Source organism: Microchirus variegatus (genome assembly GCF_963457635.1).
Source record: "Microchirus variegatus genome assembly, chromosome: 5".
NCBI classification, from domain to species: Eukaryota; Metazoa; Chordata; class Actinopteri; order Pleuronectiformes; family Soleidae; genus Microchirus; species Microchirus variegatus.
Genome location: NC_139806.1, coordinates 12,339,555 through 12,584,233, shown reverse-complemented (window position 1 = coordinate 12,584,233; position 244,679 = coordinate 12,339,555). Strand labels below are relative to the sequence as shown.

The 244,679-nt window shown below is 40.7% G+C and overlaps 17 protein-coding genes across 18 annotated transcripts in view; 6 read left to right on the top strand and 11 right to left on the bottom strand.

The window, feature by feature from the left end:
* Positions 1-53,168, top strand: part of nsun4 (NOP2/Sun RNA methyltransferase 4) — a gene marked incomplete at both ends in the record, with an annotated part of 55,233 nt that extends 2,065 nt beyond the window's left edge. Inside the window, 4 exons of the mRNA XM_083889516.1 lie at positions 1-109; positions 255-387; positions 52,842-52,929; positions 53,152-53,168. Of these exons, the coding sequence (XP_083745642.1) occupies positions 1-109; positions 255-387; positions 52,842-52,929; positions 53,152-53,168 (347 nt within the window). The remainder of the gene's footprint in view (positions 110-254; positions 388-52,841; positions 52,930-53,151) is intronic.
* dmbx1a (diencephalon/mesencephalon homeobox 1a) lies at positions 9,352-11,808 on the bottom strand (the record flags this gene model as incomplete). The annotated part of the gene is made up of 4 exons (XM_083888874.1): positions 9,352-9,791; positions 10,163-10,565; positions 11,166-11,344; positions 11,655-11,808. 4 exons carry the CDS (start codon positions 11,806-11,808, stop codon positions 9,352-9,354), a joined length of 1,176 nt encoding a protein of 391 aa, XP_083745000.1.
* An 8,974-nt stretch (positions 53,169-62,142) lies between the features above and the next one.
* gadd45aa (growth arrest and DNA-damage-inducible, alpha, a) lies at positions 62,143-65,110 on the top strand. Its single transcript, XM_083888825.1, has 4 exons — positions 62,143-62,261; positions 62,642-62,743; positions 63,806-64,034; positions 64,352-65,110. Exons 1-4 carry the CDS (start codon positions 62,209-62,211, stop codon positions 64,463-64,465), a joined length of 498 nt encoding a protein of 165 aa, XP_083744951.1. The 5' UTR covers positions 62,143-62,208; the 3' UTR covers positions 64,466-65,110.
* Positions 65,111-70,717: 5,607 nt separating this feature from the next.
* On the bottom strand, positions 70,718-96,410 carry gng12a (guanine nucleotide binding protein (G protein), gamma 12a; the record flags this gene model as incomplete). Its single annotated transcript, XM_083890112.1, has 3 exons — positions 96,294-96,410; positions 71,046-71,155; positions 70,718-70,843 (listed from the first exon to the last, which is right to left on the bottom strand). The coding sequence occupies exons 2-3, from the start codon at positions 71,136-71,138 to the stop codon at positions 70,718-70,720; spliced, it is 219 nt and encodes a 72-aa protein (XP_083746238.1). The 5' UTR covers positions 71,139-71,155; positions 96,294-96,410.
* A 1,334-nt stretch (positions 96,411-97,744) lies between these two features.
* On the bottom strand, positions 97,745-114,195 carry wls (Wnt ligand secretion mediator). 2 transcript variants are annotated; one of them, XM_083889951.1, is made up of 12 exons: positions 113,958-114,195; positions 109,447-109,719; positions 105,388-105,512; positions 105,145-105,306; positions 104,897-105,033; positions 101,889-102,057; positions 101,569-101,666; positions 101,307-101,370; positions 100,409-100,552; positions 100,058-100,141; positions 99,794-99,962; positions 97,745-98,728 (listed from the first exon to the last, which is right to left on the bottom strand). In XM_083889951.1, exons 1-12 carry the CDS (start codon positions 114,061-114,063, stop codon positions 98,619-98,621), a joined length of 1,641 nt encoding a protein of 546 aa, XP_083746077.1. In that variant the 5' UTR covers positions 114,064-114,195; the 3' UTR covers positions 97,745-98,618. The 2 variants fall into 2 exon arrangements, with proteins under 2 accessions (XP_083746077.1, XP_083746078.1); XM_083889952.1 differs by having other exon boundaries at positions 99,809-99,962.
* A 1,955-nt stretch (positions 114,196-116,150) lies between these two features.
* On the bottom strand, positions 116,151-130,972 carry scinlb (scinderin like b). Its single transcript, XM_083889833.1, has 17 exons — positions 130,890-130,972; positions 128,158-128,344; positions 126,747-126,904; positions 124,933-125,094; positions 123,741-123,890; positions 123,202-123,297; positions 122,501-122,633; positions 122,141-122,229; positions 120,696-120,911; positions 120,479-120,600; positions 120,266-120,356; positions 118,899-119,069; positions 118,638-118,812; positions 117,794-117,909; positions 117,605-117,682; positions 117,455-117,515; positions 116,151-117,025 (listed from the first exon to the last, which is right to left on the bottom strand). Exons 2-17 carry the CDS (start codon positions 128,336-128,338, stop codon positions 116,865-116,867), a joined length of 2,160 nt encoding a protein of 719 aa, XP_083745959.1. The 5' UTR covers positions 128,339-128,344; positions 130,890-130,972; the 3' UTR covers positions 116,151-116,864.
* A 5,320-nt stretch (positions 130,973-136,292) lies between these two features.
* On the bottom strand, positions 136,293-153,868 carry ccdc18 (coiled-coil domain containing 18; the record flags this gene model as incomplete). The annotated part of the gene is made up of 23 exons (XM_083889515.1): positions 136,293-136,988; positions 137,331-137,753; positions 142,191-142,328; positions 143,167-143,307; positions 143,962-144,099; positions 144,193-144,292; positions 145,165-145,378; positions 145,551-145,714; positions 146,714-146,856; positions 148,661-148,828; positions 148,944-149,060; positions 149,187-149,264; positions 149,408-149,542; positions 149,780-149,911; positions 150,257-150,367; positions 150,456-150,673; positions 150,825-150,912; positions 151,024-151,291; positions 151,404-151,525; positions 151,619-151,715; positions 151,916-152,044; positions 152,340-152,446; positions 153,749-153,868. 23 exons carry the CDS (start codon positions 153,866-153,868, stop codon positions 136,293-136,295), a joined length of 4,047 nt encoding a protein of 1,348 aa, XP_083745641.1.
* Positions 153,869-158,604: 4,736 nt separating this feature from the next.
* mtf2 (metal response element binding transcription factor 2) lies at positions 158,605-167,004 on the bottom strand. The gene is made up of 15 exons (XM_083889228.1): positions 166,891-167,004; positions 165,171-165,373; positions 164,757-164,834; positions 163,374-163,484; positions 162,993-163,093; positions 162,641-162,816; positions 162,453-162,548; positions 162,282-162,350; positions 161,907-162,030; positions 161,606-161,673; positions 161,332-161,502; positions 160,926-161,028; positions 160,661-160,719; positions 160,335-160,442; positions 158,605-159,298 (listed from the first exon to the last, which is right to left on the bottom strand). Exons 1-15 carry the CDS (start codon positions 166,893-166,895, stop codon positions 158,920-158,922), a joined length of 1,851 nt encoding a protein of 616 aa, XP_083745354.1. The 5' UTR covers positions 166,896-167,004; the 3' UTR covers positions 158,605-158,919.
* A 2,540-nt stretch (positions 167,005-169,544) lies between these two features.
* Positions 169,545-177,179, top strand: dipk1aa (divergent protein kinase domain 1Aa; the record flags this gene model as incomplete). Its single annotated transcript, XM_083889857.1, has 6 exons — positions 169,545-169,830; positions 175,023-175,157; positions 175,478-175,585; positions 176,018-176,194; positions 176,281-176,412; positions 176,499-177,179. The coding sequence occupies exons 1-6, from the start codon at positions 169,777-169,779 to the stop codon at positions 177,177-177,179; spliced, it is 1,287 nt and encodes a 428-aa protein (XP_083745983.1). The 5' UTR covers positions 169,545-169,776.
* Positions 177,180-178,875: 1,696 nt separating this feature from the next.
* On the bottom strand, positions 178,876-182,540 carry rpl5a (ribosomal protein L5a). Its single transcript, XM_083890362.1, has 8 exons — positions 182,458-182,540; positions 182,020-182,089; positions 181,809-181,924; positions 181,579-181,713; positions 180,223-180,425; positions 179,744-179,921; positions 179,330-179,418; positions 178,876-179,046 (listed from the first exon to the last, which is right to left on the bottom strand). The coding sequence occupies exons 1-8, from the start codon at positions 182,458-182,460 to the stop codon at positions 178,944-178,946; spliced, it is 897 nt and encodes a 298-aa protein (XP_083746488.1). The 5' UTR covers positions 182,461-182,540; the 3' UTR covers positions 178,876-178,943.
* A 9,118-nt stretch (positions 182,541-191,658) lies between these two features.
* Positions 191,659-193,713, top strand: gfi1aa (growth factor independent 1A transcription repressor a; the record flags this gene model as incomplete). The annotated part of the gene is made up of 6 exons (XM_083889470.1): positions 191,659-191,770; positions 191,949-192,143; positions 192,491-192,918; positions 193,031-193,168; positions 193,260-193,425; positions 193,535-193,713. 6 exons carry the CDS (start codon positions 191,659-191,661, stop codon positions 193,711-193,713), a joined length of 1,218 nt encoding a protein of 405 aa, XP_083745596.1.
* Positions 193,714-194,769: 1,056 nt separating this feature from the next.
* Positions 194,770-202,888, bottom strand: rpap2 (RNA polymerase II associated protein 2). Its single transcript, XM_083888828.1, has 12 exons — positions 202,826-202,888; positions 202,518-202,560; positions 201,801-201,915; positions 201,181-201,279; positions 201,033-201,098; positions 200,867-200,955; positions 200,717-200,752; positions 199,509-200,556; positions 199,275-199,381; positions 198,816-198,896; positions 197,933-198,001; positions 194,770-194,925 (listed from the first exon to the last, which is right to left on the bottom strand). Exons 1-12 carry the CDS (start codon positions 202,878-202,880, stop codon positions 194,781-194,783), a joined length of 1,953 nt encoding a protein of 650 aa, XP_083744954.1. The 5' UTR covers positions 202,881-202,888; the 3' UTR covers positions 194,770-194,780.
* A 100-nt stretch (positions 202,889-202,988) lies between these two features.
* Positions 202,989-208,589, top strand: glmna (glomulin, FKBP associated protein a). The gene is made up of 19 exons (XM_083889475.1): positions 202,989-203,006; positions 203,287-203,366; positions 203,735-203,860; positions 203,937-204,050; positions 204,211-204,319; positions 204,554-204,842; positions 204,928-205,027; positions 205,120-205,301; positions 205,387-205,440; positions 205,755-205,785; positions 206,060-206,149; positions 206,232-206,273; positions 206,677-206,750; positions 206,847-206,931; positions 207,415-207,524; positions 207,641-207,704; positions 207,904-208,039; positions 208,214-208,284; positions 208,370-208,589. Exons 2-19 carry the CDS (start codon positions 203,328-203,330, stop codon positions 208,457-208,459), a joined length of 1,806 nt encoding a protein of 601 aa, XP_083745601.1. The 5' UTR covers positions 202,989-203,006; positions 203,287-203,327; the 3' UTR covers positions 208,460-208,589.
* A 618-nt stretch (positions 208,590-209,207) lies between these two features.
* Positions 209,208-214,769, bottom strand: cdc7 (cell division cycle 7 homolog; the record flags this gene model as incomplete). Its single annotated transcript, XM_083889514.1, has 12 exons — positions 214,675-214,769; positions 214,354-214,444; positions 213,921-214,007; positions 213,699-213,834; positions 213,348-213,441; positions 212,685-212,827; positions 211,771-212,125; positions 211,541-211,648; positions 211,170-211,345; positions 210,865-210,947; positions 210,481-210,630; positions 209,208-209,665 (listed from the first exon to the last, which is right to left on the bottom strand). The coding sequence occupies exons 2-12, from the start codon at positions 214,442-214,444 to the stop codon at positions 209,208-209,210; spliced, it is 1,881 nt and encodes a 626-aa protein (XP_083745640.1). The 5' UTR covers positions 214,675-214,769.
* An 837-nt stretch (positions 214,770-215,606) lies between these two features.
* hfm1 (helicase for meiosis 1) lies at positions 215,607-227,100 on the bottom strand (the record flags this gene model as incomplete). Its single annotated transcript, XM_083889511.1, has 37 exons — positions 215,607-215,661; positions 216,646-216,727; positions 216,846-217,151; positions 217,427-217,498; positions 217,601-217,710; positions 217,817-217,899; positions 218,009-218,133; positions 218,241-218,306; positions 218,418-218,603; positions 218,837-218,940; positions 219,089-219,246; positions 219,386-219,469; positions 219,596-219,681; positions 219,847-219,981; positions 220,145-220,242; positions 220,365-220,412; positions 220,534-220,640; positions 220,802-220,893; positions 221,061-221,141; positions 221,263-221,310; positions 221,435-221,568; positions 221,675-221,769; positions 222,111-222,256; positions 222,420-222,521; positions 222,623-222,666; positions 222,777-222,865; positions 223,373-223,573; positions 223,683-223,838; positions 224,005-224,082; positions 224,195-224,346; positions 224,735-224,867; positions 224,995-225,065; positions 225,163-225,204; positions 225,572-225,915; positions 226,229-226,535; positions 226,829-226,944; positions 227,030-227,100. The coding sequence occupies 37 exons, from the start codon at positions 227,098-227,100 to the stop codon at positions 215,607-215,609; spliced, it is 4,407 nt and encodes a 1,468-aa protein (XP_083745637.1).
* A 1,737-nt stretch (positions 227,101-228,837) lies between these two features.
* Positions 228,838-237,017, top strand: znf644a (zinc finger protein 644a; the record flags this gene model as incomplete). The annotated part of the gene is made up of 6 exons (XM_083890297.1): positions 228,838-228,909; positions 231,058-233,677; positions 234,028-234,591; positions 235,267-235,392; positions 236,072-236,174; positions 236,822-237,017. The coding sequence occupies exons 2-6, from the start codon at positions 231,061-231,063 to the stop codon at positions 237,015-237,017; spliced, it is 3,606 nt and encodes a 1,201-aa protein (XP_083746423.1). The 5' UTR covers positions 228,838-228,909; positions 231,058-231,060.
* An 883-nt stretch (positions 237,018-237,900) lies between these two features.
* Positions 237,901-243,137, bottom strand: LOC310927578 (uncharacterized protein). Its single transcript, XM_083889899.1, has 11 exons — positions 242,997-243,137; positions 242,681-242,793; positions 241,058-241,232; positions 240,478-240,922; positions 240,265-240,295; positions 239,960-240,026; positions 239,147-239,294; positions 239,007-239,067; positions 238,767-238,897; positions 238,583-238,672; positions 237,901-238,164 (listed from the first exon to the last, which is right to left on the bottom strand). Exons 1-11 carry the CDS (start codon positions 243,077-243,079, stop codon positions 238,144-238,146), a joined length of 1,365 nt encoding a protein of 454 aa, XP_083746025.1. The 5' UTR covers positions 243,080-243,137; the 3' UTR covers positions 237,901-238,143.
* Positions 243,138-244,679: the final 1,542 nt, after the last annotated feature.

Genomic DNA, 244,679 nt, shown 5'->3' with positions numbered 1-244,679 from the left:
CCTGCACCACTGACAGACATGCAGTGATGGAGGATGACAACAATATATTCAGTAAGAACAGGGTTGGAGAGAGACGGAGGCTGCCACAGTTACAGCTGGAGCTGCTGCTGTAAGTAAAATTTAAGTAAGACATGATATAATTAAGAATAATTACAATAGAAACTCTAAGAAATGTAATCCCCTTAAAGTTTAAGCTCCTTCTGTAAGTCTTAAAGCTTTTTTTCCCTAAACGTGAACTTTCTCTTATCCTGAAGGGCGGGAATCGAAGCAGCATGTCCAGGTGGGGAGATCGTGTACTCCACCTGCACGCTCTCTCGCAACCAGAACTTAAGTGTGGTGGAACAGGCGATCCACTTGGCTCAAGAGAATCACGGCATCGACCTTGAGGTGAGTCACTCAGTTATGATCCTAAACAGTGCATTAGACATGCACTTCACTTTAGATTAGTGAGAGATCACACCCCTCACCTCCTTTTTTTTGATAAATTATGTAAACTTCACATAAGTTTAAATTATGTGAAGTTTAAATGATCATTTATTGTGTATACGAAACTGATGACAACAAACTAAGGAACTGATATTCCTTCTGTCTGGTCTCCAGACATCCTTATACATGAGCTGTAAAAAAGTGAAGGGGTCTTAATATTCAATTCTCCAGATAATGCACTGTACAGAAAGTTTAAAAGTGTCTATAAGGCAGGCTTTTGCTCATCTAAACATAACGATACATAACGTTAAGATTACATAACTCAAGCCCATCAATTCCCCAGCATCCCAGAGCAATATCTGTGTCGATGCCTGTTGCATTTCCCCATCTGAATGTTACGTTCTTGAATTTCAGAGCATCTGTACCTTCATTTTTCTGCTGTCACTTGTATACGTGCTTCATCATCAATATACAATATATTAGTATTAATAATATAACACTCTTTTCTTAACAGTGTTCTAAAGTGCTTAACAGTTTAAACCAAGTAAGTTCTATAAAAAAACAACTGCTTAGTAGTAAAACAAAAGTGGCAGCATATGATATATTTGAGCAAATAAGATTTGTCCTAAAGCTTTGAAAAAACAACAAGAAGGAAATAAGAAGCCAGGGACGTGACTCGTCTATGGGGGGGGGGGGGGTTTAGGAGTAAACCGCAGGATTCCATCGGTTAATCTCAGTGGTCAGTGGGCACAACCAACCTAACAGTTTAAAAAAATATAATAGAGTTTTGAAAACTGAGACTCTGATCGCACCAAATCATTTGAGTTTGTTTTTTTCTTCTATTCATATCCACCTCCAGGTTGTTGACCTACGACCTCTCACACACATGTTTAGGAAAACCTTTCACTTTGCTCCTGACCTCCGCCTGGGTGAGATGGTCATCCCACATTTATGCGCTAACTTCGGGCCTATCTACATGTGCAAGCTAAGGAGGCTGACTTGAGGCAAACATCTGGACTGTGTTGAGTGACTCTGTTGGATTTTACAGCTGATGTGTTTCAACAGTGGACTTAATGGACATAACTGTGGGCACACTGGACACTTGTGGGCGACAGTTTGTTGGGAATACCCTTTTGGATGCATTTAAACCCACAGGATATACAAGTTTGGATTATCTGCACTCAATGACTGGAATCTGTGTTTTACTTGCAGTTTGGTTGTTTGCCCCATAGGTGGCAACAGTGACTTAAGAGTAAAGGTATGCTTGAATGCAAGCCATATATCCACTACATCGAGTATGACCTCCTCCTCCTCCTCTGTGTCTAATGCATAGACATACATTTTTCAGATTGGTGAATGACATTACTGAAACACACATTTCTGTCAGAATTATCTGCTCTCTTTAACTCTCCAGCGAAAATGGGTTTGGTTTGTTGCACGGTTAATCGTCAGGTCTGATGGCCTTGCCTAATAATGCAATATGTGGCTGTGTGGAAGAAGAGCGTAATGAACAGGCAGGTAATGACTTCTTTGACCATTTGGCTTCGCACATCTGAATCTCTGCAAGTTGCATTATTATAGCTGGATTGACTCCGTTTTGCATTGGCATCGCCCTGAAGTGAAATGTGTCCTCTTATCATAACCTAATGTGGGTGGCGCAGAGGTGCCTCTTTCTCCATCACACCGCCGATGACCCTTTATGTTGTCCTGCCCAGGCAATGTAGCGTGAAAAAGGTGTGTGCGCGTGTGTGTGTGTGTGTGTGTGTGTCTCTAATGAGTCCACCAACCACATCCCACTGTCATTAAGCTGCTCCCAGTGCAGGAGCCGACTCCCATCCTCGTGAAGGGATGGACGGCAGCCATGCGACTCCCAGATGAACATTAAAGAGACCGCAAAGAGCTAAAATAGGATGTCTCGCCCTGTTTTGCCCCTCCGCTTTTTTATTCCACAGATGAGTGCAGATAATTTTCTGTGCGATTGTGAGTGATTACTGTATTACTGCGGTAAAAGGGGGATGTACCGGGGAATGCAGAGGGAATTAATGACACATAAAAACTATTTTTGTATTGACTGCTTTCGTCTCCAGGGTCTTGAATGCCTCTTCGCACATCTTGTGATTACCTAAACGTATTGTAAATATGTGTTTGCTATGGGCCCTTACATAAATTTACATGTTTTAACACTCAGGAGATGCCGAGATGACTCTCTCTCTATTCTGCTCGTCTATAGACTCCGCTGCTCGGCTGCCTGCTTTATTATTGAATTAGCCAATGAAGCGCTGTGTGTTTGCGTCCCTCTATGTAAGCCTATGTAAGGGAGACATATGCTGTGTATTAGAAAGATGAATATTATGGATTTAACTACACAATCGTGCTTTCAAATACAAATGTTGCAACACGCCATTGCAGTCTTATGTTCACCTCATATGACAGAAGCTACTGTACTGAATAAATGAGCCTGACAGCCTGTATATTATGGACACCTGTAGTAGGTGATTAAACGACAGTGTTTTCCAGGAGTTATAGGACACGTCTGAATGTATTGATTGTGCACCGCTGCTCAAGTTAATGATTCACTTTTGTGTCTTCAGGTGTTCAAGATGAGCATCAATGTGTCTTGTGTTTTGTTAATGCACATCTGTAGGCAAATGGTGTCTTGGTTGTAGTCCGTCTGTTTAAATCGCATGCTGCTGGTCCTGTCAGTTCAGAGGTGAAGATCAGACGTGCAGTGGTGAGTGTGGGAGAGAGAGGGTTTCTATCAGAAGGTGTTTTCTGAGAGTGAGTGTCCAGCAGGTGATATGCAGACTGACTCACTTACTTCCCCTTAACCCTTCTCAGTGTTTGTTTGTTTGTTGTATTATGCATTACACATAAATCATGGGGTTTATTTCTAGAAAGTTTTACTCTAATAACTGACCTGTACTTGAACAGAATATCTCATATAGAGTTTAAGGCTTTTTGGATCATGTTCTGTCCCCTTTAGGCTTATTTGCATTCTGTCAGGATTGCTTTTCATGATCTTTTTTTTTATTAGGTTTATGACTTTTCATTATAATCAGTGCTCATTGACTGAAAGTTAATGTCCTGCTTTTAAAATCTTCATTGTCATGAAAATGTATCTTAAGGTACTAAAAGTAAAACTTCAACGTCTGCTGATAAAGGCTTCTATAATTAAACTTTATTCAAATCTGAATTACTTTTATTAATTAAATTACCTACAGATGTTTGGTCCCTTTCATATGGTTAGTGGATAAACCGGAACAGTGGGTAAGGAATAAGAAAACCCCAAATTCTGCTATGAATATATACATATATATATGTATACATACACATATATATATATATATATATATATATATATATATATATATATATATATATATATATATATATATATATCTTTATGTGTGTATGTATATGTATATGTATATATCTATATATATGAGTATATATCTACATATGTATGTAGATATATGTGTATATATATATTTATATATGTATATATATATATTCCGCCCCTATATATATATATATTTTTTTTTTTTTAATTGACATTTCTGTATTTATTTATTTAATGTATATATTATTTAAAAAATATATTAACAAAGCACTGAGGTTTTTTAATAACCTGAAACAATTTAATAAAATCAAACATTTCAGTATCTTATCTTATGATTGACTTAATTTCCTGGATTGGACTTTACTGAATCTAGGGATGTTTTTCCTCCAAAATGCCCACTTCTTATTGGTTTGTGTTTAATCTATTATTAGATTTAGATTAGACAGATTAGATGATTAGCCTGGAGTACATTCAAATATTTTTGGAGGCAGTAGTAGCAGAAGTATTTCCCGATCATAACGATGATCATAATTTCTTGCAAAAAGCTTCGCACGCTAGACACATTTGTGTGAGCTAAGCTTTCACGGACAGACTCTGTACTGCATGAGGCTGCTCCTGTTCACTTTAGTGGGGGCCTGCATTGGAAATGCCACTGCAGGTTTAGACTGCAGACAGATTAAGAAGACAGAGAAAGGGTTTTTTTTCCACTCTTTCTAAGGAGATTACCCAAGGAAGGGTGAGATGGCAGTCAGTGTTAAAGGGAAAAAAGGACAAGAAGAAAATGAAAGATGCAGTGGAACTAAAGGAGGGCGACCCAGGATGTACAGTACAGACACCTGTTGTTTGCCTCTTGATATCACTACGTTCTTGTTTCTAACTATCTTTGCTCTCTGTTTTTCTTGTTTCAGTAGGTAACAAAATAAAAGCCAGTTAAAAACATCCTTTTTTTTTTTTCTTTCTTTGTGCATGTGCTGCTGTGAGCCTGATTATACTTGTACTTCCCTCTCTGCTAAGTTCCTGCTGGTGGTTTCCAAGAAAGCTTTGATGTGTATCTGGGCAATGCACTATTAGAGGGATTTCCCTGGGCCTGACAGCTCTTCGAGAATATGCCGCGAAATGGCAATGCCAGTGGGCTAAAAGAATGCTGGAAAAAGGATTAGGATCATATTCTGGCAGACCCTGTCACCTCCTCAATGGGCCAAGGTTTCTAATGCTGGCATTTTTCATTCTCTCTGTGGTTAAAACCTTTAAGAGAACCATGCAGAGGAGGGAGGAAAAAAGCACTGATTGAATGGTACACTGTGATTTTTGTGTGTGGGGCTTGCTCCAGGGGGCTATTTGTGTGTGTGTGAGAGAAAGGGATGGAGAGAAGGGAACGGCTGTGATTTAAGTGAAAACACTCTTGTTTAAGGTGTAAAGCTGTCATTTCTATAGCTTTAATGCGGCAGCATTTTAAATGTATATATTATTCTGTTTTTAACGTAATTTGTATGTGTCCTTCGTACTAAATCAGACTCCGTTAAGTAGGACTATGAGACCTGACTGTGTCTACCATAGCAGTGCAGGGCCAGGGCTCAGACGGGAAGTATTTATCCTGTGCTGAACGACCAGGTTTTGTAAGCAGCTGAATTTGCTTTTTAAACGTTGCGTGGGTGCTTCTTCTTTGTGTTTTCTGTCATACTTGAACCGCTTTTGCAGCCGCCTAACATTACTAGCACAGTTTTGCTGTCACCTCCATGTGGATTTGCGAGGCAAATCACTTCCTGTGTGCAGTGTGAGATCAGAATACAACTATACTGACAATAACGAGCAGTGTGAACAATTGTTGGACTATAATGGACATTTTATTTTTATATCTATATATTTAAATGCTAGACATTACAGTTTTAAGAGAAAACAACAAACACAATATTTACATAATTATAAGGTAGACGTTTTGTATAAAAGGAAATCTGAGAAGGTATCGTACATTTATTTCTTCTGCTGACTTCACACACACAGACGGACACACACACACACACGCACACACCATCACTTGCTTAAAGGAAAGTAGATGGAGATGTGGTGACTCTATAAATGGGTGGTTATGGCATTAGTGAATAAACAGCCTTGAGTGTTAGAGATGGAAGCACCTGATCCAGCACCAAGGGCTCAACACACTTGACCCTGCAGCAATACAATATAGCAATTTGTGTTCAACCCCCCCAGGGTCTGTGTGTGTCTGTGTGTGTCTGTGTGTGTCTGTGTTTGTGTGTGCACTTGTATTTGTTACCTCCTAAGGACCTTTTCTGGCATGAACACAGGCCTTGTCAGGACTACTCGTTTTCACTGAGCCCAAAGCCTGGTCCTGGTGAAGGAGAATCTCACTCTTTCATTATGTCTTAACTGGTTATGGTTAAGGTTTGGAGATAATGGTGCAAAACTGCATGTGTGTTTGGGTGTTGAGAAAAGAGGCAACATTGGGAACAAGGATATTCTGTTGTATTGTGTTGTGTTGTGTGGTGCACACTGTCCCATGGGAGGAAATCCTGCGGTGTGGCTGTACAGATTCCTCCCTCGGATAACAAGGATGTTCACCGCGGCCACACACATCCACACAACAATCTTATCAGTCACACGATCAGGGCACCCTTGGCTGAGGAGGACACACACACATGTAATAAAACACAACAAGGTTAGGGTGAGGTTTTACACCCACATTAACGCTGCTAATCTGATGAGATCATTACCCCCCTCCCTCTCTCTCCCTCCCTCTCTCTCTCTCTCTCTATCCGATCTTTTTAAACGTGGTCATTCATAACAGTCATAAATATGACTCCGTCTGTTATTTACACACACACTGAGGGGGGGGGGGATGTATGTTCAAGGCCAATTCAATTAACAGTGGAGCAATGTCACGCTGACATGTAAAGTTTACTGCGTGAGGAAGAACAAGGGCATATTTTGCTTGTGTAGGATGTGGAAGAAAAGCCCATCTGCCCCACGTGTGTGTGAGTGTGTGAGTGTGTGAGTGTGTGTGCAGGAGCACGGGTGCTGAAAGGGGGGGTCTGTGTGTTTTGACAAACCATGCTGTTAAAGATATAATAGCAGCATAATCACGGCCCCGGGCTGTCATTCTTCAGGATAATGGCCTGCTTATTCATTGGGGATGGCGTGTGTTTCCACGCTCCTTTTTTTTTTTTTTCAGGGGGTTTTTCTGTCTCTCTTGCAAATTTGTTATATATTTCATTTGCATTTTCTTTTTTTTTTTAAATTGTTGTTTTTAATTAGACCTCCTTCCCATCCCCTCATTAGCTCGTGGTTTCTTTTTCCTTCCACTTCTCATGTTAATAGTTCTTAATAGTTTCATTAGACAGAATAAAGGCTGGACTGATGTCACTGTAAATGTATAATTTGCATTATATTTGACTTGCTTTTCCGTCTACTTGGTTAAATGTAAAATATAACTTCTTTATGCACCTGATCAATCACCATAGGAATGTTGCTTTAAAACTTTGTAAACAGTCCATCTTAAAAACAAGATGCAGGAAGTGAGCTTGTGCAGTGTGACAGAGACGCTGCTGTGAGGAAACATGTCCTCTCCTGCAGCAGCTTTGACACACACACACACACACACACACACACACACACACACACACTTTGAGGATTAGGAGGAAACTTTTTGTTCCGTGGACAGTGACATCAGATTTCCCTGTGTGAAAATAGTTTGAATGCTTATGTTTAAATGTTACATTCCGCCCTACAGCTCTAACTGGAGTAGAACAAGCGTCGCTTACAAACCAAACATTCATCACAGACAGAAAAAGGCCCCCCGTGCAGAGATCTACAAGCAATATTTTTATTTAATGAGTATTTTACAACAACACTACGTCAAGTCTACATCGTAAGGGAGGAGTAAAGGAAACAACACTGCTGATGGTCCCGTCACTTTCTCCATTATAAATCTATCTACCACTGGACTGAGTAGTTTGACTGAGACAGGGGAGGGGACAGCATTAGAATAAGAGCAACAACAGAACTGGGATAGAGTCGAGACAGCAGCACACACAGGACCCAGGGTCAATTACGCACTGAAACCTTTTCACCCTCTTTGACTTCAGGCTTTTCTGTCTGGATTGATTGAACACTGCAAACAGTGGCAGTTTCCAACTATCCAGATTTGTTTCACCGCTTCTTTTTGGTCACTTCCAGAAAAGAAAGTGAAGACATATAAATATTAATTGAACCCAGGGTTGGCACACATACAACTAAGAGGAGGAGAGGGCTAAACAGGGCTGCCGGTGAGCTCAGTGAATACAATCTTACAATCTGACAGCTACATGAGTTTTTATCCGAGTCATCATCAACTATACAACATAATAGGAACTTTACAATTATCCTACCAGCAAACATTAATAGATAAACTTTTTTTTATATTTTACATATTAAAATAATGTGCTTTTTTTTTAATATGAAGACTTCACTTGCCAGAACACGTGAACAGAAAACATCAGAGACGCGTGTGATTTTCATTTTTTTTCCTCATCAAGTGCTAACAGTCGGCCTGACGTTCAATGAAAAGCTGCATGTTTGTTTCCTCAAGAGATGATTAAGGCAAGAATTACAGCTGAGAAAAGAGGAGTACAGACGATATTAGTCCAATTGTCCAAATTTGTGGAGCGCAGCGTTTTGTATTCGATGGAAAATTGATTTTAATGGCACACAAAATGATTTCCAATTGACGTCAATCACGTCGACTGCTCGTGTGCAGACCTTTTGAATTTTTAAAGGCTGCTTTAAATGCTATGCATGTTCATAATTGCATTTGCCCCAGCTCCCTCAGCCCAGGGCAAAATGTAATTAAAAGCATTGAGAATTTATTCACTGAAATCATTTTCTCATTATCAAGCCAGCCTCTGTACAAAGTGGCACATTACTGGCCATTAAACTGCTAAATTAGTCACGTTTAATTATGCTGTTGAGGACAACATGACTTGGGTTTATTTTTATTTATGTGCTGTTATGTAGTACATGCTATGTACATAACCACCCTTCTTAATTGAAATGTTGATGGTCCCATTTTTTTTCCCCCCTCTGGCCGACAAGCGTTGTTACTTTAAAAGTGCCACATTTATTCACATTATTCTTGTAAACATTATTTTTTGCATTGTCTTTTATAATGAGTGCATCCAAGATCAGCTGTTCACATTATCTTCTTCTTTTTATTATTATTTCAGATGATGAGAAGGTCCAACTTTGACGTTGTGAATAACATTTTGTCCTTTTTGGGGGGGGACATTCACTTGATCTGCTTTATCTTTTTTTGTATAGTAATGTTGAGTTTCTTGTAGGTTTTCTTCTGTATGATATATGCTACATTTAGACCTTGAATTGAAATATGTAGGTTTTTAAAAGCTGTGAATCTGAGTTCTGTAGGTCCAGTGCATTTTTTTTTTACTATTGTGGGGCATCTCTGCATATCTGGTGCCCATTTCCTCAAGTAGGGCGTCCATGTACAGCTCCTGAATGCCTACAGTCACGCAGAAAGATGACGGGATGACGTGTAGGCCAACACGCTTGTATTGTCCTCCATACATTGTGTTTCCTCAGTTAGACATTGTGTCCAGTCCCAGCGAGGCTGCGTGCTGCTTGGCCCTCAGACGCAGGTTTTCAATGCTGGTGGTTTTGCTGTTGTGGCTGGTGAGGCTGCCCGCCGCCGACGCCTGCAGCAGTGGGCTGTTCCACACCTGCTGAGCATGATGGGACAGGGACTGGTAGTAGGACTGACAGGGCAGAGAGCCCAGCGGCGCGGGCGGCATGTTAACATTCATTCCTAGGTAGGGGAGTGAGGACGGGGCGGCGAGGTCAAACGCAGGGTAGTGCACCAGGTTGTTGGTGGCAGCCATGTGTTGACGGAACTGCTCCTGCAGACGAAACAGGCTCAGAGGGGAGGAAGAGTAAGAGTGGCTCTGAGGCAGAGGACCACTGCTGGTCAGGCCGCTGCTGGAGGACGAGGGTGTCACGGAGCGAGAGACCAGTGGAGAATCTGGACAGAGAGGAAATTAAGTTAGTTAACTCATTATTCCTTTCTTTAACAGCACTCAAGACATTTTTGCACATTTGGCACAAGCTATGCCATTTAAGCCAAAACCTACAGATATGAGTGATGGACATCTGTAGTCCATCACTCATATCTGTAGGTATTGGGGTAAAATAAAAAAAAATGAATAGATTTCTGTTACTGTAAAACTTGAATTAAGGATCAACATTGTTTTACCATAGTTCTTCCTCGATAAATATAAAAAACAAGCATAAACTTGACTTTAAATGGCAACTTTTCATTAAAATTGTCTTGCAAATGTAACATGGAAGTGATGGAGCAAACTGGGTTGTTTTTATCGTTGAGCTTTCTCGTACCTTGTTTTGGGCTGAGTCTTTTGCAGGGGGAGACGTCCCCAGGTGTCACTGCTCTCTCGCACTTGATCTCCTCCCGTTGACATTTACTCTCGTCCTCTTTGTCCGTGGCGTTGTCTTCCGTGGCCGACTCGCTGCCTGAATGTTCTGCCGACGTGACGTTCAGCTCCATGTCCAGCGGTATGGGATGGACCACAGGAGCGTCCGTCTCCAGAGGGGATGAGGATGAGGACGAGGACGAGGATGGAGGAGGAAGCTGGGTGTCGGGAAGGACGGTGGTGGAGGGAGGTGCGTCATCCTTCTCGCTCCCTCCTTCCCCGGACGCCTCCTTCTGCTTTTGAAGCTGCTCCTTCTGGAGGCTGCGTTGCTTCTTGCGGAACTTGGCTCTGCGGTTCTTAAACCAGACCTGATGGCAGAGAGGTGGCTCGGTTAGAGGAAGAAAAGGCTTCAACAGGTGATGTTTAAAATCAGGGGACATAAAATGGGAAGTGTCAGGATTAACTCACAGTTTTAAATCCATTATCATTACAAAGACTTTTTAGTCAAGTACAAAAGTGGAAATTTTATATACGAGTGAAAAATAAAAAATAGAATAAATTCCTTTCAGTGTGGCCAACATGCAAGATTTTGGGTTGTGCAAGTTTTTTTTTCTTTTTAATAATAACTAATATAATAATAATAATATTAGTAATTTAATTCTATATTTATTCTTGTGCATTTAAATGAATAGATTCCCTTTTATTTTGTAGAGACAGTGAAACTCTCAAAAGTGTCTTATTCTCAAAAAAAATTCTACATATGTTACAATAATATTGTTATTTATATATTTTTTTAAAGGTTTAAAACTGTATTTATACATCAGAAAATTTAAAAAAGTACACCCAAAAAACTCATATATATTGGCTATTAACAAAAAATATTATATTGTGCCATAACTTGACACAAATCATAAATAACACTCAGTCGACTAAATCCACATTAACACACAGCGATGGAACCTTCGTACCTGCACTCGGGCCTCGGGCAGGTTGGTGCACATGGCCAGCCGCTCCCTCATCACCACATCCGGGTAGTGCGTCTTCTGGAAAGTCTTCTCCAGCGCCTCCAGCTGCTGCGCCGTGAAGGCCGTGCGGCTGCGGCGCTGTTTGCGGTGCTGAGAGCCGTAGCGAGCCTCCAGGATGATGTCTTGAAGTGCGCAGCCGTTGGAAGAGAAAACACACGGGGCAGGTTTTATTTTACTGGACACGTTTTTCATCAATACCTGCGAGCTGTTACGGGGCATGATTTGGATATGGTTGGGTTGCACTTAAAAAACAACAACATATATATAACATAAAAAAGTATTTAAATTTCCAATTAATTTTAGCTTTCACAAAACACTTTTTCAATTCAATTTGATGACAAATAAGGTGGAATAATAAATAATAAAGTGGGGATTCCGGTGTGTATGGTCTGCAGTGTGTGTGTTTGTGCGCGTGTGCGTGCACTCAATTACCAGCAAGTCTCTCTGCCAGCGTGAGCGCGTGCACGGACGGCCGGTAGTCGGGCGCGTGCTGTGCCTGTTGCGCAGCCTGCTGGTGCAGGTTGTACATGGCGCTGAGGGAGTTCATGGCGTGGAGAGAGTAACCGTTCACCCCGTAGTGCTGCATGTTGAGAGGTCGATACCTGAGGAGGAGAAGGAGGAGGAGAGGATTTTATTTACAAGCGCACATTTGACTGATTTTGGCACTGATATCTAAATGTGACCCAGTGTTTGTTTGTTTTTTTACACTGCAGGTCCCGCGTGCGCTCTAAGGCCAACAGATCAAAATGTGCAGACTCAGGCAAAAGTGTTATCCATTAACATCCAATTATCGCTCTCTTCATTCCATTAATTATACAAAAGACTTTTAATTGGGGCTAATTATCACTCGTCCCGTTAATGAACCGAAGCGGAGGCCTTATTCATGTCTGTGTGCGCGTGTGTGATCCGCACAAGACAAATCCCCTCATTGAAAACGTCGCTTTGACGCATCTTTGATGAAATGTGTTGGGAAATCATAGAAGAAGATTTGTTCCGGGTCTCGATGGCAAATTAAAACCAGGATTATTTTAAATGTGCTGTTATTATAGGACATGATCTTTTTTTAATCACAATGATGTCATTAAGCTGTTTATTTATAAATAAACGAATGGCATAAATGTATTCTGATAAAGAAGAGAATCAGATTCTTTTAAAAGGCAGTGATTTCCAAAACTCTATTTTGCAGCCTGGTTCTCCTTCACGGCTGAGATTGTCGTAGATGAAACGCTCGAGGACACGATTAGATATGTATTAGCAGGGAAGAGGGGATAGGTTTTCTCTGAGGCCCAAACACTTATTATAACTATTACAGAGAGACCACAGGGACGAGATATAAATCTCTGTGCTGTGACAGCGAAGGCTGCAGCGTCCACACAGACCGGCAACTTTCTGCACTTGGACAGAGAACTTATTAATAATCATACTACATATTATGAAATTATACAACTATTTATAGTTTGATATTTACATGTACCTATTTTGTTAATGTGTTGTTGAATTTTATAAGCGTTTATAATGTATCCCATTAATATAAATATTAAGAATATGCCCTGCTTTATCAACACATGAGCATTTTTTTAGTCTCGTGCAGTTATGTGAACAATGTAAATATTCTAAATATGACAATTTTTTTTTCATTACATTTCGTTACTTAGTGATAAATAGTGCTGATACTGAGTACTTGAATATGTAATTACATATTTAGGATGCAAAAATGAATCTGTGAGCATATAATACAAACGTACAGAAAATATAAACTAAATTATTAATTTATTAATTTATTTTATTCAATAAACATTCTGCCAGCATGAACAATTGTTATATATATATATGTCAGATGTCCGCATTTGTGAATTATCATTAATTAAATTATAATCATTATTAGCCTATTATTAGTGCAAATAGATTAAACCTGCTTTATAGGCTATTAAAATGAAACACTCTGGGTGGTCTCTCTTGTAAAGAGCAATGTTTTTCCCCCCCATTTCTCAGTTTTGCTGTGTGTGTGCGTGCGTGCGTGTGCGTGTGTGCGCGCGTGCCCGCAGTGCCCATTCCCAGCCTATTAAGTGGCCGTGGCGGCTGATGAATGTGATCAGAGGGCAGTGGGGAATAGTTTAATTCGCCGGGACAGAAGGTGCTTCGCTAAACATTTACTTTACTCCCCCAAGTATTTGAGTTGAATGCTGCCTCCCCCCCTTCCTCCTCCTCCTTCCTCCCCCTCCTCCTCCTCCCCTCTCTGGCGGCCTCTTATCCCATCGCCCCGGGGCAACGTTTTGGCTGAGATGTATGGCTTCTCCGCGGGTAAAAATATGCATGTTGATCCCCATTTGGCTCCGCGTCTAATGGAAGTGCAAATAGGTTTCGACTGCGAGGCCCTCCATTTATCATCAACGCTGACACGGACGGACGTACAGTGGGACCTGGCTGCTTAGCTCTGGGTTTGGAGTTATGTGCACGCGCGTATTTACGTCATTGTTTTAATTTCTGCACATTTCCTCTGCGCTGTATCCGATTAAGCAACATTCGGTGGATATTATGTCAATATTTATTTTATATGTGCTCTTATTTTTGTAGTATTCTATTGCTTCCAATTTTGAATTTATATTCTCATGTATTTTTTTTTTATCTTGTTACTTATTCTCATGCACGTGCACAGATATAGACCCAGGTGGTGTCCAAGCACCTGCCTCTCGGGCCCCTGACCCAGTAAGGGCCCCTTTGGAAATGTATTTATTTATTGCAAATAATTAGTGCAATAATACACATAAATTACATGTGTTATAATTTCTGCAAAATTGACTTGTTGAGTATAGGCCTATTTTAAACTTAAATATTTTGTATTTATCTCTTACAAGTTAATATTAATGCAAAGTTGTTATGGAAACAGTTGCACTTGCATATCTATAACATCTATTTTATAAAATACTTTTTTATTTAGTTTTTTTTTTTATTTTTTTTTTTTATTTGATCTAAAAGTAACTGAACTCAGAATCACGGGTGAAAGTGAGATATTTTTTTGGTTTCCTCTCCGTGTTTATAATCTTGTCCTCTCTCACTCTCTCTCTGTGATCATGTCAACTTCAGTCTGTCCTCAGCGGGATGAGCAGCTTTATACCACCTCACCGCTGTATCCTCGTCGCCATATCAAATCCAGCATAATAGCTCATCACTGTGAGCCCGTCAGTGCTGTTATTGTCATTCATAAGCCGTGACCTGCTCCAGGCTCCGCGCGGGCCCTCCTGCTGCAGCGCCGCTCAATGCTTCGATTATCACACCGTCATTATGTAAATTGGCATGTACAGTCAGTGCGACTCTTTGATCCCACTAAATTAGGAAAAATGTTATTTGCCATGCAGCAGCAGCAGCAGCAGCAGCAGCAGACCCCCGGGGGCCACGAGCTCACCTGACAGTCAGCGCTGTGTCACTACAATACTGTCAGAGAGCAGAGGAGCATCTTTGATTCTGTTATCTGTCATTATGAAGGACATTTGGTATGCAGAAGACTGAACTTTAAATATATGTCAGTGTTTTTAATTATTATTATTTTAAATATGTTTTTAACTAAGTGTCATTGACAATAGTTTTGTTGTTGTTAAACATGCAACAGTAATTTAATAGTAGAGGAAAAACATCTTAATTAAAGCGTCTTCACATTTTGGTGTCATTTTTGGACTTCTGATTTAAAAAGTCCAATAGTGTAAAAAATAATATATCTATTTAATATGGACCATTATTTCCAATGTGTCCATTATGAGATTCAAATGTCACATGATGACTAACACAACATAATCCACTATTTATTTTGTTCTTGACCAAATGACAAATTAATTAACATTTCACTGCAAACACTTTCCGAGCATCACAAACCAAACATATTAATATTTTAAAGTATTTGTAAACACATTAAAACAGTAGAGTATGCAGATGTTGTTGTGTTTTTACCTCTTGTGGAGACGCTCGTCTTTTCTTCTTCCAAACAGCACAGAGAATCCAAGCTCGTCTTGGGTTAGTCTTCTGCTCTGTCAGCTGCTCACTGTTGTTGTTGTTATTATTATTATTACTGCTGTTGTTGTTGTTCGTTGAATACGCAGTGGGGGGAAAAAGTCCTCCACTTCACGTCCTCTCCGGCTCGCGCTCCACCTGCTCTCCTCCGTGTCCTCGTGCTCAGTTCTCGTGCGGTCTGGCGCTCAAGTGGGGAAGCGGCCATCTGCTGGTGCGCGAGAACCGCTGCAGGCGTTATAAGCGCAGCCTCGCGGGGGGAGTGCTGTCTTCCTATTGGCTCCTCGCGCTGTCAGTCAAGTGAATGAGCGCCACTGAGTCCTGGACTCGTTTCCAAATATATGATCAATTTAAGCCCATTATGTCTGATAAATCCCTCCGTGTCTGTCTCTTCTCCTCCTCCAGCACTTTCACTGTTGTATTTAGATTGTGTTTTTTTGCGCATATAAAGTGCAGGATACTTGTTGTGTTGTTTATATATCACATTGACAATTAATGCATTTATATTTAACAGAGGAGTTTTTTTTCTTAAATCCATTCACTTGGAATTCCTTGAGTGCACTTGGTGCATGAAACCAATTCCTGTCTTTAGTTGTTGTTGTTGTTGTTTTTTTGGTGAAGAAAAGAAACCAACATTTAGATTGTTTGCTTTTCGGCTTCTCCTCCACTGGAGGAGAGCGGAGACTTTAAAAAGAGGGAGAGATGGCTGAAAGATACCAGGGTGCTGCTGACTTTAGACATTCCCGACCAGGAAGGATTTGGGATGGGATAGGGAAGACAAGACGCCATCTCAGCCTCCAAAAACCCCTGTCTTAAAATGACTGCGGGTAAGAGGATTAGGGCAATAATGCCCTTCTCTTCTTGAAGGGTTTTTTAGAGAAGATTTCTTCTCCCGGAGCAAAACCGTTTAGGTAAGGAATTAAGGGCAGCGCAAAGGAGCATTTTTAATGTAAATCTCGCATATTTTGTTGGGAGGTTTTTTCAGCACAGAGCTCGGCCTTTAAAGCACCTTTATGTCTGACCATGTTTCATCACTCACACACACATTAATATTGATTTGTTTTGTTGTTCTCAAACACAACTGCAGCCAGGTGTGTGTGTGTGTGAGAGAGAGAGATTTATAAGATAATATGAGTAAAAATGGGTGTCATTAATTTATAATAATTAAAGTAAGCCGTATAAATTGTTGCATAATTTTCCAGTTGAAATACAGAAAGTATAACATTTAAACGAAAAAGAAAAAAACTTTCCCAAAAAGTGTTAATAATCTGTGACTTTAAGCGGATTATATTTTCAACGACACATCAATTAATATATATTAAAAATTGAAACGTATTATTATTAATAATAATTATGTGATGTATTATTACATAGTATATATTATATTAGTTCTCGAAAATAAAACTCCTCGTGTGCCTCCCCGGTTCTGTCGCCTTGGTAAAGGCTCCTATCACTCGGCTCCTCTGCGAGGTCTGAGAAAGAAAGAGGATTAACTTGTGAACCAATGGAAATAAGAACTTAAACGGGAGGTAAATCTGGCCACTGTCTCTTTGTGAGTACCGTCTCTAAAGCAATTAAAGCGAGAAAGAGTTCCTTCTCAGCGCCTCTCCTCCTAAAGCTCCTTAGAGTCTGGAGCTGTCCAGCACATCTGAGGCTTAAACGCCCCAAAAAAAACAGCTCCCTTTACCCTCGTGCCCTGAGAAACAATGACCTCCCGCTGACCAACAACTCCAAATATAAATATAATATAGGTTTTCAGAGGCATCCAGCAGTGAGTCAGCCTCGTCTTCTCAGAACAGTGGGCTTTTTTTCTCTTCGTCTTTTTTCCACATCTTCTCTTATCTGCGCTTTAATATAACAAACAGAACGAGATCATCCTGAGAGCCGGTGAAGTCCTGCTCTCTAATAGCTAATTAATACTCTTAATGATGTTTCTGCAACTTCATGAATACATTATGGTCTGCAATCCAGCGCGCCCCAGCCTCCGCGGCACCATTCAAGGGTATTTCAGCATCTGTTCATCCCACGGCAATTAATCATTTTGATGTGTAGTTTAAAAATCGACTTCTTGCAGGAGACCTTTTTTTTTTTGACAAGAATAACAAAGCAATTTGCCAGGAGCCACCTCTTAGACACGTTATTAGCAGCACTCCCCACAGTAAGACCCTCTGTCCTGTTTATTTATTTATTTATGTATTTATTTATTTTCTAATGTGCTTGGATAAATGCATTTTAAAGAGACGGCGGCTATTTTCAGGCTGATCTATTGTCAGCACCTGCTCAAATCCCTTTTATTGGTGACAAGATCTCAGATCTCCTCTGCAAATCCCTCCTCGAAAAGTTTTCAACCTGTCAATTTCCTCTAAAAGCTGCATAATTCCTCCTCACTTCTCTCCATCCATTGCCTTCTCTCTTTCCTCTTAAGTTTTTTTTCTTCCTCCCCCTTGTCTCAAGCCCTCTGTCTCATTTATTTTCCTTGCCTTCTCTCTCTCTCTCTCTCTCCTGTCTCTCTGGCCCGGATCCCTCTGCACAAGGGCCCCCATTGTATAGTCCTAATCCAGAGGCAACACAGCTTTAGGGACATGCAGGGATAAAAGGCCCATCAAGCCCACAACTTTATGGGGGCAAATCTCTCCTTAATCCTTCGCTTTATCTAAACAAAAGCCCCTTTGCCTTAATCCACCTATGTGTTGAAAAAAAAAGGAGGAAAAAACTGGAGAGAGTAGCAGAGAATGAGAGAGAAGAGGGAAGGAGAAAGAAAAGGAAAGAGAGAGAGAGGGAGAGAGTAGCAGAGAATGAGAGAGAAGAGGGAAGGAGAAAGAAAAGGAAAGAGAGAGAGAGAGAGAGAGCGAACAAGAGGGAAAAAATATCTCACATACTCTATAGTGAAGAAGGAGAGATCAGAGATGGAGGGTCAAAGATTCAACTCCAGCTTTCACCTGCATCTTCACACGTGTGTTTACACTGTAACTGCTGCTGCACAAGTGAATGCACCATTTCAACTAGACCGACACATGATTCTATAGACACAGGGAGAAGACAGTGCAATAATTTAACTGATTTTTACACAGAAAGTTTAAAAAATAATGTGCATTTTAAGTTTTGGTATCTGAGTAAAACGTATTAGCTGTATTTTTAGCATAATAACCTAATTTCCTCTGATTTACATTTAATGAAGCAAAAACTAGCTCAAATTTCTTCAGATAAATACCATTAGATGGTAAATTTAAGCATAATATTGTTGACATTGCACTTATACATGTGCATTACAATTTACAGATCACAAAGACACACATTTAGTCACAGGTATCTGGAACTGAAATATATAGCATTTTCACATTATGATGATAATCATAATCATCATCATAATGTGAAAATATCAACAGGCCGGATTGGACCCTCTGATGGGCCAGTTCTTTTTCTCCAGATTTTTAAATATTGAGCTATGATTATATTGTTATGCCTTCAACTAGCTGTGAATAATGGTGTGATCTGATGATTTACACTGTGATGACTTCACTTTTCTACACCCAGCTTTTTTATAAGCATAAAAAAACATCTCATCTGTTGCAATTACACCGGGTAATGATGCATATTTATGTTGTACTCTGTTAAAGGAAGCTGCGATAGACTTCAGGTCTCTGACTACCTTCACTGGTCTCACGTCTCTTTTATTTGGTTGCTTGGCTTTTTCAGCATTTAGTTTTATAGACTGATGTCAGTATCTGCAGAATAAAGACAGTCAGGAGGTGTTGCTGTTTGACTCAGGTGTGGTCTTACCTCTTAGACCCTCCCCCCCGCTAATATTGACACTGCATGAGCTCAGACTCCAGTGGAAGAATCGGGTGTGTGCGTGAGCAGCGATGGAAAAAGCTCCTCTGTGGAGCCAGAATCCCCTTACTTCCTCTGAAACATCTGTCTTTACTACAGGAAAAAACCCACTTCACCACTATGGACAATCAGATTCCAGGCTTGAGCTGGGTTTAAAAGAGATTACAGTGTTTAAGTCACGGCTCAGAGGGATAAGGCGGTGAGACTTTACCTGCTGCATTGGTGGTAACTTTTTAACTGTCCAATGTATTTCTTTTTTTAAAATGCCTTTTTTCTTTTTTTAATATCCTTTAAGGAAATCCTTAGAGGCAAGAAGTGTGATAAAACCTGGACAGGTCACCTGTTGACCACAAACACACAGAGTCAGATTAATCTTCAGTTAACCTGACTTAAATTATGCATGTTTTTAATAGAGGAAAAAAACCAGAGAACATGCAACGTTTGGTTACTATTACATAAAGAAATCCTGCTTCTCACTCAAAGCAAGAAAACATTTACTATCTGCAACCACTACTAGATCGTGGTGATGTGCTGTATTGTGGGTGCTTTGACTACAGTCTTTGAACACCATGTATCACTGTTGCCTGAGATACGTCACTGGTTGTGGTCGACTTATTCATCATTGTAAATTTTATATTGAATCTTGAATCTTTAAAGGTGCATTATGTAAAAAATCTAAAGCAACTGGCCATAAAATCCTCCTAATATGTCACAGAGACTCAGGAATAATGTTCATATAACAAACTGAACTCACCAACAACAACAGTACAGCCAAAATATTTGCATTAAAAATAATGTTTTGCAGACTGTAAATAATGTTTATGTTTTGAAATCATGTTTTGGCATGTGGCGCCACCTACCGGCGTCTACCAATCATTACAGTCAGTAGAGTCTCAGCTGCCGAGCATCCACGGGTTGCCAGTTACGTCAGAAAACGAAACTTAAAAGACCTCGGTATTTTGAATTTGGATGTAGTAACTGTTTTTTGGCCACATTCTTACCTATGGCACCTTTAAGGCTCTTCTTGGCTTAGTTCTTTCATATTTCATAGTTCAGCTTTGCTGCTCCTTGTGCGTGGAACACTCTCCAGACTGATCTGAAACTGCCTGAACTGACTTCACTTGGAGCATTTTGTTCGATCTCATTAGACGGACAAAGAGAAACCAGTAAACAGTGCCTGTGTTTTTTGAATGTATTACTTACTGTGACCTCAACTCCTGCACTTCAAACGTCATGCTTACATTGTGCATTGTTGCATTACTGTTTTTGTCAAAATCATTGTTTGTAGCCTGTCTCCTATACCTAATCTAATCTTTTATTATGACGTGTGCTGCTGACCTCTTGGCCAGGTAAAACTTGGAAAAGAGATTTCAATATTAACTGGGTTTTTTACCTGGTTAAAAAAATCAACACAGAAAGATCCTGTTTTTTAACCGGTAACCTTCTTGCCGTAAGGTGACATTGCTAACCATCAGCAACGCTTTATTTCTCTCCCGTTCAGTCACTTGCAGCATGGCGCTCATCACTTAGCCTTCATTAACGCCGTCTATTACCACCCCCTCCTCAGCTCCCTTCCTTCTTAATAGCGCTAACAAAAAGCTAATGAACCAAATAGTTGGGACAATTTAGTCGTAAGAGACAATTAAGACAATCCAATGCAATCCAACTGAGACCAGGAGACAAGCGGAGAAATCCAACAACCAGCCACCCAAAACAAGCGCAAGCACTGTGGAGTCCGCGAGCAGAGAACGCTTCAGATTGGATTGAAGGAGTTTTCCCTCTGGTGGTATCACACATAATTCTTGAACCATTTTAAGGCTGATCAGCAGTTGGCTGAAGGCATCTCTGTTTCCAACCACGCAGGGATTACACCTGGCCTCAGGAGGAGCAAAATGATTCCCGCGAGGAAGGCAGATGCAGCAGGCACAAGGCAGCCGCTATGCATCCCACCACAATAAAGTATAAATCCTCTTCTTCACAGCGTATTACAGGAATGAACATAAGGGATTGAGTCATTGTTTGCCTATAATCTGGCTTTATGCTGCTTGTTTTACAAACGGTCCTATTTTAAAAAGCACTTTCTTTTTGTGGACGTCTTTTTTTCTCCCTGTCTTTAACCCACTGTTTCCTCATCAGCACTTTGTTTGTTTATTTAATCGTTATTGTGGTTGTTGTTGTTGTGCGTGTCAGATTTTGGGCTCAAATATTACAACAGAACTGTGTATATACTGACTTTAGATCGTTTTCCCTTTCCAACAATACCAGACACTAGAAGCTGGGCCAACTCTTCAGCTAAAGCTCTTGTGTTGACTGCAGTCTATTTCCAATTAGGTATAATAGTGTGTTACCCGCACCAAAATAGTTATACAATATATGCTAAGATATTATAATTTTCCAAATGCCTTTCTGTGTGTCCTTGCCCTCAAAAGCTAAGGGTAATATGCTGTCCTGCTTTGAAAGGGGAGATGGTGGCACTTTTTTCTGTTCGTTGAACAGGCAGCCGGCATGAAATAACTCCTGATAGAACTGCTCACACTGTCATCCTCTCCCATGTCTCCATCTCCTCTGTCTTTACTGAGCCATCTGAAGAGAGTTTATGCAACTGAGACCTGAGCAATTCAATTATCCAAACTAATGACTGGAAACTTTATTCTTTGACCTGAGGAGGAATAAAGTAGCATTTTTGCATTGTAAGTTGCATTGGCAAATGTACTATATTAGTAACAGCAGCTTTGATGGCATTGTTTTTGTATTTGTAATGCATGGATAAATGTATGTTATGCTAAGTTAACATATATATATATATATACATACATATAGCAACTTTAGTGAATAATTATTGTAAAAGTTATTCATTACATTATGATAGATTCAACCACAATGTATACAAATTGGACTTATATACTTTGTAAAGTGTCTCAAATATTGGACGGACTGCAGTGAAAGTTTGTCCAAATATTTATGTTGCCCCAGATAATGTATCCCAGTGGTTTCCTGACATTTCAACAAACTGATGTCCTGTCATCCGTTATCCGTTTTCTTAATGCCATGTAAACACGTTAGTCCGACTTAAATCGAGCTTGTCTTAGTCGGACTAACATACCTGGATAATGCGATTCATAGTCTGATTACTACTACACATGTATACGCTTAGTCGGACTGGAGTTGGACAAAATTTGATCCGGAAGTAGAAGAAGACAACATAAACATGCAGTGCTGTTGTATACTCGGACTATACTCGGACTCTGAAAGTTGTCCTGTCTTAGTCAGACTATGGCCTTAAACTGTGCGTGTAAATGTACTGAGTGTATGGAGTCAGATCTGATCACAGAGGACACTTCCAGGATGCATTTTAATGTCAGGTGTAAACTTTACCCACATTAGATCACTGAGGATGGGGTTGTGTGTGTAATGTGAAATCAAGATGACTGCAATGCATGAAGATCCAACAACTTTGGTGAAAGTCATGTTGTCTGACCTTGGCGTTCGTCTGCCTCAGTGATTCTCCATTAAAACTGGTCGTTCTGTTAATTCTGATCCAACTATTTGGTGAGAATCAAGTTATTGTGACTGACGCTCAAAGTAGAGAAGCTCTTCATCAGTTTCTCATTAAGATGAATTAGTTGTGGTGATTGAGTTTTCAGGGACGTTCTGATCAATTAGAGAAACAAGCAGCTGTGACTGATCACTTATAGATTATTGACGTTTCGGCTCAACTTTAAGCATATTTTTTAAACCAAGAAATATCCCCATTGAAGCATTTTTGTCATAAGGTCCATTAATGATGTCCAGGATGATCCCGCCCTCTCAGACACACATAGTTTGGGATGAGGCCAGGCAGCAGGTCCAGCTCCAGCCTCCTCTGTCTTCTGCCAGCCTCTTCACTCTTTCTCCCTCCCTTGTTTCACCATCCTGCTCCTTGTATGAGAGGCTCCCTCCTCCTCCTCCTCCTCCTCCCCTCTGAAAGGATCCTTGCTGAGCCCAACTGTCTGTGTAACGAGCTGGGCAGGACAGTCACAGTGGGGTTCACAATTGTGTGTGTCCTTATGTTTATGTTATCAGTAGATACTTTGCGTTTTTTCTTCAGGGAGTCTCCCCATGAAGACATACTTTAGATGGTGTTTGCTGTCATCCCTGCTTCTTATAACACACACACACACCTCTCAGAGATCCACACAGCAGGGAGCAGAGAGAGCGGAGGTGGAGCAGGAGGCTGATGGATATGTTTGTTTACCTATTTGTCCTCGACATCATCAATTGATCAGCTGGCTAATTCACTGTTACCGTGGGCTCATTACTCTTCCATTGAAATTGCAAAGGGATTTCTTCAAGGCTCTGTAGCATGGATGTACAGTAAAAGCATGTGTGTGTACGTCATGTGTTTAGACACATTTATTTGTGAACATGACACAAAATCTTGATTGAGTCACACTTTGTGAGGCCTCTGTCTGTCTTTCTTAGCGTAAGAGGGATTAATACTCATTTTATCTTACACACACACACACACTGAGTTCCTGTGGTGGGAGGAGTGTGATCTAATGCCTAGGCGTTGCTGGAAGACTTTAAACATGAACAGCCAAATTGAGCAGCAGTGGGAGATTGCTAAGCTAAGTGCTAATTGACAATATCGCAGGTGAGCTTGTGTTAAAGTGGTTTAGGGTCTGGAGCTGCGATTTCAATCAATTTAAAGTGCAGCTATAGACGTCTGAATAACTGTCGGGTGACATTTGTCTGTATTTATGTCCACCATCAAAATCCTGTTCTGTCGGGACATGGTTTATAAGGAATCAATAGGGAATCCTAAATGCCATAGCGCTGAGCATGAACAGCATGTAATTACATCTCTCTTCACACTAATTTAGGTTTAGATGAAATGTTGAGTGTGTGAACTGTTTTTTCTTTTTCAGTGTGTACGCGTGGAGCGGCCATTGCCACAGGATGTGCAAAATAAAAATTGGCCTTAAGTGGCACAAATATATTAGTATTTAATACATCAATCTTTATTCAAAAAACATAGAGAACAACTGAAACCTAATTAAAAAAAATGTTGATGTAGCACAACTCAGTTACAGCATGGTTGGATGGATGGATGTATGGATGGACGGATGGATGGACGGGGCTTTACTATGACATCTCATGAGGTTCATTTATTTCACTGGCTTGTTTGGCCATGATGGGCTTTATATGATGACTACTCACCTCTGTTAGATTCCACTATGATCTCAGCAAACACACATTCATCTCACACACACACACACTTACACAGCACCGATCAATGGTCATAAATTTGATCCCTGACAAGCCTGACACTTTCACCCACGAGGCCTTTGGTCACTCGGTTTCTCTTGACCACTCCTTATGCAACACACACTCACACATACTTGCACACACACAAACAGGCGCACTCTCTTCTGCTCTCTCACTCCTTCCTTCCCCTGACACACTTGTCAAGGACCTCGTTGACCCCTGACCCCGCCTCACTTGGCACAGTTATTGATTTTTCCTCCGACCCTCTCAATCTGGGATGAAGAGAGGTGAGAGCGGGGGAATTAGCCGCCATAGTCAGGTATAACGGAGGGGATGTTGAGGATGAAGGGGAGCGATCAATGCGCGCTGATGGCTGAGCTTGCAGCAGCAGAAACAACAGTCAGCCATGGAGAAAATCAAAAAGGGCTTGAGGCAAGATGGGGGGTGAGAGAGGGGAGACAGGGGGCGCTGTAGAGAGGGGAGCGAGGTTTTGCTCAGTGTCTTGTGATGTCTCAGAGCCGTTATGTATTTATTGATGTTTAATAAATGCTTGACACAAAAGCATCGGCGAATAAATAACATGTACTAGAACAGTCAATTTACAGCTAATCATGTGTTTACTCACTACAGCGAGTTTACATACTCATGGTATTATATCTTCCCATAATCCTTACAGTTAATAATTATCAATATGACCTATGGATTTGTCTCTATCAACACAACTTCCCTATACAACACAAAAAAGACCTGAGGATCTAAAACAGACATTTGATTTTGTATGTATCCATCATCTCTTTACTCATAGTTATTTTTCCTCCTCTTTTTGTGCTTTCTGCATCTTTTCTCTTGTCAGAACATTTTTTACAGTTTTAACTTATCAATCCTGTCTTTGTTTCCAACAGTTTTGACTTCCAGGAGATTTTTTTTTCTTCTTCTGTTTTTCTGCTTTACCTTCACATCCACAAATGTCACCTTGCGTTATCTCAACTCAACTCTCTTATTTTTCGAGTTATAATTGAAGCTGCATAACTTTTGCATTGTTTTTGTCTCAATATTGTATTGCATTTATTTTGTCCAGGGTGTTTTGAATTCACGTTTCTTTGTGTTTTCAGTCAACCTGTTTGCAGAAAATCTTGCTTTACTAGTGCAACGTTGCTGTTGCCTCCATCTGTCACTGGGTGACATGAGGTCTAATCACTGCTATACTGAGACACACAGAGAGAGAGAGAGTGGTGTGGTGCTGATGGGCTTAATCTGCATTGTGTGAACTCATTTGACAATGTTTAAATGCAAAAGGCATTTGCTTTTTATTTTAAACTTAAACACTATAGCTTTAACTGTGACTCCAGTGGTTTTTAACATGTATTTATTGTGTTTTTTCACTGTATGTGATGTATCTTTGCGTTTAAAGTTTGATTTCCAACATAATGACACATTTGCTGCGTCAAATAGATGTTTGCTTAGTGACTGTTGTACTTTCTTTTTTTTTTTCGGGAGAAACCGTGGGCCCTTTTCTAACGGGGTTTGCAATAATCCAGTCTCGCTCCACCACCATCACCACCTCATGGATCAGGTTATAGATTTCACAGCAGCGTTTGAGGTGACACACTTAGACATAATCTTTTTTTTTTCATTTAATTTCCCAGCATCCTCTCAGCTGATTCTCCTGCTGTCATTTTAGACACAGCTGAGAGACTGATTTGGCTTCCATAATCTCTTCTTGCGTCCTCACCACCTCCTCCACCACATGGAGAAACCTCAAAATATCATAAGGAGATTATTTATTTCATAATTGATTGAGTGGCTCCTCACCACAGACCAAGATACTTCAAAGTGTTGGAATTAAGACTTTGGGGTGGGGTGACTGAGGCAGGGAGGGGTGCGAGGAGGCAACGTGGCTCAATGAGGCTACTGCCGGGGTCGAGCAGCTGAGCGTCTTTGGCTGGCAAATAAGAGCTCAGGCTGATCCTGTGAAGGCAGCAAATTGGCTAAAGGAAGAGACAATCTCGGTCAGGGGAACATTTCGACGAGGCTTCGCAAATGGTTTTCAGGCGCACAGCTTGTCCATATAAGGCAGATACTGATGAGGGAGAACTTTGTAAACTTTGGACACCTTTGGCTTTTTGGTCTTTGAGTACAAGTGTTGTATAAATACTCTGACAAGTTAGATGAGTCAGGTGAGGAGATGCCTGACGACGGAAGCTGCTTTTGCACAGGCACCGACGTTTAGGCATTTTCCTAAATTGTCCAGAGGGTTTATGTGAAAATGCAAATGTCCCCAAACATCGCTCCGGCCCCTTCTTGGACCTTCTCCGGCAAGCTCCCTAATCACATTTCTAAGTCCAAGTGAACACACAGCAGGAAAAGTTCTGCATAATTCACCTCGCCCCTCACCTGGATGTTTTGGGCAGTCTGATCTGCCCGAAACAACCAGTAAACTGGTTAAACAGTAATCTCCAGAAAAGTCTTCATTCAAATCAGCTGTTTGAAAAATGTCCAGAGACAGGAGATGTTTGATAATGAAGCCAGGCTTCATGGCTAACATGTTATCTGTAATTCTCATAGTATATTTGTAAATATCCCAGATGTTTTCCTTTACTCTTTACTTCTCCAGCACCCTGCACATTTCCAGCTTCACAACATTCTTATACCTCCCTCAAGCTCTTCCCTCAGATGGGGGGAGATGCTGTTGACCCTCCTGTTCTCTGTAAAGCCAATCCGGATATCAGGTTAAGCATTATCCTGCCACTTTCTCTGTGAGGGAGATGCACAGATCCCATATGTTGATCACATATGGGTCTGAAGCAAAGTCTTTGGGTCATGAAAGACAGAGGATGAGGGGGACAGTCTCTATTTCATATCTGTTCACACCAAACCTCCGCTCTATGCATTAAAATACCTCTCCCCCCCCTCTGCCTCTCTTTCTCGGCTCCGCTTGTGCACCTTTTTCGTTTTCTCTTCTGCTCATCCTTTTGTTCCCCATCACCCCATTTTCTCCCTATCAGTCCTGACCCAATGCTGATCTTAATCCTCTTACCTCACGGCTCTATTACCTACTTCAGCCGTTTTTGCATATACACTAAAGAAAGAGGGGCCTCCTCTCTTCTTTTCGCAAACTCCAAAAGCTCAGTGCCCCAATCCTCCCCAAATATAGATCCCCAAACCTCTGCTCCCATATATCATCTCTTACTGTATATGATTTCTTTTTTAAGCAAATGTGGATGTTTCTAAATCTAAGGGGAAGATTTTATGGGGGGCAATGAGGCTTTTGGGATGGGGTAAATTATTCGTACCCCTTTTCTTCTTCCAAGCTCTCATCCAAATTGAAAATGGCGCAAGTCAGTTCCCAGGCGGGTGTGACCGAGCTCTGGGATTATCTCCTGTTTTGTGTTGTTTTTAATCCCTAAATGCCACTTCTGGTCCCGTCACTGCTGCTGGGGAAATGCAAATGTAGAGCCACACTGCTCATTTGCTGCTTCGTGTTTTACCACATTAATGTTGATATCATAAGCGAACAAGAAGCCGTCCTTAAGGCGCACTATTTATTTGTCTGAAACATTTTTTTTTCAGCTCTGTAATTCGTCGTGTCAGATTGCTCCCTTTCAACTCTGACGTTTATGATCTTCTCCTTTTCTCCCCTTTCTCTCCTTTCTAATTTAGTATTTCGCTTTCTCAAGGGAGAGATTAACCCTTAATCCCCTAATGTCCCATGGTTAATTGATATGATTTAACAATTACAAGGCCCTGGGTAGTTCCACACTGCTTCCTCAGAGAGCGCCTTCCCTCCACTGAGAACGGTGACCCTCCCCACACTTCCCCCCCGCAAGCTTCCTCTCCTCCCTTTTCTCCGCTGCCTTCCCCATCTATCACTTTCATCTTCCATCTTGTTGTGCCTCCTTTTACCTCCTCACGTCCCAATTTCTGTTCTCCCCAGACACTCCTCTCTCTCTCTCTCGCTCCCGAGGGTCACTGTTCAGCAGCAGGTAGCAAAGCATGCTGGGAGTTTGTCTGCACCACGAGAACAAACGTTCAGCTAGTGGACTTTGTAGAGCCCTGTAAAAAATATGGTTCATGATCTGAATTAAGTAGAAAAAGATGTTTTTCACTTTGTGACAAAACAAACATAATCACTCAGTCATGCAACACAAAGCAAGTCCGTGTAAAACAGTGGGGAAACATCTTAAACAGAGTGGGTTTTTTTTCACCTTTGAGCGCTCAGAAAGTCAACAAATAATATTCACATGCACTGAGACATCTGAGATCAGCTCTGGCCTCCTGTTGTAAGAGCAAAAAGTGAAGCTCAGAATGGATTTAAAGCTAAATCACTAAATCCTGTGGATTTAGTGATTTCTTAAGGATTTCCTGCAACAAATCCAATGATAAGTCTGAATCTCTGTTGCTCATAATCTTCCAATCTTGTTTGTGCAATAGTGATGATACTAAAAGGTTCTGTATGGTGCAATTGTACCACTGTTGTCCCTGCTATTATTTTTAGTCAAACCAAGTAATATTTGTGTTGAGTCTCCTTCACACTATTAGTAATTTGAACAATTAATAATCAGATTATGTAACACTGGTATCCCACAGAATAGGTTTAACATAGTGGAAAATAGAGAAGATCAATACCACTCTCATGTCTGTCCAGAACGTTACACTCTTAGAAATAAAAGTGATAAGTAGAACCATATAAGTTTCTTCGGCTTGTCCTCATAGGTAAACCCTTTTGGAGGGTTCCACCAAGAACCGTTTTAAAACCCTTTATTCGGGAAAGGGGTTTTAAAGGGTTCTCTGGATCAAAATGGTTCTTACTGGAACCATTAGTCTTACCAAGAACCCTTTAAAAACCTTTTCTTCAGTAAAGGGTTTTTCAGAAGCAAATGGTTCCAGGTAGAATCTCAGCCCTTGTAGAAGAACACTTTTGGAACCCAATCCATCAATAAGCCAATGTGTGTCTGACATGGTGGTTTTCTTTTATCGCAGCGTATTTGTGTTTGTATTCGTCTGCGGTGTGGAGGAACTTTTATCTGACACTCTTACATTCCTCATATACATCTTTGTGCCCCTAAACCCGTGCACAGTGTGTTGACTCTATTATCGGTCCAGTGATGAAATGTTACACCCTGACTTCAAATACGCAACATGAACTTCCTCCTTTCACTGCCTCTTTTTTTTTTCTCTTCCCTTCCTTCCCTTTCTCCTCTTTCTTCCCATCTCACTGTATCTGTGATGTTTGACTCGCACACACACACACACACACACACACACTGATACCTGCAGTGAAACCTGATTGTGTGTCGGTGAAATCACTGTCATATTTCTCAGGCTGATGGAACATTCTGCCCAGGCCTGAAAACATAATAAAGAGAGGGCCGTACTGTCTGCTGTGGGCTTTAGCATGTATTTGTAATGTGATCATTCTCAAACCCACAACCTCCTCGTGTCCTTTTATCGTGGGCTTTGATCACGACTTCCTCCCGTCAGTTCTGCAAGACGACAAAGAAAATGATTAAAGACCCGTGTGCACGTGCAAGAGAACACTTTGGTTTGTCCAAACATTTAAATGAACAAGTCTGTGTCCATGCTTACTACTTACTAAGTAAAGTCTAATGTCTTTTTGTGTGTGTGTGTGTGTTGTGTCAGCTGAGGACCGTTGGCTGTTTTCATCAGTGAGCTTAGTGTAGGTGTTGAGGGAACATGTTAATAGAAGCGTTAATGGGTAAGGCTTATGCACTTCTGTGTTGTTTTTTCACGTGTGTGCACTTGCGTTTGTTACCTCTCCACGACCTTTTCTGGCATAAACCCTGACCTCGTCGTCCTAATGGAGACCAAAAACCTGCTCCTAATGAGGCAAAAACTAATTTCTGGGGAACTGTTAAAGTTTAGGACTATGATATAAATAATGGTTAGGTTAAGATTAGGGTTCAAGTGGATGTGCTTACATTTAGGGATACTGCTTTTGTTCAGCCCTATCTGTCCTAAATGAAAGTCAGGGTTCTGCCCTGCCATTTACCTTGTGACTCACCTAAACGTCTGCGTGCACTCGTCTTTCTTCTCCTCCCACTCATCCCCCTGCCTGGCTCTTCTTAGCTCCTTTAAGTCGCTGTGGTATTTCCACAGCGGTGTGTCAGTGTTAATATTTACTCTGATCTCATGGTTGCCGGCCCGACACCTCCCCATCACTTCTCGGGCCATGTTTACAACACTGAGTACCCAAAAGCGAGATGTATGAAAATAGAAGGGCTAAAATAAAATGCCATTTTTATTTGACTGCATTTAGATGAGTCATCAAAAATGATCAGTATTTCAATAAAGCAACTTGGAGCAAATGTAGAACATGATATGGTTGGGTCCAAAGGTCTGAGACATTAGTATTCTGAGCTATTGTCAAACGTATGAGGGCACAGGATATAATATAAGATTATCCTTGACACTCAAATAAAATGGTGGTCTGTACCAAGGACTGTTTAGTATCTTAAGTAATTGTGTCCATCGTGTTAATTCTCATGCTCCTCTGTGCTCTCTTGTCTATAGACTGAATTCATTTGGAATTAGGGGCCTCTAACAGAAACATACTCTTATCTGTTTTTACCTACTCACAAGAACCAGGCTCTTAACTCATCTCCTAACACAACATGCCTAAATATAGTCAAATATTGTTTACTGTGCATGCTCAGCATGCTTCTTTATCTTGCATGTTGTCTTATTGCACAGATCTAGAACTGACTTCAATGTCTCCAACTGATCCGAAGCTTGTCATTTTTCTTTTTCTAATAAAACTTTCCGCGAAATGAAGATTATCTTTGAAAGACAGATGTATCAGGTTGTTTTGTGGAATTATTATTGCTATTTGTTAACCAGCAAAGAACATCATGATGCCTCATAAGGGTTCATACCTACACTTATAAAATAATTATTTAAAAAAAAAAAAAAAAACTCAGAGAGCTCAAAAATATCGCATAAATGTCTCTAATCTAGGCATTTCTTCTCTGTGCAGTCGTGTGTGTGTGTGATGTTGAAGTGTTTATCTTTTCAAAGTGGGGTCTCCATGGAGCTGAGCTGTCTCGGTCAAACCTCTGGGTCACAGGGTCGTGAACTCATGGGTAAACTTCAATCTGCCGCTTCCCAGCAGGAGAGGGAAGCCAAGTCAATCTGTGCAGTGGCTCAGCCACAGATCAGTGAACATGGAAGTAGTAAAACTCGCCAAAAAAAAGAAACAATAATTACAACTCTGGTGAGGAAGAAACATATTTTTTTTGATGTGTGGGTTGGACTGGTTGACATGTGCCGTAAAGTAGAATTTTGTGTCTTCATAGTGTTGAAATTCCGTAGTTCCAACACAGGTGATGTGACTGCTCAGGCTTTGATGGAATTCATGAACTATATTAAGAAGTGACTGGCAATCATAAACCAGCAGAGCAGATACATTTTGACAGCAAAGGCTAAGCCGTGCACGCTGCTGGTCCAGTCGTGGTAGAGAGCAGTAGTAGTCGCAGCACGTCACTCACTGCTTTTCTTAAAGGGACGCGTATGTTTAGCCGCCGGTGCAGTGGTCATTGTTTCTGCTGGAATCCGTCTTAATAAGGTGGCGTCATGTGTGTTTTACTGCAACAGCAGGATGTATTCCGATTTTTTATATATAGTTCCTACTTTTAATCCCTTATTGTGCACTCATTTTCAACTTTTCAACAAATATCCCACTGATATTGCCTTTTCTTGTTGTTTTATCCTGGCCAACACTTGGCCGAAAGTATTCAAAAGTACTTTATCAGTCCTTTGTTTCTATAATTTATCCCTATCCAGTGTTGTCTTTGCTATTTTAGCAGACTATCAGACTTTTAATTGGCCCCCGGCAACAATTTGACAGTTGATAGACCAACAACCCTCATTAAACATCCATTTCACTTCCATTTGGTATCAAGAAAAAGACGAGAGGGAAAAAAAAAAAAACAATCAGCAGAGTCTGACTGTTGATTGAAAACAATGATGATTTAGTTAAAGTGGAAATCCAATGCCTTCCTCCTTCAGCCCTGTGATCAGCACAGAGAAACACCTTATCCAGTCGATCCTACAGGAGGAAAAAAAAAAGAGAAAGAAAATCTGGCTCCTTTTCTTTATCCCCAAAGCAGGATAACAGCCCACGTTAGGGAAATATCCACGCCTGCCAATTGCAGTAATGGCCCCTAATTCCAAATTAATTCAGTCTAAATGAACTGTCAGAGGGAGATTGATTTGTTGGAGCTGCCGTCTTGATGAGTGCTGTCGTGGGAGGGGGTGATTAGGCGCTGAGGCCTGCGTCGCTCTCCCACAGCCTGAGGCTGCGAGGCGAGATTTCTTTTTTTTTAGCTCACATGACCTGGTGGCAACACCAGCTGTTTCCGGGCTGACAGGTAAGGGGACATGTGGCCACTTGGGGACAACATCCACTGAGTAAGTGCAAGTGGGGAGCAAATGATTTGGGCCAAGCTTTCTGTTAAGGTTCCTGAACAGTGAGACTGGTCCACTGCAAGGACTTCCCCCAGAAAGCTCTGGAACACCTGAGAAAGACGAAAGACCCCCCACCGCCCAGCAATTTTCAATTACAAACACACAGTCTTGTGTATTTCTTTGTGTTTCATCTATAAATTGAATTCCAGCCTCCACCACACCCAAAAGTTCCCTCTGCACATAGTTTCAGGCTTTTTCTATGAAGACAACCTTATTAATAGGCTCTCTTCAAAGTTAATTAGCTGTGGAAACGAGGCCAGGGGCACTGGCGTTTCTACCCAGAGGACTTTGCTATCCCCGCTGATTCCTGGGCTAGGCTAATTATTTCCCAATAACCTTACTTACTGGCCATGCACCCTCCTCTGGGCCTGAGCCTAACAAGCGTCACCCTGCGAGTCGAGAGGCTGTTCTGCTTGGAAGTTTTTAGCCGCCTGCCTTCCCTGCATGCCTGCCACCCGAGGATGATTTCCTCCTCTTCCTCCTTCTGAGAGGAAACAAGTTCAGAAGCTCTGAGCACCCCAAACATGTGGAGGCAAGAGAGAGGTGGCTTTCGAAAGGCGCTGCTGTTTGATGTCGAAAATTAAATTCCTTCAAATTCACCATTAACGCTATTACTTAGAGTATTGGACACACTCTGGAGTATCCTAGTGGCATTATGTCTGCTGTCATTAACTTTGCCCCCTCTCCTGGCTTCCCCTGAAAATATCAATATCAAAAAAAAAAGTTAACCTTATTACTCTTGCTATTTATTTATGCTGTTTATTTACTCTCTTATTTATTTATTTCCCAGTGCCGTATAGCGTACGCTCTCGTATCACACATATGAATAAATATGGACCACATACACATTCTCAGGGCTGAAAAGCTGTTTATCAGGCAATGAGGAAACATCACAGGCTAAGAGGGGAGGTGGCTAAAGTCGGGTTGAGCTATTAGACTAGATAGAAGAATATATTGGAAATTAAACGTGAACTCGCGATCCCTTGACACGTTTGAAGATGAAAGGGGTGGAGAGAAACTTACTCTGTAAACACCAGCAATTGAGATAACACTTCAGAACCGTGCAGAAAAGCATTTCCCGGTCAAAGTCATGATAATGATTGGAATCTCACCATCTCGGGTCCGATCGTACTCGCAGAGAGCTGCTTTACATTTCTGCGTGCTTGTACAAGCCTCTGGTTCTGTTTGTGAGGCTTTTAATGAGAGTATGTGTCAGTGTCAGTCTAGTGTCATATGCATTCACTTCCTGTAGTGCAGTGGTCAGCAATCGGTGGCCCGTGGGCCAAAACTGGCCCGCCCGGCATCGGTATCTGGCCTGGGCAGATGATTTAACAAATCCGATCTTAAATGATTTACTTATTGTCACAAAGTAATTAGTTCAGGGCTTTTATTCTGAAAAAAATATGAACTTATAGATTCTGTTTCTAGAATTGACACTTTAAAAAACAACACTGCTGTTGTCGTGGAGACAGCCATGTTTGGGGTGTAAATGTCCGTAAAATAACTACTTGCTTATCGTTAGCCTAATAGCATAATTGCCTAAGTAATTTTTTCGGTAATTGTGATATCTGCCTAACTTTACCAATGTGCTTGCTAAAAAAAATTTGTTTTTTCTTGTTTTCCAAAAATGTTCAAATATGACTTAGGCAACTATGCTATATTAGGCTAACGATATGATAGGCTCACAAGTATTTCTTAAAATTTAAATGATGCACAATGAAAATTAACAGCACAAGTATTTATATCGCACACATTTGTCTTAAATACAACATCCACATTATAGTTAGTTTAAGGCAGAAGACGTGGGTTTTTGTTTCTGACTGAAGATGTTTTAAGGCACTTTGCCTGATAGAGGTACGATGTTTTGGCCAAAATATTCAACTGCCCTCGACCACATTTACTTGCTGGTCACTGCTATGTTATCAGTACTGACTTGTACATGTGTGAGTACTGGTTGACTTCCTCATAAAATCTCATTCAAGTTGTCATATTTACTATCTTATTCTTTGTTGTTATTTGGCCAAAACAAGAGTGGGCCACCAACTGGACTGGAGAGTTCTGTACTATACAGAGTACGGATTCAGCCCTAAGAGCAGACATGAATTCACTCACTAACCTATGATATATTTGTCTGACCCTTTTATATATACAGCATTCACCCTGTTAATTACCGCCTGTGTTTGTTTCTACAGGAGTGTTTTTCTCACTCGACCACACTGCATTAATCCCCTTTAAAGCTGTCCCACTTCAATCCTCACTAAGCACATCGCCTGAGGCCACTTCTCACCAGCACCACTGTACATACACTAACAGGCTACACACACACGGACACACACACACACACACACTAATGGTCAGAGAAACATGTTTTTCTCCCTCACTCACTGACACCGGTCATAACAGATTAACGCTGAGGTTTCTTCATAACAACCAAAGAATGCATGACATAGGCGTCTTTAGTGTAAGTTGGTTGTTTGTTGCACACTTGTCATGCCAACCCAGCTTTGAGTGTGGTTAATTCCTGAACAACACCATATTAAAGATGTTTTTTTTTTTTTTATAAGAGAAATATCTGCCTGACACGAGATGAGACTTTTGCTTCTACAAATATTCAGTAGGGAGCGAGCTGACAGTCGATTTCATGATGTCTGGAGGACACGTCAATGAAAAACATATACATAGTAGATTTGATATACATTTATATGACTGAATAAGTGTATACAATATACAGAAAAAAAGAATCACTTAGTGCTCAGCACAAATCATTTCATAAAGGTCACAGTGTCAGTTAACGTAAATAAAAAACCATCATATAAAGTCTTACACACGTCACAGTCTGTATTTTGTTGGTGATTTAAGAGCCACCCGTGCGTCCATCACTGACAATCAGACACGACGTCATGCAAATTTGCCCTCGATTCCTCGAAAGATGGTGACAATTCTTTTAAATGTGCAAAAGAGACTTAAAGAAATCAGTTATTTGAACAAAAGCATATTTCTGCTTTTATGCTGTCTATAATCTATTCCCAGCAAAAGTTTCCCTTTGTCCTCCTATAGTTCACCTGGGGCCATAATAGAACCCGAGCGTCTCATTTCCCTGATGGACCTCCTCTCAGCCCGACACCGCTGTCCACACACTCGTTAACAACTTTACCCCTCACGTTGCCCCTGGCCATGCACCGGATGGATAGACGGCACCAACGTCTCCTTGTCTAACTCTCACTCCATCTCTTCCCACATCATCCCTCTTTCCTCCACCTCCCACACCCTAACAGTCACCTTCTCCTCCTCCATCTGAAATATCGGCCCACGCTGCCATTCCTCTGTTTGCTTGTTTTCTCCTCATTTGTTTCAGAACTGGGAGCTATTCTGCTTTAAGCCCTGTTCTCTGATCAATACAGACTGGGGCTTTCTGACTGCATACATCCTACACCTTGGCAGCTTAGCCTATCAATACTATTTAAATTCTCCTTATGGCTCCAAACAAGCTGCTGCATTATTTAGCAGGTGTACAGTCAATTGCACATTATCTACACAACATTAACAGGTAAATGGTGTGGAATTTGTCTAACAGTAGTGGCTGAGCGATGTGACGACTGGATTCTTTGTCACTGTGAGGCGTCGGTGTAGAATGTTTAGTCTCAGAATCCAACACGTAGATCCCCTTATGTGTCTCTAACTTACATGACATCTTCTTCATGTTTATTCTATTTAGAATAAACATGAAGAAGATGTCGGGAGTGCAGCCATTAGAGGAAAAAATATGTCACAAACTGCTGCTGCACCACATTATTTATTCACTTTCCTTTGCTGCCTGCCCGCTACCAAATGGAATTCTATTCAATCCAAAGCGGTGACTCAACCATAAGTGTAATGTACGTCTAGATGTAGGAAAAGAATGGACTACAATAAAAGCCTGGTCTCATTTAGTGTGGAAATGTTTCCCCATCTCCTGAGTTGAAAGGGGAAATATTCATTAAGGAATAAATCAAATGAGCCATGACTACTACAAGGTTGCGGTGTAGTGGAAATTCAATTTGTATTCATAAACAGCCACGAGCAAAGAGATGATCATTCAGAAGAGTTGAGTTACTGAAGCTGTTTGCGGTTTGTTATTTAACGCACCTGTGTGTGTGCGAGTGTGTGTGTGTGTGTATACACAGTACCTTCAAGCACGCAATCCCCGTCACACAATGACAAAGTCTGCTGGATCTATTAGTGATGATGATTTTTGTTTTGTTTAAACTCTAAACTGAATCACGTTAAACAAGCGCCCGGGAGCTAATGTGCCGTCATTAATGTAATGAAACGCCGTGGCTTTTCCTCAATAGTTTTGAAAACGATTCTTCATTAATATTAGATAAACTACACACGGAGGTGGAGGCTTCGTCATTAAAATGATCGTGAAACTGGTTTAAATGAAAGTCTTTCACACATGGAGATATAAAGAAATGACAGCGCGTGACAATACGTGGTGCACATGTTTACAAAGGGAAAGATGTGGATTGTAATGTCAACAAAGTAAAATAGTGCCAAACATACATAAAACCACAGGTAAAGAGAGGATAACAACACAGACAAACTAAAAAATGATCCAAATCTTGGTTATAATGAAGATCTTTGTGGAAGCTGTGGGTCAAGGTAACTCTTTATTGACCTGCTGACACCAATGAGACAATGGAGAGCTCGTAAAAGCCTTGATCCACATCCATTTAGTTTAGATTCAGTTCGCACAAGAGTTCTAAGCTCTGGTATGAGTTTAAAGGGCTCATAACTGTGCATTCACAATCACTGAGTAATCTCATCTAGTGATGACATTGAGAGTATAGTGAGACCCAATTCACAATATGTTGAATTATATTAGATATTATTTTGAATAGGTGAACCAGCCGAGAGACAAAATGATCAAAATATATATTTTTTTTATGTTTCTTTAATTGATAATACACCAGCATGTAGAAGCTTTGTAACTGAAATTATGTTTTTAATGCTAAAATATAGTGATAATTGTTATCCATGACTTTTCAAATGTACTGTTTTACAAAAAACACAGGGAAAAAATAGTGAAGCAGATGATTAGTTGTTGATTTAGATGTTTTATTCACTTGAATAAAATGCTTGATTTTAATGTTTTTACCACTCACAGAAGAAGTTTGAAAGGATTTCTAAAATTATTTTTATTATTATTATTATTATTATTATCATTAATAATTACAACTTAATTTCATGCAAAACATATCCACAAATAATCTTAACTGAAAGAAAGAGAAACCATCCTGTCTCTAGGGATAGGCTCTGTTTTTCTGTCTCACATTGACAAAGAAGCTCAAGTGTTGAAAGGGCAACGATCTTAAATAAACCAAATCACTTTAATACCTTATTTGAATTCACTTGGTTTGTAAGAAGCATTGTTGGGAAGAAACCATATGAATGTTTTTTTGTATATGACTACTTTACAACACTTAAGCCACTTTACATTACACTTAGGAAGCACATTAAAGCAAAGGCCACGGTCCAGTTGCTCCACAACACACTTGTTACCTTTTAACCGCTCTTCATTCTTCATCCTCATAAACAGCTGCAGCTCGAGTGCGTGTTAGAAAAAAAAAAAAAGAGCAAACATATTTAAAGTGCAGAGAAAGAAGAAAGACATGAGACATGGAAAGAGGATGAAGTCCTCGTCTGTGCCAGAGAGGCTGCCAAAATCCATTACCTAAGTGTTCTTTATCTGTTCCATATACTTTTGTTGTCTATCTCTGCAAATCCTGGAATCAGGAAACAAACAAACGGATCAGTCGCGTGTCGTGCGACAAACAAATGCAGCACAGCAAACACCAGAGAGGCAGCGCTGCTTTAAAGGATGGAGGCAGAGGAGAGATGGAGCGATGGATGGGTGAATTAAAAAAGGAAAAAACAAATAGCTCGCTTGATTCATTTGTGGGCAGAAGTTGATAACTGCACTTTCTCTTCAGTCGGATCCTTTTCTTTGGCCCTCGCATCCTTGATCCTCTCAGATTTTACTCCCCCCTCCTCCCCCCACACCTCACCCCTTACCCCCTTTTCTTCCCTGCTCTCTTCTCTTAAGGAGGATTGGAGTTTATTCCCGACAATCCCAGTTCAGGAAGTGGAACGAGAAGGACTCAGGGAAATGCTGGATCATGGACGGACTTCCGAGGAGGAGAATCATATCACAATAGCACTGGGAGTCTTATCAGATTTAAATGGAGGGGTTTGGGGTTTATAAAGCAAAGAGCTTGGGCTCTGTGGTAAACTTTTAGACTGGGTATGGGCTGGGTTGGTGTGCAGTTGCCGTGATTATTGAAATGTGTTAGAGCCTAAAGGGAGAGAGAGAGCTTTACAGGCTTCCAAGTGTCTGAACTGGACGCAAACACAGAGGTGCATCGTGCACGCCACAGAATATGGGCTCTTCACGAACAGTCAAACGAGACACAAATAACTCCGTTTAACCCTGTAAGAGACGCACTTTCATGAAATCCACGATGAGCAGCCGCAGTATTCTTACCATGACCTTAAAGGTGGGGTAAATAATTATAATCCAATCCACTTTGTGTCATGTTTCTGTTGTTATCACTGTCTGTTCTGAGTGTGTGCTGGAAAGAATTCAGCTTTTCATACACATATGAATTAATGAAACAGAAAATAACATTTGTCGGCTTTTTTTGTGCAGGAGAATTCACTGCTGAAACTTCTGTGTGTGTTTCAGTGATTCTGCGACCTGTTTGCAGCCGTCTCGCTACACTTCGTCTGTCTTGACATGAAACAAACCGCCCTCCTGTGTGCAGCATCGGTGACGTGAAATCCAAGAGAAACTCAGGTAGAGTTGTGTGCCCGTTTAATCAGCATCATTTGACAATGGTTTGAATCTAAATGGTCTGTGTTTATATTGTGCTTTTCTGGTCTTGATGATCGCTCAAACCTGCTTCACACTACCATTCACTCACAATTTCATACAGCCCATCTTCTATCACTCATCTTTCATACCCATTCACACGCTGCCGGCAACATGGGGTTAAGCGTCTCCGTCTTTCAACTCGAAGGTTGTGTGTTCGATTCCTGGCCGATGTGTCCTTGGGCGAGACACTTAACCCCACGTTGCTCCTGACGGCTGTGCCGGCAGCGTGTGAGTGGGTTTGAAAGTTGATGTATGAAAGTGTGAGTGAATGGGTGTGAATGGGTGAATGGGAACTGTGGTGTACAGCAGCTTTGAGTGGTCATCAAGACTGGAAAAGCGCTATATAAATACAACACCGTTTACCATTCAAACCCACAACCTTCATGTAGGAGCCAATGTGGGGATCAGTTTGGGATCTGTTTGGGTGGTTGGTGCAGGATTACTTGTTACATTGTGATTTGTAAATAGTTAATGTCAATTGTTGACCTTAAGCTTTTTATAGACATGCATAGCTTTGTAGCCCTTTGTCGCTAATTCTGTCCTTTGGATAAAGGGTACCACAGACACTTTGATATCTTTGCCGGCTATGATATAAAGAGGCATTGAGAGATATGTACTCAGAATATCTGGCAGGTTAGGGCATCATGTGTCCGTTTTAGCTTACTAAGTTAAGTGTAATAAGTGTTTTTTGACCGCCAGGTCACTACGTGATATTGGTTACGTCGTCTTACTGTTTGTACCTATTGATCGTCATTCACAACCTGGAACGTCAAAGGAATATTTCTATGCATTGGTGATCATAGACAGGCCTGGATACGTGTGAACAGGAATGTAACTTGGATGTACGACAAGTGGAAATTGAAAGACGACTGACGAGACATTTTATTTGTATTTAAAAGTTACATAGTATACAGCAAATTACACTTATATTCTATACTTAACTTATACACTATACAAGGAGAGGTGAAAAATACATTTATTTGGTTTGATAAGCCACTAATCGAATTGTTAATTTCGGCACACTGCGCTAATGTGGCATTATAAAATTAAAAAAACGGAGTTTAACATCACTTCACTGTGGACAAATGACTTGCTGAGACACAGCTTTACACTTTTCCTCATTCCTCAGCTCTCCGCGCCCCCCCCCCCCCCCCCCGTCACGCTGTAGGCCAAACTAGCGAGCAATCAGTCCCAGTCATTAAGCCCAGTAGCAGCAGCAGCAGCAGCAGCAGCAACATGCTGTGTGAACAAACATCCCTAATCACAGCCTCTTAAAGGCTCCTAATGAGTCTCTGCTAATTAGGCTGCTCTCTGCGAGTCAATCTTTTCTCTCTCTGCCCCACTCTGTTAGCCCAGCCTCATTTGTCTGCTATAGATTAGTGTGTGTTTGTGTGTGTGTGTGTGTGTTATACGTGTGTGTGCGTTATACGTGTGTGCGCCAAATCAGACTATTGAAAATCATCAGTAGTTAAAGTGAGGGTTTAGGGTGGAAAGTCATCAATGATTAAATACATGTTTTTTAAACATTAACATGTTAAATAAGAGTGAATATTTAGTTAATGTCATGTGGTCATTTAGGCCTCAAATTAATAACTTATTTACTATTTTTAGAAACTTCATTTAACGGCCAGTTTATTGCCGTATATTCTCTCCTTTCAAAACTCAATCAGCGGTTCAGGTACAGCGTATTGTGTGTGTCTTGTGTGTGAGTGCTGTCGCCGTCTCTGCTTGGTTTATCCGTACATTTTTAGAAGGCTTAAGTAGGTCATCAGCACCTCTTCCTCCTCAGAGTGAAAGCTTGTGGTCCAGACTCCAAAACCCCCGGATTCACATTGAGATTGAACAAAACAAATCCTTGCCAGGAGACACTGGAAGAGCGACCTCATCATCTGCCAGCCCATGAACCACATATGTGTGTGTGTGAGGGCGTGTGTGTGTGTGTGTGTGTGTGTGTGTGTGTGTGTGTGTGTGTGTGTGTGTGTGTGTGTGTGGTGTGTGTGTGTGTGTGTGTGTGTGTGTGTGTGTGTGTGTGTGTGTGTGTGTGTGTGTGTGTGTGTGTGTGTGTGTGTGTGTGTGTGTGTGTGTGTGTGTGTGTGTTTGTGAACAGATCTCAGAGGATAAGAATGGAGATGGAGATGATTTGCCTTGGGCTTCCACTGACCACAGTCTCAACTATCTAATTTATCATTTTTCTTTCTATTCTACACTTTTTTTTGACTTCTTTGTTTCAAATGAGTCTTTACTCAGGACTTGCATTGATGGAGCTGAGCTGAATATAGTATAATAGGGGTGGGGGAAAAAATAGATTCACATAGGAATCGCGATTCTAATCATCCAATTTTTTTTTTTAAGTTTCGGTAACACTTTAGATTAGGGAACACATATTCACCATTAACTAGGTGCTTACTAACATATGTAAGTAGCATACTAGCCCTTTATTAGTAATTATTAAGCACATTTTAACACCTTTTTCTACATAACCTTATTCTACCTCTATTAGATTAAGTTTTTTCCTGAATAAGGTTTTAATATGTGCTTAATATTTACTAATAAAGGGCTAGTATGCTACTGCTATGCATGTTCGTAAGCACCTAGTTAATTGTGAATATTTGTTCCCTAATCTAATGTGTTACAAAAGTTTCTATTTTGAAAAACCACATTAAACACCAGTTTGTGTTATTTATAGATAAATATACTGTTTATTTTTGTAACTTCTGGTAGAAAAAGGCAGCTAGCCTAAGCTTTTATTTATACAAGTTATTTTTTTGTACAGTAAGTAAGTTTTTATTTGTTTTGAATGAATAAATGTTAACTTTTGTCTTAAGTTTGCCTTTGTGGGATCACATTATCACATTATCTTATACAAACTGTATTGTTTTGATGCCATAATTTGCCTCAACACACTATGCATTGTATACATTTTTGAATCGAGAATCGTTTGAATCGAGAATCGTTATCGAGAATTGTTTGAATCGAGAATCGAGTTTGAATCGAATCGTGACCCTAAGAATCGGAATCGAATCGTGAGCCAACCAAAGATTCACATCCCTATAGTATAATATAGTATAATATAGTAAACTTGTGATTGTCAGTGAACGGGAGACAAAACCATGAACTTCATTTCCCGAAAACAAAGTTTTGTGAAAGATAATATGGAAAAATACAGTAATACAACGTAGTTCATGCATGTGAGGTTACATTGTCTCTGTGTAAATGAATGTCTAGTAAAGATTTCCCTCAGTCACTTTCAATACCGCTATAAGTTATAACTCATGATTTTGGTTACACTTAAACACTCAGATTGCAGGACACCTTTCCTGCACATGTACACACATAGCTTACATACAGGGTGATGTGTCAGTCATGGTATAAGAAAAAATAAGTCTATTATTTTGTGTTGTTTTTTAGAAACTGATGCACAAAAAGCAGCAGCTTTGTTGAGTGATATGCCATGACGCCTGATAAGTAAAACAGCCCAGGCTACAATTGAAAGACTTCTTCGAGCCGAGTTCTCGTGCAGGGCAGCAAACCGTGAAAGATCACAGATCAGCCGGTGGAGCAACAGTGGAATTTGTCACCTTTTGCAGCAGCAGATCAATGATAATTACCCGGGTGACACGAGTACAGTTATAACTTTACAGGATCAGGAACAGGGGGAGAGGGACATGAGGAAGTAAGGGATGAAGGGCTCTGGGCCACACTTAGCTCTGAGCTGATCAATACTGTGTGAGAGATGGCTGTGACCGGCCCCACGGCTCAGCCTCAGAGCAGCTCAACATGCTATTATGGCCTTCCTTCACGCCGCGTGTGTATCGGCAGCCACAAAGAAATCCATTTTGTTACACAACCTATGGTTTTAAAAAAAGCTATTGGCACCAACCACTGTCCATGTACGTGTAACTTAAAATTAACATTGTTTAACATTGTAAAGCAATCGTCAATGGCATAATGAGAGTAGACTGGATATAAAACACGATGCACTGATTCACAAGAATCAACAGTTGATTTGGCCACACCTAATGTTTTTGCTATTTCTCAGATGGGTTTGTTTTGATTTTTCAGCCTAATGATGGCTTGCTTCACTGACAGTGACAGCTCCTTGGATCTCATATTGAGAGTTAAGAGCAACAGATTTCAAATGCAAACGTCACTCCTGGAATCAACTCCAGAACTTTTAACTGCTTAACTGAAGATTAAATAATAAGGGAATAGCCCACACGTGTCCATGAAATAGCTTTTCAGTCAATTGTCCCATTACTTTTGGTCCCCTAAAAAGTGGGAGGCACATATAGAAAGTGTTGTAATTCCTACACTGTTCATCTGATTTGGATGTAAATACCCTCAAATTAAAGCTGAAAGTCTGCAACTATGTTTCACTAGAGCCAAAAAGAAGAGAATTGTGTTGATGTACCAATATTTATGGACCTGACTGCATGAATGGACAGGAAGGAGCCTGTGGAGCAGTTTACACCTTTGAACTTTCAAATTTTACACAGTGCCCCTGAAAAAAATGCATGTTTGATATGTTGCCGTAACTTTCTCTCCATGAGAAGTCCTGAATCACTGAGGAAGACTCAGTGAGATGAGAGGTCTTCATGGTTTCTTTACAAAGTCGACCATACAAGAACCAGCAGGAACACAAAAGTTGCCCGTTGCCTCTTAAATGACCCTTAAAATGTTGTGGAAGGTGATTTTTTATAGAGAGAAAAACAACAAATCAGGTGATTGAAGATCGTGTCTTTGGACAGTAGCACTTCCTGGACTCACATCTGTTTGGTTAAAGATGCTTAAGGCTGTACAGTCAAGGCTTCACGATAATCTGTAATCTAAAAGAGAATATTGGCGTTTAAACAATGCATTGTGATGCCAAAATGTGAGTGATTTATCTGCGTGAGGAATAATGTGGAATGTAAGTGTCATCACAGAGCAGCCTGACATTCTCAACCCACTTTACCTACCGTTACACACTCGCAGCAGGTTCATCATCAGAGGAAAGAGTCCAGATCGTGTCACATCGTAACAAATTAGGCGGACAAGGCAACAGGGCAGCAGATTGGTACATTCATCACGGGAGAAATAGATCATGTCAGCGTTGTCTGTTCTGCGCAGGCCTTTCTGCTGCTCCTGTGGGCCACACACACGACGCGGCCGCGGTACTACATCAAACACAACTGTAGGAAATGAGGCCTTCATGACAAGTAATAGGTTTTATTGAGTGGATGATGAGTGTGTTTGAAGTATATCAGGACAATCTTTGTGTGGCTCACTTTGGACTTTCTAAGGGAAACACTTTAAAAGTTCTGCTTTTTTCTTCGGACAGCTGATGAATGACCGATAACTGGGGTGCACGGAAAGATTTATTAGTGTTTATCCGATCGAGCCACCTGCGGCACTGCGACCTGACAAAGAAAAGGGTGTAAGAGTGAGTTTGTGTGCAAGTACTTAAATTGTCTTTCTCTTGGCTTTTGAAATGTCTTCTTACAAAAAAAAAACAGTTATCAAATCAGTCCATGATGACGGGAGTGTGTTTGCATGTCTCCGTGTCCCTACATCCTTTTGTAAAACACAACTGATAAATTCCCCTTTCTGTTGTAACCTCTGCAGGGTTCAGTGGCCACGTTCAATGACTGTGAGAGAGATAGAGACAGGGAGAGGAAGAGCGACAGGCAATCATTTCTCTGTGCGAGCGGCAGAGCGGGTAGGCGAGCACATGAAAGCCCATTTTCCTCTGATTAAGTCCTGTGAAAATATTCCATTTGTCAGTGCCACTGCAGCTGAGACAGGCCCTGGCCCGCACAGCCAGCCGACTGTATCTGTTGACTACGTCGCTGCCGCGATTTACATCACTCACTGACAACATCATCATTTTCTCCTTTAATGTCCTCCTCCACTTGTGTGTGCATACACCTCCCTTCCTCCTCTTTTATTCTTCCCCTGGTCCTCACACCTTCGCCCGCTTCCGTCACTCTTTCATTCCCCCTCTCTCATCCCATCCACAGTGCTTAGCGCCCGCCCGCCGCCCCCTCTGCCCCCCTAACAGCCTATTTTTGTTTGATCTGCCCTCATTGCAAGGTTGACTGCAACCAAAGAGGGGAGAGCAAAGAGGGACCTGCCTCTGTCTCTGTCATACTCATTTTCAATGTCATAAATTTCAATTTCCTATCTTTCTGCTCCCCCCCCCCCCTTGTTCTTCACCCCCCCCCCCCCCCTTTCCCTTATGGTGTACCCATCTTGGGAATTTGTCAATTCTGTTTCTCTCTGTCTCTTCTTCTCATTCTCCCTCTCTCTCTCTCTCCAAACACCTATTGGCTATTATCCTGTCTCATGTCGTCGCCAGACTTCTGCCACATAGAATGCAATTTCCCCGGCAGCATCTGTGATGAGATCCAAATGAAAGATCGTTAATATTTTGTTCAGAAACAAATGGAGTTGTGTCTCGCATTTTAAATATTGTCATTTCCCACCTAACCCCCCCCCCCTCGCAGTGCTCTGCCTGCCATTGAGATTCTCCTTGTCACCCCCAAGATGCAGATGATCACATTTTTCTGGTACAGCTCTGATGAATGCATCTGTGTGTACGCATTTGTCTGTGGCTCAGGGAAGAGAGACAAAAAAAACCTGACAGGCGTTTAAAACCATACGTGGTCTTTGTCTCTTCAGAAGGTCTTTAACTCGGAGACGGTGACAGGAGCAGAGGAAGCTGCTATTGTGTCAGGAAAAAGGTGGAGGAGCTTCATTAACCAAACCAGGGCCAAGTCAGACTGAAACATAAACAGTAGTTTAGCTAATAGCTATAGATGATTGTAATTTCAGTTATATGAAAAAATATTGCTTCATGTTGTCCTTTAACGTCACGGTCAACACTTTTTCTTCTTTTCTCTAGTTCTTAAAGGTGGACATGGATTTTTATAGACTCCATATTCACATTCTTAAAAATATAAAAATAAAAGCAATACAACACATTCAAAAGACCTTAAGAGTTAATGTCCTTTGCACTAATGGTATGTACGGGGGAGTCATTCTGCATTTATGTGTAAGCAGCTTGTGTTTTGTTTTAAAGGTGCATTATGTAATAAATCTAAAGCTACTGGCCATAAAATGCTCCTAATATGTCACAGAGACTCAGGAATAATGTTCATATAACAAACTGAACTCACCAACAACAACAGTACAGACAAAATATTTGCATAAAAAAAATATTTTGCAGACTGCAAATTGTGTTTATGTTTTGGTATCATGTTTTGGCATGTGGCGCCACCTACCGCCATCTACCAATCATTGCAGTCAGTAGAGTCTCAGCTGCCGAGCAACCATGAGTTGCCACTTACGCCAGAAGACGAAACCTAAAAGACCTCGGTATTTTGAATTTGAATGTCGTAACTGTTTTTGGCCACATTCTTACATATGGCACCTTTAAGGTAACTGTAATCTCATCTTTTGTCTGCAAAAAAATAAAGTTATTTTTAACTTGAGCTGCCATAGTGAAGTGGGTTTAAAAGTAAAGTACAATCATATTTAATATAATATTATTGTGGGGTTTCAGACCTGCATGAAAATACAGAAAACCACTATACACTGAAAAAATATCTAAAGACAGCTTGCTTACTTAGTTTGAATGAACTTAATGCATTCTGTATGAAGTTTATAATGTTTGTTAACTGTTTTTCTTTGGTTTGTTTTCCCAGTGTCCTAAAGAAGCCAAAAAAGGAGCCAAAGCTTTGTGGATGCAAACAGAAAAAGTTCCTCGACGAGGGAGGAGATTCACTTTCTAAACAGTTTGTGTTGCATGTGTGTTAACGGCATCAGAGCTCATTAAATCTGAGCACAAATTAGTCTGATTTAAGAGACAGAATGATGGTTTTTGACGGGGGGAGAAATGTGCACCAGAGAAAACAGGAACGGCGAAGTTGTGAAATGTAATTTAGGAATTAATCAGCATTCATTAGCCCAAGGGGCCTTTCCTCCAATTCTCTCTTCTCTCCATCTCCCGTTCCGTCGCCTAATGTTCCCTCTCTCAACGAGGCATCATGGGTAGCCCGCTCACTGCTCACCCAAGCGTTGCCCATTTGCCTGATGTCTCGCCAGCTCGCTCTCTAACCAAACTTTACCTCCTACCTGACACTCACCCCCTCCCTCCCTCCCACCCTCTGCTCATTAGCATCACATTAGCATTTCGTCTACAATCTACATGGCTCTGATCTGATTCACTTCAATCTGCTCATCCTGTTGTTTTTTTAACTCTTGTCTCTGTCCCAAGTACAACTTGTGTTCAGTAACTCTTGTTTTTGTGTATTTTATTCTGGATTAAGTCACTTTTATGTTGCTATTCCTTCAATGTGTCCTTTATGTGCGCTTTTCAGACTTAATTTAGTTGTCCATAATCACTTTAAATGCGTTACATTTGTGTATCGTTACACTATATCGTTTTCTTAGTGTGAAACAACACATTTGATGTCTCACGTGATTGTAAAAACATGAGTAGAAGGACAAACCTGCGGTTCTCCACTGTATTATGACAATGTCAGTAACCTCACTTTTCATGCCAGTGAAGCTTGAATGGAGTTGACTTCATTTCAATCTCTTGGCTGGAAAGACACAGTAATTAGGCAGGTGAGTGTAGGGGGGGGCGGGGTCACACTCAGGCAATTAAGAAAGTGACAGCCAGTCTGGCGCCAGCGTGACAGCCACCGCGCGCAGCTCCACTACATTCCCATTCACATTCACACGTACACAAACACAAATGTGTGCACGCAGCCCAGCATCCCTGTCATGACCAGCCTGATTAGCATAAAAGCAGCGGCTCTCTGTCTGACACCATCATCATCATCATCATCATCCCAGAACAAGAGAGGGGCAGAGGTGAACAAGAGGAAATTAACCACTGACATTTGAACTCCCTATGAGTCAGTTATCACAAGAGGTCGACCAATATTTTACAAACCAGGGAAGACAGTGGCTGATATATAATGCCCCCCCCTGTATGTTTTCTCAATTTCTTTCTATTTCCTCCATCTGTGAAATCAAAATATTTTCATTTCATACCGATATAACAAACTACTGATACCGATATAAATCCGACATTACAGTCATTTTAGTCCACTTTTGAACGTATGAAGCTGTTAACAACACATTTGTGCCGAGTCATTCGGAAGACATCATTCTCCAACTGTGTAACAAATGTTCTCCTAAAAAAGAAGGAATGAAAAGCCCAAACATGACTCAGCAAAAATGCTTTTGCTGATTTTAATTTACAATTTTTACAGTCTGTGCGTAGTTAAGCATGCAATATACAGTATATATCTATATACATATATAGATGTCTATATGTGTATATATATATATATATATATAGATATATATCTATATGTATGTGTATATAAGCATTTGGATAAATAATTATTTTAGAGCACTTAGCAGCATTTTTCAAGTGACTTTATTAAAAAGATGTCAACTACACACAAATAAGTATTAATTTGCTGAGTCATCAAAAAATTAATCGACCATACATTTGTCATGTTTTTATAGATTATATCAAGATTTTGTCAGATATTGTATTGTGCATTAGTAAGTTATTATTTCTAAGCTTTTTTTTTTTTTAATTGTGATGTTAAATTTTTACACAGAGAAAAGGTGGACTTTTTTTTGCATCATCCATGTTTACATTGATAACCTCTGGGCTTCACTTTTGCCATGATTTTTCTCTTGGCTACTGAAGACAGGGATTGTGCAGACAAAACTAAAACTGCTTCTGTGTAGAGAACAGCAAAGACATATAACTCCACACCTGTCTCCTCACCTGTCCGTACCTGTATCCTTTGCCATATCTTGCCAATGTTGCCTCTTTGTGACCAAACAGGAAGTACGAGGGAAACGCATCTCAAAAATAAAATCAATCACACATAAATAACAGTTTAAATCACTCACATTGTCATCTTGCACACACACAAATGTCCCAGCACATATCCACACACACACACACACACACACACATATAGAAACATTGTTTGGATATGATGTGACATTTGTACACAGTGTTCATCTGTGCAGTTCACTGTTAATGTGTTTGTGACATTATCCTAGAGACACGTTCCACATCCCTTTGTCTCAATTCTCTATATTATTCCCGAACACTAAACACACACACACACACACACTTTGTGGAAATTGTGTGTGTGTGTGTGGGTGGGTGTGTGTGTGTGTGTGTGTGAGGTGCGATCCAGCATCAGGCAGTTATAAATGGCCATCATTTCCCAAACCACTCTGTTCTCCATTGTGGAGCGCATGTCGCCGCAGGGAAGGGAGGTGATGTGTGTGAGTGTGTGTGTGTGTTAGAGAGAGAGGGTGAGAGGGTGAGTAGGAGGATGTAAGGGTGTGTGAGGGGGTAATAGAGGAAGTGAAGGGGATGATAGTCCCAGAAGAAAAGTGTGACGGTCGAGAGTAGCGGAGACAGACCTTTAGCTCCACTGGAAAGCCGGACCAGTGTGAGTTTAGAGAATGAAACAATTGTGTGAAAATAGTACAGAACATTTTGAATATTGTAAAAAAAAATCATATTTGGAAAAATATAAAACAATTCTCCAAGCACATAACAAACATACATCTGCAGAGGACAAACACAACACACACAAACTCGTGATAATGTACATGTAAAGTATAGAATATAAACACCTCGTCAGATTAACTTTATACAATCACTGAACCTCATTTGCAAGACTTAAATATTGGACTAACTTTTATTTTTGTTTATTTTTTAAAAGATGTTTAAATTTTACCAATTTAAATTAGTTTAAACTTAATTTTTTCTTTCTTAGGGAACCAAAATCAAGCCAGAATTTAATTTGGTGTAGAGCGATGTAGAGTTTGACTTTGACAAACATCAACACCATAATAAGTCTAGTCTTTGAACGTGTTTAAATAAGGACTGATTTTTCTATATTTCTATGTTTATTTAACACACTGTATATTACCCATTAGGCCCATGTGAATGTTTTCTCCAAATCATAATTAAGTTGAATTCTGCTTCACTCCATGGGAAACTACTGCACTATGTCCTTATATTTAATGTATTATTCATGTCCTTTAATCAAAGTTGCTGCAGACTAAGACTTTGAGAAGCACCTTATTGCTAAAGTCTGTGTTTTTGCGTCACTGGTTCATTTCAAGTGTTACCCTCATAAAAGTCTTTAGTGAGGACACTCATGCTGCCAGCTAAACCTTCAGATATAATTGTCTTTTGTTTTATTCTTATTTCTCCCCCCTCATCTCATGAGGAACTCATTCCCAGCGTTAACTCTGTGCTTGTTCTTATAACTTAAGAACCCTTTGTTAATGGCATTGTGTTTTCTTTTTGGCAGTCATAAAGTTTCAGATTTAAAACTGTTAATGACTTTTGGCTCCGCTTGCCCACACAATCTTATATTATCCTCTTTTCTCGCATGGTCTCGAAGCAGTTTGGTTTCACTGCAAGTCCAACTATTGAGATTAAATTGGTCTATCAAGTGCAACTCTTTGAAAGATAAACACTTGTGGCCTGGTTCATCTGCTGATTTGGATTTATGGCCATGGAAGTAATATTTAGATTCTCCGAGTTATTGTTTTGTTCTGCATAAACGTGCGGCAAGGAAGTTCTTATCCCTTAGTGTTGCACTTTCCTTTTATTTCATAATAATAACGACCCCTTTCTTCTCCTTCTATCTGCTGTCGCAAAATAAAATCCATGTGTGCGCTTTCCTCGTTTTTCCATTCTCAAACTATAAAAACCCACAGGAATCGCTGCTGGTGATTTCATTTCCCCAGAGCCGCTCCTGACCAGTGTCACTCGGACAGCTTCTGATGTGACCACTGCGCCTTCCTCTGAAATAATATTATAAATCACAAACACTCATCTCTCTCCCTCTTCCATGCAGGAGAGCTTAGAAAATTAAATGCCAAAAAAAAAAATCAGCAGGGGACACGATAATATATTACAAACGTCTTCCACTTTCAACCAGAGGCTCCATGTAGTTCTGATACAAGAGACGAGTGGGAGAAGGGGAAAAAAAAACATTTACAGAGGGGTAACGGTCAGTGTTAGACAGGAGGCCTTTTTAAATCCCACACTCATCCATCATAAGTGGCGTTTATGCACTCTGAAGGCCCGATAATAGCCTTGTGCATTTTCACACTGTGCTTTACCTCCTGTGTTTGATTGGAGGGAGAGAGAGACTAAAAAAATGGAGGGGAAGGATGAAAAGAGTCTGATGAGGGTTTCATTCATTCTCTTTTTTTTCCCTCCTCATCATCCCACTCTCTCCTTCAAGGCTGCTTCTCTTATCTTCCCTTCTACATTTTGGGAAAATCACTCTCTGAATTGGAAAAGGGGCCCTGGGGCCACAACCCTTTTTTTTTTTCCTTCTTCTTCTTCTTTGGATAATTGACTCCCATTGCCTGGTAATTCATCGGGTGCATATGCCAGCTAATTCATCAGAAGAAGAGAAGCTGCCGACCTCACGACCTTGCATGCCCCAACGCCCCACACACGCCCCGCCGAAAACACACACCCACCCACCCACACACTCATCACACATCACACACTTCAACCTTGCATGGCTCGCTCGCATATGTATGTATGCACACATACAAAACACGCACACACACACACATTTATGGTCGAGTTCCCCCCACCCCTCTCCTCCTCCTCCTCCACCCATCTGCCCCAGAAGAGCCAGGAGCCTGGAATGAGAGGAGGGAGCAAGCGGCAAGTTAGCGGATGAAAAACCTGAGATGATAGATGGGCCACATTGTGGCATTATGAATGAATTATACCTCCCAAATACCTTGAGCAGTGCAGACTGTCAGCCTGTATCTATACTAATCTGGGAGAAAATATAGCTGTTTCCACATTAAAGGCGGCCGGCAAAGAATGGGCTGCAGAATTAATTGAGCAATCAGGCCATTAGAGAGAAACATCATACTGAGTCGTGTTTCTGATGCTGCAACATTTATCACTGCTCACCAGGAACCAGCTTCCATTCCTGTGTTTTTTTTGTTTTTTTTTCTCCCTCTCCCCTCTATCCCGCTCTCTCTTTCCCTCTAATGTGGCCCAGTCTTCAAACAGATTAGGATTATTGTGACAAGACAAAGGTATCTTTTGTCTTTCTCCATAGTGGTGTCAGCGCCTGCCGCATTTATCACGGTTGTCACGCAGTCTTAAGGCTTTCAGCTTGCACACCTTGTTCCATTTTTCTCCCAGTGGTGGGTCCATGTTAAAATTGCTCAGAAAAGTACATTATAAGATAAATTATAGGCTAGACTGTCACTTACATGAGTATTTGTTTGGGGGGGTTTTTTCTCTCTCTTTTTTTTTTTTTTTTACCCTTGAGTTTATAAGGTGACTTGACAAAAATATGATGATGATTACTTTCACACAATGTCAATTCCTTTTTTGTTGTTGTTGTTTTTTTGTGTTCGTAATAGTAATCAGTGATATTTGAAGTGGTCAGGTTCAACAAATATATAAATGTTACTGTACAGGCATATATATTTCGATATATTTCCACTTTATAAAAGTGACGCAAATCCCTAATATTCACATCTATAAAAGAGATGTACGTGTGCATGCAATTAATTCAAACTAGATTAATTAAAAAGTAAAAAGTCACTGCGATATCAGTGTATACAAGTATGTACCTAAAAATGCACCTTTACAGATACATGCAATATCTGACTTCTATCGCCCTCTGGTGGATAAATCAGAGAACTGAGCTAAACGGGGGATTTGCAAGGAATACGTGCTGACGTCAGTGTTTGTTGTGTTTTATAAAATGTTGTATGAGTAAAAAGACATCTTGTTTTCTGTCAAACAGCAGTTTTCAGAGAAGTTGATAAATACATGTTCTGTATATGCAGACAAGAATACAGGAATGTGTATGTGCTCATGCAATAATACAATAAAACAAGAAATAACGTCTATTAAATTGTGACATTGTTTTTCATTTTTAAATATTTGTAATATGTATAATATTAAGTTTTCAGTGTTGGTTTGAATTATTTGATAAATGTACACCTACATATTGCTGCCTTGTGTTATGTTGTTCAGTGATGTTTGTCTTTATTATGTATGTTGCTTTATACACATGAGGCTCATAACTTAGTCCATTTTCACTCAGTGTAAGATAATTATGTTGAAACAAAATTCCCATTAAACTCCATCTGCCTTTTTGCAGGTGATGATTGCATATTAAACATATCAAGTGTGAAAATAGGCTTGTTTGTTTTTATTAACACACTCATTTATTTAAGTACAATCACATTGTTTCAATAGGAGATATTTACTGTAAAACATACCAGTTCATAAAAAGCCCAGAAAAATCTTATTTCCCAGAGTGACGTCACATCTGTGTAGGAGCACACCAAAGCGTGGTCATGTAGCGTCTCGGTCAACCGCAATAAACCCGGAAGTCAGAAACTTTTTTGGCAAATGTGCTGAGTGAGCAACTCCATAGGAATGAACGGAGCCAAAATGGCAGTGCTCTATCCAGTTCTTATTCATTATATCATCCATGAGCCAGCAGGAGCTGGAGGAGGACGAGGAGCAGCAGGGGACAAACATGTGGTAACTGCTGCTTAAAAATGATCCCACTTTTCTTTGTTCTGTTGACGCTCTGTTTACACCTGCTGTTAACATCCGACCTGAGTGATCCGATTACACCTGCTCAAATTTTGGACGACATACTATACTATGACGTTTTTGACCAATGTTGACCATTTTTGGACAACATACTATACTATGACGTTTTTGTCAAATTTTGTACAATTTATTTTTTTACTTTTTTTGTCCAATTTTACTTACTTTGACCATTTTTCGACAACAAACTATACAGTGACGTTTTTGAACATTTTTGAAATTTTTTGGGCGACAGACTATAGTATGACGTTTTTGACCAGTTATGACAATTTTTGGACGACATACGTTTTTGACCATTTTTGGGCAACATACTATAGTATGACATTTTTTACAATTTTTGGACGACATACTATATACTATGACATTTTTGACCAATTTTGACAATTTTTAGACGACATACTTAGTATGACGTTTTAGAACATTTTTCAACAACATACTATACCATGATGTTTTTGACCAATTTTGGACGACATACTATAGTATGACGTTTTTTGACCATTTTTGGACGACATACTAAAGTATGACTATTTTGACCAATATTGACCATTTATGGACGACATACTATACTATGACGTTTTTGTCAAATTTCCCAAAAAATTGTCAGATTTTGGACGAAATAGTGTGATAGTGTAGTATGACTGAGGTCAAGAATATGATTGAGGTCGACGACATACTATAGTATGATGTTTTGGTCACATTTTGGGTAAAAAAAAAAATAATAAGATTTTGGATGGCATAGTATAGTATGTCGTTTTTGTCAAATTTTGGACCAAATTTTTTTTTCAAAAAATGGTCACATTGTGGACGACATAGTGTAGTATGAAGTACTACATAGTATAGTATGTCGTTTTTGTCAAGTTTTGGACCAAAAAAATGTTTTTCAAAAAAATGGTCAGAATTTGGACGACATAGTATAGTATGTCGTTTTTGTCAAATTTTGGACCAAACTTTTTTTTCAAAAAATGGTCACATTGTGTACGACATAGTGTAGTATGACGTACTACATAGTATAGTATGACGTTTTTGTCAAGTTTTGGAACAAAAAAATGTTTTTCAAAAAAATTGTCCGATTTTGGACGACATAGTATATTATGTCGTTTCTGTCACATTTTGGGTAAAAAAAAAAATAATAAGATTTTGGATGGCATAGTATAGTATGTCGTTTTTGTCAAATTTTGGACCAAATTTTTTTTTCAAAAAATGGTCACATTGTGTACGACATAGTGTAGTATGAAGTACTACATAGTATAGTATGACGTTTTTGTCAAGTTTTGGAACAAAAAAATGTTTTTCAAAAAAATGGTCAGATTTTGGACGACATAGTATAGTATGTCGTTTTTGTCAAAATTTGGACCAATTTTTTCTTCAAGAAATGGTCACATTGTGGACGACATAGTGTAGTATGCAGTACTACATATTATAGTATGTCATTTTTGTCAAGTTTTGTACCAAAAAAATTGTCAGATTTGTCAGACAAACATTTTTTTTTTTCCAAAACTTGACAAAAACGTCATACTATACTATGTAGTACGCCATACTACACTATGTCGTACACAATGTGACCATTTTTTGGAAAAGAAATTTGGTCCAAATTTTGACAAAACGACATACTATACTATGTCGTCCAAAATCTGACAATTTTTTTGTTCCAAAACTTGACAAAAACGACATACTATAATATGTAGTACTTCATACTACACTATGTCGTCCACAATGTGACCACTTTTTGAAAAAAATAATTTGGTCCAAAATTTGACCAAAATGTCATACTATACTATGTCGTCGACCTCAATGTCATACTACACTATTTCGTACGAAATCTGACAATTTTTTTGAAAAAGTTTTAGTCCAAAATTTGACAAAAACGTCATAGTATAGTATGTCATCCAAAAATGGTCAAAATGCCATAATGTAGTATGTTGTCCAAAAATAGTAAAAAACGCCATAGTATGTTGTTCAAAATCACCAAAGATTTATTTTTTACTGTCCGGGGTGGGACTCGAACCAGCGTCCCCTGGGGGAAGCTGGCATCTAAAAGGATGAGTCATAGACCACTAAGCCAAAGAAAAGTCAAGTGTGAGGTGTTTTATGTGGTCCAAATCGATACAACTGTCATAGTATACTATGTTGTCCAAAAATTGTCAAAATTGGTCAAAAACGACATACTATACTATGCAGTACTTCATACTACACTATGTCGTCCACTATGTGACCATTTTTTGAAAAAGAAATTTGGTCCAAATTTGACAAAAACGACATACTATACTATGTCGTCTAAATCTGACAATTTTTTTGAAAAACATTTTTTTGGTCCAAAACTTGACAAAAACGACATACTATACTATGTAGTACTTCATACTACACTATGTCGTCCACAATGTGACCATTTTTTGAAAAAAAGAAATTGGTCAAAATTTTGACAAAAACGACATACTATACTATGTCGTCCAAAATCGGACAATTTTTTTGAAAAACATTTTTTTTGGCCAAAACTTCACAAAAACGACATACTATACTATGTAGTACTTGGTACTACACTATGTCGTCCACAATGTGACCATTTTTTGAAAAAGAAATTTGGTCCAAATTTTGACAAAAACGACATACTATACTATGTCGTCTAAATCTGACAATTTTTTGAAAAACATTTTTTTGGTCCAAAACTTGACAAAAACGACACACTATACTATGTAGTACTTCGTACTACACTATGTCGTCCACAATGTGACCATTTTTTGAAAAAGAAATTGGTCCAAATTTTGACAAAAACGACATACTATACTATGTCGTCTAAATCTGACAATTTTTTTGAAAAACAATTTTTGGTCCAAAACTTGACAAAAACGACACACTATACTATGTAGTACTTCGTACTACACTATGTCGTCCACAATGTGACCATTTTTTGAAAATGAAATTTGGTCCAAATTTTGACAAAACGACATACTATACTATGTCGTCTAAATTAGACAATTTTTTTGAAAAACATTTTTTTGGTCCAAAACTTGACAAAAACGACATACTATACTATGTAGTACTTGGTACTACACTATGTCGTCCACAATGTGACCATTTTCTGAAAAAGAAATTTGGTCCAAATTTTGACAAAAACGACATACTATACTATGTCGTCTAAATCTGACAATTTTTTTGAAAAACAATTTTTTGGTCCAAAACTTGACAAAAACGACATACTATACTATGTAGTACTGCATACTACACTATGTCGTCCACAATGTGACCATTTTTTGAAAAAGAAATTTGGTCCAATTTTTTACAAAAACGACATACTATACTATGTCGTCTAAATCTGACAATTTTTTTTGAAAAACATTTTTTTGGTCCAAAACTTGACAAAAAAAAAATTTGTTTTTCAAAAAATTGTCAGATTTTGGACGACATAGTATAGTATGTCGTTTTTGTCACATTTTGGGTAAAAAAAAAAAAAATAAGATTTTGGACGGCATAGTATAGTATGTCGTTTTTGTCAAATTTTGGACCAAATTTTTTTCTTCAAGAAATGGTCACATTGTGGACGACATAGTGTAGTATGAAGTACTACACATTATAGTATGTCGTTTTTGTCAAGTTTTGGACCAAAAAAATGCTTTTCAAAAAAATTGTCCGATTTAGACGACATAGTATAGTATGACATTTTGGTCAAATTTTGGACCAAACTTTTTTTTCAAAAAAGTGGTCACATTGTGGACGACATAGTGCAGTATGAAGTACTACATAGTGTAGTATGTCGTTTTTGTCAAGTTTTGGACCAAATTTTTTTTTCAAAAAATGGTCACATTGTGGACGACATAGTGTAGTAGGAAGTACTACATAGTATAGTATGTCGTTTTTGACCAATTTTGACCATTTTTGGACAACATAGTATACTGTGACAGTTTTATCGATTTGGACCACATAAAACACCTTAGATTTGACTTTTCTTTGGCTTAGTGGTCTATGACTCATCCTTTTAGATGCCAGCTTCCCCCAGGGGACGCTGGTTCGAGTCCCACCCCGGACAGTAAAAAATAAATCTTTGGTGATTTTGAACAACATACTATGGCGTTTTTTACTATTTCTGGACAACATACTACATTAAGGCATTTTTGACCATTTTTGGATGACATACTATACTATGATGTTTTTGTCAAATTTTGGACTAAAACTTTTTCAAAAAAATGGTCAGATTTCGTACGAAATAGTGTAGTATGACATTGAGGTCGACGACATAGTATAGTATGATGTTTTGGTCACATTTTGGGTAAAAAAAAAAAGAAAAAAGATTTTCCAATTTTGGACGACATAGTATAGTATGACATTTTGGTCAAATTTTGGACCAAATTCTTTTTTTCAAAAAGTGGTCACATTGTGGACGACATAGTGTAGTATGAAGTACTACATAGTATAGTATGTCGTTATTGTCAAGTTTTGGGCCAACAAAAATGTTTTTCAAAAAAATTGTCCGATTTTGGACGACATAGTATAGTATGTCGTTATTGTCAAAATTTGGACCAAATTTCTTTTTCAAAAAATGGTCACATTGTGGACGACATAGTGTAGTACGAAGTACTACATAGTATAGTATGTCGTTTTTGACCAATTTTGACCATTTTTGGACAACATAGTATACCGTGACAGTTGTATCGATTTGGACCACATAAAACACCTCAGATTTGACTTTTCTTTGGCTTAGTGGTCTATGACTCATCCTTTTAGATGCCAGCTTCCCCCAGGGGATGCTTGTTCGAGTCCCACCCCGGACAGTAAAAAATTAAATCTTTGGTGATTTTGAACAACATACTATGGCGTTTTTTACTATTTTTGGACAACATACTACATTAAGGCATTTTTGACCATTTTTGGATGACATACTATACTATGATGTTTTTGTCAAATTTTGGACTAAATTCTTTTCAAAAAAATGGTCAGATTTCGTACGAAATAGTGTAGTATTACATTGAGGTCGACGACATAGTATAGTATGATGTTTTGGTCACATTTTGGGTAAAAAAATTACTACATTATGGCATTTTTGACCATTTTTGGATGACATACTATACTATGACGTTTTTGACCAATTTTGACCATTTTTGGACAACATGGTATAGTATGTTGGCCTTAAGCCTTTTGTTAAATATGTGTAGCTTTGTAGCTAACTTTGTCCTTTGGTTAAAGGGCACCATGGGCACTTTGATGTCTTTGATGGCTGTGATATAAAGAGACATTGAAATATATGTACTGAGAATATCTAGCAGGCTAGGGCTTCATGTGTCCGTTTTAGCTTAGTAAGTTAGGTGTAATAAGGTTTTTTGACCGTCAGGTCACTACGTGATATTGGATTACGTCGTATACTGTTGGAACCTATTGGTCATCATTCACAACTTGGAACGTCAAAGGAATATTTCTATGCTTTGGTGATCCTCGACAGGCTTGGATGCATGTCAACAGGAATATAACTTGGATGTACGGCAAGTGGAAATAAATGTGCAAATCTTCATATGACTTTCTCTTGCCCTCGTGATTGATGAATTAAAACAGTGCCTATGAGTCAAGCCCGTTAGAACCTTACTATAACTGAAGACTTTTCAGTGGCATCGGAATTAAGTGTACTTTGGCCACTACAGTGATTAATATCAGAAATGTCATCTGATTTACAGAAAATTACAGTGTTTACAATTTAACATACATTTAGGTGATTATGCACTTGAGCCAAAATGATTTAATTTCAGGTAAATTTTGACACGCTTGAGCTTTAGATTATAGCCTGACCTCCTTGGAGACTGTATGGTCAAAGAGTTAACAACAACATATTATTTGGATGTTTTATATATCTATACTATATACAAAACACACAATAACTCACAACTCTAACAACAAAACAACACAAACAAGCACACTGGATAAGAAAAGAAAGTCAAAGAAAACCAAATGAGTACACAACCAGGTTTAAAAACGATATATTTTCCCGACTGCCACCACTGGGGGGCAGCATATCCTTCCTCCACAAACAGTAAAGTAAATAGGAAACAAATGGAAAGTGATGCTCACATGATCAGGAAACGAAAATAAAATCAGAGCAGAGTGTTGTTTTGTGTAACGTGTCAGTTATGTCACATCGTGACATTGGGTCATGTAAGTGATTGGAACTTCCTGTCTCCTTATTTTATTAGTATCCAATCCAATCCAACCATAGTGGACCAAAGTTCTGTACAGTAGAATAAATAAAGGATAAACAACACATAAGGCAATACAATGATGTGCACTACTGTGCAGAGACGGATCATTCCACTGTTATCTTTAAGAATTCCATGCTCGATATTAAACGTTGTTCAGAGCAATATTTTAAATTATTTAAAACATGTAAAACAATCTGCTGGGATATTTAAATGTCAACATTAATTGTATGGATTTTTCACCTTAAAAGTGATTTCTACCTTATATACTTACTCCACTACTAAATATACTGTTAAGAATCACTTAACAGTTACTTTGCAGATTAAGAGATTACACATGTCAAACATATGGTCTATCTTAATATTTGTGTAAAATAGAAAAATGTTATCTGTTAATGTTATAAAATCTTATCAGTGCATAAATTAATAACCTTGACCGTGTGCCATTATGATCTTATCTGTCAATGCATATGCAATAATGTTCAACAATTTATTAGGGCTGCAACTAACGACTGTTTTCACAATAGATTAATTGAGCAATCGTTTGGTCCATAAAATTGAAAACGTGGACATGATGATGTTCTCAAATTGTCTTGTTTTGTCCACAAACCAAAATGATTCAGTTTTGTTGAGTTCCTTAATTATATGAAGCAAAGAAAACAGAAAAGATTTACATGAAAGAAGCTGGAAAATCAGAAAACTTAATATTAACTGATTAATCAGTTAGCAATTTAATTTAGCAATCAATTGTTTCAACTTTATATTGTAGTACATCATGAATGCATATTTAGAAAAGCATTAAAACATGATGTCAGTACGTTCTTCAGTGATCAGTTACTTCACTGTGACTTAGTTGAGTTAATCTCAGTGTTAGGCTCAGGTGAGTAATCCACATAACTCCAGGTGAACTACTTACTGTGGTTCGGTTGAGATTGGCTCCACGCGCCTCTCGTTCTCGCGCCACTCCTTTGGATCTCGCGCGCGGTTTCGGTAGGTTTTCGCACGCTCTGCAGCGGACCAATCACAGCGCAGCTTCTTTTCTCTGCAGCGTCCCGTTGCCATGCTGTTGTCCTCCTGAAACCTGTCCGGTCCCCGTCCGGCAGCGAGGGGTGAGTCCTGCAGCACACAATAATAATAATTATCTCATTCATTCATGCACACTTTTATGGAATACGGACTTTTATTCTCTTTGTGGACACGGTTTGTCTTGTTTCGTTGTTCAGCAGATGTGTTTTCATGTGCAACAGCTGGTGATGTTAGATATAATAATCACATGACACCTGTGTGAACGCGAATAGGTGTGTTCCATAGATATAAAGTTTGTTTTAGTGTTATAAAGTTGAGCAGTAAAGGAGCTGCAGCTGTAGTAAAGCGTGTGTTTCTGTAGTTAGGGCAGAAAGGCTTTCTGTGGAGGCAGACACGCCTGCAGCTCCGTGACCGTCCAATCCCACTGTGACTACCATTAGCATAGCACCAATCATCACACACATGCAAATGTCCTCCTCACTGTCTTTGTCCGGGACACTTTTAATGCGAAGTTGCCAGATATATCTTCCAGTTAGAGCTCAGTGGTTCCACAGACAGAAGTCATACACGCAATATTTAAAACGTCACGGAGAAACGAGCCGGTTTCACTCTTTCGCTGCCTTTGCTCTGAAGTGGATTAGGATTTTTATGTACAACATGACATTTGAGGAACTCCATGGGGATTATCCACAGGAAGAAAGGTAAATCATATGGATTATGACATGTGTGCAGCAGCAGTTATTGCACGGGTTAAAGGACTTTTTTTTAAGGATGCTAACTTTGGTCAGTTAGCTGTTCGTGTGTGGGATAAACTCGCTTTTCAACAAGCACACGCTGAACGTAAACGAACTCAAGCAAAACTTCGACGGAGACTAAGACAACTGCTGCGTGTGTTGTTCAATTTATTTGTATTTGTTTTATTTTCTACGTGGAGGAACTTCGGCTCGTCCGTCTGTCAGCCGGCCGGTTAGCTAGAGGTGCCCGGCTAATATTAGCGAGCGATATATAAAAGTGTAACGGTGTGAACTTGAGCGTGTTTTTCTTTCGTTGTTATTTAACGACACTTGTTCTGTGTTTATAGAATGGATTCAGTGGCGACGGCTTTAGAAGAAGTGCTCGCCTCTGCGTTACCGCTGGGCTGCATCACAGTCGGTGTGTACGAGGCTGCCAAGTCTCTCAATGTGTAAGTACATGCTAACTCAACACTGTTACTACACACACACACACACACACACACACACACACACACACAACACTGTACAAACATGGGCTTCCTTCATTTACGTATGACAATACACTGCATATGCTTTGTTAGCAATAGAATGTGGACATGTCGTTGATTAAATGTGTTAATTTAGCTATTTTTATACCTTGAAATAGCTGGTAACAAGCTAGTTAAAATAATAAAAAAAATAAAAAACATTAAGTTGTGCCATAAGATTATTAGAGCTACTCTTAAAGGTCCAGTTTTTAAGAAATATTGACATCTAAAGATGAGATAACACTCTTAGAAATAAAAGTGATAAGTAGAACCATATAAGGTTCTTCGGCTTGTTCTCATAGGAGAACCCTTTTTGGCTCCAGGTAGAACCTTTTGGAGGGTTCCACCAAGAACCCTTTTAAAACCCTTTATTCAGGAAATGGTTTTTAAAGGGTTCTCTGGATCAAAATGGTTCTTACTGGAACCATTAGTGTTACCAAGAACCCTGAAAAAACCCTTTCTTCGGGAAAGGGTTTTTCGGAAGCAAATGGTTCCAGGTAGAACCTCAGCCCTTGTAGATGAAACCTTATGGTACCCTCATTTCCAAGAGTGTACAGGCATAAAACTAAACTGTATTATTTTAAACCAATCGTATGCACAATATTATCGCCAATATGATAACTAATAACTAAAGTAGTAGCCTGATAAAGCTACTTCCTCCTTGACTTCTATGCTAGCGCCCCCTACAGCTATTATTTGTTTCTTATGCATGTCAGATATCGGCAAAAAGCAATTACACACTTAGAAGGGTCGTATATTTTAGTACTATTTTGACCACTAAACTGTCAGAAATGTTACACATTGGACCTGTAAATGCAGTTTCTTTTGTTCCTTGTAGTATAATTTTAGTCTATCTCATGTGGGTTTGTCGGTACTTATTGTACCGCGTGTTTTATTAGACTACTGTCTGCAAAACAAAATGCCCTCCAGGGACATTTAAGTTTACTAGACTGACGCCATCTTCTCATACTTCTTTCTCCTTAGAGACCCTGATAATGTGGTTCTGTGCATCCTGGCCACTGATGACGAGGATGTCAAAGACGTGGCCCTGCAGATCCACTTTACCCTCATTCAGGCATTCTGCTGCGAGAATGACATCAACATCCTCCGAGTGAACAACACCAGGCGCCTAGCAGAAATTCTGGGTGGAGGAAGTGGAGGTGGAAAACAGAGTGGGGGTGAACCCATGGACTTGCACTGTGTCCTGGTCACTGTAAGTGTCTTTTCTCATTAACCGAAGCATTTTATTAGCTACTGCATGTGAGACTTGGCAGGTTGTGCTTTTTTTGTCTTTTACACGAGGCGTGTGCACGTGGGTGAAACTCTTAATTCTAGGAAAAACTTGTCAGTACTTGTTCATGTGTTTTTGATAAACATGTGCATGACTCCTCCCTCACATGACTCCTGAGGAATTTCAGTAGAAGGAAATACCTTGTATGTGCAACACACAGAGGCTCCGTTTATAACTGGGTGCAGTGGTAACCGTATGAATACATTTATGGTTTACACCCTTTTATCTGTGTTTTTCAGAGCCCACACTCCACATCATGGAAGGACCCGGCTTTAAGCAAAGTGAACCGATTCTGCAGAGAGAGCCGCTGTATGGACCAGTGGGTACCGATCATTAACCTGCCGGAACGATGAAATACAAACGGCTAAAACCTGTGAAATGACATTGATGAGGACGAGTGGTGTGAACCCTGATGGACGTTACCACCCAGAGATCAAATTCCAAAGCACTGCTGATGGGGAAAGAAATCAAAGACCCGGCTGTTTACGTGGGTCGTATTTGGATGGATTTCCACGTTCCACCCTGGACAAGACTGTTTGGAGTTCCCTCTGTCAGCGTTTGCGACCGAGATGAGATGGCGAGGCAATAAAAAGCATGTGTGCTTTTAAATGTGAAGCTGGGCACTGTAGAGAAGGATGATATCTTGCATTTGTTTGAGAAAGCCTCTGCAGATAAAGTGGGAAGGAACTAGAAGCTGTTGAGTGGACCAAGGCCTCGGCCTCTCTCTGCAGAAACAAAGCACTTGTTAAAAACACTGGACCTTTTGCAATTTCACTTATTTGATTAAACTTGTTAATGTTGATGTTGTTCATAATTTAAAAAAGAAAAAGGGAAGGGCTACACATCCAGTGAAGAAACCCTGTGTTTATGGTGTTTCCTATGCCAGCTGTTGTTTTTTTGCCTCAAGGTAAATAGTTCTTTTGTTACAATTTAAATTATTTCCAATGATATTTAAGTGTATTTAAGTTTCTTTTTTTTTTACCTAAACTATTTGCAAAATCTGAATACAACACAAATATATGTATTGCTCTTAATAATAAAAAAGTATTCTTTGAAGCCAGAACCGCATGTGTTTTTGTTTTTTTCTCCATTTCTGGAAATGTAAGCTACGCAGAGCTGCGTTGGAGCCTTTAGTTGTAAAAGAGGAGTCACGTGTGGCGCAGATCGCCGGGGTCATGTAGCCTCTGTGGCCTCAGTGCCATCACTGAGATGAAGAGAACAATAACGCTCTCCCTGCACGTGCTTCTGCTTCGCTCAGCAGGAATAGCTTCATTCAGCCACACACAGTTTCCACCTTTTCACCTATTTTTAGGGCTGGTTTTCACTTGTTACCAGCTCGCTCATATTACACGACATGCTCTAAAAGACAGGTTTAGTGGGTTTCTTTCTGACGCTGAAGTCACAGGTGTTTTTACCTGATTATGTAATGTGGGTTAGAACAAAACACACGACTGGACCTTACTTAAAAAGTGTTAAACAAAGAGAAAAGAGACACAGCAGCCATTGCAGAGGCTTTCTCTGCTGCGTCTCTCTTTTTCCAACCGGTGCCTTACATGCAGCTGATCTCTGTGGAGTGGAATGTCAGTGATGTCACTGGCTGATGTAAGGCAGGCAATCCCCTCTTAAAGAGCTGAGTCATGATCACGGGAAGAATGGAGGCAAAAGGCTGTCCCACAACCCACTGCGCCCTTTCATGTGACCAAACCATGTGACTGCAGTTAATATCACTCACTTTGATGCTTTATGAAACGCCCGAGCAACGGGAAAATGATTAAACATTGCACAATGCATTCTGACGTCATTTTGTGTCACGCTTTTCTGCCACATGGCACATTTCTGCTGGTGCTGGCCACCTAGAAAGTCAAATCACTGTTCCTGATAAACAGGACAAGCAAGAACGCCATAACAACTATTGTTCAATAACCAGATTGAAGGCATTAAAGAGTCACGATATGAAGTCGCGGCGGAAGAAGAGAAGAAGAAACCAAGAGAAAGACGATCTATTAAGAACTGGATGATTTAATCAGAAGCAAGCAGTGATGCAACATTACAGATGCCAACTGCTGTTAAACATCTCTACTAACTAACTAACTACAGGTGTTGACCTTCATACAACTCAGGCTGCACTACTTACTTTAAATAATGCGACACTTTTTAAAGACAAAACAGAGTTTTACTTGAACACTTTCAGGTGTAATGTTAAAAAGCTTAAGATGCACTTTTAAAAATCACTTTCAGATCATTCTTTCAGGCTTCACAGATCTCACCTGGCACTGTGTGAAAGGTCGCCTGGTGTGTGACTGTGGGGTGCCAAAGGTAGAGGGCTGATGTAAGTGTAGTGGAGCCACTCTGACCGTCGGGCCACGCGTTAGTGCCTGCTGGCAGAGTGGTTTTGTGGGTCAAAGATCAGCTCAGAAACTAATTTGGTGACCTGATAAGTCACAGTGCACTTTGAAATGCTGTTCATGGCTGGAGCGCATTGCTTACCACAGTAAATTACATATGATACTGCATTATACTCAGTCATTGTGCCCCAGACTGAAAGTCTACAGAAATCAGTGCACTGTTCATTGTGTGAAGGAGAAAGTAAATATCAGGTTAAGATAAACACGAGAAACTCCAGGCGTCTTATTATTAGGTACATGTAGATTAAACATACAGGCTTATAGACTGGGTCAGGACCCATTGATTTAAGTTTGTGGCCACAAATAATTACTCAAGATAAATTAAATAATACATGCATAGATCTTAAAAATGTCTGGTTCCAAAAAGATACAGAAATAGCAGTAAAAACAAAACTGGGTCACGGTGTTGTGGGTCCATATATTATGCTCCTGCTGTTAAATTAAGCTGTATAATGCTAATATTATATCTACAATATGTATATCAATGAGATTAATAATGTAAACATCTCATAAAATGATTAGAACCTATGTAAAGTAAGTATTTAAAGTAACGTTGTCGTTTGTCTCTTCAATAATGAAACTCATTGCTCATATATTCATATTACTGTAAATACTGAGCCTTTAACATGTTTTTTATTTTTTTTAGTGCAAAGTTGAGGCGACACCCAGCAAAGAAAAAAACAGTCATTGCCAGTAATGATATTCGCTGGTACCTGACAATAAAGAGTCTTGAATCTTGAATCATGAATCATGAATCTAAATTGAGCTGTAGAGAGGTACAGTGTCATTTTAAGTGGGGGGGGGGGGTTCACAAGGTTTGCAAACAGAAGCAGTGCCTGGAATAATGCAATACTACAGTAGTAATACTTGGCTGCTCTGTGCAGCAATAAAAGCCTACAAGAACCAATTTCCAAGGTTTTCTGGGAGTTCATTTTATGCAATCATGCACTTATCTTAAATTTGCGACCTCGCTAAAACGTCAGCGTTGCACACGCTATTGCACAGCTCTCAGCTGAACGTCAGGTTATCAGTATGTAGCATTACTTCACTTCGTATCATAAATGAACTTAACATAACTTGCAGCGTTACACAACGTATTGCAGGGCCTTCAGTAAATAGTAAATCATCACGTTTACGTCGAACGTTACACCAAAATAACTAATAACTGTAGTAAAGTGAGTTTAGAAGCATGAAATGGAAACATGCAAGTGCAAGAAGGCGACTAGTTCTTACTTTATATGCTGTAAATTAACTCTGAGGATTTATTGGCTGCAGATGCTAATGCATTAAAAAAAAATATGCACAAATGTCTCTTTTGTGTGTTTTTATAAGCAGCTGAGCCTATCAGAGCCTCAGTGGTTCCACTGCTGTCCACATCCACCCACACCCTCACCCTCCACCTCTCCCTCCCTCCCCTTCCTCTCCCCCACATCAGCACATTCCAGAACACTAGCGCTCTAACTGCCAGCAGAGGTTTTCACCATGGGGCACACGGTGTCAGCCTGCAGGCCTCTGGCTGCACAATGACAAACTGGGATTATTGCAGAGGCTTTGGCCTCCAGAGCTTCAGGAGATTTTCACAGGACATATCCAGACAGTGTGTGTCATATTCAGTGGATTTAGTGGGTTGTCATTGGGGGGTTCGATCCCCACTTTTGCATGTCTGCATGCTGACGTGTCCCTCACAGCTGTGCATATTGATTCACAGGCCGCAAATACTTCTGCATTTGCAGAATTTATTTTCTCGCCATTTACTCACTATGTGTGCTTTATGAGTAGAGGGCGGGAACCAATGGTGTGACTGGTTTGAGATGAAGCAGCTGAAATAACCACATGCTGCAACAACGGGCATGAAAGAGGAAGAGAACGTAGGACACACAAGATGCTGAGGCTTAAAGCAGATGAGTTACAGCAGCAGAAGACCACAGCAGGGACACTCCTGCCAATGCATTCATGTGTCTGTCATGTGTACCTGAAAAAAAAAAGCAGAAACGGTGTTCAAATGAATGTGGATGTGAATAGCAAAACATGGAGCATGTTAACAGGTCAGAGGGAAAAGGAAAAGTGCTACAATAAACCGTTCAAATGTTTGTTTTTTATATATATACTTGAGCCCTAACATAATAAGTCAGTTTATCATTTCAGAATTATAGGGTATTTTTGCAGTTTTGCAGTTTCCTGTGAGATCGTCCAATTGTGCACATGCAGCAGCAGCAGCTGGCCTGGAACAAGGTCAGAAAGACAGGAGTGGCCACCAACAGAGAATGAAAGCAGACTCTCAGGCTAAGCAGGCATTTTACCCCAATAGTTATTCTACTCTCCAAGAGTAGGAGCCAGGGTTTGGGACGTTCTATATTTAGCTCGCTTGTGTTCTCTGCAGTCTGACAGCTGAGGCAAAGAGGCCCAACGTCCCTCTCTCCTCCCGAGCGTGATAAAAATAAAACTAATGAGAGGAAATGGCCCACCACACACACACACACACACCGAGGCTCAATCTCTCCGGTCACACTCCATCTGCACAATCAGGTTTCTGTGCCGTGTGACGTCTCAGGATTTGTTAAAGGTGGTGTTATGTCAGCAGTCACCAGAAGGTCAAATCGTCAGACCGCAGAACAGCGGCGTTCATGAAGACATTTACACCGGACTGTGTTGTAGGAATGCTTCACTTTATTAATCTGAGATAAGTTTTCATACAAAGGTCGGCGTATTAATTAAGACATTCATGAAAATGTGGCTTCTGACAGGAAAAGAGTCCGATAAGGCCATTGCGGGGCGTGACATGACATGGCAGTGTTAATCTGACTTTATTCCGCAGAGACAAACAGGATTGATTTATTGCAATAAAAACAACTGACTTGTTAAAGACATTTGTAAAAAAAAAAATAAAATAATAAAAAAAAAATGTTGGATTACAACTCTAGATCTAAAAGAACCTTTGGAAAAGGTCACGGGAGCAAATCTGCTGAAAATAATGTGACGTGAAGACAAATGCAGATGGCACAATATTGTTACAAATCACTCAAATCAACTTCATTTAAAAAAGAAAAAGGAAGGAAAGTACCCACATAACAAGTGTTCTTCATGACACAAGGCAAACATAAGTAAGGCTTTAGAGTGTAAGGAAAGTTTCATTTATACTATTATCAACTCTGTTTGCTGCAGAAGAACATTAGGCTGAAGATTTAACAAAGATCCCCACCGACCCAAGTGTTATAGTTTAAAATATAACTTAAAGGAATGATTAAAGGCTCTTAGAGAGTGTTTTTTTTAATCATTAATACTCCTGTGCCTACAATACTTGCACCAAAAACACCACGGCAGGTGGGAGCGTGGCTCAAAGTGTAACACTTTTGCTGACGTCAGCGTCCTTAAAACATGAAAACCACCTAGAAGTTATCAGAAGGAATGGCTGAAGGTATTAAAGACGCACATTTAAATGTCTTCACACGCAATATCATTGGTCCCGCTCGGTCCCGAGATCTTCGTTTACACAACTGACGCTAAATGAAATATTATGCACTTACATGAACATGACAGAAGCATTTCTCACTGCAGCTTCATCCACCCTGTATATCTCACATGTACCTAAAGTATCACAGCACCTGGGTCATTTTATCCCGATGGCTTGAATCTGAATAAATGATGATCTCGGATTAAAGATCTTGCAACTCGACGCTGACAGTGAATTATAGTAATCATACTGCAGATAACAGACACATTTAATGGGAGGTGGATTGTCATAGACAGGGGGTCAGAATACTTTACAGTTTGATTTAACACTGCCCCCCCCCAATCAATCGAAGACACACTGTGGTAACAGCTGAGCAGACGTTTGATGTAAACCTTGAATTCAGTGATTTAAACTGGGTGAAAAGTTGTAAAAATACTGGTGAACCTTAAAATTGACAAGAGGGAGACTTCAGCTGCATGAGAGTTAATAAACTTGTACCTGTGCAGCCAAAGTCTTGATAGTGGTCAGAGCTCAACCTAAGTCAAGAGTTTCAGTGAACACAAACACAGGCTAATAGGGCGGCAAACACAACACCTCATTATTTATGCACAGCTATGTTTGAGAAAATCATGGTTGAATTGTTAACTGAACTCATAATTGTGCCCCTGCCCCCCCAACTCCTTCTAACAAACAGAATACAGCAATATTAATAAGCAAAAAAAAACAAATTAAAGGCTAAGTGGCATCCACTACAATATAGTGCATGGTTTTTTGTCCTTGAAGGGATTGTCTGAAGCAGGGATACCCATGAGCAGAGGGTCGTTTCTCGCATGTTCACTGCAGTAGTTCATAAGGTCTGCAGAGGCCTTGGATACCTGTAGAAACAATAGGAGGAAACACAGGGCAGTGAGTGGGGATGTGGGCTCACAACTATTTTTTTCCTTATAGCTGACACACAAAACTCAGCCACTCCACATGCATTTAAATAACATCCGTGAAACTGTGGTTTTCAAACGACTACAACACTGACAACAAAAAGTGCAGACATTGAAGATCATGTTTATGGTTGCACTATACCTTTATCCTCTCAATGCTGGCCTCTATTCTCAGCTGCTGCACCATCCGCCGGGCATGGGTGATGTTATTGGAACTGTGAGGCTTTGAAGACATCCTGGGCAATTACAACACTGTGATGAAGAACAACAGAGGGGAAAAAAGTGTTAATAATACTGGACAGGATAAGGCTTTATTTACAGGAAGTTACTCTGCACAAGTGGAATTGAGGATTTAACCACGCCCACAGCGTGACGTCCTACAGTTATCATGACATAAGACCAATGATCCTAGACGGGTCTAAAAATGGCAGAATCGTGATGTCCTTAATAAACAAACATGTGTTTGGCTGAAGCTACTGTCTGTTTGTCTTAGTACAGCAGTGTTTAGTCGCCAATCAACAATGTAAATACAGACAGAGGCTGCAAACAGGTTGGAGTATGATTGACGACACAAAGACGCATCTATGCAAAGTTTCAGGAGTCAATTCTTCTGCTTAAAAAAAACCCCCACAGGTGTTCTTGCCTGAGAAAACCCAGCAGAGTCTGCAGAAATGTCTGGCAGGGACATCCAGAATCTCCTAATAAAGGCAGGCTTAACACGATGATGACAGAGAAATGACGTCCAGCAGCTTTTCTCCAACGCGGAGGCCACTGATGAGCAGCTGTCTGTCTTTCAATGTTCCTCCACAGAGCTCCCTGCGCACAAGTCGTTTGACTACAACAAGTAGGTTTGTTGACGGACTTTCCGCTGCTCTGCATACGTCATCTCACGAATCGCAGTCGTCACACTTCTTTGGAAGACGGGGGTGACCACACCCTTTCCAGACACAGACTCGATCTTAAATGAGACTGAAATGCATACTACAGTTACAAGATAAACACTCCTTTGCCTCAGTCCACCGCTGCCCTGCCACTGCATACACACAAACGCTCCCTCAGTCAGGTCTGTGAAAGAGAGTGGTGCTTTCACAGACACATTTTAAAAGTACAGTAACTTTGAAGACAAATGAATAACAATGCCAACATTTTTTTGCATCAAGTAAATCTGGGTCAGACAAGCAAACGAGGTCGAATGAGGAATGAAATTCAACCCCGTCTCTTAAGCAGGAAAAAACCTACTTTTTGTCTTGTATTACGGGAAGGATTTTGTTGTGAGAATGGCAGGGGAATGCAATGAAATGAGAAAGACTGCAGGAGGAAATGTTATATTAATGATTGATTTAGCTACAGCTCCTTCAGGTCAATGTGCTGTAAACTATTAAGAATTAACGGGTCAACGACAATGCCTCCATACTTCCTACTTCCTCTGCATGGTTATTAACAATAGTCACATCATCATCATCATCATGTTTTCATGAGTTAAGCCAAGGCTCGGGTTGCCAGTTGTTCCATAAAATAAGGAATTTGTTCCATATTTGAAAGATAAAAAATGTGTTCTGTATTGAACAGATAAGGAAACACACATGGTTCCTTATTTTTTATTTCAATTATAAGTCAGTGCAAAAACCATGACAGAAAAATGACAGATTAGACATTTTCTTCTTTCTATTTATTAATATTCTATCGATTTTTAAACTTGCAAAATTGCATCTTTTACTCAACTGTGAGAGTGTGTGGAGTGTGCCGGGGTAATGTAACCTATGTACAGTGCAGTATATCAGGTACGTTGTGGGAGGTAAAGAGTATATGTAAAGTTATGTAAACTGTATAATAAGTGAATAGAGAATGGGATTTTTTCTTATCAGGAAGTTTGCGACTCCGCCTAAGGGACTTGCAAATAGTTTCCAGTCAGTGCAAAGTTGCACCAGTCCCACCTGGAGCAGTGCATTATCTGAGCCACACAATACACCAGCCACATGACTATGACGGTAACTGAAAGTCAGTGTATGCGCCTTTGTCTGCTGCCTGAACGTCAAACGATCCCAGCGCTACAGTGGGCTGGACGACGTTGGTGCTGTGAGATTCCACTTCCTGCTAATCATTTACAGACTGCAGGGGAACAAGCCCTGACACATCCCACAGTCCGTGTGGGAGATCTGGCTCCAGTGTTTATCCCTGGCGCTCCAGTTTCCTTTTATTGCCACTTGTCTCAGTTTCTGTTACACATATTTCCTGTAATGCTGCTGCAATAAACTGGCACACACGATTGCTTGTGATTTCTCAGCAGGGAACAGGAAGCTTCAAGTGCAGCTTCTCAGAAGTTTATAGTGAAATCCACAAAGAGGGCTGCAGCATGTTCAGAGGCTTCACAAATACACGTGTACTATGCAAACTGTTCACAGACAAAAAGGTTAACTTCTGATGCCAAAATGCTCCAAATACTTCTTTGAAGTGCTACATAAACACATTGCAGGCACGATGCTGAACATGTTTGCTCTTTGAACAGCTTTGAAGTCATGGTTTTTTTTTTCATGACAGACTGTATTTGTTACTCTCCAGCCTGTCTGTACCCAGTTTAACCAGCAGGATGTCCCTGATGAAAGCCTCTGATGCTGCAGCTGGATCATGACGCTCTTCATTTGTTTCAGGAACAAACGGCGAGGCAGGAATAAAAGACAAAAAAGGGAAATGGAAAGGGTAGGGAAACCCTGTTTGGGAGCGCCTGACACCTAATCACTCCAAAGGAAGCACAGGCAGAGATGACTCAAAGAGCTCAAATGTTATTGATAATGAGGAAGTGAGACATGAAAGAGCTGCATACTACAATGTAAAGTGAACAATTTTACAAAGAAAACATTCTGCGATTAGTCACAAAGACAAATCGCTACAGGTGAAGAAAGAAAATCCTTTCATCCCTAAATGATAAGTGACTAGTCGGCGAGGGGTTTCTTTATAGCATCATTTGTTTGTCTAACAAATATCTGATGTTTTAAAGCTGCAGCGCTGGATGTGCTGCAACTGCGGGAGCCACAGTGAACATGTGTTTGAAGTTTTTTCTTTTTTTTTTTTTTTTTAACAGACCTCACTGCAGCATCGAGTTTGAACTTGCTGATTCTGGTTCTGGCCGTTTGAGTCAAACTGCCCTCAGACATGAACTCCAGGTGAGGTCTAGGGTTTCAACGGCAGGAGAGAGGCGAGAGTGTGACGCCTCGCTTGAGCATGCAGGAAGCATCGCCTGCTCCAGATTCACCAGTGACAGAGACGGCATTCTCATTATTACAAGTTAGTGAGCCTTCAAAGAGATTTAAAAGCTGCTATTTTACGGTAAAAAAAAAAAGATATATGCAAAATAACATGTTGTGGCACTAGATAGACTAAATTTGCACAATTTTGCGAGAATAGTGAAACAAGTTTTCTTAAGACTTGCTCCAACCATGACAATGATTAGTGTGGGAGTAAAAAATTAGCAGGAGCTGTGTTTCAAAGACTACAGTAGATGATGACGCATGCACGCAGCAGCGATGAAGTCAATGACTTTCTCGGTTGACAGAGCCAGTCATGAACAACTACACAAACTCGGCTCCTCGCACAACCAAGTGAGCAGTTTAGTTGTCCAGTTGACATGGAGACACAACACAACAGCTGCTGATGGAATACAACAGTGAATGAAGAGGACACAGCTAAAACCTGCAGGGTCACATGACGAGCCACTATCGCTACTGTTGTAATGTAATTCCTGATAATGAAGAGCTTTTATTGTAAGTCACATGATTTTATGAGCCGGACGTTGCGCTTCTGGTATTTCAACATGGTTACGTACTGTAAGTGGAATAGATCTTTTCTTTGTGTTTTGTATCAATGGCAAAACAGATTATTTGTGTCATGTGGTTTTTGGCTTTGATTAGATTTTGTCTTGTCTTGTAGTATTAACACAGTCAAGGAATGAATATGGACATATGAAAAGCATGGACTCTCATGACCAGCACAGATATAAAATCTGTCAGTGGGCAATGTAAGCTGGTGGAAGTTCTGAAACCTTTGACACACTAAGCCTGAAAATGTTTCCAGAATAACGTTCAATATCTGGCAGTTATTTACAACTTACTGCATGTTTAAAAAGTGTATTAACAATTGATGAACATCAGATTTTTGTGTGTAAAAAATGGAAACTATGTACAGGCGTTTTTCCCACTTTTTCCCCTTTCACCGGCTTCCTGCAACAGCATGAGTGACATTACCGTAATAACCACGTGCTGGCTTTGACGTGCAACTTCTCAGCTTTCAGAAACTGTTAATTATTCTTAAATTACTGTGACTGCTTTGCAGAGGCACGCTGCGCAACAAGCTTCACCATATTCTTTCCTTTAGCGCAAGGGCGTTTTAAGGACAGCACAAAGCATTTAGCTGTAACTGTGTCAGTGTGTCATGTGACTGAGAGTGAAATGGAGGGAAGAAAAAAGAAACCTCACCTCCACAGCTGTAATTTAAGATGCAGTAAATTGACAGAATTGATAGTTTACTACTCTGTGGCGCCAAAATATCACTTCAACCAGCGAGTGAAGTGGGAGAAGGAGGTTGGTCTTAAATTCCACTGGCACTCCCAGGCAAACTATCCCAACTGAGTCACCTCAGTCAAGCTGTGAAGCCCCTGTGATGTGATGCCAGCTACTACCAGCACCACCAGTTTGACTGAAACTGTATGTGGAGGAAGAGAGGGAGGGGGGCATCAGTGTGTTTGTGTGTATGTGTGCGTTAGACACCACCATGTACAGTACATATGAGAGCGGTGCAAAAAAAAAACTCCAAAGATCAGAAAAAAGACCACCCCATCACAATACACACACATACAGGAGCCAGGACCACCTACAGCAGAGCAGCGAGGCCCCACTGCTCTGCTGTACCTTACACACACAAACCCACCCGCACACATGCCATTCATTAGCACAGAGTTCAAAGTGCCAAGAACAGGGAGCCATTATGAGTCAGTGGCATTAACACCAACACTCAGAGATGAAAAACTGCACGCGAGTGTGCGCACGTGCAATACACTGCAGCTCACATCCAAAGAAAAGTCTTAAATTTGCCGATGACGAATACACAGCATCCATTAAAGGGTAAAAGAAGAGTTGGTACTGTCAGCTGTACAGTGTGTGTGTGTGTGTGTGTGTGTGTGTGTGTGTGTGTGTGTGTGTGGTCCCAGAGGCTTTTCAGACTTTTGTAATAAAATAACCTCAGTGGAAATAAAACTGCTTTCAGGGCTTGAATTTCCTCGGCTACACTTAAGGCATGACTGACATGAGGCGATAAAAGGAGGGCAAGGATGAGGCTTTTTCTTGTTCAAACCCCACCATTTATTTTGACCCCAAGATTGCAGATCTCCTCCCAACCCTGTTTTTGTTTCAAGGACAAAGTAATCACCCATGCTGGGACAAAAACAATAATGGACATTGTGTGGTACTTTTCTATATTCATTGTTAGTCTCAATAATTAGGACTTATGTTTGAACAATGCAAGGACACGGGTTTGATTTAATTAAAGTCTGTGCAAATATGAAACAAGCATCCAAAGCCATGTCTGCAACAAGGAGGAGCAGACGCAGTCATTGCTGCATGAAGACGACGGGCTGCAGATTTCAAACCTCAGCAAAGTTAACATACTGTAAATGTGTGTTGTGTTCAAAACTACCTGCACCGTATCCAGCGTGAAATCAGATTGTGGGAGTAAACTTAATATGCTGACATCTATTTTAGATAAATATCTGTCCCTTGGTTGCACTTTAAACCGTTGCAGAAGTTGCTTCTGCTTCTGTCTGACTGCAGTTTATAAATGATCATGCACAACTTTATAGTTTCTTTTTTCTTTTCTTTTTTAATTAAAGCTTTTTACTGGCTGCAAAGGCTTCTGTTGATCACGTTAAAAAGATGCTGGAACATCTACTGCCTGGCGTCTGTCTGCCTTTGTACACCAGCTGACAAGTGCAGAAAAGTGAATTGAGGAAAGACGATATTTGGTGTCTAGACAGATGTCTGTTGCTTTGAACAAAAGAGAGTTCAAAGACCTGGGCCTCAGCCACAAGCCAGTATATAGTTGTTCTCCCATGTGTACCCACTCTCACACACACACATACACACACAACTCTGTCATCTTTCTCATGTACACCCCTCCCCCCGTTCACAAACCCTCTGCAGTCTCTGCAAGCAGGAGTTTCCCAGTCTGCAACTGAAGCTAAAAGTAGAAGCCTTATTCTCTCCAATGCCAGTCAGCACTTTCCCAGCTGAGTAAAAAACCGTCTCCTGCTCCACCTCAAACATGACCCCACATTTCAGTCTGCTGCTTCTCAGATCAGATCTCTGTCACCATTCAGCTCTGTCCTGCTTTCATATAAACACCTGGCTGTTCTCACCTTGTTCCCTTATCAATCTCAGTTACACTCAGTCATCAGTCCTGTTGCTGAGCAAAGTGGGTTTGTGTTTATAAGCCACAGAAAGACACTCTGGTTGTTGGGTTTCTAGGTCTGAGAAAAAGGAAGGGTGAGGCTGGGAGGGGGTGGTGTGTGTGGACTCAAACTAATTCTCACTGTGAGAACCACCCTAGTAATATCCTTACTTTCCCACCAGAAAAAAAGGAGTTTCTGTTGGGCCATGTTTTTTTGGCAGCTGTTCTCATGCAGTTGATATACTGCAAATGTCATGACGATTTTATTTATTGACGATTAAAACTACAGTAGGGCATAGTTGATTGTTGATTTTGTTGAGGTCATAAATGATTAAAGCTTTTGGGATGGACCAGATAAGCACAGACAGATGCACAGGGTTTATATGCCACAGATGACCCAAGGCAATCTCTCCACCTTTGAAATATAAACAGGTTTAATTTTTTTTAAAGGTTGCTTTGCAGCACAGACGTTTGTCGCCACTGTTGAAACACTAACTTTTCCACTGAAGAGCTGTGTATGCACAGCTAATGGGGTGTCTTCTCTTTCTAAACTGCACCGTGATTGGTCCAAGTCTCCCGTCATAAGCCAAATTTCGACAGAGAAGGTGCAGAATTCTTCTTTTTCAGATCACTTATGTGCATTACCTGCAGAGTCACGGCCTCAGATCCATTCATGCTAAAAATTAGGGTCTGTGTCAGTCTAGCGTTTCACACATTGCATTTTAGTGGTGGCAAACCCAATCTGTCCTGTATACCCTTTTATTCTTTGTGTGAGGGTCTGTAATAGTGTCACCCACTCGAGTGCAGTTTGTGCAGTCACAAAATGCGGAGGTGCTCGCATTGTGCACATGTGCAAAGCAGACGTTTGCAGACACGCACAAACATGGAAGTACGACCTAGGCCTAAGACACAGTAACACATCTCCTGTCCCACAAACTCTGGGAAATATTACTCATTCTTCACAACAAAAATACTAGGCATTAATTACTCTGTAATTTTACGAGTCTTTACAAGTTTTCTAGCTTAGTTGTAAGCCGGGGCTCTTGTTTATATACAATAGTGAAGGCAGTGTGCACAACAGCATTGGGTGTATGAGTTTCATGCAAGTACAGCCCACAGAGAAAAATATACAGCTGGTAGAGGCAGAAAACTGTGTGTGTTTATTAAGAGGAACTGTGAAAGGATAGCACTGCAGCACCACCCCACAGCTCATAGGTATGGCCTCTGAGATAAGTGAAGCCAACACCACCCCACCCAAGCTATTGGCTACACACTCAGTGCGATACAAAGGGAATACTGGGAAATTCAAGCCTCTCAATGTTGGTCTGCCAGATTGCTTGGCGGTGATTGGCCGAGGGCTATCCCATTAGTCCTGTGTAAACAGATGTTTCCAGGAAAAAGTGAGAGGACTGTACAAAGGTTAATGGAAGACTTTGCTCAGGTTAAACATGCTGCACTCCAAGTAACAATGTCATTTCTGTATCACCAGAAAGAAAAGGTCTCAGTTATGCAGTGAGCTCTCAGAATCTGGCAGACTGCACAATCCTGAAGTTCTGTGGCTTGACAGGATCCAAAAACAATCCAGCATACTGTAACACAGTCGCACAGTGTCTAGACAGAAGACTAGACGTAACTCCTTTCTGCAGGATTTCTAAATCCAAAATTCAAGTGCAATTACTCGCGGCTCATTCCTGTCCAAACAGACCATAAATGATTACTTGTTTCAAGCTCAGACTAGATGGCCGGTGGAGTTTGGCTGCAGGAATTTCAAGCCGACCCAGTTTGTGATCAACCCATTGAGGAAAAAAAAAAAACTTAGAAGCAAAAACAAAAAGTTGCATTTCCAGTTTGATAACGTGAGACAAGAATGAAGACAGTAAGCTAATCAGTGTCCTTAAACATGATGATATTTGGAACAGGACTGCATGAACATGTCTGACTGCACATTCAGTGGCTGTGGTGAAGTAGCTTGTGTGTCAGGGACTCTGAGTGATATAGCGACAGATAACAGTTTTTACTGATAGCACAGTGGATTGAGCAAAGCACGGAGCTCTCTCTCTCTCTCTCAAAAATCTCCACCCTGGAAACCTCTAATTAGAAAGGCTAAAAGGCTACACTGCACACATGGGACAAGACACACACCGTCTTACTTCAGTAATGCTGTCTAAGTTAGACTTGTAGAGTTGTTTCTGCAGCAAATATTCACTCAAATCTGTACAAAATGTTCAATGTTGTCCATTTATTCAGAACGAATGTGTTTCATTGAAGCAATGTTCTGTAATTTTGGAGAGTCATGTGGTAAAAAAAAGCGGCCTCAAAACAGTGGAGTACGCTATTTCACACCAGCAAGGTCAGCCATGTTGTTGAGATTGCAAATTATCAGTTGTGTAATCCTAAATGTGGGTGCAGTGGGGTTTAAATGTTAGGGGAGATGTAGTGTAAGTGTAGTGTATAAGCAAGTGAAGGTTAATGGACGCCTGTGATATACAGTAGGTGTCGGGCATGGAACACAAAACTATCTAAAAATGACGAGACTGTTCCATAGTTTGTTGGGTTGTGTACATACTGTATAGCCAACGCTCATTAAATTCAGAAAAATCTGTATTTCTGCTCAAAATAATTTTGTTTTGGGTGCCGCCTTTTAATCACAAGCTTCTGGGGCATAAACGACCCATAAAACACCAGATTGAGGAAGGAAATATTATCTACTACTAGTTGGCCAATGTGTTGTCTTTTGTCCTTACATTTTACTGTGTGCATTTGTCACAAATGCATCATTTGCTGCACATTCTGGCCCTGCAGCTCGTCCCGTAAACACACAAATGCACAGAGAAAACCAGACTAAACAGCAAGACAAGAGTTCCCATAATCCACGCTGCTTTCCAATATCATCAAATGAGGAATTTTGTTATTATTTTTGATTAAGTGCCCCAGTGGCAGGGAGATATTCATAACCTTTAGCTCAACCTTTTTCACAAGTGCAATTACCAGAACTGTTTAACAGGTTTGCCATATATAGAAAATGAGAGGAACTACCAGTATCGGAAGAGGCTGGTTTACTCTCATGTACTGTAAGTCTACACAAAGAGAGGGGCGAAAAAGGTTCAAGGCCGACTGTTTAGTCTCTAAAGAAAGAATGAGTCAAAAAGAGCAAAGGGCAAAAACAATAGCAGGGACATTTTTTCTTCTTTCCTTTGATGCAACCGTTAGCTGAATTCCTTGCATTCCTTCCACAGGAGAGGCTGGAGATGATGAGACAATTATGTTTAAGTCTTTGTTGATGCTCAACAAGTATTTAGACACGACTGGTTTTCCCGGCTTTCCACACAAGATGTCTGGGAGTGAGACATCAACAGACGCAGAGGCCAGCCAGCGTGTCGGGGATGTCGTTAGCAGCTAGAGTATACGCTAAAAATAGCCATCAGGTCTGTGTTGTTGCTGGCTACAGTGGCTCTGGTTTCAGATGAAGAAACTTCACCCAAAAATAGTTTGCATGACCAAGTTGCCAGATTAGCAAGGTCTCTACAGTTTCCACAGAAGTGCCTCTGAGCCTCTGGTTCCCCAGCAATGGGCCATTATCACACCCGGAGCAGCCCAAAACAAACACAGGCCTATGACAGATAATGTCCTTCAGACGTCACTGCAGACGCACAGAGGGTGACATGCAGGAGACACGGGCAGAGAGGTAACCGAGCAGTGTCTCTCTGCTCCACCCTCAGAAAACAAATATCATTGTTGTGCTAAAACTGCACAAAAGAAAGCTTAGTGCAAACTGAGGGGAGTTTGCTGGAAATGGATGCAGGGAAGGAATGAATGGCCAGGCAGAGCGCTGTATTAAAAGACGAGTGAGTAAGACTGAGGGAGAGATAAGAGTGTGTGTGCATGTATACGTGTGTGTGGTTCAGCTGAAGAAAGCAAGCTGTGCAGCTGTGTGCATGTTGCATTTGGTCACATGCCAAAAATCTGTGGACGGCGACAGGAACGCAATAAAACTTAAAGCTATTGTGAGCACTTTGCCATTCGCCTCAGAGTCTCTTGCCTTCTGAAAGCTACTATTCATGGCGGTGGCGGGGAGATACTACACAATAGATCTCCATCTCTGGCTCTACACGGCCCTGCCTATGTAGAACAATAAACAAACGCAGGCAGTCTTTCCAACCTCTCCACCCCTGAGTGAGACTGGCTGCATGCACATTACCAGTCGCAGAAAAGGTGACAACAGAGAAGGCCAAAGGTCTGTGGAGCTGTTCATTGTGGGGCTTCATGCAGCCCATCCTCCCTGCTGGAGCACAGTAGGAAGTGTTAAACACCAGAACGCATGGATGGAATAACTGATAATGGCCTGGACATCACATAGCTCATTAGACAACAACATGAAGGTCATAAAGATTATTTTGTTCTTCAAGTAAAGTGGAAACAGAATTAGTCAGAGAGGGTGTGTGTGTGTGTGTGTGTGTGTGTGTGTACGTGTGTGTGTGTGTGTGTGTGTGTGTGTGTGTGTGTGTGTGTGTGTGTGTGTGTGTGTGTGTGTGTGTGTGTGTGTGTGTGTGCGTGTACGTGTGTGTGTACGTGTGTGTGTGTGTGTTAGACAGTGCAAAGTCTATTTTTAGAGGATGTTTTTCAATGTGGGTTCTATAATATTAGATGTATGCATCATCTAATAGTCTAATATCACGTCACGCTGTGTCACTCCTTGGACTTGCGTAACACACAGCAAGGCTAAAGTGACAGCAATAAACAATAAAACTCAAATGAGAAAACAACAGCAGCTCCAAACCCTGTCAGACAAAACAATTAGTGATGGGAAAAATAACCCATTTGCCACAGCAGTGAGAAGGATCCATAGACTGTGCATACAACGTTAATGTAATGGCAATGGCAATGCCAATTTGGACGAAACCAGCTGTCAATCACACTGATTTCCACTCATGCGTGCTGTACTTTATTGTGTATTTCTCTCTAAATGGGATCATAATTTACAAAATTGACATCATCTTCTATTGAAGAAGAAACCAGCAGAGTCGCCCCCTGGTGGCAAGCCTGAAGATCATGTCCATTTTCATAGTCAATCTATGAAAAGATCCCCTTTGCTAATGCCAAGAAAAAAGGCAAAGATACAGCTGTGGGAAATTAAATATTTACTATACAAATACATACATACACAAATATCATGATTTTTATTTTTCATCACATTAAAAGTGATGGTATTAAGCTACAAACAACCTAATAGGTCCAGACGGAGCAGTTTTCATTTACACACTCCTACTTGTTTTATTCTTCCATCTAATAAGCAAAAGCATAAGCTCATAAAAAGCATTTTCAAGCACTTTGTCCTCAATTCACATGAAATTCAAACACAGCTGAATAAGGCTGATTCTGCAGATCACTGAAAATGTAAAAAAAAAGCAAACACCTGCATCCACATTTCTCAGCACTCACATTTCCTGCTGCACGACACATCAATCAATACTTTGCCACTGCATCGTTAAATCAGGCGATACTTGAGAAGCTGCGATTAGTCACGTCACGTGTGCCACTCTCTCTCACTGTGAAATGTATTTCTCTACAAACTGCTGATCCTTGACCTCACAGGTCAGAGTTCAACAGGCCCGACCGGGATAGTGTGAATACCGTTGTCATGTTTGTGTTTAACTAAGATAAGGGGAGAAAAACAGAAGGTGAGAGTCAAATGGCGCTTTTCCATTACGTAGTTCTAGCTCTACTGTGATGTTGTTTTACACGCAAACTAGTGACGGGCAAAGCAGTTGTTGTCAGTGTACTGAATCATTAGAATCGGTTAATTAAAAAAAAGATTTGTTCACCAAATCATTCAGTACAGACTTCGTCTGACCCAGTCAATGAACTGAAATACAGCTGAACGGGTAGTGATTCGGCTCATGATCGCCGGCTTCCAGCAGGGCTGTCGCTAAATACGCCAGGCTCCTTAAGATTTTAGATTTTTCCTTGCTAACTGCTGGAGATTAATGCATTTTCTGAGGATTTGTGTGTGTTTTTTAACTCATCTACAGCTTGGCCGGACTTATGACTCTTCCAGTGACGACACTCTCTGCCAATCAGTGGCCGGCATGTTTTAGTATCAGCTCAGCTATCCTCACCAGAGCAGGTTCTAAAAAGGAACTGGTACCAGGTACTAACCCTGGTTTAAAAAAAATATATATATATATATATGAGAATAGAATCAAGTCAAGATGAGTAGTGCTACAACTGTATAATGGAAAAGTGGAATGGAACTATATGGACTACATCTATGAAAAAACATTTGTTTAAGGTCAGTAACTTCAAGTGAGTCTCATATATGACATTTTCTTATTCTTTATCACATTTTTAATAAGTATACACTATTAGCATTAGTTAAACAGTAATAAATATTGAATTCATCATTTATAATGCATGAATACTCATGAGTATGTAGTTTATAAACAGTTATAAATGTTTTACTCGTGTGCTGAAGCACACACACACATAGAGGCGAGAGAGTAGTCCCTTGTAAGTCGATCAAAGAGCTGGTTTGTTGGAGGTGGATGCTGATTGGCTGCTTGAATACAGCAGCTACTTGGACATTTGTTCCTCAGCTGATGGGATGAGTAAAATGTTTATAACTGTGTTTAGAAACTACATACTAATGAGTATTCTTGCATTATAAACGATGAATTCAATATTTATTAATACTTATCTAATGCTAATAGTGTGTACTTATTAACCTGAAAGCACCTGAGCATTTCTTCAACCTACAGGTAACATGGGATTAGTTCAACTATGACAAGCAGCAAGACAATTCATGGTCCGATGGGTGTTTTTATCTATAGCACTGACTGCCGGCCTATAGTTGAGGACCAAAGCGAGACCCCCCCCCCTCCCCTGTGTTATCTGCAACGAAGAAGGGACACCTCTGAACAAACAAGGACAGGAATGACAAGCATGTGGACAATGGACAGATCACTGCATGTGACTACTCTCGAGACAAGCTGCATGAGACACGACGCATGCACAAAAACAGGAACTTGTTGCGGGGAAGTATCTATGGCTGTCAAAAAAGAAAAGTGTTGACGCAGAAAGAGATTTACAGTCACGCTGATAGATGCACATTCATGATGATATTCTATTAACGGAATGCAGATGCAAACACTAACTCTCTATGTATTTGCACAGATGTTACCTATTACTTGGAATTATATACACTGGCACCAATTTACATAGTGAGAAGACGTAAGATTAGGTGCATCTACATCAGATTATCTGCATCAGAGTATCTTATCAGCTGACCACTAAACAGTAAAGCCTAATTCAAGGGAGTATCGGCTGACAATAAACTCTGCGAGCATTTAGTGTGCTTGTGTTTCCAGTGTCAGCTGACACTGATTTTATGATTGCTTTATTAGGGGGTGAAGGTCACCTTCAGTACGGAAAAGAAGCAGGGAAAAGGTCAGAACAAAAGGCCAGGACCAAAAAAAACTCTTGGAACAGAACTGATAAGGTAAGACTCTGTTTTACTGGAAAACAAAACTAGCAGAACTAGTTGGACTTTTCTGGGGGGGGGGGTTTATATTATATATTCACAATTAAATTTGCATTTAAGTAGCAGAGATAAAGATATCATGAAGCTCAGCAAACTAAAACAAAAACCCTAAGCCTTGTGCAAACTCCCTCTGAGTGTTACAGGTGATTTAAATGACATCACAGCCTGAGAGTTGTGACGTGTGTGTGTAAAATCAAGAGTTCCCCTTTGAAACACGCATAAGCACAAGCACACACACAAAAGTCTTCACCTTGTAAACTTGTAAAATTCCAGTTAAAAAAAAATCCCCAAACAATTGGTGTAATTCTGGATTGTGCATATGGAATATTTGGTGTGATTGAAGGGAAAGAGAAACATAAGGAAATACTTTTGGTTTTGCTTTTTAAACATGTGATGGAGCTTCAGTGCAGAAGCTGCAGTTAAGATAAGGACAGCCTCATTGAATAAGTAACTATGTTAAAGAAACTCTGATGATTAAATTTAGGGGGTGGCTCAGTGCAGGACATTTTGCATAGACTTACACACAATCAGATGGACTTACAAACTCCCCCTGCACACACACTCCCTGTCTCAAAGGAGTATGAGTTACTATTAATCACAATCCACATGAATGGCGGCTCCTCCCTCCAATCACTGCGACTCCGTTCATCTAACAGTTTCAAAGACATGTCTGGTGGAGGAAGAGGCTCACACTGTGGGTCACACTGAGGCCACTTCCTCTGCAGCCCACCCTGAATCCCTTCAAAAATGATGGCTGCCTCCTCCTCATCCTCCCACCGTCTCCCCTTTACTTCCTCTCTCTTCATGCTTCATCCATGCCTCTGCCATAGTAGGTCACTAGGTTCATCTCCCTCATGTATTTGTGCAGTATGTTACGATTTAAAAAGAATCACACTCGTGTTTTACGGGAACACAAGTTTATAATGTCATTTTTTTAAATTTTCTTTCAAATAGAGCCAGTGAGTGAAATGTCTGCAAATGACACAATGAGATAACTGTGTAGTGTTTCCAAGAAGAAGCTAAAAGAACGTGAACACAGCTTATTTGTTACAGTTCAGAGAGGTAAACACACAAGGAGCCACTGTACTGGAACCTTTCCTGGACAAAATGTGACTCCTTGTTCCAGAAAAGAGTGAGTAAATCATAGTCAAACAAAGCCATGGAGACCTTTGAAAGTGAGTGACTGTGAATGAGGCACCTGATTTCAGCAGATATGGGGGGGGGGGGATGTGGAGAAGAAGACAGGCAGTGATCATGCGTCTCTGGGACACCTGTTCCTGCTTGTTTTGAACTGAGAAACATACAGACGAGTCAGCCAAAAACTTTGAGGCCCAAGGCACTTGTGCTCAAGAATAGGATGGGGGGGGGGGGATGACGGCACACACAAACAGCACACACACAAACAACATGTTGATGTGTGTCCTCATGCTACAGGTGTCGAGTCCCAACTGGGCCTCAGTGAAGACGCACACACACTGGCCTTTGTTTGAGATGCCAGCAAAGTTCCCCAAAGACTCATAAAGGCCTCTAAAGAAATGAAAGAATCCATCAAAGTGACACTGTTCCCCCGACTGCTCACCCACAGCTGAATTTACATTCTGATTCCACTATCTCTGCATTCTGAATGATTCATCTATCTCTGCAGCTTTAACGTTGAAACGTATGCTGCTGTTGCTGCTGCATCTTAAACTTTGCTCCAGTTAGGTTCAAAGCTCACACGCTACACGCCAATTTGTCAATCCGGACTTGAATGGAGTCAAATGAATTCTCTCTCTCGGTTACCTGTCAGGCAGGAAGCACCTTTTCACCTTGAGCAGGAAATGCCCATATATGGGTGACAGTCTTATGACATACTCAGAAGACATAAATATGCTGAAAGTGTGGTGTCCTCACTAAAGGTGTGTCTTTCCTGTGAGTGGGAGTTTTTCTTCAGTTTTTCCCTGCCCAGTCAGACAAGACCGGCTGTACAGAACATTACTACATGTACAGGAAACTGCACAGGAAATGTTACAGACCATAATATAAACGCAATCACATGCGCATGCGAAACATTTCAGGGAGGTTAGTTTTTTCCCATCGCTCTCCACCAATTATCTACCGTTTGTTTTTTGAGGGTCACAGAGAAATGTGGAGCCAATCCCAGATTACACAGCAACAAGATCTTAACTTTCTTCCTTGTGCATCACTTGGACATTTTACATAAAAACTGTCCACTAACAACATCCCACAACGGTTGTTTTTTTTGTGTGATTGTACATGATTGTCTTTCTATTAATGTGCTGTTCATGCTTAGCTTCAGTGAAAATGATTCCTGAGTTTTAAATACAATAAAATGAAAAGAGGCAATCTGTAGCCTGGACAGGTCAAATTAATTAAACACACGGGACTGATTATATCAAGAAAAGCATTCATTATTTTTAGAACAGACATGATTTATTCTATAACTGTTTAATAATGCATCAAAGTCATCGACTACAGGTTTTATTTTGTGTTTAATTATTTTACAGGCAAATGTAGTTTGGTTTACAGTAGCTTTGGTGCTAATTAATAATCTATTGTGTTCTGTAACAGCATCTTGGATGATTTTATCTAAAACGCTGATCTTTATAAATATATTATAATTATTGTTATCATCACCATTATTAGCATGTCTCAAATCCATAAAACTAAAGACAGGTCACCAACACACATCACATCATCTGTTTGTAAATGATACTCCACTCCGTGTTGTGTTGATGACTTTTAGTCAAGTAAATAATCCGGGCAGAAACATGATCTACAGGTCTGCATCCACACACACACACACACAGACGTAATCCGAGCTGCCTGACGAAACAACCGAAAAACTGACTCACATCACAGGTGAAACAGACTGTACTTTACAAATTCTGTCTGATCAGAGTGAACAGAAGATTTAGAGTTTAACAGACATGTTTAATTAAAGCTTATGTGGTGCTGGGACCACCTGGCAGTGCCACAGTGACAGATGGTGCACACATGAGCGCAATACAAGAGGAAAGCTTGAACTGTCATTATGATGAAGTTCAATAGTCAACTATGCATCATACGGGGCAAATATAACCACTGTGATGTAGATTAAAAATCTTAGAGCTGAAGTTATAGAGTTACTTACAAGCACAATAATAACCCTTGGACATGAATTCATCACTGTGGCAGACACTGAGCAGTTCTAAAGCAGAGTGCGCCACCAAGTGGAAGAAATAGCAGACTGCGGCTCTGTGGATATTTAGTCACAGAACACTCACAGTAGTGCATTGTTTTTGCGTTGGCTCCTAGTTAGACTGGTATTACACTTTTCTATTACACAGCCTTTGTTTGTTTTGCCAGTATGTTTGGCTGATTTTCTTTTTCCCTCCAATCTGATATAATATACCATGTTAATAATAAGAAAACATTATAGATTAAACATTGCTTCAAGCTTCACTCCAATCTGCATTTTGTGTCTGCACCGCAGTGCATTTTATTTTTAGTTTCTGGGAACAAAAATGTTAAGTTACATATATAAACATATACATATATAAATTACTGCCACCAATAACAAAATATCTGTATCACATTATAATGAGCTACGTTTCAGCTTTTATAATAATTCTTAACTTGATAAGGTTGTTGCAAAAATGTTATACATTTCACGACGAGTACGGCGAGCGATAACAGATTAACTAATAATATTGCTCATTGACAGGATTCTACTCAGTTCAGTTAACAATATTATTATGTAGGTCTTTTTATCCACACACGATGGGTGACAGGCTGAGTGAGTTCATACTCCTTTAATAAACATGTAAGCAGCTAAAAGTGCTTTAATTGTCCATTCTGTGTGTGGGTAAATGGACTGTGAGAGGGATTCTAAAATGCATGAGAAAAATGAGTCCCACCCAATACAGGTTAGCGATCAACATTTTTCGACATTTACTGATATTGTTATGGATCAAACGACTAATCGAAGAATCAAGAAAATAAGGGACAGATTAATCTACTGTGAATATAATCATTAGTTTACAGCAAGATTTTATAAAGTGAAAGGAAAAAATTATCACTTTTTTCAGTTTAATTTACTAAAATGTAATGTCAAAAAATTTATTATTGTGTTTCTGTTTGTGGATTTTGTTTGTTTTTCTTGAGAAGTTGACAATAATCTAATGATTTGTAATCACTGCAGGTCAAAGGAGAGACATTGTTGTTTTTTAAAAGCCTGTTTTCCAGCACGTTCCCCCTCTCCTGTGTCCTCCATCACAGAGTCATGTTGAACAGCAGGTGGATGACAGACACGTCTCTGCGTTTGGCAGTTTGATGTTCACAATGAGCTGAAAATAGACTTTCTACGTAACCTCTTCATCTATAAATAAGCTGTACGCCCAGTCCTTTGGCCTCAGGCTGTTCTGACACATACTGTACGTTACACTCAAGATTTTGACAAGGCGGATTATTTTAAGATACAACGCGAGTATATCTTCAACACAATTACAGCACATACATAAACAGTTGCCAATAATATATCTATTATTATTTAATCAATCAGGTTTTCAGCATTTTTTTTTTAATTTTTTTTTAATTGATCAGAACAAAAATAATCATTTGAATTCTCAATTGGATCAGTTGTGGACTTATTTTTAAAGAAATATGGGCTGGCATTTCTTTATTTTGGCATTATTAAGTTGTTTTTTAAAATGCTTTATCCTTCACATGAGGGTCATGGGTTGCTGGAGCCAATCCCAGATGACATCGGGCAAAAGAGAAGCCACAAATAACACGGGGAGAACACAGAAAGGCCCTTTGTTCATCCGGGATTCGAACCAGTGACGTCCTTGCTGTGAGGCTATAATGCTGCTAGCTGTTGCGTGATCATGATACATAAACATCAAAACAATAAGGAGTGTATTTCCTAATAAGTTCTGCTTAGTAACACGAGACCTCTCAATATTCAGGGATTCATATAATGACAGAGAGAGAATCAGGTTGATTTATCGACCTTCTGCCACCTTCGCCCACCTGTCAACTTTAAACATTTAGCTGTGCATGAATATTGACGAGCAGCTTAAGAACGAACCTCGACACAGTTTGAGGGACATTCGTGAATCAAAACCCAGATCAGCGTCTATGAGGAGCCTTGGACTTAGTTTACACTCTAAACAAACCTATCTTATCAGTTTCCTTCTCCCCGTCCTATAGAAACTGAATCTGAGCAGTCGAGTAACAGAGGCCTTTTTTTTTTGGAGTTTGTATAAAATGTGTTTAAAGAACATGTTTCACATTTAAGAAGGTGAAATCATAGAACTTGTTTTGATTTCATTAAAAAAAAAACTGATCAATTCATTTTCAAACTAGATAACCGATTAATCAATTAATTATTACAGCCCTGATAATCAACAGCTTAAACAATGTATAGTGCTTGCTTATGCATCGTTTTGTATTCATCTACAGCTCAGAAACTAACAAGGTCAACCTAAAACCAAGAGGAAATTCTCCAGCTAAAACCACAAAAATAAGACACACTCAAGATGGCGTCACTGAGTCGACTCAGTCCCAAATTACTAGGAAGGTTTCAAAGCTGTTACTGTGTTATTTCTTCGTTTTTGTGAAATTAGTCCATGTCCTGTTCATTGTGGAGCAAAAAATATCAAGAAAATGAAATATTATTTTCATACATTTCCATGTCTTGTTTTGTCCACAACCCAAAACGATTCAGATTGAATAATTTCTTTGTTATAAGGAGCAAAGGCTCCAGAAAATATTCACATTTAAGACGTGAAAATAAACAAATGAAGATTGGATTTTGGACAGCCCATGTTTGGGTGGATTTGCATTTCGTCTCTCTCTCTTCCACTCAGCGTCACAAACACTATTAGAGTAGTTCTGCACACTGAGTACAGGTTGTCTCGTGTCTAGCGTGTCCTGCCTAAAGACACCAAAGAGTCACAGGGTCAGTGCAAAGGCAGCAGCGCCTCTAATAACTTGGGATCACCAATCTTCACATGTGTAAAAAGCAAGGAGAGGAAATCAGGCCTGCTTTCTAACCTATCTGAGATGGTTGCTATGATAACACTTCCTGTTTAGTAAGGCAAGTGTGTACATCAGATGTCCATGTCAACCGGATTAGCACATAAGCAGTGACAGCACCTTAAACCTTCCTGACTGTGAAACATTCAAATTCTCTGTATATGAATACAAAACAATTAATGAATTAATTAACAGAAATTGTTTTTTTTGCTTTAGTTGCCGAGTTTGAGCCATTTTTTTTTTTAAGCATCCAGTTACGCTTGGTATTTCATGAAAGCAAGTTGCCAAACCAACAGATGGGTGTGACTGGGTATCCGCAAAGTCACCACCACCACTCCTCTCAGTACATCTGCTGCTGGGCAGGATGGAATTCGTGCTAACCACCCACTGCAGCCAAGGCCTTGTGACTACTTTACACACACAGTTCACAACACAAACACACACACAAACACTAAGTCGGTCAGAACCTTAAGGGCTACAGCGCATCTTTCTTTGAATTCCTCTGAAGTGCAAAAATGTTATTTATGAAGAGACAGGAAATACAAATGCTGTGGAGCTTCTGTTGGTGTGTGTGGGAGGTTAGGACAAGAGCTGAAATCCCAATTTGAAACAATGCAAAAATTCAATTCAATTCAGAATCAATTTATGGCAGTCAATGAATGTGAAACTCTGAATACTATGTTTGTTTTGCCTCCGACCATCACAAAAAAAAACTTCCTACCTCAGTTACACAACCAAGCACACACACACACAAAAAAAACCCAAAACTCAGGGACACCCAAAAAAATACCTTTTTTTATCTCGTACAAACAAGATGTGGAGAAACATTACTATTTACTATATTACGACACACTACGTGCGTTTTGAGTAGTAGATAGTAGCAGTAGTATCTGTGTGTATGAATGTGTGTGTGGGGGAGAGAGCCACAGTGGATCAAAATGAGGCCTCGGAATACGAGGTATCCGCTCTGACACCTCACCAGTCAGTCAGTCAGTCAGTCAGTCCACCACATGTTGTGTTCAACAGGCCGCCACAGAGAGTCTGCACAATGTACCGTTATGGAAAAAACGTGGTCCTTTTTGATTTTAATGCATCTAAACATGGGACAATTTTAGACGTTTACGTCACCATTATCATGACCAAAAAAATATGCCATTAACGATATTATTGAGATGACTGATGACTTTTTAGATTCTGAAACAGGCACAGAGACATCGCAGATAAGAGACACATTTGTTAAGATTATAGGTGATGAATGAATGAATGAATGAATGAATGAATGAATGAATGAATGAATAATAAGTCATGAGGAAAGACGCAGCTCCCCATAGGCAGTTTTTCTTCGTTTACGATTAACAAGATAATAGAGATTCACCACTATTAACTTATTGTAAGCGCTTTTAATCCCGCTAAGCGATAACATCGCATACTGTCCCAAGACTAAATGACGTCAGGGACGCAGGACACAGAGTACCTCACAACAACCCTGTACATGTGGGAAACACTTAATCACATTATCATCCTTGCCTTAGAACATAGAGAATAGTTTATTCTCATGTTGCCGTCATGTGGTAATGCTCTTTACGTCTTAAACCAATTACACACTCAATATTGAACTCAAGCTTGACTTGACTTATATTGAAAAGGGCAGTATTTAAGTGTTAAAGTCAAGTTATGAGAAGTATGTATAATTTTTCCCTTACCAAAGTACATAGAGTTTAACTTATTATGTTCAGTGACTAAGACTAGGATCAAATCTTACTCAGTTATCAAGATTTGAAAGATTGAACAGCATTTCTGTAGGTGTGGAACATGAGTGCCATTATTGTGTTCATATTTGTGTGTATTCTACACTGCTATTCCATCTTATGAACAAGATTCACACACTAAATCTCATGAAGTGTCAGACGTCAGGAGTCTAATCACATAGGTTAACTAATAACAGACTAATTGCTTGACAAATTTATCAAGAATGGAAATAATTGTGAGTTCCAGTCCTAAATGACAGACGTGTGTTTCTATGAACAAGTAGTTGCAGTATCATAAAGCAGGTAGAAGGAGAAAAAGAGCAAGAGTGTTCTCTTAGAGGAGCTGAAACCATGTAGTTACCAATGAGCACTTTTAGAAACATATACTTAGGCTTTGTGTCTGTATGTGTAACATGTTGAGAAAATATGTGAATTCCCTCAGTCCAGTAAGGAAGTAGAGAAACCACTCAAAAAGCTGTGTGGCAAGCTCACACAAGAAAGAGCCAACTCCTACTTCAACAAACTGTGTCCTGAAAGACTTGCGGCGGGGGATGATAACGATGAGGGACGGGCTGCTGGCCACTGAGAGGCTCAGACAGTGGCCGTCATCACCATCACCACGTCGTCCTCCTGCAACAAACTGGATGTTTCTCAGAAACTGGTCAGCAGAGCCGTCAGTCGAGTTGGCCTGCATTCTGCGTCTGAGGAGATGCATGCCGCCTCCGGGGCCAGCGTGTTGGCCGTCTGAGTTACAGTGCAGCATTGGTTACAGCTAAAAGTGCCACTTCCCACATGATCCCAACAGTTCAGCCATTGTTCCGCACAAGTTAAACTCATACGGCAAAGACAGAGGAAGGAGATTAAACTCAATCCTCCTGAGACTTCCCTACAAGGGCTGCACAATATATCTGAAAAATCATGCTTACGAAATCAAAATATGCAATGTACATATTGCAAAGAAATGTATGCAGACTTGAACCTACGATAAAGGAACACAATTGATTTGATTTTATTCCAATATTTAGTCTAGCCTAAATCACACCTCTCATACTCAAACACCCCAGCTTCTTGTTGGACAACTGCAATGAGAAAGACATTACAGGAGCAGAAAATGCAAAAAAAAAGTTCAATTAAACTGTGTTCTTGGAATGGAAATAATAATGTATTTCATTTCCTAGCACATTTCCTACCTCCTAAGTTTTCTTTTCTTTACATCTAGTCTTCCCTTCCCGACCATCTAGCTCCTCCTGTACTAATCAATTAACATGCGTTACACGTCACGTCAAGTCCTGCCAGCTATCTGGGCTTACTTGCAGAGCTCCACATGCAGGCCATGCCATCAAAACTGGCCATTTAAAATCGGTACGCTACTACCTCCACAACCTGGTGTTAGCAACAGTCAACTATCGCTGCAGACCAAACAACATGCAGATAAGACGGCTGTTAATGGCCAGCACCATCTTCCAACACAAGGCTGCGTTTTCCTGCGTTAACCAAGTGACGCCCAATGATGAAAACACACGAGCATCTAAAGGTGCTTTCATGAGAGAGATGCTGACACAGCTTGTTTTTCTGTATCTTCCTCTCCTCTGAATTAAGGTGCAAGTTGAACGTCTGGTGTCAGTCGTGAAGCTGCTCAGTCCAAAACCCTCCGTGTCACAAGCGTGAGGACAGGGACATGTGTGCCTCGCTTCTCAGCTTCTAGTGAGCAGTGCGGGTGCGATCCACTCACATTGATGGGCGTATAGAGAGGAAGCTTTGATGGCAGTGAATAGGGTACTAATGAGTTGGCCTCATCAAAGGCCGGTCTGTATTCTGTCCCCCCTCTAATGGTCAGGGGACATCAACTAATACGCTGTTGATGCCCCATGTAAACATTTCAGCCACTTCCCTGTCCTCTTCAACCATCACACTGACTTCATAATCCAATTGGTCTACGTTGGACTAGGCAGGCAACGCCGCAAACTCTTATCTATTAAGTAATGGACTAATGTGAAGGCACTAGGCTGGTTTATATATTTATAAAAGAGCTATTCATCTCTAGACTTGGGATGTCACGATACAGACGGGACACGGATCACAAGGAACTAGCACAGGGATGGGACAAATATGCAGTTTTAGCAAGTATTGTGATTTAAAAAGCACTCGCAATAAGTTGATTCATTTCCATTGTCTCTTTTAAATGCCACATGGGGGCGTCTGCATTTTTACAGCTATCGCAGGGCATCATGATTCAAAATTCATCAGTCTCAAAACATGTGACCACATTAGCAGGTTCTTGTAACACGGGTAATGTGTTTGGTATCATTAGAGACACGTTGTGTGACTTTTTGGGGGGACATACATGTTATCACGCCCAAAAGCAAATGCTTTAAAGAGAACTGTTATTTATCGTGGCATCAATTATTATGCAGTGGAATAATTGTCCACTGAATACACGTAAACTGAATAGCAAAGTATCTTTCACGTACCATCTGAGAATGCACTATTTAAGTTTGTGAGTTGGGTATGGACATGCACTGTAATGCTGTAAGAACTTAATCTGAATATTTTCCGATGATGTTTATAATGACGTGTACAATGTTTTACTGCTTTTAGATTAGATTTTTTTGTGGACTCCAGGCTAATGGGGATCCTCTTAAATAAACAATAAAAATAAACACAGTTACATGTTTCCATAACGTAATAAATGTGTTCTGTCATTTGAGCGACATGGATTTCTGTCATTTCTGTAGTTTATCCATTTCCTTGTGTAAGAATGTGGCCAAAAACGGTTACTACATTCAAATTCAAAATACCGAGGTCTTTTAGATTTTGTTTTCTAACGTAACTGGCAACCCGTGGTTGCTCAGCAGCTGAGACTCTACTGACTGCAATAATTGGTAGACAGCAGTAGGTGGCGCCACATGCAAAAACATGATTTCAAAACATAAACATGATTTGCAGTCTGCAAAAAAAAATAATTTATGCAAATATTTCGGCTGTCCTGTTGTTGTTGGCGAGTTCAGTTTGTTATTTGAACATTATTCCTGAGTCTCTGTGACATATTAGGAGGATTTTACGGCCAGTTGCTTTAGATTTTTTACATAATGCACCTTTAAGTACAGAAGGCTCCGGCCACTTCATAACACGTTTCCTGTCCTCCCATGTCGTCACTGGGACTGTATGTTGGCGAGCTCGACCTCATTCACGAGATATCTCTGTTCATAAGTGTCACTATAGTAAGAAGAAGAAGAAAAAAACATCCCCACGATCGACTTATCGTGAGAGCTCAGGATCGCGATACACGTTAATATCGTCAAATCCCAATTGCACTTGCTTTTCCAAAAAGAAGTCATTATGTGACAAAGGCAGTGGAGTGGGTTGGGCTGGAGGGCAGTGATGAGGGCACAAGGCCCACACACACACACACACACACACAGCTCAGGCTGTCACCTGTTGAACACCGTTCTAATAAAAACACGTCTCATCACACCGGTGATGCGTATGTAACACACGGTTGTGTCTCGTTGCATAAACGGGAGCAGCAGACTCAGACCAACTGTTGCTTCAGATAAAAATGTGAATTAAAAAAAAAAAAAGAATGAAAGAAACCATGTCCGCCGCGGCTGTTGTTAATGTCATTAATGTGACAGTCGTACAGTCTTACCTGGCCGGGGTCTAAAGCCGTGTCTCCTTACACTGAAGCCAAACTCTATCCGTCAACAAACTGGGAGGAGACCTTTCCCTCTGCTCTGTGTCGCTCACGTCGCAATGTCACAGCCTCAGTGTTTACAACATGAGAGTGTGGAAGAAGTGGCTCTAACACAAGCCGAGCTGTCGACGCTTTCACTTCCCGCTTACGCTTTGGTGACAATATTGAACTCTCGGTTTACTTTTTCTTCCTCCAGTCTTCCCTCTCTCTTTTTCTCTCTCTCCTTTTCCTCCTCCACTTGAACGCTTCGCGACGAGAAGAGCCGAGTGTTGTCGAGCGCAGGGGGGCGGACCAAGCCGAAGCGCTTCGAGGCGAGGCAGATGTTCACCAGGCGTCAAGCGCGACGTTTGTTTATATAACTATATCCGGAAATTTTTTCAGAATAAGACAACTGCGGCATCGAATACGCTTGTAAATTTTAGAGGTATTTTGTGTAATTTTTAGGAAAGTTTTACAGATACAATTAGGCATGGTAATACTAACTATTTAATGTTCTTTCAGCATAAAGTAAGTAAAGTAGGGCTGAAATAATTACCCGATTACTAAATGAATCATCAACTATTTTGATAATCGATTGGTCGGTCTGAGTGTTTTTAAGGAAATAAAGCAAGTCGTTTTATTTTTCAGCTATTTTCTGGTTTACCAAACAATTACTTGATTAATCGATTATGAAAGTAATCATTAGATGCAGCCCGAAAGGCAAATAATGTGAAAATTCAGATCCTCAAATGCACACATTACCAGCTACAATTTTCAATCCACCCCAAATTCAAGTCTAATTCAACACAGATCTGATTTGTTTTGCAACCATCACCTACCACGCTCTTAAGGAAAACAAGAAGGGACAAAAGTAGAGATCCTGAAAGGTTGACAAGGATGATTTTTCCACCGTTGTCGTCAGACTTCCCTATTAAACAGAAGAAGAAAAATCAGTAAATTACATTTATATTACTGTTCTTCTACCAACCACATAGTACAATGTAGAGAATACTTATTCATAAAGCCTTAAAAAGTTGAAATCTCATTATTATTATAAAACATTATTTCCTGTTACATAGATGCTACCTCGGTCTAACTTCACACATTTAGGGAAAAAGCAACAGTGGTTGCTGTTCTGAGGTTAACCTTAGGGAGGCGCAGTCTCCCCACAGGTCTTCATGTTCCTGATAAGTCATACTGAATTCCCATCCCACACACGACCCCAACACAGTGCATTTAAAGTAAGTTTTAAAATAAATTCCCGTCAAGTCTTCATCTATGTAGAGTCCTTAAAAAGTCTTGTAAGTGCCAATAAGATTTAAGAACCTATAAATAAAATATTTGACTCCATCATTAGGAGAAAACATGACGACACAAAATGATATTAAGTAAAAGTGTTTTTTTTATTTAAATTAGCATAGTAAGCAAAACAGAACTAAGAACAGTGTGTAATAGGCTACAGTCAATTTCTAAAACATTGGTTGAGCTTGATGCATATATTGTGTGAGGTTGAAAATAAGCACTTTATAAAAAATAGATATCTACATTGTAACATAATGAACGTACAGTATGCATGTCCCAAAGTGGCTATGTGGTCTGTACATTTCCCCAATGACTTGTATAAAAAAACAAAAAAGAAAGCCCACTTGCAAACTAAGATCGACAGCAGTACTCCAGGTTATCTACTTTCTATGGAAGAGTGTACGTGTGTTGGGCTTTCAATGCCTCGTCTGGAAAGACAACAAGTAATAGGAGCAGAAAATCAAACGGAGTGGATGAATAATATCCACAAACTTTCCACTGTCCATCTTTGTCAGAAGCTCAGGTCTTTATAAACCGGTCAGTTCAAGCACGCTGTTCCTGAAAACATGAGCGTGACCTCCGCAGAATACACCTTCTGACCGACGAGAACGTTTTCTTCACACTCAAATCTCTTTATAAAGCAGCTTTTCAGTACCCGACTTGGTGTCAAAAGCATTGTGCAACATTTATAAATACGACAAAGTTTACATAAAGTATGAAATGTGTCGGGGGAGGAGGAAATCCACCATGAAATGAAAAGGACAGATTGGAGTGTTGATTATATTTAGACTGTAGAGATACAAAAGGGAATTTAGGGAGGAGGGCGACACCTGAGGGTTTGGTGTTGGGAGGGGCAGAAAAAAGTGGAACTGGTGAATACATGCACGGTGGACAGTTGCCATTTCAGTGCCAGACAATGTAAAGAGAAAAACCCCTTTGATTACTTATAAGGGAGAGGATCAGTAGGTAATGGAGGGGAGTCTGAATAACCTGGGAAATCTATTCATGGGCTTCTTTGCCAGCGAGCTTGTAGATTTCAGTGGGACCATCGACGTGGGTGATGGTTGTGGTCAGCTGGATGTCTTCCCCACTGTTTGCTCCAGCACCTCCTGCAAATATAAATATGGTGAACAGTCACCATCAAAGTTATTAATAATATAATAAACATTAAAGGTGTTTGACTCAGATTGCTTTCTGAAAACTTGGGAGTAAGACATCTCTCCCATGTAACTGCTCGACGGACGTCAGGGAAAGTCTCCAGAACTTCAAAATCTCTTTTTCTCTCCACTTGTCACTGACGTCAGGAGATGGATGGTTTTCATTACTTTGCTTATCTCCACTCCTGCCCCCCCCCTTCACTGTTTTCCCCCTCCTCTCCATCTGGATGAGAGCCTGGTGTCCATTAGAATCACCCCCTTGGGCCAAAGACACCCTTCTTTCCCTTGGGAATCGGGAGTGTTTCTCAAATCAACCCTCCCTTCGCTTCTTCCAAAAACAAACTTTGGTTGAATAGGCAGCTTTACAGCAGAGGACAGACACTTGTTGCCCATCAGAATGAGGTTAGAGCTACTGGGAGACGATAGCAAGTCAACCGTTCTCATTTTCTTAAAGCTCCCATATTATGCAAAGTCTCCTTTTTAATAATTTAAACCCTTATATTTGGGATTCTGGAGGCCCCATCAGTCAGCAAAGTGTGAAAAAAGATGACTAACTCATGTTTTTGTGGTCCTCCTCAGTCTACATACAGGAGACAAAACACGCAATGTTGACTTCCGTGCTCACTGGGACGTCACAATGCGTTATATTCCTGGAATTGTTGTCTCGCGGAGCTCGGCTTTGTACGTAAAACACGCGATAGTGCTGGCGAGGGCAACGGTATCCGAAAACCGGAAGTCTGCGTAAAGTTCTATTCTTGTCTCTACAGTGCAGCTCAGAGTTCTACACATGTTCATTAGGACACCAGGGAGCTAGTTTAACTTGGAGAAATAAGGTATAATGGGACCTTTAAGTAACTGCAAAACACCTTGTGGGACAATAAAGCTCTGAACATCATTTTATCCTAAATTCAGCAGCAATAGAGGTTAATGGTTCGTCCCTACCAGCTCAGACAGAGGACCAATTCATAAATGATAAAGACGTGAAGTTATCACGTGTCTACAGTAATGTGTAGTTACCAGTGATGCACTGACCACTTGACTGCTCGTCTCCATAGCGTTTGTGAGAAGGCGCGTAGAGGAACATGATGGCAAACACGTACAGGTTCCACATGCCGTAGATGCCGGTGAAGAAGGCACTGTTCACCTGCACCGTGTGCTCTCCCCAGTGCCAGTGACCCTCATTCACCTGGATGACGCATAAAAACACACAGATTAGTTACTTAAAGACGACAAAAAAACAAAGCTTTTTCACATTTTATCAATTTATCACATCAAACTCACCTGACTGATGATGAAGAAGATGACCGTCATGGCAGCACAGGTCAGTGTGACCAACATGAGGAACTTGAACCTGAAAATCAGACCCTTAAGGGTGAGAAAAAGGATGAGTTAAAGGAATACTTTGTCATTTGTATTATGCTCAGTTTCCCCCGATATAAATATATTCCTTCTTCGTTTTGTGAAATGCTTTTCAGTTTACCGTTTTAATAAAAATTCATCCTACCAGTGGTTAAATATTCCTTTAAGCTACTTGCTTTAAGTTTTTTTTTTTAAGTATATACATAGAGCAACTCCGTGACCCTATTGTGTGTGTCAGCATTGCTTAACAAATGGTCACGGACAAAAACGAACCTCATAGTGCAAACGTCTTGCCTTGGACATGGCAGGCAGGGACGTCCTCTTTCCACTGATATTGCGGAAGACTTGGAAAACCATGAAGCAGAGGAAGAGGAAGTAGAGACAGGCACAAATCCCTGCCACAATTATGAACGCCATCTGAGGACATGTCGTTAAGGAAATTCTTCCTAAAACAAAAACAATTTGCCAACAGTAGTGGTGCATGGTGATCCAATATTTTTTTTTAAAGGGGGTTCATTGTATATAATTAACCAATCTTTACAGTTGATTGTACAGTATATAATGTCATGAGTAACGTCAAAGCTAATTCATTGATGTAAGTGCTGTTCACATTCAAAACCAGTGCTTCACTATCTTTGTAATAACAAATATGTAACTCAAAATGTGAAAAATGTGTCAAAACCTCTCAAATCAACCAGAATAAACAGACCAAACCATAGGTATGTGCTTCATTTATAATATTTTAACAAACTTCACAGCTGTAAGGAGGTAAAGAAGAAACTACTCAAGATTTTTAGATCCTGGTTATAGATGCACTGGATCTATGAAAGATGAAGACAAATGTTTATCTGTTGTTTTTATGTTGTTTTTTTTTGATTATGTGTCATGATGAATCCAGCATCTCTCAGATCGTTCAAGCACAGCAATCACACACACACACAGGTACACAAACATGTCATTACAAGACCCTGGGCAATACTTTCACATATGGCAGTGCTGAATTATTTGTCATATTAGTCTAGAGAACAGAGCTGAGATTATGTTTAAAGGGGTAAAACGCTGGTACTAAGGAAACCAAAAACAGCACATGTCAAGATAGAACAAAAATTGTATTCGAAACAAAAATATATTTTATAGATTTTTTACTCTAAATACTATTTCAAAAGGATACAGCCAGTTCAGTTCCTACATCAGACGCCCAGATGCTGTAGAAAGGGTTCGTCAGCTGGACACCTCTGATGAAAAAAATCAGCACAGTAACATTTTCAATGTTACTGCATTTTCTTACAGATGGCAGAAAATTAACAGCAGGTACAGATTATGCATTAAAATAAGAAAAGGCACAATATGGAACCTAAACCATGATTAATCTACTTTTGTTAAAACAATATCTGTAATTGACTGAAGTAAAAAAGAGAAAACAGTGGCCTCACCTCTCACACATGTCAAAGATAAAAAGGCAGAAGGAGCCAAAGACGATGGGTCCCACCTGCTTCCAGTAAACGGAGAAACGGTTTCTCTCCGTCTGGTCCTGGGTGAACACACATAAAATATTTAAACGTATGATACACTGTATATCAGCTTAATGTATTACACTTCCATTGATCATGTGATCCTCCTCCTTAAATCAAAGCCAATCTGCAAATACCATTAATGCCCAGAAGTAAAAAAAAAAATAACACTGTTGAAATACTGCAGGTCAGTCAAAAAACACCAAGAGTGTGAAGCATTTCAAAGCTGCCGGCTACTATACCATGAGGTGCTCCCCGCAGAAAATGATCCAGAAGGAGAGCAGCATGGAGTAGAAGATGCCCTGCCTGATGTCTCCGAAAAGCAGCATCCAGGTCCAGTTGAAGCCAATAGAGAACCACTCCACTGGAATGTTGATGAATGTCATCGAAATGCCCAGCGCAAGAATAACCCTGAAAGAGGAATAATCTTTAAATCCTAATCACAATCAAATTACCATTAGATTCAGGCAAATATCAAAATAATTCACAAAATGTAAATTTGGCTTTTCAGATCCACACAACTCTCTCTTTCTGCGACTGTAACATTGCGCTAGTAAAGCAAGATGCTGTCCAACGGTTTGGAGTACGACTGAAAAGACCCACAAAAAGTTTCAGACGTGAATTACACTGCAAAAAAACATCATTCAGCAGTTTTATGGAATAAACACTTTTTGCCCCCATTCTCCACTGCACTCCCTCAGTCAGGTCTGATAGTATTGCTCAGTACAGGTCATTTTCAAGTGAAGAATACAAAACATTTCTGTTCACAAACAAAGGCAGAACAACAAGGAAAATCAAAAGGTCACATTTTAGGTGTACAATTGTCCTGCATTTGTAGCATCATACATGTCATATTATATTCGTTGTTAAAATATACATAAATACATTAACCTAATGAATTTGTGTGTATATGTATGTATGTATGTATGTGTATATATATATATATATATATATATATATATATATATATATATATATATATATATATATATATTTTGTCCTAACGTATACCACAATTATCATTACACACACACACCAGCAGCGTCATTATTTCACTGAACCTTGCTAAACCTAGAAATACAGGCATTTATAGAGCAATGTGGACATTTATTAAAAACACTCAGGCAACACACAGACAGAACAAAGCTCGTCTTCAGAGTGTCTGCAGCAGGTTCTTACATGCCACCTGGAGATGAAAGGAAGACCGTAAATGGTCCGTTAAGAGGGCAAAACAGAGCCAGAGACTGTGTGTGTGAGACAGACAAGAGGGGGGAGAGAGCAGCAGATAAAAGGTGACCTTATAAACATCTGGGTACAAACGGTTTATGCAAAGGCTGCGGGTAACAGACATAAATGAATACAAGTTTGAAGCAACGCCATTCCAGAGAGCAAACTCAGCAAACAGAAAGAAACCCGTGGTATGCAGAGAATGTGCCCTGATCACTACCAACACAGGCAGGAGGCCACAACACATCTGTGTGACTGTGTGTAGAAAATAAGGGCTTGATAGGAAAAAGCTGGAGGGAAAATAAACAAAAAAAGACAAGGTAATGGCAGGAGGAGATTTCTCATTTTAAGAAAAGTGACTTGAGTAACAATATTAAGATGTACAAACGCATATCAACATTTCCCTCCCACATCTGTCCTCCAAGTTTTTTGAGAAGTCTGGAGGTTCATCATTCCGACACCTCTGTGGACAACATGACTGGTTGAGCTTTTACAGCATGAAAAAATCATTTCCTGTCCACAAATAGGGTACGAGTCACACTTACGAAGAGCGTGCTACTCATTTGGGAGCAAGAGCCTTGAGCTGGAAAAGACAGCGGGAGGGAGAGCGACACTGGTATGCATATGTGGTGTCTTGCGAGCTGAAGTGCAAGTCCTGAGAGTGTTTGTGAAGCATGCGTCAGCCGAATGCTAGCTTGCAGATTTTCAAAACACGTTTCACGCCTCGTCGGGCACTTCCTGTGGCACAGAATGCAGCTTTTTCCCAGAAAAGCAAATATTAGGTTGTGATCAAGGCTTCAACTTCCCACAGCATAACATTCAAACCATCTGTGACGGATCCAGCTGCTTCATTTTCAACAGTCCATAAAAGGAACAGCCACAAATACCTGATGTTTTAAATCTTCCTTTAAAAAAATGAAGACATTCTTGTTCCCCTGAGGAAATCTGGCAAGTAGAAGCTTTTGTTCAAAAATGAAGAAGCCCGTGTAGTATTATTCACAGATGGAAGCTAAAACCACCTCACAGCACTACAGTTTTACAGAGCACGACCTATCTACTCCTCGGTGGCTTGATGAGCAACGCCCTCTGCTCTCAGTGACCTTCACTGCTTGAGTTGGCTTGACCTACTTGCACATTTCATTCATTGTTAATATGTGTCTTCACCCAGTAGATTCACTGAATCACAGGCTGCGGCTTCAACTATTACTGCATGTTCTGGCAGTTTTTTCAAAAACAAGTATAATTTGTCCCCACCAAAAGAGACCAAATTTAATGGAGTAAGGTATAAAAACTGAGGCGATAAATTGAGGCCTGACCATAACATCTTATTTTAAATCATAAAAATCATGTGTTGGAGCATCGGACTTTCACATATGGAGTTTATCTGAGCTGCTCACTCAGGGGTGGGGCCTTAGTCAGGAAGTAAAATAAATAAAGCTCTGCTGAGAGAGTGAAAAATAATTCTGTCATTCCGCCGGTTTGTGCAATTGTGTTAACAGTTCATTCATCTGAATACAACCCCAATACAAAGCACATATGAAACAGAGAAGGCAACCAATACTGCTGCATTAACATTTACGAAGCAGTTGGCTCAGGCATATTGCACTTCTTTAGATTTGAAATAATCTCAACTCATTGGCTGCCAATGACGTCTGATGAAAGAAGAGAGTCTACTCTTTCTTTTGGTAGTTCCGGTGTTTACATAGTCATAGAACAGACCGTTTTGTGGGTCTTGGAAAATCAGCCAAAATGCTCACTATGGGGCTGAAAATGGCTGGCAGCCAATGAGTTAAATTAAAATTTATACATATTTATATTAAAGCAACTTTTACTAGTGTATCTTGATTGATAATCAGAATGATTGCATTGTTAATACGGACTGAAAATTGCATTGAACTGCAAGTTAATCTCAGTTAACTACTGAACTTCTGCAATTAAGTAAAAATATAATTGTCTTTTTTGTATTTTCTTAAAAATTGAGAGAGATGGTGGTCATCACAATGCAACAATGATGAGTACTCACTTCTCCAGCAGCACAGGAGGTCTGCTCATGAGCATGATGCGTCTCCAGTACCATATCATGATAATGAGGATGCTCGGTGTGAGGAACGTCTTCATTGCAAACCAAACTTTTGTAAAGCCTCCGTTCTGATGGATGCTCTTTGGAGTGAGCACACAGACAAAAATAAAATAATTGTCAACAATCTGAACTGAGTCTAAAAATATAGTATATACACACACACACACACACGGGTAAAAAGTACAACTTACAACAAGGCGAATGTCTTTGATTTCACCGATCCCCACGTTAACCTTCCTGCGCACATTGACAGGCAAACGGATGTTGAGAAGGTAGTATTTGTGGGCCACGCTACCGATCTCCATGAAGGGCAGCAGGTCGCACTCGTAGTAACGTCCCTCATTCTCAAAGGTCTGAAAACATTTGGCAACGCAATTGACTTTTTAAAAAAACACATTCAGATTTTAAGAAAACGCAACAGATGATCTCCTCACCTTGGTCGTGGTAAAGTTGCAGCTAAGTTTCCTCAGTTCTAGAGAGTGAGCCATCTCCGTCCACTCGCTCACTTGGTCGTCTCTGTAAGCCAGACGCACATCCAGACTGGCCATCGCGCCATCCTCTGGAAATAATTGATAAGATAATGCACGTTCACATCAATTTGCTGGAGGGAGTTTGATTAGTTAAAAGCATGTCATAAATCATGAGCGTTCAGCGTTAATGAAACTTGGATAAAATGAGAATTGGATAAAAAGCCTTTGAATAATACATTCACACTCATCTGTGCATTTGAAAATGTTACACATTCCTGCACAACACTGGTGCTCGTCATCATCCCAGTGACGGGATCAAATTAAGAGCTGATGATTACAACACAGACAGCCATGACATTTTCATTACAAGACCAGCTAAGTGCTAGCACTCCCCCTTCCCATGCTAATATACACTCCAGAGTTGCCATTCATTTTTGCTATGAACTCAGCGAAACGTCCTTAACAAGGTTGCATTTTCATCATTACTGACATGGATAGGTTACATCTAAAACAAACATGTTACCACAAGGGCAGATTCTGAGTGTCAATAATGTGGTTACAGTCCCCTGAACAGACCTGTGGATTAATTTTCGGCATGTTAACATGTAGGTAGGTGTAATTCAGTCTGCTCTCCATGGTGGCCCAAGTCTAGGTTACTTCCTCCTTGACATAAACTTCAACAGCACCTTGGCCTTGGCCTCCCAACAAAAAACACCCCAAAAGCGACGCTATTAAAACTGCATATTTAGATATATTACAAAGCCAAGTGTTCTCTCCTCCAGCCCACCTCTTGTGAGCCTCTTGTGCCGTTATGAAACAAGCTGTAATGAAAAGACAAGGAACCCAGTGGCCTGTGCTGTAAGGAAAAAAAAAGAAGAGAGACAGAGGGGGAGAGAGAGCCAGATGAGAACTGGCAGACTGTCTCTGTAATGCCCTTCCCTCTGCTATTGGTTGAGCCAGACGCCCTCGAATGTCCGCTTATTTCGCGCAAACATTCCACTTCAGTCCAGCAGTCATCGCCACAGAAACTAAGCCTCCTCAACAGCTGTGTTATTAATGGACCACAGCCAATGAGTGCTTGGTGCCAAGGTGGAGTGGGGTGGAAGGAGTGGTTAATAAAGGCAAAGCTTTTCATGGCATGAACATTGATACACAGATAAGGTTGTGTCAAAGAATGGCAGGCTTGTATTAAAGAGCAACTAAACCCCTAAACCACTCGTTTCCCCAGGTGTAAACACGTTTGTATGGGTATCTAGTAAAGTTATCCATTGATCCAGGTGTAAATTATACATACGGTGATAAAATTTAGATTCAACTACTGCCTCTCTCTGGTCAAACACCAGCTACTGCATTCAAATTTAGCAATTGGCTTTTTTTAGTCCACACTTTCATCACTCTCTAATCAGCGTGAGGCTCCTTGTCCCAAACTTTTTAAACACCAGAGCTGTTGTTCCGTCACCTTTCTCGCTCCACAACGTAAAGCACAGAGCACCTTGTCGGATAACTGCAACTCGGTGTCAGATTTCACCAGCATACCCCCTCAATGTCCCACTCTCTCCCTCCCTCAGGTCTCAGCCAGTGTTGCCAGATCTTGCGAGAGAAACAAACAACCAGGCCGTATGAAAACAAGCCCAAGTTTTCCCAAATACCCAACCGGAAACAAAAATCTGGAGAAGAGGGGGTTTAGTTCGCCATACAGCTGCAGAACAGAACCCAGCATCCTTTGGCACATCAGTGTTCTGGACAGGATTACGACAGATTACCCGACAGCATTTTGTTCATTGTAAATGTGTTGGCTCCAAGGGTTTTGTGGATGGAGGTTTACGGACTCTGAATTCAGCATTTCATTTTATGCCAATTCAACCCCTTCCTGTCTTTATCAATTTATTTTAACAATAGCCAAAGCACTTAAATATTTAAAGTCTGAAAAATATTGAGTTGACAGAATAACAAACAATACTGCACTTAAAAACGGGAGGCTATATCAATCCATATATTTAACCAACAAAACAGGGCTGTTTGTGCACATTTGGCTGTTTAATTGCATTTTAAAATGTCTCCTCTTGGATTGAATTTTGCATAAAACAAAATCAGTAAGAAGAAGTGATATTTTACAATTAAATTAACTCATTGGGTGCCAATGACGTCAATTAAAGTGAGAAGACGCTGTTGTGTGGGGGTTAGAAAATCAATCAAAACGCTGCAAAACGCTTGGCAGTATGGGGCTGGAAATGGCTGGCAGCCAATGAGTTAAAGGGAAATTCTTGGATAAAAGTTTTTCAAAATTAAATGCATGGATTTTCCTTGAATTGGCAACTTTTATGCAAAATTCAGTATTCCATTCGCTTCTCCAATACCTCAGGAGGAAATAACAAACTCCAGCCCTTTACAGAGTTCACAGAGCCCAAAAATGTTCGAAAGCAAACGATAGTGACATGACTGTTTACACAAGGCAGAGCAGAGACACTCAGTCATGAGACCACGCAACAATTGTTACAAACCAGCGCCAACTTTTCTACTGATTTCAAACTGGCCAAAATGTTTAGAACCACTTGTCAGTATCATGATCGTGCATCACACTTCATTATGAAGCCAACATTGACCTTCAATCATACATAGCTATACATTATAAGCTCTGTAGCAAAGACTCAAAACCTTTCCCGGGGCCGACTAGTGATCCAGTCGCTTATAAAGCTTTCACATCTCCCTCTCTAATCCCTTCTTAAAGGGTCCAAAACACTCTGCCAGGATACCAAACCCTCTTCAACAACATAACAGTTATCTCCCTCCCCCCTCCTCCTCCTCCTCCTATACCCTTTCCTCTCATTCAAAGGGTTTAACACTTAGAGATGCGGTGTTGTCCACCAGTGATACACTTAACAGTATTGTTTGACGGGGATTGTGAAGTTGAGGTTTCCTCCATGACAGTAGAAGCTGGATGTTAGCTGCAGATTAAATTTACTCATGCAGGGTTAAGGGAAACGCAAGTGAAATGTATTTGTTGTTTGCTTTAATTTTCAGTAATCTATTTTTTTTTTTTTTTTTTTTTTTTTTTTAAGTCTTGCATTGCAACATTCTCATTAAACTCTAATTAAAGTGAGTAAGTGACGGGCACATTGTGTTTTAATGTCCAACCTGCTGCAGAGCTTTATTTTGGAAAAATAAGACAAAAACAGTGCAGCAGACTCACTTACTATGAGTTCACTTAGCCCAGTTTGGCCCTGGTCTTCCCATGTTTAAGTATGTACTGCCACAATAAAATGTAATGACTTAATTCTGAATAATGTAAGTGGGCAGAAACTTAACTGATTATATTACTGAAACGTAAACATGAGGTAATCTATTTGGTCCACTCACTACACAAATTAAAGCAGTAATATCTTGACTAAAATTGAAGAGGGGGGCATCACATACATTTTGAAAATTGGAATGATGTCATCCACAGAGTATGTAAATGATTTGGTTGTGGGTCTCAGGGACGGATAATAGGAGAGTGCATTGCTCACAGTCGGCCAACTATGAAAGGGGTCCAGATTACCTCTCTCCTCTCATTTAATATCCGTCTCAAGGGCTCCTGACAATCCCATCTACTGCAATGGAGAACAAACAGCAGGACATCCATCATTGTTTGCAGCCATACTGTGTCACAGAAATCCAATCTACTGACAGAGACGCACTGCTGGGGGATTCCACGAAACATTCACAATAAAAATGGAATCAGAGCACAACACACTACACCCTAAAAGAATACTGTGTGGGGACGGTAACAAAAGAAACACACCGACCAGTATTACTGGTAAAGTTGTAATGTGTGAGTCTGTGCTTGAATTTATGATGTGAGGAAATTGGAAGTGACATCAGATGTAAATATTTCAGAAGCAAAGCTTGGCCTCTTTGAGCCTCTGCAAATACTTGCCTTCGGATTGTGAAACTAAGGAATAACAGAGAGATCAAATATTGACACAACTACAAAAAAGCCAAACTTACATCCTACATCTTCAATAGCAAAGTCTTGGTTCTTACCTATCTGGTTGTACATCTTAAAGGCAATGTCAAACTGCAGGATAACCAGCATGAACTGGAACCAGGGGCTCATCTCCTTCTGGGGCAGAGGGATGTGGATGGCAAATACAATGTTGTTGGCTTCAATCCTTTTGGCCACGGCCTCATCAAAGGTCCTGATCTTCTCACATTGGTCATGACCCCAAGGCATGAACCATTTTGATTCCTCGTGGGACTTGATTTTGTCCACACATTTGGTGGCCAAGTAGTGGACTGCTGTGGTGGGGCTGGGAGCTGTTGAGACAAATACAAAATGGGAGAGACGTTAGGGCGGACGTTAGAATGAAATACGGCAGCAGAGTGGTTCATTGCCCTGCCAAGCTAAATGTCCCCTCAGACTAATAAATCACCAAAAAAGTTTCAGTAAAAAATAAAATAAAGTTGATCAACCATTAGGAGCTGGCAACAGGTTGGGTTTGAGTCAAATCCATTCAAAACACTTTGGCCGTTAGTTCTAATACGGTTTATAAAACGCCTGCGGTCCAGTTTTACTCGCTGAAATGATGGGAGCAGAAAATTTCCCAAAAGCTCTCAAGCAACAATTACACCGTTTCGCAATGAGATTCATGAGATTTGTAGTCTGTACTCACAGGATGTGAGTGGTGCTTGTGAAATGATCCGTCAGAGAGTCAGTTTAGCCTCAGGGCAAAAAAAAAAAAAAAGGAAAGACACACCAGTTTTAAAACACTGTGTTCGAGAGGTGATGTCAGACTATCAGCATGTGCTGATAACCTTCCCATTATCAGTGGCCTTGTTTTCCGATATCTGTTACAGCAGAGACTAACGACATGAAACCAGGTCTTCAAGAGTCGACCTAGGCCGGTCAACAATTTCGCTATCAAAACTGTTTAAACTTTACATTATACCGTGCATATGGTAAGAGCTGTTTTTAAGGGTTCACCAAATCGACTTCACCAAACTCTCAGCCTGTTCCTTGTTTAGCCACAACAGGGCTGAACAATTAATTGACATTTTATCAAAATCACATTACAGCCTACTGGAATATTTCTTTAAGCCAAAATGTGTGTCAAATTACCATTTTAGATTAAATATTATCCCAACAGACTGAAGAGAAAACATCTTTGTTTCTCATGGAGCTGCACAAATATCACCCAGTAATCATTTTAAATATGCAATTCAGATGAACATGAGAATAATTAGTTACAAATGACCATTCCCTCTCATCGTTAAGCCCTGTCGCATGCATGCCAAAGCAGAAACTCCAGAACGCAGGGCCGTGTATCAAAATTAATCTATGTGAAAAAGCTAATGAGAACTGTAACATTTAGTAGAAACATTTTAAAATTAAAGTTCGTTAGCTATTTTGGCAAATCAATTTTCAGTTCAGCAAAAACATCAATAATCTTTCATGGTTTTAGACTTCTGTTTGATCAAAAATACTAACATTTTAAATACACAAAAAATTAATTGCAAGAACAAAAAATTTAGAGTGAATTATAAGTGAATTACAGCTTTAAGGTGGATGTGCAGATGCTTCCAATTTGAGACAACCTGGAAAAGAAAGAATGGGATAAATACTGATGACCCCTTTGTTGTAGGAAGTAGTGAGTGACTCATTGGCGAGAGCGAGCAAGGCCAGATTTTTCCAGACACAACTCATCAAAAAGAGATTACTGACATTTCTAAGAAGATTCAAAGCTCTGATCACAGGCAAAGCTGTTACCAAGAGGACTTTGTCACAGAGTTTGTCCTTTAGCTTGGAGATTTCAGCATTTCTAACTTTAGAAAAGGAATACAAACCAAATTTGACAAATCTTCAAAAAAAAAAAAGGTATCACACTAGTTTGTACCAGAACATCTTATCTGTCGGTGTAATCGTATCAGTTCACTGATAGAGAGCTGAAAGGTGGGCACCACCAAGTTAACACACAGTCGTAAAAAAAAACCCAACAGGGGTCATCTTCAAGGCAGCTTTAAAGGGACAGCTCAGGTTTTTAGTTTAATTGTTCAAGGAGGGAGCAGTAGATGAAAGAATGGAAGTAGCAATTAACCACCAGGGGGCGACTCCACTGGTTGCAAGAGGAACTCAGTTTGAATAATTACTTCACACTTGATTTATAACATCAGTTAACATTTTCTTTCCCAATCGCTAGCTTCAGGTCGTCTTGAATAGCACACAATGTCAATTTGGTAAATAATCTTTCTTTTAGGAAAACCCATATTTTGCCTTTGTTTTTTAAATGAAATCAAATATTTAGGCTTCACAACAAGAATTCATTTTGCATCCACAATACTACATCCACATTTTATACAAGTCTATTGGGTCCCAGCAGTGGTGGCACATATGAAGCTTGTGTTGATTCTGCTTTAACTAAATATAATCCTCCCCCACAAAAAACACACTATCACTTAAATGGTCTCAACTGAGTGACAATAAAATACAGATACACACACACACACCATGAGGAAGAAGATACACCAAACAGAATTAAACCCAGTTATCTGCAAAGCTCTTGAAGTTCAATTATCTAGTGACCCTGTGAGTCCAGCGGCACACTGGCTCCTACAGTCTCCATCACAGCGTGTCCACAATAATGGCCGTCCCCTGAGCCCACTGACCCCATGCTGTGTTCCTAGGTTTGTTGGGAAACAAGGGGAGAAAAAAAAAAACCTTTCTACTCAATTATCCCTGCCGCCCCAGCCACCGAGCAAACACAAAGGAATCTGGCTTCATTAAAACCATCTCTGCCTAGACGGAGCCAAACATGCTAATTTGTCACCAGCTCTGCAGTGGGTGAGTGAGAGGGAGACTGACTGATGCTGAAAATGGTTTCATAGAAGATTAGCCAGGATTTATGAAATGAATTGAACACATAAAAGGGAGGTGAAGAAGGTGGCACATTGATAAAAGACAAATGTCAATAGGTGCAATGGAAAGATATTCTGTGAACTGAGGATAGGACTGCATCAGTCAGCCAATGGCCTGCAACAAATGGTCCCATCACAGCTAGTAAGACTTGTAGCAGTAACCACAAAGATTGTGTCTTTGCAATGGCTTTTCATAAGAAGCATCAAAAACGATGTACTAACACAACAGGAACATTTTTGAGGTTCTATAAGCGTCCGAGACATCGGTGTACAGGCCAATGTACCACCTCTTCACCTTTGGTGGATGGCTACAGATGAGACATCATTAGGTCCATTGTCATCTTCTGATCTTGCTTAAACCTGCCCCACATGAGGATCATTTGCCCAATTTCAGTCTCAATCTGGACCTTTTGACAATATTGTGCATGCCTTCTGATTGTAGGCCGATTTGAACAGATTATCTGGCCAAATTATCCCGTAGTGTGAGGGATTAATAGACGCAATTTTAACATCATTCCATCAGAATTATAAGTATTAAACTAATGTTTGAGATCCTCTAGCGTGGGGCAGACATCAGGACTCTTTACTTGGGTCATCAATTTGAACACTTTGACCCTTTTACGCTTCTTCAGTGGTGGATTGGACACATTTTACACTGCACCCACCTCGGTGAACACAGCATAAATCAATACTGATGGATTAAAATGTTTTTTTTTGTTTAAATCACCCAGCCCTAGATACATTTTAATGGGAACCAGACAGAGACTAGATTCAAAGGAACTTGACAGCAACTCCAAAACAGTCCTCGAGGCAAAATGCAACTTTGACAGCTGTGTGCACTTGTGTGTCTTTGTGTGTGTGTGTGCGTGTGCGTGTGTGTGCGTGTGTGTGTGTGTGTGTGTGTGTGTGTGTGTGTGTGTGTGTACCACTGTCTGTCTCTGTGCAAATGGAGAAGAAGAAAAAAGAAAAAAACTAGGGACATGAATGCGTTGCCTTCAAGGCAAATGGGCGATTTGGGAGAAGGGGAGAGACACAGGGGGGAGAGGAAGGAGTGAGAGGAAGGTAGAGATGCTGCCTGAGGCCCCCACACACACACACATTATACATGGAAGGAAGAGGAGTAGGGAAGGAGAACAAGAACATTCGAGTTTGGGTCAAAGAAGTGTAATAAATGCGATTTCAGGGCACATACGTGTTAGGCGAACAACACAAATAAAGCTCTGCAGCAACAGTGTGTTGTACTATTGTTGCCGACGGTCATAAACGGTGTGTGTGTGTGTGTGTGTGTGTGTGTGTGTGTGTGTGTGTGTGTGTGTGTGTGTGTGTGTGTGTGTGTGTGTAGGCAGCGAACACCTTGATACAAAGCAGTGATTTAGCGGAGGTGCAGCACTGCATTGTTTGAGCGTGAAGGTAAACAAAGCTAAAAGTTAGCCCGCAAAGTTAGCTTTATTCGCCGCGCTGCTGTGAAAGCACGAACCGAAGTCAAAACTTTAAAAAAAAAATGAAACATTTGGAGCCAATTCACGTTTGAATTCTCCCGACATACACACTCCAATCGCACCGTGACTAGCGCTAGCTAAACAAACAAGGGGGGGAAAGTGAAGGATGAAGAGCGGAGGATTAAAAAAAAGAAGGTAACTTACCAATTAAACCGCCGACCATGAAGGCAAACGCCTGAAACAAAAGAAGAGTAACTCCCATTATCACCAACTTTTTGGTGCTCATGTTCTCAATGATAGCCCCCGCCATTGCGAATCAAAGGCTGGAACGAAAAAAAAACACGCAAACAAATCACACGAGTGACACAACAGTGTGTGTGGAAAAGAAAACGACGACGCTGAAGCATCCACGGTGAGCAGGAAGACAAAGTGGGCCCCTCCACCGCTCTGCTCCTGCTTTTCAACTTCAGAGGAGAAGAAGAAGAAAAAAAAGAAAGAAAAAAAATCAGGAATCACATGACCTCAGCACTCAGCTTTATCCCCTCACAGCCAACAACACCAGACCAGGGGGAAACGTGTGGAGCGCCGCCGCATTGCAATAGAGCCTGGTAATGCAGGTTACCGTGGCACTTGAATTCCTGTAATAGCTCCACTGTTTGCGGCTCTCTGGGCTATTTAGAGGAGGATTTCAGAGGGTCCAGTCTCATGTCGTGCAGTGTTAGTTATACCACATCATCCACACATTGTCCTTCAGTGTCTCTTCTTAATCCACGTTAGACACGAGAGAAATCTCCAACACTGGAATGGAATGTGAGATTGAGAACACATGCGTGGAACATTTACAGACGTTTGAAGTAGGAACGTTAAACACAAGCATGATGTACAAGTGTAAAAGTGAATGACGGTGAAAGTGATTTACGCCACAGTTTTAACATCTATATCTGTACGTCACAAACGCAACAATTTCAAGTAAAATCATTGTAAAGTTTCTGTTCCCTGAATCCATTCTTCTTCTTTTCTTTTTAACAAGGCTTTTACTGTGAAGTTTTTTGCAGGACTGACAGGTGTGCAACTTCACCATAAAAACTGCTGACATTTAGTTGGGTACAGGCAAGTATTTGGAGTATATAAAAGTATATTATTTACTACTTTCAGAGGAAAACTCCATTAAAATAAAAGGAAGCTGCACACTGGATCAGAGCTGCTGCATCTAAGAATCTGTGATATCTAATGATGAGTGCAGATTGTAACACACGGATGAATACTCTGCTTTCCCACTTTAGGGAACTAAGTTGGCCTTTGCACACCAGAGAGGATGTCATTCATCTTATAAACATGGTGGTGCAACAGGGCAGCCTGTGCAAAGCAAGGCCCTTGTCCTAAAGTACATCATTTAAATCATATGTTTTGTCATCGTCGTATCTTCTTTGTATCATCCTTATTTATTTGTGTCCATATCTGTATATCTGTGCTCCTTTTATGTAACTGGGGAGGAATAGATAAGAGGTACTGAAGTAATGGAGAGCAACAAAACATCTACATAGAGACAGTGATCATGCTTTGTGACTGCGACACAAGGAACTTATACGGTTACAAGACAGAAATTTGTGTTGTGTGACAGAGTATAAATCAGGGTCCACCTGGGCCTGCCCTGGACTACATACAGGGCTTTTCCCCATTCTATTTCAGCTGGTGTGTGGTTCTGGTCCAGGTCTGAGGACACGTCATTTGATCTCTAGTTCTATGCTCTAGGCTTTTAAACATCTTGTACAGTCTTGCATCTGAGATCTTGCTGTCACTTAATCTTGTGATTTTTAGTGGAATCGCACAAAATCTGGTTCTATAAAATAAGTATATATACTATTATTAATACTTAATAATATTAAGTCCTGAAGAAGCTAGATCAATCAGATGCAGTAGGAGTTAATATCAGGGCTGATGATATGGCTACAAAGGATTAGTATGATCAACATTTTAAAATCAGTCAGTATTGATAATTTATTTTTGCTCCTGCGGCATTGTTAAAACTGTGGAAAAGCCCAACATATGGGTTTGCACTGTGTACAAAGACACTACTGGACTGGATCAGCGTTCAATCCCTATTTTGTACTCATGCATTCATTTAAAAGTCTTCAATACAGGACTTTCCCATGCTTTTTTGTAATGCTGGCTCCTGTTTTTCTCTGAAGGAAACATGTGCTGCCACATCCTGTACAACAGCACAGCTGTGAACTGAGCTTTCATGTCATTTCACACTGAGGCAGATGCTGTGAGCTGCACCAGGATCCCATCCTCTGTTCCAGAGAGACACCACCTCCTGTCCTGTAATATTTCAAATGATATACTTTTTTTTATTAGCCTTGAAAATGTTCAAAAGAGAAAAAAACAGCATTGAAATCTTTGGAGTTTTATTTAAAAGCCACCCACGCGAGCATTTCAGGGTCATTTAATCGAGCAATAACAAAGCCGACACGTGTGTGCCACTGTACTTACTGTACGTCTTCTAAATCTCACAAGCACCGAAAATGATTATTGGAAAAACATGCAGCGTTGAACTTCTAATAGTTCTGCAGAACTCCGACAACCGATCGTGAGACACAACACATGTCGACATGGAGTGGAAATCGAGTAAACAATATCTAACAAACGCCATCATTTTGATAAACCAAAATGCACTACGGACAGAGAAAAGCATGATGGTGTCCTCTGAATACAAATACACCGTTGTGACAGTGAGCAGACAGCAATGGATAATAGTCAAAAATGGCCTCGCTTCCTATTTCCTAAGCATATTAGGTCCTCAGTGGGGTTTTGGTAAACATGTAACACGCAGTAAGCTGTTGGACACAGAGCACCGATAGACATCAGTTCAGGATGATGTTACAAGAGGAAGTCGTTTGACTCCTGATGTGCTACTACCTCCAGTTGTTGAGGTTTAGTGCTCTGTGCAGAGACAAAGGCATCGAGGCAGCCATTCAACCTGATTATACAGCGATACCATATTGGCTTTGGCACTTATGCGGATTGGAGGTAAGATAAATGATGTGGGAACGGGAAGTGCAGGATGCGTGACAATATGGACTAGGATGAGAAGCCTGGATTATTTTGTGTTTAGAAACGTGACCGCAGTCTGTCCATTGGCTTTTTGTCCCACAACTTAGCATCCCAGGCCTGGAACCAGCCAGTGAAAGTGGGAGGTTCTGCTCCCTGTTTGATGGTGGTGATGGGAATGCCTCTGCGACCAGATGGGTCTGATTCGACATATTCTTGTGCTGTATCAGGGGAAAGTAAAGAGAGACAGGCAATGAGACAAAGTGAGGACACAACAACTGACTATAATGTACAAATGTTCATTTGCCACTTTTCTGATGGAGGTATTGTGTTGTATTTAAAGCACCCACTAGATGGCAGCAAGCTTTTGAGCAATTTAACTCTCTCCTCTTACGAGACAAAGAATCGTGTACAAGGTAATTTAATGTGAGAGTTTTTCTTAAAATGTTGTGTTGTTTATAGCATTCAAATTAGAGCTACAGCGTTTGAAATGTTAATTCCTTCATATAGTTTTACTGTGGAGTGAATGTGTGTGATGCTTTGTTAAAACTTCTAGGCCTACGACATCTATGAAACTAAAAAAGCAGCCCAATTTAATCCAAGTGCCGCATTTTTTATGTCTGTGATTTTAGAGTTTTAGAGCAACCAACCAATTTTAGGAGCTCCTTTCTTTTCTTCTGCATTAGCGTCATTGCCGACCCACAGGAAGAGCTGCAGAGAGGAGAGACACACTCAGAGTCAGTCACATAATCTACTGATCATCTAAGTCATCACAAATCAAAACACAGAGATCGTCCTACCTGGTCCCAAGTATCCAGGATCATGACATCATCAGTGGCCAGATCTGTCTGAGTAAATTCTCCTGGTACTTCTTCAACCTGAGAGACAATGTCATGCATTTGTATTGTATTGTATACTACATTAACTTGGCGTCGCACATCACATGCCACATGAAACAACTCTTACTCTTATCAAACTCAGTGACTTACAGTAAGTCTTCCAGTTTTGTTGGAGCAGCCGAACAAACGTGGGGGTTTAACGGTTTTCTGCAGACTCTTGGACGTCTGATAATCCTTTTTGCCACCAAGAGCAGACCAGAAATCACCTGGGGAAGAAACAACAATCGATGGAGCAGAAAGTAAGTCATTGTCTGTTTGTACCTTTTTGTCCAAAACCAGACCAGAAAGTTTTAATATGGCTATCATTATATTTCTGCATTAGACTGACGTCAGTATTTCTATTCAAGCTCAATGGACTTTTTCATTTTTAAGGAACATCATTCTGTTTGACGTGTCTCTGCTAAATACCAGGGCAAACCCCTATCTATTACTACCTGTTAGCAAATGTGTTGTTGTTGTGTGTATTTGTCTCTAATGGAAGCGCCAATGCAGGGAAAAAAACAAGACAACAATTCCCATGGTCCTATGCTGCTTCCTGATATCATCAAACTTTGTGTCTTTTGTTATTGTTTTGATTGAGAGACCTCTAGTGGTAGAAATGACAAACTGTGTATCCAACAGAAAAACAGAAAGTGCAGCACTCATAGCAGCTCATTTTCATTTCAATTCAGTTCTCAGTGGAACTAATATTCCCATCATAATTCTCAAATTTAGAATTTTGCCAGAAAAATAAAGGAAAAGCCATCAATCAGATAGTCCCTCAATATTCCTCAGGCTCAGAGGACACTAAAGATGGGAGTAAGTCACAAGCAAGTCACGTGTAATGTTAACACAAGTGACTTGTGGTAACGCCGTCATTTCGAGTCATTTTACTCGTCCTTAAATGTGTGACTTAAGTCAGATTTGAGTCCCCCCGTCTCTGGAGGACACCCACCTGTTTCCTTGCCCTCTGACACGTGGCTGGCACTGCCACCAAAGAAGTCCACAACATGTTTGGCAGCTGTCTTCTCCTCGTCACTGGCTCCCATGCCTCTCCACACAATCACAGATGCTGGGGTTTTCAGCACAAACACATCATTGGTGTTCAGGTTGGACGCAGAGGCCTGGACCTGTGGAAACGCATGCAAGCGGGTGAGAAGTGATGCATTCTCTGCACGATGTCAAGGACGCAGGGACATTTATGAACACAGGTCACCTCGACAGCCCGAGTTGCACCGGAAGAGCTCTGTCTGATGTGGAAAAGACGAGTATTGCTGGCCTGAGTCTGTCCAGCCGAGCGGGATGTGCCTCCGCTGTGGATGATCATGGGTTTGCCCTGAAACAGGCTCATCAGGTGGGCAGGCTCCTGACCCTGAGTCACTCTCACCTGTGAATGAAGCCATTAAAAAGTCTCACTGAAATGGTGCATGATATATGAATGGTGTAACAAATGAGGATTATACAAGTAACGAGTAATAAGAAGTCAATACTCTTGGTAGAGATAGGTTACTATTTCATTTTGGCATTTTCATTTAATTTTTTGTCTATTTTTACCAGCAGAAGCAGTTAAAATACATGGAAAATCCCCCCAAAAATGACTTTGCATATTGCAGTGAATTTGCAAAAACAAATATTGATTTGTTTACTCATTACATTTTAAGGAATTTAATTAATCTTTATTTAACTAAGACCAAGGGAGACCAGGGCGAGAAAGTTGCCAGACAACTGAAAACCAAAAAGTAAACATTTGAAGAATTCACTTCATGACTAATTCAACTAATAACAGAGAGATCTTAGGGAATCTTCCTCAAGTTTAAACACAGTGAGTGAGATTAACTCACAAAGCTTCAGATCCTTCTGCAGCTCATTTCAAATTGTAGGTGCACAATTTACAAAAAAACTGTTTCTCTTTGGACAGGTAATGCTGATCGTAAGACACGTCTGAAACCGCTGCATGTCTTCATTACTGTTGTGGGACGGACTTTTAACTGTTATTGACTCAGAAGCAGGTTTTCCCTGTGTCTTGAAGAACAAAATCATTAAGAAAGCGCTTCATGTTTTATTGGGTGATTTGCTGTAGCACCACATTTATCATAGTTAGGTTACTTTTCAATTCCTTTGAAGATTTGCATCGATTGGTGCTTGGGCCCTAAATAAAATTTGTTGCGACATTGCCCCCTGCTGGTTAGTAAAGGCTCTATATTTGTCATAGAACAAAAGTCCCACTAGCTGCGATAAACAGTGACACTGAAGCCTCATCAGCACTACCCACAGTGATCATAACAAGTCTTTGCCACAGGGCGCAATTAGAAATAAGCAAATTTTGAAGAAAGCAAATGTTATTTCAGGTTAGCTCATTTAATAACTTAATTAACTCGAACTGTCTTCAGGCTTTTGTGTTCTCATCCTCCTTTTTCCCATTTAAAACAATAAAAATTATCACTGTAATAATAACGCCTAAATTGTCTATTGTGTATCACTATCTCTGCATTCTTAGGCCACAGACAAGTCTCGTGTTGTTGTGATGTTTGATATTCCTCATCACAAAGGTACTGGTATGGACTTGTTTTAAGGAGCACTCACCTGAACTGGGGATCCTCCCATTGAGTCATCAAGTCTCACTGTGAGAAAAGCTGAAGCTGCCAGCTCATCCTTAGTGCACTTGTTGCCCTGCCTGACACAGTAACACACACACACATGGGATGATTTCACTTGAGTCAGGTCATATTTGTGTTGTGTGTGTGTGTGCGTGCGTGCGTGGGTGCGTGCGTGCGTGACTACACTCTTTTCACCCACCAAGTGTAAATGATGTGTCCCAGTTTGTAGGTGTAGAGGATGAGGTAACAGTCTCCACCGTAGAAGTGGCCGTAGGTGGAGGGATCCACTGGCACTGTATCACCATTCTCAACGCGCATGATCTGAAAGCCCAGAACCACAACCATTTCACACCACTCACCAACCCCACTCTTTTACCGGTGTCACCTGTTATTTTTTTTTTAAAACACGATCACACCTTGACTGTGCCCTTGCCATCGTCCACCATGTTGTGCTGAGCCGCCATCGCTTTGTTGGTGTGCAAGGTTGAGGCATCGAACGGCACCTGTTTGACTTTTGCAATGCTGCCGATGGTGAAGGCCTTACTGGGGCCTGTGGTCTCGTCCTTGTCCTTCCAGTCGAAGAAGAACTGCTTAAACAGAGTTGTCTCGGCTCCAGCGGGAAGTACCTGGATCTGTTGAATTTACACTTTTGTTAGATGAGGTTTGACTTGTTCCATTTTCAAGGCTCAATAGCCAATCATACGTGAGCAACTCCATGCATTTAGGCATGTGGACATGGTCAAGACGACCCGATCGTCGATTTTGACATACATTTGTGCAGACCTGTGAGAAACAAACATGTTTTCCTTCAGTCTGTAGAATAAGATGTGTATAGATCAAGACAATAATGACTCTAAAATAATATTTTGACACACATTTTGGCTTCAATAAATACCGCGCCTGGCTGTATTGCAATATAATTTCAGTTAATAGTTCAGCCCTACTGTAGAGCTGGTGTGAGTGTTTCATGAACTGTTGATTGACTGGGATTTTCACACACACCCACTTTTGTGTTTAGGAGGATGAAGAGGAAATATCCAGATAGCAGAAGTCCTCTGGGCAAAAATGCTTTGCATGATGCCAGAGATAAGAGGAGATTGACCAGACTTGTTCAAAATGATAGAAAGACAACTCTGATGAAACAAAACCCCAGAACTGAACTATAGAGCGATCGCAGTGTGGAATAAATTACAACCTACTGGCAAGACAACCTTTTTAAAGTTTATTAATTTATTTTATAATTTATTTTATTATATGAAGTAATGTGTGTGTTAAACTGTTGAATTATAACAATCATAATGGTTATTATTATTTATTACATGCAAGTGTGCACTACTGTTCAAAAGTTTGGGCTCACCTGTAAAAGAGTTGCAAAATGAATAGAAAATATAGTCAAGACATTGACAAGATTAGAAATAACAATTTTTAGTCAAAATAATCATTTTGCCCTTGCCCCTACATAATTGCACAAGGGTTTTCAAGGGTTTTCTTATCATCCAATAGCCTTCTAACGCGATTAGCAAACACAATGTACCATTAGAACACTGGAGAGATGGTTGCTGGAAATGGACAAAAAATAAGGACATTTCTAAGTGACCCCAAACTTTTAAACGGTAGTGTATATATGTGTGTGTTATTTGCTTTAAAAGGTTTTAATATCATGAGGCATGATTTATGTGTGTGGCTCCTATATGTGTGGCAGCCACTGATGATCCAAATGAATAAGCAATAAACAAGAACTCAAATTACCGCTCAGGTTTGCATTAGACCTTCCTGAACTGTCAAAGCTGCCACCACTTTCTTCTCCAAGTGTCACGTGTACCCAATAAAGTCCTCGAGAGCATGTTCTTGTTTGCTTTACCTGTGTCTTATTGGAGTATCCATGGTCTTTGATGAACTTCTGACCAGTGGCCATGGCAGCTTTACGCTCTGGGACGCTGGCCTTACTACCTGGTTAAAGCCAAACAAGGAGGATACGATGAGAAACCCATAAATCTGCAGAATAATGTTTATATTAAAAATATTAATAATAATTAAGGCTGATCTGAACACAGACAAGAATGAATGCCAATGTAGTTACAACAGATAATCATTCTATCTTGCCAGTACCTACCTGAATAAATGCATAATTAGGCATCACAACCACAATGTTTCTGTTGTGTTTCTTGTCACATATGATAAGGAGGCACGCGTACTGTAAGTGCAAACACAGTGCTGGTACCTTTCCAAACAAAGATTATCTTGTCCGGCCCATTGTCCAGGATGTAACACTCCTGAGGAGACAGCATGGTCTGTTTGAAGGGAGTGGATTGAGCCACAACTGAAACCTTCATGTTACCAGACGCATCCGAGACCTGGAAAACAGAGCGATGGAATATTATCAGTGTTGTGCAAAAGGTTAACGCGCGTTAACGCATGACACGTTTCCATGACGACTGACCGGAAAAAGACGCGGATGACGTCATGTTTACGTGCCGCGACATCGAATACCAGGCACCGTTTATCAGTTACACGCTCCAGTTACGCTACAAATAACCAGCGTACCTGTGTACTGCGTATATGTGCCTCTGTTTTTAAAGTTTAGCGCTACTTTAGAGACTCATTTTAACAATCAGGAGTCACGTAAACAGGAAGTTACGCGCGTCTTTTCCCGGTCAGTCGTCATGGAAAACGTGTCATGCATTAACGCGCGTTAACGTTCGCGCCGTTAAACGGTGTTGACGTGTTAACATTTGACAGCACTAAATATTATTCATTTGTTTCAGCACATAGTCTATCAAACAGTATGAGCTGCATATGAGGTTTTAAATAATGATTAGTGATTCACATATTGATGAATAATTCTAATATGTGTGCATGTCCACTGTGTCCGTGAAAGCAGACAAGTGTGAACCGTACGAACCCTGCACTTGTGTTACTCACCATGTAGAGGGTGCCCTTCTTCCTGTTGGAGGTGTCCACCTTCGCATCATCAGGTTGGGAGCTGCTGGTAGCGATAGTGGGTTTGGGACCCAAAGCCTATACATCAACCAGAGGAAATAATTCATTACTGTGTTCCTCCAATAGTCAAATCTTCCGTTATGTTTAAGTTGTAACTGTGTATTAATGCAGCCGACAGCTTTGATGTTTGTTTTACAGACTGTTCAGCTTTTCTTTGATTAAAACTCATCTGTATGAATCTAAACCACACTCTTCTCTCTATCCATGGGCCTCTCTGGAGTTTACCCTCCTCTCTTGGTATAAAGGAAGTGTTTATAATGCCACCTTGGCACAGACTTGGCAAATGAGCAGCACATTACAAAGGATAGCATTCTGTCTGCTCATTCCCACACTGAGCATCAAAAGCAGTTATAGCCTCTGCTCAAGAGAGATCGTGATTGGTGTGAAAACCTCACTGCATAAATTAGATTCAACCGTAAAGGGAGAAAAAAAATTGTGGAATGCATGTGAGAGTGCATCACCTCTAGAACCTCGGCCGGCTCTTCCCCCTCGTCCAACATGTGCACCTCAGCTCTGCCGTTCCTCTCGTTATCCCTGATGGCGATGGCGACCTCAGAGGCTTTCAGCCTCTCGAAATAGTTGCACTCGCTGCCGCACCACTGATACACGTGCTGCACCAAGGCAAATGACAGGAAACTGATGTTAGAAAGTTTTAGAGATTTTAGTCCTTGAGGATTTGGTGACCACTGGAGCCACTGGTGAAAACATTAGGAGAGGATCGACACTGAAAGAACCAGTATTCAGGGGCCAGCAGACACTAAAGCAATTCTTATATATGTATATATATACATATATGTATATGTATATATATGTATATATATACACATATATATGTATATATATATACACATATATATGTATATATATACACACATATATGTATATATATATATACACACATATATATATATATAACACATATATACACACATATATATATATATATACACATATATATATATATATATATATACACACATATATATATATATATATACACACATATATATATATATATACACATACACATATATATACACATATATATATATATATACACACATATATATATATATATATATACACATACACATATATATATATATACACACATATATATATATACATACACACATGTATATATGTGTATACATATATATATACACATATATACATGTATATATACATATACATATATATATATATACACACATATACATATACATATATATATATACACACATATACATATACACATACATATACACATGTATACATATACACATACATATACACACATATATATATATATACATACATATACACATATACACATACACACACATATACACATATACACATACACACATGTATATATATAAATATATATATACTGCTGAACTGTCCAGGGTGTACCCCGCCTATCGCCGAATGTCAGCTGAGATGGGCACAGCACCCCCGCGACCCACCAGTGGAGGATAAAGTGGTAGATAATGGATGGATGGATATATATGGATGGATATATATATACATATACATATATATATATATATATACAGTCTCCAAACTAGGGTTTGTGGTCATAAAGTCACTCTTGCACAAAGATACCGTAGGACAGGGTAAATAACATGACCTGAAATAGACGGATCTCACCTTCCCCAGGTCAATAATGAAGCAGTCGCCCTTGTTGAAGCTGCTCCAGGACATCTCCACCTCCGCTGCTCTGATGGTCCGCCGACCCTTGACGTGCAGCAGCCGCTTCGCGTTCATGTCATTGGTCACCACATGCTGAAAACCTGAGGCCATGCCCCCTTTCTGTGGCAAAATAATAAGAACATGAATGAGGTGAAATTGTCCTGAAATCAGAGGAGACTGTGAGCACAGCTTGTGTACTAATTCTACACCATGAGTGTTTTAGCGAACAGTCATGATCTGAAGGACATATAAACAGTCATGTGGAGACAGGTGACAGATAGAGCTTTCAGACAGAAATGGTTCTGGTTCTGGTTCTGGTTCTGGTTCTGGTTCTGGTTCTGGTTCTGGTTCTGGTTCTGGTCTGGAGTCTCAAAACCCTAGTTCGCACTAGAGGACCCAATGTGGGAGGATGTTACTCCAATCAGTTACTCAGACGGATGTAAACAACACCAGCTTTTTTTCTCCATACTTCCTGTAATTCCTGCTTGTCTTCACAACCCAGAATATGACAGAGAATATAAGCTATATAAAGTGAAAGGAGTTGTACACCAACAGTGTGAAGCCACAAAAGACAAAGGGCTGTAAATTCTGCTTTGCAGATTATGAATCACAGCTATGCAACCAATAAAACTTCAAAATGGAAAAAAAATGTAGCATGTCTGCGCATGAACGGAAGGAGGATCATGTATCTTGGAGGCTGGATGTTCTCACAATGTGCCATTCTTTGTGAAGCCATTAAACAGGTATTTGCAAGACATGCAAATCAAATACCACAAATAAACAACAGGCTTGATGGTGTTTGAAGAGCTCTAGACATGAAGAAACTAAAGCAAACATCAACCCTGTTGACATTTCATGAGAACAAAAATAAAAAAGGGGATGTCTTCTTTCTTAAAATGTCCACTGAGGTTTGAGCATTTGCCCTCAAAGGCACAGAGTCTAGTTAGCATGTGGAGGAGTGGCTATTCAGATCTCAAAATGGAAACCACATGTATGCTGTTTGTGCCTTTGTGTGAGAGAGAGAAAGAGAGGGGCAGTAAAACTTTCCATGGAAACAATGCTGGCACTGTTTATTCTAATGGAAAAACTGTTTCCTGACGATGAATTTACCAAAACTATGAAAGGATAATGAGGATAACGGCCGCTTCTCGCTCTTTTGCTGAAAGTCTTTGTGCGCGAGAGTGCGTCAACTGGAGTGTGGACTTTGTGTGAGACTTTGTTTCTAAGCTTTGCAAAAAAGTAGTAAACAAGTCTGTAGGATAATTACATCCAACTAAAACCAGGAGGGGGGGGGGGGTTGGTTTGGATGGTCTCTGTGGAAATAAGGAACAGATGGCTGGTAAAAGTAGCTCTGCGTGAGTCTTTCCAAACTTCTCCTTTGAAAAGCCTGGTTGACTCGGTTACCAGTCTTAGTCAGTCAGCCGGACACACCCTGAGATGTGAATAGCAAAAGCTGAATGTTGTGTTTCCTCTGAACTTCAGACCTTGCAAGAGAGCCTCTCTGCCAACAAAGTTCATGGGTTGCTGATAATCATTAAACCCTGGCAATATGTGTAAGTCACAGAGAGTTATGACACACATTCTTTCTCCTCATCTGTGTCATTAATTAGTGATTCTGTTTGGTTGTAACAGCAAACATCAGAATACAAACATGCTTGCACTGTTGTTCATCTGGTATCCTGTTTGCCATCATAGAGACAATTGGCCCAAAATACACAGCACAGTAAACCGCAGCACCAGTGTTTATCTGTCTCTGACAGAATGAAGCTCACCTGATACTTGAGGCCTGATGCCTTGAAATAACCCAGAAAGATGTTGGACTCGAACCCCTGCACCTCCCTGAACTGCACCGGGCCTCCACCCAGGAAGTCGTCCAGCTGCGAGGCAAAGATGGCTGCCGATCCACTCTCATCCTGCGAACACTCGTCTCCTGCACAGACGGGACATGTTAGTGAACTCAAGTGCTGTATTTCTCTCCTGCTGAAATCATTAAAGGCCTGTTTCTCCAAGGATCGGGTTTCTTCTATATTTGGCCTCCTCCTCACACACACAGACTCAATTCAGAAATATCACAACATAGTTTCTCATTCGGCCCAGTGGTGTGAGCAGAACCACCTTCACCCTCCCCATCATCATCAGCAGAGACTATAGAACATTTCAGACACCTTGGATTCACAATTGATAGAAAACACACTTTTGATCACATAATGGCTATCCAGACTTTCAGCAATAGGCAAATTTAACCCCTTTAACACACAGAGCGTATCACAGACGATGTGGTTAACATGTGGTTATTACAGTAATTTCACTCGCGCTGTTGCAGGAAGCCGGCAAAACAGCGTCTTTGAACAAACAAAGGAGATTCTAAAGTATGAAATGCAATAAAGGCCTTTTCAGCAGAATCCTGATACCTTCAGCCTTGCATGTGAAGTGAGACATGCAAATGTACAGAAACTTTGAAAACAAACAAACTGACTAACTAACTAACCAACTTTACATTAGCAGAGCAAACGGCCCCTCTTTAGTTCCAGTGCTGACCTGAAGGGACCTCTTAGTTAAGACTGGAGTCTTTGAGTCACATCGACCACAGCTGCAGCACAGCGACTTTGTATCCTATTATTACTGACAGATGCCGCAAATCATGGATAAAAGTCATTCATAACAGTGAACATGACTAACAGGGAATAATTACTTTCTCGTCTAAAAAGGACCCGTGTGTCTGTGCAACGGCACAGGAGGAAAACTGGCAGCAGACAGGGACAAACATGAACAGGGATATTCCATGTGTGAGTCATGCCAGGGTTTTGCTCAGGCCTCCATTTTTGTTAGGTAACAGAGCATGGAAAGTACTTGTGTCGCTGCACATGCTCTTCAAACTGGACCTGTGGGAACTCTGCAGAGAGGAATCTCACAAAGTGGAGTGACAATCCAGCAGCTCATTCAGCAGAGGGCTCTTTCAGCACAGACTTCCACTGCCTCATTTGATAGAGTGTCACGTCAAAGCCACAAATATCAAAATACACAGATGTAACCGACTCTGTTTATTATTTCTCAAGGGATCATTTCAAGACTGCCCCTGTTTTGAAAACAGCTATTACAACATCTTTTCATTGAGCAAGACAAAGAGGAACTCAGCAAGTGATGATATTTTATATTGTGTGTGTGTCTGTGTTCATGCCTTACCCAGCCACATGTGTATGCAGTATGAAGGTGCTGGGGTGGTGAAGAGCAACAGGTAAGCATCGCCGGTGTAAAAGTTGCCATGCAGCGCCTTGGGAACCGGCTTCAGGTCCAGGTTCTCAATACGCCACACCTTCAGCCCGGGCTCCTTCCCTGCACTCACAAACTCTTTGTGGTGGACCATGATGACCTGAAAGGCAGGAGGACGACAGAGACAATGAGGGGAAATGACAGATACATGTACATATAGATGAGAGAGGATGTAATGAGGGAGGAGGAGCAGTTCTTTTTTGTGATAACATCTTGGTCTAGTATAGGCTCATTGGAAAGCCACAGCTTAACCAAGAATCCCTATACAGGCAGACAGTTACAGAGGACGGCTGGTTCCATTTTGAAAGATGACTCCCTCTCAGCCTCTCTCATCAGGCCGCAGATACAAATTACCAGTCTGCATAATCGCCAGCTTTGTTCCTGCAACCATCAGTGTGTTTAAAAAATCCCAGCAACTGTCTGTCGCATCTTTTTTTAATCCATGTCATTCGCACTGTTCTTTTGATCCCCGTCTTTCAGGATAAATGTTGTCACTTTATCATCATGTGCATCAAGTGTTTGTGTGTGTGTGTGTGTGTGTGTGTGTGTGTGTGTGTGTGTGTGTGTGTGTGTGTGTGTGTGTGTGTGTGTGTGTGTGTGTGTGTGTGTGTGGAGGAAGCCAACTCACTTCACTGTAAACCAAATCTACCTTTGGGTATAAATAAAGTTGTGTCCTGATATATAGGGCTGAAACAATTACTCGATTATTAACCGATTACTTAACTAACAGTCAACTATTTTGATAATGAATTAATCTGTTTCAGTGGGGGTTTGTTTGTTTTCTCTGCTCCATACCGTATAAACAAAGAAATCATTCAAACTGAATCATTTTGGTTTTTGAACAAAACATTCGAGAACATCATTGTGACCAATTATGGACCAAACGGTTACTCAATTCATTGAGGAAAATAATCAACTAAGTAATCGATTAATGAAAAAAATCAATAGTTGCAGCCCTTGTTTAATTAGAGAAGAAAGTAAAAGCTGAGACAAAGGCGTCGTGTTGAAAAGAGACTTAGTGCCATTTATAGACTGAGCATAGTTGAAACCAGAAAAGCTTGTTCCTAAACATGTAATTACTCAGCCACTGCTGCTGCAGCTGTCAAATCTCTCATTCGATCACATGCACTGATCATTACGGTGGTTTCCCATTTATATTATATAACTCTACAGAACAGACAAAGCTCCAGGGCAAAATTGGTTCTGTTATGGATGACTGTCAGACTTGACTGAGGGAGCGTTTCTGGCAGCGCAGAGGCGGGCGGGGACCAGAAGCGGTTATCCCTTCAAACTGTTGAACAATCAGATTTTTGGAGCAGTAGCATTCCCTTCTTTCCACCTTTTTTTTATTCAAACTCCAACTTGTCCCATGAAGGTTGCCAGATTGTGACCTCACTACTGCCACCCACAGGAGCCTGCACGCCGTATACTTAAACCCTCTGACATATGATATTTAAACTATGCCCTCCGCCTGATCACTGTGTGTACACTGTGTTATTTGCAGATAAGGCATTATTACACAAAACCACCTGACACACCAAAGATAAAGCAAACATCATCACCACCACCACCACCACCACCACCTGAAGCCAACATGTTTATTACAGCGTGTGTTTAATTTGGCTCAGGTTTCTGTGCAGAGGCAGGAAAACACACCCAGTACAGTAGAGGCTCTGTAACAGGCCGATCGATGAATGCTGCATCATGAACAAACCTGCAGACCCGTTGTGTGTTGACATTAAGAGTCTGGAAGCAGATGCACTGCTGTTGACATAACGCTGTGGGGTCAGTGGGGATCAGTGCAGAGACGTCTGCTGGGGAGAGCATCTTTAATGAAGCTGCACAGAGACTCAACCTGCTTATCCTTTCTGTCACGGCTATATCATAGTGTTCACTGTAGGTATATACGTTAAAATGCATATTTGCATGTAAATGCAAAAGAAAGGAAGTAAAAGTAAGCACGGCCCTCTGTCTATACTCTATATCTTCATTTGATTCATATCTTTTAGTATGAACAGATATGCACAATATTACAAAATTTTGCCATTTTACAAAAAAACATTGTTTGTCACCCCCCCAAAAAAATTCAACAAAGTTGTAAAAACTAGAATCCTAAAAAACGAAATAAATCACAAAAATGCAGGCTCCCCCTTGTGGCACTTCAAAACACATCACTATGACTGTATACTGGCGAGGATTCACGCCCATTCACAGTAATCCTGATAATGGAAAACCACCACAATTAAATCGTTTGGATGAACACCCATCTTTTTTTTTTTTTTCTTTTCTTTTTTTGAGTATTGCACAACATCGTCAGTACTACTTCCTACATTTAGACTGTACGATTCTCAGAGTGTGAGATCTTTAAACCTAATCGTCCTGACACACATATAATGGCTGCAGAAGAAGGAAAGAAAGAAAAGCCCAATGAGGAAACAAAAGAGCGGAAGGAACAAACACTCTCTCAACATCTGGAAAATAAATTCACCTCCCTCGCACTTTACAGAGTCGCCGCACAAGCGAGCGCAACAGCAGTGGCAGAAAGAAAGAGAATCCTATTAAGATGAGTCCATTATAAAGACATGGAAATCACAAGCGCTGCGACTGCAGCTGCGCGTAAACTGGGAGAAGTGAAGTGAACTCACGGTTTACAGATGAATCACGGAGGAGAAAGTGGAGCAGAGACGCTGATGGAGGCTGTAAATGTGGGAGTGAACCTGGAGTGGAGTGAGCTTAATGCTTAAATGTGAAGAGGAGGAGGATTCGGGGTCTGTAAGAAGAAGAGGAGGAGGAGGATGAGGAGGAGTCACTGATTGGTTGACATGAACTAGAACAACAAAGATGCTGATTTCAGCTGTGTGTGCAACCACACACAGCATTTATCCTCTGTCGTCAGGGTCTGCAAAATAATAAAAAAAAAAAACATAAGCCATTATCAATCAAATGTATCTGCAAATAGTGTTGTGTGAATTAAAACAAATATGACTAGAAACAGCAAAGAGTATTATGGACTGTGCAGCAGGTCCTCCCTGTGCTGCACAGCCTGTTACACAAAGTACAAGACCTGGTTCAAACCTGGAGGCATGTTCACACAGGTCACACCCAGATTCTACTTCAGTACGTGTTTATTTATACACAGACAAGACTGCGCATTTCCAGTCAGCAGTAATGAGTGACTGCCTGTTTGTTCCTGCATGTTATGCCCACAGAGGAGACTGTCTACGTCACACAAAAAAAACATTACACACCCACAGGTAGAAGTAGAACACTTTTATAAACCAACTGGGCAATGAAAAAGGCCAGAACAAAATACCATATATAAAATAAACTAAAGAACATGTTAAATCTAATGGGTGCAACAAATAAATGATGCAGTTTGAGAAAAATCACTTGATGACATGCAAAGCTGCTGAGTCCAAGTGGATTAGGATGATTAATTCTCACATTTTGTTTCCTCGTGACAGTTTTGTAACACAATTGTAAGACAAAACCTTGACTAAATACAAGTGATGACTTTGAGTGGTCACACCTCACGGCACAAAAAAACAAAACAAAAACATGTTAACATGTAACAAGATGTGTGTTGTCAGTCAGATGTTCACACATGTGATCAGTGATCAGATAAAGGAGGAAACATCTGGATTCTGGGGTTGATCATACACGTTGCTGGCACTTTACACACACACACCTTTGCTAAATAGGTATTTTTGACAGATCTCAGTAAGAAAAACCAGGTGTATAAAAGTAAATTCAGTATGACGTATGCTAGTACACTTTATTTTATTAAAACTTTCCTTATTTTGTTGCTATCCACACTACAGCAATATTGTCATCCAGTGTTCTACTGTATGTGTGGATAGTAGGATATCAGGACAAACACTGGTGCCAGACTGTGGAGGTCGACGAGAATCATTAAAACAGGATGTGACATGTGGGCCAAGCTGGTCATTGTGCCACACACAGATAATGGCTGACATGCACATCCTCAGTGACAATACAACCAAAACAAAACGGATTAGAAGCTTAAAATACACTGTGAGCTGCCATGTCCACTGAGGGAAACAAAGCAGAATTGTGGAAAACATTTTAGAATTTGACTTATTCACATTTTACCAAATAAAATTCTTGCTTCAGTATGAAAATAGGTTTGTACTGCAGTAACTTCCCACAATGTTTTGAAGCTGGAATCCAAAACTAGTTAGCTTAAGTTAGCATAACAAAAATGGAAGCAGCAGAGAGAAACATTACACATACATTGTAAAAACCAAAACATGTCAATTTTAACTCTTCCTTTTTTGTGTGTATTACACATGAGCTTTTTTTGTGCTGGTTGGTCGAGGTAGTTACCTTCCATCAGCGGCAGGCTAGCTGCTTCCTTCTGCTTCCTGTCTCTGTGCTAAGCTAACTGGCTGCTAAGTGTAACTCTAAAGCAGAGCTGTTGTCAACCAAGAAAGGACATCAAAGAGAGGCTACTTTATTTATAACATTATAGCATTTGAATTTACCTCTTTTTTAAAAAGAGTTTTGCAGCAGTACAATGACACATATAGGTCTCCCAGGACTGTAAAAGAGATGTTTTTTTCAATCTCCATGGGACCAATCTGATTAAATAAAGATGGTTCCCAAAACAACTCTACTCACATGTATTTGAGACATTAAGAACCAGGTCCTGATACATTTACTGCACTTAACTGCTCAAGGCACAGAAGTAAATCACGAAATGCCATAAAAATGGTAACTAGGATACACTCTCCCACTCTTTCTGTCCAAAGGTTTGGTTTAATGAGGGAGAGGTCAATGCCAGTGAGCTGCTGCTCGGTGATTGTGCAGTGCTGCGGGAGGAGATAACAATGATCTTTCAGCAACGTTTGCCATCAATTGCTTATGAAAACTCAGACAGTTTGACCTGTACTCACAGAATCATGTCTTTGGGTGAAAAAAACCCCTCTAAATATGGAGTTATTTAGTGCCTGTGAATGGTTATTGTTAGTCATCCTGAGTGTGGTCGGTGGTCAGATAAGGTTTGCACAGCTGCTTGGTGACGGGTCTAGAAAGGCATTTGTCACTTTAGATCACTTCCGGTGACAGATGCAGATTACTTTTTATTGTCTGTTTGCGTGAGGCCATGAGCAAACACACGTTAAATAAATGACTGCCGTAGGTTGGCTGTAAGGTTAAAAAACAGGTATAGTCATATGAACCTGATGTGACTGCGTTTGACTGTGTCGTCCTGCTGTCTACCGTTCACTCAGCAAAGCAGAAAAACACACGGAGCCAACATCCTGATGTGACGAGTAAAGACCCAGATCGGAATGCTGCATCGCCTTGTTTTAATGTGTCGTTACTCTATTGTAGAATGCATCAGTTGTGTTTTGTTCAGTAAACACTGTCAGTATATGTCAGCTGCGGTTAACCTGCTTGTCAGAGAGCTCGTCACAGTGTGACCACGAGTGTGGTTGGCGTGCATTAGTTTTAAACCTCGCACGCACTGGCCTGAGTTTACATCAGGGGTGTCAAACTCATTTTCACTGAGGGCCATATCAGCATAATGATTGCCCTCAAAGGGCCAGATGTAACTGTCATACAGAATAAATGCAACCAAATATAATGTAAAGTAAAGGTAACTACTCCGTAACATATTATGATGCATCATCTAGTGGCGGAATGTCGTCACTTTGCGGGTAACGCAATCGCCGTGCATTGTGGGAAATTTAGTTTAGAGTCAACGCAAGCCTTAAAGCAACATAGACCTATCTTGACACAGATTTTTAAGACCAATAAATCACTCGCGGGCCACATAAAATTACGTGACGGGCCACATCTGGCCCCCGGGCCTTGAGTTTGACACGTGGTTTACAGCTTTGCAACTGTAACCTGATATGACTGATGCATGCAACTTATTCCACAGACAGTCCACAAGCTACAGCTAACAGCTTAAGACATAATAATGATTTTATGCTGATGACATGTAGCTTTAAGAGAAATAATGTCATAATAGTGTCTCTCAATTATATCACTGTATTGTATGTAGCAAGGTAGAGAGATATTGGTAAAAAAAACAATGATTGTAGCCATTATATAATAATAATAATAACAACAACAACAATAAAGTACATTGTTGTCTTAAATAAGACACAAAGCAATAAAGATAGAGGCAGAGGATAGTCTTTGTTGAACTTTCATAACAAAGGAGGATTTACTTGCATCAGTCTTCCTGGAGCCAGCCAAGGGTCCAGTTCAAGTAATTCTTAGAATTCCTTAAAAAACAAAAACAAAAAAGGAAACAAATTAAACTTCTGAGAAAATTTTGAGACAAAGATTGTTCACTTGATACACACACTTACATTTTGCATCACATTTCTGTTGGGAAATGTTTGTTTTTGTTAACCACAGGACTTGTATCTCATTGCCTTGCACCACTGGTTTTCCTGGTTGGTGAAGAGTTCATTTAAAACGACAACGGATTAAACACTTTTATTCACCATTAGAGGCATTGCAACAAGGTATGCAAATAGTTGAATTGTCAGAGGCTCTGAGCTGATAGATAGATGAGACATCTTCTAAGAAAGTTTCATGGAGGAACTAGAGAACAGCTGCACAGCACGCAACACACCGCTGACTGAACCACATCCTCTGCACGAAAGCAGTGTTCTCAACATCCTGAAATTCTACCACTGAAAAGGAGAACAGCAAGGTTGAGATCTTCACTAAGAGATGAAAACAAAACAGTTTTAACAGTTAAACATTTGTCTCTGGAATATTAATCTGAGGGATAAAAAAAAAAATGCAGAAAGGAGGAAAAACTAAAACGACCGACAGACCAAACGTGTAATATTCCTGTTATGTAACTGCATGAGAGCAGAGCTCCGAATCTAATTTAACCAGCTGGAGTCTGTATTAGACTGAGAATGAGCCAGTCCTGAGCCAAAGAAGCTGCCAGTTGTTCTGGAAACACGAGCCCCCAGCCACCAACAACAGCATGGGAACATCTGAACAGAGAGAAAGCAGGGTTTTTCATTTCTCTAGAGAACAAGAAGAAATATGTCGGTCACTCACTCAGGCAGACAAACACAGCACACAATAATCAAGAGACGAAAAGGTTTTATTTAAAAGTATGTAAAAACATATAAATATAAATATTGGTAAGGAGAAAAGACAACATGAAATACAAATTCTACACAATAAAAGACAAGCAACGGTCGCATGAACTGGACAAATCACACGTCTTTTACTTCACTGACAATATTACAGCTTGATTTTGACGACAGACGCTATGGAGACGGACTTCTTCAGAAACAGTGGAAACAGTGCTGCTCATCTCGGACATCGCCGTGGTAACATAACATCTCGTCCCTTTGGTGTCCTATATGTGAAAGAGTTAAACATTAAGTCGTTTGAAATAACTTCTGTTTTTTCACTGTGGTTTTAAATGGGCGGGGTCTGAGAATGAAAAACGTGATGTCACATTTGTCTTCACCAATCAGTGTTCAGCTCTCAAAAATGCAGCAAAAACAGTTCTGGGAAAAAAAAAAAACTTGTTGCTAGGCAACAGATAATCAAAACTCATCAAACCCACACTAAACTTTGAGGAATTTCCAGTGCAAATACTTTAATTATTGTTATGGATATTTAAAAAAAATAAAACAGCATCTATGCCCGACGTGATTTATCCACATTAAATATATCAAACATAAATATTTACTGTCACCTCATTGTAAAGTATGTCAAAGACACCATCTCTTTCATATCTGTGCTCGGCCACTTCAGACTATGACTTTTCAGCTATTGGTTTAACCTGACATGAACCTGAAAAAAGCAATAAAACAACTATTATGAGGCTGAAGCCGTTGTCTTGAAATAACTTAGTTTATAGAGATATAAAGTAGTTAAGAGCAGAGAATGACTGCTTTGTAGAACCAACCAGTGGATGTTTTGCATTTATGCTTCAGAAAAACACAAAAATGAGAAACCAAATATCAACATAGCTGCCAATTAAGCTCTTGTTGAAAGAAAGCGTGAGAGCAGAAGAGTTGTGTTTCACCCGTGTGTCAGTTCTGTGAAATACCAGTGGAGGTCCATAAAGAAGGATCGTCCTGCATCGCTAATGTCTGATTAACAAACCTCAGCATCCCAGTCAGTGAAGTCACATCCCCTTCTTCTCCCTCACCCACCAGAGTGCACACTGATTCCCTCCTCGACTCACCCAGCTGCTCACCACCTTCCTCCAGCAGCGAAGGAGCCTCCATTTTGGAGGTTTCATCTTCTTGTTTGTCCACCATGTAAGTGAGGGGGTTGAAGGAGAGGTCAGAGGGCACTGTAGCCTCCACGGAGCTGAGGCCTTGCCAGCTGTGGTTCACTTTTACCGGGAGAGGGGAGACGCAGGAGGAGGAGGAGGATGACCATGGCTGCTTGCTCAGTGCCTCCCTCAGTACTGCTTTCAGGCCGAGAGGAAGGTCCAGGGAGGAGTCGATGCTACTGCTCTGCAGCCAGTCAGGAGTTTCAGATAGATCAGATAGGTGAGGGTAAGGGTCAGCAGGCGCTGATGAGTGAAGAGAAGCTGACTGGGAGGTTGATTGAGGCTTTCTGGGGGAGGAAGCAAGGGAGTGTGCAGACGAGGAGTGTTGTGTAGAGTGTGTGGCTGTGTGCAGAGCTGGAAGAGAGAGTGTGTGATTGTAACAATTCTGACGGCCAGCAGCTCGCTCCAGACTGGAGATCTTAGCCTGGAGACGCGTCGCCTCGGACTCCTGCAGGGAGATGACAACAAACATTTTGATTAAGACTGTGGGAAGTAACTTTTAAATATAAACATATCTGTTGCATTCAAAGCATTGCCGCATGAATTCACACAACGGCAATTAAGCCTATCAGCAGCACACGACGAAGTACAGTGGTGTTTAGATTTTGTGTCGCCCAGCAACATTACCACTGCCACAGAAACTGTCCTGTATAAACTTAGAACTTGACACAATTGTTGTATATCTGCTCCTGGTCTCGTTATGATGATGACTCAGATGAAGGATGCACATTCAAATAATACTCAAATAATAATAATACAATAGATGCTGAATAATAATATCAAGTTCTACCTTGATGACCATGGACTCATTGGAGGTCTCTATTGACTTGTGACAGGCCTGCAGCTGAGACTGGAGCTGGGAAACCTGGACTCTGGCTTGATTTAACTGCATGCTAAGCTGCTCCACCTGAGCATGGAGATCTTTGTTCCGAGTCCTGGTCTGCTCGTAGAGAATCTGGCTTTGCTCCTGCTGGGTTTTACCCTGCGTGAGCTGGCTCTGGCTCTGGCCCAGCTGCGTCTGAAGGAGACTGGCTTGGTTCTGGGTTCGATCCAACTCCCTCTTAGTCTGGTCCAGCAGAGCTTTGGTCTGCTCCAGCTGGGTCTGGCTCTGCTGAAGCTTAGACGTGAGATCCTCTTGGGTGGAGCGCATGGTGGAGGAGATCTGCTCAGAGACTTTGAGGAGCTGACCTCGAGTCTGCTGCAGGGACTCCAGCTGTGCAGGGAGGGACGGAATACAGAGTGATGAGAGCGAACCTGTTTCTCTACATTCCGCATTCACTTGTTATAGCAAAGTTAGAACAGCAGCAATTAAAACCGTCCAGTGTCTAAGAATGAGTGACATTTAATGGAAGACGGAAAATGGAAGACTCACCAGTCTCATTCTTCTTTGTTTGACTTATAAGTTTTTGCTTCAAAATAAAAAAAAAAAAAAAAATGACCCCTCCTTGAACTGGCACCTTATCGTGGTGGAGGGGTTTGAGTATCCGTATGATCCCAGGAGCTACGTTGTCCGGGGCCTTAATGCCCCTGGTAGGGTCTCCCAAGGCAAACAGGTCCTAGGTGACGGATCAGACGAAGAGCAGTTCACTTAACCCCTTATGAGAAAATGCTACAACAAGACGAGTACGTCGCCCGGACTGGCGTTACCGGGGCCCCATCCTGGAGCCAGGCCCGGGAGGGGGGCTCGCAGGCGAGCGCCTGGTGGCCGGGTCTTTGCCCACGAGACCCGGCCGGGCTCAGCCCGAAAGAGCGACGTGGGCGCCCTTTCAAGTGGGCCCACCACCCACATGAAGGGCCATAAGGGGCCGGTGCAATGTGATATGGGTGGCAGTCGTGGGCGGGGGCCCCGACGGCCCAATCGCGGGACAACAATCCTAGCTATGGGGACATGGAATGTCACCTCGCTGGGGGGGAAGGAGCCTGAACTTGTGCGGGAGGTGGATCGATACCGACTAGAAATAGTCGGGCTCACCTCCACGCACAGTCTGGGCTCTGGAACCCAACTCCTTGAGAGAGGCTGGACTCTCTACTACTCTGGAGTTGCCCAAGGTGAGAGGCGACGGGCTGGTGTGGGCTTGCTTATAGCTCCCCAGCTCAGCCGCCATGTGTTGGAGTTCTCCCCGCAGAGCGAAAGGGTCGCGTCCCTCCGCCTTCAGGTGGGGGGCAGGTCTCTCACTGTTGTTTCGGCTTACGGGCCGAACAGCAGTGCGGAGTACCCGCCCTTTTTGGAGTCCCTGGAAGGCGTACTGGAAAGTGCTCCAACCGGGGACTCCGTAGTTCTGTTGGGAGACTTCAATGCTCACGTGGGTAATGACAGTGTGACCTGGAGGGGCGTGATTGGGAGGAATGGCCTCCCCGATCTGAACCCGAGTGGTGTTTTGTTATTGGACTTCTGTGCTAGTCATGGTTTGTCCATAACAAACACCATGTTCAAGCATAAGGGTGTCCATCAGTGCACGTGGCACCAGGACACCCTAGGCCGGAGGTCAATGATCGACTTTGTGGTCGTGTCATCTGGCCTCCGACCGCATGTCTTGGACACTCGGGTGAAGAGAGGGGCTGAGCTGTCAACCGATCACCACCTGGTGGTGAGTTGGATCCGCTGGCGGGGGAGGAAGCTGGACAGACTTGGCAGGCCCAAGCGTGTTGTGAGGGTCTGTTGGGAACGCCTGGCGGAATCACCTGTCAGGGAGGTCTTCAACTCCCACCTCCGGGAGAGCTTTGACCAGATCCCGAGGGAAGCTGGAGATATTGAGTCAGAGTGGACCATGTTCTCCACTTCCATTGTGGACGCGGCTGTTCGAAGCTGCGGCCGTAAGGTCTCCGGTGCCTGTCGTGGCGGCAATCCCCGAACCCGGTGGTGGACGCCGGAAGTAAGGGATGCTGTCAAGCTGAAGAAGGAGTCCTATCGAGCCTGGTTGGTTCGAGGGACTCCTGAGGCAGCTGACAGGTACAGACAGACCAAGCGGACGGCGGCCCGAGCAGTCGCAGAAGCAAAAACTCGGGTCTGGGAAAAGTTCGGGGAGGCCATGGAGGAGGACTACCGGTCGGCCTCGAAGAGATTCTGGCAAACTGTCCAACACTGTCTACAGTGGGGGTGGGGAGCTGTTGATCTCGACTGGGGACATCGTTGGGCGGTGGAAGGAATACTTCGAGGATCTCCTCAATCCCACTGACACGCATTCACCAGAGGAAGCAGAGGCTGGGGACTCAGGGGTCGACCCATCCATTACCCAAGCTGAAGTCACTGAGGTGGTTAGGAAGCTGCCCAGTGGCAAGGCACCGGGAGTGGATGAGATCCGACCTGAGTACCTTAAGTCTCTGGATGCTGTAGGGCTGTCCTGGTTGACACGTCTCTGCAGCATTGCGTGGCGGTTGGGGACAGTGCCTCTGGAATGGCAGACCGGGGTGGTGGTCCCTCTTTTTAAAAAGGGGGATCGGAGGGTGTGTTCCAACTATCGGGGGATCACACTCCTCAGCCTCCCGGGGAAAGTCTATTCCAGGGTACTGGAGAGGAGAGTTCGGCCGATAGTCGAACCTCGGATTCAAGAGGAACAATGCGGCTTTCGTCCTGGCCGTGGAACACTGGACCAGCTCTATACCCTTCGCAGGGTGCTCGAGGGTTCATGGGAGTTTGCTCAACCAGTCCACATGTGTTTTGTGGACTTGGAGAAGGCTTTCGACCGTGTCCCTCGTGGCATTCTGTGGGGGGTGCTCCGGGAGTATGGGGTCGGGGGCCCTTTGCTAAGGGCCGTGCGGTCCCTGTACGACCGGAGCAGGAGCTTGGTTCGCATCGCCGGCAGTAAGTCAGACTTGTTCCCAGTGCATGTCGGACTCCGGCAGGGCTGCCCTTTGTCACCGGTTCTGTTCATTATTTTTATGGACAGAATTTCTAGGCACAGCCGGGGGCCGGAAGGGGTCCAGTTCGGGAGCGGTTGGATTCCATCTCTGCTCTTTGCAGATGATGTGGTCTTGATGGCTCCTACGAACCAGGAACTCCAGAATGCGCTGGGGCAGTTTGCAGCCGAGTGTGAAGCGGCGGGGATGAGAATTAGCACCTCTAAGTCCGAGGCCATGGTTCTCGACCGGAAAAAGGTGGCTTGCTCCCTCCGGGTCAGTGGAGAGATCCTGCCTCAGGTGGAGGAGTTTAAGTATCTTGGGGTCTTGTTCACGAGTGAGGGAAGGATGGAGCGTGAGATTGACAGGCGGATCGGTGCAGCGGCCGCAGTAATGCGGTCGTTGTATCGGTCCGTTGTGGTGAAGAAGGAGCTGAGCCGAAAGGCAAAGCTCTCGATTTACCGGTCAATCTACGTTCCTACCCTCACCTATGGTCATGAGCTTTGGGTTATGACCGAAAGAACAAGATCCCGGATACAAGCGGCTGAAATGAGTTTTCTCCGCAGGGTGGCGGAGCGCTCCCTTAGAGATAGGGTGAGGAGCTCTGTCACCCGGGAGGAGCTCGGAGTAGAGCCGCTGCTCCTCCACATCGAGAGGAGCCAGCTGAGGTGGCTCGGGCATCTGAATCGGATGCCCCCTGGACGCCTCCCTCGGGAGGAGTTCCGGGCATGTCCCACCGGGAGGAGACCCAGAGGAAGACCCAGGACACGCTGGAGTGACTACGTCACCCGGCTGGCCTGGGAACGCCTTGGGGTCCCCCCGGAAGAGCTGGAGGAAGTGTCCTGCGAGAGGGAGGTCTGGGCGTCCCTTCTCAGACTGCTGCCCCCGCGACCCGGCCCCGGATAAGCGGTAGAAAATGGATGGATGGATGGATAAAAAAATGTACACCATGCTTCTGTTTAGGCTGTTGTGAAAACATGGCAGCACAAGATTAAAGCAAGGCCTGGCCGACATTAAAATGTAATATCTGCCAATTTACTCTCCTGAATGTTATACACTGGACTGAAAATATCAGAAGGAAGTGAGATGTCAGTCATCCGATCTTCTGTGAGAAATGCGGTGATAAAAAGAAACTCAAGTAAAAAAAAGGAACTCTCACAGTGCTGGTGACATTTAAAAAGACAAAAGAGGAAAAGAAACAGACACAAAGGAGCAAACGTGATGAACAGAGACACCGATCCATAAGTACATCACAGACGGCTCACTGACAGGAATTCAAGGGTGGACACATTATGATACTCTATTAGAGTGCTGCTGTCAAATCACAGCCTCATCATTGAGATAATAAATATGAACTAAAACCAAGAACATGCAGAACTGCCGAAGTTTCTCAACAGCACTCAGCAGTTTGTCTTCACCAATCAGAAAACAATGTTTTTAACAAGTCTTACTAGTCGCATGTGTCAGCATGTTCGTGTGTGATGCAACTAAATTAATATTATATAATATTAGTGCTGATAAGCATGAAACATGCTGTGAAACTACAGGTGGTCAGACACGGTCAGCTGTGGCAGCAGTCTCTAAGGTGTCCTGAGGATTAAATGCATTCAGCTCAAGAATGTGGTCTGAAAGAGGTTTTTGTGACTGGATATGACGATGCATTCAGGACAGAATGAGAGCCTCCAGATCTGTACTTTGTGCACTCTGATCACCCAGCAAAGATGTCAATGCCAGATGTGAGCCAGATCTATTACTTTTGATATGTGCATGAGATGGATGGCATGTGTTTTTGAAGCCTCTGTGACTACGGTACCTCCTTGCTGTGCTGCTTCTTCTCCAGCTCCATCTCCTGCTCCAAAGAGGTGATGGTGCTCTGCAGCCTGGCCTCCTCCCTCAGCCAGTGAGCCTCCTTCCGAGCCAGCTCCTCCTTCACCTCACACAGCCAGACTTCCTGCACGGACACAGACACAGGAAGAAGGAAGCAATGCTTTGCAAAGTACACATATTCACATATAATCATTTACCCTGCAGATGCCAAGTAGAGTCTATTTGACCCTGCCAAGTTGTGTTTACCGTCCTCAGCCTGGCACCGCCCCCCACACTGTGTGCAGTAGTTATAGTAATCAGCATGGAAGAGGCCAGTTTGATGCTTTCATGCTGTGTATACTGGTAACTGCTCAGAGCTGGCTGTGTATGTGTAATTTCATGCACACATAAATAGTAATTTCACAGACTGTTGGTTGTTTGTTTTTATGTTGGGCATTATTGATTAATTGTGTGTTTTGACTACATAGAATAAGCCTTTTATACAATGTACGTACATGCACTTTAGGCACTAGCCTTCCTTTATGGAAGCTGCCTATCACCCGCTGCTGCCATGTTTCTACAGCAGCCTGAATGGATGCGTTTCGTTGAAATTTGGAGGAGACGCCAACGACACTAATACTCAAATAAACCAACTAAGGAAGAGGCAATGACAGAAACTGTGGAAGAGTGGAGAGAATTGTAAGAGATGTTTATATCCTTTGTGGTGTGTGAAGGCCACTGTTGTTCCCTGATAAAATATATATATATTTTTTTACTCAGTTCCTTCGTTTTCCTCAAGTTCTCACAAGGGGACATAACATTCCCATTCACATCACACACATGCGCACATGTTTTTATAATAAAATCTTAAAATAAATCATGACAGCTGACTTTGGAGACCTTATGTACACTACATAAAACTTGTAATGTAAAACTGTGCTTTGTTCGGCAGATGCAAGAGATTAATGTCATTCAATATTTACCTTCTCCTTGGTCTGCAGCTTGGTGGCATTCAGCTCTCTGGACAAAATGTCCAGAGAGCTGTCACAGCAAAGTCGATTCTCTGCAAGCTCTTGTAGCACATTGTGAAGTTTCTGGTGACACACACGCAGCTCCTGAGACTCCTAACAACACACAGACAAACACACACAGACACAAGCCCACAGTTTTAATGATCTATGTTACAACATGTCGTTTTTCAGGCAAGGAGGGAATACATGTATTAATTTGGAAAAACTGCTCTGGACTAAATCTATGCTTCTCTGGATTTTCCTCACAACGACCAGGATGCGCTGGTTTGGAAAAAAAAAAAGCATTTTTGTAACTGTTATATGATGAAACCTGTTACCTGTTAATTATATGAAGACAGAGGATAAATCAAATGCAATCATACTGTGCAAACATTTACAAATATTGTACCATCTATAATTAACTTGCCGTGTTTGATCAGGACATCATATCAGCATATTGTTTCCTCATTTTTTATATAGAAACTGATAGTAACCAAGGGCTTTAATGATAAAAACCTTTACTGAAAATAGCTCCTGATTAAAGCCTTGGAAAAGGCAAATTTAATAAACAGTTTTGGTTTGTATTTTACAATCAAATCCAATTGCTGACAAACTTTCTGTCAATTTGAATTATTATAAATATATTTAAATTTCCCCATTTAATACAATTTTTCAATTAATTGTATGTTGATGTATTATTTAAAACACTTCAACACATTTTAGTTTGAATTTAAAAGCGTTTCTTCTTTTCCTGTGACTGCTGCTGACCTTGGTGTTTCTGTCTGTGAGCTCTCTCTGAGCATCTCTCAGCTCGCTCTCTCTGCTTTCAAGGCTCTGCTGCAGAGACTCCACCTTCCTCTCCATCTCCTGCTTGTGCTCTCTGATCGCCACGTCCAGTTGGCCCAGCTGAGAAACAAAAGGTCCAGGTAAAAAAAGAAAAAATACTCATAATAAAAAAATGCTAATTAAATCACAATGTACTGTGTCTGTGAGTCGTACCAGCTGTGCTCTCTGTTGGAGCTCCCCCTGTCTTTCCTTCAGTGCATTGTCCATGTCTAAGACCTCGTGAGTTCTCTCCTGCAACTCCCTCTGGGCGTCACTGTGAAGCCACACAAACACTTTTATTCAACACTTTATCAGACATCTCTCTGATCAATATTTAGTGAACAAAATTCAAAGAGACAACACTGGAAGTCTTTTTGTGAGGCAGAATTAACTGTGTTTGATTCTCACACGGCCAAATAATACACATTTATTTCAACTTGTTTATGTGCAAGATTAACCTCATTGAGATTATTTACTATATCAACGCTGGTGAACTTATTTTAGTGGTTTTTGCTAGAGGGGCTGAAACTATATCATGACAGCTGTTGAACACTTGAACGGCTATGGCCTTTACAGCATGTGAGTGAACCTGCTTATACACAACACTGTGTGCTCATTGTGTTCTCTCCTGATTACACAACGTGGACAATCTCAGTCATGGATGAGGTGACTAATGGTAAATAAAAATGTAATCCATGACGCCAATTTGAGTGCTTGATGTACTGTAGCTGCACACAATTGATTGATATGTGTATATAAACATTATCTTTGTTTTATCAAAAAAGGAACATTACATAACAAACCACAGCATGTCACAACAAATTAAATGACATAAGTTCCACAACGGATAGTAAAAAAATAAAAATAAACAGAAATTTACATCAATATATATTAAATCTCAAAGCATTTCTCCAGTAAAAATATACACAAATGCCATTATATCAACATGACAATAACAATTAGCTGTTTCTTTTTTTTAGATGATATACAGTCAGTAAAGTGTGAGCCTTTAACAAGGCCACTCATTGACAGGGCTTGTGTCTTGGGGCGTAAACTGTGAGCATGTGCAAATCATCTCCGTCTCAGACTCGTCCCCTCAATGTCCCTTTGTGCACAAGGATTTTTCACACGAGGGCACATCCTCACCTAAGTTGGACGGTCAGTGTTTCCACACAGGCCTGTCGCTCATCCGCAACAGTTTGTGTTCTCTGCAGAATGTCTTTGAGTTGCAGTAGCTGCTCCAGCGTGTCGGTCAACTCTCCCTGCACCGTCTGCAGCTGTCCCTCCAGGAGTTGGACCCGCTGGACAGAGTTGAGCTGGTTTGCCTCGCAGCGATGAAGCTTCTCCTCCAGATCCACGACTGCATGGGACGAGAAGAGGGCAATAAATAAATAAGTGACTGAAAGCAAAGATAACTTGTATGTGTTAAACATCTCATGAGGATTTAGAGATAATTCATCCCAGTGTATCATCTGATAAAAACCATGTTAATAAAATCTGCAGAATGTAGAATACAAAATTACAAAACATACCCATGTCACTCTTGCTGGTAAGTTTGTTCTTTGTTTGTTGCAGGCTCTCCTCCATGTGTTTGATCTGAGAAACCTTGGTGAAGACATCCCTCCTCAGACGCTGCAGCTCCGACTCTTTAGACACCAGCTCCCCGCGAAACTTGACCATGTCTGCTGTTATATGGCTAAAAAGTAAAAATACACAAGCATAATCAGCAATATTTCACACATTAAAAAAGAAACAGTAAAAGAAACCAAAGGAAAGCATGAGCTGCATGAACAAGACAGAAAAGCACAGCCCCAGTATCCCACCTTATTGTGAGCAAGGCTCCCATCGTAGTCTCAGAGCAAATTAGAAAGATGCAGAAGCCTCCAAAAAACTAATCACAGCAGCTGAATAGAGCTAAATAAAACACCTTTTTGATAGTGCGTTTAAAAAAGTAGCATGCTGTTCCTCCCGAAGCCTGTAATACAGTAACTTCAGAAAAATGAAGCAACCAGCAGCCACTCAGACGATTCAACACTGAGTGAGAACTCCCAGTTTTCAAGAAGCTAGATCCTCATTTATATATATATCCACAATCATGGGTAGGGGAGGGCTGCTTCATGCCTGGAGACACATGGAATGTGGTGTAATCATAAGACTTCCCCAAAGACAGTCGAGGCATTTGATTGTCTGTGCATCAGGTCAAGAAGGACACCCGGAAAAAAAAACCCCAGTTACAAAATCTTCACATAAATAGCATTAAATAACTGTGACATTGCATAACGTGACACTGCATTTGGATGAATGTGCAGTGGGATTTTGAAATAGTTGGAGTTAAATAACAACACTGTTATAGGAGCAATGATATTTATGGTCTCAACGTGTTTAAAAGCCACAAAAATAATAATTAATCATCATCATCAGACTCGTCCCCTCAATGTCTCTTTGTGCACAAGGATATTACACACGAGGGCACATCCTCACCTAAGTTAGACTGTCAGTGTTTCCACAAGAATTGAAGAATATATTCACATTTAAGAAGCTGAAGCGATCAGAAATCTAAGTTTAATAATGAAAAAAGCTTAAAACCGATGACTCGATTATCAAAACAGTTGACTATTAACTTAGTAATGGAGTGATTGTTTCAGCTCTAGTTTAGACCATGGTCCACAGTCTCCGTGTGTGCAGGTGTTCTTACGTGACAGTTTCAGACAGTTGAGTGTTCTGCTGGTTTATCGCCTGCTGATTCTGGTCTCTCTCCAGAGCATCCTGCTCTCTGCTCCTCACCTCTTCCAACAGAGAAGCCCGTGCTCGTTCCAGCTCCTGCTCCAGACTCGACACCTAAGCACAGTCACAGCATTGAGTTCCAACTTTATTTTCCAGATGACTAAAAAACGCACAAGACACATGCTCCAGGTCTATAATAGTATTGTATTCTACTCTATATAGTACTGAGAGTGTTTAGTGAAGTGCGCTTTAGACAATTAGTTTTTCTTAAAACCAACATGTTCAGAGAGGCTCGATATTACTATCTGTCCTCACACAGTCCTGCTTACTGAATGGAGATCTTTGTGCTCCATGTGTTGTGAAGAACAGAAATTACAAACAGCAGCTATAATCTGCCGAACTAAAAATGCAATTACAAGCTAAGGAAGCAGTTTCCCTTCATGCAACAATGTAAATTTACCACAAGTAACCTGAAGGTAATTAGCAGTCTGAGCAGAGAATATCAGAGGGTTGGCAAGTATTCTTTTTCACAGACACTTCTTTGTAAACCTTAGAAATCACAGAAGATCTGCAGTTTCTCAAGTACTCCATCTGACACCAACAACCAGGCCACATTCAAAGTCTCTTAAATCACCTTTCTTCCTCATTCTGATTGAACTTCACGCAGTTGTCTTCACCATGTCTACACGTCTGATGATATATTTATGTAAACTAGCAGCTGAACTTGTATACGTAATAAGGTGGCTGCTGAATGTTTGTTCTTTGTTCTTTTCCGTTAAAAAATACTTTGTTTTTCATAACAGCAGCTTCCCTTAAGCCGCACCTTCCAGCAAAAACCAAACTCACAACAAAAGTGTCTAGTGTTTTTGTGCAGAATGGAGTCAAAAGCATAAAACGGCATGTGAGCAGCAGTTCCATGGATGGAGAACAACTTGTTGGTGAGAGTATGAGTATGTGTATTATTGCCAACCGTGTGCATGCTTTATTTCTTTTGGCAGCCACTTCCACAATTATAAAGCAAAAGTTGACTTAAACTGGCTTCAAAAACATATACAACATATAAAGTGTTAGACCACACCATTTTCAGCACAAATGTACAGCTAAGTATTAACATAATTTCCATGCCATGAAGACTTTTGATTATTTTGAGAGTTAAAGTTGGCCACAATGCTGTATTTTCCAAGAATGTATAATCAAAAGGCCATCTCTTTTAAACCACCCTGACAATGCATGACTGGGATAAAGAAAAGGAGTTCCATGCAACACTGGCGAGTTAGAAACAACAAACACAAAGGGAAAGCAACTCTCCCAAATTAGATGGATAAATAACCAGAAAATGGAAGAGCCCTGCAGCTCAGTTTTACACCGACTCCCCGATTAATTCTCATCAAACAGCCTTGAAATACAAGACCAAATAAATGTTGTTTTGGCAACAGTAATGGCTAAATGTAATAATAATATTCCTGAAAAACAATTGTACAGAAATGTACTATCATGGTGGATGAACGGATCAACAATTTCCAATATTTCTACAATCTGCAAATTCCCAGAATTGGGTTTTAATAACCAAATTCTATTTCCATTAAATGTATTTTAAATCTCTCCATGCACAGACAGCTGAAATTCTGCACCCTGGTGGTTGGTGAAGTCACACTGAAGTCGTTTTTTGTCAGATGGTAGGGAGTTCAACAGTGTCATGAACTGCCTTTTGAGTTTGAGGATATGCTTTTAAGCCTCAGCTGATGCAGAATATTGTTGTTGTGCAACATTTTGCAACTTCTACATGTCAATAGATTATATGGAAGTTCTGAGATTTTGAGATTTCAAAAAGTAATAGAGGACCCACTAATGCTGTTTGCAGCTTTAAATATTTATTATTATTATTATTATTATTATCATTATTATTATTATTTATTACCCGTCTCTGTAGCTGACTCTGACTGTCCTCGAGTTCAGAGATGCGGGCAGTGCTCTCACTCAGCATGGTCTGCTGCTGCTGGAGAGAAAGCTGCAGCTGCATGTTCTCCTCACTGGATCTCTGACAAACCAGACCGGCGCTGTGGAGCTTCTCCTGCAGAGAGGACACCTGAAGAGGGAGACATACGTATTAATGATCACCGGAGAGCAGGGAAGAACACAGATTAAAGCGTATATCTGGATTTCTCAAAGTTAAAAGATCCTTATTGTAATCATACCAGTACCTTGCCGATGTTCTTTTGCAGCTGACTCTCATTGTTCCTCTTTGCATCTTCAGTCTGCTGCATGTACGAGGTCAGCTCTTCTCGACACGCTGCCAGAGACGACTGGAGCTCATACACCTGATGCACGGACAAATCATAGATTGTTCTTGCACATGAATGAATATATTATGGTGGAATGTGTTTTTGTTAAGTTCAAACTAGGTTATCTGTGTTCGTCAGTGGCCAACCATTCTTTGTACAGACCTTAGAAGCAGACTGTGCTGCCTGCTCTTTAAAACTCTGCAGCAGCTCGTCCTTATATCGCACTTCAACCTGCTTCTGCTGAAATCAAAGCATGATCCAATTGTTTATATATGATAAAAGTATAACGTACAAATAACAGTTGCATCTTAATATAAGAATGTCATCATTTAATGATTTGGGGAGTTAGTAGGTGAGTAGACGCACACAGGAAGTGCCCTTACTTGTGTGAGCTCTTCCACAGTGGTCTGCAGCGAGACGGCACATTTCTGAGCTTCGTCTCTCTCCCTCTGGCATAAACAAAACTCCTGCTCTATTTCTAACACCCTAGACTGAGCTTCTTCTACAGACAACTGCAACTGCAAAAGAGAGAAAACACTGTTAGATAATACAAACACAAAAGTGATGACACGCAAGAATAGGCATTGCTGTACTAAAAAAATCGGGTCATAGCCTGTGGTGTTTTAGCACATCAGAGGAAAACATCTGTGGTCCAAATGACATTCAAAAGCATAGCTGACATTAATGATATTGTTTCTGATGGAAAAATTTGTTTTCTAATAGAATCTAAATTAAATAAAGTGTAAACATGGCACCATTTCGATCCTGTGCTGTTGCTCCGTCCACTGTTGAGACTGGGATTTTTTACACTTGTCCAAAGACTGCTGATACTCCCTCTGCTTCTTGGTCATCAGAGTCTGATAGTGTTGAAGAGTGTTGGTCTTCTCCTGAGTTTGGGAAAAAAGAAAAGTGTAAAAGACAGAGACTGCTCCAGAATATATGGTGACTGTGAAAATAAACTTGAAGCATCAACGTGAAAAGACACATTGAAATGACTTTACTTTGTTTTATTGATTCGTGAACAGCCAGTTTCTCTTGGAAGATTCACTGGGGTTCACTCAGCTCTGCGTGAGCTCTGACGAATGCAGTGATTTTTCACTTCTATGCTTATAATTTTGTTCCTGCAACCAAGCAGCACATTCATGTTTGTTGTCTGTGCAGGGGGTTTTCTCTGTTTACAGGGAACACATACAGAAGACAACATTGAAGAGGTTGTAAAGTGATCGTTATACCAGAAGCTGATCCTCTAGCTCAGTGTTTTTCAGTGCAGCTTGACTGTAGGCAGAAGTTTTCTCTTGTAACTGCTTCTCCAGCGCTGCCACACGTGCACTCTTTCTCTTCAACTGAGGTGAAACACAGACAGAAAAATTGCTGTTGAGAAAAACAACTTGTAAAACAATTAATTATTCTCTTGATTAAAAAAAAGGTTACTTCTTTCTCTGTGTCAGAGGCTTGGCTGACTTTGCCCAGCAGCTCTGTGTGGATACTTTGGTAGTGGGAGGCTCTCTGTGCCATAGAGCTCTGCAGGGAGGAGATCTCCTCCTGGGCTCTGCTCAGTCGCTCCTGAAGCCGCTCAACCAGGCTGCTCCGTTTAGTTCGCTCAGCCTCCATCGACTGCAGCACCCGCAACAGCTGCTGGTAACCTTCACCTGCAAAGATCCAAGAAAAAAAGGTCTGGGATAAATCTATGTTTTGCCTTCTTAATGATTGCATTACAAACACGTATTTCTAAACAATAATAACCCCGTAATCTGTTTTAATAGTGTGGCTAATCATTGTAAATTACATGATTGTTGTTACCTGGCTGTAGTTTCAGCAAGTGTGCAGTCCCTGAGTAGTCCACTGGGGGCAACATGCAGGGTTTGGAACAGAATGGCCCTAAAGTGCCCTGATATAAAATTACACCAGTAAAAACATCATATCTTGCACAAGACACTCACTACGGTACTAAAAACAGTGACAAATATTGTATGTGTGTACAAAACCATGTGACATTCACCTCTCGTAGATGTAGCAGGGCCAATATTGCCTCCAGGCTCGACAGCTCTGCCTGGCTCTGGGCCACCCTCTGCTCTTGACTTAGGGTCAGACTTCGCAGCTTTTCCAGCTCCCTGCGCAGAGAGACCAGCTCCTTGCACTCTGCTCTGTGCTCCGCAACCTGCCGTTCGAGAAGCGAGATCTTCTGTCTGGACTCTTCCAGCTGGTTCCGAAGGTCTGAGCGCTCAGCGGCCAAACACTTAGCCTTCTTCACCTCCTCCTTCAGCTGACTGTGAGGCAGAATATGGAGGGGTTCGACATATCAACTAAATGTATAAAGATTTGATTGATGATGATTCATTTGAGATTTTTCACATAGATACTTGTGTGTCCATGGTGTACCTCATTGTTTGGCTCTGCTCTGCCTTTTCTCTCTGCAACACTGTGCACTTTCTCTCCACCTCTTCTTTTTCTCTGTCACACTCGATGAGGCTCTCTTTTAGGTTGCTCTCACTCTCCATCACCTAAAAAACACAATTTTGTTATCAACATTCAAAACAATATGTCACTTCACACAATAACACACATGGGTGAATAATTACATGATTTATTTTTACCCTCTTGAGTTTAATGGAAAGTGTGGCCTTATACTCTTTTAATGCTTCTTTGAGTTTCTCTGCATTTTCAAGTGCTTGGTTCCGTTGTTGCTCAGCCCTGGAAGGGATAGAGGAGAACAAAGTAAGAAGATATCAAACTCAAAAGAAGACGTGGGCTATAGCAGCTCAAGGTCTGATGTAGATCAGTTTCATAAGGAATTCCAGTCATTATCAACCTTAAAACTGTAATGACTGTAAACTGTATTGTTATGTACAGTAACAATATGAAAAGAGGGAGGTTAAGTCCAGATAAATCACCGTTTTCCCATGGCCGTTTTGTTGTCCAGTTCTTCTTTGAGCGCGCTCAGCTCTTCAGTGAGTGTCACCAGCACAATTTCATTATTGGCTGCTTCTTCCTTGCTATATTCAGCCTGAAGCTCTGCTGTCCTGGGAAACACAGACAAGAATGGGTCATTAAAATATTAGTCAAGTCACCAGATGCAATAAGACGTTAGTGTAATCATTTTAATGATTGAAAAACAGGAAGGTTAAAAGTAAATTTCAAAAGCCTAACGTGTATCGATGATGTAATGAAGAGCAGCACGATGCCCCAGAGCACTATAGTATTATATAAACTTGACACACAGTCAGTGTTCAGTGAATGTAAACAGGCTTGAAATTTCCATTACAATTACATAAACAGTTACATCTGAAGATATCTATGTATAGGTCATGACGTTACTTTAATGCTGTGGTCCTAGCCTCCAGTTCCTCTTCAAGGTGACAAATCTGCGCACTCATGACGGCCATGCTTCCTTCAGCCACAACTCTGGAGCCTCTGAGGTGGACCTGGGAAGAAGGCACGTACAACATATAGAATCAATACAGTTTCTATTCAAGTCACATATATTTTAATACTTAAACATTACATTGGTATGACTTTCAATTCAAGAGGTACAGATGATTCAATGCAATTCAATTTTATTTGTATAGCTCCAAATCATAACATTATAATTATCTCAAGGCACTGTACACAGACAACATCACGCAGAGCAGAGAAACCCAACAATTCACACAATGAGCAAAAACTAGGCAGAGTTAGAAAACACTCCCTTTTAACAAAGGAAAATTGGGGGACAGAGGAAAGGTGGGGGACAGAAAGGACAAGATGGAGAGGAGGTAGAGACACAAGAAAGAGAGCAGGAACAATTGTATCAAGTTATAAGTTACAGGACAGTTGGAGTCAGTGATGAGATGTTTATAGAACTACAATGTCATTTATACAAGCAGCATCAGAAATTGTTGATAAAACTATACTGATATCAACTTTTAATTATAGCATGATAATAATAATGGTGATGACATGTATGATAACAATCATAACAGCAGCCTCGAAACTGGAACCTGCAAGAGAGAGAGAGAGAGAGAGAGAGAGAGAAGAAAGGAATGAAAAAAACAAACTAGGGAGAGAAAGAACAAGGTTAATGATATATAATAAAGTCATATTCATACCCTGAGTGTGAGAGAGTGAATGTGAGTGCACCACAGGAATTCCCCCAGCAGTCTAGGTCTATAGCAGATTCATCCGTTTTTACACGTAGAATCCATGATAAACTAGAAAAGCACTCGGAGAGCGCAGACCTCCGCCAAGGCAGCTCAGTGCCTACAAAATACACCCTGCAGGCATGCCTGGGTCAGACAGCGAGTGTTGTAACCAGCGAAAACGTTATGGTCAGACGGCGAGTGTTGCCAATGATAGCATCTACAGATCATGTCCAAAATGTTATCTTGTTCCTGGTCCCATTACAGACATTTCCTGAAAATTTCATCCACATCCGTCCGTGACTTTTTGAGTTATGTTGCTAACTATCAAACAGACAGACAGACAAACAAACAAACTCCGGCGAAAACATATACCTCCTTGGCGGAGGTTAATGAAAGCCATAGCCTGCATTTGGTTACTCAAACACTTATTATCTTATTTGTGGAAATTCTCTTGACATTTGGATAGCAAACAATACAAAAAGTTGAATGGAGAAGTATAGTACATTCAATTCAGGTTAACAAACAATCACAAAGCACAAAATGCAGTGTTTAAAGAATGCAACATCTTTATTCACACAAAGCAGTTGTGTATGGATGTGGTCATACCTGAGACTTGGAATACTGCAAAGTATCAAGGTCACTGAAGAGCTGCTCATCCTGCATGGAAAGGCGTGCGTTCTCCTGACGTACACAGCTCGTCTTCTTCCTCAACGAAATGGACTCCATGTCTTTGCACTTTGAAGAGGACTGAAAACAGGGTAAAAAATGTGTTTTTGAAGAAGAGTGTGATGGGGTTTTTAATATTAGCTTTTATTGATGCCAAATATCTGGTACAAATATTTTTCAATCTCTACCAAACACAGCTTATTGTGCACACATTTACATACATGCATACATGCAGTATAACAACAATCCAGGTAGTCAGGGATTATTTTGTTTAGAGTATCAGAACACGTTTTGTGAAAAAAAAACAAAAAAACCCTGAAATATAAATAATGCATTTCATTTTTTAAGGGTCTACTCGGTGCATGTAAAATCCTTAATGATCCAAAAACCCTAAACATCACATAAATACTTACCATAGCAAGTACTGTGTATAAAAATGTATATAGGGAAGTAATGCTGTTTCAGTTATATATTATCAGTAATGTTTATACTTTTTATTTTATTTATTTAACCTTTATTTAACCAGATAAAAGACCCATTGAGATCAAGATCTCTTTCACAAGGGTGACCTGGCCAAGAAAGGCAGCAGCACACATCACAAGTTAAATAAGAAGCAGGAAATGCAACATTTACAAAACAAGACATTGAAATATAAAATTGCAACTAGATAAACATAAAGTGCAGTTGTGATCACAGTAACGATTTAAGAACATAGGCACTGTTCAAAGGATTTCTGTTGTCTGTCTTTTAAGATGGAGCGGAAAGCTCCTAATGAAATAAAAGCCGGCATTTTAAGTTCAGTTTGGAGAGTATTCCAAGCAGCAGGGGCAGAGAAACTGAAAGTTTTTTTCCCCATTTCGGTCCGAACACGTGGAGCAGACAAGTGCAAAATGTCATTTGAACGCAAGGCGTAGTGGCTTCTGGTGCTCTGAAGAAAAGTGCTTAAATAAGCAGGGACCAAGCCAAGAAGAGCCTTATAGACCAGAGTCATCCAGTGTGTGTAGCGTCTTACAGACAGGGAAGACATGGAAGCATTAGCATACAGTTCACAGTGATGAGTGAGGCGACTACAGCCAGTGATGAACCTCAGAGCACAATGATAGACTGGTGTCAAAGACTGTAGACAGCTGTTAGAGGCACACATGTACACAACATCACCATAATCAAGTAGTGGTAAGAACGTTGCAGATATAAGGAGCTTCCTGGATCTGAGGGAGAAACAAGACTTGTTTCTATAAAAGAAGCCGAGCTTGACCCTTAATTTAGAAACCAGATTTCTAACATGCTCTTTGAAAGATAGCTCCCCATCAATAACAAATCCCAGATACTCATAACTGGTCACCAGCTCAAGAGCTCTGCCATGAGAAGTTGTTATTGAGGGGATTTGGAAGTTTTTATTGAGGGGATTTATATACAGTTGTGGTATTGTTTATTGTGACTAAGGTGTGTGTTATGTTGTGTATATACTGTATGCATTTTATGAGTCTATAAATAAAGTTATACATTAGTGTTACTATTTACTTTACAGCCCTGCCACTGAGAGTGCAGAAAAACATCGACTGACATCATGACCCAGATTCATTATGGTGAGGAGGAGGATTGTTGCGTCATCAAATAATGTCTGCGGGTTTATCTATAAACACCTAAAGTGCTATTGAAGCAGTCTACAGCTGGTGTCAGTCTCAGTTAGCTCACCTCACTTTGTGTCTCACAGTTTCGACGTTGATTCCTCACACCGGCCACATCTCGGTGAAGACTTTCATCGTTCTTTCACGCTGAATTTGAGATTGAGAGAGCATGTCGACTCCCCCAGCTAATCAAAAACACGCCGTAATTTACCGATGTTAGCGTTCAGTCCATCGAGCCACTTGTGTGACTCATTTTAAAGGAGAATAAAGCCGAAGATGAGGCGTAGTGGACGTTTTACTCAGGTGTGATTACAGCAAAGTAGCTAACTAGCTAGCACAGAGAGGGTAGCTAAATGTAAACAGAAATCGCCGCATCAACAGGTGGCTAACTAGTTAACACTATCCTACTTCAGACAAGTGCTTCCATCAACCCGGCGGTTTGAGTCATTAATTGAATGTCAATGTTGTCGTTCTGTAGCTACAAACGCTTAAACAACACGTATTTGTAACTCTCACCTCGACATCGACAAATCTCACTACGTTGGTGCAGAAGTGTTTGTATTTAAGCCCCGCCTACGCCCAAACAACCCGTTTTCTGATTGGATGGAGGACTATTTCAGTGAAGTGATTGGTAGAGGAGGGCTGTCAACTACAGTGGCCGCGAAGAACGGCGCGTTTAGTTTCTGTCACTTAAAAACATTTAGTGTAAAAGTAACAATAGTATCGTTTGCACATGTAAGAATGTAGCTTCAGCATAACAATCATTATATTGGTTTTATTGTATATTTGTTAATTTAGGTTAGTTAATTTTAATTAGTTTACAAATGTACATTTACAAAAATGTGACCCAATTTTCCTGAGGGAATAAAAAAAATTATATATATATATAAAAACAATATTATTTGACACAAAAAGTTACAGAACTATCAGCTGTACAAGGATCTCTTTTTAGTCTTTTCATTTATAAACAGGTGGGAACACTTGACTGACCCCCAAACTGGGCAGTTTGGTAAATATAAAATATAAGAAATAAAATACATCTATGTATTAAAAGAAGTGTTGGGATGCATCTTCAGATGATCCTGAGGTCAACGGGTGTTTCAGGTCGGTGAAAACATCATACACCTTCACCCAGGTGACCCAGCCCAGGGGTTATCAGTCCCCAGCTTGCATCGCAGCATACATCAGAAAACATAATTTGATCAATTAAATTACTCCACAACTATAGAAAAAAGTGATGAAAAATATTGGATTTCCACAAAAAAACACCCCAAAACTACACAAAAATAAATCATGAAATATTCAGCAATATATGCCTTTTTTTTTTACTACATACTTACCTCACTGTTCCACTAGATTAAGTATTTATCTTGCATGCATACTTGACCCTCTTCAGTTAAGTTCATTCAATAAATCTTTGTCTGACTCTGAGGAGGCTCCAGACTTAAACATTAGCTAAGGACCAATAAAGCACACGGTAATCCACAAAACATTTAAAAATATCTGCTTTTATTTATCCTTTAACAAAACAGGTTTGGAAACAACATATCAGACGGTATAATGATGATGTGTAAAAATGAAATAAGAATCTCAAGAGAAAAAAAACACATAGGTTCTTTGGCTGCAGAAGCCTGCTGGAGGTCAGTGTCAGCAACGTGTGGACTGAGACACTGACTGAACAGAGGAGAGCTTTAAATGTGCCGAAAACATTCGTACAGTAAGGAGGTATCAATGTCAAACAATTCTGTCCATTTTAACCAAAACATCTCTAAAGGAAGAGAGCAGTTCTAACTAATTATTCATCTCATACAGCAGTTATCCAGTGACTAATTTCTGTATCAGTTTAAACAAGCAAGTGTAGCAGTGAAAATGTACTACAGCTTATTTATACATAATAGCCCCCAATGAAATGTAAAAAACTGAGGACCTAATATAAAAATACTGACCAAAAACACAGTAAACAACACTTCAAAACCTCCCTTCAAATGCTGGCCTATGCATTACAGTTTTGTTTTTGGGCACATCCTGAGCGCAAGGACTACAAGGTTTACAAGATTAACATTAGTGTAAAAGCAAAAATCCAAGTGCATCATTGTTTTTGTTGCACTTCTCACATCATGGCAAAATAGAAATGCCTGAGACAAATGATCAAAATAGTAATGCTGAAGTTTCCATCAATCTGTAAGAAACAATACATGTCTGCAGGACTAACTTGCATAGGCAGCACAAAAAAAACCAAAAAGAAAACAACATTCTGAACCAAGCACAGGGTAAAATTGAGAACTAAAAGTAAAAACCAAATAGGTCCGTAAAGATTTCAAAGTTATCTGTCATTTTTGTTGATTTTTAAATCCAAATCCTTACAAAGGGACATACATTTAGAGAGAAAATTAAACAATTATTATTATTTATTTATTTTCAGACTGCACATAGTATATCACATATTCCAGCTGAAATTAGATTCTGAAAATGTATGGGCCAGAATCATTCTTCAGAATCATCTCTTTTGTTACAGATTCTCACACTTAACAGTTGGGAGTTTGAAACCTACATGGTAAATGCTGCCTTGTTGGCTAAAAATAAAAGAGAATATCCTATAAGATATAATTTGATATGTGCAATCAATAATAAAAAAAAGAAGAGGAAAATCAGATAACTCGGCCCCCTTGAACAGAAAAGGCATATGAGAACGTAGTTAGAAAAGATAATAATAAATGTTAAATGTCTATATAAAATAAAACATTTGCAGCAGCACATCTCTTATTCTGAGTTCCCCCTAATCTGCTCACAAATGTGCACTCTTTCCAAACAGAAACAAAGGATATATATGCCCAAGGCAACAAGATGTACTTGTAGCTGGGATTACAAAAGCAGGGGACACTGATGTTTTAATTACCAAATTGGTTAAGAAAAAAAATTGTTCAACCAAACCATTAAACCTCAGTGCATGTTTGCAGTTTATCAGAGTAATATGTTACTGCCCCTCTTTCTCTCATCCTCCAGGATTCCCAGTTAAGATGTCTGACCCACTACATTTTGTTCGTTTTGTAGTTTCATACTTGATGGTCCTGGAAATAAAAAGCATATCAATGGATCAAAAACCAAGCACAATATTGGCTCAGCGAAAGCCTAAAGGTGCAATCCAATGACCAGTTTTCTTGCCCCTGAATAAATGGGGTTTCTGTAAACATCCAAAGCAGATAATGAAAGTAAGAGGTTAACACAAATATGATGTGGCAAAACAACAATTCCTTGCCTTTGACCAGTAATTAGATGTCTGAATGTGCTTCAATCACCTTGGACTGCCCAGAACCACTCGGCATTTCAGTAAGCTTAACAAGCATAACTTGCTCTTGTCTAAACAGAACAAAAGCATAAATCAATTAATGCTCCAAATACAGGCTGTGTAAGCCTCCTCACTACAGCCATATACCTCTTATAGGTGCTGGTTAAACGTTGAAGGTGATGATGACGGTGAGAAGCTTATGAGGCAGTGACTCCTTCCCACTCCACCAGGTACTGCACCTTGCCATCGAGGGTGATCCGTCGCGCCAGGACTTTGTACTTTTCACCACATGCCAGCCGCCCTGCTGCACCAAAATAGCTGCTGATGGAGCTCTTGAGGTGGGAGAGCTGGCTGTTGGGGTCCATGCCATGAACTATGTCTGTTGAGTTAAGTCCTGGGAGGGAGCTCGGCATCTCTACTGCTGATGAGGGAGTTGGGTCTGCACGACTGGGCGGAGGGATCTCCGGGTTAGGGGGCTGCAGGGCTCGCCGTGGCCGTCCCCGTTTCCTCTTTATGGGTGGGGGGGAAGCAGGCATGATGCAGGCGGTCATGTGCATCTTGCTGGAGCTACAGAGGCTGGAGAGGGTTTAATAGAAAAAGGAGGATGTCAAAATAATGATTAAATCCTGAAATATAAACAGTATAGAAAGGCAATTACATGCAATACAACTAAAATGCATGGGCCAAAGGCTCTCGAGGGTCACTCTCCTGTAGCATCTGTCAATATTTGGCAACCAAAACCTGGAAGCTTCCGAGATGATGATCTCAGTTAAACTAAGTTAAATAATAAAAACAAAGACGATGGATCATCATATTTGGCCCATGTATCAAAAGACACATTGAAAGCTCTCACTGCCTTCCAAAATGTTGGAATATTTCCATCATGATTCTATATTATCACAATACTGCAAAGTATTTGCAGAATCATACATCGCGATACTCATTCAACAACTATAGTGAGTGAGTAAGCACTTGGCACCATCTAGTGGAATTAAATGTCAATTATTTTTTTCTATGGTAATCCACAAAATGTTGATTTGATATATATATATATATAGTTCAATGCATTGAATTTCTCCCACCCCTAATGAACGTGAAATCTGAGAGAGCCAACTGTGATGTTATCTACGCCAACTGTGATTTGTCCAGTTGGGCTGGTGGGGCGACTGGTCACTCACTAACAAGTTAGATAAAACACTTTAATATTCCTGTGTATTGGAAAAGTATCACACATTGTTTATGGAATTAATCCCCAATGGGGACAATTTACATAACAGACGATGGTCAGTTAGGAGGCCTTGGTTAATTTGACACAGAACATTATGTCCAATAACTAATGTTCTTCTTATACCCTGTGGGGAATACACGTCTATACTAATAGCTTTTGACATCGGACTAAAAACCACAAATGAGAAACTCAAGGAGAAAAGATCAGATGATTGATTATGTCATTATGAACTGTCCTCTGGGGATTATTAATGCCTGTGGCAAATATCATGGCAATCCATCAAACAGCTGTTGAGATGTTACATTGGAGTCATGGAAAAACAGACAACTCAGCAGCAGTGGCATCAACAGCGTCAAAGTGAGAGAAAATACTTAGCAGTAATACCTGGACTGTCTTGAAATGCTGGTTGAGGTAGTTTCTGAGGTGCTCAGGGCTCCTATGGATTCCACGTCGGAAGTTCTTGAAGACAGCGCAGACCGGTCACTCCTGGTGCTGTGGGAAGAAGGTAGAGAAGCAGTGAGAAATTAAAGAGGAAATATAAACTGCTGCTGAGACACAGTAATACAGCAGCCGTATTGAAAATGTATTTGACAATATAAATTAAATATCTTTTAATAGTATAGACAAATCAATATGAAACTATTTGTGTGATTCACTGCAACCCTTATGTGTAAGTAGGACTACATTTTGCATCAGGTTGGCTTACTTACTTGACAGAAGTGAAGTGATCCACAGTATGAGGCTCTAGTGGTAGAGGCTTTCTTATTTGCTGTTAAAGCAAAGTAAAAAATTGTATTATTTATCAGAAAGCTTCCTGCTAATCTACCAGTTTCTCAACGTGTCCATCAGAGGTTGGCGTTTCCTCCACAATGGCTGTGCAAGTACAGAATATTGCAAAATACCCCAGCCCTTTTAACAGAGATGTACACACCCAGCTCACACCCATTGTATACAAATGTACACACACACACACACCTGGGGCAAGAGTTCATTGGAGTGTTGTGGTTTAGCTCGTCTCTCCAGAGAACATGCTTCTTGCTTCCTCTTCCTCTTCTTATCTGTGCCATTGGTTAAATTCCTGCCAGTTCCAGAACAACAGCATCAGTGTTTAGAAGGTTCCACAAGTAATGACAGCAGTTAGATAACCACATGGCATGCAACTATTTACAAAGTTCAGGACCAAAAGTCATTTTAATTGCAGGTTGTACCACTTTGCTTTCCATGTTTGTAGGATTACCCAAAATCTAATGGACTAAATCCCTTTGAACCTTTGTTGAGGGGCTTCCCAAGGGAGAACTCAATCTATTTTGGATTGATTGATTAAGGAGGTGGATAAATTACCTCCTTGCTTTCATTAACACTGTGAGGCAGGGCCTCTTACCTAATGCCAGACAGAAGTTTTGTGGACTTGCATCCTTTAATGGTAATTTCATGTGAAGCGCTCTCCATCATTCTGCCACGTGACTCATTAGAGTTGGACGGAGCAGGAGGGAAACGGATCCTCAGGCCAAATAAGTGCTTCTTTTTCTTTACCTCCTTCCCCGACATGAACCTGGCAAAGACATTAAAGAGAGAGAATGTAATGACGCCTATGAACACACGAGAGAAAGTAAGTCTACCACGTTCAGGCTATCATGGTGAAGGGAATAACTCACATGCTGCTGTTGCTGTTCAATGCCTCCAGCACATTGTCAAATCGCTCTGATTTTTGAGTTCTGGAGAGCTGTGGACACACGATGAGAGGTTACCACATAGGAAAGTCCACATAAACATAAAATGAAATCAGCATCATATAGACTCATTTGTTAGCCAATGTATTTAATAAAGAAATAATTATTTAAATGAACTTGAGATGTGATGGTTAATTAAACTCCTAGTTGTTCTGGTCCCATATTGTGTGCCACATTGAAAATTGATTTTCTTTTCTTTTTTGCATTTGGTAACATGTCCTCTTACCTCCCCGAGCTGCAGCACCTCCCAGTTGTCATTGATGTAAGCCATGAGGTCCATCTCAGAGTCAAAGTACTTCTTCTTGTGGATCACACTCAAATTGTAAAGACTCAAGTGTGTCACATCCTCCCTGAAACATTTAGTAAAAGCAAGGGTTTCTTCAATTAGTCCAAGTATAAAGAAAATTGAAGGAAATAGAGACAGAGGAACTTCTAATGTGGATATAAAATAGACACTTCTTTGGTTAGAGTTGGAATATTGCATTCAGTGTAATTTGGGGGCATTTAGAAGGTAGAGTAGTTGAACGTGTGTAGAAACAATGTACTGCTTTTTTTCAAAAAGGACCTTAATCTATGTCAAAGGTTGTTAGGATTCACGTACCATGTGAGAGACAGTCGGCTGAGGTACTCTGGTCCACCATTGCAAACAGAACAAATAAACAGATAAAACCTGCAGGTAAAAAACAAAAAAACACATCAGATGATTTTAACATTGCCCCACACAAAACAAATGGAAACATTTGTTATCATTTTAGAACAGTGGTGTTTGTACCTATCTCCATAGAGCAAGGGCATCTGTAAGCATTGAAGACAGGCCTCATGGAACCACTGCTGGCACCTGTTACACTGCAGCATCTTCAGGTACCAGCTAAAGGGAAAGTGACAAGAGAGTGGTTCACTGTATTGCTGCATGTGACATTACATTCTTGCACATTTAAGCATACGTCATGTGGTACTCACTCTCCTGGGCCTCCACAGTAGCAGTAACATTGCTGGACATTTGTCTTGTGGTCCGGGTCCCAAGCCAGTTCCTCCAGAGTGTAAGGGAGGGACAGGTGCAGATCTGCATGGTGCTGTTGCTGCTCTTGCTGCAGAAAGCTCTTTGCAGATGCCCCCCTCCTGTGTGCACCCCTCCTCTATACACCACCAGACAAAACAATGCACACAAATAGGGGTTACTTTATTTACTGATGGATTATTTTTCTGAGTCTCTTTTCATTATTTTGCTTATTTAAGGCAGTGCAAATCATGACTAATTAAAAACGACTGCTGTGTAAATAGAGACTTATTTAACTTAAAGCAGAAGCTGTACCTTAGGTATAGAGGTGAGCTCACACTCTGAGCACAGCCACTTATCATCCGAGTCAATGACAGAGGCATCAATGATGGGGGAGTGGCACAGCTGATGGTAACCTTTAAAAGACAACAAACATTTGTAATGTAGCTGCAAACAAATAATACTTTCACCACAGTTCAAATCCATATTAGAAATATATAACCGGTAGCATATATAGTATACCAGGCAACTTGTTTCTTATGCCCCAGGGTTAGCTGGGCAGTATTTGTACATTTTTTAACAATATAATTTTTTGTTGTCAGGTTTAGTGCAGGTATGGGATAATGTCCACTCTGGCTGTTTCACACTGCAGCTTAAAGGATTTCATAAGTAAGCATCAGACACAACGAACAATACCTTGTCCACATTTATCACAAATGACAATCTCATTGGGTTCATCCGAAGTCTCATCCTGACATATGGAGCACACAATGTCATCATCGTCATCATCATCATCATCTTCATCCCCTGAAACAGACAGAAGACGTCAGGCGAGGAATAATGTTTCTTTACAACATGGGTGTCAAACTCTGGCCCGCGGGCCAAATTTGGCCCGCCATGTAATTTCATTTGGCCCTTGAGGCAATATCAAATTAACATTAGAGCTGGCCCGCCGGTATTATACAGCGGCAATCGCGCTGAGTTTAGCCGGCGATTTGGCGACTTTGATGGTCAGTATAGCGGTATTTTCAAATTTATTAGCTTGTGGAAAAAGTTAATGTTGATATTTACCTCAGAAGGCTGCAAATAGAAAAGAGGCATTCAATTTTTTATTTAAATTTTATTTGATATGCCATTGATATTTTTTAATTATTATTATTATTTGAAACTCGATTTTGCATGTCACTATAAAGTTATGTAAGCCTTGCTTGTTCAATATTCAATGCAAAACTTGTTTGGGTCCCTATTAAAAGGTTAATTTGTTCAACCTTGGCCCGCGGCTTTGTTCAGTTTTAAATTTTGGCCCACTCTGTATTTGAGTTTGACACCCCTGCTTTACAACCTAGCTGCTAGTCAGGCCAGTGAGCACCTCCACTTGTAATTCAACTATAGCCTGAAGTCAAAAACACTGTTTATAACAAAGTATGTTAGTTTGAGAAATGGGGACACTGAAGAGACAGATTTATTTATGTATGCATACTTTTGATCCTATTAATAATTGTTGCACTTTTTGCAAATAAACCCAAAACTGTCTGTGTGGATACTAAATACTACCAGAATGAAAGAACGTATGTGTTCGGAGTGTGCTGAGAACCTGACCCTTCAAGGAATAACCAGCCTGATGTTGTGTTTCAGTCTTATCTGGATGTAGTGAAACACAAGGAGTGCAGAACTTCACATACTGAAGGTCAGGCGATAAAAAGACCTTGGTATGAGACACTGTGATCATACAGATGTGCAAAAACATGTGGATCAGCTTGTTAGAATTTGATTGTTTTTAACTTTACTATAAAGGAAATTGAGTATTGTACTTTAACTTGATGAACTGATCACAGCTTCTGAACCTACACGTGTTTCAATTCAGTTGTACTGATGCCAAACACAGTTGACAGTTAGCAACAAGACTGGGGAGATAAGTAAAGACGTAGAAGGCAGGCAGGAGTGTAAAAAGGACTTTTCATGTCAAGTCAAGCCTTACACCCTTAGATTGAATGAGGAAAATCCACAAAAACCCCTGTACAAGTTATCAATATTTCACCAACAACTTAAAATGTAAATCTTAAAGTAAAGGGAACCTACCAGTCTGAATGTCCTGCCAAAGAACCCATGACTTTGAGCGATCCTCAAAAACAACAAAGCATCGCTGCTTGTCCCCATCTATCTGAAAAGGACATTAAAAAATACAAAATGATTTAAGCCACATTTTCCTTAAAGCCCAGGCACATTGCACACAAATCACATATCTACATCATATAAATATATAAATATAAATATTACAACTACAAATATGTAAAGCTCCTTTCTTCATTGATTTACACAATAATTGTAGCAGGTATCCATCGGTGCAACACCAAAACAGCAATATTTCAGTGTGAAAACAAATCAATTTTGCAATTCTGACACTGATGACCTACTCCAATAATCACACAGACGTGGTCACAGCAATTAATAGCAGAATATTTAATGCAAAACCAAAAGGGATGATTCCCACACTAACCTTTGTGATTGTCCCCAGGTAGAACAAGCCATCTGACCATCGGGCCAAGACATCCTGTCCCTCTCTAAACCTGTCAGACATCCCGTCTTCTCCATACTCTCCCCCCGAGAGACTTGTGGAGGACAAGGACACAGCCTCCTGCTGCCGCTGAGGGTGGGTTCTGTGATGGACAGACAGGTGATCCACAACCCCTGAGTCTCTGGAAAACAGAAGGGGAAGTGGAAAATGGAAACACACACATTTATAACAAGTCAATAAGTTATATGTATTTTACAGAATTTTTAGGGAACAATTAATTTCCTGCATAGTTGTCAGCAACTCACATTCTATGCATCGATGTGCTTAACATTTCATTTGACAACCAATAAATGCAAGTGTAAATGCAACAATACATATTGATTCATTCATTCATTCATTGTCGACCGCATTATCTCCACATGAGGGTCGCACAGCCACTGGAGCCTTCCTGAACACACTTTTGCAAATACACACTCTGGACGATTGGTCAAATACAGGGCTGCCAGGTGTGTGGTTTTACCATGGAATTTGGCTTTCTTTAAAGTGTTGACATAAGTTTAAAAAAAATAAAAAATAATAATAATTAGTCTGCAGGTTCAATAATAGACTTGTTTTGCATGACAAGGAACAAAGACAATGAGGGATCCCAAGCCACATCACTGGAAAATGTACAGAGTTCCAGTTCAAGCATCTGGTCTGATGACTGGGTCCTTGCTATCAAGTTGCTTTGACCAAAATCAGACTCGACTATCCAATGTTGAAATCAATGTTATTTTTTTGTAATCCTCTACTCCAGTTTTGGTGAGTCATGACAATTATAGCCTCAGTTTCCTTTTCTTAACTGACACTATGGTCTGCAACTATAGCCCACCTGTCTTCTTGACACTTTAGTTTACTTTTGCCTCTCTATCATGGCAAAACCAGTCTAAGCATTCTCCTCTGACATTATTGTATTGTCCCTTAGTAAACAAAAGGCTTACTGTAAGACTATATAAATCAAATTATATTAGTTTTAAAGTGATTGTACATTTATACACATGTTTCCATGGGTAATGCATTCAGTTTTGACCAATATCCGGTCCTAATTATACACAATGGAGTAAAACCTACAAAAGCATTGTGTCAGTAGTATATTGTGAGTTCTGATATTTGGTTATTTTTAGGGTTGATTTTATCAGACCTGGCAACACATACCCTCATTTTAGTAGTCTCTAGTACTGAGACTGTAGGATAAATGCAGTGCTGGGTCTTTCTTTCAATAACCTCCCCCCACGTCAAAAACTGAAGTAAACGCATGCGTTTTTGTAATCACAACCGATTATTAACACACGAGTTGAAACAATATCTTAAACACACAGACAACTGCAATTATAATTTTGTTTAATTTAGTTGGAAAACATGACTTTGAGTTGTATTAGCGAGCTAATGTTTGATGTTTTTCGTTTTCCATTAAAGTCTCTGTCCTTCAATCCGACATTCCTTTTGTTCGACTGAACATGATCAATAGCAGCCACCAGAGAGAATTAGAGGGCAGATGGTGATCGAGCTTTGGTGAAATAACATTTAAATAAGTAACGGTTAGCCTATAGGCCTCGTCGGTAGCACGAACAATCCACATGCACAGTTGTAACCCTGAGCAGGTCGCTGACCGTCGGACCCACACCCCCCAACAGGAGGAAAACATGATGACAACAATACCTCATTCGGTCACCTCCGCTAATACCAACGACTGGTGGGATAAAAAAGGGTGAACGGGAGTGGTCGTTATCGTCCGGCGACTTCTGAGTTGAATTTATCTCAAAAATATATCGCGGGAACGTGCGGTGCTCGTGTCTTCTTCAGAAAATAACAAACGGTTCATTTTCTCCTAGCACGTTCGCCATTTTGGTTTCCCGCTGATGATCGGGTAGTGCATTGTGGGAAGCGCTGCGGCTGCCGCTGCTTGTTGCTGCGTTTCATTCCTCTTTTTTTTCTTTTTTTTTTTCAAACATTTGAAATTGTAGGCAGGGCATTTACGTACACACCAACAGCATCTCACATCCGCCCCTCAAGGACAAAGAATATGTATGATATATGTGTTTGGTTCAACACAGATGGCGTTTTTTTTTTTAAAGTTGGTGTGGATGAAAATGACAAGTCTTGGTTTTAGGATCGCGAGTTAAAACCGTTTTTGTATGTGTGGATTACACGTACATGTATTTACTCACAGAGCTCGAAACCCCAGAGACGCTTTGTTTGAAAGACGGCTCATTTCAGCAACTTATTGGACTTATTGGAGTGCTTATTTAGGCTGGAATAACCGGAAGTTGTGCTCGTCACTGATGTAAGGCTTTTGACTACACTCACATTACCAGCACGTGGCTTATGTCCATTGGTGTGACTCAGATTTTTTGTTTGTTGTGTTTTTCTGGGAGGTACACCATTCATTCATGAAAAATAAAATAAAAACACACAAAGGAAACACCACCAGATTAGATAGGACACTTCAATGGTATTTTGCATGTGTCATCAACAACAAGTGTCATATTTGTGAGGCCACTCAATTTTGAAGAAAAATAAAATGTACCTGTATTGATCCCCCTGTGAGGGAACTCAGAAACAAAAGCTAGACAACGGCACTTTCCTCCATTGTTCATTAGTTTTGTCAAGCTCCTCCAGTGCAGGTCAATGACGTCAAAGATCAGACAATAACTTACATGGATTCCCTTCACTCGTATCTCACGGTCACATATTGTAAATATATCAGATCTAAGACTGCATACTGAAGGAACACAAAGCCAAGAAGACCTGGATTCACAATCCTGTTGGAACAAGAGCCTTCCTGCATGGAGTTTGTATGTTCTCCTTGTGTGTGTGTGTGTGTGTGTGTGTGTGTGTGTGTGTGTGTGTGTGTGTGTGTGTGTGTGTGTGTGTGTGTGTGTGTGTGTGTGTGTGTGTCTTCTCTGGGTTCTCCAGTTTCCTCCCACAGTCCAAAAACATGCAGATTTGGAAATTGGACAAATTGGACACTACAAATTGACTATAGGCGTGAGTGGGAATGGTTGTTTGTTCTCTATGTGGCCCTGTGATGGACTGGTGACCTGTCCAGTGCGTACCCCGCCTATCGGTTTTTATAGCCATAGAATCAGGGTGTCCAATACTGATACCGACATTACAAACCCAATATGAGTCAGATGCAGTCTTTTTTAGACCCTTTCAACCAGCGTCTCAAAGTGGCGGCCCCCCAATCAATTACATGTGGCCCCCCATATCATGTTATAATGAAAACATGGCCCATGACCTCACCTCAGCCCGTAGCTGAGGCACAGCTGCCAGCAAGGTGATAGAATATAATATATGTTTCCTAGCAATGTTTTTTATAGCAGTAATAATAAGGTCATAATTATCCCATTATTAAATGTATCATATATGACATTCAATTACACATATATATACACTTATTAGGGCCCAAGCCACGAATGGCAGTGACCGAAATGGCTCCTGGTGCAAATTTTAATTACATTTGTCCGCACTATTATTTATTTAATTTAAATTGAATGTCTGTTTTTGATATTAATACATTAATTTTGCATCATAAACAGTATTTTAAAGTATATGTGTGATATCATGATGCAATATTGTGACCAGCTGTTTTTTTCTTTTTGTTCTCCAGTCCGGCCCCCTCTTGACCACAATAGATGTGCATTGGCTCCCAGGTCATTTGAGTTTGAGACCCCTGCTTTAGAACATTTCAGGCTATTTCAAAGACAGAACTCACAGCCCACAACCTGACTCAGCTATTTATATTAGTATATTATTATTAAACTTATTAGACAAAGCATGCATTTCAGATTTGTTTTAGTAGAAGCGTCAAACACAAACGAAGAAGAGTGACTGTTAAGGCCACTGTAGTTACCCAACACGCTTGTGTGTTGAGGAGTGCACCATTTATCATAATTTGTGTTCTTTACTTTATTTTCACATGAAACATATATTTATAGATATAGAGTATACAGAGTGTAGCCATGTTGAGATTGTTTTGAGTTGACAGGAAGTTCTGCTTGGCGCTGGGGTGACCATGCTTTTATTTTGAAAGGTCATACAGGCGTGTGTTGTCCTCACGCTCGTCAGCTTGCGCCGGTCACAGGTTTTCGGTTCAGAGCAGAGTTCAGAGTCTCGCGGTAATCATTACGTTGCTGCTTTCGCTCCCGCGGGATTCACACGTTATCACACGATCTGTCGCCGCTTTTTCACGGACGGCCTTGGAACTTTGAAGCGTTGTTTTGCCACAGGAACACGCTGCGCATGCGCCCTGGACCTCCGCTTTGCCCCCCCCCCTCTCTCTCTCTCAGCGTGAGGTATTTTGCTTTGCTTTAAGATCAGCAGCTGCTGGAAGCAGCGAATGCGCAGACATGCAGAGTGGAACACATCAGAGAGATGATTCACACCGTTAAAGACGAAGCCACGGTCCCGGGTCGTGTAACGTGCTGTCGTGTTTATGTGTGCGGGTGGTTTCGGCTTCATGTGGAAGACGCTTTCTCCTCGCATGCATTTTGAATGATCTTCCACAGCCCGGTCCACGCACTGAGATGATCTATTTTTGTGATGGCGAAGGGTCTGTTTCCACGGGCCTGGGTGAAAAAGTCCTTCTATTTCCAGGTAAAATAAATCAGGATAGTCGATTGTTGCTGTGTGAAGATGAATGAAGATGCACGATGGGTTGTGTTTGAAGTGACTTGTGAGTGCTGATGTCTTTGTGGTGTCACGTCACACTGACAGCTGGCTGTAAAAAATGACAACTCACCTGAGGAATGTAAGAGCTGATAAAAGATAAGCTGGAATGTGGATGCACAAGTATTAGATGAGTTTAGGCCTAAAACAGTGTGTTGATGTCAAAAATGAAATGTCAAATGATGCTCAGGTGTTTCATCTGTCTTCTTTCCCCCCCTGGCAGAGTATATGATAATAAAGTCCATTGCAATAAAAACACTGGCATGAAGTCCACTGTTGTGAATTTCAACCATCCAAATAATCTATAATAATCAGGAATCTGGAAAATATTTGTTATTTCACATGAGTGGGAGTCTTGCTGGGCCAACATACAGTCCTAGTGATTTATGTTGACGTGCATTGTTTTGTTCACTCAGAATACAAAGTTGTTTGCAATATAAGCATGACAGACATTTTTGGGTTTGGATGAAAGCGGTGGAGCTCTCACATTTGTGGCCCCCTGCCAGTTATTGCAGTACAGTCAGGAGCTTTTGCAAGAGGAAGAGAACTGCACGGTTGTATTTCCTTGACAGAGCGGCAGAGTAAACATATTATTGAATTGCAATACCTGTAGTGAGTTTTTACACGTCTGGGTTATTGTGACAGCCTGTTAAGTCAACAGGATCAACCATAATTAGCCATTTAGGAATGTCACGACTCAGGTCTTTTAATCTTCGTGCTTAGTTCATTATCTGCAGCCACGTTTTTCTTGCAGATGTTGTCCTGTCCAAACATCCCATATATCGTACACTTCACTATGCACATAAAAATCAGCAAAAGCATTTTAGCTGAGTCATGTTTGGGCTGTTTATTTCTTCTTTGTTTTGGGAGATCATTTATTACACAGATGGAGAATGAATGATGTCTTTGAAATGACTCAGCACAATTGTGTTGTTAACAGCTTCATAGTTTATAAATGGTCTAAAGTGACTGTATCGGACTATTGTCGGTATCGTTAGATACTCAAGTTTGTGGTATCGGTATCCATATCGTCCCATCCCTAGTTTGTTTACCCAATGAACTGTCGCTTTCACGAATAATCAGACTACAAATCATAGTCTGACATCATGGAACTCTTCTTTTCAAAATCTGTAACGACTGTGAAAGTTGTGTCGTGTGTCCCCAGCATAAGGCTCGTACCAAATCTGAAAAGTTTCTTAAGAGTCTGCTGATTTATGGTAGCGCACTAGAATGTGTCGGCAGAGCTGGGGTCTCCAGAGCTTTTGTAGGACAAGTAGTCTTGTTTTTGCTGAAGTCCACAGGTTTGTTTATTGTTGCAATTCTGGGGAACTATATAAATAACTTTGGATAGTAAAGAAAAAAAAATCTCATGGGAATTGAGGTAGAGTTTTGAGGTTGAGATACAAGGATTTTCTTGGAGTGCGCCCTCTCTCCAAATATGTATCATACAGCTGCTGCACTGGACTAACCCAAAGAGTATCTCTGAACTCCTTTCTCACTTTATTTGACACCACGTTTTTATCCTTTGGCTTCTTTTTGATCTTTGGCACCACTGTTACAGTTCTGCTGTGTCATGGCGCCATACTGTACTTTAAGCAGTGGTTTGATGACACGTTCATGGTGCAGTTTTCCGGGTGATTGACATCTCGGCTGCAGACAGGAAAAGACACAAAGTGGTGAGAACAGGCAGCTCTCGCTCTGTCCCGAGGAATTCTGTATAGAATTCCATATAGGGGTTGGAAGGAAACAGGGTGATGGCCAAACTGCAGTATGTGAAGACTTGATACTGCAGGTCTTTTTGTGTGTGTGTGTCCACTGCAGTGAGTGATATGAGCCTTAATGCTAGTAACCATTGACAGCTGGTAACTTGACAATTTGCATGATGGGATTTACACTACGTGACAGTGACTTGGCATATTTCACACAGATGTCAAAGTTCTACCTTCTCCAATATTCATTACTGGTTCCTCTAACTATCTTTATTAACACACAGTTTATATTGTATTTAAACTAGTACCTCTCTCTAATGCAGGAATGTCAAACTCATTTTCACTGAGGGCCACATCAGCATAATGTTACCCTCAAAGGGCCAGATGTAATGTCATACAGAATAAATGTAACTAAATGTAACCAAATATAATAAAAAACTAAACTAAAGGTAACTACTCCGTAACATATTGCTAAATAACTTTCTGTATTTATTACTTATTCAAGTTACAAATATGATTCATTATAGATGTAACCCAGTCTGCGATGGTGTTTCTTGACAAACTAACAGTTTTAAAAGCCTGTATCTGGTCAGTGCAGACCTGCTCACACACCTTCAGCATGCACTGCTTCAAAAACACACCCTCAAAAAAAACTGACTTTGAAGCACGGGTGATTTCTTCAGCCACAATAAAACTAGCTTTCACTGCCGCATCGTTTTTTGGTTGTGGCTTTTGTGAACACATTCTTCTGCGATCACAGTCTCAATTTCACTCGTCGCAGGATGTATATACAATGACACACTGCCATCTAGTGGTGGGATGCTGTCGCTTTGCGGGTAACGCAATCGTCGTGCATTGTGGGAAATTTAGTTAGTAATTTAGGAATTTTAGTCAACACATGCCGTAAAGCAACATAGACCTATTTTGACACAGATTCTTAAGACCAATTAATCACTCGTGGGCCACATAAAATGACCTGGTGGGCCACATCTGGCCCCCGGGCCTTGTGTTTGACACATGTGCTCTCGTAGTTCATATTTGAGTCATTCAACTACATTGGGATCAATTAAAAGTACAGTGTGTAGAATTTAGGAACATTTATGAGTGAAGTTGCATGTTGCAGCTGAATATCATACGATCAGGTGATTATTGTATAATAAATAATAGCAATAATACAGTATAATAGTAAACTGAAACTTTCAGTTTAAAAAAAGTAATCCTCGCAGAGATGATAACTACACAATAGATTCCAGCATAAATGAAGGATTAGTCTCTTTGTTGCTTGTGTTGTTTAAATCGATCATGTCTTCACAGACAAACCCTTTTGTCGCTCCATACTGTGTGTGTGTGACTACTGACATACAGTCGCTGCACATCTTCATACGTGCATACAAGGATCTGATAGCAGTTTGTAGTAGTTGCGTTGTTCTCCCCTGATAGCTTCTGTTCTCTCTCTGGAGGCCCCACTATCTGTTTGTTCATCTTTTCCGGACACGGAGCATTTGAAAACATGGCAGCTCTCTAGAGGAGTCGTTTCTCCAGTTTGAAGTCAACACCACTCTTAAAGCTCCAACAGCATCCTCCTGCCAGAAGGCAATTTTCATGAAATGAACCAGTGGGGAATGGGAGGCAGGAAAAGTGTGTTTTTTTTCCTGTATTGGTTTTTTGTTTGTGAGCTCTTCTTCTTTCAAATTCACAGTGGGGGGGTTTGCAGTTCACAGTTGGGATGTTTTACATATTTTCTGTGAGCAAGTCAATGATAATGACCTCATTGTGATTTTGATCATGTTTCCAAAAAAAACAAAACCATCAAGGAAATGCAAAATGCAACAAAAAAAAAAAAGATTTGCGGGCGTCCTGCTGCTTTTTATTTGTTTTTTGTTTTTTTAATAGTGTGTGTGTGTGTTAGTAGGATCTTAAGGATGCATCAAACTTCAGCTACCCCCATACACACAATCAAAAACATGTACCGACACATACACACACTGTCATATCAACATTGCTTATAACAGAAATAACTTTTGTCTAATTCTGGATTAAGTCACTTATTGGTCACTTATTGTGGCTATAAAAGGACAACTGACCTATATTTTTTTTCAATGTGTGAGCAGCCTGTGGTCAAGTAGAAGTCGATTGGGTTGGTAACCGCAGGGTTGGTGGTTTGAATCCTGAGACAGGTCAAGGGCTTGTATGTCCCTGAGCAAATTACCATTTTACTAACTAATTTATCTCAATATCATTCCCATTTAAAATGCATTAACTTGCTGAACGTTTTACACAAATGGAGGGCTTGAATCTTAGCCACAATATATTGATTGTTTTGGTCAGAACCACGTAATTGGTTCAGGCTGAAATTCTATGACATCTCTGTTCTGCTGATTGTAACAAATTGAGGACACACCGCTAACCCCTCTCTTTCTCAGGCACGTGGTGAAGTAGTTTGCCTTGACATATTAGAAATTATGTCGTTTTTTCTACTGTTTGTGTAGTAGGATAATGCTGTTAAAAACACACTCTGGATGGTTTGTCTGTAGAGACTGCTGTAGAAAAATGGTAGGCTCTGTAAGCAATGCCCATATCGAAGCTTTATTCCAAGGTAGCAAAAAGTAACTGCCGTTTATTTTAAATCGTTACCTAGATACCTATCCAAAAATATGGGTATTATATTAAATTTCTGCCAATAAACCATTCTAACACGTTATATACTCAGGGCCTTTAACTCCTCTGTGTTCAGGGCCAGTTAGCAAATGTTAGCATGCTAACTCGCTAAACTAAAATGGTTAGCCTGGTTTTCTTAAAGTTCTGTAATAACATTCACACAATGATATATATATATATGTGTGTGTGTATATATATATATATATATATGTGTATACGTATACATGTGTATACGTATACATGTAAATATATGTACATGCGTATATATGTGAATATATATGTATGAAAATAAATATATGTATACACACACATACATATATATATATATATATATATATATACACATATATTCACACATATATATATATATATATATATTTTCATATTCTATAACTAGAATGTCATGTCACCGTGCAACAGCAGTATCTGCACCTCCAAAACCGATTTCCAGCCTAATAAGCTGTTGTCACACATTGTGACAAATCATCCAGCCAGTACCTTGTTTTGGAAACCTGCAATATAATCGGTCACCATGGCAACAGATTATGTGATCAGGATTAATTAGGGAATGCAAAATTCTTGCTCAGGTCCAGACTCTTCCAGTGCAGCGTGTCTCTATGGTGTCTAAGTTGTTTAATCTGGTTACATAGATTAACAATTTCGTGCCTTAATTAATACTGAGAAATGATACTGCCAGGATTTCTTTTCGAATGAGCACGTTTCTGATTTGGATCCATCTCTGTGTGTTTCTAGGCTCGGATCTCGTTTGTTCGTGTGAAGTACCTGTTCCTCACGTGGCTGACTGTGCTGGTGGGGAGCTGGGTGCTTTATGTGCAGTACTCCGCCTACACAGAGCTGTGCAGAGGATATGAGTGCAAGAACGCCATTGTAAGTATTGGCTTTATTGGGTAATGTCATTTATTTGGTAAGACCTTGTTGCTCTAAGCACAGGATCACGAGGAAGAGCTGAACTGCAGTTGGTTTTATGATCAAGTCAACCGCACGTAATTTAGTGACCGTCTGTGTTGTAAATATATTTTGCAACCATATGCCCCACAGAGGTCAATGTGGATGAGTAAGTCTGGTGTGCGTTAAGTTATAATACTCATTGTGTCCTGCTTTATGTCCAGTGTCGGACACTGGGAACTCGATAAATTGAAAAATGCACTTACAGAGAGATAACTGCATCATGTCTTTTTTTTTCCAAGTGTGATAAATACAGGAGGGGAATCATCGATGGCTCTGCCTGCAGCAGTCTGTGTGACAAAGGCACTCTCTACATGAGCAGGTGTCTATCACTGCTGCCAAACAACCAGGTACAAAACTGTCTTCTACGAAACATAATGCAGCAGCAACAGCGATGCCTCTATTTAAAGGGATCTGTCAACAAAGTGCAGTTATGTAAGGTAAAACTGATTTTAGCCACTTAACAAAACGCTAACCCAATTAAATCTATGTCTTAAGACTATGTTTGCCACATAGTCTTGGGAAATGAAGCTTGTGTCACGTTGTAAACCACTAAATCACAGCTCCATAGCAGTTGTTGATCCAATTCTGTCCAATTCAATCCTTCGTTACGTAGGGTTAGGGCTAACCCTAACCCTAAGTGATACAGCCACACTTAACAAAAACCTGAACTATCACGTGAAAGTTTTTACATATATAACACTGGTCATTACTAATGATAAAGGCATTGATCTGGTTATTCATGCTGTTCAGCACGTTAAGCATTTCCACTGTTTTTCCAGGTTTACACGGGCAGCTGGGGAGACCATGATGGGATCATCCACTGTAACCTGGGCGAGGTTGTTCATTACGAGCTGGGTGAAGAGCCAGAGCCTCGGAGGGAGACCTCCGTGTTCGACAAGCCCACAAGAGGCACATCGGTAGAAAAGTTTAGAGAAATGGTCTTCAACCACCTCAAGGTAAAGGACGACCAAGGTTTTGAGGTCTGTGATGTGGTGACTGAAATAACACATATATCACTCTCCTGTCTTTTTCCACCTCTCAGTCTAAACTTGGGGAGCAGGCTAACCTGGCCAACCTCGTCAGCCAGATCCTGTCCGTCGCTGACGGCAACAGAGATGGACGGGTGTCACTTCCTGAAGCCCGCTCCATGTGGGCCCTCTTGCAGATGGATGAGGTATAAAAACTTGTAACACTTGTCTTTTCCTTTGATGATGGAAACATATTACAGATAAAAAAAAATGTCCCACGTTGTTTTTGAAGGTGCTGCTGGGCCTGCTGCTCCAGGACCGTGGACACACTCCTCGTCTCCTCGGCTACTGTGGGGACCTGTACATGACAGAGCGAGTCCACTATGGGCCCCTGTATGGTTTGTCTCTACCGTGGCCCCTGGTGTCCTGGGTGCCGAGCAGTTTGCAACGCACCATGGACCAGTGGTTCACCCCCTCGTGGCCTCGCAAAGCAAAGATCTCCATGGGTCTGCTGGAGCTGGTGGAGGACATCTTCCACGGCACCTACGGCAGCTTCCTCATCTGCGACCTCACCGCGGCACACTTTGGTTACACGGACCGCCACGAGCTCCGCCTGACCAACACGCGAGCAGTGGTTTCTGAAGACGAGTTCAAGCGCGCCATGCGAGTGCTGAAGTGCGAGACGGACGCCGACTGCGTGTATGGGGTGGACTGCAGAACATCGTGCGACGTGGCGGAGAAAAGGTGCAGGGAGGAACCCGTTCAGCCAAACTTGGCAAAGGCATGCAGTGCACTGAAGGACTACATCCTGCGTGGGGCGCCGTCATCAATGAGAGAGGAACTGGAGAGGCAGTTGTATGCCTGTATGGCTCTCAAAGGTAATGCTGGACAGATGAACATGGAGCACTCGCTCATCCTCAATAATCTGAAAGCTCTGCTGTGGAAACAGATCTCTCACACCAAGGACTCGTGACAAGAAGAAGCGAGTCCAGTCTGTTTCTCACATGGCGCCGAGTATTATACATGCTGTGATGTAAAAGTAGCAAATGTATGAAGTCATTTTTATTAACTCTTAACACATAAGGACGAACTGACTGATGGAGATTCTACCTCCTACTGCCTGGAAAACATGAAGTATGTCAAAGTAAAATAAACTATATGATATGACTATGATAGCATGTTGCCAGTCACCTAAAAAAAAGGGGCACTGCTGGGAAAACAAAACAAAACAGAATGCTGTCGTTTCATCACAAGAGCTGAGAGATTGAATTGCTGTTTTTGCCACATTATCTAAGATTGATTCCATCATCCAGGATTACGAAGTCATTGTACAAAAACTACAATGTGAAGTGTACTGAAATTGCACTACATTAAGTTATGTACCTCAACTGTGCCGTGTTGACATTTCTATTATTAGTGATAGTATGCTGTTTTTTTTCTACTACACTAACACTAAAGCACACCGGATCTCCTTCAATGTATTTATGGGAAAATTAAAAACCATCAACTCCACACATGACCCATTAGTGCACAATGTTTTTTTGGGGGGAGGAATTTCACAAATAATGCCTCTGTTAAATATCCAGTGTCACAACACTGCAGCTGCTCTGGGGATGGTGATTTTGGTTGCCACTCATCTGTACGGTTACAGTTCATTAGCTTAATAAAAAAAAGGACAATGTGGTGTTGTTTCTGTCAGTGCTACACAAAGTTCTTCACTTATAACCCAAGTGAATCATCAACGCTACATCGACACAAATATCAAGTATTAATGTATTTAGTTTGTGAATGTTATGTATTTTTTTCCCACAGAATAGGTGCATTTGGTGTTCATGTAATGTAGCATTGTTCCTAGATGTCACAGTGCCAGAGACCATGTAATGAATGTTTTCCACAAATGAAGGTGGAGATCTGTATCACTTCCCATGTGACACATTTGAATGCTGTAAAAAATAATTTCCCATGGTCCCATGCACACACACACACATTGTATCTGCGGCCATGTTGACAGCCTAACTCATTGTACCACTTTCAATGCTTTTCAAAAAACAGATGTGACCTGTAAAGCATGTCCAGCTTGTGGTCAGTGCTGTTTTGTTCTTATTATGAAAATGTAAAAGTGTTTACTAGCTTTTAGAAACCAGCATGACTTTGCACAATAAAGCAACATACCACTTCACTGTTACGTCAAACCTGTCTAGGTCTGTCAATATTTGCTCGACACCACCCTGTGATCCACTATCAGATAGTTATTGTTCTCTGCAAATGCACAATTATTCACGACATTCAAGTAACAGGGTATATGCTCTATAAAGCACAAGCATACAAAGGAACAAAGCTCAAAAAAATTAATTAAACCCAAGGCGAGGTATTTTAAAATAAGCAACACCGACTCGAGTATTCCTGATTTTGGAGTTTATTGCGTGCAATTTTGGATATTATTTCGCGGCAGGACGTCAACACTGTGTACGCGCACAGCCCAGAACCGATCTTGCAGGGCGAGCATGCCTGCACATGGTTGTTTAAAACGTGGAGAGGAAAACGATATGGACAAAATGTAACTTTTATGACTTTTAGGGCCTTAATCCCAAAATTGATAAATCAACTTTCAAAACTTTTAAGGACCCCGCAGACACCCTGAGTAAGTATTAACTGTGCCAGACACAAGCATGAGTTTGAAATAAATTTATTTGTCTGTGAATTGTGTGTCTCTGCAGCAGGGAACTCTGCCGAGCCCCTAACCGTCCCCTTCTTCTTGTTCTTGTGCTCGTAAGAAGCTGGCCTTTTTCTGGGCGACGTGGTCCTTCCTCTGTGCCAAAGATAACTTGGCACGATTCCACCTGCCCGGAAAAAGACACAACAACAGATCCATTAACATTCAGCACATCCGTGGAGGGAAACATCCGTCTCAGCCTTGGGATCTCCCAAGTAATTATCGAGTACTTTCAGGGGGGGGAGCTGATTCAGTTTTAGAGTCGCTGGACTGCACCTGCTGGCTCATTTGTTCAAATTTAATTTGACTCACGATTAATTCTATCCGTTGACACTTTTTTCCTACGACAACATGGTTGAATGCCTCGTGTTAGTGGAAACACCATTGAGATGCGGAAACCTGTTACTCACCTCTTCTTTTTGACGTCTTTCTTCGGTTTCTGTTCGTGTACAGGGTTCGCTCTGATGGCGGCGTGTGCTTTTTTGTACATTTCTTCTACCTGAAAACGGAAACATTCACTTCATATTAATGATCGTGCTCCAGCTCTAAGCGTTTTACTGCGTCTACGATGATTTGCCTTGCTTCTCTCAGCCCCGTCTTGAAAAGGACAGTAAACATCAGCTAATGCAAATGAAGGACCAACTACATTTTGCTCAGCTTACTTTTATCATCATCAAGAAGCAGACAACCCCCAGCAAAGAATCACCATGACAAAGTACACGTAATAGTGCGAGTCTTCATCTCCACAGTCTTAGTGATATGTGCGGTTGCATGACACTGGTTCTTTTATCTTTAAAAATCACATGATCCATTTTTTCCCCTACCATGTCTGGAGCGACTCCATTTTTGATGAATCGAGAGAACTGTTTCTTATAGGCATCCTCGTCCTCCTCCATCAGGTAAGCCATGTAGTCGGCCACATTCATGCCCATGATGTGTTTGCGATGCAACTCTGCGTTGAACTCTTTGCTCTCTGTGTCGTAACCGGGGAATCGCTTCAAACTGGAGACATGAGCAGAGAGTCAGACAATCCAGTATTTGCAAACAAAAAAGAGCATTTCTTTTTACTCTTTAATGTGATGATTGTTTTATGAATGTTTTCAGCAAAACTACAATGCAAATAACGTTCACTTTGGTTCATCTTGCTTCTCTCAGCCCCGTCTTGAAAAGGACAGATAACATCAGCTAATGCAAATGAAGGACCAACTACATTTTGCTCAGTGCTTTTGTATCATCATCAAGAAGCAGAGAAGAACCAATAACTATTTGCTGATTGCTTCGGCTGCCTGGAGATCAGACTGACCTGTGAGGAATGGCCAGCCCTCCATCGACTGCGCCCTTCAACGCGCCGAACACCTTGTTCCCTGTGGTAGTTCTCGCCAGACCTGCATCCAGGTAACAAGTGAAGGCGCCCGGCTGACCATCAATATTTTCAACATTGAACTCGTCTCCCGTCACCTCCACCTGGCCCTCGTACACCTGGTCCATACCGAACTTATGAAGCAGCTAAGAAAGGAAAAAACAGACAATGTGATAAAACACACCTGTACTAGTAGTTATCACAGTTATATAATTTAGTGAGATCCACAGAAGTAGCCATCCTGTGGGGCACTTTGCATTCACGAGTATGCATGTTTGACATTACATAACAGTAGTTCCACAGATTGGCCTGTGCTAAGGTCTCATGAGTTAGGCTAGTTGATGTACACTTGCATCATTTCCTGTACATATTGGGTTCAAAGTCCCTCCCATGAAGTAGGATCATGAAATCTCACTATGACCGCTTAGAACTATCATCAATCCAAATTGGTATGCCAGAAAAGGAGTAGTTCCGCTACAGTACTATGTAAAAAAGTAACGGTGCAAAAAGTGCCAAATGACGTAGTTTACTTTGGATCTCTCAAGATCCAACATTGGAAATGCCCAGTGCCTATCACTTGGGGGGTGTTAATTAGCAGAAATTGAATATACTACCCATAAGTATGTTTACATACATTAGTCACCATCAATAAAACCATTAAGTTTTGTGGCCTTAAAACAAGTCTTTAATGTGTAAAGCAAGGGTCTTGCGTTAAGACGGCCGCCATCTTGTGCCTCCATGAGGGACGCACGATATTACTTTTTGCCTTTATCAGATATGCTGATGTATATATTTCTTGGACCAATTACTGAAAAATACATTTCTCCTGGCTCCCACCTGCCGAAATCAAGAAAGTACCAGCCTATTCTGTATGTTTTAGTATGTCTTTTTACTCTTGAATGTGATAATTGTATAAACATTATCCGCAAAATTACGCCATACACTAAATAATGTTCAATTTGGTTCATTTCGCTTCTCTCAGCCCCGTCTTGAAAAGGACAGATAACATCAGCTAATGCAAATGAAGGACCAACTACATTTTGCTCAGTGCTTTTGTAACATCATCAAGAAGCAGAGAAGAACCAACAACTACGGTACTTGGTGTGTTTGTCAATTGACTAATGCCTATGCTGTGCATCTGTTTCATGAAATGTGCAATCTAGGACCCAGACTACCCTTAGCTTTTTTTGGAAAAAGGGGTGAGTGGAGAGTCCTCTGTGACAATCTGCAGTCTCACCATCAGATTTGAATGATTCTTTCAAACTAAGACCTTTAATAACTTATTAACCGTTTTCTCACCCTGCGCGCCAGCAGCAGTCCAGTGCAGTAGGCCGCAGCGTAGTTTGTGAGGCCCACAGTGATGCCGTATTTGGACAGTTCGTGGGAGTAAGCAGCGCTCACAATCTGGTCTCCTTCAATTTTAGCATAGGCGATCTGGACAGGACAAAGACAGAAACACAGAAGTTACAGCTTATCATTTTATATTGGTGATGATCACACAAGTGTGACAGAGTACTGCAGCCACTCACCTGGCAGCAAATGTCCCTGTTGGAAAACCTCACGATCATGCGGTACTTGGGCGTGTTGTACTTGTTCTTGTCCTGCACAACGAGGCGCTTCCGGGCGAAGAAGTCAGTTTTCCCCTCTGAGAAGTGAACAGAATGTTGAGACAATGGTTGAGACTGGGAGACTTCCTGATGAACAGTGCAAGTGAATTTCGCAGTGGAAGTCGACACTCACCTCTCCTTCTTCTAAATTTCACTTGATATCTCTTGAAGTAGGCTTTGCTCTTCACCACTTTGACGAAACCCTGAGCAGAAATAAAGAGAAAAGGTGTTACCAGAGCCGCCATGGACGCAAACGGCGGCATAACAGTACATTAACATCTTTAATCATATCCTCAGTGTTGTCAGTGGCACACAGAGAAGCTGAAATGCGTTTAAAACGTTTTTAAAGTGTACGTGTCCGACAGTAAAGAAGCTCAGCTGAGCTTTCATCAGCCATGAGGAAAAGCGCCACGCTGGAGCAGGACAGTTCACCGGCCCGGCACAACGCAACGAACGCAAACATCCGCAAACATCTGCGCTTTAGACCGCCGGGAAGAGTTCGCTATCATCGGACACATTTCCACACACTCAGATGATCAACAATGAAGGAATATCGATGTGTTTCACTTACCATTTTAGCGGGTTTTCCTCCTAACTTTGATGTCTTCGGACTGCGGAAACCAGTGACGCTGCTGCAACGTTGCTTTAACTTGGTTACTTCACTACCGGAATCATGTGTCCCGTCAACAGCAGACAGCGCCCCCTACTGCACAGGAGAGCAGCGCCCACACACAACCTACAGGTGGCAGCAGAGACACAAACAGAGGGTGTTCACTCACCTTATTTATTGATTGATTTATTTTGCGTTTAAAGGAAACGCACTGTGCACATGTTCTAAATGTAAACAGTTATTATTATTATCGTTATTATTATTATTATTACCATAGTCATAATAGGTAGACTAGAAGGTGCTTTTTGTTGTTGCCATTCTTAGATCCAGACATACAGTGAGCAGTAGCTTGACACATAAAATCTGTCAAGAACAAACAGTCTTAACTATTTATTTCTCTCATAAATAAATAAGGATACATTAAAAAGTTAACTATTAACTGTAAGCCAGCACGAGAGAGAGAGGGAGAGAGGGAGAAAAAAAAATCACATCTCATCAGAAGCAAAAGTTAGTCTGTCACTTACACTTGTTCTGGTTAATAAATATTGAGTTCAGTTTTGGGAACCAGATTCCGAATTTCTTTGATTTAAATATGTTGTTAACCTTGTGAAATCGGGAAGGTTTGCTTCAACATATTGTACTTTATTTTATTTATTTATTGTAAAGCCAAATTCTATCATACTTCATACTGCGCTGTATAAACAAAGTTTGTATATAATATATAAAACAAGGTACAAAAATTCTATTATTTCACACTGGTGGGGGGGAAAAAGTATTAAAGGTCCATTGGCCTTGTTTTATGGAGGCTGCCATCTTGTGTCACCATTGGCTTTGAAGAGGAAGTTCACTACACAAAGAAAAACAACATCCTATCTTGATACAAAGGCCAGCATTGTCCTGTAGGAAGATGTGAAGGAGAATTTGGAGAACTGACTTAGATGTCACTTTTTTTTTTTACACACCGGACCTTTAAGATTCTACAATAAAAATTAAAAAAAGCATTTAAAGGTGCACTCTGTAATATATCTAAAGCAACTGGCCATAAAATCCTCCTTATATGTCACAGAGACTCAGGAATAATATTCATATAACAAACTGAACTCACCAACAACAGTACAGACAAAATATTTGTATTTAAAAAAAATCGTTTGCGGACGCAAATCATGTTTATGTTTTGAAATCATATTTTGGCATGTGGCGCCACCTACCGCCATCTACCAATAATTGCAGTCAGTAGAGTCTCAGCTGCGGAGCAACCACGGGTTGCCAGTTATGTCTGAGCTACAATGGCAGAGAAAACGAAACCTAAAAGATCTCGGTATTTTGAATTTAAGTGTAGTAACCATTTTTGGCCACATTCTTACATATGGCGCCTTTAAGCAGTGTACTCACGACTTAATATAAAGTAGCTAGTGGACAGGTACTGTAAGTGTTTCCGGGGGTTGCTTTGATCAAACATTGAAGCGTATGGTTCAAGCGGAGACTTTCTGCTTCATCCATCAACGATTACTGACAAAAAAGGAACCAGCGTCTTCTGCTTTTCTGTGCGAGATAATATCCCTCCCTGTCACTCTTGGTTACAGATGTTCTCAGTGTCAGATAAAGAAAAGTCAAAGTCACTCTCGTGGACGGCTTCTTCTCAGTCGCTCAAAGCTTGGCTTCTGCAGAACTGATTTCACAATCAAGAACGGCAACTGTCCAGTCATCCGTGTGCAGCAGCGGTCAGCAGTTAACCAGGCTTTACTGTGAAGGGAGTGAAGGGAGGGTGTGGTGGGCGGGAAAAGGGGTGACAATATTTATATTTGTCTCACGTACAGATGCTGCCACCCACACTAGTGTTCAGCAGGGCGAACGTCAGTTTATCGCTTTCACAGTCAGACATGTGAAAAAGGATGGAGAGATGACAGTGAGATTTCAGTGGTCTTGAAATGACTTGCAGAAAGTCGCACACCAACACGTGTTCACACCCATACCGCAGATAAGAAGCATTGGCGTCTCTTAAACATGTGTTTTTCAGCCATTTGATGGCAAACGTGTGAATATCAGGATACATTTTGTTTGACATGTAAATTGTTCACTTATTTACTCTCCTGTTCTCCTTTTCCCCCCCAATATTTACATCAAAAAAGTATATTAAACATCAAGTCCCAACCCATTCTTTCCAATCCAGAGGATTATCCGGAGGAATAAATACAAATCTATATCGTTCACATCCATGAGTGGTAGTCCTTTAAATATATAAATAAATAAATCTGGAGATAATGTAAAAAAGCAACACAAAAAAAGTGAAATAAAAGAATAAAACTGTCACTGCACTACTGGGTATTAAAAGCCATTCTGAATAAATATGTTTAAAATTTGGATTTAAAAAGGCTAAAACATGGATTTAATGCTAAAACATGTCAAAATGGCTGCTGTTTAAAGTGTCCATCAGTAAACATGCACACACCATGGTTTTTTTGTGTGTACTTGTCCGTTTACGTTTTAGAGGTGAACGATGAGGACAGGTGAACGGTGAGGACAGGTGAACGGTGAGGACAGGTGAACGATGAGGACAGATGAATGATGAAGACAGGTGAACGATAATTAAGGTCCCTGAGTGAGTGAGAAAGCATTTGTGACCTTTGACCTTTGGCTGATACATTATGTGTTTACATATTTGTTAAAATAATTTCTTAAAACAAGCTACTTTTTACTTTAACTTAACATTATCTTAACATTTTTACTTGCACTTAAGTCAAATCTAAATATAAAATAGTGGTACTTTTACTTGAGTAGAATATTTCAGTACTCTTTCAACCTCTGCTGAATTCTGTTCAGCTTCCTCAGATTCAGAGTTCCTGACTTATTTTGAAGTGTCACCATCAATGTGATCAGTGACACCTGTTGTTTCTCTGCTAAAACATGTCAAAATGTAAACATTTCTGCCGTCAAAAAGACTAAAATTGATAAATGAGTGCAGTCATAAATCAACACGGAGAACTCAGTGAAACCAAATCAGTTCTGCTGAAAACAAAACAGAGTCTTGCTAACTTTAACTTTTAGAATATATTAGGCAGAGCGCAGATGGTGCAAGATATAGTTTTGGTATGAAAGCCCGGCCCATATTTATTTCTCCACCCACGTCCATGATAGTGTGTCTTACAAGAAACGGGCAAAAGGTGGTGTTTCGTGTGAGAGTATTTCAGAGGCGGACACACCACAGATGTCGCAGCAACTTAGTTTAAGAAAACAGCCCGAGCAGGAAGGTAGTCACTAAAAACAAAGACAAGAAAATAGTTTTCCCCAAAGAAGCAGGTGCATTTCACCAGTCATGATCTACAGGCTTGTTCAGGTTGGACTACGCCTGTTGAACTTTAACTCTCAAATGGCCGCCTAATTAGGGTTAACACCCCCACCCCCCTCCTCACATGCACAGAGACACAATGACCAGGAAACACTTTCTTAACATCCACACACCAACGTCCCACATGAGATTGTTAGTGTTTGGGGGTAAATTTACAACCAGAAATGGGCTGTTTGCAAACAAACAAAGGGGGGGGGGTTGATAGCAGTGATGGATGATGGAGGTGATTTGTGTTTGAAGCATAAATCCTAGCATCTGTTTTAGTGTAAGATGAGTGTCTTTACAGTGTTTCCTTAGTTGTTTTCCCTCTGCCAGTGAGAGTATGGTTTTGGCTGCGGGTTTGACTGTTAAAGTTGCAGTACTTAACTTTTACATTTAAACCATGTCCACTACTTTTAAACCCTTGCCTGGTTAAGCTTATCACTTCCTGAGTGCTCTTCCTGTATTTATCAGTACAGCAGCGATGTGTTTATGCGTCTGTAGCAACATTCCTGTACTGCATGCAGAGTGATGTGTGTTTTTACGTCACGACTTACGGAGAGAAGATAGAAGCATAGCAGCTACGCTGGTAAAGAGAGGCGGCAGCAAACAGTTGGAATATGGACCTAGGGTCGTCCTATCAGAGAGTTCTCCAGGCTTACGTAAGGAGTGGTGAAGGTCTGATGTCACTGCACTCTGATGATCAATCTGTGCATTTACATGTATGATAAAAGTCAGATTTTAGTCGGACTAAGGCAATAATTCGGTTTTCTTAATGTCATGTAAACACCTTAGTCCGAATTAAAATCAAGCGAGTCTTAGTTGGACTAACATAACTGGATAATGTGATTCATAGTCTGATTACACATGCGGACCACATGCACTGAAATTTTCTCTTTGACCCGGAAGTAGAAGGAGCTGAACATATAAACTGTGAACTGCAGCACTGTTGCTAGAAATCATACAGTAGCCGAGAGTTTATCACGATTAGCATGTACAGCAGTATCTTGTATAAGTAAAAGTACAAGATTCTTACTAGAAAATGACTTTGGTAGAAGTTGAAGTCACTTTTTATAATGTTACTTAAATAAAAGTCTTAAAGTATATGAAATTTACTGTACTTAAGTATCAAAAAAAAAAAATCTGATAGAAAATGTACTTAAGTTTTGAGCCATGGTAGCTCAGTGGTGGGGTGAATTGTCTTTCAACCAGAAAGGTTGTGGGTTGTAATCTATACGTGTCCTTGAGCAAGACACTTAATCGTGTCCGTGACTAGAAAAGCTCGATATAATACAGACTGTTACCAACTCTTTTTCTGACTTTAGTGGAGTTGCAAGAAATATAAATAACAAAAAGTACAGATATGCAAAGTTTGTACTTAAGTACAATAATAAAGTATATGTACTTTGTTACATCACAACACGGAATAAGTGTCTATAAAGCGTCTATAAAGTTAAATACATACATTAAATCAGGTTATAGTAGCAGAGACACGAGCTCCAGACACTGTTGCTGCTGCGTGGTAATTTTTAGTGAGAAACAAGTGAGGAAAACAAGATGTTTGTTGACGTCCTGAGTGAAAGCAGAAGTGTCTTGTGGGCAGCAGTGTCCAGTAAATCATTCATTGTGTTCACACTTAGTCCCTATCTGGTGGCTGCAGTTGGGGCCAGCTGAGAGCCTGATGACATTTGGCCAGCCACTCCCACGAGGGGGGCTCCATGTGGTCGAAGCCACGGAAAAGGCAGAAAATCAGATTGCAGCAGTACGGAGAGGGATAGTTGAAAGAGAGGGAGAGGGCTGTTGCACTGTGGTTAGAGTTCCTGCAGCCAGAGGAACGTGTGAGGGGATGAGATAACACGATGTGGTTTTCACTGAGATGCCAAAGCAGAGCGCTGGTGCAGAGGTGAGCACTCTGACTGACTGCTCAAAGCTCTAAACAAAGGAAAGGCAGTTAAGCCACAATCTTTTTTTCCCCCTATTTTTTCCACTTTGTGCTCTGTCCCTCTCTAGGGGTTGCCACAGCGGTTCACCTGCTGTTTCAGTGATCTGCATATTTGATTTGGCAGAGATTTCTTTACGCCCTACAATTTATCTGAGATAGGATGTGACCCCCTTTAGGCTGGAGTCTATGTAAAGTGTTATGAAATCCATCCATCCATCCATTTTCCACCACTTTATCCTCCACATGAGGGTCGCGCGGGTGGCCTCTCCTCTGATCGCAATGTTTTTGAGAGGGGTGCTGAGGCTTTTTAAGTCAGTTGTTATTCAGTATTGCCAGTGTATATCAGCCCGCTGCGCTCCACTCTCTCTGCTAGCAATTAGTTGCAATACGACAAGCTCTATTTTTCGGGTTGGTGGCGTAACAGATTAAACCAAAACATGGACAGAATTTGTGGACCAAAATATTAAAGTGCGTTTTTGTGACTATAGTGGCTGTAACAGTATTTCACTTTCTGTTTCCTGAATCTCCGATGACACACCACAGCCATTTTATTACTGATTATAATATTTGAACCTTTAAGATAAAAGCAAAAATCTCAAAAACTTTGATGGACAGTTTGCCTTTGATGTAAGTCATGTGTTGTCTGCTCTCAGTTCATGCACACTACTGCAAGTTAATTGTATTTAATTAGTCATATGTTACATAATGCCCATCTTTTTTTTTAATGTATTTACTTGTATCGGCTATGGACCCCTTTTGGTGAGTATTAGTCAGTTCAAAAACGATTGTCTTGGTTGTGTTGCTTCAGTTGTTTGCGCTGGGATGAACCGTCTGAAGCTGATGTTCGTTTGCTCAGTATTAGCAGAAATTCAATGTGTGTGTGTGTGTGTGTGTGTGTGTGTGTGTGTGTGTGTGTGTGTGTGTGTGTGTGTGTGTGTGTGTGTGTGTGTGTGTGTGTGTGTGTGTGTGTGTGTGTGTGTGTGTGTGTGTGTGTGTGTGTGTGTGTGTGTGTGTGGGGTGTGTGTGTGTGTGTGTGTGTGTGTGTGCGCGCGCGCGCCCACATGAGCACTGGGCTGTGTGACAGTCATCAAAGCCATCAAAATGTATGATTCCTTTGATGACTTTGAACCAAAAAATCTAGTAGTGCAGAATCTTCCGTAATCACAGATCTTTCGAACAGATTTTGGACTGTGGACGACAGCACGGCATCTCTCAGTGTACAGCAGAAGGAGAAGGTAACTGTGAAATATTACTTATTGCCAGAATGTTCCTTATTTTCTAGAAACATCTTAGAAACGCACACCATTCTCGCTCACATTCATGACTTTAGGCATTTAGAGTGATTTTGCAGCAAGAAAACCCTGGTTTCCTGCCACTGTTCAAAAACGGGCAAATTGGACACTAAATTGACCGTAGGTGTGAGTGTAAGAGTGAATGGATGTTCGTGTGTCCTCTATGTGTCCCCTGTGATGGCCTTGTTGCCCTATGTCAGCTTGGATTGGCACTGGGATAAACCGGTAGAAGGTGGATAGATGAATTAAAAAAAAACCACCCATCTATTATTCAAGGAATGCCTGTCTGTCCATTTGTCGGTTAATCACATAACAACGGTTCACTTGAGAGGCTTCAAACTAGGTGGGTGACTCTTATTTAGACAACAGTGTGTGTACAGTGCGGTAGAAAAGTAACAGACATACATCACCGCATGGGCAGAGACAGCAGTACTAGAATAGAGAGGATACGCAAGACAAGACAGATTATATATATATATAATCTGTATATATAATATATGTAACTGCTGCAAAAAAAAGAAAGCAAGAAAACACTCCCCTCCCCCAGGGTGTGTGATAACTGCGATTGAGCTTCTATTTCAATCACATACTTTTGAGCTAAAGAGTGAGAATCAAGGCCTGCAGGGGGGGGGGGGGCAGCACTGATATGGTCTTTTTTTAACTCTGTGTTTGGTTTCCTGTTCTGAGTCAGTGTTTATCTTTGTGTTAAAGCACCTCAACGCTGTGCTCGTTCGTCTCTCACTTCACTTCAGTTTTTTCTTTCTCGGAAAACTGTGAGCGTCAGTCAGCACGCAAACTTCTTAATAATGTACGTACTATTTATGAGAATATAGCTAAACATGTTTTATTTTAGCTCACATTAGGTGCGCGAGAGACTGATTTTCTCATCGCTGAACATCTGTGTCTGAACTCAGTCTGAACTATCACTTTACATAAACTTTATAGACTTCTGGTTTTCCTGAATATGCCAATACGGTAGCAAATATATGATGAATAGCCACCAGGGGGCAAACCCACTTGTTGCAAAAAGAAGCATGTTTTTGAATGAAGTCTGAACTCACAGAAACTTTCTCTGATGCTCGGTCTGTCCTTAAACCATGGATGTCTGTGATGGAGAGATGGATATTTATTTGGCAAATTTCTCTTTTTGAACCCTTTTCAAGTGCAGTGTGCAGTATATGCTTAAATTATTTCTTACATATTTTCAAGTGTGCACTTGCTGGAAATTTCAAGTTAAGACAACATATTTGACAGTGAGGGAGTTATACAAATGTCCAAAGACAGTGGCACTGGTGGATTTAGCAAAACATGAATCAGTGTTTTTGTTTGCCTCTCATGGCTGAACTACAGGGAAATCATATTTGAGAGAGGGAGGCAGGAAGACAAAGACTGAAGTGAGAGAGAGAGAGAGAGAGAGAGAGAGAGGGAGAGAGGGGAGAGAGTGCATTTGGAGACATTGTGCTTTGTGTCCACAGATCAGCTCTGTCACAGCGCGTGTGTCTCCTCACACCTGGGATATAGTGGCTGCAGAGTGTGTGTGAGTGTGAGTATATGGGACATGTGCGTTTTAGTTTTATTCCAGTGTTATCTGCGCTTTGCTTGCAGGTCTCTCACTTGCTGCAGCTGAGTCAAACAAACTTGGTTCCCACATGGGACAAAAAAAAGAGAAAAAAAAGTAGATAACGCTGTGCTTTGCTATGACCTTGAGCCCAAATATTCGCTATGATTTGTGTTCAGACTCTTGACAGATTTCCATTTATTCCCTACATGCAGCTTTTTTTTTTCTTGTTTTTTTAAACATCAAAATGGTCATCAAACATCTGTGACTGTTCCTCAGCGTCCTCCTCAGTGGACAGAACCTGCAGCCGGACCCGGTGTATGATGGGGTGGTGGATGGGGGGTGTAATTGGTGCGTATAGAGGCTGAAGCAGTGTTAACTGTAAAAGGATACTGCAGCTCTCCACCAGCAGGCTGTTGTTGTGCGGAGCGGCCGTCTCATTAACAGGATCACTTTACAAGCGGCAAACAAACGGCTCATTATCCATCAGTACCTGCTCTGCAAACACTTCTAATAAATTTAACAGCATCTCTTCTTTTTTTGAATCACAAGAGACTCCAAAGTATCCACTGCTGTTATCATGTGTGAAATCCATGTTGTCTCATAGTTTAAACGCATTTTGATGTCTTACAATTGCATGTATAACCACTGCTACTACAAAGGAATTAATACAATTTGACTATATGTATATAGTATAAAGCATAGAGCTTATAAAACTCTCCTGTGAACTGATAACACGTTTACAATTAACGACACAATCCCTTGTTCAGACTCTCAGAGCAGGGGACGGTGGTCCAGCTCTGGGCCACCTGCACTCGCAACACCTTGTAAACGATACGGTCTGTCTGCGCATGCGTAATAGGCTGCCAAAAATCCCAACGCTGCCTTGCCTGTCAACCAATAGTGTCTCTCTGTCTATCTGTCCAGAGATAAAGTCCGAGCTGCGCAGAGGAGGTGAAGTGAGGTGGAAGATTTCAGAGCCGAGGAGCAGAGACTGAGTGAAGAAGAAGAAGAACAGAGAAAGAAAAGAAAAAGCAGAACAATCATGCCGAGGTCTTTTCTTGTGAAGAGTAAACGGGCCCACAGTTACCACCAGCCCCGCTACGTGGATGATGTCTACAGTGGATTGGATACGATTCTGGCTCACGCGTACCTTGGTAGGTTCGCTTGTGCGTAATTACGCACGGGAACTGTTACTGTTGAACTTTGTTTGTTTGTTTGTTAAAGTTGCTGGTCTTTTATGAATTATTAATACACTGTTGCATTAAAGTTAAGAAAAAATTGTGTCATAAGAGTGAGTCAGATTAATATTTGACTTATATTTGTTACCTGCAGAGACCAAATCCCAGACGGAGAACTTGGAGCCGCAGGTGGATGTGTGTGCCGGCATTGACAGACTGGCCCAAGGGTCCCGGCTACTGTCCCCGAGGTCGCTGTCCTCCAGCTCTCCGCTGAGCTGTGGAGGCAGCGTGTGTGACCGATCATCCGACTGTGATTTCTGGCGTCCACCGTCTCCTTCCTCCTCTCCAGGTCTGCTGCTCAAATATATGTAAAGACACGATAACACAGTTCAACTTTCGGCCTTTTTTTTGGTTGTCATTATTATGTGAGCTTATATACATTTTTATTTTATGTATTATTGATTTTAAGATTTTCATAAGTGTGAGGCAATTCTACACTTTGACTTTTATTGTTGATTATATACTTATTTTGTAATAATACAAATATGTAATGTGATTTTTTAAACGTAGGGTTTTTAATTTCCATTGAGGCCTTGTGCACATTTCAAGTGATTGATATTAGTCACGCTTTAAAGTGCAGTTTATATTGATCAGTTAGATTATAAACTCACATGATACATCAAAACTAATTCCCAGATTTAGAGAAATGCTCCACTCCAGCAGCGGAGGACGGTCACCACTTCAACACCCCCTTCTTTCCTTACTCTTGGTCAGCATACTCCAACTCTGAGCTCAGGCATCTGGTCCAGGGACCATATCACCACCAGCAGCACCAGCACCAGCAGAAGCAGCAGGGTCACCACAAAGAGCCCAGCTCGCCCATCAGTATGTACGGAGCAGAGGACAGAAGCGCAGAGGCGCTTTACGCACAGCGAGGCCCCATGTCCGGATGCTACCACGAGTATTCTTCAGCGGCCCAACAAATCCGCAGGATGCGGGACGCAGGCGAGCTGTGTCTGGATGTGAAGCCGAAGAATTTCAGCGTGGAAATCAAGTCTGAAACGGATTTCATCTGCACCAACTTTGAGTCAAATGGGTCCTATAAGTGCGTCAAATGTTACAAGGTTCGTTTCATTCCGCTTTATATTGCTGTAATACAATATTAATTTATGTTTCGTTTATATAGTGATTTCAAAGTAAAAAAAAAGAGAGTAATTTATAAACATTTTCCAAAAGGTGTTTTCCACACCTCACGGCTTGGAGGTTCATGTCCGGCGGTCGCACAGCGGAACGAGGCCGTTTGAGTGCGGGATCTGCGGGAAAACCTTCGGCCACGCAGTGAGCCTGGATCAGCACAGAGCAGTTCACTCGCAGGTACAGGACAATAAAACATCCCATAATCTGTGTTTCCAGGCCTGGTGTTTGTCTTCTGTCCACTGAGGCCTTGTACTCTAAATTTCCACAGGAAAGAAGCTTCAGCTGTAAAATCTGCGGCAAAAGCTTCAAGCGCTCCTCCACACTGTCCACGCACCTGCTCATCCACTCGGACACGCGGCCTTATCCGTGCCAGTACTGCGGGAAGAGGTTCCACCAAAAGTCAGACATGAAAAAGCACACATTCATCCACACAGGTGAGAGACACTGTCCAGAAACACTCACATTTAAAAGCATTAATTGTGCGTAAAAATCACACACAAAAACAGAAAAACAAACCAACTGTGATTTTTGTTTGTGCGTCAGGAGAGAAGCCGCACAAGTGCCAGGTTTGCGGGAAGGCCTTCAGTCAGAGCTCCAACCTGATCACGCACAGCAGGAAACACACGGGCTTCAAACCGTTCGGCTGTGACCTGTGCGGGAAAGGCTTTCAGAGGAAAGTGGACCTGAGGAGACACAAGGAGACGCAGCACGGACTCAAATGAGCAACAGACGCTCTGGAAACGAGAAATTCTGCACTTTTATTTGACTTGACTTACTTTCTATTTTAATTTGTTGCATTTCCCTTCATTTTTCTATTGTTCAGTGTAGCTGATTATTTAGACTGAACTATTATGTTGGTTCATGGAAATTTAATTGTATTTATGGAGTGTGTTTTTAAATTATTCATATTTAAAAGGTTTCTAATTTTTGAAACGCCTGCTTTAACTGTCTTTACATTGAAATGGAAATGCAGCACATTTAGTCAATGTGTCAGATTTATTGTCAATCTTACTCAAAAATTAAATATTAACCTTTAATTCTCAGTTGTGTGTGTGTGTGTTTTTTTAAAAAGCTAATTTTATTTAAACTTAAAACACAAATTTGCTTGAAACTATTGATCAGAAATCCCTCTACCTTCCTCCACTGATTGTTTGTAGACTGTGTAAAAAAGGAGAAGCAGTGTGGAGCCATGCAGGTCATCAATCACATCCCCAATCTGCATGACAGCTTAAAGTTATATCTCCACCACCGACGAGGCAAAAAACGTTTTGCTGCGTGCGCCACCTGGTCAAAACCAAATATTTTCAGACACATGCATTGTTAACATACCCATATCACAAATGACATTATGGTGCCAATAAACCCTCATGTGAAGGAAGTCTGCAGGAATAGCTTCACTTTTATTGCGGCAGAAGAAGCAATAAGCAGCGTGTCCACATGGCAGTTTTCGCTGGGAAAAAGCTGGGTGTGATTTATTTGGCTGTGCAGAGGTTAAACATCCACGGCTCAGGAAAGTCTCTGATCTGATTTGCACAGATCTCGCCACAGATTGTGTGCACATACACGGTCCTGCAGATGCACAAGTTCAACAGTCTCCACTCTTACATCCTGCATCAGGAGTGCGGTGTGTGTGAAATTGTGTAATTGTCAAAAAGTAGCACAAACGTAACACAAAAAGGATTAAAGCTTTTGTAACGACTTATCATAACCAATTTATTTGAGGAAAAAATACACATTACACAAAATGTGTGTACTATTATTCACATGTTCATGCCTGATTATGTGTGTGTCAGTGTGAAGGGATTTTAAACACCTGGATTAAGTTCAATATGTCGTGCTCTTGAAGGCCGAGCTCTTCCATCAGTGCGTTTAAATACTCGGCTGATGTCGTCGCCTCCAAGGCCTCGCGCACCACTGGAGACACATCTGACAACCTGGAAGACAAAATGCACAAAGATCATCACACACGGACCATTCGTCTACAATACCTGCAGAGTACACCTGCATTCACTCAGCTCACGTTCTCACTTTATTTAAGATGTTCACTGAATTTCCAGATCATTAGAAGCAACCGTTTGTGGTGCATTTCAGGGACAGGTGTTTCTAATATCTGTCCACTCCATTTACCCTTTTAGACAATGTAGAAATACATACATATTTTTGATTTGATAAACACTGGCAACTGCTGTGGGCATACAGCACATTTGGGTCTGTAAATATGAGGACATTCACACAATGGCTCACATTCCTGCCTCCGAGCACTTCCACTTAACCCATAGCTGCCAAAGTAATTGGACGGCGGCTTGTTTGTTTCTTCATTATCAGCGGACAAATGAAGGAGAAATAAGGCCAGGATTTGTTTCTAAGGATGTCCAAAGATGTCAATACAGGTGCTGCAAAATGTCAAAAAAAGAGAGACAGATTATTTTTAGGAAAGCCTGGTTTTCACTTTTCACTTAGTGAAGACATAACTTTAGGCAGAATGACCAACAAACAAGCAGCTATTGAAGATGCTGCTGCAGTAAAGGCCAAGTAAAGTGACTTTAAGTAGGATAAGTTACAGACTCACTTCACTGATTTTAATTCAAGTGTCCTTATATTCATAATTATGTTAGTTTGTCCAGTGGGCCATTTGCTGCCATTCTGAGAGGTCACAGTGGGACAATCACAGGTGTAAATAAACTAATGGACGGTGGCTTATGGCTGCTGCACTTTTGTGGCCGTGATCATTTTATCACACTTCACAGTTTTACTGGATTTGTTTAAAATCTCATAGTGGCACAGATCCCCCCAAAAAATGATGCATCACTCTCCAAACACACAGACTGTAAATGCAAATGTGTGTTTGAGTCCACTTGTTTGCTTCCCCTCAACAGCAAAACAAAAACATTACACCCATCGCTACACAGTGGTGATCTCAACTAAATCAACCACTTTTTAGGGTTTCAGGTGGAGCTGGAGGCTCTCAGTGTCGAGTGTCGAGTCAACACAGACTGACATCACTCCAGCTTTAAATCAACTGTTTGTAGCTGATCTCATTTGCTTCTCTAACCCCCCACCAGTCTCCTCTTCCTCCCTTCCTCCCCCCACCATCTCTACCTGTTGTGTCCACCTCTGTGGAGGGGCACTGCTGGATAATCTCCGGTTCACCCCGGGGTCTAGTGTTGCAGGGGGGGCATCCATTATTCAGCTGGCCTGAACAATAGAGGCCAGACTAGCTCCACAGCTGCCATGCAGCAGACAGATAAGACAGCACAACAAATTATTCATGATGAAGGAATGAAAGGATGGAGAAGCTTGAAGTTAAACAGGAACTAATAAAATCATAGAGTAATCATGTGACAAAAGGGAATAAATGTTTCCAAAGGGAATTATCATCTCACATGGAAGTGTTTTGATGGTCAGCCTTTGCTTTACTTCTCCTTCAGCCACAGTCATTGTCATCTCATTAATGGTTCATAAAATCAAATCCTGGTTTTAAACACCAGCTCTTCAAAATACAAACCAAAAGATCCTGTCCAAGTCGCATCAACAGATGTACTGCTGTGATGTTTCGGTGCTGAGACCTTCATCAGACAAATGTCTGTCCCTGCAGTCCTACGCACCTGTCTCTGAGAGTTGAAATGTGAAGTATCCTTTTCTTTTTCTGAAATATTTATCTCGCAAATTCTGCGTCAATATTACAAAACACCTTCAAAGCTACAAAGTTAACAAATCTAGAGTTCTTGAAAACTTTTATTCAACTTTTACTTAATTCTGTTTCCTTAACATTTCAGAGAAGTTGTGAAAGATCATTTTCTCTCATTTCACAGCCCACAACCAGGATGTCACATTTGCAGCCAAATCATTTTTAAGTAATGCATTTTAGGGGAAGTGTTTACAATCACAGGACTCTAAGTGTGATAGATTTGTGTTACCTTCTGCACCTCGAGCTGTATTCTTTTGTTAAACTCAAGAGAGCCCAGGATGTAAGCTATGATTCTGATGTAAACTGACCAGGGGGGCAAGTGAAGGACTTATAAATCAGAGTCAGTCAAGCATCAGGTGAAAGTTTTCCCACCCGGGGAAATTTAAAATGCCCCCTTTTTTTTTTTTTGCCTGAATATGCACTGAGGAAGTAGTGTGTTTAATTTGAAAGTGCAAAAGTCTGCTTGTGTGTGTATGTCTCCTTCATCACAGATGTAGAGAGGGGTAATCAGGTGGAGATAAGGCCATGAGTCCACCGTGTGTACTCAGACAGGAGCAGCACGGATCTGAACTACCAGCAAAACACACACACGCACACACACACGCACACACACACGCACACTCATGCACACACCATATGGCATTGGTTAACACAAAGCCACACTATACAGATCACAGTTGGGCAATGTTACTGTTTCCTTTGTTGCATTCTTTAAAAATGCTGTTAACCTGTTCAATAGAAAATAACAATACTATGTGTTATACTTTTATTATATAATATAATATAATATAATATAATATAAGTATTCAGTTACTGTAGAGAGGACTACAACTCATTTTTCTACTATAAATCTTTTTTTTAAACTTCTTCTTTACATATTTTAAAACATTAATTATTTATAATCTCTCCTTGAGGTCAACGTTGTCTTGATTTCTTTTCACTTCTGTCTCTGTGTTATTTTAAAATGTCTCAGTGCTACACCTTTAATCTGCCTTTGTGTATGACAAGTGCTTTATCAATAAAACTGCCTGGCTTCACCAATTTGAAAAAAACACTTGTCATGTTAGAGAGACACAAACAGTAAAGGCGTTTAAAGTTGCAGACAGAGTGTATTTCCTTGGAAAGCACGGTGGTTGATTTCCTTGTTACACTTTTATCTCGCTACCTCCTTCAAAGACTCGTCCAGCTGAGGAGCAGCTGTCCAGCTGTCATCCTCTCCACACCACAGACACACAAAAACGGTTTAAACTTACAGATGTAGAAGCAGCACAGCAATGAGGGTCCACTCCGGAGTTTTATGGATGATGTTGGTGTTGGTGAACCTGTGGTGAAAAAGTGAGCTACAGGTCAGCAACCTGACGTGACAGATTTATTTATTTTAAAGGAGTTTGATTATGCGTAGCAGCATATCTATATTTTAGGAATACACATGGTACAACCACAACACTCGAGCAAGCTTCATCAAGCAGGTGATGACAAAAACAAAATATGCACAAGGCCGGCGCAAACAGCACAAACACTGGCTGCAATAGTGCAGTGATGTATGCTGCTCTGACAGCTCTGTGTATATTCTCTGGCCTCAGCCTCTCATCAGTGGGGCCTCTCAATAACAAAAAGAGAATTCCTGGAAGCAGGACTCTGGATGTGTTACTCTGCTGCCCGTTTGGTTTTCAGATCACTGACACAGTGATTTAAAAACAATCCTGTTGAAAACAATCCAAACACACAATGGGAATACGCAGCAAGGCTATAGCAGGAAGTGCTCAGTTACGGTGCAAGTTTTAAAATATTTATAATGTATGATGCACTATGGGCTACTTATTACACTGGAAAATATGTATTATGTGTGAAATGAAAATGCTCCAATGTTCTAATAAAAAACACAATCTTGTTCATTATTGTTGGGAGGAAAAAAATAACTGTAATTTCATAAAAACAACAAAAACAAAAAACTACACAAAAAAGCTCACAATTATAATCAATAACTTAAATAATGACCAACTATTGATCTGACAAGCTGTTGGAAATAGGACGCATTACACATACAAAACAAAATCACAAGACTGAGCTGTAAACCAAATTGTTATACAAGTATTTGTAAAGTCTGGAGACCCGTTGTTGATTTGTGTTGCTGACCTGAAAGTCCTGACCAGGTTGTTCAGGTGGTCAGAGACGTCGCTCATGGTGAGGTGCAGTGGACCCACAATGGTTTTGAGACTGAGACACAAAAAAGGAAAAGTGCAGCCGTCAGTAAACTTGTGCTTTTAGGAGAGCTAAAAAAAATAATACAAGAAACACTAATCATATGAATATATGTTCATGACCATAGTTTACTAAATATTATATTACACTGTATCTAAAGGTGCTTCAGAAGGTGAAAAATTCCACTCCAACTTCATGTCACTCATGTTAATAAGCACCTGACTTAATAATATAGTGGAACATATATGAACCTGGCAACTTAAACCAGTGTTTCACAAACTTCACAAACTATTGTAACACAATTTGTGATATAAACTGTGAGCAGAGCAAATTTGTGTTTTCTGAATCACAACGTCTTAGTTATGCATGTGGGGGAAAAACAAACAAACACACCAGCCGGTGAGCTTCTCCACTGCGATTCGTTTCTGGATGACGTGCTGAGCATGAGAGTCAATGAGCGGCAGCACTGGTTCCTTCATGCCCTGGTCCTGGACTGTCACCTGGTGGAAGACAGCATCAAGAAGTGCATAGGGTTGATGCATTCACAATACAGTGCCTCCATGTGGTGAACGACTCTTAGAACAAGTAATCCCACACAAAACCTTGCCCTCTTTCTCTTTCACTCACCTTGCTGTCATTCGGCGTCTCTTCCTCGGGCAGAACCCATGTCCCTTTATAAAACTCTCTGACTCTGAGCTCCAGCTGCTCCGTCTCCTTCCTCAATATCTCATAATCTGGACCCACTGCCGATGGTTTCTTCAGCACCCCAGACAGAGCTGCAGCACCACCCTCCTCCGTCACCTCTTCTTCAAGATCATCTTCATCAAGCTCCTCCTCCTCTTTAACGTCAGCAAACCGAGCGCCTGTGGAATGGTGAGCACCATACAGGAACTTCAAAGTCTCTGCGGTGCTCCATTCTTTCAGGGTTCTTCTCAGGCACTCAAGGAGATTCACTCGCATTGAGTCAGGTTTGGGTGCAGCAGTGTGATTCTTGAGCAGATCTCTTAGCCCAGCTGCCCCTTTTTTGCTCATACCCACCTGTGTGATGTTGAGCCCCGACTGGACAGCCGTTGAAGAAGAGAGAGGTTTGTTCTCTGCTGGGTTTTCTGAGTCAATAAGTGGAGGACAAGTGAGCAACGTATTGTGTTCCATGTCAACAGGCAGAGGAATAATGTCAGGGACTGTTTCAGACAAACTGCACAGATTCATCTTAGCCGTAGTCTCCACAATGGGTTTCTCCTCTGAAAGGTCGAGCTTCTTGTCCAAGTGTTCGGTATCAGTTTGATCCTCTTGTGAGTCTTTCTCTTTCTCATCTGCTCTTGTTTTTCCCTCTTTCTCTGCTTCATGATGTTGACGATGTTTGTTCTTCTCCTCATCCCTGTCTTTATTCTGTTTCTCTCGCCTCTCTGTCTTCCCTGGTTTTTCTTGCCCGTTTTCATCTGCATCTGTGCGTTTTGGCAGGTCACCCCAGTGCACGCGGGGTCCCTGCCTCTGTGAGACCACGCTGGAGACAAACTCCTGCTCTTGTTCTGCATCGCTGTCGTCGCTGTGGCCGCCCGCAACACACGAACGCTGAGAGCTGTGAGGAATTTTGGGCTCATCCGTCACTGGATTCTCAACGTCTTCCTCTTGGAGACACCTGTCTGACAGAATGATCTCCTCTCCAGAGCTCCCACTAAACACACACGAGTAATTAGTAAATCCATTAAAAAAGTCTACATTACAGCTGGAACAACTACCACTTAAAAGCGGCAAACTGTATTGTAAACAGAATTAGCTCTAAAACAAATCACAGATATTTTGGCATTTTAAAAACAACAACATATAACACATACCTATCTCCTTTCTTCGTCAGTTTAACATCTGGTGGCCTGTTATAAATGAACACAGTGAGCACGATATCATTATGTAGTAAAGGATTATACTGTATATGTATATTGTGTATGCATATTATGAGGTTTAGGAAAGAGATGATTCAAATGTACCTGTCATGTTGCCTGAGCCATAGAGGCGTATTTGATAATTGTAGTTCAAACTCTTTGGAGGCTTTGTAGCAGATGTTACTACAAAAACACTAAATGTGAAACAGAAAGGAAAAAGTTGAGTTTCATACTTCCCCGTGTTTTTCGAAAAGTATGAAGCAGCACTTACTTTGCGCTCTGTGATGTCGTACACTTTGTTCGCCTTAGTCGAAATTTTATACTGTTGAGTTGGGATCTAGCAGGTGAAGAAATAAAAAGCATTGAAAATGATGACATTTACTTAATAGAAGAAAAGAAAATCAAAGACAAAGTCTCACCTTGCCCAGTTTATTTGAACATATGGGATAACCGCACAGTTTCGCAATGAATCTCTCCTCCACAGCATCTTTGTAATTATCTGGAGTGATGAATTTGGCCTGCAGAGGAAGGACAAAGAAAAGAGATAATATTAAGATTAAAATAACAAGTCAAAAACCAAACTAAAACATGGATCAGTCATCAGCTCACTGTTGTTTTACAACAATTAATGTGTAGTCTTATTATGTAAAGTGCATTAAGATAATGCATGTTGTGACTATGAATAGCAAACATTTTCTACTGAATAAAGTGCAAAAATAATAAACAAAAATCTGAGCCTGTGTCTCACAGATGTAACAGTATAGCTGCTTTCAGACTATGTGGACTCTAGGAGAAATTCTCCTGCCAGATCTCAAGTATTAAATGTACTAGTGAGATCATGTGAGAATGCAGCAGGAAAAACTCAGGAGAATCAAGTGAATGGGTGAGTTGTCTCCTAATGTTGTAAACATGTTTCACCAATATGATGTCCCACTGTGTTCATCCAGACATATCAGACATTCTTCTCAGAAGATCTTTAGACATGTGTCTGGTTCTGGTTCACCATTACAGGAAAAAGCTGAACTGAAATGACACATACACAGTCAATCAGGAAGTCCTCAGCCACACTGTCTTCCAGGAGACGCTCCACTATTGTCAGAGCTCTTCTCTCCAGGTCCAGCTTCCCCCTCAGCGTCTCTTTCAACACTTCTCTCCTGCAAGACGTATACAAATAAAGTCATAGGAGGATAGCATAGTGTTTGTCTGGGAGTGCTACGACTCAAAAACAATCAAAAACATTATGTTTTGGATGTAGGTCATGATTCTGGAAACAGTATACTGAGTACACTGACACTATGGGAAACTCAGTAGTCATTGTGAAGTGTTATAATCTATGAGTGCGTTCTCTGGTTGTAATTGTTCTTATTTACTTATTTGTCAGAATTGCTTCAGTTATCTCTACAAGCACCTGTAGAGCTCTCCAGCACAATTACTTAACAATAAAAATGGATATTGAAAGACAACATTAATGCTTTGCTATTAAGATTTTATCAAAACCTGTATGAACCCTGTATGTATGAGAATTATTGGATGGAGAGGGGAGGTTGGGACTTGAGGGAAGGGAAGAAAATCGTCATCTATTGTTGTTACCGATTCTCTCCACGTCACACGTGTGACAGTAATAGTGCCTGATATGAGCAATGAAATATGCGATCACAAAATTATCTCCATCAATAAAGGATTTTTAAATGAAAATAAATACAGTCATACTACAATCTCAGATCATCAGTGTATTAAAACAAAAACAGTTTCACACCTTGCGGCTTCTTCAGCAGTCAGTGCTTTCACACCATTTCCACCTGTTAAGAAATACAAACAACAAACATATGTATAACATTAACAAATTAAAAAGCATGCTAACAGAACCCCTAAGAAGTTCACCCACTTATGCTTTGTTGTTACTTGACAGCTAAAGAGCAACAACACGTTTTATTTACAACAGAAAAACATGTTTGGTTTCAGTGTCAATTATGTTTTGCCTTGTTTCTACATGGAACACGGTTGTACGAAGGTTTTAAAAGCCTAATACCGTTTTGGGAGAATACATTCAGCGTGTTATCGAACCTTTTTTTGAGGTTTTAGAAGAGCCTTCGCTCCTTCGTTTCTCCACCGTCGCCATGCTAGCTTTCAACTTTGACCTGTGACGTATTTACCTCTACGGCAAGCCCAAGCGGACAATCCAGCAGTTAGCGGTGAGTGGGGGGAGTCCAGCGGCGTGGTAGTTTATTTTGGACATGTAGCATCGGTGGGTATCTACTGCTGTTAATGCTGGACAAGCAGCGATATAACAGGCGATAATGCTAACGGTGAATGTCTGTTTAAACCATTTTCATAGTCGGAAACGCATTAGCTTCAGTCTCACAGCGAAATAATACATGTTTACCGTAGACTCACACACCGATATTAACCTTAACGGGTATGAGAACATGATGATATACAGCCAGCTTAAAGCCTGCTGAAACGGTGTATTATTAGTAAGTTGTGTTGTCCTTTTCTAACACGAGTTGTTTTGTTTGTTTTTGGAGGATTATTGTGTGCAGACAAACCTCACTTGAAGACAGCAGGGATGGCTCTGGATATGCTCAGTGATGTGGTCCAGAGATGTGTGAGTCCACCTCAACGTCCTCCATCCATCTGTCCTTCTATCAACACACACACTTCTTTATTTTCTACTGCTACTTCTACTGGTCTCTTTGGGCTCATGACTGGCAGGTCGCCAGTTCAAATCCTGGGAAGGGTCAAGGGTTGGGTGTAATAAGAATAGGTTAAATGCAGAGGTCAATTTCACTATCACTAATTGGTATGTATTTATGTTAATTCTAGATTGTATTCAACTACTGTAGCTTTATTGTGTTGCACCACCAGTCCAAAACCTCTAAGATTTGATGGACAGTGATCTAAAACAAAGTAAAGTAGCACATTTCTACAGTTGAGCAGCTAGGACTAATATATGTTTTCTTTTCCATTTAATAGCAAGCACTTCCTGTCGACAGCTACACCAAAGAGGATCATGAAGTCTTCATGATCGCTGGGCGGACCTGCATCGAGGAGGGAAACAGTGTGCAGGTCCTCAGTATCGTACTGGATGAAAAGAATCAGGTACACTGCTCAAATCATTGTTCATGAATGTGTAGCTCTACAGTACATCATGCTTCTTTGTCCGTCTCTGTCGTAGGACATGGTGAGCAGTATGGGTTGGAATCTGCTGCCTCCTTTAATTCAGGTTTTGCTCAAGAAAGAAGACCAGAATGTCCCTCAGTGCCTGGGCATTTTCAACCACCTGCTCGAGGTCTGTTCTTCTGCGCCACTGGTGCTTTACAGTATCACAGTATTGACAGTGGTCTATTTGTGTTGGAAATAGGAATAGAAAATGTCATTTTTGATTACAAATCAATGAAATATTGTAATGAATGCTGTAAAAATACGCTTACATTTTCTTTGTTGTCCAGACGTGCAGGCCTAAGGAGCTCCTGATCGGCCTGTTGGAGCTGCTGGAGCAGGATGACCCTGACACCATCGCAAAAAGTCTCCATCTGCTGTTCAACCCCCTACAGAAAGGTCAGAAATACAGTACTGTGAAGAGGTCTTTGGCCACTATTAGAATTGTTGTTTTAACAATGCTTTAAAGACCATACAGTATAATTACACATCCAGAAAATATGGGAAACATGCATTTAGAGTGACCTGACAGACATAACAACAACAACAAAGCTGGTTCTTTAACTATGCTCTCCTTTGTATTGGCAATGTGCTTATTCAGAGCCATTATTGTGATCATTCTCCTCCTCTCAGTGCTGCTACGATTGGGCAGCCGTAAAGCCTCGTCCCTGGGCATGGCCCTGTCCACTGTGTTGGACCAGTTGGCCAAACTGCCTCTGCCTCACACCAAAGAGCAAGAGGAGGATGACGTCTTCTCACTTTGTCGCTGCTGCACTGAACTGACAGCCTTTGTCAGGCCCTTCGTCCAAGAGGTCAGGCTTAACCTGCTGACCAGCGAAGAGCTGAGCGAGAGCACTACCAAGATGACGATAGGACGGTACAATGATCAAGAGGACGAACTGCGGACAGAGCTGCTGAAGTTGTATGTGAACAATGTCACCACTGAGATTTGCACAGAAACATAAAGCTCATATCTGTAATCTGTGTGCTGCTTTTCTGTTCTGCAGCTGTATGAAGACTCTGAGTTATCCCTTGTTTGAGCTACAACTCAAGGACATAGACTCTCTGGCTGTGTCTCCTCTCAGGAATTTTGCCACAGAGATTCTGGTATGTCATGCTCACTGAAAAGGTGAAATTCTCTGTGGTGTTCTGGAAACACCATGTCTTTAAAAGTAAAGATGTGTGTTTGTTTGGTGCAGAATACCCTCAGTGTGATCAGAGAGTCCATCACCAGTCTTGTGTACCAGCCGCTGCTGAAGAGAAAACAGGTTCCGGGCTTCCTGGAGGAGGAGGTGCGTTATCCTCAAGAGTCTTTGGCCAGCGTGGCTCACCTGGTGTTCGTCCATCACCTGACTGCTGATGTGTTCCCCTGCGTTTTCAGGTTGGTCAGAAAATCTGAAATCAAACATAAAAGAACATCACTGTCTGTGTCTAACACTTTAACTGTTTTATTCTCCTAACTGCAGTCCTGTGTTCACGCTTCGTTGTAACATGGAGCACATCTGCCCCCTCTTGTCCAGGTGAATACATATCATTTATTTATGAGATTACAATACTTCCTCTCTGTGCTGTTGCAGCTTTTCGTTTCCTTATTGCTCGCTAAAGTCAAATTTTTGGCAAATTCAGGTCACAAAAAAGCTTTTTCCTGCAGTGATTTTTCCTCAACACAGTTATATCATCTCAGTGAAAAACACACTTTGTAATCGGTTAAACATTCAGCGCTATCCACACACTTCAAGATGAAGCATGTAGAACTTTGAGCGTCATGTGTTGTTTGTAGTTTGTGGAGATTGTTAATATAACACAATCTATCCTTTTTTTTGTTTGTTTTTAGGAGGGAGGAGACCAGGATTCAGAAGGGACTGGTGCGTCAACCTGAAACACTGAACCAAAAATTTGGATTTAGTTGTTTTTTAATTATTGTTACATTCTCAGAATTAGTTTTGTGGTTGTTTTCGGAAAGATATTGTCAATATCAGTAAAATGAAGTATGAGAGCTTGAGCCTCGCTTCTAGCGAGGCAGTGAAGTTTCTAACGCACAGTGAGCACGTCAGGTTCAGTTTTTCTGGTTCGGCTCAGCTGTCGTCACTGCTGTAACCTGTCGTATCACGTGAAGGCTGCATGTTTGCCGTCACACAGGAGCTGTATGAGAAGAGTCTGGTGCGGGTAGAAGATGGCAGTCTGCCCGTCGACCTGATGGAGATCAAAACTTTCCTCACACTCCCTCAGGTGAAGTCAGCTTTCCACTCAGGTTACTCAAGCAAAAGTTTGATGCTTTTGTTACTGCCTCACATTCTTTGTTTTCTTTTAGAACTTGGTGAAAGTTATGACAATGTGTCAAAAGCAGGATTTGGTAAGTTTTATCATTTGTACTTAAATTACTTTTGGAACTAAAGCTTAAATGACTTAGTAGCATTCATCACATGTCTGAGAAAAATGTGTATTAAATGGTGGATTAATGTTATTATAAAAAAGGCAAATATTATCTAAGTCTCGTGAACTGAATATATTTTGCCATATTATTATGTTTCTCCACCTCAGATAAGTACAGCTTTAGCCATGGCTTTTTCTAGTCAAGTTTATTCTTATTTATTTATTTGAATTATTTAATTTTAGCACTGAACATACTTAACATGTATCCAGTTTGTTTTAGGGATTATTGTTTATATTTAGATTTTTTTGTACAGTAATTGTAAGATTAAACCTTTAACTTAACTTTTCAAAGTGAAATATTTTATTTTCCTTTTTGTCACCAGAGGTCCAAAGGTCTAAAGGTTTTCCAGCTGAGCATTGACAAATATGACACTGAAGCCAAGTACAAGTTTTTCCAGTAAGCTTCGTTCTTGAACTCTTAGAGTTAAGATTGAAAAGTTTGTCCCGGCTTCACTCCTGATTTTATCGCCCTCGATCTGTGACGTTGTTTCAGGTACATGTTAAAGACGAGTCATCACTCAGGAGTTGAAGGCTACATCATCAAAAATATCAAGAACCAGATCGACATTGCCCTGAAGGTGAGTTTCCACTGCAAAAACGTCTCTCTCTCTCTCTCTCTCTCTCCAGTGAAAAATCTTACAAAGTGTCCTTGTTTTTCCTATTCTTAATCCTGCCATTTTTTAAAAAATGTTTTCTGTAATCTGCCAGAGATTGTTTTCCATGTTTTTATTAGTGACTAACAAGTGTCTTCTCTCTTTTACAAATTTTTTTTAGTCTCTTTAATGCGGTATTTACTGACGAGGTTTTAGTCATGGGAGCTGGATACAAAAAAAATATAATACAGAAAAGTGCAACTTCTTAATTCCCTCTGTAGTGAAGCCAAATGGTTATTAATGTCAGCTGAAAACAGAGATGAGCAGAAAGCAATGGCCCTGATATTCAGGTTTTTAACTGAATGAGGTGTTTTGTTTTGTATTAGCGCTTTATTTGAACCCCATAGAAATGAAAAATATGTGAATAAAGTGGTAAAAATCTCTCTTACTTGCTCTCTCTGTCCTCAGTCAGGTGACGGTAACACTTGGTTTCAGGGAGTTCATCTGCTCCCTCTGCTGCGAAAGGTCCTCATTCTCCCTGGTGGTCCAGAGACCGACCTACTGGAGAACCTGGACAGGTGAGCACTCACACACGCTGTAACACTCAAGAAAAAAATCATTCATATTTAATATGGAAGGTAGATGTTCTTCCAGACTGAAGTGCCATGCTCTTGTTTTTGTGCCGTTTCGTCAGACTTATGGAATCTCTGAACCTGCTGCGTTACCTGATCATCAGAGACAAAGTGACAGAGAACCAGGTGAGTGCAGCCTCATCAGAGTCACACAATGATGCAACATTGGGTAAATGGCTGATTAATAGGATACTGAGGTTACAGGTGGATTTAAAACATACACAAAGAGAAAAAATGCCTAACATGTCTGATTAAAACGATGCATCAGCAGCTGCTGTGAGCCTCACCTCAACTACACTCGTGTTTCTCTGCTGCTGCTCCGTAGACGGGGATCTGGACAGAGCTTTATAAGATCGAGGATACGTTCACGAAGCCTCTGCGTGTTGGCCTGAACATGTCAAGAGCGCACTATGAGAGGGAGCTGCACAACACCATGGATACCAAGAAGAGCAAGAACAAAGGTCAGATCAGCACTTCCCCATTGACACCGACATCGGTTTCAATCACGAGAGGATAGTGAATGATAGATTAACTTAGATTTTAGTCCCATCATACAGTAACTCATGCATATATGTCCCAGAATCATTAGAACATAAACATGGATGTGACATGGTTAATGTTTTTTTTTTCCACAGAGGAATCCAAGCTCTCCGTGTCAGTTGGTGACGAGAACCTGCCTCACATGACGTCAGAGTCACAGATTCAGGTAATGCTGAAATCATAATCATGTCGCGTTTATTTGCATTTGTATAGCATTAATGACGGGCGTGGCTGTTCATGTGTCTTCTCAGGCTCTGCACACAGCTCTACACACGTTTGACATGATCGAGAGCGTGTTGGTGCGGATAGAGGAACTCGCCACCATGAAGGAAAATGTCTAGACAACTGCACTGCACTGCCTGTCCCTAACAGACAACTATTATGTTCCTGTTTCTGTAAAGAAAAACAAATATTTTGTGGATTCATTATGTCTTTAACCACATAAGTGTTGTTTTATATTTAAAATTGTTCAGCAGGTCTGTTTGTTATTTAGAATTCATCATGTCACAAACAATGGCTGGTAAGTTTTTACGGCCTCTATAATGCACACTCAATCTTTTGTACCTGTGCCTTCTTGAATTTAATGGACAACCCTGTGTGAGGTCACACACAATTAAACATAATTATGGCTTTACCCAGTAAATGATGGGAGTTTGTCACTTTAGTTTTGTCTTTATTGTACCAGTGCAATGAGGGAAAACGCCAGCGTTCACTTCAGTGGTTTGAATGAACAGCTGAAATAGACACTCAAATTCATAAAATACAGCTGGAAATTAAAACACCTGCACACTGTTGTACATCAGGAAGAGTCAGTTCATCGTGCTTTGACAAGAGTGAGCCTACAGGGTTTAATATTTGTCCTTTCATATTAAAACATATTTAGAAAACAGCCAATGTTACGCTCACCAGAGCCCTTCAAAATGCCCCAAAGCTTACGGCATAAACAAAGAGTGACATCCTGTCTTGTATGTGAAAACTACTGTACATTGAAGTGGGAGGGTTGAGCAGAGGACCCCTGCATTTACTGGACCTTTAAATTAATATTTAGTCTGCGTAGGATTTAAAAGGTATTACCGGGAGGTAAGAGATTTAATTACATTCTGGCAGGTCTTTGAACATGAGGTGCTGAAGAGCCTGAGCAGCTGTGATTCTGGTGGCAGGGTTCAAGTCTAGCAGTCGGTCCAGCAAGTTGTAGGCCTCATCAGGGACTCTGTCCCAGCCCCTGTCAGAGTCCTCTGCCTCTGAGCTCTGTTTAGCGAAGTGACTTGAGGTTTTTTTACTGCTGCTTGAGGCTTCCTGGTGTTTCGGGAGACTGGAAGAGACCGGCAAATGAGTTTCACCCTCTTCATCCTGATGTTGCTTTGATGTTCCCTCGGTGGGACGATGTGTGGGAGTTTCATCTTGGATGTTCTGATGGTGAGTGGAGTCTTTGGTGACTTCGTGAAGTGGCGTGACATCATCTGGCGATGGTCTCCGTCCTCTGAGCGTCTCACACAGCGTTCTGAGATCTTGCTGAGGAAATACCTGACTGCAAACCACTGCCTTACCTGAATAAGAGTTGAAAACAAAATAAATTGACAATAAGCACCGATCCTTACATACATCAGATTGAAGCTGATATCAATAAGCATTAAGCATTATTAACTTAAACAATAATAACTTAAATATGCTAGAATTACCCAATGGTGACAACTGGTTTATTAACAATAAAAGTAGGTGTTTACATGCAGCATCTTTTGAGCACATAAACTAATTATTTCCAATGAGACAGATGAACAGACACAGTGACACCATTGCAACATGCATCCCTTGCTTGTTCCACTGTTTTTCGCTCAATGTTTTTGACTGCACTGAGCCTTTACAGGATTGTCCACGCTGAAACAAGCTCTAAAACTCCCATCATCCAGATGAAGCCCTTGAATCAGTTGGTTAAGGATAGGATGCACCCCAACACAGAGGTAATCCCCCCCCCCCCCCCACGCTCGTGTTAAGCAGGAAAGTGAAGTTAGGGAAATGTAGTGCTGATGTTGTCCATTATCTTTGTTTTATTTTTTCTTAGTTTTACGTGCTGTAATTGGTTGAGTCTGCAGCAACTTCAGTCATTTCACCAGCTCCCAGGTTTTGTTTACCGTGTGTCAAGAGAGATTACACTCGGGATTAAGATCATCGTCAAATGGTTGTACGGTTGCTACTGATACAATGACTTTTGGATAACTTGGTCCTGGATGAATGAGAATCTACGCATAAAAGTAATAACAGATGAGACACAAGCGCAACATGCAAGTTAAATACACCTCTGGCTTCTTCCACATGATTTAGACACTACACTAAGTGCACTGAAATAAAAAATATGAACACAAACCAAATGACTTGGCAGCCTGTATGGTCTCTCTGGAGCCTCGTATGGTCATAATCTGTGTGAGAGCAATCAGGTCGTCGTTGGCTTTGAAGAATGGGTAACGACCACTGAGCAGTGAGAGCAGAATTACACCGGCTGACCACACATCTATGGCTACAATGCAGGACAAAAGGACAGAGGAGGGTACAACAGTAAATATTAATGACAGTACAGAAGGTCAATAACAGTCGGCCTCTACTCTGTGCTGTGAGAGGAAAAAAAATCCTGCAACACAAATGAAAAGCTCAGTCTCTTCAGGGTATTCATGAGGCATGAGAGAGGAATGAAAACTGTGCTGAGAAAACATTGTGTTGTTTAAGTACATCAGCTGTGGTGTGAAATACCTACCTGTCCCTTGGTTGGGACACTTAGTAAGAACTTCTAGGGCTCTGAAGCCTGGAGTTCCAGCTCTGGGTGCCACCTGCTGCTTCCTTAATTCAAAAAGAGAAACATTAATTTGCCATGTTAATGTCCTGATTAGAATAACATTTTTAAAAAACCACATACAATAAATAGAAGAAAGTTATTCTTTAGACACTGCTAGAGTTGACAATAACATTTTAATGTTATTTCTGATGAGAACATAGATGCTACATTATGAGGGATTTTAAAATGCACAAAGGGTCTTAAAGAGTGCCGTAGTTATTTGTTACCTGGACATGCAGACATTGCAGACGCGGTCGGTCATGTAGCAGTTACAGGTGAGGCCTGGATGTACAGACCTCTGTGGTTTCTGACCGCTGCTCTGGGTCCTGACAGCTGGAGAAACCCGGTTGGGTGTCGAGTACCTTCGGCTGGCTGAGGCCTCCGTTTTGACAGGCTTTACCAGCTTAACAAAAACATGGTGTGGTATGATCATGGGATACATTTCAGGAGGTAAATTAATGACTACGATGGCAAAAGCAACATCGGTAACTAGTACAGTGTTTTTCTTTGAACCAAAAAAGAAAAACAGACTTAACAATGGATGCAAAAAATCTGATAACTGAGATTGGTATGAGGACATCCCTACCACTTAACTTACTTCTGTCTTGACGACAGGTTGTTTGGTGGTGGAGGCAGCTGGAAGGCAGCTGTTCATGTTCTTCTCTCCAAAAACAGGCCTCGACTCTTTTCGCAGTTCTGCCAAATCCTAGGGGTAAAAAGGATGGCAGAGTTTAGCAAAAACAAACATATCACTACAGACAATGATCACTTACATATCCCAGTGACCAGCTAACTTTAACAGATTGAGAGAGACCAGTACATGTGCACCTTTATGTGCTTTGTGGGAGGTGTGGAGGTGGTGATGGTGGTGACAGAACGTGCTTTTTTAACTTGTGTTTTCCTAGAAGCTGAAGAAGATGTGGTCGTGATGGTGGTAGTGGAAGAAGAGGAGCAAGATGGCAAGACCGTGGATTTTGTGGGAGGCAGAGGTAGTGAGGTTGAAGCTGTGGTAATGCTTGTGGTTTTAGGATGTGCTCTGGGTAGTGCTTTGCTCCGCTGTGTGGCATCTTGCTTTACTGTGGACCCTCCACCTTTATGTGTTGGCCTCTGCCTCACCACCTTCAGCAGTTCAATCTGGGTGTCTGCTGTTCCCTGAGCCAGGCCAAAGTCCACCAGGGCATACCTACACACAAATGCATAATTTATACAAGGAAACAAATAAATGCGTCATACACTTACTGTCCATTCTTCAAAGTAAAACAATGCACTGGACCATGACACAACTACTCAGAGAAATGTCCTCACTAACAGATCAAAGACCAAATGTGCTAAAACAGTCACTTTATCAAACCCTCAGTTGTCTCAGAATGGCATTAGGTGATTTTTGACCTTTTCCCCATGGAATATTTAACATATACAACATATCTAACCTGGTGTAGATGGAAACCTTGTGTATTCTATCATGCATGGACTAATTTCTTTCATTACGTGGGACTCAGGATGGCTGACACATTCTGAAAAATACTCCCGAGACCAACTACTGATGGTTAAGTCCCTTGTTATAAGAGAAGCCTTGTTGTCTGTATTTTTATTGTATTGTTTTTAGTTCAATTCAATTCTAAATCCCACCATGCTTTGGATCTCTGACTGTGTTGTGTTTTTGTGTTGGGGAGGGGAATGTTCAACTGATGTTCACTTTCTCTTGTCAAACTAAAATACCACAGAGAGGAGCAACTACTCACGTTCTGCTGCTCCTGTTGTAGAGGAAATTGTTTGGTTTGATGTCACGGTGAATGATGCCGAACTGGTGGATGTGCTTCAAGGCTTTCAACAGGTGATAGATGTACAGACGGACCTCGTCAAAGCTTAGTGAGCCAATGATGTCCTGATAAAAGCATAGTGATTGGATCAGAAGTTAAATACAGTATATCAAGTAGAAGTGGGCAAGATATATGGTCTAAGATAATGCTTACATGCAATACATGCAGCAGAAGCCCTCCCAGTGAGCATGATTCAGTGTCACATGACCACTAGTGGGTCAATATAATCACATGACCTCTCGCTAGCATCCTCCCTCCCACGCAGGTTACAGCATGTGGTTATGCTAATAGGGAGAATACAAGGAGACACCAGCCCCCGCAACTAAGTTTTTGAAATAAGACTTAGTTGTGGAGCATCTGAATGATTACCTAGAGTTCAATGTTTCTACACTGTAATTCAGTTATAGTAAGTCTCCACATTTTAAATTGAATGCTAAAGTGTAAAGAAAATAAGAGTTATTTAATAAAAATATATTGTTTCAACAACTAGTATTTGACTGACATTGGGGGGGGGGGAGACTGACTCAAGAGCCAGAGCATCATTAAGAAAACCATATACCATATAACTTGCAACAGTGTACATACCACAATAGCTTGATGCTCCATATAGGGCATGACAATCACCACGTGATCCTCCTTCCTGAAGCAGTATGACACCCCCATCACATTTTCTCTGCCTCTGAAAACAGATAAAAAATGCAGAGACAAAAGAACCTATTTCAATGCATCTGCAAGTGATGGAGACCATTGTGGCCAGTCTCTTCTAAAGCAAAAATAGGCTATATAAGAAAATGAACAGAATAAACAATCTTTGAATGTCCTTTATCGCCATGGATGATGCACATTTCTTCTGTTCTTACAAAGGCTGTATGCCAGTTGGGGCAGAGTATTACCTTTTACATCACTTTATAATATCACAGTTGTATATAGACTCACCCAGCAACGTTGAGACACTGAAGCTCAGCAGCAATGCGTGTAGGATGGCTGGTCGGGATGAGATGTTTTAAAGCAAACATTTCCTTCCTTCCGTCTCGCACCTGAGCCTCACCCAGGTACACTGAGCTGAATGTACCTGTATACAGATGAACATCATTTATTCTGCCGCAGTTAATTCAGTGTAAAAGTCTACAGCAGACAGTGTTTGAACTCAGCACATACCTTCTCCGATTTTGTCTATGATGCGGAAAACCTTGGCCAACTGAGGAACGGCTTTGTAGAGGAACTCAATGTCCATCTCCACATCTCCTGGAAGAAAACCCACAAAATACTATTCTTATACATGTACAAGTATTTTTGTTTGTGTACCCTAGTACTTAATGTTTCTCTTCTATGACTGCAGTATGCACAGGTTATGGCCCAATAAATGATTGAGATTTGCTGGTAATCCAGATCCAGATATATATTTTCTTAAAGAACTGTTAATTTTTTTTTGGGTGAAGCAGGAACAACATTATTAGATGTTAACAATGGTTTGGAAAAGAAGTGACTTTCATGGAGGTTTGGAGGAGTGCTTGCCCTTGCTTTATTCCCTACAGTGTGAATTTCAAGTCATTACAATTTAATCATAAAATGTCAGAAGTCACACACTCACTTGTAACAGTCCTCTTCCTGTAACCTCGGTCATGTTTGACATTACAGCCATCTGTACTGATGCTTTCAGTACACATAGGAGACAACGCCATCTGGAAAAAAAGTTACAGTCCCTAAACTTTAAGAACACTTTTTTACGAGAATGGTCATACATTGCATATGAAGTCGATGTTTTCTCTCAAACTGCTTATACACCCATAGGTACAATGAGTCAGAACAGTTAAAACTAAGTAGGCGAGTCCTGTCTATGATGCCATTATAACTTACCTACTAGCATGCTACAGCTACTTTTTAAAAGTAGTTAACAAGGTTTTAGACTCACCGTTGTTGTTGTCCGCAAAGTTAATAGTTGGTCAGAACACCGTGTCGTAAAAGCTCAGCGTAGTCACAAGCTGCAGCTCAATTGGTGAAACAATAAACTCCGTACACAACTGAAGCCAGAAGAAGACTGAAGCTTTCCGCCAACAATCTCCCCGCTAAAAGTGACGTCATACTCTCGCGTTACCTTCGCAAAGATCACGCAGTGTCAAGCGCGACACACTCCGGAAGTAGTTTTATTTTGAAATCCATGTCGACAATAAACGGCGCATTAGGGCTTTTCATCAAAATCAAGCCACGAGGAACTAAAGTAAGATTCAACAATGCAAACATAAAATCATTACAATGTGAAAAGGTAATGTATAGCATTTGCCAAAATATAAGTAATCTCCTAAACTTCCGGTCAGTTGTTACTAAGGTAACAGCACTGCTGTATTCCTGTGCATGGCCTCTGATAAATTCGTTGTCATGTTAAACAACAGTTGGCATCTTTCATGTTTGCATTGCTGAGTCTCTTTTCCTCCTCTTTAAAAAAAAACAAAGATTCAGTGTTTTCCATGGTGAATTAAATGTGTTATTTGACACCATTAACTTGTAATTTTACAGCACTAAAAGAATATGACTCATAAAATAATCCTTTAGTGATTAAAGTCCCTTTCTTTTGACCTGCAATGAATTAAACAGATAGTAGTTTTACTAAGAAAATACATTTAGCTTCGACAGAACTCGTAATGAACATATTTTATTAAACAAGTACTTAAATAAATCAGTTACATTAAGAACAGTTACAACCAAGAAACAACTGGTTTTGTTTATGTTGTGTGAATGTATAGTAGCACAGGTTTAAAACAGCTCTATGACTCACAGTTTATAGAACTATGAACACAAATATAGAGACAACAATGAATTCGTATCAGTGTAAGATGGGCACATCTTCTAAAGTATCCCATCAAATATCCCCAGGAACGCTTCCTCCTCTTTGCTGTTGATGCTGAAGAAGCAGTTATAAAAAAAATAGGGAAATTACATCAATTAGGTTTAATTTAATAAAAGTGTATCCATTCATTCACCGAATAATCATGAAAAACAAACATTTCTATAAATATAAATTATATTTTCGCTACCTTCTGCTGACATGTGAGCTGGTATTGGTTGAGACTCTCATTGTTGAGAAGAAATCAAACCCTCTGGTTGCTGGGGCCGTGCGCTTCTGTGCAGGAGTTTCTGGTGTTTTTATTGTGAGCTCTTCACTGAAGATGTTTGGTCTCTGCACAAGAGGAGAGGTGAGTCCCTTGGTCACTGACAACATTCTAGTTAAAATTAGTGGCACAGGCGCATACACTATATGGACAAATGTATTTGTCCGCTTCACACCAACAGGGACTGTAATTACATATTCAAATACATAAACAGGACTTTAATATGTATAATTTGGAGGTGTTTCTATGTGAATGTGTGCCCATTCATTCTGTAGAGCATTTATGAGCATTCATCCCAAAGGTGCTCGTTGGGGTTGAGGTCTGGTCAGTCAAGTTCTTCCACATCAAACTCGTCAAACCACAACTATATATTCCTAGCTTTGTGTACTGGGGCACAGTCATGTTGAAACAGAAAAGGGCCTCCTCAAACTGTTGCCGCAAAATTGGAAGCAAAGCATTGTCTAAAATGTGTTGGTATACTGAAATGTTAAGATGCCTAGCCCAAAATCTGATTGAAACATGTGAACCAAAAAGTGTGGCCAAATACTTTTGTCCATATAGTGTATCTGTGAATGCACAAACTCACCTTTTTATTACAATCAGGCGTGACTTTATTATGCGGTCTGTTTGTGACCAGGGAGGAAATCACCCTAAAACAATAAAAATGATTTGATATTGGCAACATTTATATGAAAACATAACGTAAATATTCTGTCTGCGATTGCAAAAGAAAAAAACAGTCTAAGGAAAATATGGGCATCATTTTCTGGCCTTACCTCAGTGGTGTCCTGGCAGAGCTTATGGAGGGTTTGACTTGTGAGGAGGTGAGGAAATGTGGTGTTGCTGCAGCGGGAAAGCCTACACATAAAATATACATATCATTATCAAAATGAATATGCAAATGTGATTTTAACATAAAGATAATAACAGAAAATCTGACAAACGAAAAGACAAATCCTCTCTGTCTCCACTTTACCTTGAATGCTGCCAACAGACTTCTGGATTGCAGGGTCAGGATTTTTCAGGCATGTGTCAAACGACGTCTCGCTGGCACTGACCAAGTTCTCATCATCAAAGTCGCCCCACTCGTCCCAGTCATTACCCAGGTCAAAGCTGATTGTCGGTATTTGTGAGGATGAAGCAGTGTCAAGTTGATTGATCTGGTTTGTTACTGCAGGGGACCACTTAGAGTAACTGGAGCTGCTTGCATTGATCTGGTTTAGAGGCTGTTCAGGGTTCTGCCTCCAACCACTCGTTCCGGGCTTCTTCCAGACAAAGGAACCTGAATACAGACGTATTTATCAAAGGATTCAGTCTACTGTGCATGTCTGTGTGTGTGTGTAAGCTGGGCTGTATGTGGATACAAATGTACAAACTCATGAATGCACTGTTCTGTGCTACAAATGTAAATTCCATGACTTGATAGTTAATGATAGTTAATTGAAAATGACTGATAACAGCTCGGAAACCTCTGCCTATATAGTAATAGCATTAGTAGTGCAACCTGCAAAACACTAGTAAACATATCTACTAATAAGTTAAGTTATTTGACAATACTTTGATGGCGTTTGGGCGTTTGGGTCACTTCTTCCATTGCACCGTACATGTCCCCAGAATAGTTGTTATAATCTGATAAAGTGAGAGAGGGAGAAAATGACAGTGAGGCAGGAAAACACAATGTAACTGAACATGTGGTCATTAAATTGCAGTCATTTTCTTTATGTCCCTTACCACGGTCAGAATTGTGCAGATAAACTTGGTCTGCTGGTTGGTCGCAGTCTTGTCCTGTTAGAGTGTCAGAGTGCAGTCTCACTGAAGCCCCATAGTGATTAGTCCCATACCTTCAGATACCACAGAAAATAATATAATCAACAACAGTTTTCAAGAATAAATTGCAGCACTTGTATCGATTCAATGTGTAAAATGTCAGTGTAGTCCTGTGAATACCTGGAAACAGTAGTAAGCCTCTCTTTGGGTTTGTATGCAAACCCATGCATGTTGGCAGACACAGACTCCTCATTCATTTTCATCTGAGGAAATAAAACAGAACATCAACAACACACTTTTTGTGTTTTTGTTTTGCATCTATGTCTTAATTTCTGTATTTTATATCTTTTTGCAGTAATTCAACATCGTCACCTTGAGTCTTTTGACAGGAGTCTGTGCAAGTGTGTCACATCTGCTCCTAAGGTCTCTTAAATAGGAAGGGAAACTAGACTCTTGATTTGCTAACCTCTTCTTTGTCACAGTTACTCCTACTTTACCTTGAGGGAGAGATGACACAGATGCATTCTGATTCACAGACTGGAGGATCATGATAGACAAACGCACAAAAGCACACACAAATTATGACAAGTAAGACTTTTCTCACAGCAGTCGTGGCCACAGAGATCCTTATTCTTGCAGAAGTGGTTGCATTGTCTTTTGTTGCCTGAATCTGCAAAATAATACGTTTGATATCAATCTTCATTTCAAAGTAGTACTATATCTACTGCACATATAGAATTTCATAATTACATCCTCAGTAACAAAGCTACAGTGCTCATGCCTTGGTCTGTGACAGAAGTGGCATTTTCCCACTGAGGCGTTGCCTGATCTGTGGACGGTGGATTCAGTACAGACTGCTGCTGACTCTGTCCAGCACGATCATGTGGTACATTGTAGGGATTGTCAGCACCAAACCTCCTGGCTCCAGAGTAGTATACATTGAAGTTCTGCTGGATGTCCAAGCCCACTTTAAGAGAGGAAGAGACAGTAAGTACAGTAAAAGTGCCTAAACTGCCTAGAGAAACAGTGATAGTCAGTCCAACACAGGATGTGCAAAGACAAGGTGTATACTACAGACATGTAACAGCAACAAAATACATGGTTTGGTTTGATGAATTTGAATGTATTACAAGACTGATGTGAGACTAAACAAATACTGCCCTGCATAAAAAAAGCTGTAGAAAAGATTTTCCATTATACCATATTCTGAACTGATGAGATTGACACTGATCTCCTCTCCTTTTGAGGCCTTTGCCACATCAATTTTCTTTGACCATGTGCCACACTTCATCAGCACCGAGTCCCTGAAAAACAAAGATGGAGGAGGCCTCCTGAAAATGAACTGTAAACTTCTGGTTTCAAATTGTCTTTGTTCTGATTTAGTGACAGATTCAAGGTGAATTAATGTAGACGATGTTAGCCCGGGACACAAATATGTTGTTTTTTTCTCACGTGAGTTTCTGTTGGAAGACCAAATTGTTGTCAGAGTCTCCGATGATCAGTGAGACATAGTGGTTGTCTGGAGCTGTTCTCCTGGAGAGCAGCTGTGTTTGATTTTTGAGGTTCACCTTCACCACAATCTCTGCTGTAGCACAACTGTACCTCGGAAGCTATAAAATACAGCAACAACTTAAGGAAAAACACTGAAGAAAAACACCATCCAGTGACCATCAAATAGAGAAATGTTCTGTTGAATAACATAATAAAATGTACTTTAACCTGTTATAATAACCTTTTGACATGTTTTACCTGCTCCAGTGTAACTTCATACTTTGGGAGACCAATGACAGATTCTTTTATTTGGTTTCCAAAGGGTGGATGTCTGTTGACAATCTGAATCAGAGAAAAATGTGAAAGAAAGAACATCCAAATATTTTACATTTAAACATGTAGTTCAAATGTTTAACTCAAACATTAAGGAGTATATTATATATTATATCAAATATTACACAGACTGACCAGCTCCAGTTCCCTGGCATTGGTTTGCTCTATTTTGCTGAAAGTTGTGAGTCCAGCGTTCACCATCGCCGTTGACAGAGTCTGACCTGAAACACACAGTATGTTTGTTATCAGATCTGTAGAAATGTACATAAACATTAACATTTACCAGAATATCAAACAGATAGAAATCAAATAGAAACATTTGAAAATAATACCATCAGTTTATTCAGCTGGCAAACGTTTTGTCATATGCTAATAGTAGTACCCACCTATCTTTTCCAGCTGCTTGGAAACGTACGGTGAGTTCTCCCACAACTTCGCTCTGAAGCTCTTAGCCAGGATCAGGGAGTTGAGCAGAGCAGAGAAACCTGTGTTGGATCTCTTACTCAGAAACTCGGACAGACCTTATGCAGATCAAAAACAATCAAAGTTTTTTTTTTTTTTTTTTTTTTTAAACTTCTTTTTATTATTTCAAAACAATCAAAGTTTATGAAAACATATAGAATATGTGTAGAATATTATATACATTTTATAAATTTTTCTTGATATACGGTATATGCAACATACATTTGCTGATGCGCAAACCATTCCTGAAGATCTTTGCCGCGTCCTGTGTGAGTCCAAACTCTTGAATCAAGATGGAACCCAGCTGAGCCTGAATCAAGCTAAAGACAAAGCAATGAAAAAATTATTTGAACATGGGACAGTCCACTGTTTCATGAAACAGAATTCCATTTATATTTAATACTGATTATCCACAGGGAAATCTCAGAAAGAATGAACCTACCAGTTCACTTTCATCTCACTGGTTTTGATCTTTCCTTCAATGGGAAACCTAGACACATACATAAAAATCTCCTTTATTACGAACATTGCCTACCTCCATCACTATGTTATTCCCACCATAAAGTTAAATAAAGTTTGTGCACAAAGCTAACACAGATTATGATACTGACCTGATGGTGGTCCTGTTCTTGTCCCTGTTCAAAGTGTTCAAGGGCTTTTTCTCATTCACTCTCAGCTGGATGTCACTGAACTCTCTGCTCTTGGACACCAGCTCGATCTGTTATGTACAAGCATTAAACTGAATACTGTGCTATACAATGCAATGCGTTGCATTAACGTATAGTGAGTTAATTTACAGGAAACCAGTATAACAACACAAAAATTGTGGTTTCAGTTCAACCAAACGTACGAGTCGAGTAGATTCATCAAGAAACCTACCAGGTCAGACAGGTTCTCAGTGCCAGCCACATTGCAGAACTGTTTCATGGTGTCAAAGGCAACACAGTACCTCGCCGTCAACTTGCCGGCCTCTGTTGAGAGCAAAAATAACCTACTTAACAATATTTCATCCACAATATGATGGTCAGTTGTAATAGAACAGCATAGTTAAATGTAGATATGATCCACATCATCAACAAGTAATTTAAAAATAACTCAATAAACATTTTTCAAACTATTTAGACACATTCTCCATTACCTGTTGGTTTGATGTTGATATCTTCATCCATGTTGATCAGACCAATGGACGTCAGAGAGTTGAGGTTCCTTAGACACAGATCTAAAGTGACGATGAGAAAATGTAACTTTCATCTGATTAATTAATTAATTGATTTAATCAATCTAAGAAATGTCCTCCTCTCAATGTGCTTTATAAGTGACCTTCAGAGTTGTAAACACACCTTGTAATTTTCCTTCAATTCCATGTCTGTCTAAGTTGGCAGAGAACCCTGAAATGGGAGGTCAAACACGCTGCACTGACTGATGCTACAACAGTGACATACACATTAATGACAATGAAGCTGGGGAATATTATCTAGACATTTTATACTGAGTTGTTGTTTGAGCGCCCACCATAATGCGCAGGGTTCTTGAGGGCTCTGATGTACAAGAAGGTGGAGCGAATCCAGTCAAGGGCCATGTTGACATCACTGATGGTTTGGAGAACAATCTCGGCATTGAGGTGCTCCACCAGGTGACTGTGTAGACTGAGGGATTGAAGCATACTGTTACTTCTGTCACTTCTACCATACAATATCTCTCCTATATGTAAACTGAAATGAGTAAGAAAAAAGTTCTTACTGTTCACAATACCTGCTCTCAATGATTTCCACTCCATTCATAAGTTTCATATACTTGTCTCTCGTTTGAACTTTGGTCATGATCACTGCAGTTGCTGATGTGTCAAACTAGAGGAAGAAATACAATAATCAAATGCAGAGACTTTATAATAAAGCTAATTTGTATGTTTTAAATCCTATATACATGGTTCTTAAACTATGGTACATATACCACCCATTGTACACAAGCTTCCTCTGGTAGTACTTCAGAAATTTGGTTTTTCATTATCTTATTGAGAATAAATCTGCCTCTGTCTGTAGCTGACTTTGCTCAGCCTATTTACACCACTGCATTTAACACTGGTGATAATGGCGTTACTTTGAGAAATCAATGTTTTCTCAGGTGGTATAAATCATTTGAGAACCACTGGCCTATTTAACGATTTTAAAAAATGTAATTCTCCTGTAACCTGTGGTCTTCCGGCTCGGCCTATCATCTGCAGCAGATCCGCGTCACTGTACTCCTCACAGGAGCCGGCAACATACTGCATCGTGGACTTGATCACCACCAGATGAGCTGGAAGGTTCACCCCCATGGCCAGGGTCCTGGTGGTAACTAGGAAGTAAGACCAAAGTAAGTAAGATTATTAGCATTTGATTTGTTTAATATTTTATGTTTTTTTTTTTTTTTCAATCTGTGTGCTTGAGTTGATGTAAACACTTGATCATGTGGCATAATCGCGTCATCTCATGTGTGTAAGTGAGGAAGTGAGTCTCACAGAGAACAGGAAGGTCTCCCACAGTGAAAGCCTCTTCAATCAGCTTCCTATCAGACAAGGCAACTCCTGCATGGTGGTAACCAACTCCAAACATCACCAGATCTACATTACAAACACAACACAATGTTATGTTACACAGTTTGTAGCAAGAGCAAATACATCAAAAGTACATTCGGAGTTTGTATGCTGCTCATAAGACTCACCTCTAAGTTTGGAATCCATAATAGAGTTTGCATATTTCATCAACCTAAACAGAATTGCATATTAACAAAATAAGTTAGGAAGATTGAGTTTCCAGTTCATTTATGTAAAAAAAATATATTATGCATTATATATGCATGAACATAATAAGCATACCTTTGTTTGTGTTCAATGCTCATGATGAAACGTGCATCCTTGGCCAGAACTGCAGCTGACTGCTGGACTCCTTTCCTGGTCGAACAAAACTACAGAGAAACTGTAATGATTGGACAATGAACAAATCAATAATAAAAGCATGTGATTCCATTATGCTGTTCGAGGGAGTGTGCTTTCAGGGCTTGCCCATCAATTCAACTGTTCTGGATGGCTGTAGCTAAAAAAAAAATTCTAAAATCAGGATGAACTTCAAATCCTTTTACTTTTAACATATCACTAAATGACTATCAAGAAACGAAAATATATTCTAAAGATTCTGCTGGCAGCAAGCAAAAAAGACTAAACACATTGATTACATTGATTGTTACATCTAAACTTAAGGAAGATAATTTTCCGATTCTGTACACCTCCAGAGGGAACTGGGAGAGGATCACTGGAGAAGATGGTACAATTATTTAGCCAATAAATCACATCTTCCATGGTAATGGCATGTGCTATGTTTTATATTTTAATTTGAACATCTTAGGATAGATCATCCCATTATCTTTTTCTGTATAATTAAAAAGCATAAAAAACAAATACATAAACAAACCTACCACCAAAGCTGGCTTCTGGTCAGAGTACGTCTGTATGATGTTGGCCATCTTGTAGTTGAGTGACAGATCAAACTTGAACTCAGTTTGGTTTGGGTTGCAGGGGAATTCCAGCACCACCTTTCTCAGCTTCACAGGGCGATGGCTCTCATCCATCTCCAGATATGTGGCTGGACCGCTCTCATTAGACAGCCAGTCTGCTATCTAATAACAGACAGACAGTTCAAGAAATGGTCACAGGTTGATATTAGAGATTCAGTGCAATCAAATACAAGAGTTAAGTTGTCACAGACTCTCTTTGTCTGGCACTTACATCAGAGATGTTGGGTATGGTGGCTGATACAGCCACAAATCTCATAGAGAGGCCTGTGTCTGGATTCTGTACTGTCCTGTAAGTGTGTACTGCCTTCATTCTGCTCACCACCACCTCCAAGGTGGCACCACGAGTTGCATCTTTCACCACATGCACCTGGGAGAATGAACAGTTTCCTCATACAGTTGAATTCAGAGACTATGAATGAGAAAATGAATTCCTAATTATTGTATTCTATTATTAACATAAGGGAATGCATCTCCTGCACTGCACTCTTGGATGATCATGAAGAATGACGAAAATACCTGATAAATGCACAAACCTCATCAATAAGGAAGAGTCTGACCAGCTGCAGCAGACAGTTGTCTCTCCACTTTCTGGTCATGCTATCCCATTTTTCCTGACAGAACACACACATGCACACAACACACGCACACACACTGCATTCAGATTATACTTTTTTCACACTTTCTATTGCTGGTTTAGGTGAAATGCAGTATAGTGTCACACACAGGTGTGGTCAGGATGATGTGTGAGTCTTGAATCTCAAAGAAGTCGTCGATCTCTGTGTCTCCCGTGAGTTCCTTACAGGTCAGCCCCAGAGGACCAAACTTCTTTGTCCAGTTCTCAAAGCACTGGCTGCACAGAGCTTTGATCGGTGCAACTGGAAAAACATTGACAAGGCCTTACTCAAAAATCAAAACAACAGACAACATAAACATAAAAAGTCAAATGTTTTTCGGGTCTTTTTTATATGATTTCCTTAAATGTAGGTCTGTTGCACAAGTTCTAATAGGTTTAGATTCATGTTATAGTACAACAGCACAAGGTTTGTTTACACTGGCAAAGGGCATTAACAATAAAGCTAATCACATTTTAATTTATTCAAAAAGAGGTGGCAATTTCCACCATGCTAAGTCTAAAAAATTATAACTTTTCAAATACAATGCCTTATATTCAGAGAGTACAAAGAATTATATTAAAGCACGTTTCCCTTGTCCCTTTAATGTAATTGTATTAACAAGTTATACAGGATATTACTGTTGACTCACTATACACAGCTTTGACATCTCTCCAGGGCTCAGATGTCTCCATTAGCAGGCGAATGATGGCCAACTCAAACAGCACTGTTTTACCAGATCCAGTCGGAGCACATGCCACAAAGTTCTTATCTGTGTAAAGAACCTGTAAAAAAAAAAGCAAATTTAAATACACTCCAGGGGACTCTTCCACTTCCACATGGCCGCAGGTTGTAACAAAACAATAAAAATCTGCTGCATACTGTTTATAAAGGGTTTCAAATAATGCTCACGTCATCTAGTGCTTTGGACTGAACGTAGTTGAAAAATGGGAACTCGTTGAAGACAGATCTGAACTTAGATGCTGTAGTTGCATAGTTAAGAGAAATCAAACATCATAAAAACTCCATGTATTTAACAATTTAAAATTGTATGAACCAACACAACAACAGAAAGGATACGGATTTCAGAAACAGGTCGCAAAACTTCACACCCGGAAGAACCTAAAATGTGTACAAGAAATTATATAAATTTTTCATGTAAAGTATAAATTAATCTTCATGTGTAGTCATTTTATTTTTGGTTCAAAATGGCTGTAGACTACAAGGTTACTATAACTGCCTATTGCTTCTATCCTCCACCTAGTGACCAGCATGTTTCATTACACTGGAACGGTCAATGAGGAGAGCTCACCTCATTTTACCTCGTCACACCCTAACACACGGCACATGGCAGCTGCTGCCACAGCTAGGCACAGGCACAATCATTAGCTGCAAGACTTAACATAAGCTGTATGAGTGTTGTTTGGTAGACCAGTGGTAAACTGTGAGCACACGCCTGTCTGAAACTGTGTCAGTGCAAGTGCAGCACCTTGTATGCAGAGCGGCTGAGGGGTCATGGGCGGGACGAAGGCTCTCTTTGTGCCCTTGTCCGGCATCGCTGAGTGTGTCGCCTGCTGTGGGGGTTGGCTACTCGCTGCAAATGAGCCTAGAGGAGGGGGTATAAAGGGGGGCTTTGGAGGGAGAGGGGGATCTGCCTGGCAAACTGTCGTCCATGGCAGCTGAAGAGGAGGAGGCACTGTCACCATGGTAACCTGAGTGAGAAAAGTTTGCGATCTGGACGCTGTCTTGCTGCTGCCACCACCGATGCTGCTGCTGAGGTTGCCTCTGTTTGACGAGTCACCTTCACTGTTCAGCCCCTGAACCTTGAACAAGCTGTTGTGCGGAGAAAAGCAGGATATGGAAGTCAGAGGCATTCTGTCCTCTGGCATTAATTCACGGTGGATGACTTGGCATTTTCTTATTATGAACCACACATTTATTGAAAAATCAAGCCTCCCTATGATTCAGAGTAGTTCCCAGGCATATAATAGATTCCATATTTCATATTCAAAGAAGAATCCAAATGTGAATCAGCATTAGATTACATTTTCGTACAGAAAAGAGTGTGTGCGCAAGTCTTAAAGACTTGCGCACACACTCTTTACACTTTACTTCACAATCATGTGATTATCGTCTTGACACTTGCCTTTTCCGTAAAGGTGGGTCTTTAATGCTCTCCAGAGCCAAACACCTTCTGCTGATGCCCACATGACCAGAGTCCTGCAGGGATTCATCTCCACCTCTGCCACTCTGAATGGCACCCGGAGAGTAATCCCTGAACCCTTCACCTCCCCAAAGGCCATCACATGTGCTGATGCTGCCCCTGCTCTTGGCAGTCTGAGTCTCCTTATCCTCTTTCTTGTCATAGTAAGAATTAGATGGGACTTTGAGGCCATCTGATACTTTAAACTGAGGCAGGGACAGTGTTGTAGATCCAGGTTTATGTGAGAAACCTGTGAGTAATACAGAAAAGGGATAGAGTTTCCTCGAATCGAGTTGTCTGCAGCTGTAATTTAGTTCTTTCAAAAATTATTTGACAGTGATTTGGTAAAATGAAAATCATTTGGAGCAGATATTTAACTATACAAGTTATTCATATGATTAAGAGAACACATCAAACTGTAAGACCCAGATATTGCTTTGTTTTGTCAAAAACAAAGTCAAAAAAGTTCAAATAGGACAGAAACTCAGCAGTTAACTCAAATTTACTCAAATGGAATTAATCTTAATCCAGGGAATAACATACTGGGGACGGTATAGATCGACTCTGCCTCCTCCTGCATATACTGAGTGGCTGGAATCTGAGAAAGGGATGGTGGAAGTTCCAAGTGCCATGGACTTGCCTCCTGGTGCAGTGGCTTTCTATCAAATACAACACAAAGCAAAACATTTGTAAGTTGTTCAGAATAGCAAGTGAAAGGGGAGATGTGCTGTATTTTTCACTCACACTTTGTGGACAATGGGTTTCTCATAAAACAGATTGTCCAGAGGCAAGGAGCAGTCACTGGAGTCCTGCATCTCAATTCAGATTATGTAGTGCAAAAGTGTGGAACCAAAGCGTGGTGATAGATGATAGCGGGGACATCTGTCTTCATCAAGCTTAGTGTGGCAACAAGGCTAAAATGAGAGATCGTTTCAACCAGGTCATACATTCAATACTCACTACCTGCTGCAATACATTGCTTGAGTTGTGTATCTTTAGCTCCAAAACTCAAGTAATGTAGCTAATCTGAATTAAGATTAAAAGTCCAGTGTTTAGTGTATCAGAGAACTACAGAATGAATGACTTTAAACCTATTTGTGTGGTCAGATTTAGTAGCAACAGTGTGGTACAAGAGGGCAGCCCCTGTTAACCAAGGTCCTTGTCTAAATTACATATAAAAATCCTATTCTAATGGTACACAAATCTAACTATTATTTTTTTCAATATTATGTTCAATTTCTGCTGATAAACTCTCCTTAATGTCACACACTGACTGGACCTTTAATTAAGCAGTGTATGGATTTAAGTGATTCAAGACAAAAAACATTCCTCCATGACAGTTTTGGACACCTAAAATAAATAAATATTCAGTTTAACTTGGGTCTATGGTTAGCAATTACACTGCTAATTTGACTTAGGTGTTCTATTCACAATACACAGTAATGAATACTGGTATCCACCTGCTGAACAGCAATAAATAAACTTTGTTTTGTGGTTGAAACTGTTGAGATAACTTGGAATAGCTAGCATTCGTTATATATATAAATCATACACAGCTAGCATCTTAAAAAACAACAAAAAAAACTCTTATCACTTAGCTTTAGCTGCTTAGGCTAACAAGACAGGTCGAGTTGTGTCTTCTTGCCAATCGTTTTTACACACCTGTACAATGAAAAATGTCACTTCCCAGGTATTACCAGGTTTATGTAAGTTAGAGAGAACTCCGTGAACCCGCAGCATCTGGAGTTACAGCGCCTCTTCACAGTGTTTTCACAGACCGCGTCATTCTTCTCTAACAACTTTATTCATTAATGCAGGTTTCATAGTGACTGACAGCACTGTACCTGGACTTAATAAATAAACACAAATATAAGCTGCTGCTGAATTTTAACATGATATTATTTTTAGGAACTTGTAACAGATGGCTATGGTGCACTACATTGCTGTCAAGTGTGTGTTCAAACGCACTGTGAATGCTTTCTCCACACTGAATTGTCGTGGACTTGCTAACTACCGGCTAGGAGAGCAACAAAGACCTCTGACAAGAGAAGACAACCATAGGGGGGATAATGGTAAAATCTCTGTACTGACGGGAAATCCTTATTCGTGCGTCAATGACAAGTTTAATTGGCAAAACCAAACATATTGTTCAAAAAGAACAAACCAAGTATAACTTGTAGTTCTGCTTAATTTCTATAAATAAAGTGGCAATTCACCGGTGTAAAGCTTTCAAAACCTACAACCTCAAAGAAGAAACACTCATTAACTCATTTTTTATGCCTCCTATCTGGAGTCAACCATTACAAACCTTTTGGGGGGGGACATGGCGCCGACTCTTGACATTACATGGCGAAATTATACGAAATAATGACTTGATTAACATTTTAAAAATAACTGCGTTATGTAATCGATCTCACAATCAGATTTAGTTATTAAAATGTGTATTTTTCCTCTTGTCGCTGAATAACAGTATGCATTTACGGTTCCCCCTACAAAACGAGTGATTTGGCCCACACCAGACCACCTCAGAAAATGGCGACTGTGAAATAGATGGAAGACGAAAGTAAGAAATTATCCAATGCAGCGTATAAATTGTTCACTGTCTTCATCCACACAGCTCAGAGGTAACGTCGTTTTGTTTTTCATCATTTTACTCGTATCCGTATAGTGAGCAGCGAATTACGATTACCATTAGCTGTAGCTTAGCCTGAGGAATAGGTTTGATATGGAACAGCCTTAATGGAATGGTCTGCAGATCCTGCAAGCAGCATCCAATATGCCAGCGTGAAATGAACGTCAAATAAATGCAACGATATCTCGTCAAAGTTTAAATAACACAGTTTGCTTTGAAACGTGCTCTGTTGACGCTCTGGGAACGTGCTCCAACTATTGTTAGATGGCATATAAACGAACAACTGAGCTTAAAGTTTTTTAGCTCTGTACAAAATCAACAACCGGCGATTAAAAGCATTTGACGAGGTCCATCCGTTAACAGTTTCGATGTTGTCTTTTAGATGATTTCACACCACTGCCACAGTCAAAGTGTCACTTGGTATGACACTTTTATTGCCCTTCAAATCTGAGGCATTTCACTCCTGACCTTGTGGCATTAAAGATGACCATAATTAATCATCTCACCCAATGTCAAGTATTTTTAGCTTTATTCATTTTGACGTTGGTTTTGATTTAGCTAAGGAGGTAGCTCTGGGGACACTAAAAGCAACTACATTGTACTTTTGTCATCAATCAAGCTAATTTAAAAAGGCTACAGTATTATAGCAAATTTTAAGTCCTAAATGAAGATTAGTATTCAGTATTGGAGTTGTAAACTCTTTCAAATACTGTCAAGACTTAGGGCATTGTTTGATAAAAGTATTAAACAAATGACCCAGTTAGGTAAATATCTCAACATTGGTCGCGTTTACGTGCACAGTTTAATCAAGCTAGGGGCCATAGTCCGAGCAAGACAGGCAATCGTACAACTTGCAGATTCGTGTAGGAGAAAATGTATTTATTTGGCCGTGTACGTCTGACTCCGCCTCCATAGGTGGCGCTGTATCTCTCTATGAGCCAGTGCATATAGAATCAGTTTCCTGTTGAGCTTTACGTCACAGAGAAACAAAAAGCGAGCATTGAGATGGATCGCGTTGTGGTTCTGTATGTTTCGTTCTTGCTGTACATGTTAATCGGGATACAAATGAGATGGAGCATGGTTCTTTTTTTCAAAAACCCAATATAGTGCTGGTCAAAAGAGTTGAACCTGACGTTTGAAAACAGCAGTACACAAACCAGTGGTTGATGTGACAAATGAGTTGCTAATTGGATCATTATACCAAGATGCCATATGCGCCTGTATTTCCTGTTGCATGCCCCTCAACATTTTATCTTGGTACAAGTTGGGTTCGATTGCCTAAGCGGGATTTGTTGTTGGTCAGCACTCTGGCTGCGATTGACACATCTAATGAGCCTTTTCCACTACGGTCCCAGCTCCCCTCAACTCACCATGGCACGGTTTAGGTTGGTTTTCCACTACAAACATAGTCCCTACTCAAAGTGGGCGGAGTCATAAGTGCATGGCTGCGTGAAACTGCCGTGTAGTAGTAGTTTTACACGCGACACACACAAACGAGTGACCGACTTGTAATGCAGTTGTGGTCAGTGTACTGAATTATTAGAATCAGTTAATTAAAACTATTTGTTCAGTACTTCCTCCATGAATGGAAAAGAAGACTCAGTCTGACACAGTCACTGGTCTGAAATACAACGACAGGGTTTGTGATGCAGCTTGCCATTAGCGTGATTAGCAGTGCTGTCGCTACCAGATTCCTCTGTTAAATATTGAGATTTTAGGCATTTCCTTGGTAATTGTTGGCCGTTTTTAGGATTGTTACGCCGTTTGAACTGATCTACAGTTCGGCATTGTGCGGCTTAATTCTTGTGTTGGACCTCTCTTCCTGTGACGGCACGCTGACCGATCAGTGGCTGGCAGTCTAGCGACATCATGCATAGTATCGCTTCAGCTCGCTTGGAACCTTGCAGAGGTTCAGAGCAAGTACTAAAAAAGTACATGGTACCAGGTACTTTGGTAGTGGAAACACAACTTAACCATACCTTGCTAAGGCCAGGTGAGTTGAGTCGAGTCAAGTCAGTGGAAACGCACCATAAGGCTGTACCCAAAAGCGGACCTATTATTACTTCTTTGCTTTTGGGATGCCCCAGTTTTACATTGGACTCTTGCCAATTATCTTACAGGCTTTACTTCTCTTTTCCAGGCCATGGCAGCTGAAATGTCATGTCTGACATGTGTTGATGAAGATGACAAGGGTGCTGATTCTGAGATCAATGCCCTTTCGCTCCTGCAAGTGCCAGTGAGAATGGCTCACGATTCAGCCTCTTCTACTGATTCTTTTAGCAAGTGCTCTCTGAAAGAAAACAATGTCCTCGATGTTCTGTCAAACACTGATGTGTTGTCTTCAGTTGGCTTGGGAAATGGACCTTCTTCACATCAGGCTACACAAGCCAATGAACTCAATAGCATTTCCATGGAGAAGGAGGAAGAAAAGAGCATCACTCCACTAAAAACTGTGCAGGAAATTGATACTGCTGGAATTTGGGGCTTTGATGCAGACTCACCTGAGAACACAATGGATAACGTGGATAGTGCCGAAAACCTTCATTGGGACCCTCACAAAGAGTTTATGCAGTTTCTGTGGGAGAATGGGGATTCTCCTTGTGAGGAGCCAAAAGGGGATAGTCCTACGAACAGCCAAAGGAGAAGGAAGAGGAAAATGGACATGGTTGTCATGGTGGATCCCTCAGAAGACCTTTACCCTGATCTGAGCCACAAGTCATCTGAGGAATTGTCTGATGCTGAAGACCCAGTAGACTCCAGTCCTGGCAAAAAGGTTGAGAACTCAAGGAACGTCCCTAATTCACAGTTGTCGCCAACAGAGAAGATTTCCAAGTATCCCAATGGCACTGTAAAGGCAATCAAGGAAATTCTTGACAGTGCCCCAACAAAAAATTCACACTTCAACAATATGAGTCAAGAGCTTTCACCATTGAAGGGGAAGTTCACAATAAATCCACATTCTGGAGAGAAGTCGTCAAGTTACCCTTGCTCAAAATGCAAGCTTGTTTTCAAGAAGGAGTATCATTTGCATAGTCATATGAAGTCTCATGGTGAACCAAAGCCTTTTATATGCTGTGAATGTGGACAGTCATTCAGACAAAGTGATTCACTTTTAGAGCATATGTCCATCCACCAGAATAAGAGAACAAGAGTCAGTGAAGAAATCAAAGACAAGAAAAATAAGGCAAAAGAGTATAAAAACAGGAAGCTTTTCTGCCCTCAGTGCTCATTTGGAACAACTTGCTCAAACGCATTTGTTCAGCATGCAAAATCACATGAGAAAGACAAGAGAAAGTTAAAATGTCTCAAATGTAGTTTCGTGTCGATGAGTGAGAGTGAGCTTCGGAGACATTACATTATGGGGCACACGGTTATTACGGATAGGACCCGGATCAAGAATGGTGATTCTGGTACATTTTCATGTAACATTTGTTCTTATAAAGTTTTTAGCAAAACTGTTTTCAGGAATCACCTTCTGCTACGTCATCAGCTAACAGTCGAGGAATATGAAGCGAAACAACTTTCTGAGAAAAATACGACGATCCAGAATGATCACTCTGAACCCTTCTCTTGTTACATTTGTTCTTACAGATGTTTTAGCAAAAGTGTTATGAAGTATCACGTACTGCGACGGCATCGACAAAATTATGAAGACTATGAAGCTGCACAGGCTACTCAGAAAAAGGCACAGCCATCTAAGGAGCAGCATGTACCCACCTGTAAAAGTCCTGTTGAAAATGCACAATTTACTTCTAAGATCTCGTTTAGAGAGCAGACCCCTTCTAAAATAGCTTGTTCTCCTCCTGAGTCCAGTGACCTTTCAGACTTATTCAAAAATAGCAAGATTAAGAGAGGTTTCAAGTCTCAGCTAACAGAATCGAAGCTTGACAAATCCATCAATGTTCTCTTGTCCAGACAACAACATGGAAAAAAGACTTCTGAACAAAAGGAGCAAAGCAATAATTGCAGAACTTCTGCTCATGATTCCAAAAGTGAAGACGATGGTTCTTGTCAGTTTCCAGAATCACTGACTGTCAAGGTTGAAGATTTCAGTTCATCCCCAAATGGCCATTCCATGACCTCTGGGGCAGCTGAAACATATCTCAATAATAGAAGTGAACGCAAGGTAAATGTAAATCAGTCAAGTGTGAAAAAGTCACCATCTAAGCGGAAGATGTCAACCCCATATCACAACACATCCGATCAAGACTCAAGCATTATCTTATCAAACCCCTTTCCAAGTCCCAAGAAAATAAACCAAGAACAAGTGGAAGACTTTGATATTCTCCAGTTTAAAGATGCAGATCCCAATGCCAACTGTTATGACAATGATCTCGAGAAACAAAAACAAAATGTCATCTATACGTATAGCAGAAGGATGTCCATGAGGGGGGCTCTGCAGGCGTCTAAAAGGCTATTTGAGAAAATAAAGACTGAGGAGCATGAACAGTCTGACCCTGAAATCAAAGATGAATGCATCGAAACCGAAATATCTGAAGAACCATTTGACTCCCACCAAATACCACTGGAGGATTCCTTCGATGATTTATCAGAGCTGGATTCGGACCACAAGAACTGTCCATACTGCCCTGCGGTCTTTGAGTCAGGAGTAGGATTGTCCAATCATATCAGAGGACATCTTCATAGGGTTGGACTAAATTACAATGCACGCCATGTAGTTTCTCCTGAGCAGGTGGCTTACCAAGACAGGAGGCCAAGAATTAGACGAAAGATTTCCGCATTACGGAGATTGAAGAAAGGTAATTCACTATTTATTACATGTATACGTATTGAAGATGAACATTGTTTTAAAATAATTTAGCTTTTGTATTTGCAGCGTAATTCATTATTATTGAGCCACGAGTTTGCCGAGGTCTTTTGATGCCCCTGCTAAAAACATCACTTAACCTGTTTTCAAATCCACTTACTCTGCAGTTTCCGCTCATACTTAGCATAGCTGTATGCATTTTTTGGGGGGGTAAACCCAAACCCAAAGTGTTGTAAACCCTACATTTAAACTGCAGTTTTCCCTTGCTATCAACATACTTTGAATGTTGGAATCGTACCACTCTGTACTATTTTTCTAAAAATCTATATTTTGTCCTCTCAGCTTTACAGATGGAGTCAGATACTGAGACTGTGACAAGTATTCACTCCTGTCCATTATGTGGAGATTCATTTGATAACAGGACTGGGCAGTCCAACCACATCCGAGGCCACCTGAAAAAGCTCGGTAAAAGCATGGCAGCAAAGAAGAAATCCCCATTAGTTGTACTCCGTGAATTGATGCGTGACAAGAAGGAGTTCCAGCGGGCTCTTCAAATTATTGGAAAGAGACGGAGCCATTTCCAATATGGCGCTTCACCAAAGCTGTCCGATGCCGATCGGTTCTCTCCACCCCCCATTGGAATCCCAAAAAACAATTCTATTACAAGCATTTGCACTGATGCCAAAACACTGTCTACGTTTTCTTTAGAAGATATGAAATCTGAAAGAATGCAAGAAGAGACCAAGCTGGATGTCTCTTCAACTGCCTTGATAGGAATTCTCAAGAGAAGAAAATGTCAGGAAGACACAAGACTAAAGGGATCCCAGATCTCTAAAAACATGTTAACGGTTTCTTCAAACTGTGAGCACACATTAGAATCAGGAGTTTCAGCGTCATTCATATCCGGTACGTACGTTTCAGTTTGTATTGTGTTTGGACCAATTAGTATTACCTAGAATGCAAATCTGTGAACATATGTTCTTTTAAAAATTAAAAATACAATTTTTGCACAGTTATAAAACAGTTAATAAAATGAGGACAGGTGAAAATCCACTGTTTACGCCGGTTGGCACATAGGGCAGCAACAAAGTATACACCTGATTGCAAGCAGCTAAAAGAAGCAGAATAAACAAAATAAATAAATGAAATAAAACGGTATATTTATGTACCTCAAATTTAAAAAAAAAATCAACATATAAACATCACATTTTGATGTACTAATGAAACTTCAAAGTATAGGCACATCGTAGTCATCAGAGCTGTAGTTTTGAAAGTCTTCATGCAGAATTTGACTGATTTGTTTTGCTTGCCACCACCAGTGAGAATGTGTTAATTAATAATGGGTCATTTGTAATGCGCTTTGGGTGTCTAGAAAAGCACTCTAGAAATGTAATGAATAATAATAATATTAATAAATGTCAGATGAAAATTGATACTAATGTAATTTAAAGGATTTTCTATTTGAAAAAGTGACATCCTCGCTAAAGGTTTTAGGTAAAAATAATAATTTCACAAAAAACACAAATTAACTTCCAATTATGTCGGTTGTTTGTTTTTTGTTTGTTTGTTTTCTTCTTCCAGAGAAAGGCGAATTCAACAGGAAAGTGTGTGTCCATTGCAATGCATCTTTTCACAGTGGAGTTAGTTTGTCTAATCACCTCCGGGCTTATGCAAAAAGAAAAAGGACAGCCTTACTTGACGGAACCAGTAAGTAACATCAATGCAAGTAAAACAAATAAGTAAACTGTGTGTATTCATTCTCCTACAAGCAGTGTTTTTTATTTGTTGTAGCAAAAAGCAAAAAAGCAAAAAACTGGTTCTGTTTACTGACACTCTGTTGCAGCTTTTCTTTATAATTATTATGCTGCGGGCCTTCGTCCACAATGCAGAATGTGATGACGCCAAATCAGTTATTAGTTATCATATTGATTTTTGCCATCGTGATAAGTTTCTCCTTGCCGTCAAAAAGTAAGAAGTTGCAAAGATTTTAATTGGGGGGGATATGTGGGAGAAGGAATCCCCGTGGGCACAGATCATGAGTTCACAGATTGAAGTTATATCTTGGTAATTACCATGTTTTACATAGGGTTCACCTTTTGAAATTTCCATTAATAATATATATTTAAATAAGCCTCAGTGCTCAACTAAATGCCAGATCTGCAGAATGAAGCTCTGCGTCTGCCAGGCAGAAACTGTTTCCTAGTAAAAGCCTTGTTGGAGAAAAATTAATGGATTCAGAGAATCAAAACGCTCGTGCTGTTATCTGTAGCATATGCCTTGCCTTACAGAACTAATGGTAGTTGCCCAATACTTCTGTCCATTGAAGTGTTATATTGCCAGGGCTGTGAAGCTTCTGTAAATAAACTACGTGAATTCTGCCTTTCAGCATTTGACTGTAAAGCGAGGAGGCAGCGCTCGAGACCTGGCTCTAAGAAGAAGACACTGCCGTTACTACAAACCCCGGAGGAAATGTACAGGCTCACCTGCAGGTACAGTGGTGGTGTTTTTGGTTTTTTTGTTTGTTCTGTTTTGAACCGTTCTTATAGGGGATACAGGTAAAACATAAGCAATAAGGTTACATGGTAACTGCAATCTCAATTGAAAACATCTTTGAGCGAAAGTTACCAAAGTTTCAGGAACAAGGAAACGCAGAGCTGCACTTATTTTACACTGCACTCAAGTATAAACTCATGCATAACTGACCCACTGTCTGTTTTATCTTTTATAAACATTTGAAACCAATTACATCTATTTGGTCAGTCATCGTATGTCGGTAATAGGTGGAGATTTAAAGTGACTCGTAACAGCGTCACAAATGAGGGGAGATGACAAGGCGGCAATAACAGGCTGTAAAAGCATTATCCGTGTTACATATCGCAGAATGGATTTATGACGAGTCAAAGCAGCTTTCACATCAGCAACATGGCTTTTGTTTTTTTCAGAGGTTGATGCTAGAGCAAATATTTGGCATTTATGCTCGACACTGTGATTAATTTTAAATGCACTTCTGGAAGGATCAGAAGCTTGACTACTGTATATGATACACCCCCAAGTTCTGTTTTTTACAAAAGTGCTGTAGACACAAATGCAGAAATTGAAAGGGGGATAAAACTTAAGTGTCTCTTTCTCTTCACAGGTTCTGTGACCTGGTCTTCCAAGGTCCGTTGTCAGTCCAGGAGGACTGGATTAAACATTTACAGAGACACATTATGAACACTAGTGTCCCTCACACTGGGCTGGGCATGGTAGAGGTCGCTTCACTGCCCATGGACCCCCAAGCCCTCAAAAGTGATCAAGACAGCTCTCCGACACCCACACATGCTGCCTCGTGAAGCCAATGGGGATCCTTTTTATTTCACTAGACTCTGTGTATGTACATTGGATGTTCTTTCACTTTTTTTTAAATGATGATTAAAATACTGGCCAAAAGTACAAGATTACTCAGTGATTGAGGTATTGTACATGTACTGGACACTTGGACAGATGAAAATTAATTATTTTGGATAATGTTACCTTTTTCTGGTTTAACAGTCCATTTTTGGGAATACAATTCCAAATGGACAGAGTGTTTTCTTGTTTATGCAGTAATGTAGTGTGGAATCCATTTTTAATGAAAACAACTTTTACCTCAGATTTTTCATGGTTTGAGTCTGTTTTTGTCATGGTTTGGGAGCACCTTTTTTTTGTTTTATATCAAAATATTCACATTCGTAAGATACATATAATCATTTCTTTTATACTGCATCATGTTTAAATCAGACCCCACAATCTGTTTCTAGGTCACAGAGTTACTGAGATGATCACTTCAACTGAAAAGCGATAGCATCTGAACGCTTGTGACAAAGTGAAGTTCAGAAAAATAGAAATGTCTGCGAACATGTTATGCATAGAAAGTGTTATTTAGTATTAGTAACTGCAATGTTCCTAATACAAGTTCAAAATCAAAACTGAAGGTGGTGCAGAAAGAGACTTCACATGGACAAGCTGTGCTCATGCTGCCCTTCATACATCTCACTTCTATTTAATGTTAAAATATACTGTGTTGAAATAATTTAATTTCAAATGTACAATATCTCACAGATACGATGCTTAAAAACATTTGTGTTGTTCAAAATAAAAAAATGCAAAAGGAAAATGCAAAGAAACAAGTTGACCTTTTTTTCTTGAAATGTTAAACATGGATTTGCAAGTATATAAAAAAAAATATTACACGCCTAGACGAACTGAAAACGCACAAACACTTCAATAAGAAAACTTCATACTGTGCAAACAGACCTGCACTCAACAGTCTCTTCATTTATTCTGTAAAATCCTGAATGGCACATAAAAGTGTGCTCTCTGGTCTACTGTAAGGTACAACTGATACAACATTTAGGTGGTTCTGGTTCAAAGAGTGCTTCTGAAGTCCATTATGATCAACAGCATCTCTGTTAAGCCAATGACTCTCATTCATTTCCATCATTCAAACGGTCTGTCCCCCTGAAAAATGAGAACAACCATTTTAGTATTCTGATAATGCCATTTGGAAACATTGGTTTTATGTGACATATTTCTTTTGTAATTTGTAACTTCTAATTAATTCCTTCAAATCAGTCATTTGTCACAGAATAAAACTAAACAGACCTTTTTCTAAATTACAAGACACTGAATGAAGGAGGTCGAAGAGAAAAGTATTGATTTATGTTATGTTACAAATGCAGGTTGACACTAGATTAAAGGTAATGAAAGTAAATTAAACGACTGCGACAATGCTATTAATTTAACAACAAACCACTAATTGGAACAGTGCGTACCTAATAATGAGAACTGGCTATTCTCAGTATAGTAGGCTAATTAATTAAATTGAAGTATTGCATAATAGAGTAATTTTACAACAGTGCTCAGTGCTGCCAAATACCTTCATGAAGATTTCAAACTGAGGTTTCAGCTCCATCATTATGGTTCCTGCTTTGTCGATGCAAATCTGTCTCTGCCGCACTCCAAAATCCTTCACAAAAGCACCAATGTTAAATTCACGTAATGTAATGGAGACAGATAGTACTCATGTTAAAGTATGTTACTTTACAGCAGCCTCTATTTACCCTTGCGTTGACGAGGTGGTCCTGAGAGGTGATGTGGGTCTCAACCAACAATGCGGAGGTGGATACAAAAACGTCGCAAGCTTCACAGTGGAACACTTCCACCTTTGTCATGTGGTCGTTTTCCTGCAGAGCTGAAAATGCAACATTCACACAGTATTAAGTCTTTGTTTATTTTCTTCACACATGAACTGTAACCAGTTGTACTGAACAATTTTCTCACCACAGCTCACACTCATTTACCTGGAAGTGCGCTGTCCTCTATGGCTTGGCTGCAGTGACGACTTTTATACGTCATTACATCCTGGAGTAAATGTTGATGGTATTAATCATTAATTGTTCAATCAATAGGACGTATTGATCCATTTGATGTATTTACCTACCTGCAGGAAAGCTATCGCCAGGTCATCATAGTTCTTTTTCTGCTGAATGTACTCCAGTGTCACCCAATGGTTTTTACTGTCCAAGTGATCCTCCAGCTCCTGCCCATTGGCCAGCTCAACATCGCAAAGGTCACAGGTGACAGGGCTCCTTATTAAAAAAAAAAAAAAAAGCATATATATATATATATATATAAAGTATGTAATAATATAAAGTTAAATAGCAGACCTTTTAATAGCCTGGGATCTTCAATTTGTGTTTTAAATGAACAACAGTAATTATCTAAGTAAATGGTAAACAGACAGTTGGATGATATTAGAATTGTAGAATTTCCTCTGTGAAAACATGCAGTCAGGTTTAGAGAGGATCATCTCTCTAAATGAGTTCATCCTACAAAATGGACCCCGAGAACGGCAGCCATTTTGTCATGTTTAAGCAGACCAGGTGTTACTGATCTAATTAAGGATGGACACGGACTAACCCTCTAACCATAACCTGTGGTTTTCCTGCTGTAACTTGTCAAAATGACAACTGTAGAAAGACTAAGTGCATCTTTAATACTACACTCTCAAATGTAATATGACTGTGATGGAACGGTGTACAGCAGCCATTCTGACGGGTAACGGTCAATCAAATGAATGCTTCTTCAGTTTAAGGATGAGTGCCGTTTCAGTGTTACACTCCTCTGACTTGCATGAACTGAACAGATACATATTTAATATCATCAGTAACACCCATGCTTTTCCTGCTAAATCTTGACAAGATGGCTGCTGTGCAAAGGGCCAATAGAGAGCGTCAGTGCAAGAGGTGCTTACTCGTCCATAATTATAGTTTTGATTCTGTTTCTCGTCACTTCTGTAGCAGGTGTGACTGGATCCTGACCTGCAGAACATAATGCACAGAATAACTTGTTGGTAACTGCCAACACAAACATGGTAAAGACACTGCATTGGTCCTTAAAATACATTTCGTAGTTGATATTTACATTTTCAGACTATGTTCTCTAGTGTATAGTGCATTCAGTCATGTTCTCCTATATTTAATTTAAAATTGGGGTTTATAATGTGTATATAGCAAGTTCTGTTCCCCAAGTGACATTTACAAATCGTGTTGTACCTACCTGTAGGTGGAGATAATCTGACCTTGGTCATCTATAGAGGAGACACCGGTTACATCATTGCATATAAAGAAAGAAACAATGTATTTTCTATAAACAGGACCATGTATTGCTTTAGACTACAGAACTAACGTGACGATTAATCCAGAACTAGATTTCTTTCCTTTGAGTCTTGATTTAAATAAAAACTGTTCATCACACTCGTATCAATGATACCTCTATTCTGTGTTCTCGGACTCTTATCCTCTCCTCTCCATTAGCCTTTTGTCCTCCATAAGATGTAAGACACTCTTGGCTGGAGGAGCTGTGTATAATCATGTCAGGGCTGATAATCCTGTGGTCCACATCTCCAAACATTGGTCGATCAAGTGTTTCAGCGGGAGGGCTATAAGCTTGTCGTTCAGGCAGCCTTTGACCTGAACTATGACCTTGAGTCTCGGTGGGTCTGGGTTCAGGGTTAAAGTCATGTCTGACAAAGCGTCGGCTCCCTGGCTCTGAGAAGGTGGAGTCCCACCAGTGGTTGTCACGGCAGCTTATTCCTGGAGACAAGCGCTGACGTTCCAGCTTGTGATCCTGATTCTGTTCAGATGAACAGCGGTTGTGCCGTGCCAATTCAGTTTCAGACTCGGAACCGGGATCATATGGGTCATAAAGCTCAACCCTGAGGGAGAGGTCAAGCAAAAGGAAGTAGAGTCATCACAGAAAGGCAGAGATTATTATAAGGATTTACAGAATGTTGAAATGGATGGATGGACTAATAGGAGTTTTAGTTTAATTATTAAGGCCCCTGGCTTACTTTTCTAAACTGCTTGTGCTTTGGTCATTTGAGGCAGCAGCAGCAGCAGCATCAGCATCAGCATCATCATCATCACCATCGTCATCACCATCACCACTATTATCATCATCATCATCTTTTTCTTCATCTCCCAGTGGTTTGAATGAAGACCTCCATTTATTAGCAGGTGACTGTGCTGTAAAACACACACGGTAAAGACTTTTAGTTTATTTTAACTGACTTGATGCATTTTCCTATCACCTATGGTGATGGTTGTGTGGACAGCTCTTTATTGGAGTGTATCCACATGCCAAAAAAAGTCAGCAAAATCTGTTGTTAACTTTTAGAGGTATGCTGCTCACAGACAAAAAAACCTCCAATAATGGTAAATTACTGCTGCCACAAGTTCAACAGCAGTATGCTAGGATGTAAAACTATTTACCCTAAATAGGTATTTGCCCACGTTCTAAAATTACCTCATATAATACGACACATTGTATTAGTAGAACTAATGTATTATAAGTGAAGTCAGTAAATTATGGGTGTAACTAATGATTATTTTCAAGATCAATTATTTCCCAATCTGTCAATTATTTTGAGTAATTGTTTGGTCCATAAAATGTCAGAAAATGTTGATCGCCGTTTCCCAAACCTGGAAATGACGATGTTTCAAATGTCTAGTTTTGTGCACAAACCACAAAAAAATATAACATTTTAATGATTTCTTTGCTATATCACAGTTTCTTTATCCCTAGAACACCATAGCCTGATGGTTTTCACCCGAGCAAATACATTTATGTGATTTTCATGATGCTGCGTTCAGATGAGCGTCATGGGTCTCTGGGTAGCTTCAGCATTGTCTTGGACATCTTTGATGGCATGGGTGTTTTCCTAATCCAAAACACACTTTTTTAGACATGACACCGTTTAAAATAAAAGAATACTACTCAAATTTGTCATGTTTTGATATATTTTGGTGACAAGTACTTTTTATTGGGTGTATTATCTCGGGTAAAAATCACCTGGCGTTAGTGATGGTGTTTTAAATTTGAGCGATGGTGTTCTAGGGTTAATAGTACCTAAGGGTAAAATCATTATGCAGACAGGAGATACAGCAGTCCAAATATTGCACATTCCACACACACACACACACACACACACACACACACACACACACACACACACACACACACACACATATATATATATATAAAACACACTCACAGATTAAAAAACAAAACAAAACATTACAACATGGCTTCACAGGACAGCAAACCAATAATTCTCAGTGATCGTCAATGAAAGTGCAATGGAGCACTGTGGAGCAAAGAAACCAAAACATATTCACATTTGAGAAACTGAAAAATCATGAAACTCGTTTTTATTCTTTAAAATCGCTTAAACTGATTAAATGATTATCAAGGTAGAGTAATTGTTTCAGCCTTAGAGTGAATGTCTGGTTAAAGCTTGGTCAGAGGAGAAGACTCTAAACACATTTGATATTCAACAACAGCAGAAAACCACACTGGTCATTTTATTAGGTACACAATATCCGAAGAGGTGACAGTTGAGACAGCAATCGTTATATATGTGTATGGATACACTGACATTTAAAAGTGTATTAGTAGGTTGAGTAACCTGTACCTTTCTTGGTCTTTGGTCGTGTTTTGACAGTAGGGCCAGGAGTACTGATGTTTAAGTCGTCTGCTGCCTTTGATGGGATTCGCTTCATAGCCGTAATAAACTCCTGAGGTACCCTGTTCGTCACAAACACAGATTAGAGCACTGCTATGAAGCGTGTCAGCGCCAAAATAACAAGTCAACAGAAAAGTGACTGTGCTAACGCCTGCAGAACAGGACAGTAAACTCGGCTAGCTTACCAATACTGTGCTATTAGCTTTGGCTACTTTGCTAGCTAACAAAAGATACACGATAAAGATAGCGTGCAGCATTTATTTACCTTTTGGGAAACTGTTTGTATACAGGAGCAACTCCTTTAGGCATCGCCGAATGCGTGAATGGAACATTATTTTGACGTTGCATTGTTTAGTGGCGTTATAGGAGCGCAGATAAGTTAGCATGTGTGTAAAGTGAAGCTTGTCCACCTTCCGAAGCGAATACTCACACGCGCCGACAGGTGGCAGCATTCTGCAACACATAGTACCCGCAGCTGCATCTGTGAGATTGTAGACAGACACACCTGCATAAATGTCACAATCAAGGGTCAGGTTTATACATGTCATTTAAGAGCCACCATTAGGGGGCTCTCCATTATGATGTTCATTCTCAAACTCTAATATGTTTTGTGTAGCCAGATTATTATTATCCATAATTATAAAGGGGGCGTTGAGGACACTGAGCTCATGTCCTAAGCATTACATTTACGGGGACTGTGGGGGAAATAGTGGCATTACTGTTTACTAGAAATAATATAATGTGACTGGAATTATGGGGAAAATAAACACCACTTGTTTTTACTGAGTTGTTTTGACAATGTTTATTTCAAGGCCTGAAGACGGCTTCTCGATCAACGCCTTATCTTATCAACTTGTTTTGATCTTGATTTATTCCTGGAGCAATGAGTCCAGAGAAACCTTTGGAAACCACAACAAACGATGTGGATCGAGTGTTAGTTAGTGTTAGTTCACAAAGTTAGACAGAATAAGTTGTGGAATGTAGAGATGGCCGTGGAGCCAGGACAAGGATCTTTCAAGGTCGTCCACCACATGATGTGAATTCTCAGGACAGTTCAGTTTTTCTGAGTATTTCTGTGAGACCGTCAGTTGAACTGCGTTGATCAGAGATTAACCTCGATGACCTTGTCAATCTACAGACACAATAAGGCCATTTTTCCTGCTAAGCAGGGACTCACTCGCACAATCTGCTGCTTTGCAGAGAATCATCATGAGTTACCTTTCAAACTTGGAAGATTATATTACGGGTGGATGAAGACAAGTCTTTGTCATTTTAATGCAATACATATGGTGCAAAAAGATTATGGATCATATGGGTTCAGCTTCTCATATCAGGAAGACAACGACTTGTCTCGAATACCAGAAAACTGGACACACCTTGTACTGTAACTTGAGAGAAAAAAAAACCTCAATGTTGTAGGGCCCAGGGGTGTCTAACTCATTTTCACTGAGGCCGACATCAGAATAATGGTTACCCTTAAATGGCCAGCTATAACTGTCATAAAGAATAAATGTAACTAATATAATGTAAAATAAAGGTAACTCCTACGTAACATATTGCTAAATAACTTTCTGTATTTATTACTTATTCAATTTCACTCGTCGCATGATGCATATACAATGATACACTGCGATCTAGTGGCAGGATGCCATCACTTTGCGGGTAACACAATAGCAATGCATTGTGGGAAATGTAGTTTATGGTCAACACACACCTTAAAGCAGCATAGACCTATTTTAACACAGATTTTTAAGACCAATTAGTCACTCGTGGGCCACATTAAATGACGTGGCAGACCACATCTGGCCCCCGGGCCTTGAGTTTGACACGTGTTGTAGGCAGTAAAAAGGAACGTTTGGGACAATAGAGAAAAGTGTGTCAAACACAAAAGTAACAATTAACTGCATTCAACTGCTGAATTGTGATAATTGTTGACAGCACCAGTGTT

Bases quoted from the DNA above. Each gene is read 5' to 3' on its own strand.
- rpap2 (XM_083888828.1), bottom strand. From the start codon at position 202,880: ATGGCGACGGTGGAGAAACGAAGGAGCGAAGGCTCTTCTAAAACCTCA. The intron at 201,099-201,180 runs GTGAGACTTTGT...TTCACCTGCTAG, and splicing joins GTTCAAATAAACTGGGCAAG to ATCCCAACTCAACAGTATAA. The intron at 199,382-199,508 runs GTGAGTGAAAGA...GTCTTCCACCAG, and splicing joins AGACGCCGAATGACAGCAAG to GTGACAGTCCAGGACCAGGG.
- mtf2 (XM_083889228.1), bottom strand. The intron at 163,094-163,373 runs GTATTGTTCGTT...TGTCTTTTAAAG, and splicing joins TTGTGATAAATGTGGACAAG to GTTACCATCAGCTGTGCCAC. The intron at 161,674-161,906 runs GTAAGAGGACAT...GTGTGTCCACAG, and splicing joins AGGTGCTGCAGCTCGGGGAG to CTCTCCAGAACTCAAAAATC.
- wls (XM_083889951.1), bottom strand. From the start codon at position 114,063: ATGGCGGGGGCTATCATTGAGAACATGAGCACCAAAAAGTTGGTGATA. The intron at 101,667-101,888 runs GTATAGTAGCCG...GTGTTCACCCAG, and splicing joins TCTGCGGGGAGCACCTCATG to GACCAGACGGAGAGAAACCG. The intron at 101,371-101,568 runs GTGAGGCCACTG...TTTTTTCATCAG, and splicing joins ATCTTTGACATGTGTGAGAG to AGGTGTCCAGCTGACGAACC.
- glmna (XM_083889475.1), top strand. From the start codon at position 203,328: ATGGCTCTGGATATGCTCAGTGATGTGGTCCAGAGATGT. The intron at 205,028-205,119 runs GTATGTCATGCT...TGTTTGGTGCAG, and splicing joins ATTTTGCCACAGAGATTCTG to AATACCCTCAGTGTGATCAG. The intron at 205,786-206,059 runs GTGCGTCAACCT...GCCGTCACACAG, and splicing joins CCAGGATTCAGAAGGGACTG to GAGCTGTATGAGAAGAGTCT.
- gadd45aa (XM_083888825.1), top strand. From the start codon at position 62,209: ATGTACAACATGACATTTGAGGAACTCCATGGGGATTATCCACAGGAA. The intron at 62,262-62,641 runs GTAAATCATATG...CTGTGTTTATAG, and splicing joins GATTATCCACAGGAAGAAAG to AATGGATTCAGTGGCGACGG. The intron at 64,035-64,351 runs GTAAGTGTCTTT...TGTGTTTTTCAG, and splicing joins TGCACTGTGTCCTGGTCACT to AGCCCACACTCCACATCATG.
- scinlb (XM_083889833.1), bottom strand. From the start codon at position 128,338: ATGGTCCACCACAAAGAGTTTGTGAGTGCAGGGAAGGAGCCCGGGCTG. The intron at 120,357-120,478 runs GTGGGTGAAAAG...TTACTGTGTCAG, and splicing joins GGACACATCATTTACACTTG to GCAGGGCAACAAGTGCACTA. The intron at 117,910-118,637 runs GTGGGTGTCCTC...TTTCTTCCCCAG, and splicing joins GTCAGAGGGCAAGGAAACAG to GTGATTTCTGGTCTGCTCTT.
- rpl5a (XM_083890362.1), bottom strand. The intron at 181,925-182,019 runs GTGAGTGTCGAC...TTCACTTCTCAG, and splicing joins GAAATTTAGAAGAAGGAGAG to AGGGGAAAACTGACTTCTTC. The intron at 180,426-181,578 runs GTGAGAAAACGG...TTCCTTTCTTAG, and splicing joins GACTGCTGCTGGCGCGCAGG to CTGCTTCATAAGTTCGGTAT.
- LOC310927578 (XM_083889899.1), bottom strand. From the start codon at position 243,079: ATGCAACGTCAAAATAATGTTCCATTCACGCATTCGGCGATGCCTAAA. The intron at 240,027-240,264 runs GTAGGTACAACA...TATGTTCTGCAG, and splicing joins CAGATTATCTCCACCTACAG to GTCAGGATCCAGTCACACCT. The intron at 239,068-239,146 runs GTAGGTAAATAC...CATTTACTCCAG, and splicing joins TGGCGATAGCTTTCCTGCAG to GATGTAATGACGTATAAAAG.